The sequence below is a fragment of the Euwallacea similis genome, chromosome 8, assembly GCF_039881205.1.
Source record: "Euwallacea similis isolate ESF13 chromosome 8, ESF131.1, whole genome shotgun sequence".
NCBI classification, from domain to species: Eukaryota; Metazoa; Arthropoda; class Insecta; order Coleoptera; family Curculionidae; genus Euwallacea; species Euwallacea similis.
Window position 1 is genome coordinate 4,478,746 of NC_089616.1, and position 243,793 is coordinate 4,722,538.

Below are 243,793 nucleotides of genomic sequence, written 5' to 3' on the forward strand. Positions count from 1 at the left end.
CGAAAGCGATTATATTACTAAATAATAATAATTCTTTTAAAGAAATAGAGCCTCACTTTACCTACGAACGTTATGCAAAATCAATTCCCTCTCTTTCCTTGGAGCGTCTCTTTTGTTCACCGTTCCCCGCCCCTCGCACACCCGCAGGAATATCTTTTCAAAGGAGCAGGATTGTAAGGATTAAGACAATCACATTTTTCGAAGCCTGAAAAAGTTCCCTGCTCCAGAATTAAAAGGATGAGATCGACAGGATGATATTAAAACAAAAAAGGCGGCCCCGCTGGCATATTTTAACGGAAAGAGAGCAGATGAAATCTCTCTTTTTTAAATTATGTTCCTTTAGCAAGGTTCTCACACACTCACTCAATTTATCCAGAGGAAAAATCGGAAAACAAAGAATTAGGAATTCATAGGGTTCCGCCGCCCTGAGGGTCGTCTTATCGTCGCCTAGGGCCCAAGGTGGACCCCGAGTGGACAGGTGTGACGTCACACGTCCGCAAGGGACCCGACAGAAATTACCTTCTTAACCGCAGGGCCAAGAAGGGGCGGGAATCTCAGAGATTGAAAGGTCCCTCAGGAAATGGTCCTCTTTTAAGATAAGAAATTGGCGTGTCGCCTGTGTTTTTCCGGATGTTTTGGGCTTGGGACGGGTGTTGTTTTTGTGTGCTAGGGTCGACTTATTAAGGGCTCTGGATAGATGACTCTCCATTGGAATGGAGGAATTCTATTTCGGAACTGTGTAGTGGGATTTGAAAGCGAGGCAAGTCGTACAGAAGAAGAAGCATAACTTTGAACAGTCCGAGCAGCCTGGCTCCGAAGGACCAGAAGTCGTTGAGCCGTTGCTCCTATTTCTCAAATCAATTCAAGTTCATGGGAACTCATTTGCCAGTGGCAGACTAGTTTCTAAAAATTTAACCCGTTCTGCGGGCCGGAGCCCCTAACCCGAACTAACTTGATTTTGATTATTTTTCGATCGTCATTTTTTTAATATATTTTTTTATGTTTCCCTGAAGCTCTAAAGAAATAAATTAATGCAGAAACTTGTGAGGATATTTTCTCTTGATGAAAAAGAAAAGTACAGAGGGCGTTTCGGCGGATATGGAGTCAACGTAAAAAAGGAGTTCCATTGCGGTGCCGGAAAGTGGAACAGGCCCTGCCGACAAAAAGCCAAGAAAAATCGTCTTTATAAGACGATAAAAGCGGCCGCGTCTTTGCATGTTTTGCGACAAACACGAACGACTCAGACTGAGATATTCCCGCGAACGTTTCTTTGTTGTTTACATTGTTCGTTGACGTATCGCAATTTGAAAACCCTGGATTATAAATGGTGGTCCCTATTGTAAGCCAAATATACATTTTTAACATTTGAATCATGCATGTTTCATAACGCGCTTTGTTACCCCGAAAAGCGCGGATGTTGCAGCTTTTGCCCCGTCTGACAAGGCCCTTAACCAACGTGTCGGTTTGATAGGCAAAATAATGCAAAAATCGGTTTTAATTGAAATTCAGAAAGAAAGTTTCCCCTCCTAAAATGTGGGTGCATTTTTTTACTTCGGCTGCATATGAATGAGATTTTTCAATTAAATTGCTATTTGGACGATGGACGGACAGAGAACCGGCGGCCGACCGACATGACAGCTGCCGGCCAACCGGGTCAGCGAAGCTGTCACGAATAAATCTACATTTCATTCAGCTTCGATTAATATTCGAAGCTGGAGCTGACAAGAAACGTCGCTGCCTACATTTGAAAAATGCGGACGGGACCAGAAATGTTTTCGGAGGACGCATGTTTTCGCATAGCTACGGACTGATTACATTTTTTCCGGGGAAGGCCCAAACTGTTTTTTAAAGCTACTAAAAGTTTTCAAATATCGTGTACCCCGGAAGGAGCCGGAGTGGAGAAAAGACGAGAATCGTCTAAGAGAATAATTATTATTCTTCCGGGACTGCCGGTCAGAATATTACCGAGAAATTCGGCTGTCCATGCAGGGCCATCCAGAGGACACGAATCGGCCAAAAACGACACTGAGAGCAAAGACAACGCTACCAAAAGCGGCCTTGAGCAGGTGGCCTTTGGCGCCGCTTATATTGACTTCAGGCTCCGATATTTTCTAGATTTTTTACTAACGTAAATAGGCCTCGGACTACCTAAATTTTCTAAATTTTTGATAAACCTACATGCGGATACCTTACCAGCGCAGTTTGATGACGTGTTGACTGACCTGAAACTATCTTAATTTTCTAAACGCTTGACTAATCTAAATCGATCTTGGAATACTTAAATTTTCCATTCTGTGGATTTACCTGAACTGACCTTAAAAGCGCAATTTGAAGTATTATTCACTTTAGTTGAAATCCTTCTATTTTCTACATTTTTGACCAGCTGCAGTTGTTCCTGGAATCCGTAAGTTTCCCAGAGGTTCGGCTAATTTAAATTCTATTTCCCTTTGACTCGAACTTCTGGTTTCTCAGTTTTCAAAGTTAACTCCTTCAAGTTTTCCATTGAAATTCTTTCGTTCGGGCCAGTTCACTGTCTTTCGCGTGTCCTCTGGATGGCCCAATAATGTATCCTGAACCCCATTGAAACTCTTTTATTCCAATTTTCCCAGTTCCGGTGCACGTGTATGGAAAAAGTAGTGTCATCCGACCATGCCACGTCATAAATCCCAGAAATTACCCTTTACCCTCTTGTAAATTCCACGGCGGGGCTGAGATAATTGCGAAACTATAGCAGCGACATGTGGGGACATTTGTAAGAGCAAGATACGACCGTGCCAGGTAGACGGCCGCAGCTCGTACTATTACGTAGAGGGCTCGCTAATGTTCCCTTTTAATTAAATAAAACCTCTTTTTGTATTATCTTTTTGCGACGGGGGTGTGAGAGCGAGGCGTCGAGGTGCTGCTCAAGAGATGACGTGTAAAATTCTTGAAGCGTCTGCAGTTTTTTCATCAAAATCTTTCGGACGACGGTAGCTGCCCTGCGAGCTCTATTAGATCTTACGAGGGTCGTGCGAAGCGAGGAGATTGGGAGGTTTATTACCGAGTCGCGTCCTCCAACTGGCGGAACTCGTTGCTGAGCAATATTTGTTTTCGGGGGCGGTTTTCTGAAAAAAGCTAAAAAGCATCAGCTGCATGCGACGAAAGCATTAGAAGAAACACGAAAGCACATAAAAGTACCCGTTGGTCACGTAGCTGGACAGGACTGGCCGAATCTATGCTCGTTACGTGATTTGTCATTGAGGCAAGCCACTCATTAAGGTTTTTACTACTTTCCAATGATAGTCGAGCATTCATCTTAATGCAGTTCCAGTTGCGATCTAAATCATTAACTTATGAATAAAGCAAATCGTTAGGTAGATGCGCTCTCGAAGAGCATGTGGTTGCGTGCTATTACCGTCTAACTGTCAATGGCTTTTTTATCTGAGATTTCCAGATGGCAAAATATTTTGATACAATGCTGAGCGGAGTCATTTATCATTTCCTCGCTGTTTATTCTGGCATGTGTACCTGTGTTGCGATTTATTTCCTCTTTTAACATAATGACACTCATTCCGTGAATTGCAAGAATAGACCGACTATCGCTTTATTACCTTCTTGCTTCAACATGACCATAAACTTTTGTTTTGGTGGGGGCTTTTGAGGATGATTGAACTTATGGAATAACCCGGATTAGCCGATGACTAGCCCAAAACCGAATTCTGATACAGAGGGTTGCAGAAGTTGAGCTGATGGATCTTCTCAGAAGATCTTGGAATTTTTCCGGAAGATTCTGGAACTTTTTCAGGCGCTGTTTTTTACTTCAATTTGAACCTTTGGTCGGCCCAGAGAAAGATCGGCGTTCGGGTCTCGACAAATGCGACCAATCTGGGTAAATATTTTTGCTGCTAGCGCTCCTCTCTTTCCCGAACCGATTTTGCAACGTGCCCAAATATTTAAGGCATCGCAGTGTCTCTCATTAGTGAAGAACTTCGTAATCTAATATGCAAATCTTGTCATGTACAGAGAACTTCTTGGCCTGGTCGAGCAGAGGCAGAGGAAACATCTGCTCGCGATGAAGTATAAAGAGAAGCAACTTCCAAACTGGGAGTACACTACACTAGACTTCTTAATTAAATTGTTAAATTGTTTATCCTGTCTTCGGAAAGTTCTCAAACTTGTTTTTGCGGGTTCGAGCAGCAAAGCCGCCTCGGAATATGTTGAACACACCTTCATATTGAGTAAGTTTAAAGAGTTTTCCATTAGGGTGCGGCCTTTAAATTAGAACGGAGTTTGGATTTTTTCCGGGCCGGATATGAGGAAATAAAATCGGAGTAAAAAATAGGGATCTGCGGCAGGGACATCAGATTTGCGAGGCTAAAAAACGAATCCGAATCAAACGGCCCGCCAGGATGAAAAATATACATCACGCGGCCGAGTGGCGGCAGATGGCTCAGAGGGTGCAACGCGAGAAATGTTTTTATTAGCCCCAATCCTATGATTGATCGAATCCAGAACGCGAATTTCTGGATAAATAATTTAATAATCAAGTTTGGAGATGTTATAAATTTTAACTCTTTTTATGCAGCGTCTTTGATTATGCAGCGAAACTTTTCATTTTTTACTACTGGAAGGGAGTATCTTCCGGACTCCAACTACTAATCAGCCATGTGACGAATGTTGAGACATAAAAGGCACCAACCCCTTATCGGAGCTAATCTCAATTGAAAAATAGGCCAAAAGTTGGGAAGATAAAAAAAGATAATGAGGAGTTTTGAGTCAATAAAACCCGATTTTATGTGTTATTCGCTTGACAAGCAATGGTGTCCTGCATTTTTCATAGCTTCCATACGAATTTTGAGCGGGAAACGGCGATTCTTCCCCTGAACACAAAAGCGCTCGGGGAATTATCCTTTTAACTATTCTTGACGTTTTTCACTAGAAATTATGACCTTAATTCCTATATCTATGAATATCAGTGGCGTGCGACGTTTTTCAGAGCTTCTATGCATTTTTGAGTGATGCGACTTGGCAAAACTGGCTAATGAAAATTTGAGACTCCGCGAAGAATGAAAACAAGCAACATTTTTATATCGGTCGCTTAATCGCTCCTCTCTTTTATCTGTTAGAACATACAGGGTGTCCTACGGGGAATCGTCATTAGACATTTTGGAAACGAACAGCAAAGTTATGAAAATTTAGTGCTTTAGTAAAAGGTTTAAGGCGATCTCGTTTAAAATATTTTCAATAACGTCATACTTCCGGTTGTACCGGAAGTTCATAATTGCTGGCTTATGCGAAGTGGAATACCCTATACATTATTGCACTTTTGGATTCTACGTTCAATTTTAATACAACTTTATTAATACGTTGGCTATCTTAAAATTAATGGTTTTCAAGATGTAAGCACTTGAATGTTGAAAGTAACAGGTGCAGATGTCTGCAAAATTGCAAATTGTTAACAAACGGAAAAGTATTTTGTAAATCTTGTTTGTCACGGTGCTACAGAAGGTCTATACTTTAGTATGCTGCCAAGCTTTGCCTAATATTTTCTAGAGGATGTTCACAAAAATAAAGCCTATTTGGATATCGAAAAATGGTCAAAGTTTTAAATAGAACCCTACTATTTTGATGTAGTATGAAACTGCATTGAAAAGAAACCTATATTTACACTTAATTACCTATAGTAAAGTTGCATACATTTTTAGTAATTTCGTTTTATAAGTTAATGAAAGTATAGTACATCCCTAATTTTAAGGTCTAATGAGAATATGATAGATATATCTATGGAAAAGGGAAATATCAGCAAAATACTATTGTTATGTGACATAGGTCATACAAATTTAAATAAAAAAGTTAGCTATATAAAACTAATTTAATTGCAGCATTATAGCTTAGAATTAGGGATGTACTATCCCTGCATCAACTTATTAAACAAAATTACGGAAAAACCATGCAATTTTACTATAGGTAATTAAATGTGAACATAGGTTCTTTTTCGACGTAGTTTCCTAATACATCAAAATAATAATAGGGTTCCATTTAAAATTTTTAAGTTTTTATCATTTTTTGAAGTCCAGGTTGGCTCTATTTTTTTGGACACCCTATAGAAAATATTAGGCAAAGCTTGGCAGCATACTAAAGTATGGACCTTCTAGAGTATTGTGACAAAAAATAGTTACAAAATACTTTTCCGTTTGTTAAGAATTTGCCATTCTGCAGACATCTGCATCTGTTACTTGTAACACTCGATTGCATATATCATGACAATTATTACTTCTAAGAAAGCCAAGGTGTTAACAAACTTGTATTAAAATTGAATTTGAAATTCAAAAATGCGATAATACATAGGATGTTTCATCTCAAATAAGCAAGCAAATATCGATTTCCGGTTCAACCGGAAGTGTGACGTTATTGAAAATATTTTAGATGAGGTCGTCCCATTTCTCTTAACAAACCATTAAACTTTCGTAACCTGCATAGTTTTCCCGAAACGTCTAATGGCAATTACCGGTGGGGCACCCTGTACCTCTGCGAGGTCTATAAAGCAAGAAATTGCTAGTCAGTTGGATTAAACCCATTTCTTTCGCGCATTTATCTAAATTGTTGGAATTTATTTAACGTTAAAAAATCCATTTTTTTTCATGGCATCTACAGACCCATTTAAGTGAAAGTAAACCTCGCATCGGCACCTATTTCCACAGGATAATAGACAATTAATTCGCATAAACGGTAAATTCGCAGCATAAAGCCGACTCAATTAGTTTGACGCGTTGTAAAAGGCTCCAGCATAAAGGTAGACAGGCATTAAAGAATTGTCCGTGATGATGAATCTGTTGTTTCTTTGTTGAGCTAGAGAGAAATTAATAACACCGCGAGCCAAATAAAACCAGGCACAACTTGGTTTTTTTTATTTTGGTTGAAGATGCAGTTATAGGGGGAAACGCAGGCGCGAGGCCCATTACCTTAATGCGGGATAAAACCAAATTAAAACATTAAAAGCAAAAGGAAACGTACTTGAGTAATGCATTTTCCCTTTAAAATTCCCGAAAACGTTGGAAATTCCAGGGGCACCTTTCGGGAGCGGCGTCGCTTTTGGTTGAGCGACAGCCTGTCAGCCGAAATGGAAAGACGAAAGAGTTTTAAGTAGTTGGCAGAAGTTTGAGTGAAACCGGATCCCGCCTGATGCCGGATAAATAAACGGGAGACAGTGTATCGAAGGAAACTTTCTTATTTTCCGTCATATTTATTGATTTTTGTTTAAACTCCCTCGCTCCTCAATATGCCCGAGTATTACGTTTTCAAAGTCTAGAAAAAGTTTTTCAATAATTTTTAATACGCGAACTGCGCAATTGTTTGTTTTCCCTCATAAACAAGGTAGGATAACAGCCCCAATCATGTAAACCTTGTCACAATACGTGGTAGAAAAGATTTACTGCGTTTTAAGCGACCTTCTCAGGCAGTAAATCAGAAACTGCGAGAAAGAGCCGGTAGTCGCCCGACTCAAATTTATGGTCTCGAAATATTGACATAATTCGTGTAAGAGCTGCTATTTGGCTGATTTATAGGCATAGCTATAGATATAACTCATTTCTTTTCCAAATGTTTCTCAGGTTCGCAGGAATACATAAATGTTTACCTGCATATACATGCATAATTACGAGGGGCGGGAGGGGGGAAGTGGTCCGTATCAAAACTACCTTTTCCCAAGTTTGTGCAGCAGCAAAAGGGTCAGAAAGTCCTGTTTGTCGTTTTATTCTCGTTAAATGTTTTTGAAATTTGGCACTGCGAATGGATTTTTCGGCTCGCCTCAGGCCTCCTCCAGCCTTCTAAGTCCACACTTACAAGCTATCGAATGAGGAGTATTCGAATGCGTAGTGCCAATTTATTCTTCTTTGATTTTCGTGTAAAATTTTGACCGCCATCGGAGTCTTAAATGTGTATTTTCCACCCGAGCTAACCTGAACTAAGCTTCACATGCATTCATGCGCGTACATAATTGGTACAGGCAACCTTGATCATCAGTAGAGGAATAATCTGTCCATAATAACCATACATTCATTTGCGCAAATTTAAAATTAAATAGCCCCTAAGGCAGTTGCAAAAAACGATCAGACCTTTTGCGATTTTACAAACGTTAATAAAAATGAATTGTACTGTGATACATTGAGCGTGGGCTTTAATCAGTCATGTGAAGGGCCTTCGGATGAGATTGTTGGCCATTTAAGTTCATTTCTCATTTGAAAAACGTTCTCCAATTAGAGAAGTGCAGGTTAATCCTGAATCTGAGCCTTGTAGAAAAAGCTTTATCCACAAATTTAGAACATAAAGACCTGTAGAAAAAGTGAAAAAAGGCACATATGGGGTAAGCCAAGACTACATTGAGAAAAACTTGAGCAAAACTTCATTAATAGAATATCCAGGTAATTTGCAATTCCTCTTCGTCAAAAAAATATTGATACCGTTCGTGGTCAATTTGCATCTGTTTTTCGTCTAAATATGCACCCAAGTGTGCGTATACAGAATGTCCGAAAATAACGTCGAAATATTTTTGAGATGATTTTAGAGATTAAAATAATAAAAAAACGTTTTTATAAACTCACCCCAAAAATTGTTTTGTAAAGCAGCTAGAATCCCTTGAAGGTGGAACTCTGAAGATGGTTTTTCGCAATATTTTTGAAACGATTTGTGCTAAAATTATGAAATTCAGAATACGTTAATAAGTTGGAATAGGAAAACTCTTTTGTGTTAATAATTGAAGATTTTAAGCAGGAGCGTCACATACAGGAAGTCACCTACGTAAATGTTGCCCTAACTTTTGTTTCTGGCAATTCTTAATTTTCAAAATCAAATTATTCAATTACAAGTATTTTTAAGGAAAAAAGATCTTCTTATGTCATTTCGTTAGGATATTATGTTTCTAAGAAAAATTAGTTTTTATAAATATTTAGATGCGCGATTGCACAGACATCAAAATGCGTCTTAATAAATATAGTAGTAGGCATCTTTGTAATAGAAATACATTTTTATTAGCCAACAATAACAAGAATAATATTATTAAGGATTTATCACTTATTCATAACAAATGTTGATGACCTTCGTTCATCTCGATGCATTTTCTAATTCTTTCTTCATCATACTGTGCGAAAAACACCAGACTTATTTCTGGTATAATCACAAGCAGCAAATACATATTGCTGCAATTCCTCTATAGTGCCAATCGGAATAGGATAAATCAGTTCCTTTCCATACACACAACACAGAAAGTAATCTAGGGGATTTAAATCTGGAGAAAGTGGTGGTCAATGCACTGGTCCACCAGGTCCTATCCATTGTCCTAGATATAACTGTGTCCATATACGCTTTTGTATGGAGAAAGAAATGAGGCGGAGCCCTATTTTACATAATAAACATGCCAGATTTCAATGGATATGGTACATTGTCCATTGAGTTCAACAAATCGTTTTCTAAAAAGTTTAAACACTGTTGTCCATTTAACCTGTTGCGAATATTTTCAACATTTGTTGTGATAAATCCTTAATAATATTAGTCGTGTTATTGCTGACCAATAAACAAATATTTCTATCACAAGGATACCGACTATATTTATTTAGATGCATTTCGATGTCCATGAAATCGTATATCGGTTTATAAAAACTCATTTTTTGGAAAACGGTCTATCCTAACGAGATGAAATAAGAGGATATTTTTTACTTCGAAATATTTGCAATTTTTAACAGAAAAAACTTTCCCATTCCAACTTATTAAAAAACGTTGAATTTGCTGATTTTAGCGCAAATCGTTTCGAGAATATTGCAAAAAACTACCTTCGCAGTTCCCCTTTTAAGGGGTTCTAACCCCTTTAAAAAGCAATTTTCGGGGTATATTTATAAGAACTTTTTTTATTATTTTAATGTCTAGAATCACCTCGAAATATTTTGACGTTATTTCTGGACACTCTGTATATGTCAGTGGTTTGCCTGCTTAAAGGATTATTATCATTAGGGGTCATTTGTATCATTTATCCGGGGATAGTTGGGATATACATATGTATGTAGCGAATGTACTGAGTGAGTCTATTAATTCGTGCAGATTGCTGCGCCTTGAACGAAACTGAAGGACGTCTCAATACGTCGCAAAACTTCCCGATGAATCCAGTCCAGATATAATGCCCATAAATAAAATTTTCCCCACGCAATTTCATCTATTCTATCGAATGTGGCGCAATATTTAGTACACAGGTACTCGTCAGCGATATCTCCTTTTTCATATATTACAAATAATGTAGTTTCTGGAGTGAGTCGCAGAAAGAGATAAAGTTATTGTTGGCGAACGGGGATGGCGGTTTCGGGAGCACATCCACACTCACTTCATTTCCCTGGCACGGTCTTTATCTCACCGACGGGAGTTTATCCATTTCCTCCCTGACGAAGGGAAGCCTGCGAAATTTAAATTGCCCCTGGCTTATTTTAAATTGGACGGATAAGAGTTTTTACACTAACTCGGCGGTAATTCGCCAAAACACGAAATTCTGGAAAAGACCGCACTTGAATGAGTCGGCACATATCCCGCCTCAAACAGTGGCCGAATAATTTTTTAATGCTCTTTTATTATTGGAAGTTATAAAAGGAAATATCGTCGGACATCATCATTATTTACAGTTTATTTGAAAGGAGTAATTTATGGTGCAAGGCGAACCCAAACATGTCACATAAATATCCTTAAAAAGAGCCTGGGAGAAAAGGTCAATAATTGTTTGGTCATTGAGGGAACATCCATCAAATCGGAAAACGGTAAGCCCCAGAGCTCGCTGATTCCGAAAAACATCGCTGTTTTTCGCCATCTGAAGTTCGATATATATTTCGTGGTTTGTAGGTAAATTTCCAGGCGGCGAGCCGCCATATTTGCCCATGGTTCCATTTTTTTCGTCCTCTCCAGTTATTATTTTAACAAGGCCAATTTCCTAACATTATCGAATGCCCAACGACAGCATTCAAATAACAGGTTGCGGCTACGTCAGCCATGTTATGTAGGTATCTAGATTATACCTTTGAGATAGGCAGAGCAAAAGGAGTTTTTGCCAGGAAGTTTTCGTCATAACGCACAGGAAGAGTAACTTGCCAGCGCCCACGTAATAGCCGCCCAGATTATTTGTTGCAAGCTTGTTTTCACAAATTTGAAATATGCGAAATGACTTCGCATGCCTGGATAGCTTAGTTTGGCTTCTATGTTAATGTTCCAGCGCTCGAAAACTCCCTCATACCGAAAGTAAAATTGTCCGGTATTAGCTGCAATAAAACATAATAGCCGTTAATAACAGGCTATGTGTTTAAGTGGAAACCCTGGACTCACGATTGGCGGAGGAACAGGTAATATCTCATATTTAAATTGGTGATGAGAAAAATTATGGTTCCGCTCTAGGGGACTTTGTGAACATTCAGAATCCTATTGGACAGGAGAGCCACCTAAATCAATGGATTAAAGGTAAGTCAAGAATTAGTTCATGGTCCTTAGTTCAACACAAAAGCGTAAAATGTTTCACTTTGAAAGAGGCCGCGCGTCTCGGCTCCCCCTGTGGGGGGTGAACGCCGTGCGTCTGCCATGGTCATATATCAAATTGGCAAGTTCTTCGCCACACCCCGACATAATAAGCATTTAAACCCCGATGAACTTTCTCTAAAGGCACCCAAGAGACCTGCCGACTAAAGAAAAATTACGCAAAATCTTGTCGGAGGCGACAGAGAGTCTTGTGTTTAGTGACCACCACACCTGGAGGTCCACGACAATTTGCCATCAAGAGGTACTGAAAATGGGATAAGTCCCGATCTCAAATATCTATGGAGCAATATTAATGATATCTTTATTTCTCGTTCTCAGACTTACAACGTGCCAGTGGCGGACATGCAGCAGTTCAATTTGACCTTCGCACCCCTTCGATGCGCCGCAGAGCGTGGAATAAATCTCGGACAGGTACAAAATGAATTTTCACGTAGAAATCGCTCTGTGATCTTGCACAAGTGGAGTTGTCACATCCCCTTGGGTTCCGTAGATATGGGGTCACATTAGCACCCATTCTTGCGAATTCGCGCAGCGCTCAAAAGCTGCGAATTCCCTGACTACGCCCAATGTTATTATTACGGTCAGTTCCTTGACGCTTTCAGTGGGTACCCGGCTGTTCTGTCCCTGCAGGGCTGACCTACCGGTTAGTACAGGCACCTCCTCTTCCGGCTCTTAAAATCGAGAACATGCAAAATGTCAAAGGTTTTCCAAGACAATCAAAAGTATCTCTTCGTGCTTTCGCCTTCAATTCATCATGCAGAAACGTTATGGAAAACTTTATAAAAATGTAATACGAAAATAAAGCAGCTGAATGCTGTATTATGCCATGTAATATGTTAGTATGGCGAATTTGTCACAAATGGCACAACACACAGAATATTATTTCAATACACATGGAGCGGGCTAAAGTGGTGCCATCAATCTCATGGCAGAGGCAGCGGAAAAAGGGCCGGCCGACACATCTTATAACTTCCTTCATATGAGATATAAGGCCCAATAAATCTGAATAATATGTCGCTGCATAGAAAATGGAGATTCGGGCTGCTACACTCTGGATATTACTAGGAGAACAACGTTGTCTATTATAGTACCACCCTATAAATATTTTTCATCAATCTAGCACAATTGCAACGGACATCAGGGATGTCCCAATGGGGCCTCCTATTTGAAAACTTGCATGGGTAATTCCAGTTTTACGTGTTCTCCAACGCTCCTATCAATCTCAATCTCGAATTAATTTGACATGGCTATTGTTAGGTATACAGCAAATTTCCACCGAGAGAAAATTAGTAAAAATGTACCCGTCGTCATCGTTTTACGTAGAAAGCATCCTTTGCGAAGAGCACTAATTCGTCCCCAATTCGAGCGAAACTTATGATCAAAAGGAACCAGCTATAATGCGGCAATTACTAAAGGTCCTGCACTTTGAAACTGCAATTTATCAAACTTTCAAACTAATGTGGAAATCGTGTCTACCACAAATATATAGGTGCAAAACACACGCAACGTTTTTTTCTCCGTTGACCCAACTTTGTAGCCCTAATTTATACAATTACTTTAATTAAATTATCTTCAGGATCTATGAGCTAATTGATGAACTTACGGACTGCTTCATATGAAGCTCCGTTGAATTTTAATGCTTCGGATGTGTTAAGCTCGTTATGCCAATTATGCTTTTAAATTTAATGAGTAATATTCAGGATTCGTTTTTAATTTTTGCCTGAAAGAACTCAGAAAAAACCAAAATAATATATCGCGGATTGATGATGAAGGAAGAATGAGAAAGAGGAAGCTAGGTTGCAGGGAGGGGAGGACTGTACGTGTACTTTCTACTGAGTGAATTGTGCAGTTGTCCAGCCGGCCAACGATGTCCGACTCGAGTACCTTTGGTATGAAACACAGTTCAAAGCATGCAAGGGACCAATTAGGGTAACCCACAAACCACCATTGATCAGCTGCTGAAGTCTCGAGGTAGTGGAAGACGCTATGTTCAGCATTATGATCTGAACATAATTTGCTAACATTAAAGGAACACACGGAGTCCAAATATTTAAAATCGCTGGTTGCGACTTTCGACTTAAAGCAAATCATTGGTGACTCAACAAGAATGACGAGGGACAGTGATAGTATGATTGATGCAATTCACTTGAATAAGCAATTGAAAGTTAATAAAACAGGAACCATGGAGATGCATAATTTGTCAGGCCACAGATTGGCTTCTACAAATTTGAAATTAAATAGTCTTGAGCCAATTGCAAAAATGCACAAAAATACCAGTCCCGCAGGGGACCATTTTCATTGCTGTTTAATCTGGATACTGCTGATCTCCCCCAGGATGTCAAGTTAGCGAGATTCGTCTACACGCAGATGACACGCAATTGTTACGTGAGTTTCTCCCCCGGAATGGCAAATTGGTCCATAAGTTTAGCAAACAAAGATTTGGGGTACATACAGGCTGTTCCGTTAAAGTATGTCAAAAATTCGGGGGGTGAACACGGGGATGACTAAAAAAAGAAAATTTCATATTAACATGGGTCCGTTTTCGCTTCCAACGCTGTGAAAAATATTCAAGAGTCCTTTTTTTCACAGAAGTGTGGAGCATTCAGAAAATTATTTTTGTAAAAAAAACAGTGGCGTATCATATTTTTCATACAAAATGTTCAAGGTCGCACGAATGGGGACGCCACCAGTGAAATTAAAAACATTGTTTTATCCTTAAAAGATGTGTCTCTACGCTCATTTTACGTTCCCTAATTTTCATAGAATTATCCAATGCCGAAACGGACTTGAGAAAAAAACTTTTAAAAAAAATTAATCACCCTGCATTTGAGACAGGGAGCGAAAACGTTCATATGAAATTTTTCCTTAAAATCATCTGCAGATTCACCCCCTGAATTTTTGACATACCATTATGAAACACCCTGTACGTACATAAGTGGTCTTTGGGTAATGGACCAGTGTTAAATATAAAAAATGCTTGCGCCTCGTTATTGCTTGAAAGGTGTGAGAAATGAATTTTTTAGAGAAGATTTAGATATAACATGGAAGAGCGCTTTGATGATTGCGGACCTATTTATGTGCTCACATAATATAACCAACGAAAAGGACGTATGAAAATCGCATTGAAATCTCTTTGAAACCGTTTACACATAGAGGTATCAGGCTTCGTAGGCCCTTGGTTCTAAGGCAGACGTGTTGAACATATTTTCTGATTATGTGTCGACACGATGTGTTAAAATTTTTCTGCCGTACTTAAACTATTTTCAACGCAGTTTTTTTTTATACCATATGACCCCGGATGTGGTTGCCAAGAGGAGAAAGTTTTTTATTTTTCATTTTACGAGAAAAATGTATTTTACATGAAAGTTTTTGCTTGTTCTAAAACGGTCGAATCAGTTGTCACCGTTCCAATTTTCCTTTTCGTTACAGAGAAATATCGAAAATTGGGTCCATTTAGTTGAAAATTTTTGAGTCCCAAAAACTCGTTCTCGTTTTCATGGCAGCCCTAAATGAAACTTAAATTAAATGGTAATGTTGTCGAAAGAGCAACGAATTCACCTGATGCAGTGTTATGGCGAAAGTGATTTGTCAAGTTATTGAGAAATTTAATTAAAAGTTTCCGTATATTTAGATCTCAAAATGTGGTGTCCAAAAACTGATCAAGAATTCCTTAACTACTGACTCCGAGTTAGATGTCAAGGAAACTAAGACAGCTCGAGAGGAAGGTGACGCTGCGACTCTTATAGTAATGGATTCGGTTCAAAATTTCCTTCACGAAGAAGATCGCTTCAATTAAGAATAAGTAAAACGAATATTCAAAAAACATTGTAATAATTGAAAATTCATCCTTACAAATCAATTTTTAATTAAGATTGAGAGCCAGGAGATCATTGCTTGTGAATGGGCGCTCAAACCATGAAAAACTAATATTTTTATCAAGACATTGTATTGCGTATTGATGAAGCCACGTTCTTCACCAATGATACTGTTTCACCTCAGCATGTAAACTACTGGAGCCATCATCATCAAGTAACTGGTAATATTCGGCTAAAATGAATGTATGGTGACTAATTTCTCATCATGGTAGAGTTGAACCATATTACCTGGTGTGTGCAATTTTCATTTGTAGTTTTCTCTTTTTTTTTTATTAATTGTAAAAAAACTTAACAAACACAAATCTTGATTGTGGTTGCCATGGAAACGAGAAGTAATTCTTGGAACTTAGAAACATATTCAATTAAGTGAATTTTCAGATATTTCTCTGAAATGAAATGAAAAAGAAAATTGATACGGTGGGAACTGACGCAACCGTTTCGGAACGAGCGAGAGCTTTCATGAAGTATACGTTTTTCTCGTAAAACGAAAAATAGGAAATTTTCCCCTCTCGGCAACCCCATCTGGGGACGCACTGTATATTTGTGAATGTATGACTAACATTTCTGTGAACAGCTCTAAGGTCACGAGCCGACATTATCGAATCGAGAAATGGATTCGGAATTCACGTCCGGAGAACACGCTGCTGCTCCACGTTTCCTAACTTTCCATGCGAAGTGTGATGAAAAAGTGCAATTATTTCTGGAAGCTGACGTCAGGAATAACGTTAATAGCCTTGAATGCTATGAACCTCAGTTAGTTGTACCTAAATCCCCCATTCTTTCAGGCCTTTGTTGACAGACAAGAGTCACGTCACATCATTCATGTCCCTTGCCCTTACGAGTTGCTTCTGCATGTAAATAAAGGTCTGCTTCGCCAATCCATCAAACATGTCTTCATATTAGTAGGTCACACACTGTAATCGGACTGAAACATTCAGAAATACACGCCAAAGATTTATTGGGTTATTGTGCCACTTTTTTGCACATTTAGAGATGTCTCACTTCTCACGCGTCGCCTCACTTGATCGATGGTGGGAAGGTTGTGCAAGTTCATCTTTCCAACTGGAACTGATACTTTTTGCTGTTTCGTCGCCAAATTGGGGGAGCTTGAAGAAGGAACTTTTCATGGATGTGCAGTAGCAATTGAAGCAATTTTCCTTTTGACTCAGCCTACCGTGAAGTAGATAAAAACTGCACTTTATATGGATGAGCTGGGTTGTAAAAAATCCTAATGCCATACAATTGGAGTAATAATTGTGGACGCATCGTCGTCGACCATTGAAAACTGTTAGGTTGGCGAGGGACCACAGACGCATTCCTTACAATTTAAAATGCATTACCAACAGGAAATCGCCGCTACGTTTTATACCTGAATGAAAATAAGAACAAACACCGGTTCAATAAGCGTGTTTAGGTTTTAACATGTTATTTTGCGGCTGCGGTGTTATTATTTTACTATTAGCGAAGCCGATCTAAACTTATAGATCCGACCGAAAGATTAATCAAGTGAGACAAAGTTTGGCGGAGGAAGGCGCAATGTAAAGTAGGATAAGTGCTGCTTTGCGTTTCGGGATCCATTTGCTGGCCCAGTTTCAGCTCAGACATTTAAAGGTAAATTCTATGACAACAAGCGACTTTCGCAGGAATCCGGCAACTTAGGAAAATATATGTGCATACCCAACAAGAACCGAGGCAAGATTTATCAACAGCTGCTTAAACCGAAACTTAAGTTTATTATCCCCGGGGACTCTAAAATAAAACTCTAAATCGCCTATTATTCTCTTCTTAATTGCTGCAGTTAATTTAATTTATCCCGCTCCTGCAATAAAATCGGGAGCGAGTCGTGGCCGCGGTCGGCCACGTGATTAACGCCCCTGGCCGCGGTCTAAGACGCACCACATTTGTATTCCTGCTGCGGCCATGTCCTGCATGTGTTGCACGAGGTCCACCGAAAAGGACAATGGATGTCCTTTGCCCTCTGGCGTGGAATGGGGCGAGCACGAGAAAGAAGAACTTGACTTATATGAGTTATATCAATAGGTGGTCTTGAGGGTGGAACACTGAAGGAATGAGGGTGATGATTATTTTCTTTCTTCTCAATTGTTCAATTTCTTTTCATGAAACAGCTCAGGATAATATAGAGAGGGCACGGATCGATATGGCATGACTCAATGCCAACCCGCCAAACCCCAGATCGTTAAAAGAAAGGTCATACCTGCAGAGAACACTTAAGAGGCGCTAAAAATGATGACATCACGAGGGCACTTTCGTCACAAGAGCTTTTTTTTCAAATATGGGATCTTTTCTATAAATTAAAATATTTTCGGTATTGTGCAACGTTTCGAGGTACACATGTATATGCACTAACTGTGAGGTACGCGACAAGGACAGACTTATGCCAAATGCAGCGCGTAAGAGTGAGATAGATGTGACTGTATGATGTGTGGTCCTAAACTACTTAAACTTAGCTAAATCTTGCTTTTCCTGCATTTATACATTATTATTCAAAGAAAAAAAGGTTCTGCTATAACGTACAAGCTCGACAAATGAGCTACTAGGAGGGAGCTCAAGAAACAATAACCGAAAATGGTCTGCACACTTCAGAAGCGATCAAAAGAGAGAAGAAGCAATATGGGCACTTTTAAAGTAGAAGGAATAGGACTGTTCGGAAAAAAAGTCTGTACCAACGATTTTATCAAAAATTCCTTATCGTCATCAAATCTAAGCATCTCATCTATATCAAAATCATTTCTATCTTGCTTATCGAGGGATCTAAGGTGACGTAACTGGGCGATCTCATTAGCAAATAGGTTTTCCGATCCGGGAAGCGTATTAATTTCCTTATCGGAATTAAGTGTATTACAGAACACAGCGGAGGTCGCTTTGTTGGCCCGCTGCCTCTTAGGCAAATCAAACAACGACGCCTTGCAAGGAGTGCGATTAATAAATTAAAAGTGAACGGGTGGTGGTGGACCACACCTTCCTTCGAGCTTCAATCCCCACTTTGGGATGATTTGCATTTAAGGAATTCAGTGGAAATTGTGTTTTGGAAACGATTGCACAGAGAAGGTTTAATCCTGGTTTAAAGCTTAAAAGCTTTAAAGAAGTGTTTTTAATTGTCAAATAAATTAAAAGCTACTTCGCTCAAGGAAATTGACACTAGCCCTAAATAACTTGTAAGGTAATGGGGATAATCCTGTATAGAGACGATGACGTAAGTTCATAAGTTTGGCTACAGTGCTCATTTCAATAATCAAGCTTATGACTTTGATAAGGCTATAAAATTTTCTGAGAATATACTCAAAAGTGCGCTCTTCCAAATAAAAATTACTACACAAACTTACCAGGCTTTTCTCAGATGTTGCAGTAAGGCCAAGGTCAGCTACCTCAGGATCAGCCGCCCATATGAATGTACACTTTCAAACTAAAAATTTGTAGATAAGAAAATAAAAATTACGATGATGAAAATTTTTAAGAATACAGAGAAAAGCATGTTCTTTCAAATAAAAAATACCCTATAAGTACCCCAGCATTGTATTAACAGTTGCAGGGCTGCTGCCAACTGATTCAGAATGACGTTGTTTCTTGGCTTCATTGGGAAAAAATTTAATTAAATTTCATTTCATGGGAAGAGTGGAAAACTACCAAATAGAAATTTGCGAGGGTATAGATAAATATATGCTCTTTCATGGAAAAAATACTCCACAGATTTAAAGACAGAACCTCCGAAGTTACAAATACGCCAACATCAGCTGATTCGAAATTTTGTTGCTTCGGGCAGGCAATATGAACAATATTTAAATGAAAAAATTGAGAATTATGATAATTAAACTTTTTGACACGATAAACAAGAATTCAGTCTTTGAAGCAAAAAAATGGATCATGGACATAGCAGCAGGTCCGACTCGCAGCATTGCTGCTGGGCTACAAAGGTCAGCTAATTCAAGACATGGATTTCAAAATCGACTTTTCAGTTAGAAATTTATATGTTGGGAAATCAGGGAATGGTGAATTGGTGGAATGAAAATTGGTGCGAGCTCAAATTCAGTTCAATCCAATTGAAAAGTATGCTGTTTCAAATAAAACTTATTTTATTCTTTCTCTGGCATTGTCTCCGAAGCTACGTGTTAACGTCAGTTGATTTAGTTGGAAAATTAAAAAGTTTCAACCATAAAAATTAATGAAGACAAATGGGAATTGTAATAAAATCAGCTTAGTCAATACCTGTTGCACTGACGAGAGTTTAAGTCCTCGATGATTTTGATCTTCCTAGTTCCACGATGGCCAAACAGCTCTTATCACTATGCGATTCGTTACTTTGCTCGTCATTTTCAATTTCTTTGCTGCCACTGAATTACGAAACATGCCCAAATTAACCAAAACTGAGTAAAACATTTCTGCGTGAACGTCTCGGAATAACTGAGAAATTGAGTGAAACTGAAACACTAATGCCAGTGGCATCATCAACTGCTAATTTGGAAACCCTTTTAACGAATTATTTCCTCTGGTTCACTAATGTGCTTTTGTTGATGTAAGTCAGCCGACTAGTCAGTGGACTATTAGCCTTGCCCGAATTATTAAACCTACTTCTAATGATTCACTCTTAATTACCTCCTCAGATGTTTGTAAACAAAGCAGTGTTGCAGACGATCGCTGTAGTGCAAAAATATTCTTTTAGGGCTGGTTAAATCGATCAATCAAATGAAGTGACCATTCGAGGCTCATGTGCGACTATAAACAGAAGTTTTCTCATAACTCTGTCGGTTTGCGGGGACCATATGTCTTTAAGACGGCCGCCGCAATGTCCGAGAAGTGGCGTAGTGTATGTAAAGTGGCGCATTGGGCCCTTTTGGCCGAAGGGTTGACTCATTTCCTGACCAGCATCTTGATTAATGATGCCTAATAACCGGGTTCCGGACCGGTTGCCACTCCAACTCCTGTCAGAATGGGCTTTTGACTTCGGCCGGCCGGCGGCCACCTCTTTTTTTCCAAAAAGTTTCTTGGTTTCGCATAACTTTGCGGTTGGGTTTCTAACTTGAAAATCGTTTTGTTGTCTGCCACCGACAAGGTCTCGTTACCTCGATATACTGCTTGGAATATTCTACTCTCCGTCAGTGGCGCTAGAAATATGCCACATCCCTAGCTATAATTCGCTACACCGAAATAAATTATTTTGAAGGCAACTTGTATAGGGTTATAAATAAATTCCCAAGGGGATAATTTATCACCACAGAGTAATGACACAATATTAATTACTTGCTTAGAAAAAAACACCTCTGCGTTAAAAACACAGTTCGCAATTAAGGCTTGACCACCAAAGATTTATTACCCGTTTCCGTCTTAAGTCGGTCCGTCATTCCCGACAAGAACCCGAAACTATGAATAATAATTTCTACATATTCAAATTTTTCAAGAAGGTCATTACCATCACATGGTTTTCATTCATCAACTCGAAATCCCATGTGCCCATGCACTCCTTTGTGAGGACGAAGCGCACTACACTCGGTAGAAAGGAAAAAACCCATTAATCATATTTTACAACACCGAAGTAATATAGCCACCCAGAATGGGTTGGAGACCGTATGGTGACCACATTACCACAGTATCAATACCAAGGCGGTGGTGTATTGCGTTTAAGACATTCAGGAAGCCAGAATGAGGGTTTATTGTCAGAAATTGAGAATTGATGGAACAAATTCATTGGTGTAAGCAAACGGACGAGTTCAGCACCACATGATGGTGAAACCATTTCGTCATTATTTTCGGGAAGAATGAGAAAATTTAATAAATTTCTAAATTCGCTATAAAGTGTTTGAGTTTGAGGAGTTTTTCCTTGATTGGGAAACCAATGAATGGCATGCAACATTAAGGTGCATAAACGACACAGAGTGACACAGAGTAGATACACTCTTGTGTACTGAAACTGCAAAAAAATGTAGGTAAAAAAACTGTTTTTTTATGATAAAAAATTATATGAAAATGATGAAATATTAGACGAAAACTGAAACTTCAATATGGATTGGAGTTAAATTGCAGTTGCAGCGAGTGAAAATTTAAAAAAATTGGGATTTTTAACATTACGAACATCAGACTTTAAAAGAGCACGTCATAAAATTTCTATTGAAAAATTCATGACTTCTTTAAAGAACGATATACAGAACTGACTTAAGTAGATCTGAAAAAAGCAAAAAAAAATCACACCAACACCAAAATTTAAAAATTGATTGGATTGGCTTAGGACCGTATCCAGAAGGGATTGGGAAAAATCGGAAATCGAATGAAAGTTTCCTCGTGTTACATTTGAAAAATTCATAAAATCCCTAAAGGATGAGACTCTCCACCGATTTATTGATCTAGAAAACATAACAATTTTTAAATTTACTCAGTGGCTTTTCCTGGTGCGCGTTTCACTCTTCTTACATCGGGTTGCTCGTTCATAAAATACCATGTGCTAGAAGTGTCATACGTCCGTTATATAATAACGGACGATTCGTTATTGCAAGCTGTCTGTTTTGTCCGGTCTGTTAAATTATTGTTGTCCGTTATTCATATAAACTTTTGTCAGTTTATCGACCTCAAATTTAACGAGTGGCTCATTAAACTTGTTAACAAAACATGGCAATCCTTACATGTAAGAAGCAATTGCTCCGCGACGCTCATCCAAAGGCGTCGCGTAGCGTCGCTTGACATACTACTCAATTAGCAGCCGCTATCGCAGTACTTTCTTTCCATTTTCTAGTGGCAATAAAATTTTGTTTCTAGGTCATCTCTGCCCGGCTCTTAAAGAAACTCTGTTTTTCAGAATCTGTCCCCAACCGTTTTTTATGTGAATTCCGCAAAGAGAATGAGACCAGCTCATATAAAGGTTAAATGGCACTCATGATGGTCGCAAAGCTTGCGTGATCAACTAGCACGTCCGTGTTTAAAGTAATAAGAATATCAAAGGCATATCGGCGGCGTGTTCATGTGAAATCCGCTGTTTTTTTCATAATTTTTACCTGTATAATTGTAGTGGAACCCGACACGACAGGCGTGAGCCCGCCCCAACTTCCCTATGCTCCGCCTCTTCGGCCCAGGTTCGTTGCCGCAATTGGTGGGGCCCTGGGACACGTGACCCTCTGTCAGCCTCCACAGGGAGAATGAAACAAAAACAAGGCGCGCTTACTGTATCCACGGACGCAAAGCCCAACAATCGTTTTCTATTTCCAAGCGCGGGAACGAGCAGCGAAATCTGCCCGACAACTGCAAGGATACGCGACAAAAGAAAAAGGTTTCGCGAAACGCACTCAGAAAGGGTTTTTCCAGACTTGCGACGGGCTATCAACAATGTTAATGTGCGGCAAGTGACGCGGTGATGACGCGTTGTGGTGATATCGCGGACGAACTGTGATGGTGGTAGTAGTAAGTAAGGTGCGGTGGAGGCAGATAAGGAGTTCTCAGGACGGTGGTCGATGAGGTAAATATGAAAAATTAAACCAAAAATCTTTAAACAAGAAATAAATATACATTTAAAGTACCTAGAGATAGCTTGACAGTGCGAAATTCCTGATTAAACCGTGGAACTCGTCACATGGGACAAATATCACTTAGAAGGCGTATTCAGGGTCCATTGATGCACAGCAGCACTGCAGCGGTTGCACTTCGCTGTAACGCGGACTTATAGCTTAAATTTTCAATCTTCAGTTTCAGGAGATCAAGTTGACAGCTACCTGTCAAATCAAATTGTCAGACAGAAAGCGCTCAGTGAATTCGAGCTTCAGTTGCTGTAGCGCTTGACCGCTGATTAGTTATCACCAACTAGTGAAATTACCCTAAACTGATGTTCATAAGAGCACTGCTGAGAAGCTGTGAGTGTTCTCGATAATTGAGGCACCAAAATGAACTTATCAAAGAAATTAAGAGTTTTCCTGGTAGTCTATCAAGCCCAGAATGTCGATATGGTCTTACATGCCCATGTGCGCGGTTTTTGAGATACTGATCCACTCATTCTTACATTTATATACTTTCGACAGTTTTTGAGGTATTTACTTCAAATCTTGACATGACGATATTCCTTTAGATATAGATTGATTTTCACATTTATGGGGATAGACACCCTTTTGCCCTCCCCTCAACTCTTTTTATGAGGCGTCACTGTCTTCAGCCTCAGTAAAATCATTGGTGTAGCCAACTTCTGAGAGTTCTTATATTCTTAAAAAGATCTTCAGAAACTTTAAGGATTTGAATTGACGTGCTGGCCTTATTCTCGCGAATGCAAGGGAGTCCATCCCTGATACTTTGGCAAGCATTATTAGGAACTTAACGAACATTAAAGCAGCATTGGACCTTACAATTCTTAGTAATTTATTAGGGGTCTTCTGCCTTTCAATTCTTAGTAAAATCAGTGGTGTAGTTAAATGATTTTTAATGGTTGAACAATCACATTGAATTTGCATATTAAGAGAATAATAACTTGATTCTTTCGAGAATATGACTGCAAATTAATAAAGGTAGAATACATTCTGCTTCATGCACCATACACAAATCAGGCAGGTAACTCATCTTCAAAGGTTCTTAAGAGTTTTTATGTCTCAATTCATAGTAGTTTCTAGCATAACAGTAATTGGTAAAATTATGCAAATTTCAGGAAAGTTAAAATATTATAGTATTGAACTGTGCAATTCATGCTATTGTAGAATCAGTGGCGTAGCCTATCCTTAGTGATTCTTATACATTTCTTAAAATTAAGTGTCCATTCACTATGGTGAAATATGCTTTCGCTCTTTGAGAAATACAATTTCCCATGATCTTTTTAGACATATAGCTTCAATCTCATTAATCTTGTCTATTCTTTATAACCATAATTTATTTTTGATATTCATAATCTACTAAATTTATGAGTTTTTTGAACTGTAATTCCAATAATCATTCTGATTGATTTCCGAAGTTAGAGTCTGTTTGTCGCCGGAAGTCAACACTATCTGTCTTTACTTATACCAGAATCCACTGATCTGCTAAATGCCCACGTGCTGTGTTTTAGGCTCAAAATAACTCTAAAAACTTAACCTACACGCATCTGCGTTTCGTTTAAAGTTTCCTGCTATCCTTTTTAGATTTCTTGCAGCTTTAGAAAGATTATAACAAATTAAATTGAAAGAACATTGGTTGAATACTATCTGAGAATTGCTTACATGATTTCAGGCTAAAGTTGGCATATATAGCGAAAAAAAAAATTTTAAATAGCATTTTGATGCTCTATTCTTCAAAATATGATCAATACATATTTCCATAATAATATCGTATTTTTGGCAACGTTATGCATTAAAACAAATAATCACCGAAACAGCCGTGCATTGATAGATGTCAGGAAAAGGTAATTTATCTTTGTCGTCTCAGTTAATTAGACACATTTTACTGTTTTAAAGGGTATCTAATATTGGTCGTGAGAATAAGATATTTGAGACATTCGGGAATGTCGACGTGTAAAATGCGATTTAGCGGATGTTCCAGCTATTAGACACTTATTTTAACATTATGTGCAAATGTAGGAACTGTCAAAGTGCATTGTTTCAAATTGTTATTCGCGTCAAATTCCTTCTAAGTCTTCTGAAAAGTTTAGCCTGAAATGATGTGTCACAATCGAAGTATCTAAGTAAATCCCTAGAAGAGCGATGAAAATATTTTTCGCTAACCATGTTACGCTAAGAATTGGTCAAATTCTGTATACGCATCTCATGACAAAACGAAACGAGACTTTTTTTTATTCTAGATTCCAAATCATCACCCATAAGCCTAAAAAGTTCTCTATAAATCTTGAAAATTTCATGATTATTAATCAACTTAAAGTACTGGAGCAGGATGAAGTTTAAGAGTACAACCTTGGGTGATAGACACGAATTGTAAAACTTAAAAACTTGACTTCTTACTAAAACAACTTAGGCCTCACTGAAAAACCTAAAGATTTCCCTATATACTATGAAAATTTCATTACTATTGAGCGAGTTGGACGGCCATGGCAGCATCGGATTTAATATTGCAAATTTCAGCTCAAAACATAAGTCTAAGAGGCTACAATAACAAAAATCCAGTTTCATGTTTCCTTTCTTTAGCAAAAATTACTTAAACCTCACTCGAAAGCTTAAAATGTCAACTGTGAATCCTGAAAATTTCGTGGAAATGTAAAAATTACAACTTTCGGATCGATGAAGGATGCGAGTTTTCAAAAAAAATCACGATTTCCCTCTAGAACTTCAACAGTTAGTTTTGCAATGCGGTTTTTAATACTGTTTTTTGATTTATACGAATTTTTCCACGAGAACCTCACTTAAACCCTCTTTCCAGATTGAATCACGAACCGGGCCTAATTTCACTAATGCCTACAGTGGGGCAGCTCGAAGACGACGTCGACTTTGTGCCGGTCAAGACGCGCTCGAATACTCCCGACGGGGCCCCCGGGGGGCCCTACTGGATGCCCCCCGGTGGCTCCAACGTGGGGGGTGGCCCTCGACACCCCATGGATGGGTGCGAGACCGGGTTCATCAACAGCCAACCCTCAATGGCCGAAGTAAGTATATCGAAGCTTTGTTTGCTTCCAAATCCCTCAGATTTGAGCGACATCCAAAAAATATTGTAGTATTATTGCCAAATGTCTTGATTGATTCAAGGGTCAGGAACACGCCATTATATGGACGTGATGACATCCATGGTGATGACATGCATGCGGAATATAATTGATGATCTTCGAAAAATTTCCCAAGCGACAACTTACAAATCTCTACTGGATGTGACACAAAAAAATAAATAACATTTTTGTCCTCAGTTTATGACGGCCCTGCCCCACCTATCTGCAGAGATGCCGCCCCATGGCACACCAATGAGTCCTCAGCATACCCCTCCGGGGGGATATTCCATGGAAGTGCCTCATGGTTTAGGCTCCCCAGGGGTGAATGTTCCGGAGTACCCTTGGATGAAAGAGAAAAAGACCACAAGGAAAAACAGTCAGCAAGGTACTTTTCAGCATATCTAAATCGGAGCACATTCGTTCGCCACTCTCCGAAGACGCAAACATCATTTCATTCATTCATTGTTACTTTCAGGCCAAAATCTGCTAATTAGCATCATTGTTAAATCTCTGGCTAATTATTTCTCATTCATATGAGATAAGCACGGTTCGGTTTTGCCTTGTTGTTCGAATGTTATTCATTCAAGTATTCTGCAATAGCCTTAGCGGCCATTTATGTAACCGGTTGAATTATTCTGCAAATCATGCCAGGGAATTGCCTCATGTACGGTAAGGTAAAGCAGACTTTGGAAAAAGTTCTATAACGATTTACAAGGAAATTATCGAGATATAATGCGGATTTTTCTGGGCGAAGCAGAGTGAAATGCAGTTCGGTTCTATTTAATGTTATAGGGAGGTTTCGTTTTTGAGAATCAATTGTGTTGTTCCTTCTACGGGCCACCCGGTATATCACAGCACATTTTCTATGAGTGACAAGAAAATTCTGTTAATGCGCTTGCCTACAGCTATTTCTTAGCTGGCTCGAAGAATGCCTTCTAATTGATATAAAAACAAGTTTGAAAGTACAATTTAACATGATTATGTGAAAAAATATGGGCTGGAATATTTCTTCGAAAAGTATAGAGTGCGGCCTCGATATCTGCTGCCTCCAGTTGGCAGATCATGTCGAAAGACATTAAAGTAATATGGCCCTGGATCATGCAAGCTGCGGTGGGCGGAGACGAACCTGCACGCTACAATTTCATTCTATTCATGTTTTGTGCCCATTTTTTATTTTCCGTAGTAAACAATGCCAGAACCTTTGATGTCAACGATTACTTTAAAATCGTCTCGGTCTGATTCTTCGGATGAGCCTAAGTCAACCAACGTTTTATTCCAAACTCTCCGACAACAAAATATACAAATGGACCTGTGGATTCCTGTTATTAATTCACGACAGCGGACCATTATGGCGGTTGTTAATTGAATGATATCGCCCCCTGCAGCGCCATTTTGTATCATTAGCACGGCTTTATGACAGCTTCTATTAAGTCGCATCCGACTAATTCTGAGCGAGGCCCGTTTTACAGCTTTTACAACGCTTTTTACCGATTTGCTCTCGAATCCCTAATCGTAACTGTTTGCTCGATTTGCCGAATAATTATTACGGATTTGCGGATGGTTTTATGTAGGGAATAAACTACTTCACTCACCTACAAGGTACCACCAAAGCGTCAGCCTGTCTTAGAACCGAAGAGCCCCCGAAGTGCAATAGAATCACCCTCAGTTGCATGGAATTGCATCGCTAATTTCAATTCCACCTAATTTTCGATTGGAAGTTGTGCAGTTTTTGCCGTCTTCTCAAAGGTTTCAGTCTCATTTTGGCTGAATAACTTCCCACTCATAAGCGACAGTCACTGTAAATTTATATAGTCAGATTCTCACGTTTTCACCATTGAGCATTCCCCAACACTCGCGCCAAAAGAGTCCTGATCGTGTCTTCTTCCAAATTCTTTCTCCTAATTCTCAAATTTGAGAAAATGTGCTAAAACGGGATGCCAGTCCAGAAGAAGGTACTAATTGATCATGCCCTTCTCTAATAATCTAATGAACCGGCCTTAGAACTGTTGCGAAATAACGCCGAAAGTCATCAAATGGCATTGAAATGATGGCCGGAAATTCCAGAAATCGGTCTTTATTCTGATATTCTGAAGTCTTTGAAAACGAGATAAGGGGACTTAAGCATAATAAGTATGGCGGAATAATTCGTTAAATAATTTTTCGACTGCTTAGAATGGTGAACCAGAAAGTGTTTCTGTCTTTTCCTCTCGGAAACTTTACCGAATGGTCACTAAAGTAAAGAAATGTTGTTTACGTGTTGTTACGAAATCCAAGTTAACGTGGCAACCGCGCCATCCCCTCTCAGCAATATTTCGATTACGTTTCTTTTTATGTATGATGGCATACACCCTTTTTTAGGTACTTACCTAGTACTACTTGTGCCACAAGCAGTTAGTTGCTCGCTTTATGTCGTTACTGCTTGTATTTCTCAACATTACTTTTTATCACGTATACACCAACCGACCTTAATTATACTTACAAAAGTTTTCTTACCGGAAACGGTGACTGCGCACTCAGGGTTTAAACGTCATCATTATCCCCTCCATAGTAGTCTTGGCGGCCATTTTGTAAAATCCAAGATTCCCCGATTTCCGGAAATGCAACACCTTTGTTGTCTTTTAAGCCGGAATCGCATCAATTCGGCTCTAGGAGAAGGATCGCGCCACTTTGGCAATTCTATCCGAATTCACACAATGTTTGAATCTTTAGCCGGATAAACATTTTCGGCCCTTCAACCTGAATTATCACATTTCATGGCCAGTTCATTCCGGATCAATACAGTTTAATTAAGTTTTATTAATCTTCGTTTAGTCAACAATATACCAAACACCGATCGGGTTTACGCATATTACACTTTGAGGTATTATTTTTGCGCACGGAGCCATGGGAGTTCTAACCCTTAATACCTCTCTTTGACCCTATTTGCCCCAATTCTTCTCAAATTTAAGTTCAACTGGACCAGAGAGTTTCCTGAGGGGTTTGGAACCCCTACTTTTATATCTTTTAATTATTCAGAAATTGTCATGATGTTTTCGCAGGTTTTGGAGACTGTGACAGATTTGTCACTGATTAACACTGATTAACAAGGGTTTTCGTCGAAGTCCTAGTAAAATGGCGTCCTCAGTTTTAACTACAATTCCGCCCCTACTTTCGTGCGCGGCGTTATTTCCAAATAAAATGAAAAGAAAAAATAAACAATCCGCCCCAAACGCATAGAACATACAGGGTGACAGTTTGAAAACTTGCATTCGATGTATCTAGGAAGCAAAGGAAGATATCAAAAATTCCTCGAACCAATTTCTGTAATATCGAGGGGAAATCAAAATTATGAATAAATCAATCCGTTTTTCCTTACCCCCTCATCCCTAACCACCCCAACTGAATAACCTTAAATGGTAACCCCCTACTTGTGATACCTTTCGTTAAAGCTCTCAAAAAATTCTTTCCGATGGTACCCCACGAAGCTACATTTGATCAAGTACTTTTCGGTTGATCGAGGAAATTTAATTAGAATGTATGTGCTGCCTGAGTCAACAGGGCAACTTCAGGAAAGAATAATTTAAGGATCCCGAGCTATTTCCAGAAAAATATTTGCAAATGTACATCAAGCCTTTCAAGATAGGCCCTATTATTGTTTCCAAAATAATGGAAATTGTTTTCAGCATTCGTTGAATTAATAATAAATAAATTAAACGGTAATACAATACATTTTAATTAGATTTTCCTTAATCTACTAAAAACCACTTTATCAAATATTGCTTTGTAATATATCGTTGAAAAGCGTTTTTTGAAAGCTTTTAAAATAAGGTATCACAAGTAGTGGATTGCCATTTAATATTATTTAAATGTGGTGGTGGAGGATGAAGGGGTAAGTTAGATTTGATTGGTCAATACACTTTGATATATTATATTATATATATATAGGGTGGTCATTTAGTGCGGTCCCGGAAGATTACGGCTAAACAATTTAATATTTTGAATTTATTTTTTTTGCGTTGTATATAACTCGATTATGGGTACATTCTAAAATTATTTTCGTTTTATACAGGGTGTTCTAAATAAGTGAAAAATATCAAAGTTATGTTTTTTTAAATAGAACACCCAATATATTAATATCGTTTTAGATTTCTTGAGAAAAATAAATGTAAGTTTCATTAAGGTTTACTTGTCCTAAATTTTAAGGATTTCGAAATAATTAAGTTTTTTAAAAAAATCATGCAATTTTAAAAACTTTGTGTTGAAGCAATTTATTTTTATTTAATATAAAAGAATTTCTTTTAATAAACACTTAATTACAAACAATTTTCAATATATCCTCCATTCTGATCAATGCAAGCTTGAAGTCGAGTAACATTTCCACGACAAACGTTTTCCAGAATATCCTTATTTGCTCTAATAGAGTCAAAAACATAGCGGATTCTGATTTTCATATTGTCTCTTGTTGTTGGAGGTGTACTATAAACAATATTTTTGACATAACCCCACAAAAAAAAATCTAGTGGGGTAAGATCGGGCGACCTGGGGGGCCAGGATGCAGCTCCTCCTCGACCAATCCATTTATTTGGATACTGTTGATTTAGGAAAGTCCTCACAATACCACTATAATGAGAAGGAGCTCCATCATGTTGGAACCATATGGAACGAATAATGTTTAAAGGTATGGTTTCCAACAAATCTGGCATTTCATGTTCTAAAAAATGTCTATACATCATTCCCGTCAGATTTTCATTAAAAAAATGTGGTCCAATTAAATGTGTTCCAAGTATTCCCGCCCATACATTGAGGGACCAACGATGCTGATTGTCTAATGATCTTATTAGGTGAGGATTTACATTATCATAGTAATGAAAATTGTGACGATTGATAATACCATTTTTGTGAAATGTAGCCTCATCGGTGAACAAAACCGTCTTGAAAAAATTGTTATTTTGATTGTATTTGTTCACACCCCATTCAGCAAATTCTCTGCGTTTTGCAAAATCTCTTGCATCGAGTTCTTGATGCAATTGGTAGTGATAAGGATGAAATTAATTTTTTTTCAAAATATTGTGAACTGATGTTTTGGATATTCCAAATTTCTTGCTAATTTTTCTTTGGCTGGCGTTGGGGTCTTCAATCACATGTGCGAGAACTTGAAAGTTATTTTCTTCATTATTTACGGTTTTGTTTCGTTCATTTTTTTTTATAGGCGAGAGAGCCAGTTTCATTGAATCTTTGATATAATTTCAAAAATGATTTTTGAGTTGGGTGTCGTCGATCAGGAAATCGTTCAGCATAGAGTCTTGAGGCAAGCAAAGGATTTTCCTCTGCTCTACCCAAAGTACAAATTATATCTACCATTTCGTTCATAGGAAAATTCATTTTAATGTTATACTAAAATTTGAAAAAAATTTAGCAAAGCTATAATTAAAGTTAAAATACACACCTGTAAATAAAAATAATCATTAATCAAGTTTTGACATCGACTTAGATAAAGGAAATTGTAAATATGTTGCCATTTTGGAGGTAACCATAGCAACTGATATAAAAAGTAATAAAATTTGCTACTTTTTCTTAAATCTTATTTTTCGAAGAAAACCTGTACATTTAGGTATAGGAAGGTGTAACAATTTTTGATTAGTCATATGTTTATCTCTTATTTCAAGTAATAAAATATGGGATGTTCTATTTAAATTAAGCAAGTTATTTCCTTTCAAAGAGAATGAAATTTTCATGTTATTTTTTGAACGCACTGTATGAGATATTTCAATTTTCATAATTCTGGCATAAAATACGTCTCGTATCTAAGGTTTGGTATGAATTTTGATTTACTCCAGTTTAAACTTGCTTCAAAACAAAGTTTTTAAAATTGCATGATTTTTTTAAAAAAACTTAATTATTTCGAAATCCTTAAGATTTAGGACAAGTAAACCTTAATGAAACTTACATTTATTTTTGTCAAGAAATCTAAAACGATATTAATATATGGGGTGTTCTATTTAAAAAAAACATAACTTTGATATTTTTCACTTATTTAGAACACCCTGTATAAAACGAAAACAATTTTGGAATGTACCCATAATCGAGTTCTATACAACGCAAAAAAAAGAAATTCAAAATATTAAATTGTTTAGCCGTAATCTTCCGAGACCGCACTAAATGACCACCCTGTATATATATAGTATATTACTTTGATTTTGATTACTTTGATGACCCCGGTGGTACTATAAAAACTAGTTCTAGGAGTTTTTGATGTCTTCTTTTGTTCCCCAAATATAACCATTGTAAATTTTCAAATTGTTACCCTGTATATACAGTACCTAGCAAAAGTAAAGCAACTTTTGTTATATGCTTTAAATTAATCTTTAAAATACTGTATAAAACAAATCAACACAGATAGTTTCTGCTGGCTAAAGGTGGAGTAAAAACACACAATATTCACTTTGTTATCTTTTTCTATTTTTTTTTGCAGTGAGCAAAAATGAAGCAACAAATCCGAAATTCCCTTTAAACCTTTAGATGCAAAAGTGACCAGTTGATTTTTCAGTACCATTGCGAAAACTAAATATTGTGACAATGCCCAAAGGTGTTACTTTGTCTTTAAAAATAAAACAATTAATAGTATCCAAGTTCCAGGCCGGTATTACACAAAAGGCCATTGCCGATGAGTTAAACTTAAATCGGTCAGTCGTATCTAAAACTCTTAAGTTGAATCATCTACAAAAATCTCTATAAAATCCACCAAAAACTGGAAGACCAAAAAAAACAACACCCAAGTCTGATAAGAAAATTATAAATTATGTAAAGCAAAATCCATTTCTTACCGCAGTACGTATTAAATTCGAACTAGATGATATTGATGTTAGTATTCACACAATTCGAAGACGTCTGAAGGAGAGTGACCTTCCGGCAAGAAAGCCTTCTAAAAAACCCTTTATTTCAAAGAAAAATCGGACCGCCCGACTTCAATTTGCGCACGACCATTTAAACTGGCCCCAATCAAAGTGGAATACCGTATTATTTTCCGATAAAAGTAAATTTAACTTATGTTCTTCGGATGGTATTTTATGGGTGAGACGTCCTATTAATAAACGTTTCCATCCGAAGTATACTTTGGGCACAATTAAGTACGGCGGAGGGAATGTTCAAGTACGGGGATGTTTTTCTGGTTGGGAAATGGGACCTATTATCAAAATTGACGGAATCATGGATCGATACAAATACTTGGAGATTTTAGCTAACACTATGCTGCCATGTGTAGAAGACAACATGCCTTTACGTTGGCGTTTCCAACATGACAATGATCTGAAACACATGACCAAAATTGTCAAAAAGGTTTTTGGAGGTGAAGGAGTTACAGTCATGAAGTGGCCGGCACAGAGTCCCGATTTAAATCCCATAGAAAACCTATGGGGTTTAATTAATCAAAAAATGCGCTCTCAACATCCCAAAAAATTAAAAAACAGTGCTGAACTCTTTGAAGCCATTACAATAGCTGTGCACAAGGAAGCTATTGAGAAACTTATTGGTTTTATGAGAATAAGATGTTTAGAGGTTATCAAAAATAAATGCTGAGCTACTAAATATTGACTTGTTTTATCATTAATAATTTTTGTTCACAATGTTTCTTTACTTTTACTCGTCGTTTTTTAAATATCACTCAGTATAATGTTATTGCGAGCAAGAAAAATTCTTTTGCTTTACTTTTAAGTTACATTTATCTAGTACTCATGTAAAAAAATAAATTATGTTTTTATTTTTAATAGTCATTTAAAATATTGCAAAAACTTACATGTTTCTCCACTTTTGCTCGGTACTGTACGCGTATTTATGGGGCTCTTCGACACAGCTCTGACTGAGAATGAGATGTGGACGCATTGGATCATCCTGTCCGACATGTTGCTAAACAAATGTAACAAATTGGTCCGAAATAATGAAAATGGGATCCAGAACAAGTGGTTAACCGAATTTGCCTGTCCACTTAGTACAGACTGAGAGCAACTGCGTGAGTTATTACTCTCCCTCGTTTTGGGGTGAGCCACTGACGGGAGCTACTCCATCTTTCTTCCTGTTAAGCACGTCATTAATGTCTGACGTCTTGATAACATTCTTACGATTCTATTTCGCTCTATTCGCTACCTCTCGTTTGATTTGCGATTTGTCTCGTAAACGACTCTGGGAATTCGAGCAGTCGGCGTAGGAGTGTCATGGATGTCCTCCTTCCCATGGTTATTAAAATTTCTTCTATATATAAACATAGCTGAATTAAATATAACTTACCCTTAACGGTATTATTGATGTGGGTAGAAGTCAATAACGTCGAGTCTTGAATTATTTAATAATAGATAGTGAATATTGAGGCAGCATAGGCGACATCGCGTGTACGAAACTTGAAATAACGAATATGTTTTGAAATATTTAAGCTTAATGTTTGTATCGTCCGAAAAACATTATTATGAGTAGCTCATTCCGGTCGGTTTTCCGGGGGAGGAAGCTCGCAATGGAAGTTCCCGAGCTTCCTCATTGATTGGAGCGCGTCCTGCTGAGCTGGGAGATCTTTCGTGAATGAATTTTAACGTCAAACGGTCACGAATAAACCACCTTGAATTAAACTCAAAGAAAACAGTGGTAAATACACAACAATGGACAAACACAAAAATCAGATTCCCTCGTATTACATCAACGGCAGGACTATACAAAATAAGTCATCAATCACATTGTCAGTCGTAGGGTTCAGCAAAGCATTCTCGAGAAAAATTACGTCTTCAAAGATGCGGCAGAGGGTCCGTCACACTGAAATATTAAAACTGATTAATTTCACGTCGAAGGGTATAAAAGAATTAAAAAGTCGATTTTCAGAAAAGAGTTTCAGCTTCGTGCCTGCCGTCGAACCAAAGTTGCATTCGGCATCGGTATGTTGCGAAAGGCAAAATAAGCGTAAAACCTCCCCATCAGCTAAAACCGGAATCAGATGATAATATTTAATATCGGCGGATGAGAGATGTGCTAAAACGGGGGGTGGATAAACATTATTAATAGTTGGTGTCTGATGGAGATGTGCAAGTCATTCTACGTCAGTTCGTGTCGTTGTTTTCCCCCTGATCGATACCCCAAGCAGACATTTTCATGTCATCTTTAAACCATAAACCAAAATCTTGTTTCGGTTCACGACGGCTCGCGAATATCAATATTAAACTTTGAATTTCGGTGCCTCAGGGAAAGCTCTTCCTGAAATTTTGAAATTGTGATGAGGACTGTAATTGATGGATAACAAACAGCTTTTAAAGAAAATGTCTCTCGGTAGTGTTTTGCGTATATCGCAGCTCTACAAATTTCAAGTTTTTGATGATGTTGAAGTTATATTGCACTAACGTATGACGAAATACGGTCAGAGAAGTTACGTGGAAACTGATTAGGGGTGGGCCTATGACGTGGTAGGGACGAAATTCGACAAAAAAACTCCTTTCAGCTGTACGGTTCCACATCAACTGAAAGATTATACAGGGTCGCCTATGGGAGTTGACACAATCGGTATGTGGAAAATTACAAGTTTAATGAATGTCTGAAGTTAGTATTTTTGTTTTGCAGAAAAAACCCGACATCGTAAAAATATTTTCGACTTGATATAACCTCCGGTTAAACCAGAAATTGACCCATGCTTCATTTTTTTAAATGGAACATGGCAGTTTTTTTTAATTGAAAATGGGGTTTTTGTCGCAAATAAACATAAGTTTCATAATAAAATATAATATCGGTTCTCAACTGTTTTTTTTCAATTTATTTTGATTTTTCCGACTCTTGTAGAGCTTTACTGAAACTCAATTATGTACAAAATCGTCTAACATATATTGGTGAAATAAGTTTTAAATTTGGTTTTGTAATGTGTGTGAATTTAAATTTGAAAAATTAACAATTTTTTTTAAAACCATTAAAGAATTTTTAAAAATATTTGAAAACGTTTCTGAAAAGGATTATTGAAATTTAGAATTTTTAAATTCAAAAAAGCCATTTTTTTCAAAAGGCGCCTTGCACCTATTTTTGCACCCAGAAATTAGTAGAAAAAAAATGAACAAATACCACATACATCATAAGCATCAAAAATCAATACTTTTTGAGTAAATCGAAAAAAACTATAAACCACTTTATGCTGCGTAGGTAATTGATACATCAGTGCAACTTTACACGATCAAGTTGCTCAATGTTCATTTTACTTTCTTAAATGCCAAGTTTTTCAAACAAAAATACAAACTTCAAAAACACATTAAACTTGTAATTTTCCATATACAGATTGTGTCAGCTTCCAAAGGCGAACCCTGTACAGGGCCAGTATAGTCTTATAGAGGGGGCGAAATTGGGCGACGGCAGGCCAGGAAAAGCGGCGGACTTTCTTGGTTGGCAATTTTCCTTGGAAGTAGGGAGGCGGTGATTAAAAATTTTGCCTAGGACGCTAGACTTGCTAAGGCCGGTCCTGTACAGAGCGTCCCAAAAACATTAGTATAGACATTCAAAATTTGCCTGATAAGTCACCCTGTTCGTTTGGGTATTCCTATAGCTGCTGAGCACTAGAAAGCTGTCGCATTGATAATGTTCAAAATCGCATCACCAATGTGATTTTGCAGGGCAAGGTATCATCTAATTTCATATCCAAAAATCCTGCAAAATATCTTATGAAAAAATGTTTTTCTGCAGATCGGCGTTCATAGGCGTCATCTAAGTATTTTCTATTTGTCCTAAATATTCGTTTTCTTGTTGTTATCTATAAGGTCGCTTTTAGAAAACCATTCATTAGCCATAACCATATCGGCCTCCCGGCAAAGCTCATTGTCGTCCGTCCTCGACTAGTGTCATCAACATAGTTAGTAATACTATATGGTTTATTGAGGCGTGTTAAATTTGAAATATCACAAATGTGAATTAAGAAAAGTAATGGACCAAGTCTGCCACCTTGGATAAGTCCATTGCTGAATGCAAACGTTCTTGACATACTTCTGTTATGACTTTTACCAATGTATACATAATATATTTTATCCTCTTACGTGGCTGTTTAGGAGAATTGCCCTTTAGATCAACTTTCACTCTTGTACTTCTCGTTTTTTTTTTATTAGAATTCTGTGACTTAAGCTGTCAAAAGCCTTGGGAAGGTCTAGAAATATGCCTATGGGTATTTTTTATGTGGGCACATGGGTACGCTGTTTGCACTGTATTCACATAACCATGTTGATTATCACCAAATAGGCTGTTTACCTTTAAATGATCAATTCTTCTGACACTTATGACTTTCTCAAACCCTTTTGAAAACGAAGTGGGTAACCTTGTAGATCAACAGTTTTCTCAATGTCTTCTGATGTACTAGACTAATTAAGGCATTTTTCATTTCAATTGGGAAAATTCAGAATTATAAACAATTTCTTATATGTCAGCTGCTTATCCAAAGAATCATAAATTTTACTGAAAATATTTACCGATAACTCATCATTACCATTACTTAATCTGTTCTTAAGATTCCTAACGATGTCGTTTAGTTCATTTTCATTTACTGGATTAATTATTAAAGTCTCTGAACAGAGCCTCCTATTTAATGTTAATGGAACATTATTCAAGTTCTCGACCAATTTAGTTGCTGCATTCTGTAGGTGGCTCCTACGTTTCTCCTCAAAGTTCTGGGTACCTTCTGATGACTACTAATGAGCTTCATCTTCACCCAATATCCCATTGACGATGCAACAGCTTGCCTCTGATTTATTATCTGATTTGCCATTTTAAGTCTTATAATAATCCTCTTTTTCACTAATATAAACTTTTGAATTATCTTAGTAGGAACGTATGCTAACGCCTAGTAAGCAGAGCGATATACTCTTTGAAGCAGTTACATCTCCACGTAAAATTTCTTTTTTTCAGTAGGGACCAGGAACCGACGTCCTAAAATCAATATTTTGATTTCATTCATCGTTCACCAATTTCGCCAATCAATCAAATATTTATTGCTAAAAAACGCCTGCATGTGGAACACCCTGTATACCTCTCGATTTTTTTCAGATCAGTGAACAAGTTATTTAAAGTTTTTAACAATGCCACACTACCAAACAAGATTATTCGACGTGTTCCTATAAATGTGGAAAGATGAGGGGAGGCAGAAAAAGCCCCGAAACAAGATCACAAACTGCGATAATCCGATGCCCAAATTCGAAACGTTCCATGTCCTCATCGATAATATCAGAAATTCGGTGTCGATTTAACGCATCAGAAATGGCTTCACCAATTCTTAGTTTTTATTTTCTCTTCAATGTTTCCTTTGCTTCCGGCCTCGATTGTAAGACCAAGAGTGGAAATTTGCTCAAAGTGTATATGTCCAGTACCGGGTTTATGGGGGGAGTGAGGTTCCAAGTCGGCCATTTTTTGGGGGAGGTGGGGAGGGCGGAAATAAAAAATTTCGCCCAAGGCGCTAGACTTGTTAAGACCGGTCCTTCATATAGTGAATCACGAAAGTATGCGTACACCCTTTAAAAAGGCGGTTTTGACATAATAACACTTAGTAACTTTTTTCAGCTAGTCTTATTGCACAGGATTTACGACAAAAATTTCCTATAAAATATAAAAAATATACATATACACATTTATCTTTAATAAAATAAAATGCTTAAAATGAACCTCACAAAAGTATTCGTACTCCTTGATTTAAAATACATTTTAGCAAAAAAAAAAAGAAGTATTTTAGGCATTTTTTTATCACATCTTTAACAACAATGTTTATCCTGATGTTTACCATTGAATTTGTTTAAATTTATAGTGCGGTTGTTAAAATGGGGTGCAAAAATAAAGAATTTTCGTCTGATTTAAAACATTTGATAATGAAATTGTGCAAGAAACGAAAAAGCTCCAGTGAAATTGCACACATTTTTGGAAAACGTCAAACTGATCGATCAATTATAAAAAAATATAAACAAACGAGAAGTGTTTCAAATGAAAAAGGTTTGGGGGTCCAAAAATGTTAAATCCGCGCGAAACAAGAAGCGTTATTACTAAAGTGAAGAACAACTCAAGAACAAGTGTACTTGCAATGGCCATTCAAGTTACATTAGACGCTAAAAAAAAATTCATCCTGAAAACATTAAAAGCATTTTGCTTTCTCATCAGTATAATGGCAGAACTCCACGCCATAAACCATTCATTTCTGCACAAATTCGTCAAAAACGCTTAGAATTTGCAAAAAAAAATATCGATATGAACGTGAGGAGTTTTGGAAAAAACTGCTATTCACGGATGAAAGCAAATTTAACATATTTGGATCAAATGGAAAAGAGAGAGAAGAAAGAGAGATAAGAGAAAAGAAAGGAGAAGAAGGATACAGAGTTAAAAGAAAAAAATTCCTAGCGACAGTGGAACGCAGAGGTGGAGTTGTCGTGGTTTGGGGAGCAATGGCAGCATCTGGTGTGACCACAAAGTTCATTTAGACGTTTTACCCAATAATTTATTACAATCTGTTCAAGTTTTACAATTCAACAATGACTGGATCTTTCAACAGCATAATGATCCGAAACATCCGGCGCGAATGTAAACATGTTGCTGTTGTATAACGTACTCCATATCTTAGATCGTCCACCACAATGCCTTGATCTAAACCTAATCGAACATTTATGGAAGAAACTAGATAGAAAAATAAAAGTTCTTGCTATTAGAAGCAAAATTAAGGATAAAGAAAGTCTAAAAAGAACCGTGCAGACAACTTGGGACTTTAATCCGTTAGATATACGGAAAATCTTGTTCTTTCGATGCCAAGAGGATTCTTATTATATTAAAACTAAAGGAGGACTAAAAAAATATTAAATTATTTTTTGATTTATAATTCTGAAACCTTAATTTTAATGATTTTGGTGTACGAATACTTTGATGAGGTTCATTGTAAGCGTTTTCTTTTATGAGAGATAAATGACTATACAGGGTGTATCAAAAAATGTAGGCTGGCTATACATAACGGGCTTCTACGTCTAAAAATAAGAAAAACCTTATATCAACATGGATCCGGAAGTGCTTCCTAACAGAAATACAGCCCTTTAAAAATGGCGACCAAAAAGTGGTTTTTATTTGATATAGTTGGAATTACTTTGGGCAGTTTTCAATTTCAGTACGATATTTGCTAGTATTCTTCTAAAAACTATCTTTCCAATGATAGTTTTCACATTTTTTGTTACGGAATATGACTTTTTCACGTTTTTTACGTAAAAAACATACTCTTGTTTCAAAGTTTTCAGATGCTCCGCATTCGAGAAAAATTGAGTTGAAAATTTCTGTGTAGTGCCGTTACCCTTTACACCACCGTAGTCATGAGTGGAAAAATTTAGGAGTAACAATACAGAGCGCCCCTCCCTCAGCTCCGCCCCTGAACATGACAAAACATTGCGATTAAGTTCTAAAACTGGGCACTCATATTAGCAAATATCGTACCAAAATTGAAAACTGCCCAAAGTAATTCCAACGATATCAAATAAAAGCCATTTTTTGGTCGCCGCCTTTAAAGGGCTGTATTTCTGTTAGGAAGCACTTCCGGGCCCATGTTAATATAAGTTTTTTTCTTTTTTTGAGACGTAGAAACTCGCTATGTATAGCCAGTCTACATTTTTTGATACGTCCTGTATATATACATATTTGTTCATATTTTATATGAAATTTTGTTATACACCCTGTGGAATAAGACTAACTGGAAAGAATGACTGAACGTTATTATATCAGAATCGACTCTTATAGCAGTTTTTTCGCAAGATATAGGACTTTGCATTACCTACCTTAAATACGAACATACGACAGTATTTTGCCATTCACTTGAGGCACCTTTGATTCACTTCAAAACGCATCTAAAACCAATGCGTCGAGATGTAGTACTGCATCTTACATGTAGTAAAAGATGTAGTACTACAACTTTTTTGCATATACTGGTATAGACATGTGTGTTCTTTCCGTTTTAAGAGCTCCCAGCAGGAACCTTAAAGATCTAAAATTTGCAGGGTAATTAACTGACAGTGCAGGAATTTTAAGAGCGTAAAAATGTCACTGAGCCAATAAAAAGACGGTTCTTCGTCGACCGAAAAAAGCTCGATCGACGAGCACAATGTCTTGGAATTGCCAAAGAGCCTTCCGAGAGCAATAAAAATTAAAAACTGCTGCCTTAAAATTAATATTTTATGCAACGGGGACAATATGGCCATGCTGGCAGATTTTTATAACCCTGTGAGTAGGCGATAAAAAACCTGAGATAAATCATCTTGAGGGGGACGAACCGGAACCTCGCTGACATCCACTAAGTTCCGCATAAACCAACTTTGAACTATTGTTGAGAATGTGTCTCTGTATTAGCTGAAAACTCACAAAAATAAGTGGTATAAGTGGTGACGTAGATAGCACCCCCATGGACAGATCTAACCCCTGCGGAGAGTGTAAATGCGGATCAATTCATTATCCGTCGGAGAGTAGGTCAAAGCTGCAACGTCATCGCCCGATTACACTGCTTGAAAAATGATCCTGCTGACACTTCCGATCGCTACTGGTCAATACTGGATATCCCTAGGTGGTTCATATAGAAATTAAATCCTACTCATGCATGGAACGAATGTGAAGACTTCATATGCGGGAGCCAAATAGTAAATTGTCCATGAGAGCTTGATTTGTGTCTCGCTTATTGAGCCTGTAGTCGATCTAATAGTGTAACTCGGGGCGGACACCGGTGTCCTCTAAACCGCTCTTGTGGATGGTCCAGTGGAAAAATGGCCTGCATATTAGGATTAACTAACATCGCATCCCCTATTGTTGCCGAGATCCCCATCGCCATCCTTTCTTGGACACACTGCATAAGAGGAATAAGCTCATGCAGCTTTTTCTGAACTTTCTATACATCCAAAAACTTCTACAGACGAAATCTCACAAGAAACCTCTGCGGGGTGTCCTTTCTTATTTTCTTTTATTATCGTTTTTTCAAAGGACTCCTTCTCGAGGAATAATGAATAAACAGTGGGGACTTAATGACTTGTGCTGATTGCAGCAATGGCAATAATTTCGGAGCAGTGTTCCGTTAAGACGTCGAGAAAACCGCGCTGCGCCCTTATTTATATAGGTGAGCTGCAATTTTTAATTATTAATGGGATTTCCCGCTTTTTAAGAGGAAATAAAAAGATTTAAACTGGGGAGAATAAAATAAAGCCAGATTCAAAACTTTTTCCTACGAGCGTGCGATAAAGGTGCCTTGCCATACTTGTCCGATCAAGAATTTTGCCTCACGTAAAACCGTGCGACAAGCCTCAGTGTCAAAAACCTTTGTGAGTAATATCACGCCAGGCGCGAAAGCATCCTTACCACACTCGATTACTCACCGAACTCCCCGTCGCGTCCTCCGATCAACTGCAATCAGCGTGCGGTAAACCATCACTTTCCGCACTTGTCAGGTATTAAATAACCGTTCTGAGAACAAACATCTAGACATGAAGATGTTCTTGAGGCTATAACTGAAATGAAATGAAAAGATGGAATTATCATTACATTTAGTGATAGATATTAATGGCAGCAAACTCAATTTGGTAGCGTTATTAAAATTTATAAAATCTGTTACGCCCGTCCAATTTCGTGGTTCTTTCGGCCTCAAAAACGTCGATTAATTTCCTTAAAACAAAGAAAGAAGATCTTATGAGGGATCCGTCGTGACAAGAGGCAGACATAGACGTGTAATTAATTATTGTGTTTCTCGTAAATGGATGGATTTAATATATTCGGGTAATCGCGTTGGGATATATTAAATAGTAATTGGTTTCACGGGAATGTTCCTTAGTTTCGACGAGTTTGGGATTTAATATCGGATTTGTGAGTGTGCATTTTGATGAGTTTCGTAATTCCATTGTATCGGCCAGTAATCGAAAACAAAGTTTACCATCAGAACATAGAGGCAGATCTCGTCAAGAAAAGACCAAAAGCCAAGAAAACCGTGACTTGACGATTTGATAAGACGCTGACTTGGCCTTCCAGGAAACGGGAAATAGGGAATCTGCGCCGACGTTATACGAAAATGGATCCATTATGCGACGTTAAGCTTCTCCGTTCTAACATTATAACGTTAACGTTTTAAGGCAACGAAGAGAGCAATGGATCTCTAACGATTCGAAATTTCACCATCATCACTTGTGTAGCTTTTTTCCCTGGCAGCATCCATAGGGAGGGCCCACTTGCAAAAAATCCAGATTTCCTCTCGCCGGCGGTAACGAAGAGAGCCTAATGGAAAAAATATACAAATTGTTGTCGGCAGATCCGAGAGAAGTCGACGTTCTTTTTATTATATTTTTTGAGTTATAGAAAACGTCCAAATACAACAGCCTGTTTGAGAGTAAATCTGGATAATCCTCGAAACCTTGCTATAGGTGAGACACGAAACATGTCATAAATTCTACCCTCGACGGTGGAACTTCACTAACCGCTCCTAACAACCCTCAAATTGCCACGCAGGGAGCAGTTGAACTCCAGGGGCTCGTCGTGATGGCCTGATAAATGCCTCAGCTTATTTCTCACACTGTAGGATTGCTATGAGCGTATTACTTGATTGTACAGGGCGTTTGAAGTATTGTGATTTGGCCCCATAAATAAAACTTGAGAGGTGTCAGATCGGGTGGTCGAGACGGCTACCGATTTGGCAGCTCGAAAGGTTGTCTGTTCGTCAGTTCGGCCCAAACGTTTAGTTTAAATGACAAATATGAAGCCACGTATGTGACGAATAATTGCTGAGTACACGGAACCGAAAAATTGAAAAAAAATTAATCGATGAGTCGTTGGAGAAATCTCGTTGTTCGCGCAACTTTTATTATGGCGCTTTTGGTTTAGTCGACTTCTTTTGCGGCGGTTAATCACCCCTTGAAATTAAAATCGCACGATTTCAAGCACCCTGTATGCTTAAAACTAAATTATCTGAAAAGCGAAAAAAGTTCCTACGTGGCGGCAATCCATCAAAAGGGAAAAAGCTCGAACAATAAAAGTCTCGTAGTGAGTTTATTTATCTTTAATATTAGCCTATCCGCACTCACGTTCCGTGAGCAGTAAAGAGAATTTATTACCAACACATCCAACGATCAACAGGTCGGACAGGGTTAAATGTTGCGTTTGGATGGCCCGACATCAGGCCCATAAATAAATATGTTACGACCCTTATAAATGTTTACTGGGAAAAATTCGACGTTGTGGAAAATGCTGAGCACTCCCTCAAGAACGGTGAGACTTGGGGGAATTGTTTATTATAACTGTTTAGACAGAATTAACTGTCTCTTGGTAGCTTGTCCTATGCACCTCGCTGATGGCATGAAATTATGAAAAACCCTCGGTGTTCTCAGTTATCGTCATCTTGGAAGTTAAGGAGTCAGCGGCTCAGCTTGATTCGTGCAGTGTTCGGGTAATGGTAAAACACTAATTAATGATTATTGGATTATGGAAAATAAATGTCCAACTCTGCTAGATCATAATCATCAAAATTACCAAATATTGGTCGTATAAACTCCTGGACAAAATTATCGTCCCATTAAAATGTATTTGATACTAAATAACTTCGATTAGTAGCAGTCTTCCGCCCTGATTGATCAAACGAACGATTGCTGAACTACTACAGCCCTCATAAAATATTTATTTCAATTGCCACGTGTGTAGTCCCATCAAATGAAGCCTCGTTCTCGCAAGCTGTCCAATGGATATTTCAACTTCGTTTGGTTCTCCAAAAATTTGCAAAAAAATGTCTCTGTTAGTCTGATCTCGGTTGGTTCAGGTTAGCTTAGAACGTTTGAGACGTTTTTTAATGACAGATGGCGCTGGCAGAATATTTTGCGGCTGGTCCGACATAGTTGCTGTTGACATTGCCGATGTCTGGCTGGGTTTAATCGAATCAAGGTGAACCGAACTGACGAGATTTAATGGGAAAGAGCTAAAATATCCGAAGGTTGTTAAGAGCTCAAAGGATACTGAAGGTTAAGACACATTTTAAAAAATGTTACAATACGTGGGTATCATCACTCGACATTTACGAGGAAAATAATGTGCCTACACACGACTTGCAAGTCCATTGTGGGAATACGCAAAGTTTATCCCTCCGGAACGAATTCAAAAGAGGCCACTTAGGAACAAAGTGTCAGGGCAGTATTTTACACATTAGAGCGGGGCTTAATGCGAAGCGGCCAAGATAAGAGCTCGGCATAATAACGTGTGAAGTGGAAGTAAGGGTCAGTCTGGACAAGAACTGCTCGATCTAGATTGTAGATGGTAATAGAATGACCGCGGGACCTGGACCGAAACAGGCCGCGGTCAAGCCGGAAGCAAAAACAACTAAAATGGATATGTTTCCTTTTTGTTCTCGCCCCGGCCAGAGATGGGAACTTGAGATGAACAGTAATTGAATATGATGATAAAGGGAATTTAAAGTTGGTTAATTAATGGTGAAAGCGGAAAGATCTTGTTGTGCACGTATATTTCGTTATTCGTCATCAGTGAGCGGGGCTGCAGCAAAGCATTGCGAGGTTTTTTGCTGTGGACTTTCTGGAGGAAAAAGTTGGAAACAAAGCGTGCTCTCGAGGCGATCGGTTTAAATTCGCGGAAGAAAAAGAAGCGAAGGAACGGAGCAAGCTCAAGTTGTAAAATAAGAAAAACAAACTCGCTGATAATTTGAATATGTGCCCGAGCGGACTGAATCTCGGTGGCTACAAGATGTTTTTATCGTCGCGAAAGTATTTTCTCGAGTTTCGCGAGGGACCGTCGAAGGGGAGGGTAAAATCCACCCCGCGATCAGGGGCGCGCATCGACCGAACCCATTCCCGAACGCATTTCCATCGGGGAATTAAAACTCCGGGGCCGAAGAAAAAATTGTCCGAGTCGAACTTGCAGACGAAACGTTTGCAGATGTGAGGGTGCTGCAACCTCCCGAAATTTGTCTTTTAAGGCGACAGCCTGCAGGCTGCTACGCCCCTGCTTTTATGCATGTAGATTAAAATCCGGTGTTGGGAGCTAAATGGTCTGCTCCCCTCGCCACCCCCTCGCATAAATCTCATGCAGGCTGCCCTCCCACCACGATAATATTTAAGTAAATTTTTGCCCTAGATAATTCCGAATTTCAATCCAAGACAACAACAATAACTATTATAACGTTCGGTACTCCTGTGGTTTAATGCTCATAAAGTACTGTGTAATCCTCACATTTATCTGCCACCATCGGTCTTTCATTAATCCGCGGTGGGACAAAAAGGCGCAGGTGGTCTCAGGGTGACTTGCACCGCGGTACTTTTAAGGCAATTTTGTTCAGCTACTATGCATGACTGGTAGGTACAGCTACGACAGATGAGTCAATTTTGTCCAGGAGCTTATGGGCTGCACCGACAAGCGGATTATTATGTCGTAAATTAACGAAATGCCTTTTTCAGGCAGGTGGGACAAAGAAGAGTTGGAGTTTCGCGCAATGGTATGCTGCTTTGGAACAACAGCAAATATATTTGATTGAAAGTTAGTGAAGAAATTATAGAGATCTAGAGGAGTTAGGGGAGTTTGTACAGGGTGTTTCAGAATTGCACGGCACTATTCAAGCTCTAAATTCTCTGATATAATTTTTTTTTAATCTTATGTAGGCGTGTGTCCGATTGATAATGGAGTTACAGGATGTTAAAATTTAAGGAAAAATTGAGTTTTGATTTTATTGTGCTTCATCTACTGCAGATAGAGCTTTCAAATTTTTTATGCGTATTAGGTAATAAGTGCTGCTTAACACGAGTGTATTTTGCCTCTAACTACTATACAGGATAGTGTATTTTCTGAAGTCTTGGTACATAAAGTCCTTTAGAAAAATTTACGTGTACGCCACTGGAGTATGTTAATATTTTTCTCAAGATCTTCAATTTATTGCCTAAATTTTATCTCTTGATTTTTGGTCTAATTCCGTTTAGTTTCTTCATAAATTAATTTATAAATTCAATCGAACCTAAGGATCCCACGATGTTTCAGAATAACACGGTACTATTTGAGGTATGTACATATCCTCTAGTACAAAATAAAGAAGAAAATTCATAAAAGTACATATCTTAAGTCAATTCACTATCGAGATACTGAGGCATAAAGATATTTATTAAACAATACAGCATAAAATATAAATACCCAGTACCTCGATGATGAATTGACTTAAGACACATGCTTTCATGAATTTTCTTCTTTATTTTGTACTAGATAATATGTACATACCTCAAATAGTACCGTGTTATTCTGAAACATTGTGGGATTCGTAGATTTGATTGAATTTATAAATTAAATTATGAGGAAACTAAACGGAAGTCGACCAAAAATCAAGAAAGGTAAAATTTAGGCACTAAATTGAAGATCTTAAGAAAAATATTAACATACGCCAGTGGCGTACGAGCAAATTTTTTTAAAAGATTTTATGTACCAAGACCTCACAAAATACACTACCCTGTATAGTAGTTAGAGGCAAAATACACTCGTGTTAAGCAGCACCTATTACCTAAAACACAGAAAAAATTTGAAAGCTTTATCTGCAGTAGATGAAGCACAATAAAATAAAAACTCAATTTTTTCTTAACTTTTATCATCCTGTAACTCCACTACCAATCGAGATCGGCCACTTGCTTATATGAACTTTTTTCCTTATTTTGTACCAGAGAATGCATAGCTTAAATAGTGCCGTGCAATTCTGAAACACCCTGTATACAGTGTGTCTACTTATGTTGGAATGAAATGGGAAACATTTTTATTATTAATTTTGCGAAAAAAAGTTATTCTTCATAAAAAGTCCTACATGATCTTAAACCTACAATGAAATAAGAAATTTCAAATTTTATTTTTTCAAATTTTTGAAGTCCTGTGCCAGCTCTTTTAAAAATGTACATTTTACTGAAGATAATTTTATTATTGTTAGTTTCAATGATTCACATTTGTCTCTTGTTTATTGAAAACCTGATAATTTTTCGTTTCTTAATATATTTTCATAACAGTTACGCAATTTAAATAGGCAATTAATGCATAACAATAATTTATTTTGCTAATAGGAAAAGGCAAAGTTAATAATGTATGTAACTACAGGGTGTACATGAAATAAGGGGACATATTTTAAGGACTGATTTTACATTCGAAAATATGAAGAAAAGTTGGTATAAACATGGGTTCACAAAAATGTTCTAAGGAAGCTATGGCCTTTCGAAAACGACCCCCAAAAAAAGCAGAACTGTGTGCGGAACCAGGAGATTAGCTATATTTATACTACGTTTCGTTGCAAATTTTCTAGCAAAAAATAAGTTTTAGTTAGCTAGATAGTTTCATTACCCAATTTCAGCTTATCACGTTGAAATGTTTCCTTGAAAGCGGCATATCTCTTAAATGGTTCGGCCTACGACAATTTATCAAGAGTACTTTTTCTATGTAATTTTAGACAAGAAATCATATTCCGATGTCAAATTGTCATAAAAGTTAAAGGATGCCGAAATATATTAAGTAAATGTAGTCCCCTCCCCGGTTCCTCACACAATGACACATTTCTTGGGAGCTACCTTCGAAGGACCGTTACTCCCTTAGGAGGCTTTTGCGGACCCATGTTTATACCAATTTTTCTTCATATTTTCGAGTGTAAAATCAGTCTTTAAAATATGTCCCCTTATTTTATTCACACCCTGTATATAGGATTATTTACTTTAGTTTTAAGTAATTCCACTAGTGCCTCGAGATAGCCACCCTCTCTTTCAAAACATTGAATAGTTCTTTTTCCAAATTCTCTTAATATATTCATTGTAACATATAGAGTAACTTCCTGACTTGCTTCTGAAATGATCCTTTCCCGAATGATTACTTCTTGAAACGGCCTGTGATGGTAGACTTTCTGTTTTAAGTAACTTCGTAAGAAATAATCCATAGGGGTCAAGTCAGGAGATCTAGCAAGCCCAAAGTATTTGGATGCCTTTGAGTTACTTTTCCATTGAAAATGTTTTGAAGATATTCTCTAACGGCTAACAAATTGTGGCATGAAGCACCGTCTTGTTGGAACCAAATTTGCTGACGTTCTTGTAATGTTTAAATATTTTAACACATACTAAACTTCACTGTCAACGAACAATTAAGTGTTTTAAAAATGTAGGTGGCTATGTCGAGGCACTAGTGGAATGACTTAAAACTAGAGTAAATAATTCTACATAGTTACCCAAATTAACTCTTTATCTTTTCCCATTAGCAAAATAATTTATTGTTATGCATTAATTACGTATTTAAACTGCGTAATTGCTATGAAAACATATTAAGAGACAAAAAATTATTATGTTTGCAATAAACAAGAGACAAATGTACATTATTGAAACTAACAATGATAAAATTTTCTTAATCGAAATTCATATTTTTAACAAAGTTGATATACGACTTCAAGAATTTGATATCTGATTATTTCATTTTCGGTTTATAGACCATGCAGAACTTTTTATAACGAATAACTTTTTTCGTAAAATTAATAATAATGAAGTAACCCATATGATCCCAACTTAGACACAGTGTACATATACAGCGAGGACGAAAAATCTATCGAAAGGATCGATTGGCGTCGAGTCATAAAGGTCTCTTTGTGCTTAATTCACTTATCGAACTTGGGAACATTCAGATCAACCATTATTATCTCTCGCACTTTAATTTCTTTTAGATAGTATTTTTCGTCTCAGGATATTTGATATTTAAGGCTAATAAATCAAACTTCTGGCAACTTTACTGACAGGATAATACCCATGGAAATGTTGGAATAAAACTGAGTATTTCTTACTTTCATGATTGCGGGCAATGTATTGGTTACTTTTACCAATAAGGATTCTTCAGTTATAATGTCAGTATTACTGTCAAAGTTGTTTGTCAATTCTACGTTAACTGTAAATATCTTAGATACGTAATAAACCATTTTCAGCACCGTACTTAAAATATTTTCAATAACGTTCAATCCAGCATTAACTTGCCATTAACGCGGAACGTTAACGATTCATAAACAACTTGACGACATCAAATCTTAAATATTAAATGCTTAAACTACCTGCCTGAAAAAAATAAAGTAACCTATTGAATGAAAAATGGTTGATCTGGATCTTTTCAAAGTAAGTGAATTAGTCATACAGATAAATATTTAAAGAGACCTCTAACAAGGAACCGTTAATCGATCTCCTTTTCTATTAGGAAAAAACCCCAAAATTTTTTGCAATTGTCAATTTGACAGACGTCGTTGACATGTCACTTACTGTGAATTTTATCTGCAGTTTGACAGATGACAGACGAGCACAATCTTTCACTGGTACTTGTCAAAACATACACGCTAAGTTCTATCCAAAAATGCAACTTTAGACGCATCCTCATATTCTTCATTGAGGTATATTTAACAAGCCATTAACATATGCGGTTTTACTTGATCAAACACTAGAATTGTGGACTTAATAAGTAGGTACACTATTTTGAGCGATGGACCCTGCTTGAAAGGGTTAAAAGATTAAAACCAATATCATATTACTGCGTAATGGTTTTGTGTAGAATTTCAATTACCAATTTTTATTTTCTAGTAATTTCCATTGGGGATAATTAGTAGAACTCAAATAGCGACAAGTTCAAAGTATTAACTAATGTAACACCAGAAACTTCATTGAAGTCTGTCGTGAACTCTGAACGTGTAAGCGAAACTGTAGGTTTGGAGATTTATGTCTTAAGTGAAGTGAAATATGCCTAGAATGATATCCATCCCATCAAGCCATAGTCTATCGAAACTAACTCATATTTCTATTATCTGTAGCTTTATAATGATCCCAACAGCTTAGAATGCCACATATATACCTATGTGTGCATGTTTCAAACTCGACGCCCCTATACCTATTTTATGGAAACGGAAAAAAAATTGTTTTAATTAAACAATGGGTCTTCAATGGGATTGGATGACCTCCGTTTCGACCTAAAGTTCATTTCTAAAACGTTGGAGTAACGAGTTATAACGCCAGCAATGATATTTTTACCAAAAACATACTAAAACTGACAAAATTATATTGATCCTGTTTTTTCACAAAAGTTTTGTTAAAGAATTTTTTTTTATGTATTATCGTTTAAAAGCTATAGGCAAAAAAGTCTTTTTAATTATCGCAAAAACATACTACTTATCATAAAAATTGCAAAATTTAAAATTAATGCATCAAATTCAACCAAAATTGTTGTGCGTATTTAGTTGTAGCAGTAGTAGTACAATTGATCAGATTTTACATGTAACGCCGTGCGTTACATACAGACAATGTTAGAACCAATAGCTATGCCATACATTCAACGTAATTGGAAACGTGCTTTTCCAGCAACACAATGCACAGCCACATATTACTCGTGTAACTAGGGCTCGTCTATAACGTCGCAATGTTAATGTGCTTCCTTGGCCTCCACGCTCTCCTGATTTTTCCCCCATAGAACACATATGCGACATGACAGGAAGAAGAGTTACTACACCGGAGAACTGATGACTTACTGTAGCAGAGTTACGAAATGCATTTCAAGTCGTCTGAAATGCACTACCCCAAGAGGAAATCGACCATTTACTTAGAAGCATGCCCAGACGAGTTTCTGAGGGTGTCTTTTTACAAGTCGGTTATACACATTATTCGAATTTTAAAGACTTTCTGGCCTTCGGTTCACTTGCAAGTTATATCATTTATTTTATATAGCGTTGTCAATATATTTACAAAGTTTCATTAAAATACGCGAATTATTTTTATTGCTATTTTTATGATAAGTAAAATATTTAATTTTACAACGAGAACTAAATAAATAAAAACAAATTAGTTTTTATAAAGCTAAACAATAAAAAGAAACAAAACAAATATTATGTTTAATTTAACTTATTTTCAATACGATTTCCCTCTTCTGTAATACACATTTGAAGTCTTCGCCTAGCTTCCGTTTCAGTAGTTTTTCTTAATATTTCTTGCGTCAACTCATTGCAAGCAGTTCTTATTTTCTCCTTTAAGTGCTCCAAATTCCTTGAAGGGCTTTTATAAACTTTATTTTTAAGAAATCCCCCCAAAGAAAGAGTGCATGGGAGTTAAGTTAGGGGATTTTTCTGGCCACTGCACAGACCCGTTAATGCCAATTCAGTTCTGTCCGAATGTCTTATATAGGTATGACTGCGCAATACGAGCTTTGCGAAGTGGAGCACAATCCTGTTGGAACCAAAGGAGGAGGTTCCTTAAATGTAGAGGATCATTTTCAAGTAGGATTGGAAGTTGTTTTTGAAAAAAATTCAAATAATGTATAGACATTATCTAATACGTTTAATTTTTTTTAATATATTAATTGTAGCTATACGAAAAGATCGTATTAAAATTTTATATTGCAGAAAATTTCTATCAAAAATTAATCAACGTAACTCCACTGATTATTTAATTTTTTCTTTGTAAATTATAATTTTGTGTTTAATTGTAAGTTTTATGACTACCTGCTAAATTTCAACCCCTTTTTGACTTTCCGTTCACTAATTAGGGTCAAAAAACCACTTTACTGGCCCCATCTTTAAATCGTCAAAACTTTCTTAAGAAAATATTTAGAGAAAAAGGTATTTAAAATTTCATCTTATGTTATTGTGTACCATACGAGCTTAAAATAGCGGCCGGTACTTTTGAATCACTCTGTTTTTTTCCATAATTCCTAAGATGTTTTTGTTTATAGCTTTTAAACGATAACACATAAAAAATTCTTTGACAAAACTTATTGAAAAATAGGATCAATATAATTTTGTTAGAATTTGGATGCGTTTTTAGGGAAAATATCATTGTTGACGTCATAATTTGTTACTCCAATATTTTAGAAATTAATTTCAGGTCGAAATGGAGGTCGTTCATCCCCATTGAAGACCCATAGTTTAAATTTTTCATGTTACTTTCCATTTCTAGAAAATGGGTATAGGAATGTTGAGTTTGAGACATCCTGTACATACAGGGTTGTTCTTAGTGCGACAAAATGCGATATCTCAGTAAATATGAGCTTTAGAAGGAAATATTTCATATCTAAATTTTTGATCTTAAGAAATGTGTATTTTAAAATTATTTTAAAATATACAGGGTTCGCCATAAAAGTGTGGTAGGGCCAAATTAGGTTTTTTTTTATTGAAACCCGTCAACTTTTTTTCATTTTCGCATTTATCGTCAAATTTTAAGGTCAGTTTATGTAAAAAAAATCGCTTTTTTTATTTTTTACATCACTAAATGTTGCTTCATTACTTAAATTGATTGATGTGAACACCTTTGGCCACTATCGCGAATATTACCTAAACCATCGATTTAAATGAAATTTTACAAGAGAAGAGACTGAAAAATGAGAAAGCTCAATGCGGATTTTTGAAATTTGTCTAAAAGAATCAAAATATTAACAGAAAAAAAAATGTGATAAATGAGAGCTCAAGACCTATCAATCCGCATCACCCCGTATATGAATTTGAAGTCCGAAAATTTCCGTTGATAGGAAACACTCGACATATGATATGTACAAATTTTCAGAAAGCTTTGATAAAAAATAAACGACTACTGAAAAAAAACTTAAAAAAAAGTGTTTTTTAACACCCTGTAGATCGAAGACAAAGCATTTTTGGACATGTCTTTATTTGAACTTTTCGCGTTAAATTTAGCTCAGGATTCACCCATCAAAAGTTTTTCCGTCTATTCAGAAACACCCTGTATACGAACCCTCTCCTCTGCAAAGATTCCGGAGTTTTATCAGGTTTCCTGGGAAGTGATTCTGCATGTTTAGTACAGACTTTCCAAATTTTGCAAAGAACCGAAATATCATCGCATGGCCCCGCTGAAAGAGCTTCAATTACTTCTATCCTTAGTGGTTAGTCAGAGGCGCTTTTTCACCCCCTTCGTCTGCGATCGTCTTCATGCGTCCCTGTGCCATCGCTGTGATTTAATTGAAAACCAACATCTCTCAATGAGGTTCCCTCCGAATCGACCACACGCAAAACCCGTATAGAAGAGAGAAAAGTAGGTACGAGTTCTTCATCACATTGATGCAGTTCCGATCGGGTTAGACTGCAGACTGTTTTAGCTACATAGCAACACCCGTTCGTGCTGGATCTGCAGCTATTAATCATTTTCCCTGCGTTTTACAATGTTTATCGTTAATTTAGGGATTAAATTAAAAATCTACTGACCATGCCAGCATCCCAATAAACACTGGTATAATATGCGGAAAAGTATAGTGACGATGATAAAACGGTTTCGACTGCTCAACAAAAGCCCAAGTCGCCGGTCAGACACGACTTCAACCGTATTACCACTGGACAAAGCAGTGACAAATTGCCCTCAAGAATAACTTTATTTAATTTTTAGTCCATTCACACTGAACATTTCAATAAATCAGACAAGCCCTGAGCCGAAAACAGGTAGAACTCATTAATTTGTTTGTTGAAACGCTTTTTTCTGATGGACAATGATAATTTTAAGGTTGCATGATAAAGACGTATTAAGACTTAAAAATATGTGTAAACTTAGATTAGCATTGATTAACAGAGAGGTAATTTACAGGGTTCAGAATCATGTATGAGCGATCTTCACTTATGATCTCCTCATTTAATATTTAAATTGCAAATGTAGGTGTGTAATTATTACAGTGCAGTGTTAAGGCATCTGATTACAGCACGTAAATATGGAATTTTCCCCGTATTAATCTTTCGTAATCAAATTATTAACAGGTCGAGAAAATGGCTCATTTGTCACACTAAAGTGCCTTCTTTGTTCCTGAGAGAAGTTTCCCATACACCGTATTACGGTATAATACGTATTTTCTGAGCAGTAAGAATTCAAGCTGCGAAGAGGGCTTAAAGTAACAATTTAAAATTCCGAATTCGAGTAAATTGGAATCTGGTCTAATAGATGCCATAGAGTTTATAGACCAATCCGCTCATGTTCCAAAACTGCTGCTCACTTTGTCAGTGATGTACAGGGCGTGGCACTGAAACTTTCTTTTCTCAAAGGTCAGAAAAAAAAGTGCTCGATATATATTTCTATTTTTTATTAATTAATTATAATAACATGGAAATTTGCTTAAGCGGTTCAAAAAAGAATATTTGACAAGTGGCGACCGTTCGTTTTGATGCATTCTTGGATCAGTCTCCTAATCTGCCTCTCTAGCATACCACTTCCAGAAAAAATGATCAAAAACCTCTCCATACGAACAAGGTCACAGTTTAGCGTGCCCGATCAGGAGTAGGAATCATTGGGCCTTACTCCTCTGAGGAGGGTAATCGCGGGGTGACTGTAAATGCTGAACGTTACGTTGCAAAGACTGATCATTTTTTTGCCATCACTTCACAACACGAATGCAGACGACATACGGCTTCGGCAGGATGAAGCGACGCCTCACACATCGAGAATTTCAATGCGTTTTTTGAGGGAAACTGTTCCCGGGATGCACTCGACCAGAGATAATGTTCCGTGGCCCGCGCTCTCTTCAGATTTGACTCCCTGCGATTGTTTCCTTTGGAGCTACCTAAAATCGATTGTTTACGTAAACCGACCTGCAATCATGAAAGTTTTGAAGAACAACATTCGTGACGCGAGGCACTTTGGGGGACTGATTTAAGAATGCATGAAAGCGAACGGTCCACATTTGTTAAATATTCTTTTGAAAACCGCTTAAGTCAATGTTTTCATGTTATCACAATCAATTAACAAAAAATAAATAAAAATATATACCAAGCACTTTTTTATTGACTTTTGAAAAATGAAGTTTATGTGCCGCCGCCTGACCATCGCAAGCAAGATACCGAAGACTTCGTAGATCTTACCTGCTCACGTTCCAAAATTGCTATTCACTTTGTGAGTGATTCATTGACAAAAATACAATTTTATCGCTTTTGAGTTGCGCGAACTCACCAATGCACCAACAAAAAAGGGTTTAAAATTGATGAAATATTCCAGTTCCGGGTTCAGAGTGGTTACTTCCACAGAAGTACCTTCTAGTCGTTTTTCACTTGCAGGAATCCAATTCGATCATACAGAACGTCGCACAAGAATCTCCCTTAGACTCCTATTTTTCATTTCAGCCGAATGGAGACCAATAAATAATGCTCCCCTCAACCCACATTCAAACTCCAATTCCTAAATACGTACATGTTTGTGAAAGTTTTATCGACTCAAACATGTCCGTGATAGAGCCGTCTAGTCCCCGCACCCCCCCTCCCGTCCCAATCCGCCCTGACTATCCGTACTCGTTTGATTGACGGGTTCCTCATCAGTATTCCGACCTTGCGATTGGACAAACTCAGCTGTCAATCAAAAAGTTTACGTGCAGGCTGTCCGCCCTATACACACGCTAACCGTCCATCCCCATAGCGACGGTTTACCGTGTTTTTGTTTGAAATTCAGTTTGTGCACGAAAGGCTGCGTAATCGGGGATTCGAAGTTAATCAAATAAATAATTGAATTGGTCTGTTGAATTCGATGGGGTTGTATTAAATATACCTGCGGCGGTGATATTTATTCATGTATGGACGGGGGTGAGGCTCATTAGGCGCCGCGGGACGACCATGATGAACATCGGACGATATTGCTCAGGGAGTGAGATAGATTGATGTATGAATGAGTTGGCAACGAAGAAAGGCGATGTCAAAAATGCTCATTTGAAAATTGAGTGGGACTAGATGTCAGCGAAGTCTTCACGAGGGATGAGGCAGCTCAGTTGTTGCTTCAGCTTAGATTTAGGTGTTTTGATTCACTGGACGAGTTTTTCAATGAGTCCGTCAAATCTTCCGCCAATTGTCACCCAAACCCAGCCAAGTAATTCTTCAAGCAATTGCGTAAACTTACCTCAATTTCTTTGCAACCGGGAGCCACAATTAGATCCACCGCATTCGCTGTTGGTAAGACAGGAGAAGGCACGGCGGTGCCTACCCTCCGATTTCCACGTCGTGAATCTCAGCCTAAGAGTCAAATTATCAATGCGATGTTAACTTTAACTGCGACTTTAACTAGACACTTCGGAACGGAGCCTGGGATGGCGATGGAACTGGGACCCAGCAGCAGCACGTTGATAATATAATCCTAAATCACATTTATTCCTTATCCTGCTTTGCCAGTTCCTACTTACACCTCGGAATATTACCGCCACAGACATCAATACGATCATCTCTCACCCGTCCCAGTTCCATTATCGATTACACTTAACTAAAGTGTACGGTAAACTTTTGCTCAATACGCTCAATTCGGATTTGATTGGATCGCAGCCAGCTGTCAATCAAAAAAATAGCGAGAGCTCGTCATCCCTCGTATTGGAATATTTTTGAGCCCCCTCCCCCCTGACAGCCCCCTCGGAGGGCCGGGGTTTCAGCGGGGTTTAATCCGCGCGATATAAAAATTAAATGGAAATTCACCGGCCGTCTCTCGTGTGCACCGACTCAAGCCGAGGGTGAATTTCAATTTTAGTTTAAACGCTTTTTAAATCACTTTAAATAACTTCGCATTATTTGACTTATTCGAGTCTGGAGCCATCTTTCCTTCTTTTTTTTTTGCGTGGATGCTGCAGCTGGTCGGTTATTAGTTAAGAGAGATGGGGAGAGGCTCTATCTGTCCCAAGAGTTGAGGGACTCAAAAGGGGACTAGGAAAAGCTCGATCGTGGGTTCTACCTTTCTGCGGGGTTTGGAGAAGTTGGGGGAGTGCAGGTGAACCAGATTTGAAGAGGTGGACGTGAAATGTTCCGGCCTGAGAGCAGGGGAGTTCTTGCGAAAAAGTTTGTCAAAAGTTTTCTTCAAACGAGAAATCTGCAGAGAAGCCAAAAATCTGGTAAACGAAGGACCAAAGGACTTTTCGCGCGGTATATCCAGAATTTCTCGTGTATATTGCTCCCCAGAAAACTACCTCTTCATAGAGGTTTTTTTTTGTAAAAAAAAAGGCAGAGAGGGAGGCTGCGTTCTGAGCCTCATGGACAAAACGATTTATACAGAATGTTAAGAGCCACTAGCATGTTAGAATTCCTTTTCACTCAAAAATTTCGACAGAAATATGACGATTTTTTACATTTATTTTTCTTTGGTTAAAAAACATTACAGACACAAGTTCATTTTCATGGGTAACAGCTCGTTCAGAACCTTAGAACCAACAACTTGGTGTTCGTTAAGCCAACCAAAAAGTGAACTTTTCAGTCTAGTAAATACAATAATTACTAAGTTTACACTTAATTGGCATAACAAGCATTATATGCAGTATTTGCTCAACACGCAGGCTATTTAGTATATGATATTTACTAGCTGGTTTCCTCTACAATATTGATCTTTAAAAGGTTTGAATATTGATTGCACCTACCTATGTAGGCACAGCATTCTGCCAGTTTTTCTCATTTATATGGGAATAAAATTTGTTGTCAGCTATGGAAAAGCGCATTTGAAACGCAGAATATTCATAGCTCACGCGGAGAAAGGCCACTTTCATTTGCTAGATAATTGTATATACTTGCGATTTCAGCCCGGATTTAATTCCTTATAATTATACTAAGAATGCCGTTGGTTTCTGAGCTATGTAAACAACAAAGTAGATCTAATAAGGAGCTAAAAGGAGTTTCCTCCACCAATTTGTCGAGAAGCTTATGTTAAACGAGTAATTAAATTCGCAACCAACAATACACATGCCGCCTGGGCGCGTTTATGCAATCGCGAAGACGTGTATCACCAAAGAGTCTGTCTCTCTCTAATTCATAGGTAGAGGATTTGAGAATGCGCGTTCGGCTTATTATGATATTGACAGGAAACTAGTTGTTAAAAACTCCGAATCGGAATTGCAAAATTCAGTCCTTTTAGACTTTGAACGTGGACCTTTTTTTATTTTGATGTCGTTTACTTCTTTGATCCGTGTTTTGTGCACGTTTCATAGTCAAAAGTTTTAGCGTGGGATGTGTGTAAGTACTCTAATCTCGTGAGGTGAGGGTAAAAACCAAATGTGTGCGAATATGGCACTATACTGTGGTCCAGTGGTACCGGTAGGTAGGCAGCACATTGTCCTAACCCGCTGAATACACACCGAAACGGCACCATTTAGGAACAATGCCAGCTGCCTTACAAATGTTTACAACGCATAAATACATGGTACCGGTTGGTCGATTGTTTTTCCGCTGCCTTCCCATGGTACTGCCTCGAACAATGGCTGCATCTAGTCAACCATTGTTCCATCCTTCGGAGGGTGTCATTAAAATAATAACCGCAATTTTCATTTTTTTTTTATTCTCGTGGGTCTGTTTTATACCATCGCGTTTTTGTATTATAGTTTGTTCTGGAGATAAGTTTAAATATTTATCTGAATAACAATTATTTTGTAAAATCGCTGATGGGTGATTACGATAACCAGCGGATTTGAGGTCAAATGGAGCTTTTGTCTAAATTTAATGATTCTGCGAGATTCATACTGAAAAATCCATTTGATATTTGTTTCACTCTTGCCGAAAGTTTAATAAATTCCAATAGGTGCGGAAGACAGACAGTGCGGCCCGCCTGAAGGGATGGAACTCCGGCAGTGATATTAAATTTCACCTGGTGACAGATGGCGATGTGCTTTATCACTCACGAATAGGAAACACGTCAAACTTTATTAATAATTTCTCGTTTTCGGTGCTGATTTTCAGCTTGAATGGCTCTGATTTGGTCGATTTGTATTCGGTTCATGCAGGAAAATTAACATAAAATATCCAGTATGAGGATCAAATTCTGCGGCGAGAGCTCGAAGAAGTCTACGTAAGGACGAGCCTTCAAGGTTTCTACGCGTCTAAACTTATTATAGAGAAATTTGCTCTCTCGGCACTGGATTTAGAAATATTCGTAAAAGTTCCGAGAAAATCAAGAAGGGAAAACTCGAGAGGACGAAGAATTGAGGCAGAAAAGCTTCATTTGATATCTCCAAGGGGCCAAAAAATCCAGTTTAATTGCCTCTTTTATAGTGCTTCAAAACCTCAGTTCAGTAAAGATTGAATTGCCTAGGGGACGGTAAGATCCCTACAGGGCGTCTGGAAATAACGGTGAAATATTTTGGCTCGTAATTCTAGAAATTAAAATAATAACAAAAATTATTATAAACATACCTCAAAAATTGCTTCATAAAGGGGCTAGAACCTCGTAAAGGAGCACTCTGTAGGTGGTTCTTTCGCGATGTTTCCGAAGCGATTTTTCGAAAATTTGATGTTTTTCAATAAGTTGAAATGGGAAAACTTTTTTTTGTTGCTAATTGCAGATTTTTGTAAGAAGCGTCACATACAGGGAGCCCCCAACGTAAATATTGCCCTAATTCAAAAATATTTCAGATTTCATAATTTGATTTCAAAAATTAAGAAATGTCACAAACAAAAAAGTTAAGGCAACATTTACGTAGGAAACCTCCTGTGTGTGACGCTCCTGGCTAAAATCTCCAATTATTAACAGAAAAAGTTTTCCTATTTCAACTTATTAAAAAACATCAAATTTCCTGATTTCAGCTCAAACCGTTTCAAAACTATTCCAAAAAAAATCATCTTCAGAGTTACCCCTTTAAGGGGTTTCAGCACTTTTAAGAAGCAATTTTTAGCGTATGTTTATAAGAACTTTTTTTATTATTTTAATCTCTAAAATCACCTTTCAAAATATTTCAACGTTATTTCCGAATACCCTGTATAGCAGTAAACCAAAGAACAGAACCGGCCTTAGCAAATCTGTCGTTCTAACCGTAATTTTTAGTCACCGCCCCCCTGTCTCCAAGGAAAACCACCGACCTGAAAAAAACAGATTTCTTAGATGAAAATTAGCATAAACTAGTATTAAAAGGGTGAAGCATGAAAGCTCGGAAAACTCAAATGAGAGCGAGCCTTCAAGAAGGTGTCCATGCATCTAGATTTATTATACAGGTTAATTCAAAACTATGAGAGATAGGGATTATTCAGTGCAACAATAAGAAGTTTGAATATAAGTACCCATGCTCGGAAATGTCTCCTTAATGCGCTGTAACCTTACGATGTTTTAAGACAGTTATGCACAAAAACGTGTTTCATCGAGTTTTATTATAGTACGTTTCAGTCATACTTTTCTGCCCAAGTCACTGGATTATGAGTCCGGACAACATTGGATCAGCAGAAGTGGTCCAGTTCCATGGCCTCCTAAGCCATCCGATCTAACACCTTTAGATTTCTTTCCGTGGGGACGTGTAAAATCTCTGGTTTATGAAACGCTAGGGGAAACAGAACAAGACCTGATTGCACGAATTAGTGCGGCGTTTGAAGTCGTTCAAAACGATCATCAAATTTTTAGCCGAGTCCGTAGAAACCATGTACGTCGTTTAAACAAGTGCATTCAAGTTCAAGGACAAGCTTTTAAACAATTACTGTGATGTTAGTTTGTTCAAACAAATTAAAATGAAACATACTAAAAGTCGATAAAACACATTTTAGCATATAACTGCCTTAAAGCATCATAAGGCCGTACGGTCTTAGGGAGACACTTCTGGGGTCTTATACTCAAATGGCTGTAGCATTGCACTGTAGACGTTTGATTCCATAGTTCTGAATCCCCTGTAAAGAAACTCGCCGAGTTAAGTAATCCAAAACTAAGTCCGGCCTGTTGCGGTGCTAAAATCTAATTTTGATAGAATCGTCTGTTGAGTTTTAAGGGGCCCTTCCTGTGTGAAGCATCTAAAAATACTATCAAGAAATGTTTGTTTTTTGCTTTGCCAAATCTCTCAAGGCGAAAAACAGCCTTTTATGTTCCCGGCCAGTTGTCAATCATTTCTATTTCTCACCACAAGACAACAAGGCAGCCCCGAGCTTCCGTTGAATGATAGGGAAATCCTATTTTAAATATACGCATTTTTCGTGACATAATGTTTATTTTCAGAAAATGGACTTCCACGACGTCTCAGGACTGCTTACACCAACACTCAACTTCTGGAGCTAGAGAAGGAGTTTCACTTCAACAAGTACCTGTGCAGGCCCAGAAGGATCGAAATCGCAGCCTCTTTGGATCTCACAGAGAGACAGGTAAAAAGACCTTCTGCACATGTTTTTAAATTATCGTAAATTAAACGCGCATGTTGTAAGACAATTTCCAATTATTTCCAGTTTAAGTAAAACCCACTTAATAGATCGAATAGTGCCGTCGAGTCGCTGTTAATGGATTTCGGTCTGATTAATGATCGAGCCGAGAACAGAACAACATATTACACTAAACTTGAGACGTCTTTTTGCCTTTTTACATTAATTTCTGAGGAAATAATAAGTTACCAGACCGAGATTTTTCATTAGTGCGGAGACAGTTTACGATGTGTGCAAGGCCATTTGTCCCTACACGATCCCGAAAGAACGATTTGTTAACCAATTTGGCATTGAGGGCTTGACAAGGCCGGCAATTTTGCTATGAGAATTCATTCTTCTTCTAGGTAAAAGTGTGGTTCCAGAATCGCCGGATGAAGCACAAGAGGCAAACCTTGGGAAAACAAGGGGAGGACGGCGACGACAAGGACTCTGTGACCAGTGAAGGGGGCAAAAGTGCAAAACTGTCTGACAAGTTCCTCGACGACGAAATGTCCAAGAAGAGCTGCCAGGGATGCGAGATGCCCACTGCAGGTGCTCCTCCCCTCTTATCAGATCGAGTCAAAAGTTCTCGCCAGTTTTAAATTCATAAGTTTCATTTCAGATTTTTAAGAAAACTCAAAGCGAAAAAGAACATTATTCTTCAAAGTATTTTTCAAAGTTTTTGTGACATTTTGCCATCTTTCGACTTTTCGAAAGCTGATTGCAGTACCGCTCGGATGTCTTTGACGTGAAAAAGTTGCGACCTCCAATTACTACTTCTCCTAAATTTCGAAATTTTGTAGTTTTAAAGAAATGCTGCATTGATCGAAACAAAGCATAGTCAGAAGGAGCAAGGTCAGGGTTATACGCTGGATGAGGTAAAATCTTTATTCCATCCAGTTCCTGGGATTTGTTTTGGATCCCATGTGCACCATGACCTGGGCATTACCTTATTGGAGAAGTATGCGATTTCTGTTCACCAAAACTGAATCTGTCAAAATATCATACAGGGTGTCTTTAGCTGAGTGCTCATTAGAAGTATTTAGAGAACCGCGAAAACTGGAAAGTCACAATTTGGTACGCAGCCATTTGAGCCCAAGATCTATTAATTGAAGATATTTTCAAAATTCAAAAATTCCGGAAGTACCGGAAATTAATAACAACTTTGCTATTTTAAACGGAATAACTGTTTTTCATTTTTTTTATAATTCCATATTGAATTTCAGGTCAACTTTATGTAACATGATTCTTTCAAATCTCAACTTGTTTTAAGCATAGCTCAACAGATAGAAAATTTTGTTTTATATTACTTAAATAATACAGTGAAACTAGCGCCCTCTAGGAGCAACGTCAAAATAAGCTTAAAATTAGAAATTCTCACACCAAAAAAACCTAAAACTACTAATTTTCAGATGTATACTATCAAAACTTTTTTAATTATTGATAAATTTCCGAAAAAAACTAGTGATATTAATATAAATTATGCTAGGCCCAAATACAATATTTTGGTGTATAGTATCTCCAGTTTAGTGTTGGCTCATTTTTTCTAACTCGCTCTATAGAAAAGAGAACATCCTTGATTTCATTGGTCTTTTTTCTTTTTTTTGTATCGGGGAAAAATCTTCAAAAGACACGCCAGCCTGGTGTTCTGGTGGCCGGGGAGTATTGAATTCATCTTTTCAAAGATATCTACCCACTAAAAAACCCCGTTCTTCTGATCATCTTCCAGCGTCCAGGGACCGTCCTTGAGGAATATATCTTCGGAACGGAGAGGCTATTTTCCATTTTTCCTTTTCTCTCGCTCTTTTTCTTGGACTTCAGCCTGGATTCTTCCCTGGTCATCTTCTTCTTTGGTCCTGTCCCTAGTCTTCTCCCTGGTCCTGTCCCTGGTCTTCATCCTCCGCAATAGATCTCTCTAGCCTCTCCTTTTCTTTGATAATCTCTATAATGGCATTGCAGCAGCGATCCCATTTGCTCCTGGACTCCAGCATTGCATTAATCAGGATTAAATGATTTCATTGGTCTGGTTTTTATAGTTATCTAGTTCTATAAGTACCATCAAAACCCTATATTTATTCCAGAACTCAACGATATAGATGCTAATGCTTCCCGATGGATCATGCAGTGCATCCATATAACTTCCGAAAATTCCTTTTTTAATAGAGCTCGTAAACTGTTGTATTTACCAGACATGGCTTGGGCTCCATCGATGCAATCATGGCACGATTTTTCTAATGCAAGTTCGCCTTAGTAATAGCATCATTTGTAATCTTGAACGATTCGGTTCCTTCTATTAATTTACAAAACAATAAATCTTCACATATTTTAGAACCTTGACAGAATCAGATATAGCAATTTCAAATAGGAATCATTACTGGAGTCATATTGAATAGCAAACAATTTTTCAGTAAGTTCAGATTCAAGCTGTTGCAGAACATCAACTGATACATCGTTAATTTGGCGACAGATTGTATCATTTGGCAAAGGAATATTGTGAAGTTGTTTAGAAAAGCTTCCACCAAACATTGTTTCTAAAATGTCTTTGCAAGCGGGTAAAATAAATATCAAATGATTTCGACCGAAATAAAAAGAAATATTTTTAAGAGTATAAGCATTGCATTTTACGAAAAAGAAGGGAATACTAAAAAACATTCGTTTGCCTAAAAAATACAAACGGGAAAGTAATAAAAACTCAAATTTTGTGGCAAAAGCAAAACTCGCTCAAATAAAATATTTTTCAAACTTTCAGTCGCTATGTTATCATTTTTTTAAAAACTTGTTTATATTATTTGTCCAATACAATTTGAGAGATTTTTATGGTAAAATGAGAGGGTTGATCGAAAAATTCCAAGACTAATGCTTAAAAACTTTATTTAAAAATGTTAAATATTATTCAACGTTGTCCCCTTCAAAGTATTCCCCTTAGCAACCTGCTAAAGGGATCCTGAGAACTGTTCTTGTGGAAACTGTTCAGCCCTTCCAACGATTTTTCTTAAATGTTTTCAATCGAGTAAAACTGCTGCCCTTTCTACGGTCTCTTAAGTTTGGGAAACAGGAAAAAGTCCGCAGACGCCAGATCTGGTGAGTAAGGAGGCTGAGGGATGATAGTCACACCGTTTTTTGTGCAGAAATCGCAAATGAGCAACGCAGAATGAACTAGTGCGTTGACATAGTCCAGCACCCAATCTCCACTTCATCACAGCATCGGTTTCTCCCTTCACACGCCCTCACGTAAATTTCTCAGGGTTTGAAGGTAACTAAAACGATTCATTGTTTCACCTCGTGGAAGAGGTTTGTAGTGCACCACACTCTTTCAGTCGAAAAAAAACAGTGAGAGTGACCTTGACGTTCGATTTCACCTGCCTTGCTTTTTTGAGCATCGGAGAGGTTTTTGACTTCCATTAAGACGATTAGACCTTTGTTTCCACATCGTAACCGTAAACCCACGTCTCGTCCCCAGTAACAATGCGTTTAAAAAAAAATTTATCACCATTTGCCATTTCAAGAAATTCCTGACAAGCCTGACCTCGGTGTTGTTTTTGCTCTTCGGTCAACAGCTTCGGAACAAACTTTGCAACCACACGGTACATGCTCAGTTTCTTGATTAAAACTTCCTAGTATGAACCAAATAAAATTTTGCATTCCTCGACCATCTCACGAATGATTAGACAACGATTTGACAGCACGAGACTTCACTCTTTCAATATACCCTTGATCAGTCAAAGTCGATGGCCGTCTTGAACGTGGACTGCCTGCTGATAACCTCCGTCCTTCTTTGAACCTCCTAAATCACTCATGACGCCGCGACTGACTCAAACGTCCATTTCCAAACCCTTCTTGTAACACTTAAAAAGTTTCGGTAAAAATTTTACCCACTTTAACTCAAAACTTGAAACAAACACATTACTCTTCATTAAAATTCATCCTGCAAAATATCTAAAAATCGTCAAGTACGCAAAATTCATTCTATAAAATTAACTGCAACTTCACGAAGACGAAACAAATTGAGCATTGAAAAAAAACAATAGTGCTTGAGCTGAGTCACGCTAAACAAAGCTGCCAACCGCAACTGCGCTTCGTTGCGACGTTGCCCCGTAATTCAAAAAGTCCTGGAACTTTTTGATCGCCCCTCGTAAATCAAAATGGGTAGTCGACGTGGGCAAACATCTATTGATGAGAAGATTAATTACTAAACATTCTCAAGATGGAAAATCTTCAAGAAAAATATCAGAAATAGTGTTAAGAAGTTATTCTACTGTTAGAGGTGTAGTGCAAAGGCATGAAACGAGGAATGAAAAAAAGCAAGTGAAAAAGGTTCATAATAAAGCGTTTTCCGAAGTTGAAGAACGTTATATTGAGCGAGAAGTAAAAAGAAAACCATTTCTAAGTGCTCTCAAACTAGTGGAAGAGTTCGAGAATATTTGAAGAAAATCATGAGGGCACAAACTATCCGGAGTGTCCTACATAGAGCAAAGATTCCTGGTAGAAGGACTAGTCACTTATTAGTAAGCAGAATCAAAGAAAACGTTTGCAATTTGCAGGGGAGCATGAGGATTTCGAATTTTGGAAAGATTTTTTATTTAGGGACGAAGATAAGTATGACATCTTTGGCTCCGATGGTGCGATTTGCGTATGAAGAGAAGATAATAAAGAGTTGTAACTGAAAAATCTACAGCCAACAGTAAAACACAGAGGAGAATCTGTTATGATACGAGGAACTTTTTCGGTAATAGCACTTGACAATCTTCCTTTTATACCGTGTGTCCCCGAATAGGTGAACCGACCTTTGTAAAGGATAAAAAATGTTCGATTTAAATTTTCATTTTTTGGAATTCAGTCCTGCTCGGTTAAAGACTAATTTCTAACATAATTTAATTTTTAGAAAATTAAGTATGTCTTGGAAATTTTCAAAAAACCCATTTTCCTGTAGAATAAAGTGTCTTTTCTGTGTCAAATACGACATGATGTTATTAAGAAAAGAGGTTTGAAATCGGAAGCTAAGCCTATACACCAAATTTAAAAGCTCTGGGATAAATTTGATTTCACATATTTTCTTGTATTTTCCAAATCAAAGAATTTTATTTTTACCAGTTTTCTTTTCATGAAAATAATAAACTATTATCATTAGATAAATTAAAAAATGTATAATCTCATAATAAACTTAAAGCTCCACTAAATCTCCTCCTAAATTTGCACATTTTTTAATACGATGCCGGGATTCTTTAAAAGCTGCCTATACGTGTCCTCTAGGAATTAATCGAACTGCCTGCGTTGTCCTGTTTTTAATATTTCTTTATCATTTGGTATGTGTTCTTCATTAACTATTTGTTTCATTCTTGCCCAGACAAAAAAATCCATTATCGTAAGGTCTGGGGATTCGGGCGGCCAAGATGTCCGGCTCATTCTCCCAAACCATCTTTCACTAAATTGATCATTTAACCAATCAGTAATCATTTGAGTGGAATGGGCAGGGAACCGTTATTTTAAAAGAAATGCGACTGTCGAATATTTAAAGGAAGTTCGTCAATAAACCTTTGGAGAATATGTAAATAAATATGCTGATTTACTCTTCCTTCGATGAAGGAAGGTTCAATGATGCCTAGCTCGTATAACAAGGCACCAAACATACATATTTTAAAAATATTTTTGCAATAATGACATAACAGAGGTTGTTTTCACTCCAATACCGAAAGTTTTGGGACGACGGAATACCGTTTGTGGTAAAAGTGCTTTCGTCAGAAAAAATTATTAATTTATGAAAAGTTTCGTTTTCTAAAATTAACTCTCCCAAAGACAAGAAGAACTGCAATCGTCTTGCTTCGTCATCTTCCTTCAAAATGTAACAAAATTTGACTTTATATGGATAAATGCGGTTTGCTTTATAAATTCTTTATAAATATATTTTTCTTACATTTATATGTACAGGGTGTTCGATATTCAACTCTCCACATGGGGATCTCAAAAACCGTAGGAGATACATTTATAAAAAGAGTACTTTGTCTGTTTAATTTTTTTTTAATTCCGATTACTTTCGAAGATATCCGGAAAAAAATTTAAATTGCTATAAAAAAAATCTGCTTTAAATTACAGAAAAACGTGAAATTGGAGAACACTTTCTTAAGGCACTTTCTCCCACGCTATAACATAAAAATAATTTTTCGGAGATACATTTCGATTTTTCAATACCTTCATCAACTTTTTTCTTCAAATAGGGACCTGACCTAAAATAAAAAATATTCAGTCATCGGAAACAATACCTCAACATTTTCACATTCTGCATTAGTGCATCCTACTTACTCCACTTTCATGATAGAAATTGAAAACTTCTATGTTAAAATGAATAGCTTAATGAATATCAGATATTGATCACATGACAGTCATAGACGCGTAGCAATTGGTGTCACAGACACGGTCTACTTGTCTATTTTATTTATATTATTATTGCTAAACCGAATATTTATAAATAAGGGGATAGGTAACCGTGGTGCGGTTCATTGGCCTGGCCACAGTGCAGACCTGAATCAACAACCAGAATGTTTAAAATATATTTTCAAAATTAGACATGAATGATCTTGTATAGCTACTTTCATGGGATTTATTATTAATTAAGATAACTATTTAATTTTTTAAAATCAGATCTTCTAAATACCCTAAAAGAACATCAATGTAATTTGAAATTTTAAGTTCAAAATTTTCCATTACCTGATGAAGCAAATTTCAATTCAAAGTCACCAATTTTGTCAATATTTAAATCAGTGATCAAAATGAGTAGTTCTATAACAATGATTTTTAAAATTTTTATCCCTGCTTGTTCATCATTCGCGTAAAAGTTCTCGTGAAGTGTTTACCAGAAAACTCGAAATTTTAAAAGTCGTTGTTCAGTGTGGTGTAGCAGAAATTCTGAAGCTAAAAGAGCGGATGCGAAACGAAGCTGCAAGAATAAATTGAGATTTACTTCACTGGGTGATGCAGAATCTTGAACTTAAAAATTAAAATTGCTTTGAAGTTAAGAGAGGGCATTTAGAAGACATGATTTTTAAAAATTGAATAGTTATCTAAATTAATAATAAATCCCATAGAATTAGCTATACATATAATAGTCGGTATTTTTTTTTCAAATCGAAGGTGAGAATTTAATTTTTTTTCACAAGCTTTAGATTGCTAGTAAAAAATGATATTAATTTACATATTTTAGTTTAATAGAGATTTGCAAAAACCGGAACCATCTATGTTTAGAGATTAGAAGCCAAACAGAACTATCTTCATCAAATTTACATTAAAAACCAAAAATCAATAGCTTGTAAACAAAAGACACTAGTTTAATTAACACGTTTACTGAAAAATTGTGTTGCGAACAAGGCAACTGGTATGAAAGTTATGAAGCTTCGAATTTGGCAAACATTTTCCAAAATTCGGGTGAGCCACTTTTTTTGGAACTCAGTGTATATTTCTGGAAAGCTCTTAGTGAGTAATAACTAGCAATTAACATACAAGGTATCCCATTTAAGAAATCTCGACTTTAGTAATTTTCTGAAAAGTGGGGCCACTTGGGGAAAAACTGGCACGCCACTGGATTCTGCGTAAAAAAATGTGTAAGATTCGTTTTTACTTAGTTATTAACTTAAAAGATGACTGAATCACAATAGGCGTCTGAAAATGCACAATTTTCAATTTCGCCCTGTATTTCAAAAACCAAGAGGGCCATGATAAATCTGTTTGCGGCATCGTTTGTTTGACAAACACCCCCGCCCTCGAACTGCAATGGTAACGGAGATACCCTGCAAAAGTATCGAAAAGAGGACACCCTGTACAAGCCTCTTCAGTTTTCAATACGCCTTAAGTTTCCGATTAAAAAATTGTTTTTTGTTTATAATCGCGTCGCTTCACTCTAGAAGTTTCGGGAAGCTTCCAGACTTGGCGCGAACTTTCCACCAGCGTCTCCGACGCTTTAGACTAGATAATGTTGCCTGGTCTAACTTGAATTCCTATAAATTGGAAAACTCTAAATTGGTTGAGAAGGGGGGGGGGGGGGGTAAGGAAAAAGTTTGAGAACCGCTGGTCTTAGAGATTTTGCAGGCGATTCATCCGCCACTGAGCATGCGCCTCATTCAGTTCCTGCGGATCTCTCCGGCATTTGCAAGTTAAACCAATTCGACGCAAATGATGATCGGTGACTCGTTGAAAAGCTCCGAGTTCTCTTATTATTGATATTATTATTATTAATAATTACCTGGTAGTAAGTTGTTCTTGATGGGCGGCACGTAGGGCGTCTGAATCCACAACCATTGATCTTCCGCTTCTGGCTTTCTCCTCCACATTTGTATTCCCAAATTCGGAGCTTTGGACCAGTCTGCCGCAGGGCGTCTACCCACAGCATCCTCACCTTCAACTTCGCAGATTGCTCTTACAGCATCTGTAGGATTTAGGCCCGTCTTCCTACAATACCTCTTCCAACCCCGAAGGGTGATTTTCTCGGTGGCCATTTTTGTGCCAAAAACAATTTCCCTAACCAAATTCAGTACAAAATATGATAAATAATCTGTCAAATGACATATGACACATAGGCGGAGTCCATGGGCTTCTAATACAGCTTTTAATTAAAGAAAAATGGCGAGAAATTTTGACATAACCTAGTAAATGTCATTACAACACCTGCAGCATCCCCTTTCAGGCCTATGCGTGCCCCAAGAAGACATCCCTGACATCGCTTCTTCTAGAGGGCACAACAACAACACTCCAAGTGCTACGAATAATAATACAGGGACGTTTAGCAGTGGCAACTCCACTGGTGCTAGTAGTATAGGCAAGTATGGGAAAGGTTGTGAAGGTTCGAGCTTAAAGTGGTGATCAGGTAGTGCAGGTTCCTTCGATAAATTGCTGGAGGAGGACTCGCGGTCCAACGAAGATTGCGGGGGGCCCGGGGGTACGGGAGGAGGGCCGGTGACGAAAAAGGGCCGAGGCACGCCCAACTCAAATAGTATTAAGGTGAGTCGGAGAAGGTGTCTCAGAATTGCTCAGACAAATCGACCAAACGGAAAAAAAATTTACAATCCTCCCTCGGTTTGCAGGTCGAAAGCAAGAAAGGCTCTCCAAACTCATGTGATAGAAAAACCACCTTAGGCAAAGCGTCCCCTAACGGCCCCGGCCATAATGAAGCATTGAGCCAAGTGGACCGAGGGGGCAACGGCTCTCCCTCCCTTAACCTGAAAGTGTCGCCTAAGAATCAATCCATGGTTCCTGGTACAAATACTCCAACGGTACAACATCCTGCATCCTTAGGTGAGCCGCTTCAAACTTGAAACTGTCGCTGACTAATCGCGTTCATTCCTTAGGGATATCTCCAAACATGATATACTCCCCGCACCTGCAAAGATCATCCCCCACAACTGCCACAGCGATAGCGTCAGCTACAGTAACAATTCAAAACATCCCTCCAAACTCAGTACCGCCGTTCGTGACCAGGGGCGTGACGGGCCCCTTTACCAGTCACCAATATCAAATGAACAATCCCAATCAGATTGACTACGGTAAAAGTAAGAACGCCTATGCGTTGGGGCATCAAATGTACAATGATGGTAAGCCACTTGGATTGATTAATTTAAACTACTTAAAGCTGTGAATTAATGTGCAGGGTGGGCCACGTAAGATGGTCCTCTAGCTTATCTCAAATACCGCAAGGTTTAGAAAGAAAAGTTTAATATAAAAGTTATTAAGCTTTTCATGAATTTTTATTTTTTTACATTTTCGAAGGTATAGGGTGGTCCAGAAAGCCGTGTCGTGACAAAAGTGCATTTTTTAAATGCAATACCCTGTATTTTGTTACGGACACTAATTCGGCTTGTAACTATAAGTATTTTTTGTTGCCTCAAACTCGACTTTTTTAAGTGGGACACCCTGTTTTTTTAGCTGAATTTTTCTTTTCATTCCGTTTGAAATGATATACAGGGAATTTCCAATTCGACCCTCACCATTGGAATCTCACAAACTAAAGGAGATGCGAAGAAGTTTAGATGAGGACAAAATTACATAATTTAGCGGTTGACCAAACGCCGTTTTCAAAATTTGAATTTTCCGAGTACTCTCGAAGATAGCCGAAAAAAAACTAAAAATTTGAGATTTCATTTTTATTTTTTTAATGTTATTTGACAAGAAATCCCAAAACCGCAAGAACATTTTCACTGCCACTTTTTCTCAGTTACGCGATGACGTTTTCAGATTTGCCATCCGACTATTTTTTTGTCGAAAAATCCAGTGTGATGCCCATAAGAAAAAATTAAATTGATGATGGCAGCCGAAAGACAAAACGTCGACAACCAAACGGCTACGGCAATTTCCCTTCGAACTCATCTGCAAGAAGTGAAAAATGTAAACGTACGCAAGTGGATCGTTAGGAGATGATTTCATGCTTCTAGATTATCCTCCCGAACTAGAGCTACAGGGTCTCCAGTTTCTCATGAACGCAGGATTGCGAGGTTGAATTTTGCACGATAAAACTTGACTTGGACAATAGAGGATTGGAGTCGCATATTGTTTTTCAGTGAATCTCGATTTTATCTTAAGGGCTCAGTCAGACTTGCGAAAGTGTAGGAACGGCCAGGCGAAAGATGTACCCAAGCGTGTATTGTTAAACGGCTCCTATTTGATGGAAGTTCAGTTGGGGAGAAATTTTAGTCTTCATCCAAAATGGGACTCTGAATGCATACAGGCACCAGGGATTTCAGAAGACCATGTTATATCCTTCATGGTTAACCTTGAAGAGAACGCAACCTTTATGCATGGCCCCACACTGCTCGCATGGTTACCGCTTTTCTTGACGAGGTTCACATCACGCAATTTGCCTGGTCCGCTCGAAGTCCGGATTTGAACCCGATCGAGTATGTTTGGGATGAGATAAAAAGACGCTTACCGAGACATGTGCCGGTTCCTAAAAATTCCAAAGAGCTTCGCGAAATGCTGGTGCAGGAATGGGCAGCTCTTCCGTAGAATGTGACCCAGAACTTGATTCGAAGCTTGCTTAGTCGTCTGTAAGCTGCTAGAGGAGAAAATTCTCGGAACTGAAGTTCGCAAAAACTTTCATGTTCGGGATAAATGCATGTTCTTTAATTTCATTATTCCTAATACATTTTACAACAAGAACGAAAATTCTTTTTCATCCGAGCAATCACGACAAAATCGCCGCATAAAGTTAGTAAATTATGTTACAGGTGAAAAAAATGTGAATAAAACGCTTATGAGCTATTAAAATAAACGCAAATTACGAGGTGACCCTAATTTCATGCTCGGGAATGTATTTCAGGTATGTATAACCCGGACCATCCCTCTGTGACGGACAATCCGAGTTATAATCGCACCCAAGCTCACGGAAACTTGCCTAGATCGAATAGAAACGCGAGGAATCAAAATTACTACCCTCAACAACACGCTACGTATGGTTATGGGTACAATAAACATGGGTCCGAGAACTACCCAGCGGCTGCAGGACAGGCGAGCTATGGACAAAATTATCATTCAACTGAGCACGGTGAGTTGTCTGGAATCCCTGAAAGAACTCTCTTAATCTTTCCATTGTAGGCTCGTACCATCACTACCCATATGGGGGCAGCAACATGTATAATGTAGAGGGCTCAGAAAACGTGCAATCACACATTCCCAACAACGTCCAGGAGGCTAACTACTACGCCAATACTCACATGCAGAAGGAATTTCAGCAGCAGAATAAGATGGGATACTACGAGCCTGCTTATCCAGCCACTCAAATACCTGCCAATGGCGAATCCTCTTATCCGATGAACTCGGAAATGTTTCCTGGAAACAACACCAATTCTGCAGGAGTGATGACACCTCCTGCAAGCGTGCAAGCGGACAGCAGCGATAACTATAGCAATTTTCATCAATTCTACTCCGGAGAGAACGCGTCAGCCGTGAATAGCCAACAGGTAGCCCAACCGGACAGCAGCAACGGGTCTTCGGACTTCAACTTCTTGAGCAATTTGGCGAACGACTACATACCGGAGTATTATCAGATCTGATGCTAGAAAGGGAGCAGTTGAGGATGATTGGTAGTTGAGAAGCGCCTGCAAAGGGAAGATCGTACTTTCATAAGTCTGTAAAATATGTTCATACCATTTAGACAATCGGATTTACAGTAACATGTATTTATATGTAAATATTAAGTTTTAGCGTAAATATTTAACAATCAAAATAAATCGTTAAGTGAATGTAAATGTGTTTACTATTATTTTGGCACGAAGTGAGTGCTTGTAAATCGAGTCATATGTTGTGGTTTTATTCATGTTCTTATGAATATCTGTAAGTTCTATTCTGATTAGTTGGAAGAAGCTCGAATCAGGATGATAATATCAATTTCCAGTGAGGTGCAATAAAGTATCGTTTTCGTTATGTGAAATGTTCATCAATGCAACGTGCTTGTTTGAAACAAGAGTTCTGTGCTGTTATGCTTATTCGAAATTGAATTTTTGTTCCCTTACAGTTTGATGTACATATGTAAATACTATCCGGCGTAAATGAATATAATGTACATCACAACACATTAAATCATAAATCTAGCATTTTAATTCTTAACAATATATGATATTAGCTTTAAATGTGTGTTTTCATTCCCATTTCCTTCATCGGAAATTAAAGGAAATAAGATTGAAGCAAAAAGGCACTATTCTCTGGCCGTCCGTGACGGCAAGAGCGTGTCTGAATCTCAATTCTCACTACGTTTCTTGATGCGAACGGATGCACGAACGCCACTGTCTTCGCGAAGACAAGCGTTTTTGGTTAAATTTTTTTAGGTAAAATTTCTGGCAAAAAAATTCATGATGCGCATTTTACACCAACATTTTGCCTGTGTAACATCAGTGGCATGCAGGATGATTTTGCACTAAAAAATTTAATGAAAATTGAGCATTTCGATACTGGCGAGATCGAGTTCCGCAGTAGGCGCGCGATGACATGTCGTGGTCAAGACTCGAATCGGATAACTTCGATTTTTGGGTTCCAAACATATTATGGGCCGTACATCGTGAACATTTTTCAGCCAACAAATTGGACCTGTTTGGTTCCAGTTTTGACCTCGGCACATCAGAGCTGTGTCGTACTCCTACTGCGGAACCAAATCTTGTTGAAATCGGAGCGACTCAAATTTTATTAAATTTTTTACATAGAATTGTCACGTACGCCGCTGGTTTGGCGAATACCAAATTGTGATAAAAATGTCTAAAAAATTCTGCTACTCTGATTCCGAAATTATTTGAATTCGAACGTCTAAACGTAAACGTTGTCATTCAGCAATAGCAACGATAATTAGTTCTTTATAAAATTACCGCTCAAGACTATGATATATTTGCAACAGCATTTTTTGTGCCCACGTGATAAAAACTATGATTACGATTAAAAAATAACCACCTATAAGCGGCCACGTGAACAACACTCATTGTATTGTGGGTTGCCTGAAACTTGATGTAGTGCTATCTATACGCCAATACCCTAAGCATCTCTCTGTAGTTTCCTGTGGCGCCTTCTAAGGGTTCTAACCTGAACTAACCCGACATTGTGCGCTAAAAAGAATGGGTTCCTGGTTAGTAGCTAGTGTAGCATATGGTTTTAGGTGACGCCACCATTTAGAAGAAAAAGGAAGGGAGGTCACTAACGGCGGCATCCTGACGGACATCAGAAGCATCATTTGTATCGTTTATGTGGCAGAGTAAAAAGCGATAGTCCCGTTTGACTCTGTTATCTCATGCCAAACATCAAACAGCGGCCCAAAAGTGCGATAGAGGAGTTTGGGCATGGGCTCGAAATTCTCTGCAAATACGGGGTTTTTTAGTGGATGAAACCCCACACAAGCTGGTAGTACGGACTCCAGTACCGTCTCACCGACAAGATTTTTTTATCCCCGGGGTCGCGTCCCCAAAAACAAAAAAAAATCGTTTATGTCGACTCCAATTGACTTTAGGTATCTAGTCTACGTGGTCTGCGAGTAAAAAGGATCTAGACAATCCTTATACCCAGAATATTACACCCTTTATTTACATAGTATCTAGGCACTATCAATATAGCTGTAATACATTAGTAATAATATCTATATATAAATTAAAAAAATACTGAAAACAAAGTAAAGGGAGCGTGGCACTGAAATTTTGATTCTTGATCAAATATTCGATCCAGCCTGAAAATTCATAATACTTAAATATATAATATAATATAAAGTTGAAATTGTACCAAATTCGTACAAAAACCGTAGGTAAATAACAAATTAAAGCTGTCTTACAATAATTTGAGATCCAATAATTTACTTAAAATATAATTATTATCGTAACTTTATATAAGTATTGTATAAATAGTCTTAGTGCTGTATCTAAATCGTTATAAGATACATATCATGATTTCCCATATGATCTTGATAACAACTTTAGCTGCAATTATTCATCTCAACAACGAAAATCTTCAACAAGAATACTGAAATTTAAGGATTAACAACATTTGGCGACGAGCTCCTGTCTCGGAAATCGCTGGATTCTTCCAAGAACCTATCCATAAAGTCAGTCACCCCTGGATGCAGAACATACTTCTTCTTCTCCAACCTGATCTTATTTGCAAACATATCATGCCTCTCAGTTTTTTTCCACAGATAATAAAACTGTACCAGCTCGCCCACTGATCGAGTTCTAACCTTGTTCTGTTGGGTCATCCAGAAGTTTTTCCCAAATAACCTTATGCCAGCCTCAAAGTTCCTGCACTCCTCCTCTGACCAAATTTGCATGGTTTCCTCCTCATAGAGGTGTTTATTGATCTGGAGTCGCCTTAAGGCCTCCTCTGTGTTATGTCCGCATTGCTGAAGAAGATGTAGAGCAGGCTCACAATCTCTCAAATGCTTACCAGTTGGAAGAGATGTTTTGCACATTACTGCAGCTTGTTTAAGATAGTTCTCCACCTCAGCTGAGGATACTGGTGAAGGATCCCACAGCAATTTATCATCATTTTCATAAGGGAGGGCATCGCCATAATGTGACAAACCATCAGGAATTACAGCCTGATAATCTCCTCCTACCATGATGGTCTTCATGATCATTGGCGTTACTTCTTCAGGTGCATGTTTCAAATGAAACCGATCCTCATCCTCTTCAATTACTTTGGATCGGAGCAATCGGGACGCATCTGGATACTTTTCGTCATACCTCTTAGGATTATCATTCTCCTGGTTCTCAGAAGCGTAAAATAGTTTGGATGAATAAGTAGGACTGGACATGTTGGAGCTGGAGCTTGAGTCGCCTTCTTCGAATCCAGGACCGTCCTCAAAGTTGGTGGTCAAATGACTTACAGATGATTTCGCTTTTATGTAACCGCTTCTCGAGTTTATCGCTATGGATGTTCGATAAACTTCCATTTTACGCAGGTTTAGATGGGAGACATTTTGGGTTGTTTGGCTACCTGGAAATAAATGGAAAAAAATTACTTAGTAGCCCTGTATACTTACTTTTAATTGTTTATAACATTAGTTCTTCACCTAACTTTAACAGGTGCCCCCCCTCTCTCATCAAAACTGTGGATTCTTTACTTCAGACACATGCACTTACCAACTATAATTTCTTTCTAATGACTCTTTCCCGTCCAAAATAAACCAAAAATAAACAGAATTTCTGGAACTGCTAATAAATCTGAAAGATTCTCTTAGGGATCGACCAAGATCTCTTTGCCTGGAAGATCAAAGATCTATGTTTTATTGAGGTCAAATAGTATTATTTGAAGTGACTTCAGGTGGACTCAATAATCAACTGAATCGAGTTAATTTACTTTCTCTGTTAATTTTGGTCGCTGAGTGTGCAGAACTCCTGAAATTATTAAATAAATATTTAATGGGAATCACTAGAGGAAACAACTACAACAATCAAGAAAACAAAGAACATGGTATGCAAAACATTAACCCTTATGTCAAAATTGCCATTTGTCAGTCAGCGCGGTTGCCAGCTGCTTGAAATACTTTTTTAAAATTTATTTTTAAACTCAAAGCACTTAGGAAACCAAGGAAGCAAACCAATTTATAACAATAAAAAATATCAATTAATGACATACAAAGTATTTCATTCCTGTACAAACCTTAAGAAATATTACAATTTTCCAATGCGGAAAAGACTAATTCGACAATCTGGCACCGTCAAGAATATATATGTATTGAACTGCATCTTGTTATTCGTATACTGGTGCCCTCTATGTAGTGTATAACTCAATTTTTGTCTAATTATTGATTTGAACGTGGAGAATCTTGTACACTTATGAGTTTGAGTTTGTAGATTCGTTGACAGGTGGCGCCGCATGTATGTTAACATAAAGATATATATTAATATCTTACTCACACCTTTAGGACACTACCTTTAGAAGGAAAATTAACATCCAGGGTGCGCCATTTGGAGAACGTGAAGGTTTTAATTAGACTGAGATTTTGAGCGAATTTTTGAGTGTTTCTAGGTAAACTCAATAGATTGAGCTTTAACTAAATAAAGAAATAAATTGGGATTTAAAATATCCTAAAATGGTCTTTTTTCTGCTCTATTTTGCCCTAAAATCTGATTAAAAGGATGACTCAAGATTTTTTGGAAAATTTTCCTTACCTGCCTTTACCTCACCGAAAGAAGCGGAAAAACAGTCGATACCCTAATACCAAGAAAGATTTCTTTATGATTTAAAGCGTGCGATAAAGTCACTTTGCCGTATTCTGAATTAAGAAATGACCTGAACGAATCTAAACCGAAGTTTTTGGTGCATGTGAAAGGGTCCTAAAATGCGACATTCTGTGTTTAATAATATGTCAGCTCTTCGACTAACATACACACACACCCCAAGCAATCGATCAACCGTGCTGCGACCTATATTTCTTAGGAAAAAATCCTCTTTGATGGAATAATATACAAGGAAATAATTGGCATTATAAAAGTAAACAGGAAAATGAAACGAGAGGGAGGAGGACACACAAAGAGCACAGGAAAGTAGCCGGCTCTGACAAGCGGTGATGGATCGGCCACGTCTTCTCCAAAACCTTTCTGCTGCCTCATGAGAACGGGGCTTACGTCGCTCCAGATGTACTTAACACCTAATTCTATCGGGATTTTTAATAAAAACTAACCGGTCCCTAGGATTTGATGTAGCGCTGCTGAGACTAGACAAATTGAATGAGCATTAAAATGGGGAGTTGTGGGGAAGCGACGTGGGATAAGACAGAGGGAGTCGGAATCCCACGTATACATATAATTCGACTGTTAGTACTTGCCTAATAAGTGCGAAATGAACCACCTATCGATGGTTACAGTAGGATTCGTCAAATCAGTCGGCCAATTATACGTTCGCCGCAGAACAAGGAAGGTATAAGATTTTTTAAAAATATATTAAGTGAGAATAGCGGTCCCTATCTACCGAAAGAAGGCCACATGCAGGTTCCACAAATGTGAAAACATGACAAGGAATATTTTTCGTATGCAGAATTTCCTGTATTCCTCAGATTCAGCCAATTGTTACTCTCCTGATTCCGAATTCTCTCCTGCACGTTTCTCTCATTTCTTACTCTCCAGCAACATAATTCATGAGTCGTTTTATTGACTTATCAGTGCCATTTCGCACTCAAATCTCTCATTCTCCCCGAATCCAATCCGGTTCAGACTTAAAGGGCACAAAAGCGCAAAAAATCCCCTGATGTATGGGGCACAAAGCAACGACTCTATTGTGCTCGATTCGACTCTGGTCGACCCTCCCAAAAGGTCTTTGGGCGAAATTCCCGAATTCGTGAAAAGGGCCCGCGGTGCTCCGTCATTGGCCTGTCGAAGTCTGAATAGACACAATCAACAAAATGGAAATGTCTCGAGATGCATTTCCATATCTCACAGCTGTCCTGCAACAATACCTGATAAATATATTGCATATACAGTGTGACCCATATAAAAACGGCGCAGGCTATTAATTGTCAATAAATTTGAATTTATGATCCGATTCTGATGAGCTTTTATTTGGACTGTAGAGCGGGAGGGTCTGTGTACGCGTTTTTTTTTTCTTTGTTAATTCATTTCATCTGATGAAGCAACCCATAAAATAAAGCGTTAACAACACCAAAATTCAATCCGATTAGAGCCTTTACGTATCATTAATAATTGAAGGAATGAAACAAATTTGAACTTCTGCGTTTTGCCTTGCTCTTTCGGTAAGAAGTGCGATGAAAAAATTTTTAAAAGTCTTATAAACTGCTGTGTACCAAAAAAATCGATATAGTAGAATTTTTCCTCATTTTCAAGGCGCTATATCTCAGAAACGGCTTAACCTAGGTTTACACCCTAAAAGGAATCTTAAAGATGGCCTCTTCTAGGGTTAGATAGGCCAGTCTTCGCTTAATACATTTTATTTTTGAAGTTTCAATTAGAAAAGTGTTCTATGCATAACGCAGTAGTAGGGAGGAATGGCTGAAGGAAAATTTCGAGAATCGGTAGATAAGAGGAAACGGGCCTTTAAGTAAATGGCATCCAAGACCACCAGAATTGACTTCCTTTGACTTTTTTCTATTCCGTTTTAGAGGACATCTACTCCAGTGGTGTACACAAATTTTTTAATAAAAAATTGTTAATGGTAAATATGTAGCACTCTCTATATGTCTCGTAAGAGCACCTTGTATATATTATGTAATTGACTTACTTTTTGGTAATTATGAAGAAAAATATAGTCGCTGATATAAATATAGCTAATGGTATTAGCATAGACGTTAATGTAAATATTTTTAGAAAACAAACCCAACGGATGCAAGTTATCTTAATACAGGGTCTTATAAGGTAGCTCGTAGGGATCATCGTATTTAACGGAGGATTATGTTGTCAGCTTGTCACAGATACAGCACGCTGTACTCTTATGGTAAATAGACTTATTTATGACCTGACAAATCTACGGGTTTGCTTACACTAACAGTGGGAAATTGAACCATTGGCTTTGAAGAGATTATCGATTCAATGTGTTCGTTTCACAAGTTTTTAATTTATTGGCCTTATTCTCTTCCAGAATTTATAAACTACCGAGCAAATATCGTAAATCTTATCCGGCTTTAAGACAATGTTTGATTGCGTAATTTGTTCAAATATCTACTGATCTTATAGTCTAAGGACGAGAGTGAGCTGACAGATTATTATCGACTCATTGTGGAGCAGATTATGAATAAAAATCGATTTCCTTAAAAGTATTCTCAAGTCGGTGGGATATACACAAACCCCCATATCCACGCATTATGCTTACAAGAGTATGTTATTATAGGAGCCCCCCTGGAGCGTATAATGTACACATCACTTCTCAATTTGCCTTTTTATTAAATTACTTCAGGCCGAGGGGCGCCATTTTGTGTGCGGATACGGGGTGGATTAGTGGTAATCTGCATGAAGAGTGACAGGGTATTTTGCGGTTTTACGTTGGCTGGTTTTTAAACATTTTCAAGACCTGCAAAAAGGGGAAAGAGGTTTTGATTGAAACAGCTCGGAGAATCGACTCGTCAATCTCTGGGTTTGGAGAATTTCAGTCCCGGTAATAAAGCCATCGTCTGCACACTGCATTAAAATTTGTTTGCCCTAGCACCAATACAATGGCAATCGAATATTTTTGGGGTCCAGCACCCCTGTCTTCTTGTACCCCTCTCATCCATCACCGGCCGTCAGTGCCCATTAGTACGCCCGCGTTCTTTTTGAACCGATCCTGAAAAGAAGAAAACAGCCCCTGTTGCCAATTTAATGGAAAGCATCAGTATGTGGGAACCTAATTCTCAGACTTCTTGTTTTCATAAGGTCATACGTGTGAGCTGCCTGCATAATGTTTGAAGCCAGATCTGTCCAACAGTAGAAAATTAGATTGTGTAGTGAGAGGACTAACTATATGTATGCGCCATATTAAGAAATAATCATTATGCAGGATGTGTATTCATCCACGGGAGTATCGTCCATGGATAAGGGTGGCAATACTATCGTTTGTAATTTTCTGCCGGATTCTATACCGATGGAACATTTGGTTTCTTTCGGCGGTGGAGGTTGCCTGATTTCCTTTTCTTCAAAGACGAATAACTAAAATACAAATCAGCATTGAAAGTCTGTGTTTTGTTCTTTGCATTGACTGTCCAAGAACACTCGAAGCTGGAGATAAATCCTCTTGTCAACCTAGGAATCCTCTCCAAAGGAATCGATAGACTCAGATGTATCAACTCCGGTCGTCACACTAGAGAGCTGATTGCTCCGCTAGTCTAAACAATACTCTCTTACCTCAAAAGTATTCAATACCATTGGAGCTAGAGTATCACTGAAGGAGGATATAGATATAGTTAGCAAATTATGATAAAGTTTAATTTTGTTAACGCCCACCCCCTATTAATTCTGGATCCAGATTAGCCATAATGAATTCTCACAGCGGTTTATTCGAGTACGGCCTTCTAATATTGAATTTGAAAATGATCACTAGTAATTTCCAGTGGCGTAACTGTATCTTGTTCAGAAGAAGGTTTCCGCATATTTTGGTACCAAATATAACAACATAGACGTAAAAGTACTTTTCCTTACAATAACTATTTTTCCAGCCCAAAAAGGAGGTTTACCTCGTATAAATACACATTTAAATCGTACAAAATGGCCAATGATTTCCAGCGACGTAACCGAATCTTGTTTGGTGGGTTTTTTCAAAGTGCCTTGCCGCCCATGAAATTATGTTTGCAGACAACGTGACTTTGAATTGTTAGGAACTCAAGGATTTTGCTAATGAGGGATCTCTTAAACTTCGCTTAAATAGCCCGCATCATCACCGATCAAATTCTTTTGGTTAAAAAGCAGTTGAAATTCAACAATTCTTGACGAAAAAAATATACTCGAAAGGAATCTTAAGCGATATTATCCTTCAACAAAGCAATTCTATATATTGTTTTCAATAGATTGGGTCCATAACAAATGTTTCTAAGCAAGGTTACGTAATGAAAGTCTGTACAACTCAGTGATGTAGAAAAAGTGGCCGCCTTTACTGAATGAGTGGATGGAACAATTAGTACTCCTGTGACGTTATTTTGTCGTCAAAGATGCGCCGACGCGTACAACACATTAGATGTCATTGTGACGCCATTTCCTCCGATTTTTAGGGTCTCATTTACCAAAAAAAGGAAGGGAGATGTGATATTTACTCTTTCTAGATCACTGACACAGATTGACACAGATTACAGAATGATTGTGGGACTTAATTGTAGGACATTTGAACAAAAAAATGTTTGGTAAAATCCTACCTGACTGATCACTTAAGGCTTATAGAGGATGACAGAACAGCGAGGACGTCATGCAGACTCCCCCTGAGCTCCAGCCTGAGACCAATATTCTTTTGCAATGACATACTGGACCTGAAATTGAAAAACCCGTTTGATCACTGATTTTGATTAGCAAAACTGCTATTTGATTGATTAAAATTAAGAACATTCTTTTAAATTATATAATTTGCTTGGAGTCAAGTGACAGCCTCATGCTGGGTAAGACGTAATATTGGTCCGTGTCCATAAAACTGAAGAAGAATTAGTAGCAAGTTTTTCGTCATTTTGGCAGTAAATGGGCCCTTTGAAAAAAAAATGTATATATCTAGTATGTAACCTTCCAGAATGGTGTTCAAAGAGCCTAAATATGGAGAAGAGAGGCAGCTCATCTCTACCCATAACTCTAACCCATGAGAAAGGGGCAGCATGGGAGCGAACTAAAGCTAATAATGACACCCACAGCAAAGAAGCATCAGCTAAAGTAGTAATAAAAACAAAAACGACAAAAATGCAACAACACCATTTTCTCTACAACCACCCCCACCAGAGGTCCAATTTGCCCTAAAATGGGAAGATGTCATAAGAATCATTAAGCTGGAAACGAGGGTTTTGATCAAAGCAAATACTGCAAATCAAAGCAAAAATTAGCTGCATGCTACAAATTACACCTCAACAAGGAGACAGAAAACCAATTGAGATACCAGCCTTATGGAGGGCGAGGTTCCATAACGGTCCACGGTAGCGGACTTCCCTGGTAGGCGGATTTTCTTGGTGGTAGGGGGGCAGTGGTTAAAAATTTCGGCCAAGGCGCCAGGCTTGCTAAGGCCGGCCCTGGTTACAGAATATTCAGGGTGTAACATATCATCATAGAGATATTTCAGGAAGAGATAATACTCTGCAAAATAATAAAAAAATGATAATAGATATATGATCAAAAACACATCATTTTTGAAGTACAGGGTGGCAAATTTCCACATTTTTTCCCATATTTTGTGTTTTTCCTACATATACCTTGAGTTAAGTTTTTGAAATTTTGTATACCTATTTTCTTTAAAACCCTCTGAAACAAAATGTTAAAGTCGTCGGTAGCCATATAGTACGGGGTGTTACGTTTTTTTGAATCATCTACTATTTTATGCCTTGCATCTTTTTTGGTACACCCTGTGTGAATTTTAATACCAAATTTAAATTCCTTCTTCAATTCTTTAGGTTTTTGATATGTTGCAGTATTTTTGAATCTTTCACTGTTTTTACAACATTTGTAAAAATATCTGTCGATGCAAATTAAGAAAGTCTAGTCAATACGAGGTGTAAGGAGGGGTTTTCTTTTTAACACGACATAGACCTTAAAAAACTAAGCAATATTTTTATACAATTTTTTTTTGAGATCTTAGAAGTAACCGAAATATGCTCCAATGAAAGTTTTAATAAATTCCATATCTTTAGCTACTGTTTACTCCGGGACTAGCTACAAAAGGTGTTCGAAATTGTCTCCATTGGTTTTATTTGCACAAATTGTCGTTCGCCTTATTCACGACCCTGTGCATGCTGTTAGAAGAGATGGTTTTTCTCTAATTTATTAATTTAAATTAACCTCACTGCATTTAAATTAGCAGCGTAATAATTGCGGCTTTAGGCACTAATAGTATCAATAGTGATAGTTTTTCAAAATAATACATGGAGTTAAATTTCACCACTGATTTTTAAGCGGCATGGGTAAATTACATAAAAACAGTAAACATTAAATGCTTTTTTGCTTTCTTACAATAGCTGATAATTTTTAAGAGACATTTTATTTCCTTTACATTGAATTTACTATTTTATGCAGGAATGCATTTTGATTTTATATAAAAATTTATTAAAACTTATCTGCGCACATTTCGTGTTTTTTGAGATTTTGAAAAAATGTTATATAAAAATATTGCTTAGTTTTTTGAGGTCCATGTCGTGTTAAAAAGAAAACCTCTACTTATGTTACACCCTATATATTCCGGACTGTGATCTACGTTGCCATGAGTGATTTTCAGCCATTTTAATAAGTTTGTTTTAATTTTTGACATGTTGCATTAAGTAAGACGTTTCCAAATGTAAAACTTTACCACCCTGAATATCTAAAAATGGTACTTTTTTTATCGTGAGCCTATTAACATTTTTTTATTATTTTGCAGAGTAATATCGCTCCTTGAAATATCTCCATAATGCTATATTACGCCCTTATAAAGAAATGACGGACTTCTTTGAAAAATAACTATGAGCAACACAATCTTGGTCACTTACAAAAAACTTAATCGAACTGCAAGACCAAAACTAATTGGATTTTACGAAGTGAAGTGTGAATGCAGCAGCAATCGAGATTGTATTGGCTCGGACCTTGGTCTTGACAGGCGCATCGCTAATGCACACAAACTCGTAAGAGGAAACTAAATTTTATACAATATTTTTGAGGAAATCTTTGAGCTCTCCTGCGATAATTGAAAATTGTATTCGACTCAAATCGAAGTCGAACAACCTGATTTACAACGTGTTTCAGAAACCACCTTGCAAATCATTGAGTACACCTAAATTATCACCAAAACCTGAATTAAACTTTCTCCATTTCGCTTTTCGCAATTTATAGCACATTTCTTATAAACTCCTAATGGATTAGACGCGAGATTAATACCGTTTGTTTTTATTTTCCAAATGATAAATTACATCTTCCCAGATAAGAGTCGCTGACAGGCGCTATACACTTTCATTATGTTGTTTTCACACTTTAGTAATTCAGAGAGTAAACAATTTTGTTTCAATTTCAAGTGCCGAAGATATAGATAAAAGTAAATATCTGTGCCGCTTCAGGAGGAAATTAATAATCTACTTGACAACCTGTTGAAAACTGGCTGGATATCTAGCGAGTAGAAAGCTACACCTTAATACCAAACACTACAAACCTCTTTATATCAGATAAAGATAACCATAGAATTTAATCCCCTGATAAGGGAGTTACCACCCCTAATCTCAGGGTTTCGTAATCTGTTTAAAGTCGACCGATGTCGCGTCATGTTCGGGTTGAAAAGGGGTAAATTGAGTGAGGTAATCGTTCATAATCAGTGCTGAGAGTAACGATGAATGAATTTAAACTGTTATTTAATTAATTGATAACATGATAAAGATGAGTGATTGAGATGAGGTTCTTACTGCGCATGCGTGATTTAAAACAATTCGAATAAGAGAAAACTATGTTGCGTGAAGAATTGTGAAAGAGCTATCAACACCTATGACCTACTTGTGGTATAGTATGTTCCTTTTAACAGACAGAGATAGCTGCTGGTCGGGTAATTTTGTATCTGATTCATCTCACTTTATATTTCTATCCTCAGAACTTTTGACTCCAGCATTCTTCAAGTTCAAAGATCTCTATATAAGAACCCTTACGAAAAGTAGAACCTTAAGAAAATGAGAAACGCAATTCTACAGAAACTACATCGAAGGAAAATATTAGATGTGAAATTGGAGTTTTTTCAATGAAACGCCCAGTATATTTTTGCGTAATAATATTGTAGCAATGCAGAGGAACGTTTTTACTATTACACTCCCTCCTCTGTATATCTTCAGCGCCTTTGGAGATGTTAAGAGATTTGTAGGCAAAAACCGTAAAATTCTCTTTAATTCAGTTGCGGATTCTTTAGCGATGTGAAATTTGAGTTTTTTCAACAAAACGTCCCATATATTTTTGACTCATTATATTGTACCAATACAGAGGAACGTTTTACTATTACGTCATCCTATGTCTATCTCTATCGATTTTTGAGATATTCAGGAATTTATAAAGAAAAGCCATGACTTTCTATTTAATTCAGTTGCATATTATTTAGCGGTGTGAAATTTAAGTTTTTTTAATGAAATGCCCTATACATTTCTGCGTAACTATATCGTACCAATACAGAGGAACATTTTCTTATTACGCCCTCCACTGTCTATCTCCATCGGTTTTTGAGACATTGAGAGATTTATAAACACACGTCAGAAGTTCCTGTTTAACTCAGCTTCACTTTGTTCAGCTGGCGGAAACTAAAGTCTTTTAAACAAAACACCCTGTATATTTTCAAATAGCAATATTGACCTAATTTAAAAGAATGTAGTATGCAATAATGACTAATAACTGACGTGATACCAACGTTGGCTTGCTACCTGGCAATGAGTTCCTGTACCTCCTGATCCCAGTAGGTTTTCCACGATTCTTACGTGGCAACTGACTGTTTCTTTTGGCTTAAAGCAAAACCCAGCTTAGTCAGATAATATACTTGTCCTATCACTATTACTCAACAAAAACCGACTTTTTCCCAGGACATGTACGGAAACCCAATAACGAACAACGTGAATCTTCAGCCGACAGTAATCCCGCTACATCTCTTAATCAAGCCCGAAAACCCTTCCGTTCCCAGTCACGTCCAGTATGTCGGATGTCTTTGCAGTTGATTAATAGCAGGACCTGCTAATAACTCCGACAAATGGACAGGCAGTCGGACGGACAGATGGACATCAGACGTCTTTATCAGATCATCTAATTAAATTAAGAAACTATAAAGATCAGCGGGAGATCGCGACAGAAAATACTGAATGCCACGAATCAGATGCCTTTCGAGAATTATTCGTCGCTGGAATGTTACTTATGTCAGTGAGAACGATTCAAATTAGAAGATCATAATTGACAAACATGTGCCGTTACACGGTTTTTTCGTGTGGGATTAAAACTAGAGCGAGAATGTCCGTTTTAAGTGAGCATCAGGTGCACAAAGGAAAGATGGAAGACGCGTCCCTAGAGGAGCCAATTCGACAATAATTGAAATCGAAAGTAAAGGGCTGACAAGTGACATCCACCCAGTTGTTGTTCTCTGCAAGTTTGGCTCAGAAAGATGTTTCTGCCAACTTTCAGAGTCTCCCGAGATTTGCCCGCAAACTTCAGTTCTGTGGGGAATGTACACACGTAATATAGCATCACCCCTTTTGTTCGTTAACTCAAACTGAATGAAAGTTCCTCACAATAACCCGAAGACCTGCGATTATAAATTCAACTAAAGCCTAAACACATTACAAAAGGCACTTTCAGGTAAACGTTTTTCTATGATTCATCTGAGATGATGATGATTGACAGAAGTCAGTGAATGTTTGGAAACATTCCTTGTGTGAGCCTGACAGGCCTAATGGGATTATACCACACGTCGTGCGCTCTATGAGGCCATATAATCGTTGGCTACATGCAAAATTTCATCCTCATTACTGTGACTTTAAGCCTTTTCTGATTAGTCGACATAGTCGACTGTAAACAGACGGGTTTGATTTGGATTATATGGGGAAAGGATGGGAGTTTGTTGTGCTAGAGTTGCTCGTGTGTATGAGGAGGAATGTGTGGGACGTTATATAGGGTGATGATTAAAAAACTCATGTACGAGTGAAACATCGCAGGAGGGTCTTGGATAAATTCGTCTTTTATCAGTTTGTTAGTCAAAGGTTTGACGATTGGTGGTAAATTGCTTAATCAATGCTCTACGTCTACGATTCATCGTGTGCTGCGAAATTTTTGCAAAAAAACCGTAAAGGTAAATGGTTATGAGGCCGTGTAATGGCAAAATGTTGTTCTAGGTGGTGGTTGGCTCTGGAGCTTAAACCTACAGACAGCTCCGTTTAAAAAATCGATTTTCACACCATTGAACTAGAAGAAGGATATTCCAAGAATCAATGTTCTCTCCCCATAAATTTCTTAATATTGCAAAAAGCGATAGAGATAGATGGACAAACCTATAATAATAAAATGTTCCTCTGATGTAGCATAAATCGATGACACTTAAATATACAGAATGTCTCATTAAAAAAACATGTTTTTCAACGCTAAACTTGGAGCATCAACTTAAACTAAAAAAATGTTTTTCTTACTACATGATCTCGACTTAATTATATTCGTGGTTTTCAGTTTTTTTCTTATTCTTTTTGACAATTTTCCTCTTCTGCAATCAGGCCCTATTTCGCAATTTAATGTCTTAATTTTTAAGTCATATTTTTCAATCCTGTCTCTGCATTGATTTCTTGTTCATTTTCTCATTTTCGTTAATTAAAATATTGATTCTCTAATTTGGTTTTCTCGCCTGGATTATTCTTCTCTATGTTTTCTCAATTATCTTTTCTTCAAGTTTCCGAGAACTTAAAGGCCAAATTAGCGGCTTTAATAGCAAAATGAAAAATTACCAAACCCGCTCCTTCGACCTACCCAAAACGTTTATGGATGACTGTTAATAAATTGAAAATTAATAACCTATCAAGAAGTGTTGACAAAACCAGCTTATCTAAGCTGAAGCTCAGAAAGCGTCAATTATTAATGAACTCCACCAATAATAATTAACATATCATTAAAATACGTTTCTGTCGTTTGATCGAGAAAAGCGGCGACAACTGACTAAGGTAGGTCGTTTACTGATCAAAGACCAGATAGGACAATGACGAAGGAAAAAGCTCCTCAATGGAAACGGTGTCAATAGCCCAACGATCATCGATGATAATCTTAATATTTCCTACTTAAGTTGTTTGACTCGAATGGATGCCAGTATTTTGCATTGATGTACCGTGTTCGTCATCGAAAAATTCAAATATAATGTTCGAACGAAGGTCCCCAAACAAAACAAACAAGCAGTGACTGAGTGGCTTCTCTATACCAATACAAAATAAACCAAGAAGAACGGAACATGTTCCAGTGATTGAAAAAGAGATGTCAAGATAAGCAGCACAGGTAAATAGAGAAAAACAAGTTTCCGGTCAATCGCTTTCAGGTAGAATTACAAGAAGTGGCAACCAAGGGCCGTGACAGAGGTGTCAGTGTCATGAGTCTTCAGGGGCGGCGCCCCGTCGTGGACGGGGCCCCGAATGTTGCATTTAAATGTGTTTTTCACGTTTTCGCCCTTGATAGACGTTAGAAAGGATAATAGACAAGAAAAGCGAAGCACGCATGCATTCCCAAAGGGTTTGTCGTTTTCGGACCCTGGAGGAGTTGTCCCTTAAAAATGTCTAGAAATGATATCGGTTTGTCGATCTAGGAAGTCGTGTTTCATAATGGAAATGGATGAAAACGCAGCTTACTCAGTGTGTGGATTAGGTTGAGAAATTTTGTTGTTCAAATTATAAAACGCTGTGTGTGAGGTTCTATAGCAGTTTCCAACTGGAAGTCTTGCCATACAACTTTAGAATATGTTTTTGCGTTTTTAGATTATGCTTTAAGCTATAGCAAAAATTGCATTCTGCCGTATATGTTTTCAGAAGTTTTTCGTAAGCCCTATAAGCGACTGTCCCTCGTCTATAACATCGACCTACAATGGACTAAAGATGTATTTTTACCACATTTACCTAACCCATCAAATTCCTAAAAACTCCTTCAAATCATTTAGTTCATAATCCATAGATTTATTAGAAAATTTATTCTCATTCTGAAGCTTTTTCGACTCTAAGCCCCTCAGGACCAATATGATTTGAGGTCTTAAAGGGCCCTAGAGTCTTGTCTTCTCATATACCGACGATGTGTTCTACTTCAGAGTCATGTTCGGAAATGTACAAGGAAATCTGAAGTAAAGTGGCTCATAATCCTGTTATTTTTGAAGACTTTTTTTATAAACCTGAATTTTCTTGCCCTCGAGTTCCTCAGGTTCGTTTATTGAAATGAGTAATTTTTTGAATTAACAAGCAGTGTGTATGCAAGTATATTCCTTTTTTGAAACTTCAAATATTCCCTTAAACGTCCGATATGAACCCTAAATTCAACCAGGATGTCTCAATTAATGCCCTGAAGCCTTGAAAATGCACCTTGAGGCCCTTTAATTTTTTTTAAATTTAGATTTTAATTTTTTTAAAGGATCGTGTGGTGGGGAATAATTGGACGACCTGAACGCCTCTGCTTTTCTAGTTTTTAAAACCATGGCTAATTGCGTAGTCAGTATGCTTCTGTCTTTCTACCAACTCAAACCACAATTTCAAAATTCCTAAGTTCTGCCTTAGAACAGTTTGTATCTCTGAAATTAAAAGAAATATTATTAACCCAGTTAAGGCCTTAAAGCTCTTCAAAATCGGTTGATTTGGGATATTTTTGAGATAATAATTACTGCATCTGGATTGCCAAAATTTGAAAAGTCATAATTTGCTTTTTCACCTAAAATTCCCGTACCATTGTCTCTTCGCCATATTCCATTGTTTTAATCCAGCTTATCTTCCACCAATATCCTCATCACCTCCTATCAAAACTGATTTCGGGATTACCGTTGTGGGCTTGCCAAACTTGGTTGTCAGATCTGATGGGCGTTTCGATACAATTTCTTATCTAAAGCAAATCTTCGTAAACCGATTCGCGTTATTCCGTCATAGTTGAACATGTAATCGCTCATAAGTTGATCTATTCAACATTACTATTTTGATTACGTTGTTTGTCTAAGGATTTTCTCAACCTCCGAAACACCTTATGGAGGTGTTACGGGGTGCTTTGCAGATTAGGATGATGGTAATATAATGAAACGGTACCTAACTCTTTCGCGGATTGGAAAATTTTCTAGGTTTGATACGGTTGGATCGATCAAGCATCTTTTAAAAAATAAAATATATATTTGATTGAAAAATGATCTGATTATGTGATAGGAATTCACAGTTCTAATAAATAACAAATATTGCCATAAAGAGGCGTATTTACTATCTCTTTATGATTTAATAAGGCAAGTCTCTCTTAGAAGAAATGAATCCCTTGACCAATAAACCAAGAAGAGTTAGAGGGTGTTTACTTGACCATTTAAATTCTTTTAACACACCACAAAATACTGCCGCAGCAAAATATAACTTCTCTAACGAAGAAAAAATGTAGAGGTATTTAAAGGACCATCGAGGTATTTAGTCAAAAAATCACATAAGTAATTCGAGGCGTAATCTCAAGTTATCGCAAACATTATTTATCAGGCTAAAAGCTCTCTTCAACTTCCTACAGAACTTTGCTCTTGTCTGGTTTAGTTGCTTGAAAGGGGTTACTTAGGTTACTTATTTATTTAAGGTACTACACAAAAATTTTTTAAGTCACACCTTTCATGAAGTTACTCCGAACGTTTTAGGATTCTACAAATATATTAAACGACATCAGGGCAGTGCCTTCGGCCTGGATCGTGAGTGGCCCTTTATAACAGAACATCAAGCAGGAATTCGCCAGAGCAAACATCACCAGTACTCAGAATTTTTACCTTTCTTAAGTTTTAAAATTTGAACTCCTCGAAATACACGTTGGGTCGAGAGTGGTTGCTTTATGTTTTAAAGAAATTCCTACGACATTGTTGTACAAGTTCGAATTTCTGCAGTGTTGGACCGTAAGTAGAGGACTTAATGCAAAATTGAGAGCATGAGTTAAGATGAATTCCGGAACAAAATTTTGTAGGGAAAAATAATAAATGTAGGTAGAGGTACCTTAAGATATATCAATAATTAGATTCTGGTTTGAGTTGGAGTTGCTATAATAAGTCTAAAAACAACTGAAGTCCATAAAAATACCCATGATAATGAGGCACACTGCATAAATTCATTCGCCTTGTTTTTTCATTTTTTCCTTTCATACAGAAGTTGAATTCGAAGTTGCTTCCCACGTAAGCAAGTTGCATCAACCATATCACACTTTCAGCAATATTTTCACATTCTCCTGCAATCCAAGCCTGATGGCAACTGCTATGTCATCTTTTTTATTCCGCTCCAACAAAAGCGTCCAGCACCCAGTCAGTCCAGCTATAGCCACCGGTTCTCAATACAACATGCATGCTGAGCTGTCATGTCACACACAGTAGCTGACAGTTGTACCCTTCACTTGAATTGAAATGTTGCCCAGCAATGGTGGCTGGATGCTGACCAATAGATGTTCTCCCATCATGCTGCCACTTGAACCGCTGCTCGCTATTGGACGTAGGCCAGCTGCGCACCGAAACACGTGAACAGTCTGTCTAGCGACCACGCCCAAGAGGAGTGGTCTCAGCAACCGGCTGCCGCAGATTTTGTTGCAAAGTTAGTTGCGCGAGGTATGTGTCAGGTGGAAGTTGAATATATGACGCTATAAAGCTGATGCAAAGCGGTTGCTTCGCGATGTAGTTTGTGATAGTTTCCTATAGTGATAGTGACCCGCTTCTATGTGACTGAAGTGCGGATTTGTCCTTGTTGAAGAGGCACAACGTCAAAAATTCTTTGAACAATGATTATGATGGACGTTAGTAGTATGTACGGTCAACATTCGACGCCATCATACAATAGCACAGACACTAATTACTACAATTACAATAATAGTTCTAGTGATCATACGATGGCTCCGCATCATCAGTACGGGGGTGCCCCCACGGGGGGGTATGTCGGGGGGGCTTCCTATCATGGAGGGAGCACTTTTGAGGATTCAACATATCTCTATGGTAAGTCAGGCTATGTAACAATCGTACTTTTAAGGAAAGTTGGAGAAGAGGGAAATACTGGAAAGGTTAAGATGATATGAAATTGATGCTTGAGGTACTAATGAAATTGCTTAATCAAGGGAACAGAAGGTTTTTCGAGCAACAGCGCGAAGGCTTCACTTTTAACAGTGACATTCAAACCTGGCACCTTCACGTTTAGTTAACTTTATCTATAACGGTTTATAAGCGACCATACGCATAAATGGAGAAGTCCCGTCGCGACGCGATTGTTATGGACTTGAAATATTGGTAAAAAAGGCATGGAACTTACCGAAAAACTCTGGAAGACCGTCGTAAGATTCTCAATATCTGTTCGTCGTCCAGTTTTATCCGGTTCTGGGCCGCATTTTCCTGCGAACATACATCAAAGTTAATATTTATGAATTTACGTGGAAAAAATTGTAACGTGACACTTCATCGAAAGTGACGTAGATGCGCAAACGAGCAAAGTGGGTCATCGTTACAGCGATTGCGCGTATTGCGATTATTTTTTGGTTGGAATTTCAGAAAAAAATCATTTTTTTTCAATACGAATTACAGTCCTTAATCGAAGTTTAAGGGCAAATAAGAAAATCTATCACGAATAAAGAACTTTCTGAAATTTCATATGAACCTTTTCGAAGATTTCCAGCTTTTATGGAAAACTCAGGAAATGGGGGCAAAATCACTTTGCAAAATAAAATTCGAAAATTCGCTACAATGTCAAATTCTGTCTGATCAGTTTTATTTTTGGCAGGTTCGTGCAGGCACATGTAGAGCATCTTTGAAAATTTTTTCAAATTTCTAGCTTGTCGCGTTCAGAACATACAGAGTGAAACGTAGTAAAACATCAGCAATCGGGACTTATACTAAGCCCGATTATACTACCCTCTTATACTAGGCAAATTAAATAACTCGCCTAGTATAAGACCAACAAGAAACCTCCCAATAGAGCTTTTTTCCCTTCTATGAGCTCTATGTGACAACTATCTCGGAGGGGGCCTGTTGGAAGACTCAAACATTCTTCTTTAAATCGCCTTTAGCCGCAAACCAAGCAACAAAGTACCCAAACTACCTTAATTAGTCAACCCTTCCAAACGAGAGAAGCTTTAAGTCAATATCAATAGTAATTATTAAGTCTCGAGGATTCAATTAAGTGCTTGTTATCGATTTCAAATACTCATCAATCTATAGATCCTTCATATAGCCGGCACTACAAATGATCCTTCATCATGACTTCAAGATCTTCATCAAAACCTTCTCTATCAATCACTGCTCAAAAGCTGATTTCTTCACTGTCTTCGCACCAATTTAGGAGGATAGAAGAAGTTACAAGAAGATACTGACGTATAAGACGCAACACAAGTTTAACTGATACGTCCTGCTTCTATATAACCATCTGCTACTATATTCGAACACCCGGTATATAGACAGTAATACACATAACAAGTACCTCTACACAGTAATTATAAATGCATTAGGCATATTTTGCTCTAGCTAATGGTTAAGTCCCGCATGTATGTGTTTGTGGTCAATTCAAAATAATCAATTAAGTATGAGAAAATCAACTCAAGTTTGACCTGTTCAAGTGGCAGTAGCCTGAGAGAATAAAGGATAAGTATAAAAAAACAATTGAATATTGAAAGTATGCGGCACATCATAATGAGGTGTTTGTCTTCCTGAAGTAATTGAGTGCATCAGATGCTCTTAATGCCAGAAGGTATGCAGTAAAGAAATTCTTAGTTCAAGATATTCATATATGTAAGCAGACTTCGAGGACATTTCAAGAATCTTCTTCTGAAATGCGGCTATGCGCTATCAAGATTAAACTGGGCAAGAAAACATAGAAACATCCTGTATGTTATATTATTTTGATATTTGCCTAACAAGTTTGAAAAGAATAGTTGTCCTTTCTCTCTTTCCGTCGGAGAGGATTCACCTTCAGAGAGTAATCAGATATTGAGGTCTGAAGCAAAATTGCTGAGGGTCTGTTTTGCTCTTCCGTATAAGATGCTGTTAGCCGATGCTTTGCTCCTTTTTGCTTGACCAGCTCGTCATGGATATGATTGAAAGCCCATAAAAAATATTTTCAGGCTGAAAATCTTCATTTCAGGGAGATAATACCCAGATGAAACCTTCCGACGGAACTGCTCAGGAGCAATAAAGTAATCTTGATCTATTCGTATGGGAAGCTGCTTGGTGCCAAATTCCTGTTGATAAGAATACATCGGGAAATATGTTTTCGATTACAGATTTATAAACTTACACAATATCCCGAATTACGTACCTACAGCAAGATGATTATTTAGTTGTTCTAAATGTGGAGGAAATTGGATTGTTTGCATCTCCTGAACACCGTCGTTTCGGTCATGTAGCACCTTGGTATCGAAACCCCCAGCAAAGTGCTCATATGCTAGAGATACTTATCGATTAGAAGAACTGATGTGATAAGGAACCTTGTGGTGTATGATGAGATGATATTTTGTTCTAGAAGATTTACATCCTAGTGGACCTTCTTCTGAGAGATGGAGATTAACAAGATCGAGGAGGAAAGCAAAAAGCAAATGTTAAGAATTGCGGTTAAGAATTGCGGAAAAATTTAATGGAAACCTCTTGTGAAAATTATCGACTCACCGTAATTTACTCAAAGAGTTAGTTATCCCAGGAGTTATCAGATCAAAACGGCGGGACTGATATCGCTAAGTGAAATAAATTTGTTTTGTCTTTATTTATCGGAAATATTCGGGGCACGCATTATATACAGAGTTTCCTGTTCTTTTTCAGGCGTTAGCGGAGCCTCCACAGACTCAGAGACCCCACCATCTCCCCAGGAACACCACTTCTACCCCCACCAACAAAATCCCTCTGAAACGTCGATAATAAACACTGAAACTGGACTGAGTTACACCAACCTAGACTACGCTAATGCCCCTAATTCCATGTATCACCAACCAGGATACAGCGAAGAATACCACGGCAGGCCTCATCACGAACTGCTGCTCCGGCATCACGAAGAGACCGGTGAGGCGAACTACCCATACCTTCATGATACCAAATACCATCCTTTGGAAGAAGGGTCGTACCATCATCATCCTCATTTAGTGGCTGGGGGACAGGGGAATGTTGGGTGTATGGAGTTCCAGCAGTTACCCTCCAGGTGAGTGTTCGCTGTTCTGTATCATAGAGATGATGATGGGCAAAAGTCTAGTAATTTCAGGTATAAAGAAGAAATGCTGGGCAATGATGGGAGAATGCGCCAGCACCATGCTATACATCCAGGTATGAGTAGCGGACAGCCACAACATCCTGTCTTGCCCACATATAAGTGGATGCAAGTGAAAAGGAATATTCCCAAACCTAGCGGTAAGTGAGAAAAAACTATTGCGCTTGGGTGTGAAGATCATCGATATTTGTACAAATTCCTACAATTTTTGCACAAGGAAGTCGTTTTTGACCCACATTATCTTGAATTACTCCAGTGCTGATAACGCACATTGTCCGCAGCATATTTGCTCTAAGCTTGTCAGTAATGTTTACAAATTTGAAAAGACAAACAGCAAAAGACAAATACTAAAGACCATTTGTGTCAACAATGGAACACCCTGAGGCAGCAGAGACTTTGTTCTTGTATTCACCATGATAATACCTATACATGTGTTTAGGTGTTGATTTTAAATATTGGTCTTGTCATCGACTATTTGCTCGGAAACAGGATATCAATTTGTCAACGAGAAAGTGATAAGATCGTGGCAAAAGTCTGATACTGCGTGTCAATGGAAAATGATGGTCGTATTTCAGTTGAGGGCTTAAGTGAACTTTGAATGTTATTTATAGACTTGAGGACTCCTCCTAGGTGTTTGTTGACTCTATTTTAAGGCTTTCGCCATATAGCAAAAATTTATATAGAAAATAGACCTTACGACGTGGAAAGGATCATTATGCATGATATACCTAATAGTATGGGGTCCCTTGTCGTGCACGCTTCTTGGGCTAATAAAGACCGACAGGGTCACGCAATTAGTAGGTTGACTTTCATGTGGTTGTTTTTACATGTAAAAAACTACTTGAGAGGTAACATATCCCTGCAACGAAATTCATATCAATATTACTGACTCGGCTAGTCACGTCGCGATAGACAAGCGCGTCTGCCAGTCTCAAACGTTATTTACGTAAAGTTGATTGATTTATCATAGACATTACGTATCGATGTATTAAAAGTGACATTTAAAGCTACTTATGTTAAGTATATAATTTGTTGTAACACTCCAATATGACACAAAATTGCTTTGTCTCTTGACAGAATGAAAAATGTAATTTCCAAGTGTTCGAGTTTTGCAATATTATGTGTGCATTAATATCTTCAACCAAGGGAGAGATGCCAGAAAATATCTCTTGACAAAGCGGTGAGTGCGACCTTTTTTAGGCTTTAGTTACTCGATTTTCATCTCCCCGGCAAAAATACTCTGCAGCTTCTTAAGATTTCATCCCTTTCAGAACTAATTCCTTAAGGGTGGTTCATCCCAATATTATTTAGGTGGTGACATCCCTTGATGGAACACACTTCTTTTACCTTAAAACCTGCAAATGCTTTAGTAGGGTAGAAAAACAATGGTGTGGGCTTAATCTAGAAACGATCAGATAAATTCTGAGAGGTGATAAGACGCATCACATATAAAACAAATATGAGATACAGCAAAACCCGGTATTAAAATAAATAAATCCTTATCAGAAATCTAATAATACGGTTGCTAATATTGAAAAGAAGATTTGACGTGTATCACATTAGGCTAAGCTTCTGTCCATATAATATTGCTACCGTTTAAACCCGTTTATCTAATCGGCTAATCCTTAAACATTTTATCAGCCCACTGTTTTCCGCACTACTTGCACATTGAAAAATCAATTTGGGGTTTTAAAGAGGAATTCAGTTCAATGAAAGTCCACAAAGTGGCAAACGCTAAAGTCATTGGAAGGCATAATTAGTATCCAAAAATTGTTAAGCCTTTGTGAACAGTACCGGACTTCTGCTTGCAAAGACCTCTAGATCTCCCTTTTTGGGGGATTTTACAGGTGCAGTTTTCCGGACCGTACCCAGGCTTACAGAGCTCACGTTCGAATTTATTTGTAATAAGTCGAGTGCATTAGCATCTAAGACATAAGCATTTTTAATGAACCATTGGTCCAAAACCAAATTGCTAATTTTCATCTTCTCGTTTCAAGTGCAAGAGTAACACGAAACGATACATGATTAAGCAAGAAACGAAGGCCAAAAATAAGCCGTATAGGTATAAATGTTTTTCTCCAAAGGCTTTTAGTTGCGGAGTGTTATCAGGTCGCGTGGATCTCTAGACACGTCCAGATCGGATCGAAGTGGTCTTTCAAATTTGACATTACCACACGGTATGACACGTAGCCGGACGGACTCGAAATCGTAACAGAGACTTACTTTATTTGGCTTTCGTGTCGTGGAACAAGAAGTACACTTAATTTATTACGCCTAAAATGCTACTGATGAGATGACTTGCTTTTAATGTTAAAAGTTTCAGAATGTTAACATACCTCATCCACTCCACCATGAATATCATCGTCCCCACACCTAAATTTATCTGAATTTGTGGTTTCTGGGCATCGCAATTGGTCCGTTTCCAGGTTTCCATAGTTTCCTGTTTCTGAAAGTTGACCAAAAGAGAAGATTTTCTTCAAATGTGCATACTTCCTAAGATTATTTCAATAGACGTTTTTCCAGCAACTGATCGGAATTGGCCATCTTCGAGTAATCACTCCTGATTTGACAAATTAGGGTTTCATTATAAATTTCCCGAAGTGTGGCAACTAAGCACTTCCTTTCAAGCAGCCACTACATCTCTGCCACTACAAGCCACTACAACTCGCAGGTTAGCCAATTAAACTCTCCATGTCGCTATGAGAATTGCACGGTGTTGCCATATTCTGAGTGATACCCTCAAAATGCAACATTGGTTGTTAAATATCTCAAGTCGAGTCAATTTTCAGCACCTGCGAAAAAAGGAGCTTTCGACCAATTAAAAGGTTTCTAGATACATATACAAGGTGAGTCATGAGGAACTATACATACTTTTACCATGGAACAGATAAGAGGTTTTACCATTGAACAGGTAAGAGGAACATCGAATGAGTATTAAAAAGTTTCTCGCATTTTTTATTGTTATTATACAGGGAGTTTTACACATTTTGTCAAAAAATGGTTTTAGCTATAACTTTGTAATGAAAGTTGGCTTTTTTTCATTCACTGGTGAAAGAATGCACTATTCTGTATATGTAAGATAACATATTCAAAGTTAAAAAAATCTAGAACCATTTTCAAAAAATTTGGTAGTTTTTTCCAAACCAAAAAAATCACCCTGTATACAAATGTTCTAAAAAGCACTAGGCATAACCACGGAAGGTTAGTAGAACTAATAATTATACCCAGTCAACAAATTTATCACACCAGTCATTGCTTTGTAAAAAAACTAAATTTACAAAAATGCTACAGTTTTGGATATTTGGAAACATCTAACATCCTTATCTTGAATACACGGCATTTCAAAATCAAATATTGCAATTATTAACAAAATGCAAGACTGTAACATTTAACGAAATCATAATGAAACAAATTATTCGAGACATATACAGGGTGTCCCAGATAAGGATGAACAGCATGGGGATCTCGGAAACGGTAATAGATACAAAATGGTTTAAATTGGGAAAAAGTTAGGCAATTTAAAGCAAATTAATAATCTGTTTTTATATCGACGAAATTCCGAATGGTTACGAAGATATCCGGAAAAAAACGAATTTGGCGGTTTTCGTTTTTTGCAAATAACTCTTATACGGTTATAGTTAGAGGAATAAAAGTTTTACATTATTAAAGCACTTTTTTGAGAACTGTTTAGCAGTGTTGCCAGTTTTCTTGTTACATCCTTACTTTCGGAGAAAAATGAGTAAACTTTTGATTTTCATATGGGCGTGATATCAATTATTTATATTTTCAAAATCGTCATAAAATTCCCTTTTCAGCCATGCATTACATTTAATATTTTTCTCAGAAACTCTATGAGTTATAGCCATTAAAGCATTTTTTGATAAGTAGGCCATGATTTTGACTTATAGTAATGGTGCACATTAAATAAATGAATGCTGTGGAAACGTCAACATTTGATTCGATCCAAGTTTAGCCGCATTGTTGTTATTAAATACATAATTTGAAACAATTATTTTTTTAATTTTAGGGTGATACCAGTAATATATTTATACTTTTAAATAATGTTGACGTTTCCACAGCATTCATTTATTTAATGTGCACCATTACTATAAGTCAAAATCATGGCCTACTTATCAAAAAATGCTTTAATGGCTATAACTCATAGAGTTTCTGAGAAAAATATTAAATGTAATGCATGGCTGAAAAGGGAATTTTATGACGATTTTGAAAATATAAATAATTGATATCACGCCCATATGAAAATCAAAAGTTTACTCATTTTTCTCCGAAAGTAAGGATGTAACAAGAAAACTGGCAACACTGCTAAACAGTTCTCAAAAAAGTGCTTTAATAATGTAAAACTTTTATTCCTCTAACTATAACCGTATAAGAGTTATTTGCAAAAAACGAAAACCGCCAAATTCGTTTTTTTCCGGATATCTTCGTAACCATTCGGAATTTCGTCGATATAAAAACAGATTATTAATTTGCTTTAAATTGCCCAACTTTTTCCCAATTTAAACCATTTTGTATCTATTACCGTTTCCAAGATCCCCATGCTGTTCATCCTTATCTGGGACGAAGAAAGAAAAGGCGAAAGAAAAGGAAAAGAAAACTTATTTTTATTATTATTGGAAATTGATTCAAAAAAGTTACATAAGAAATGAAAAATTCGTTATTTATTCGTTATTACCAATTATTACTTAAAAATATTTTCAAAATGGAAACCTCTAGATTCTATGCATTTAGTTCTCTGAATCCAACAATATTAAAAATAAATTTTCTTTTTCTTTTCTCTTAGTTTTAATTTTAAAATATTATGTATGTCCCAAATAATTTTTTCTATTACAATTCTACTAAATATTCCAGAATCTTGCGTTTTATTATTAATTTTAATACTTATTTGATTTTGAAATAGTGAATTCAAGATAATGATGTTAGGTGTATCCAAATATCCAAAAGTGTAGCTATTTCGTAAACTTCGCTTTTTTTCGAAGTAATGAAGTGTCTGATAACTTTGTTGAATGGGTATAATTATTAGTATATCTAACTTTTAGCAAATGTGTATAGCGTTTTCTTGAAAATTCGTATACAGGATGATTTTTTGGTCTAGAAAAAAGTTACTAAATTTTTTCTTTTAGTACATTATGTTACCCATACACAACAGTATACTCTTTCACCAGTAAATGAAAAGAAAGCAAACTGGCATTAAAAGTTATAACCAAACCCATTTTTCAACAAAATATGAAAAACTTCCTGTAAAATAACAATAAAAAATACGAGCAACTTTTTAATACTCATTCGATGTTTCCCTTAGTAATCTTCTTCCATGGTAGAAGTATGTACTGTTCCTCATGACCACCCTGTATGAACTGATGATATGAATCGCTGATTTCTGTGTACCTTAAACTGAATTAAATTAAAACTTATCTATAGCGACTAAAATTGTTTAAAATGTCACTTGTTAGAATTTAGTTTTTTTTTAATATCTATGAACTCTGGATAGAGCTGACGTTAGCAAGTCTTAAACTCTGGATGAAATTTTTAATCACGCTCCTGCTCTCAAGGAAAACTGCCGACCAGAAAAAACCACCATACAAGCCCCCCCCCCCCCCCCTCCCGTTCCCTTCTTTTCATAACGCCGGTACTTACCATGGAGTGACTTGACCATATACTGTTTGGTAGGGATAAGGACATAGTCATACCAGATTTAAGCGCCTCTCGGTTAGAAACGTGTCTTTCCCCAATATCAGCATTTAATCTCGTAAATTAATATTCATAGTTATGGAAACTAAGTATGTTGTTATATGCGAGGCGGGCGAGCGAGCGATCTTTGTAGCATAATAGAATAATAAAGCTACTGGTTCAGTAGATAAAAGCTGAAAAAAATATGCGAATATGAATATGTCGACCTGTCACTGGGGACGATTGATCACCGGAGCCGTACAATATAAACCGTCCCAAACTAAACAACGATAAAAAGCTAGAAAAATATTCACCACGAAAGCCATCGTGCGGTCTTTTACTCCCTTTTCGAGCTTTTGTTTGGTTGATTTGCTGAAGCCATAACGGAAATGGTATTAAGATGTCCGTTTGACGCATTCACAAAAACTTTGTTAATAAAGCTATCTAGACTTGGAAGATTTTTAGGGAGAAAGTTGGCCATTAAACCAGATATCAAGGGTGATCATAACCACACGGATTTCCAAGAAGATGGGTCTGTGTATCGATGTCGCGTCTGTCGCCGGTAATTACCGATGTAGCGTGTAGTTAACACCGCCCTGTCACAACAGATTAATGAATGCATCCCCAGACTATGCTGCTCCTTCACTGAACACCAAATCTGATATTATTTAGAGTCCGCTGCTCCTATAAATTGAAGCTTGTCTCTGCTTTTTACTCCCTTTTTTTAATAAAGGCACCAGACTCTCGACAATCGCACTGACAAAGTCTCACTGACATTTTCGATTATTTTCTTTATTTGCGGCAAGGAAAACCGCCATGAATCTTCCATTGGAAGATATCTTCCAGTGGGTCGACGAGCACGAAATCACCAGGCAAAAAAAAAATTTTCACAGGGATTTTTCGGACGCAGTGTCTTTGGCTGAAATACTGAAGAAACACTATCCAAAGCTCGTGGAACTGCACAATTACGCTCCAAAACACGCACTCTCTCAGAAGATCGTCAACTGGGAAACTTTAAATAAGAAGGTCTCCCCGATAAGAAAAATAGCTACAGGATAAATTAGGAATTTCATTCGCATTTCAGGTTTTGAATAAATTGAAAATAAACCTCTCCCCTGCCGAGCAGGGACAACTGGCAAGAGCTGTTCCAGGGGTGATAGAGAGGTTACTGCACAAAATTAAACTTAAAGTAGAGAAGCATGAGACTGCACAGAAAAACGTTGAGAACAAGGAGAAAACATATTATTTAGAGGGGATTTCGCCGAAGGAATTTGAAGAGGGTAAAGCTATTTTAGGGAGGAACGATGATAATGCTGGAGTCAACGCGTTAACAGTGCTTGATATAGAAGTGAAAACTGAGGCTTCTAACGAGAAACTTATACCTAGCAATATTTGTGATCAAATGAAAGCTGATACGACTGAGAAAATTAATGAGATTGCTCAGTTGCGTCAAAAGGTGATCATTGCACACAGTCTGGTCTCATCTTGGAGATTGGTCACGGAAGCAAGAAACACATTATTTCTCGTTTTCCAGGTGGAGCAAATGGAAAAATTGCTTAAAATACAGGACAAACGAATAACTGATTTGACTAAACAGCTTCACGTTATTCTGACTGGAGAAGGCGATAATGTGACTTCCCCGAGGACTCGACTTTTTAATAAAATATTTTAGTGCCTACACATTAATAAAAGGCATAACTTCCATGTCCATGTCATCTGATAAAAAATAAAGCAAACCTCAAACCACCTCTTACGTACTAATTTTCACCTCCCCTTTACATCTCTTGGAAGGTCTGTTCCCTGAAATCGTGCACAAATTAAATAAATGTTGGGCAATTTGTCCGAAACCCTTTTTTCCATTAACTCAAACTAATAGCTTCGATAAGCTCCAAGCCAGCATAAACCGGGTTGTTGGATTTCTTTCAATTTCTTATATTTGGGGCTGTTTTCAGAAGTGTATCAAGCGACGTTTGCGAGGCTCCAGAACTTGCTCCAAGGCTGAGGTATGCAAGGCGTAAGAGGAGATAAAAATTAGAAAATAAAGAAATTCAGAATCGTTGGAAAAATTGCTAAATTTGTAATCTAAATAAAGGAATGCTGCCAAATCCCCTGAAAAATGCCGTTCTTTCTGCAGTAAGCTTTACTTAAAGCCTCAAACGGGCTCGACATATCGGATATCATAAGTTGAGCAACAGCTGATTTTTCACAAGTTAATTTGCAGACACTAACGTTATAACAGACAGCCGGACCTTTACCCTTTTAATTTATTAAACTGCCAGCTGGTCACTACTGACTGGCACATTTGCAACACTCCCATGTTTCAATATTGCGAATATGCAGTAAAGGATTACGTCGAGTATGATTCACAACATGGGTTAACAATATCTCCTTCACTTTGCAGAAAATTGAACAATGTCCGATCGACAAAATCAATCACCACAGCAGACCCTTGAAATAAGGCTTCCTTAAGGCTCATTTTAAGAGTGTTTGCCGAGACAGTAGGGTTCAAAATCAATTATGAAATTGTGTGTGCAGTGACAACCCCAGCCTAGATACTTTAAAGTATTTGATATTGAGCTTTGTGTTGACATCTCGGCCACTTTAGATAATAACCGGGAAAACGGCTATTTTTAAAATGTGCCATAATTCATCCATCGATCGACTTATAAAACGATTATTCCAGTCCCTTCCATATGAATCTGTGGGCAAACCCGCTAATTGTAAATCCCAGTAATCCTTATCAATGACCAGACGATGAGCGACGAAGCAAACTAACCACACAAACAGGGTCTGGGAATCTTACAAGAAAGAGTGGGCAGAAGGATGACTCTTTTTAGTCACTTATCTCGACCTGTCAAAATCGTTACATGCCCATTCAACCAATTTGGTTGGGAGACACCGAGATGATATTGATATCACCTTTTTGTCAGGCGACAGGAACTGGACAAATTTTATGGAGACCTTCAGCTAGTTAGGTATCTATGGCAAGGTAAACCTGTTTTTTTTTAGCTTAGTTTGCACAGATTTACGAAAACGTCCACTGAGGTTGACAAACAAGGGGAACCGCAGAACGCTGTAAATCCTTATCTTTTAATAAAGTATTTTAATTGTGTCTACATGACAAAGGTTTTTTCTAGGGGAATCCTTTATCGCGGAAATTGGGGCCCTCACGAAATCGTGGAGGCACGCATTGCGTGCACGCAAACCCACTTTCATCAAAGATTAACTGGCGATACATTGACTAGACACAAGAATTATATCTGTGAATTCGAAAAATGGCAACAAGGCACTGCTCGTTTGTTTCGACACAATCAAGGACAGGGATTGGGCGTTGCGGCCTGTCAATGAAAGCAATATTGCCACATGTCGAGAATTATGTTAGATTCAGATAAATTCTTTTTTACAGTTAAGATTTTGTTTACGAATTGTGCATCTCTTGGAGAAAGTCCAACAAAATTACATAATATTTTTGCCCCTTTCACTACACCTAAAAAAAACCTTGACTGTGCCTGGAAGTTAAAGGTATTTCTGAAACGTACTCACGCGTAGTCGTCTTACCAAAAAAATCAGATGAACCGTTTTAGAGCTTTTATGAGCAGAGAATTTGACACTAAAATTCGATGGATACTTTTTCCTCTACGCAGATTAACGTAATTTATTACTGTAAATCGCCGATCTAAAGATATTATTGACAAAACCCTGTTAAACCTCAACCAAGTGGGCCTCTTGCATCAGACTGATGTCATCCGATATTGGGCAACCCGATTGCAATCCGCACTCAAATACGGTTTAATGGATTTGGCTCGGGTTTTGTTTGTTTTGCCTTCGGCGACAGTCCTGTGCTCGGCCGATATTAAACCCAATCGCATTATCGACTTTCGAGCATCGAGAAAAGGTACCAAATAGCTGAAGCCTTCAGGTTCTTTGCTTCGAGGCACCACCCTGCGGGTTCATTTAAACGCTGCTTCGTATCTGATGGGTAATTCATTAAACGACTACAGCGGGGCTCATCATCGACACGCAAGAAACAAGTCCAAAAACTGGGTATAAGAAATTCGCTAATAAACGAAGACAGATCGGTTGCTAATAAGAGCAGTCGCCCTTTCCTGAGACTAATTGATTTGGCGTTGGTCCAATTCATCTTAAGGCTTGACTCGATGGACGGCTGGACGTGCGAGTCTGCCAAATTTAATTACTTCAAAGTTGCCTTTGTTTTTCTATACAAAGAATACTCTGAAACAATTACCTTGAACATGGCGAATTAAAAAAGCGCGGATCAGCTGAGAGAAGATAGATAAGGAATGATTGAGAATCTCTAAAAAATTTCACTTATTTTTGGGTCCCGTGCTCTGCAACCTGGATTCAGCACCCTGTTTTGTAGGCCTGTAAAGTTTCGCTTTTCTCCTGGCAGTGTAACAGCTCACCTATCCAATGAGCTCAAGAATTCATCAAGTCTTCCCTTGCGACGATAGGAAAATGATTAATTACGAAAAAACCTTTTACACAGAAAAATTAAATGTGGAATAGTTTTTAGGTGAACCCGAGGGACTGTTCGATAAGATCAGAGCAACGCAACTTTTATTAATGAGTAAAATTTCGCAAGTCACGTATTTTGAAATACTCGTGCGGCCGTTGTAGTCACGCACACCAACAACTTGTGTGTCCCTATCAGAACTGCCAATACCACTGCTAATTCTCTAGTCACAGCTTTTTATTCTTACAAGTATTACCTATGCTAATCTTACCTCGCAATGGCTTTTTTTATCCGGCTAATAGATATAAGTGCCCCTGATGAACTGATAAAAACTACGGCGGCTATTTCGAGATTACGATCTAGAAGCAAAGAACAATACGGGTAATAAGTTGCTGGATTTGTGAGATTGGAGTTAAGAAAGCTCCTATAGACCAGAAGTTATTTTTTCGTGATATGAAAATTTCCAGCAAGAGAACCAGAATCCGCATATCTCACATTTCATCTTAGCACGTAATGTAACCCACTCCACCACCAAGGAGTCTTTTTTCGAAAATGTTTACCCTCTACGTTTTTTTTTTTAATTCAAAACTCATCACCACAAATTCGATGTCGCTTAGCGGCAACATGATAAAAGACCCGTGGGAACCCGACGCAAAAATGCCTGTTAGGCAAGCGCCTGAAACCACAGCCCTAACCCATAGAGTTTAACCTACAATACAACAATTTTTGTTTTTGTTTGGCGTTACCTCAGTATTATGAAACTCTCCTACTCCACCCTGTCATACAAATTAATGACTACAGAACAAACCAACATTATCTTGATACGTTGCCTACTTAATTCATTACTTATCTATTGCATCCTACACAAATGACTAAAACTATAAATTCAAGTCAACTTTTTTAAATATAAACAATCTCACAAAGATACGGATATCACATTAAATTACGTCACCTGCAATAATACTCCTATGGATATCGTTTCGTCACCATACCCAAACAGGTAATGTTTTTCCGAAGACCTCAGAGACGTAAAATCCAATTTTGGTGTTCAATCGTTGGATTGAAAATTTGAGAAAAACTCCTTAATGGGGGAATTCGAAAGCAGAAGGTGTGCGGTTCGCTGCGGAATTCCGGAAGAAAGTCTGATGAATCGTGAGTCGCCAAACCCTGGTTCTAAAAAAGAAGCTCAGTTGCAATGTGAAAAACTTGCTTTCCTCTCTTTTAAAAGTCTCTGAATACCTGCGTTTTGCGAATTGAACGACTGAAAAATCCACAGTATTGTCATCACTAACCCACATTTAAAAAAAAATCAAACCACATAAAGTGAAAACCTAATTAGCTGGATCTCTGGCCCTTGAGGAGCAGAAACTCAAATTATTCAGGAATTGTATTGAAAACCATCGAATTACTAAAAATCTAGAAATGTGTATAGTTTGTTTGAAAAAATGATCTGAAAGCCCCAAGTGGTGCAATTTAAACCTTTGAATAGAGAAACAGGAAGGCACTAATGCCTGATGCGTACCTTTTCCATCGCCATCCGCTTATTTACTATTTGCTTAATGAGGAGTTTCCTAAAATGCTTTAGATTCTAACCCAAGGTTCATATAATACCCGCCTTATGTGGGGGAACGATGCCCAAAGCGGCGAACTTTCCTGGTCAGCAGTTTTTCTTGGGGAAAGGCGGGTGGTGGTTAAAAATTTTGGCTCAGGGCGCTAAACTTGCTAAGACCGGCCCTGAATACATCGAAAGCAGAAATCAGAATGTCTTCAGGTGAATCGCGAATTCCGATGGCATTGCTCAATTTGCTCCATCAGACTCCAACCCCTCAATCGCCTGCCTCAATCACTTCACCAATATCCAGGTCAAGACTGGACTATCCACCAATTGAGCTTTATTTGTCACAAGCTTGGGAATATGGAAACGCGATCGATCCTAATTAAAATTTAATATTAGACGTTCGCCTATCGACTGGACGACCGTTTAATTATGACAATTAATTAATTTATCAAACCAATTTTGATCCAAGATAAGAACACCTGTCCGCATCCTTGCCGTATCGTTCTTGTCCTGCCCAAAGACACGATATTTTAAAATATTTTAAGTGGGCTTTGTTGATGATTTTGTCGCAGTCATGAGGCTATGATCCCTAAACTCTGAGGGGAGGATCCCATCCTCCACCTTCACCCAGCTGTATTTAATGTTTGATTAACTTCTTCGGTTACATAATGTTACGGTTCAAGGGGAACGTATATCTTATTTCATCCCCATGAGCAGGGTTTCGCATCATTCAGTCAAAACTCTTTTCCGCCAATTACCAAACGAGCTTTAACATATTTATTATTATAATTACACACTTCTGTCCGTAGCACAGCATAAAGTGTTTATCTTATCTTCGCCAGTTGAGACTTGACAGGTAGTTTCTTCGAATAAGTGATGCACTTCTCATAAATATTAACGACCCAGTCGCTCGCGGATCTTTAATAAAGATATTTTCATGAATTGGTGGTCTGAAAGAAGGACGCAATAACCGGAGGAACAGGAAAATGAGATAATGCTACTTAAGACATGCACTTTGAATTTTTTCCTCAAGAGGAAGTGCAGCGAAGTCGTTGTGCACCTGCTTCATTAGAACAAAAGATTTCAGCTTCTAGTTCGCACTAGTTGAACCTAGAATGAACGCGAGGGCGAAACCTTTATTATCATGGGATTAGGATCAAAGGTTTAGATCTACATTTACACACCCATTAGAGAGATTATGCTGTTATCTCTTATCTCGATGATTGTGGTTGGTAAAGCGGGGTTTTATAATATGCCTGCGTTGTTCCTGTCTCACTCCCTGAACCAATAAATATTAGCTGAAGCTCGTAAACCGTAAACTATCGCTTTTGCTGAAATGTTTGTCGAGCCAGAGAATTGGAAATGTTGTCTTTTTAGGGCGTTTTTCGGGTTAAGAACATCAGTCACGCTCACAGCAGTGCGTTATCTTGAAGTAAATGTCTTTTACATTTAAAATCTACGAAATATAAAAATAGGTATCCAAGGTTGTGCCCATTTAGAAGTCAAAAAACTGTTGTGAAATCTTAATTTTTGTCTGATATACTCAATTAATACGTTCCCATATCTGACCTGGATTGAAGATTAGAATGAGGGCTTGACCTCCCTTTCCTCTTCAATAAAATTTTCATTTTCAATCGAAGACTATAAAACTATGAGTTTTTCACACTTCCACATCTAAAAATGCTCTTATATCGAAACAGGATGTCGGTGTTACTGTGAAGCTCAGTCCGCTGTTGCAGTAGGTCATTAAATTCTAGCGAGACAGTTGATGTTTGGAAAGTATTTAAAAAAATCAAAACCGCAATGAAAAAATCAAAATAGATTGATACATACCATCACAGTTCATAAACCGTCCAAAATATCTCAGTTCTTTTCGAATTCGCAGCCTACTGCGACGACGCACATCTCCTCAGTATGCGGAATCTTTTGTGGATTTTCGCGCATGGATTGACAAGTTTGCTGCGTTTCAGTCATCAATTCCTCTCTGGAGTTGATAGATTGAGGTGACACACTTTAGCTTTAACGTCACGTCAAAACGTAAAAATCCAGAGATGTTAAATCTGTTAAGCCATCAGGTCTAATCCATCTTCCCGGATAATTTTCAGTCAGCTACATAGTCTCAGTTTCGTGGTCTCCTGCCTACCACTATGGACTGGCCGTCCAACCAGTTGAAACCAAACTCGGTGTTTTACTGCCAAAGAATTATTTTCTGGGGGATGTTCAGCTTCAGTCCAAAATAATTTAGAAAACTATTTGCCTTTAATTAATTTTGAATAAAGTAGGGCTCAAATAAACAATCTCTTGTGAGTCCTAATCATACTTTAAGCGAGTTTAACGCCACAGGAAAAAGCTATAAATAAAGTCTGAATTAGTATATCCGTCGTTAGTCAACATCGTAAAACATTTTTTGCAAAACAAAACGCTTTTTATTAAACACAATTTAAAAAATAATTGACCACTACATGCATAGATTTATGACTTACAAGCAAACAAGACAATTCACTTTCTTGCATCGCAGGCATCTATAAAATTAAGCGGTAGTTTTTTTAACCTCAGAAAAAATTGTATTATTTTTTTACTCTAATAGGTTTGATGATGTTTTTCTACATTTATATGAGCACCAAACTATAAAAAATAGCTATTTAGGATCCTAATTTAGTTGTCAGGCAATAACGAAGCACCGCGTCTTTTACGGGATGTGGAATTTAAGAGTCACTTATGATACTCATACATTAAAAGAACATTATCAATATACAGTATCGAACAACATTAGAACAACTTTTTTATTTTTAAAAATAAAGAAAAATTGGGAGGAAACAATTAATGATTTCAAGCAATATATGTGATACATAAATAGTATTACTACAAAGAACTTTAAAACTTAATTAATACAATAATTTATAATTAATGAAATAATAACTGTAAAAGAAATATAGATTTTATTGACGTGACAAAATTAAAGCAACTTAGGTAGTACCCGAGTACTCAAAATATTATACAATCGTTTTATGTTTTAAAATTAATATTTAGTCCAATATCCCTTATTCCAAAGAATTTGTTCAAACCTATTTGGCATAGAGGAAATAAGGTTTTCAATTGTTTAAGCATCAATGAAGTTCCAGGCGTTTTCAATTTCTTGAAATAGAAAATCGAGGTTGGTGATATTTTTGATACGAATTTCTTTCTCAACAATCTCCTTTAGGTTTTCAATTGGATTTAGGTCCGGAGACTGGACTGGCCTTTTCAAAACTTGAATTTTCTTTATCGTGAACTAAGCTTTAATCATCTTTGCAATGTACTTTGGGTCGTTATGCTGCTGAAAGACTGACTTGAGGGACGTTTCCCATTCAGCGCAAGGTAACATAACGTTTTCCAATATCTTATGATACAGAAACCTATCCATTTTTCCTTTAATTCTATAAGTTGGACTAGTTCCGATCGCGGAGAAACAAATCCTACGCTATAATGTTGCCTACTCCGTCTTTTACTGTAGAATTAACATATTTTGAGTTGAGTCTTTACCCTTCTAGACAACGTATCCATTGAGTTCCATTACTTCCGTAGACATAAAACTTGGATTCGCCTGAGAACAACACTCTTCTCCGTTTTCGTGGAGTCGAATCTCGATGATAGCCGGCAAATAACATTCGAACATTTTTCTTAGAAAGAAATGGTTTTTTGGTGGGTTTTCTTTCTTTTAAAGCACCCTCAACTAATCGACGTTATATCGATAGAGGGGAAACATTTATTTCCCCCATATCTGCCAGTGTTTGTCTGGCTGACATTTTTGCATTAGTTTCACTCGATCTTTTAAGGAATCTATATAACTTTTTTGTTGTTTTTCTTGGTCGACCACCACGTTTTGAAAAATCGTCGAAAAATTGAAAAATGAATATCTGTGATTTGCGCCTATTATAGGCATCAATGATTTTTTGTTTAAATTTAACCCAATGATGAATACCTCGCGGCATAATTACGGATGTTTTCTGGATGTGGAATCAGATTAATATGAAAAATATAGGACGTTGGAAAATAAGTTACCCACATTTTGTCGTAAAAAAATATTAGCGCAAATATGTTTTACTATTTTATGTTTTTTAAGTTAAAAACAATTTTAAGTTTTTCCAGCCGGTAAACAACTTGTAAAGACCCCCAAATGCGATATATTTGAAGCGGGTTTCAGATTCGATTAAACAATTATAATTCAAGATACAATTCTAAAAGTTGTTCTAATTTTGTCCAATACTATACCTTCACCAAGCAAAAGGCTTAAAATTACTAAGCATGGGAGGCACTGAGGCCTCTCTTCCAGACTTTCACTGATAACCATTACTTTCATATCGTTCTCCCGCCACTCGAATTAAATCTCTTGACTTTGCGCAATTACTTTAACAAAAAACTGTTTTATTTTACTTAACACCCGACAGGTAACGATCAAACTTGCAGCATACTCACGGAAGATTATGAAGAAGCATGACACATTTCCCTAGTTAAAGGCCGTTGTATGTTGTCCGTTATCACTAGCTCCTAATGGAATCCACTGGTCCATGATGCCAGACGTCCTTGCACAAGATAATACACGAAAGAAAATAATAAAATAAGATGAAATGCAGACGACCACAAGATGATGCAGCTGGCCCCATGACGATGCAGATGACTGCATAACTCCTGTTAATAACTCCTTGATAGCGTTTGTTCTTTTTACCTGTCAAAGTGATGACATAACTCGCGGTAAAAAGCGTAATTTCTCCGCGATTAAAATAAGGAATTTTCAGAGCGTTTCACGCATTTTACATATTCACAATCCATGAACTTTAGTTATGTTCGTTGATCCGGATCGAAGAATCAAAAATGTGTGGACTTCGAGAAGAAGTATCAAAGTAATGCGATCTGCTTCCGGAATCGGCGAATCCGGGAATTTACAAAATGGCCGCCAAGATTGCTATGGAGTGGAGAATCACGTTTGAACCGCCCCGAGTGCGCAGCCGCAGACATTACTTTCTGCTAAGAAACTTTCTAAGTATAGCTAAGGTTGATTGGTGTGTGTATAGGGTAAGGTTGCTCAGGTTGCGCCCCTTAAGAAAAAAATCGTATAAAAATGAGGATTTATCAAATAAATAGACACTATGTGTGATATTCAGAACTTTTACAACTAATGTTTTTTATAACAAAACAAGAAAATCTCTGTTTTCTTATAAACTACACGAAATTCTCAAAAATTTACCAAGGGGCGACTAAAGAAAACAGTCTCTTTAAGTCGTACCACCTAAAGCTTAAATCGTACTTAAGAATGCAATTAAGTTACAATAATAATTATAATGTATTTTTTAGTAATATGTATACATGACTCATATTCAATGAGTACACGCATCAGACATACACTTGTTTATTCTTTTTTCAACTCCAACAAGGTGTCCCCGTTTGCTTCAGATAAATTGATATGAGAGATAAACCTCATCATTTTAAGTAATAAAGTTCGTATGAACATCAGTCTGATCTCGATGAATAACGGAGTTACAGGGTGTTAAAATTTAGGAAAAAAATAGATTTTTATTTTGTTGTGCTTGACCTACTACAGATAGACCCTTCAAAGTTTATATGCATATTAGGTAAACGGTGCTGCTTAAAACGACTGTAAATTTCCTTCAATTACTATACAGGGTATGGCATTTTCCGAGATTTTGGTTCATAAAATCTTTTCAAAAAATTTGATCGTACGCCACTAGTGAATTTTTATTTTTTTAACTTCTCCCATCTATTACCTAAATTTTGTCTCTCTTAGTTTTTGGTCGAATTCTGTTCTATTTCCTCATAAATCAATTAATTCACAAATTTAGTCAAATCTACAGACGTCAAAAGATCATACTATTTTGACATTTCATATTAGTTTAACTATCAAAATAACGTTTTTTTATTATACATATGTGTTAACTTTGAAAACATTTTATTCCTTTTAAATTTATTCTTTAAAATTTAAATTATGTGCATTATAATATTATATTATTTAACAACAATAAATTAACAATAATAACCATAACAATAAATATCCATCAAATTGAAAATTAATATGCAAAATCAGAATGATTACAACCAAAATTTGATATCTTAATTTGACATACTGATTTTCTATGGCAGCAATAATGCAAGATTAGCGAATTGTCGACACCCTAATTGCAAAGCACTTCATCAACAAATACGGGAAATGGTAATGAATGAAACTAACTGGAGGAAATTTGCTCTCGTTTTAAGTAGCATCGATTACCTAATATGCATATAAAATTTGAAGAGTTTATCTGTAGTGGGTCAAGCACAATAAAATAAAAACCTATTTTTTTCCTAAATTTTAACACCCTGTAACTCCGCTACCGATCGAGATCGGACCCATGTTCATATGAAATTTGTTTTACTTACAATGATGAAGTCTATCTCCCATATCAATTTGTCCAGAACAAACCGGGACACCCTGTATGCAGATCATACGTTCACAATTTATACTTCCAGCCCTGAATCATGTTTTCCTTCTGATTTTTCCCACAAGTATATCAAAATCAATCGCTTTTATAATTAGTTATATTGCTTTTCTTCTTTTTAATTTCTAATGCTTGTTCCTTATTATTGGTCGCATTTCCTATATTTTCTTTATTTAAAGTCGACGCTAATTCGATTGATAAGGTTGAGCTTCTGCGGAACTCTTTACTTTCATTTGTACATCCAGTTTGGAATAGGAGATAAAATATTTAATTTTAGTTTTATTTGGTACGAATTCAATGTTGAAGGCCCAGCAATGCAATCCATAGGTGCATCTTTTTCTTCTTACGAGGTTTCTTTACTTTTGTGTGTAATCATTGCAGAAAGATTTTCTTCACTATTAGTATTTGTTGAAGAAATTTTTTTGCTCACGGCCTGATTTGGATTTGTGCGCTTCATCTAGAAATTCGCGCCTCTTTCATGGCCACATACCGGCAGATTTAAAACCATTCAAGGCAATATGCATACGAACTGATTTTGAGTAAGCAACTCCAACCAATAGTTCTGACACAGTACTTGTTTAATTGCGTTTCAAGGATTTGTTCTTAACCAAGCAGACGAAGCTTCGTTGTAATTGACTTTCTGAGATTTGAAAAAAGATCTATTCAAAAATTATACGATTCAAAGGTACAGTACAACTTGGTACGCCTGAGTACGAGAAAAAACACTGCTCAAGTGTCATGTAAAATGAATATATCTTCACATTGATTAAACTTAGTACGATTTCGTTGCGTATAAATGATTTGATAATTGTTACCGAACTTATGATTTTAAAAAAAATGTATTTTACCAATAAGTTATTGCAATGTTAAATGCCAAACATACACACATGCTCAAAATTTAGGGATATTCTAGATTTTGTCACTAAATATTAGGTGTACAACTTTGCTTCCGCCGTTTTTTTTCCGAATTTCGCGATTTTATTGTAAAAAACTAATTATACCTTTAGGATCCAAAGTATTGTCCATCGCTGGCCACTACTTTCTCCCATCTTTCGGGCAGCATACGAATCCCGTGTTGAAAAAATTGGACATCTTTTGAAGCGATCCACGATTCTATCCAATTTCTTACTTCTTCATAAGACCGGAAGTGTTGGTCAGCTAGCCCATGTGCCATGGATCGAAACAAGTGATAATCAGAAGGAGCTAGGTCAGGAGAATATGGCGGGTGGGGTAGGACTTCCCATTTCAATGTTTCCAAGTATTTCTTGACCACTTGCGCAACATGGGGTCGAGCATTATCGTGCTGCAAAATCACTTTATCATGTCTCTCGTTGTATTGCAGCCGTTTCTTTTTCAATGCTCGGCTCAAACGCATTAATTGGGTTCGATAAAGAGCACCTGTGATTGTTTCAGTTGGTTGTAACAGCTCATAATATATTACGCCGAGTTGATCCCACCAAATACAGAGCATGATTTTGGAACCATGAATAGACGGTTTGGCCGTCGACGTGGAAGCATGGCCGGGATATTCCCAAGTCTTTTTGCGTTTGGGATTATCGTAATGAACCCATTTCTCGTCCCCAGTCACAATACGATGCAGAAATCAATTCCGTCTTTGCCTTGCAAGCAACTGTTCACAAGCGAACAGACGCCTGTCAATATCTCTTGGTTTCAACTCGTACGGCACCCAATATCCTTGCTTCTGAATCATTCCCATGTCTTTGAGGCGTTTTGAGATTGTTTGTTGAGTCACTCCCAATGATTGTGCCAATTCTTGTTGACTTTGACACGAGTCTTCGTCAAGTAATGCTTCCAAGTTCGCATCTTGGAAAACCTTCTTTCTTCCACCGCTATGTTGGTCTTCGACGTGAAAATCACCGTTCTTGAAGCGCTGAAACCACTCACGACATGTCCTTTCACTAATAGTGGCTTCCCCATAAGTATCTGAGAGCATTCGATGAGCCTCAGCAGCAGATTTCTTCATATTGAAGCAGAAAAGTAAAACCTCCCGCAAATGACGAGAATTTGGCTCGTACACTGACATTTTCAATTGCGAATAACTTTATGATGAAGACACAAATAGACTAATATTTTTATGAGGTTATGTTAACAGGTGCCCAAGGCTCCTGCATGCCCACATGGGGTTATTTATTTCGATCATTACTTACCGCTACATACATCTATTCAAAAACGGCGGAAGCAAAGTTGTACACCTAATAATTTTTTTAAAGTTGAACCGAGCCTTGAACTTATTATGACACTTATTTTTATCTCAATTCGTTAAGTGCCGAACCAAGGGATCTGCATAAAAGACGATTTACACGTATACATAAAAAACGATTTGAAGGTATGCAAAAAAATAAATTTTAATAGAAGGAATTATTAAAAACTATTCAGAAAAACATACAAATTTAAAGTTTAATATAGAATGTGTCCTCCCAATGCATTATGGTGGCTCTACAACGCCTTTCCATACTCAGCATCAGGTTATCCAAATTTGACTGGTTAATATCATTCCAGGCCTGTTGGAGAGCTTGAAATAACTGGTTTCGGTCCTGAAATTCATTCTGGTTTCGAAGAACCCTTCTCTAAAACATACCCTCAGCATGCTCAATAGGGTTGAGATCGGGAGATTGCGCGGGCCAGTCTAAAATTGTAATATTTTGCCCTTCCAGAAAATTTTTAGTCACTCTGGCAGTATGTAGAGGGACATTATCGTGCAAGAGATAAAATCTGGACTGATGACGTTCCTGTATGGAACAACAACTGGTTCTAGAACGTTCATATCATAATCGTATGCTGATAAAAAAAACGACTTAGGAAAACGAGATTGAATCCACGACCAATTGAAATTCCTGTCCACACCATGATTATGCCTCCTCTGTAGCTGTGAACTTCCTACGTGTGTTGAATTCGACTTCGTGTACCAAGTGCTCTCCAAACACTTACTCTTCGAGAATCTGGATGTAAACCGAATCGAGACTCATCACTGAACAACATGCTTCTCCATTGAGCCGATATATCACATATTCTTGAGCCCATGCTAGTCGAATAGCGCGATTCTCACGGTTTACAGGTTGGTATCTCCCAGGCCTTCCGGAGACTAAATTACCTTCTCTCAATCTCCTGCAGATGATATATCTTTAAGCAGCTACTTTATGAATTCCGTCTAGATGATTAATTAACTGGGCCGCAGTCACAGCGTCATTTCTTCGAGCTTCTAATTGAACATAACGGTCCATCGAGGAGTTGTCACCTTTGGCTGACCCAAATGTCTCTCTCGTCTTTCGATAACGGGTCCGGTCCAGAAACGAGAGATAACGCTCTGAGTGGTTCCCATGACATCGATAACAGTAACTTGCAGTAGCCCAGCTTCGAGCATTCTTACACCTCGTAACATTTCATTTTCACTTAAATGTGGTCTTGGCACCTTTAAAATAATGAAACCTAAAAATATTGAAGAACAATGATCGATCGGTACCTAATGAAATGCAATAATTTCATATATTAAACTTAATGTTGTTTTTCCTTATGTATATTGCATTTTTTTTAATACAAGACTGTTTAAAAATTCCTTCTATTTGCATCTTCACAAACATAAATAAGTATTGCAGATATCATGGTACCATGCATACATAACTGTAAAGCAGATAGAGAAAATTTTATTGATAAAAATCTTTGATATTCTTAGATTTTGAGCATGTGTGTATGTAGAAAATTATAAAAAATAACGAAAAGGTTACTGAAATACAACCAAATGTTCAAAAGCATGGTAGACTCAAATACATATGGGGTTGTCATTTCTTAAACCCCGTAATATATTCAATATTCAAAAAGTACGACATGCGCAGCCTTACCTTACAGTACTCCACAAAAATTTAGAAACATTAATAAGAAGCGGTTAAAATATTGGAAAAGTAGTTTAAGTTGTTCCTTCGATGACAATTGAGAAGGTATTAGGTATCATCAGGTCTTGTAGTATATTTCCCTGTATACAAGTTTGCCATTAGTTTGTTTATAGTGTTAAAAAGAATTTGAAATAAATAATTTTTCTAAAGAGCAAAAATACACAAGTTTGGAAACTTGTAAAAAACAGAGTTGCTACGTTGTTGCACGATAAAGAATTTATTAGCGAAGTGTCGGTTGATGAGGTGTCTTCAATCATGCTTAAAACAAAATTATTATCTTTTGATTTGAAAAGTAAAATAGTTGACGCCTATAAGCGAAGTGAAAAAAATGATAAATATTGCTAATTGTCTCAGCATATATCGGGGGACACTGTCAAAAATAATAAATCAATGTAATGAAAAAAATACAGTAAAACCTGCGTTAAAAATCTGGTACTGTGCTTAAAACTTTGGTGCATACTGATCTTTTAATGAAACGCATTTCAACAAAAATAAAAAAAAACGGCGAAACAAATTCATGATGATATTGCAAACACGGAGTTAATAAATGGCATTTCTATTGAAACTTTTAGGCGAAGATTGGTAGAGATCGATTCCAAGTCCAATTGTTCGAATTATAACTATAAAGGATTAATATGTGTATATGGACATACTATCCAACCCCATGTTACCCTTTGTGGAGGAAAATATGCCGTTGTTGTGGACTTTTCAATAGGATAATAATCCTAAACATACGACTCGAACTATTCACGGTAGTTTGAAGATCGCCACGTTAACGTGATGGAGTGGCCAGCACATTCACCTGATCTTAACCTTATTGAGAACATATGAGATGATATTTATTGAAAGATCAGGTCTTATAACATCACAAATAGAGACATTTTTTTTTAAGTCATTAAATAGGAGTGGGGAAAATTGTTGGCGGAAAAATGTGCAAAATACATTGATTCCATGACAAATCTATGTAGACTTATACTAGAAAACAAAAAAATTATATAAAATATTAAAGCAAATGACTTGTTTCCAAACTTATGTGGTTGTAATTTATAACTTATTTAGCTAATGAATTAGTTTTATAACTCATGTTTTTGTAAATTTCTCTTATATGTTTGTAAACTTTTGTGGAGTACTTTATGTACATGCGTGGTACAAAACCGTATTGAGAAAAATAAAGCACAAATCCAGCAAAAAACTACTTTAGAGATGAGTAGTGCTAGGTAAGGGCTTAAAAAAGGCCATATATCATCATACGTAAACAAAATACCATAAAAATATTGCTCTGTGGCGGATTGTATGGTTGCCACATTGCCTTGGATTTCACCAGACGCTGTCATTTATGCTTATCTAAACTTAAATCTAGACAAAGTAAACGTAAAAAAAAACAAAGCATCGAAACTATAATAATCATAAGACACAACCAGAAAAAATTGAATTGAAAAATATGAAAATTCAAGATGGCGCCAATAAGGAAAATAAGGTTGATGATGGTGGAAAATCGAAACATGGAAGGTCAAATATGATAGCGCCACGTTGTGGAAAACGAGAAACTGTAATACGTTCAATCGTCGTGAATTACCTCGCACAATGTGCCGAGGAAATATTAAAATTTTGTATGAAAATCATGGGAATTTTCCCAATTTTGAAACGGCATATTATCGAACTCCAAATGGGACGTCGACCCATTTTACCCGATCTCGCATGAGTACCACTATTCTTTGGCCGAGTTCTAAAACTGGACACCCTGTATATATATACAGGGTATTCAAAACACGTGCCCGCAAATGAAAGATGTAATTTCTTGACTCATTGTAAGAAAAGAAACTCCTATTAACATGAATCCGTAAACGCACCATTTTCTAAATACAGGGTGTTAAAAATAAATTCTTTTTTCTTTAGATTTTTGAGGATATCTCAGGAAATGCTTGAGGTATAGAGCTCAGGTTTTTTACACATGCTATCATTAATGTTAGCTACTTTTGATCGTTAATTCAAGTTTTTTTCATTGATCAGTGGCGGAGATTTTAAGGTTTATGTGAGGTTGTTTGCTCTTAATTTCTACGCCACTGGGACAATTAGCTTTTTGAAATTACTTTTTGAACCCTCAATGTTTTCCATACAAAAAAGGTGGAAGCCTGCATTAGCGTAAGAGGAGGTCATTTTCAACAATTGTTATGATTTTTATTGATTATTTGCGCATTTTTTTATAATAAAATGTTTTTGATCATGTTATTTTTTTATGTTCTTCATCATAAAATGTAATTTTTCTGGAATGCGAGTCGCTTTAAAGCTTTTGATTAAAAGCACTTTGTTGTATAGAAAACATTGGCGATTTAAGATGTGGTTTCAAAATACTAATTGTCCCAGTGGCGTAGAAATTAGGGGCAAAAAACCTCTCATAAACCTTCAAATCTCCGCCACTGGCCGATGAAAAAATTGAATTAGCACTCGAAAGAAGCCAACATTAATGACGATATGTGTTCAAAAGCTGAGTTCTACACCTTAAACGGTTCCTGGGATATCGTCAAAAAACTAAAAAAAACACTTAATTTTTAACAATCAGTATCTCGCAAACGGTGTGTTCGCGAACCCACGTTAATAGGACTTTTTTTTCTTACAATGAGCCAAGGAATTGCACCCTTCATTTGCGGCAACGTGTTTTGAAACACTCTGCTTAATTAAAACAATTTAGAAGTTGTAGAAACGCAAAACAAGCATTCAGATATATCGAATACCACGAGACTAATTGCACTGAAATTGCCATTGCGATATTTAGAATCAGGGCTATCGTATTTGCATATTCATCGTTAATGCCGGATTTTAATCATTTAATTAGATATTTAAGCATTCAGTTTATGCGTTATAGTAGTTATCCAAGCCTTCTTAAAAGGCACAATGTCATATCGAAACGCAAGTGCATGTTGCAATAACAAGCCAGCGCAGCACAACACAACAGACCAGCAAAAGTGGATAACGTGGTAACGGAAACGGGTATAAAATGACGGCCTGCCAACCACAATGCTGATATCATCATCTTTGCCACAAAAAATGCAAATCATTCCATTTTTACATCCACTTTGCAAATAACTGAATTTGATTTATATTGTTGCACGGAAACGGCCTTGACGTTATAATACCAGACTAAAGCCAGTTTGCTTGCTGCGATGACTTTCGCTGTTTTGGTCTGGTTCCAGTGAAAGTCGCTTAGATCATATTCCATTCAAGTTCGGAACTTTTATGAAACTTCCAGTCAATTTACTTTTCCCAGACAAGCTCTAGATCCCTCCAGAGATATGGATACAGGATTTCATGTCGCAAACTTTCCTAAAAATCAACTCGACATGCCCGATAAAGCCGGTTGACACGTTACACGGTCGCTTTTTTTCGAAGGGAACACTTTTCCACTTTTCCAAGCTTTTCCTACCTCCATCGCGTGCCCCCCTGAAATAATTCTTCATAATGGCTTCATTGAAGTTACGTTTTGTTCCAGCTCCGAAAGTTCCTTCAGTGCCCATGGCAGATTACACAGCCCACAGCCCGAACGGGCCTACTTTGGATGTCCAGAACCCGGCATCCAGGAACACTTGCCTGGGCTCTAATGCCTCTAGTCTACTCAGTATTAACTGCTTGAACACTGGAAGAACCAACTTCACCAACAAGCAGCTCACCGAACTGGAAAAAGAGTTCCACTTTAATAAATACCTGACTAGGTGCGTAGGAGAGCTAGCTCGGTTCTTCCGGATTTTTACGTTTTTTTTAGGGCTAGACGGATTGAAATCGCCTCGGCGCTGCAGCTTAATGAGACGCAGGTCAAAATATGGTTCCAGAATCGACGAATGAAGCAAAAGAAGCGCATGAAAGAGGGGCTGATCCCTCCCGAGTCTATCGTGAGTGTGAAGAGCACCAGCAGCTCTCCAACTTCCACCACAGCCTCCATTCAATCGGAATTTGTGCCTGGCAGCAACGAGAACAGTAGGGAGTCTAACAATTGAACCTAATTTCCGCCAAAGTATTATTTGAGTGCAAGAACTCTTTGAATTGTTCGTAAAAAATGTTTAGTTGGAGTCCTTGGTGGCTTCTTCTAAGTCCAAATTTAACGGGCTTGATGACCGTCTTAAGCCTGAGCTTTAAAGCTTCATTCAGAAATGTTTAATGAACGACCCGCCAAAGACAGCGTTTTAATAAAGCTTCGAAGTGATAAAATGAAATTATATTTAAAGCGTTAGTGTAAGAGATATAGAGATGATTGTAAATTTAATATATATTTCACGCTGTATTTATTGATAAGTGTCCCTCCATTACATGAGATTGTCTTCGTAACATTCCTAGCTAAAAGTTAGTTCAGGTTAGTTCAGGTTAGGTACACCCGACAACCCAAATTGTTGAGAACGATGTAAGTAAACACTTTTTACATCTTGTACATATGGCTGTATATAACAGTGTAAGTTTAGGTTACTCAGGGATGTACTGTGTATGATGAATCATGACGTAATAAAAAGTTGTGAAACTTACATATCAACGCATTACATATTACGTGTCACGAATTACGTATTACGCATTACGTAATACGCGTCAACGCACTGCGCATTACGTAATACGCGTTAGCGCACTGCGCATTACGTATTACGCGTTACGTTAATGAGCAAATTTTCGTCTGTATCCTAAACAGTATCCTAAAAACACCTAAACCTAAACCTACTAAATTAAGCGCCGACCTACTAAGGCAATAAAAACAGCTAAAACGTGCACTTGGCTCAGCTTCGAGGCTGAGCTCCAGCCACACTCAATATCCGCCTTCAAGACCTCTATGATCGAGTGATTGTTCTTGTTCGCACATAAAGAGATCCTAAACTCGTCCTGGGTGCTTCTGCAGGAGTAGTCAAAATGAGTCGAAAGTGGGGCCACCCCGGAGCTCTGCTCGCAGACATACTGTCGATGCTTCCGCTGCCACACTTCGATCCACCTTTGAAGGCATTTTTTCATGTTCCGATCAAGCCTTGAAATGAGAAACATACCCCAAATCACAGTCGCAATCCCATCTATTGCCTGACATTTTCAGGTCTTTTAGGAAAGTTTTCCTAAATAAATCCGGCCTGGAACCAGTGGAAGGGTTCATCAAGCCCTTTAAATCTCTGTTGTTGCGTACATCCACAGTGACGTTGCGAGCCACACCGATGTTCCTGAAGAAGTCTGCAGGGACCTTCATTATGCTCGTGTTCCTTATGCAGATGTGCAATTCTGGAAATCGCACTCCCTGCAAAGGTGCTGTGATATACGAGAAGGCATTTTTTAGGTTGAAAAATTACTTCTAAGACTTTGGATCCTAGCTTCTTGAGCCCCCTCCCAGATAAAGTGATATTTCTCAACTTGGGGGGGAAGTATCCCGCCATCTCCTTATTCAAATCGCTCTCGCTCTGCCGGTCCACCTTAAAAACACGCCCTCAATTTAACTGTGCAAATCTCAAAATTGAGGAAAATTACGTGGACTTCCAGGTTGCGAAGCCCAGTGCTCCACTGGATCAAAGCCGGGATATTGAAAGTCTTAAATCCAGTATACAAGTTCATCCTCATCGTCCTGAGCGAGTACATTTTGCAAAATGCTCCAGACTAAAATTCACCGCATTTATTGGGCCTTAAAGACTCATTAGTCTTACTTCCAAGACTGTTAAATCCAGATTTCTAATATCTAGCTCCTCTAGATGGTCAGCAACTCCCAGCAAACTGGTATTACTCAAGTAGGTTATTTGGTTGGAAACCATCGAAAGCTGCCTCAACTCAAACAAGGAGTGAGTGAGGATGGGGACTATGGTCAAACTATTATAGTCCAAGTTAAGCTTCTGCAAATTAGTCATATTTGTGGCCATCTCTGGGGGCATATTAGGGAGGGAGTTGGAGGCCAGAGAGAGGGTCACAAGATTCGGAGTGGGGAGGATGGGAACCTAAAAACGCGACTTAATACCTTCACACTTCAATCTACGAGAACCTTACAGAGCTGAGGGACACATTGTCCATCTTTAAATGCAGTAAAGAATATTCGACTCCCTGAAAACTACCCCCGTTAGGCTCCAAACTCAGTTGGGCATTATTGCTGAGATCCAGGTGCAGCAATCTGGGCAATCCCTTGAAGGTCCCAGTATCGATTTGAGCCAGACGGTTGTAGGATAAATCCAGGAAGTTCAGTTTCTGAAATTGGAGTTTTTGCATTTGTGAGAATGGAAGCCTCTGAACTCGCCTTAAATCTCCCCAAAAGGCCCCCATGGGATAAGGATGAAATTAAATTCCCCGATAAGTCCAGTTCGCACAGAGTTTGCGCTGGGGCTGTAGCTAAGGCACTTAAAGGCATCTTGCTCAGGAGGTTGTGGGACAAATCCAGCCTCTCTAACCCTGAAATAAGCGTTCGCTGCAAGTTCCCGTTTATATAGGAGAATGAGCAAAGACCTTCTTCTCTGAACAAGTTGTCTGCAACAGTCCTGAGGCGGTTGTGCGATATATCAACCATCCTCAAAGAGGAAAGATATCTGAACACGTCATTAGGGACATCAGTAAGTCTGTTGTAGGACACATCTAGGACCTGCAATTTCTTGGTATTCCTAAATATATCAAAATCCAGCTCATAAATGGTATTCCTGGACAAATCTAAGGTCTGCAAATGGGGCATATTCCCAAAAACATCCCTTGAAGCATTCATGATTTTATTGTGCCCCAGATGGAGATTAGTCAAGGAGATTTCCACAGGCCTGAAGAACTGCTTAGCGATTACGGATATGTTGTTAAAGGATATGTCCAGGACTTTGATGTTTGAATGGTAGTACCCTCCAGGACCTACGTAATAGGAACACGCTATGTTTACCCTAATCGCTTATCCTAAGTCATACCTAGGCCAGTCTCGAAGCTCGAAGGCACGCCAACACTCAGCTCTCTTAGGCTGTTGTGGCTGACATTCAAATGAAACATCGCTAGGGTCCCCACTTGATCGAACATCAAAAAATCGAATTTAACAATTTTGTTGTAGGACATGTCCAGATGTTCCAATTCCGGCAAGTTCTGAAAGGCTTCGTAGGAAATTGCGGCCAATTTATTCCCTGAAAGTACGAATAGTGGAGCTTTGTTGAAAAATTGCTAAAATTCACCTTTTAAATTCAATCTTTTCAGTTGCTCCAAATTCATGAAAGACCTCCGCTCTAGGGAATCGATCTTATTGTCGTCGAGATGAAGCTGTTGCAACTTCGGCAGCTGTACGAAGGTGTGTTGAGACACAGTCCGTAAATTATTGAAGGAAAGGGATATTTGCTCCAGATTTGAGTGGATGTCGCTCTAAAATTGCAGCCCTTAAAAAAATTCCGGTTTTTGCTGAATTTATCCTACCTGAAACGTGCCTTTATGCACAATTTCTATCACGTTATCCTGCAACTCTAGTTTTCTCAATTTGGAGAGGAAATGAAAGCTGGTTTCTGGCATTGTTCTGAATTTGTTATTGCTCAGATCTAGCGTCTCCAAGTTGCTCAAGACCTTCAAGGCATCGCTGGGTACGTTCCCAGTCGATGAGGAAAATGCATGTGCAAGGCATAAATGCTCCAAAGAATGCCCTATCTAAAATAGATCGTTTTTACTCAAATCCCCAATTTTCCTCAAACTTACATCCTTAAAGGCGTTGCTCTCCAAAGTCCCAATATTATTATCACTAAGATCCAGATGCTTCAGTCCATGCACAAATCTAAAAGCATTGTTTTTGACGTTCTTCAATCCAGCGTAATTCACTGAAAGTTCCTCTAAATCCACCCCGAACTCCAAGAAATCCTCTGGAGCAATCTGAGGTTGGGTTAGTCTTGAGAGGATGAGAACCCTCAAATTTCTAAACCTGCAATTGATCCTCGATATGAACGCGAAGCTTTGAAAGAAACCAGCAACTGACCTTCTAAGCTCTTGAAGGGTCACTTGAGTATTCATAGATCCACTGAGGTCCAACTTGTAAAGGCTGAACAGGAAACTGTTGAACATCTCCATGTTGTTCCAGTTAGATATGATGTTGTCTCTCAGCGTTAACTTCCCGATATTTTGGAACCTAAAGGGGGTTTTAAAGGCGTAATTCGTGAAGGTTCAGGATAATTACCTCTTCAAGAGATTTTTTGGCAACAGTGAAATGTTGTTTCCGGACAGATCCAAGATTTCCAGGTAGTTTTCCAGTCCTGCGAAAGCCGCGGGGGTGACGCTGTTCAGGCCACAGTGTCTGATGAACAATTCGCGGATTTTTGCTTGTTGAAACGCGTTATCCTGAGGGTATTTGTTAAAGTCGTTTTCTAATTTGAGACCAATGTCATACCTCAATAGCAGCAAGCGGATTTCCGTCCAAATAGGTCTTATTTAAGACGTTGAAATTATTGAAAGAGGCTGCTTCGAGTATAGTTAGTTGGTTGTAGTCGAGCTTCAGAAGATCCAAGTTAAGCTAAAAACTTGAAGATTTATAACGTAACTTGTGAGTTATGGAGGTAAATTACCTGGAAATTTAAATTGATGTTCACTCCAGGTTCAGAAGACGGAGCCAACTTGTTGATCCTGTTGTAGCTCAGATCCAGGGTCTTCAGGGATTTCAAGGGCTGAAGCGCCTGGTAGGGGACTGCCGACAACTGGTTGTCACTTAATATTAGATGGGCCAGGCGACCCATACCGTCTCGAAATACCTTTTTAAATATCATCATATTTATGAAACAAAAATTCATTGAAAACTTACAGCTGGATCGATCTCCCGAAGATTATTCCCTCGCAAATCCACAGTATCCAGCATAGGCAAACCCTGAAAAGCGTCTAAAGGCAGCTGGTTTATCGAATTTTCGGCCAAAATGAGCAACTCCAAAGATCCTTCCAAACCCCTCCAATTGTCTGGGACGATTTTCATTATATGGTTACCTATCAGACCTTGAATGGATGAAACTTTAATCTCTAAGAAGATTTCTTATACCTGTTAAATCCAACATCCTTAATTTCTGCAGATACCTTAAGGCCCTATTGGGAACCCTCGTAAGCTGGCAATAACTCAATTCCAGTTCCCATAAGGACCTTTCAAGCCCTAGGAATGCCTCGTCGGGGATAAATACTAATGGATTGCTGCTGATTACAATTTTGTATAACCCTGAAGATGTAAAATCCTTGTTATCTTAGAAATTTCTTGCATCAAAAACTCCTTACCAGTGCTTTGCAAATAGAAAGGTTCTAACATCCGTAAATCATTATTCTCCAAGTGCAGCTTGAAGGACTTAGATATGTTAACAGCCTCAGGTATCCTTGGTAAGTGCACATTCCTACAAGTCACTATTCCTAAATCTGGACTCGCTTTGGAGCAACTGCAGAGAGAGTTGAAGCTGCAAGGGGGATCTCTCACTGATTCCTGCTGCTTCGATTCTACCATTGAGACCCACATCATAAGCAGGAACACTCCCAGCATTATGGCGTAGCCAAACCGGATTATATGGATCAGATTCTGTAGGTATATGTAAGCGCAATTGTTCCAAAAAGCACTGGTGTTACTTACCATAATGGGAAACGCACGTCAACCCAACACTGTAATACTTCAAGCCAACTGGCAAGACATACTCATATACACATCAGGGCGGCAGTCACCGATGACCGATGGCTAATTATCCCACTTAAGAATGACCAGGATTAATTATTACTTGGTCTCCTATGGCATGTTAGCGTCTAACTAAGACAGCTAGCGACCTGTACCAGATAGACTGAGGCCGAATGAAGTCTTAGAGCTTCGCTGCAACCGGGCTTCTGATAATGGGATTAATTTTTTAATTCCATTGGTTGTTTCAAGCTTGTAATGCTAAATTTGATTTAAAGGAATTGGGTTATTTATTAGGTCGAAATACGAGCTCTTGTCCATGAGAAATTGCTCTTCTCAGTTAGTCATGTTTATCAGCAAAATCAAGATACATAAATTAATAATACCCAGACTTGTTGCGTGGGCGACCCATTGTGGGTAATTATTAACATTGACCTTTCAAGATGAGTAATAAAGTACCCTTATAGAATTGGTGGTCTTAATTCTTGTTGACTCGATTGTCATTAAACAGTTAATTGCGTTAATGTATTCGCAATGCAGGAATTCTTAAGCTTTGGGGGGTATGAAGGAAACCAGTACTGGTTTTATGGGGGGATGAGGTTGAGCAACGGACCAGGGTGGCAGATCAGAAAGAGCAGTGGAGGTTTTCCTTGGGAGTAGTAGAGGGACGATGATTCAAAATTTCGCCCAGGGCGCCAGACTTGCTAAAGCCGGCCCTGAAGAAGACTCGGAAGCCTCAAAGCCAATTAAGTATATTAAGTAGCACACAGAGAGCTCTGTAAATACATCCAGATCGTCTATTTTCTAAATACAATGTACAGCAACTTAAAATATACAGGGCAGTGTGTACGTAAGAATGTAAAAATTTACAAAAAATATATAATTAAGTAGATATCGTACATAAGAACTTCAAAAGTGAGCTACAGGTCCAATCCTGTTTGCCGCAATTTAACATTAGTAGCACCATGTTATTCCGCACTCAAATATTATTAAAAACTACCTTAAACGTAAGTTTTAGATTTCTATGGCACATTACTCGCTAGATTCCTGGCTGGCAAGAAGGTCGCATTTATCTTCGATATCATCCTAAATTTTAAAGACGTAAATATTATCTGAAACCAAATAGTTAAAGGAAAAATTCACACATACCTCCTCCAATTCTAAACACTTAGCCCACTCTTTGATGGTGATTCTATGGTCATCATCAGAGTCGCAGGAGTTGAGGAAGGGAGCGATACAGTGCTCTAGAGCCATTAGAGGGGCGCGAATAGGAAAGAGTTCATGACGAGAGATGTACCTAAACATCCACATAGAGATGCATAAATATGGGGTGGTTTCTATATTCAAACATCTTCTCACCTATCTGGGGGATGTCCATCGAGGTCGCAAAACTTCCAAAGGGCAGCATTGGTCCATCTTCTAGTCATATTGGACTCGGCTTCCTTCTCCATTTTCAGGTAGTGAGGAGTGAGTTCACGACGATCGGCCAAATCACGCATCACGTTAAACAACCAATCACGCATGCGTCTTGGGAAATCTGCCATTTCGTTATCAGAACATTCCTAAGATACAAGTAATAGGTAATAATTATGCTGTCCAAAAGTTACATTTTAATTTATTGAAGTATTCATATAATGTAAAGTTGTCATTCGCCATAATATCAGGAAAAAACTTCTAATTTTCTCATACTAACATTTTTCACTATATTTGATAAATCAGTAATTTAATTATCAAACCATTCCTGAGATACAAGTAATAGCTCTTTAGTTCAAAGGTTACATTTGAATAATTTGAAATATCTATATAGTATCTGGATTTCATTCGCCGCAATATCAATAAATAACGTATCATGTTCTTATACTCACTGGCATTTCCCGACATGTTCCGTAATACTCAATGTGAAGATGTTTGTATTTTTCCCCTTGGCACCTTGCATCATTCCCCCGACACCAACATCTTTGTTGGTATACCGAACAATCAGACGGCCAGGTTTCATTCATATTGGAACACACCTAAAATACTCATTTATTACTTGAAAGCAACACTTGATTAATCTCTCACTTTGCGCCTGGATTCAACTTCTTCTGGGCAAGTTTCAATGCAAACACATTGTGGTTCTCCTTCTTTGTCCAGCTCACAAACCATTCCTGCACCGCACTGCACCTCCAAGCATGGATCTTTAAAAAACTTTTGTATGCAAGATCATTGTTGAAAAACCTGTTCTTACCGGTAAGGGGCACACGATTGTCAATGATATCAATTCCCGCAGCCATAGGAGGTAAGCTATCTTTGGGTTTTTGTTCATCCTTGATTTCGGCAGAGCTTTCAATCGGGTGCGGTCTTCTATACTTCTTATGTTTCCTCTATCGCATCAGAAAAGCTTTTTGCTATTAAGTTTTGCTTACCTAGAGGAAATATATACTTACGGGTTTACCATCTGTTGCAAGAACGTCAGTAAATAAAGCGGCCAAGACCACGAGGGTGACCACTACCAGGAACTTCATAGTGCTTGGATAAGCAAAGAGCCTTATCTACGATTCAAACAAAATTGCTTTTAAGCTGAGATTGGCAAATTCTAGTATAATTTAATTTATTCCAATAGTTTTACTGCAAATATATTTTACTCAGAGAGAGGTTTCAATACATTGAATTTTCAATTATGCGGGATTAACGAGGATCTATTTTAAGCCGTTTTATGGTAACGCGAATTAAACAACCATATGTCTCGTGTTACCAGGCATTTTTATTATTCATGACATCATCCTGAAAACGCCTGTAAGACTACGTGAGCCTACGCATTTTTGAGAATATCAATCGAATTTGCAGCTTTGGCTTCTTTGCATTAAAGTGAAATCAGGATCGGCCTTAGCAAGTATGGCCCCTGGGCGAAATTTTTAATCACCGTCCCTCGACCATTCAAGAAAAACCGCCAACCAGAAAAGAGCGCCGCAGTAAACTCCCCCGCATGAGGCCGGTACTGAGTGCAATAACTACGATTTTCAAAATATTTTCGACTGCAAGAACACCGTCAGCATTATCGACTAAAAAGGGGTCATTTTTGATTAGTTTATTGCTTTATTCAAAATTTGAATGAAATGCATGTGAGATCAGTGATTTTACCGAGCATCTGACCCTTAGTTTTGCCAACACGCCTTATCTAATCTCATGAAGCTTCCTGCGGATGACACGATTCTGTATGTAGGATAAACTATGCGATGCCATTTCCCTGAGTCCTGATAAATAAGCGCATAATAGTGTGTAATGTACCATTATGTTGCGTCCATGAACATTACAACTTCTTTAGATGATGTACCCGACAAAGCTAGATTTTAGTACCATCAACTTTAAGCCAAGACATAGCAAACTTTTCGCACTTACACATTCAAGAAAGTGAACTATGAGTGAAAAAAGGGGTGGATTTTTCCGAAAAAAAAATCGCTGCAGATTTACAACAATAGCAGAGCAAAAAGCGGTAGTGCCGCTTAAGCTCTTTATCTAAGGCCGAAACCTAGCGATTCAGTAAAACCCGGTCAAGGAATTATGAGTACCCGGCCCATAAATCTTCAAAGAATGCGTGGTTTTCTAGTAGGCAAAAACTTTGTCCTTGTGTGGTTAAAAGATGTTGATGATCGCGAATGTTGTAAGGAACTCTTTTATTTTAATCTTGACAACTACTTAAATAAACTAATTTGACAAAAAGTAACTATTCACAAAATACTCTAAAAAATAATAATAATTGGTGGTTTGCCAGACCTACCTATGACAACAACCAGATTATAATACACCTATAATGAACTAATTATTAATAACGTAAAACAGGTACTAACAATTAGCACCTGAACTAAATTACGTGCACCACAACTTCATACAGGATGGTACCATTGGCTCCAATACCGTTTTGCCGAAAAGATCCCCCCCCCCCCCCTCCAAAAAAAGCTTCCTGAGGTAGATCCGTTACAGAAGTTGTGGGGTACACACACACAGCAATTGCGTACTAAATTTAAATCCGAAATGAATCCGAAAAATATCCCAGTTAATTGACCCCCTGATAACCCTTAAGCAAACCTCCGTATACCAATAACAGTTATATAAATTGCAAGGACGTAACACCTCGTGCGTGATGATCGTGAAAAATGTGCCCCTTAAGAAGCGATTCAATCTCAACTTTCATTTATTTACTTATTTTGGTGTCGAACTAGAGTTACTAAATCCATTGGGTCAATAAGGTTAAAGGAAGTTTATGCTTCTCTTGTTTACATCATCGCCGTTAATAGAATATCCAGAGTAAAATAGATTTACCATTCAACTAGATTACTTGAGCTTCATTAAGGCAACATATGTGCGTTGTGAAAACGATCTAATCAGCATACGATCTAAATCGAAACAAAGACGACAAATTGATTCCATATCATCTGTGTGCAGTGTAGAGATTGACCTAATTGGCGACATGTGATTCATGGTTTCGTTAAATTATTTTAAGGAAATAGTTTCGGATGAAATATAAAAAATAAAGTAAACGTGAATAATAAAATTAACATAAAAATAAACGTAAAAATAAATGTAAAAAATAAGAATAAAAAATAAATTAGAATTTAAATAGCAAGGAACCTGAACGATATTGCAGGGTTTACATCGTGATTTTCCAATTTCAGAGCGCCAAATGCCGTGACTAGGAATTATACTGCGTTTGTACGTGTTAGAGAAGACTCAATTCGACCTTGAATAACTTCCTGCTATTCCCAGAAATTGGCTTTTGGCTATGAAAATATCTCAATTTTCACCAGATAAACAACGTTAACTAGACTAGTTTAACCGAACAATGATCCTCAATTTATCAAACATAGTGCCAAAAACAATAATATAAAATGGACTGGAAAAATATGGAAACATGCCAAAATGGGACATCTTCCTGCTAACACTAGTGAGTTAAGCAGAGCCTGGAAGCTCTCCCAAGGTCTGCCGAAAAGGGTTTGCTGTTTTAATAGAACAATCTGTGGCTCAAATTTGGACATACATTTCATCGCAATATATCCAGGTGAAGCCAATATCGCATTATATACATTCTTATCTGCGTCTTCTCCTCGCTCACTGCACGTTTATGCATGATTAAAGGCAAAAATTGCAAGATGTTTAATTTTTTAATTTTCCACAAAGCAAAAATCATAAATTTTTAAAACTGTATTGATAGCCGGAATGGCAATAAGCCGAATAATATTCTGATGGTACTTACATTTAACTTGTGCTGGTGGTACTACACTACTCTGCTTGCGCAACCATTCAATTGCGCTTCTGTTGCTGATGAAGCGGTGGTACCGAAGTTAATAGTACCGACTGCATGCGCGCTGAAATGTAACCATCACATAACTTAAACCGTTGTTTTAAGGCGAGGCTGCTACATCTTCGAATGCTGCATTTTTCAGCAACAGCCATGAAGAAAAACAACAAGATTCTGTTCCTTTTAAATATGTTTGATGATTATTAGTAGTGGATTATGATACTTTTGCACGAGACCTGGGAATTTTCTATAACTTCAATGTTTTTCTGTTAAGTGCGGCAACGCAGCATACGAATCCTGACCTCGTAACCATTGGCATCATATTCTTATATAAACACATTAAGCTGAACCTAGTCTGACAGCTTCCCTGCCTCCGCTCCTGGTTTCTTCCAGCCGAAACCGCACATGGCTCAAAATATGGAACATCGACCCGTAAATTACGTTTGAAAATTAATTCAAATAATAATAGGTGCTGGGTATCCTGTGAAATATCAATAACAATGGATGTTTAGCTGATTACTTGCCCCGAGGCTTATTCATGCCATAACAGTTTGGAGTCCAGGAGGGCACTCAGTGTTTTCACCCTTTGGTGATACCGTGTCAGGAGTAATTCCTGGTCATGAGTTTTGTGCCGGACTTAAGTGATTCTTGGCAAATCAATCGTCTCAACGTTCGTTAATCACCCATGTAGCCTTTATTCGTTCCCACCAATGTCGTTGGCGATTCGAAAGGACCAACCTACCAATCACCCTCACGGTCTTGGTGATTGACGAGCAGTAGAAATGGCCACCTCCAACTAATTGCCTTATCACTCTTCCTCTCCACCTCCCCCATGTGATAGCGCCCCTTTCGTCACCCTACCAGTCCAATGTTTTGCCAAGGGCTTTCTAGATCTCTTATTGCCTAAAACACAGGTTCAGGGATGTTAAGCACAATGGTAAAGTGGGAAATAAAACTGACTTTGTCCTAAAAAAACTATCAATTTTATTTAGAATAAACTGCTAAGTACACGCTAACACAAAACAACTGTATTCAAATCACAGATTAAAGAAGTAAAATACGTTGTTGAAAGTTCCGAAATTAAATACGTATTAAAATTACTCAGGTTGTCGATCTCAACCTTGGAACTCGCCATAGCCCCAATAGCGGAGGTAAGTGGCAGAACTCAAAATTTGCTCAAAGAAATTAGTTGAATCGAATATAAAATATAATAACATCTAAGCCAAGGCCAAAGTTAAGTTAAGATCAACTTAAACCGAACAGAGTCTAGATTAATTAGTATGAATAAGTAATATTAACAATAAAAAAGAAGGGTTTATTTATAAATTATTATTATTTACTCTAAGGTTTCGCTAAAGGCCTACTGGATCCAGTCATATATACGTAAAATTACGGGCGTTTTTTGAATGGTCTCAATTTAGCAGCATAGGACGCAACAAGGGACCAATAAAACCATTCAATAAGATATGAAAAAATATTTATTAAATAATAATAAATCACCGTATAATTTCCGAGTTTCGAAATGAAAACAAACGAATTTAAAAAACGATTACACGTCTAATAAGGTACCAGTCCATTTACGTAGCTTATCTCTAAAACTGAGACCAGACAAAGATGTGTTCAAAAAGTGACACCACTGGATTTGACAGACTTACGGGGTATGACCACTAGACTACGTTACGTGCCAGAACAGTTGAAAAATGCATCCAGTGCTGCCACCTTCGAAAGACAAAAAGAAAACAAACCGAAATGTGCTTTCACATTTTCCATTAATATTCAATCATCACATTTCAACGATAGGATTCGTTTTTCCTTAACTGCCAAGCGCCAATATTGGCACAAATTAGCTATCAGATGCTTTCGGTCACGTGAAAAATCCTGCAGGATCGGTGCATATTGGTATCGCAGCAACATTACGTTTACGTGTGAAATTATTGTCTTTGGTTCAAATTTTGAAACGAGATTGTCACGTGACGAGAAAGAGTTGTGAGTTAAACAGAGTTTGAACAACCACTTGTATGGAATGGAGTGTTAAACTGCAGTTGTATTGTGGAAGGCAGGAAAAGATTTGCCTTATGCTGACTGTCCCAAATTTGTTTCTCTATACTGGGATCTCAGAGACTACAACACTTCAAATTCATGATCAGATATTTGTTCTAGACTCTGAGCTGCGACAGCTCGTTAGAACCCAATGTGGAGCGGCGAATCTGGAACACACTGTATTTATAGTGTGTAATAGATAAAAGAACGTGATTAAAAAGAACGAGGACGTTCGTAAAAGGCTTTTTCGGCTAGGATGATGGAAGGTATGGACAAAGATTCTCTTTAAAACTTTAAAATTAGTTTTTAAGATACAGCTTCATATCAGACATTCAGATACAGACACCACTATTGAGCGCATTTTTAGCACGTCACTGGAAAAATTACAATATAATGATTTATTGCTATATGAATATAAATCTAAGTTGATTTCAACCGGATTTTCCAGACATTCAGGGCAAAAAGCGGATAAAGTTCAAACCGTAAATGACCAAAAGAGGCCCAACAGTGGCGTTGCTAAGAACTGTACCATATTCTTAAAGGCGCACATTTACCATTAAAAAAATATTATGCGTGTAATAAACAATAAGAGTTCCCGAGCGATTTCCTTTTGCATACGACTTACAAAAACACGGCACAAGTACCCCCCACTTACATTCAAACCACAAATTAAGTGCGTTGAAGAAGTGTTAGGACGCGTCGGACTACTTCTTCATGATTCTATCTAAAGTCTGTTTAAATGGCGCGGTCACAGCACCCACCTGACACTTTATAGAAAACGAACGAGTGCAGTCACTAAAACACGGGGAAAATGGGGAGATGAGACACGGCCCCTAGCGACGATTGTAGTTGTTGGGACCGCCGCGGTTCAAAGGGCCTCCTCCTCCTCCACCGCCACTCCTTAAAAAAGTCATTTTTATTTTAGAATGTGTTTAGAAGAAAAATGGCCTTGAATTATTGAAAACTACCTGTTGAATCTATTGTCTCTATCCCCAGTTCGGTTCCTGTCTTGAGGACCGCCTGGCCCAACTCGTGGCCCTCCGGAACCCATGCGTCTAGAAGCATCTCCTCGTCCTCCAGATCTAAATAAAATTGTCAACATAATATTCAAGTGGCAATTTTGGGAAAAATGTTATTGAGACAATCAATATTGAAAACAATAATGGAAGTGTTATAGCATTATATAATCTAGAAATTAATTTAAAATATAATTTTTTTTAAATACAAAATGTGATATTAAAAGTGAATATCAAACATAGTCGCCCAAAATACTTCACCTCGGTCCTATGCCGACAATGTAAATTTTTAATCAACCACGTTCAAAAATTAAGTTTCGGACTGCTTGTTCCACAACGTTTAACAAAAATTGCAACCAAGAGAACCGCCTTGTTGTTTTTCTGTTTTTATTCGAGTTCATTTTCATATACTGAATTAACTTTCCATATCCCCAATAAACAAAAACATTAAAATTTAAATATGTACCTTCACATCGTTTGTCGATTTTTAGGACCAATGAGCTGTATCTTTACAAAAAATAGTAAAGTTTTTTGTATAGTGGGAAGCGATAACATTTCTTAGATAATTTAGTTGGGTGATAGCGCGGCGAAGGGAAAGATCTCTGTTACATGGGCTCAAATTAATAATCGAGATAGTTGGATATTCTTTTGATTCAAAAGCTCGTGAGACGTATCCCTAATGTCTCACTGTGTTTATCATTTAGTGCGTGATAGTGCATGTTGCGGAATACTTTTTTCTTTTTGTTTCAAAGAAACATGATAAATCCACAGATAAGTTGTCGTCTACTAAATGAAAGTTGATGTTGCTGATGAAATTCTGGTCTTTTTTTTCATTTTATGAGCAGTGTTGAATTTTTTAAATTAATTTAGATTATAGTATACATGGTAATATGGTAATATTACTTTGTTTCAGAAGAAAAGCATGGCAAATCGGTTTCTCGTTAAACGAGTAAAAATAGGCGTTGTCAAGTTTTATATTTTTCCCTAACATAATTTTAAATATTAGTCATTTAAGGAGTTAAAATGGGAAGTCAGATCTTGATTTTTTTCTGTTATTTACACTCTAGTAGTTGAATTCCTAAAATTATGTAGTCTTTTGTGCACTTCCAAATGTATTATTTATTGAATGGACAATATAGTTGTTGCGACCATAAGCTGATTCTTTTTTTAATTTAATCGAATCCATTTTACCATATGCAGTTGTTGAGAGGAATTGTTTATATTACCTGTTATTGTCAATTCCTGGCCTTCCCCCGTTGCCCCCATAAGATTGCCGTCCCCCATCTCGTTCTTTATTTTTTTTCTCTTCAACGTTCATTTGTGTACCAGACGGATCGTTTTTCGGGTAATAAATAGGCTGAAAATTAATAGTAATTCTCATATTACGGTATTTATCAAATAACAGCAGTGTTGATTTTAATTGGTAATTTTTTCATATTTATCTAGTCGTTGTTTTACAAAGAGAATTATATACTCACCCTAGCCGCCAAACAAGCCGCAACTGATTGCTGACTTTCATAAGTAATGAATCCGTAGTTGGGAGGAGCCCTGCCTCCCTGGTTGGGCTTCGAACCTGCCAAAGGCGGTTTGCTATGCACTCTCAAGTCTACGATCATGCCGTAATCGGAGAAAATGTCTCGCAGTTCATCTTCGGTTGCCGTGTGTGGAAGATTGCCCAAAAACAATTGGTTGGCGTCCAGTTGTCCCCCGAAGTTCGACGATTGTGATCGTCTTCTGTCATCTGTTTAATTACAAATAATATTGATACCAAGCCTGACGAATAACTATATTAACACTTACAGTCACCTTCATCTCCACTCCTGTTCCCTCTAATATACCCAGGCCCATTAACCCTGGAAGGAGGACCGGACGGTAGTCGCGGTCCTCCAGACCCTCTATTGGTAACTCCGTTCGTCTGTGGGGTGCTCCTTGGCGGCGACTGTGGCCGGTAAGGCAAAGTTTGTGGGGGAGTCTGGTAGGTCAATTGGTTATGGTTCGAGTTGGTGTTTTTCAAGAGGTTAGCATAGGTCTTGGGCTCGTTAGAAGCTGATTTATTCATCAAATGAAAAAAAATCACATCTCTATTGAATTTAAATTATACCTGGCTCTTGGGGAATTTCCTGTTCTAGTTCAGTTTCAGCAACATCTCCATAACCACCTCCATCAATGATAGTTTCCTCAACAAGTTCTTCCGATTCTTGTAATTCATCAACTGGAGTCGCTACAGGAGGCTGATTTCCTAATCCTAAATGAAATTACTCTTTACTCAACATATCATGTTCTTAGTTTTTATAAGACATTTTGAAACTCAATGTAATGATAAAGGTATCAATAAGACTTTTTTATTAACATCTTTAGTGGATAGAGCACTTTCAAAATTCGGATATTCTCTGTTGATGCATGACTAAACTACAGAAATTTTTTGGGCTTTTCATGAGGCCTCAAAGCTCAGCCACTGTCAGCATGAGGTAAAAAAATTCTTATGAAAAATCGACTTATTTTGATGTCTTCTATGCGCACTTGTTCTGTGTCGATGTGCGTTGCGAATCACCCTGTACATACCTTGGTTTGGTAAGTTGGGCAGAGGAGCAACAAGAGGTTGCTGAACCGACTGAGAAATGTGTCCTGAAAGATTATATTATAAAACCATCGCTACTTAATTCGAAATTAACAAATCCACGAATGAGACCATAATTTCAATTCTTATTTAACATTACACAAAATAACAAACCTTGCAATAAGCCTAAGTCATCGGGATGTCCATTTAGAGCGACAGCAGCGGGGGGGGCTTGACTTATTGGGACCTGAGCAGGAGGTAAAATATGTGAACCCTGGTGAGGAGCAGCAGTAGGCGGTTGAGTTCCTGATTGAAAATTTTAGTGTAAATATACCACAAAATGATAGACCTTTTCTCTTTAGCCACCTACCAAGAGAAGGCAAAGCATTTCCAGTAGGAGGTACAGCGTTACCATAGTAGGGCAATCCAGGAGCGGGGGCGATCGGTTGGCCAAGGGGTTGTTGTGGTTCAACTAAAACTGCACGTTCCAACGAGTCATCCTCCACTTCAGAGCGGATGTCTCCATCGCAGTCTTCGTCGGTGATTATTTCATCCTAACAAAAGCCATAAGGTTTAATTTTCAACAAAAAACATCAGAAAATAATATTCTACCTGATAGCGGAAAATGTCGTTATGCACGTAGAACTTCTTGGGGCTTTGGGAGGCAAGAACAAAAGTTTGAGTAAAGCGTCGCATCGGCTGACCTGCATTGGACAATTCTCCGGTTACCTGGACAACTACGCCGCCGCCTAATGTTGACTGCGAGTCCACCTAAGATGACACAAAGTGACATTCATTTTGAACTTACAGAATTGTAAAATTATGATTTATGAATAATGAGGATTTGAACAAAATTATATATTGAGATGTTTCCATAGGGCCACATCGAATTTTTATGTACCCTGTCTGCATATAGTTGATATTTTTTAAAGGGACTTTTTTATTGGAAGATGTATTAACATCAAGAATGACCTCCAAACCTACTAAGAACTCACCTGGGTAATTTTTGCATGACAGTCCCTAAAATTGAGTTGCTGGATTTTTTGATGAATTTGTTTCTGACCAACCACAGGACTTGTCTCGCGATTGGGGTCCAGACCACCATGAATAAAGGAAGATTGGTGGTTGTAAAATCTAGGAAAATAAACAGAAAAAGCTGATGATAGAGATAGAAAATATTAATTCTGAAACACCACCTATTGAATTTTTTATAAATCCAGTTATTTACTTTCTGATAAAAGCATGAATCACTGAAAATCAAGCAAACATTCACAGTAAATCACTTTAAAAAAGGTTTAGTGGCTTTAGGTGGCAAAATTCATATCCCTGCACAACCTAAATACTTAAGTGAGCTCATATAATCTTCTATTAACAAAATATTAAACAATGAAAAAGAATTTTATCAGGTACTTATTGACAATGACCTATTACTCAAAGATTCGACCTCAATAAAGTACTAATTGATATCCAATCATTGCTTTAAATGGAAAAATATACTCCCACATATATTTACCTATGCAAATGAGTAGGGGCCTTGTTGAGTAGGGTGTAATATTGCCTGACGAACTCCCGTCCTACGCTCTGGGGAGATGGTGGTGCCTCCATTACCATTCCTGATGATTTTGTGGTGTTTAAATGCAACAACGGCAGTCTAAGGGTGGTTGTTAAAGAAGGTCGAAGAAGCTGAATTACAGTTTGATGTAGAGTCACAGTCTGAAAGTAAACATAACAGTGTGAAGTAGTGTTTGATCTATAAAGTTGAGCATAATTTGTATGAATATACCGCTGATGGAACATTAGTGAACAGGGCCAAGTTCTAGAGCCTTCTCCCTTTTCATTTTTATGTAATTTCTATACCAAGAGATATATCTTAGATAGCCTTTTCAAGGACAAATTTATACATGAAATCATGTTCACATTTTAATAAGTACCTTATGTATTTCAACATATTCAATATTACCTTCAGTTTATTTAAAGGTGTGCTGAAAAATACTTTTAAGAAAATGTCCCCTTAAATTTGCATTTCATTTTTAGAAAACACCTCCTGTAGATTAAAAGTTTGCTTTGGTAAGCAATTGATGATGATTTAAGGATTCTTGCAAATTGTAAGCAACACAAATGGGTGACTATTTCAAATCCTTGGAATTGAAATCCTTACAACAAAATCTGTAGTGGTTGAAAGTCTGAAAGTAATCATTAAACCACTCTAATAGTTATTATCTTATCAGTAAATTGGGAAATCCCCAGCTCAAACAGTAACCAAGGAAAAAACAAGTTAAAGTTTTAGAGCACAGCCCTAGAGATAAGGCAAACTGTAACTCCAGGAGTATTAGAACAACCTGACGAACATATATCGCAGACTCCAAAAAGCTTTTGGCAAGACTATCGAAGGAGAGACTTCAATCCCTTAGATAATTTAGCAGGGAGAAACAAACTAAGGCAGTTTATACAGAGTATGGTTTGCTTTTAGCCTATATGTTCAACAACTGCTAGATAAAAGTTTAAACTGTTCAGCAAAACAGTAATCAGGTACAAAGAAAATAAACACAATGTGGCTCAGAAAGGTGGTGGAATTAAGAGAAAAAAGGGGTAAGAAGACTTTACTAAAAGAGTGTAAAGTGGGATGAGTCCATTATATTGAGTGGGCCACAACAGATCTTAGAACATAAGGGACGGCCATTAACAGTCACATCTAATTTAATTCAATACAAAATACAATGATAGTGCTGTAGATCATCACCCAACACTTTACTGTGAGCTGCAAATTATGGTAATGGCTAACCTGATAATAAATTTGATAATATCTTATTATGCATCTTAATAACTTGGTTAGTGCCTACGTTTTGAAATTCCAATTTATGTGAATCCTGTGGAACTCTACATAGAGCTGATCGCCAATTTCACTTAAGAAAATGACCAGAAGTCCCCCAATGAAGTTGATCAAATGCAATGATTTCATCACCCAAACAAAGGAGATTCCATTCACGTACACGTGCAAATCCTACGCCAAAAAGGACATAAACAAGGGATTAATAAACTCAGAGTTCACTGCCCTAGCTACAGCATGTAATAATTCGCGCTTTTCTTGAGCTGGGTCCGGAATGTTTTTGCGTGGAATATAAGGTTCCAGAAAACGTTCTTCCATGTCCCCCTACGTCAAAATTCGTGTGAACACCGGGCATGCAAAAATAGATGTTTTGGGAAAAATAATAACCTGCCTTACCTATGAGGGTTTTGGTGCTTGTTTTGAGTCTGAATGCTTTCACTAAATGAATAAAACTGGGAGTTTTGGAAAATATGTAAGCAATAATAGTTTTTGACGAAAACGCACACAATTCTGACTGTGGGGTGTATACTTTGAATGAAATTGGCATGTATGGACGGGCAGCGGTGCTGCAGCTGCCTCAATCAATTATCTCTGAAGTAGTTTTCAATTTTCGATATCTCATTTATGGGCAAAAATTAAACCATAGTATAATTAAAATACGTCTAATTACGAAAATTTTATATTAGTTAGGAGAAATTGTGTTAAAAAGTCAGTAATTAATAATGATATTCGAAAATTTCAACAACCAATCGCAATTTTGGGGAAAAACTGTAAAATTTGGCAACAGTGTGAGGTAGTTAAGGGATACTCCGCGAGCGCTAGTGCAGCTCCCAAGGTCGTCAAAAATATGGCCTGCTGATTGAACTGCGCATGCTCAACGGAAGTGATGTCACGACAGCTTGAAAATCACTTCTGTAAATATGGCATTTTACATTTCAAAATACCTGAGCGGAATGTTTTCTTACATACTGTAAAAGTGGAAGTATTAGAGTAACAACACAGTTCAACAACTTTTGCTATTGCTAATCTCAATAACAATTCTGTTTTACCTTCGTTTAAAGTTATTAATAACTAATACAACATATTTAAATTTCCCTCCATAACCAAACCAAGCCGAACTAGCGTCGTCTCCCAGCCAATCAATACGCTAGGATATCTAACATTTAAATCTCATTCCTTATTGGCAGTTGAGCCCACATGATCGACCTCCGCATGCGCGTGCCGCCATTTTCCCTGTTTCCCGCGCTAAAAGGTTGCAACCGACTCCATATTTCGGTTTCCTTTCGTCGATAAGCAAGTTTGTGGCGTTCTATAATTTCTGACGAAAAACATGGTAAGTTTATGCGAAAATACCAAGAAAATCGCGGAATTTCCAGGCATTTAACGTAGTACAAGTCCCGAGGACCGTTTTCCGGGTGTTTGGGCCCCCGATTGCATAATATCAATTTTTTTCCTGTGTTTTTAGGCTGGCGGTAAAGCTGGTAAGGACAGTGGCAAAGCCAAAGCCAAGGCGGTTTCTCGATCGGCCCGAGCTGGATTGCAAGTAAGCTGCCATATTAAAACTTCCTTATTCCATACAAATTTAAATTTATATTTTTATTTGTGTTTAAAAAAAAACTTCACGAAATTAAGGTTATGTTTTCTATTTTCAGTTCCCTGTCGGAAGGATCCACAGGCACTTAAAAAATCGTACCACAAGCCACGGAAGGGTAGGAGCTACTGCGGCCGTATATTCTGCTGCTATTTTGGAATATCTAACAGCTGAAGTAAGTCCATTTTATGTTGCACAAGATTGCCAAACAATAACTTCAATGATCCTATGGTATGTTGACTGTTAATTGCCAAAAATTGCACTCGTTTTTCGGGAATTCTTACATGTATAAGCTATAATTTAACCATAATCTAGTTTCTAGAGGGTGAATAACTTCAATTTTTAGGTACTAGAGTTGGCAGGTAATGCCAGTAAAGATTTAAAAGTGAAGAGAATAACCCCTCGTCATTTGCAACTGGCCATCCGGGGAGATGAAGAATTGGACAGTTTAATTAAAGCGACCATTGCTGGAGGAGGTGTAATTCCCCACATCCACAAATCATTAATTGGCAAGAAGGGAGCTGGACACTCGCAGCCTGCATAGGCATCTTAAAGAATAGATTTAACCTAGTTGATAATGTGAGTTTAAGGTACATTTATATACAGTATGAGTGTTTAAAGTTTGTTGTTCATGTGGCTGCTGATCTCTAGCAGAAGCTAGATGGTATAATATACCTAATAAGTAAATGGGAAAAAATGTTCATTAATAGCTTCACTTGAAATATATTTCAGTTAGCATGATAGTTTAAATTACATGGTATAATATACCTAATAAATAAATGGGAGGAAAATGTTTAATAGCTTCATATGAGATATGTTTCAGTTAGCATGATAGGTTTCGACAAAAATTCTGCTGATTTGTTTTGTTCAATGTGCCTTGTTTTCAGTTTCATTCTCAACAGGATTATTTGTATAACATAGTATTTCATTTTTGTCATTGTAAAAAAATCTGTGTTCATTATTCTTAAAGGACTAAATAAAGAATTTTTCTAAAAAAAAAGATTCTCTTGATTTGTAAATGTGACTTACAAATGGTAAATTAATTGGTAATTTATTTACAGGTGAATTGTATTGAAGATAAAGTTGAGTTTATGTCAAACTTATCTACTGTATAAGGGTTCCAAGGACAAAAGTTTATGCAATTATCCAGCATCTCCAAGCCTGCCTTCAGGAGTGCATAACAATAATCTGTCATCTGTTTAAGTTCGCCCATATCAACTGGAGGAAAGAAGAAAGTTTCATGCAAGTTCATGTATTTCAAGAAATCTGTGATTGAAGCAGTCGGCAAAGACTGACCGGACTGTGTGTATAAAAGCATTAGTAATCCAAAATAGTGTCTCGTGCTGTAACACCTTCTTTCACAACCAAAACCTGTTGCTCTCTTAATGCATTAATTACTCTCCACGTCTCTTTCTGAGTCTTTTTGACTTCGAAAGTTCTCGAAGTCTATAATATATTTTCTCAGCCAGCCTTAGAGTGTTATTATGCACGCTACAGTAATTGTTAAAGAAGGTAACATACTTATTATTATTTGGGAAAAGGAACCAATCATCATACAACAAAAATATTTTTCTTTTTGAAAATAATACTCAAGAGAACTTAAAATCTAGGCTAATAATAATCAGTATACTACTATTATTGCATTAGCTCAATAGGTACCTAAAATTGCCTTAAAACATAGTTCATTTTCGCAGCGTAGTAAATCGGCTCATCTGTCTTAACTTCTGGTTGACCTGAAAAAAATACAATAACATTCTGGTACACATAACATTACATAATGCAAGGTGATTTACAACAGCACGGATACAACAAAGCGCGTTATGAATGGGCATATGTTCATTGTGAAAACTTGTTTCTATTAAAAACGCATAATTGTGATCTATACTAGTTCTAATACGTTACAGTGCATTTTGAAGAAAAAAACCCTCTTAAATTATGTCGAAATCAACTATGACTTATACTTCAGAAGAAATTATTTTCTCAAAAAAACCTTACCATAGTCATAAATTGTAGGGGGGAAAATAGGTGAATCGGAGAGATCATAAACTGTTTTTTGAAAATCGGAAGTTATTGTCATTGTCCAACGAGAAGGCATGCTACAAATAGACAAAACGGCTTTAGTAACAAAACGTTTCAATTTAACAACACTTACACATCCCAAGCCCAACCTTGATTGGCCTTTAAATTAAATGCCATACTTTGTAAAGGCCTTGCAGTGATATTAGCAAAGTTGTCAATAGTCTTACGCGTTGAGATATATTCATTTTGCAAAGCTAGCATTAACTCCCTCAAACCTTCATCTTTCAAATTGACCTGCCAAAAAACCAATGAAGCTGTAAAATCCATCATTATTGGTCAATTTTCAATAATTATTAAATACCTGATCTCTGGCCAAAAACAGCATTTCAGAAGCTACGTATAGCTGCCCCAAATAAGCCAGTTGTTCAGGTTTCACGGCAGTCTCCACATTGCTAATCAATTTTGTCATTCTTGTAGTTCTAGGAATATCCCCTCGACACTTGTCACTTTCCATGTAGAACGACCTAAATTAATTTAGTTTTAATCTAAAACTGCTGGATTGATGATACTCTTACTCCCAAACTTCGTTAATGCGCTCCTTATTTTGTGGTAAAAATTTGCCTAAAATCGCTTCAAAATCATATTTGAGTTTCCGGGTCCCCAGTTCGAAAAGCAGCTCGATGCTCTTTTGAGGCGTAATGTTGGTGATTGCAATTCTGCCTTGCAAAACATCTTTTACTATTGTGCAAACTTTGGTACAATCATCATTTATCTAAGAATATTGGTCTATTTATTTAAATTAATGATACAAAGTGTGGAATAATAAACTTACAAGTTTCATTGGCATGGGCAAATTGAACAATCCCTCAAACAGAGAGTTGAAACTGTTCACTAATACTGAGGTGTTCCGACAGTCTATAAAACAGAAAATAATTAGATACTTGAGCATAATTTTTAAAGGGAAGTAATACTTACAAATTAAGATTTGCCACAACTTGTCCAACAAATCTAGAGGCCTTAAATTTTCAACAACAACCGCCTCTCTTGTGTCAACTAATTTAAATGATATGGTGTCGGTTATCTTAGAAAAAATATCTTCACTCTCCATCCACTCCCCATCACCGCATATTTCAATATATTCTTCATTCTGAACTAAAGCCCTGAAATTATATAATCTTAACCACTCTACCTGCAAAAGACGACTCTTACCAATGAGATAATTCTACTAATTTTTGTAACTTCAGCAGTTCACTCCACAAGAAATTAAGCTTTAAAAGTGGGTTTCCAGTTACCACAGCAATATGCTAAAAAAATGTATATTTCTCTTAATTCACCTTCATGTTATGATGGAAGTACCACATACAAAAATAATTTCATAATTGGAGAGTTAATCACAATATAGAAGTACCTAGATTAATACCGGCCTACCATATTTAAAGCGGAAATATCGCAATCGGTCAATCTGAACTTTGGGTTTGAGCTGGAAACATTCATGTAAATATTTCCATCTATTTCTTGATGTCTTAAGAGTTCTCGATTAATAGTATTACTTAGATTCTGACCATAAAGAGTCTGAGTAGTACACACTAAATACTCTACTTTCACCTAAAATATATCATAAATAATTGGAGAGACATGTTAACTATAAAAACCACCTAAATTAAATAAGTATTTACCTCCTTCTGCTTATTTTTATAATGGTGCTTGAGGCATTTATAGTATTCATCTATCACACTTTGAATTGCTTCCTCAATTTTCCTCTCCTTCACAGTTCCCAGAACCTCAACTAAGCTTGCCATATAATTAGACTTAGTTTGTGAACCTCCCATTAAAACAGTTTTTGATGTATTATCCCCATTGCATACAACATATATTGGTAAGGGATTTAATAGAGCATTTGCAGAATTTTTAAATATATTATTAATCAGTCTCCTTAAAAATTATTATATTATAGACACAACTCACTTTATTGTTCATGAGTTTACTTTGCTTGTTTTGTGGGTAGAGAAAAATGTTTCAATTCCTCAGGACGCCACATCACATTAACCCCATTAACAGTGACAATCTCTATTGAATCATTAGCGTCGCCTAAATCAACTTTAAGGGGTTCCCCAGTAAGATCACATTTCTCACTTGAAGAATCATCAAGAGATAATCTCATCACAGCAGCAGCGGTTTCTTCAGAACAGGTTACACTTGGTCTCTAAATAAATACAGACAATTTTCAGACAACTGGAAGGAATCTTTAAGTTTGGAACTTTTAGTTAACCCAAAAGTATGAGCCATAAACATGAAGTAATGAAAACAGGTGCTACTTTGATTTACTTTAATGCTGCTTTGAGCTCTACTTCAAGTGAGGGAGAATCGGAACATGTACTTACTTTTCCATAAATCAAGTAAACTTCATTTTCTTCGAAAACCTTTAGATAAGAAGGGCGAACTCCTGCTTGACAAACTAGTTGAATGGAGCTTTCTGGTAATTTAAATTCCATTTTTTCGTTTGATACACGAAGTGTTATCCTAAAACTTATCTAAATTTCCCTTAGTTAATATAATTCATAATTTACTGTTAATTAAATAAATAATCAGTTAATAACTCCCATTCAAATTTCAAATTCGTTAATGTCAGTGTAAACCATAATACGCAGGTGCGTGCATTGACGTTTGTCTTAGTTTTGACAGATCAATTATTAGTTTTGTTGGTTATTTGAATGTTTACTTAAGTTTACTTTTTATTTATAAACTAACTGATTTTAAAAACCTTAAATTGATATTAAATATACACTCTTTAAATGCATTTACACTGCAAGATAATCTGAACAATGTTATGACCCCCCTGCTATGGTGTACATGGAGGTAGACCTGTTAAATTGGCGAGAAAATGGTACTCAATAGTAACAACATTGCATGACCCACCTTTAAAATAATCTTACATTGCAGGTTTAATTTAAACCAATTAATTTTTCGGAATGGTTATGCACCGTGCGCTGTTTACCTGGTTCATCTTTCTAGTCTTCTTTATATTGTTGTGCCTAAGACTTGAAGCCCGAACTCATTGGAACTGGTTCTTAATCTTCTTACCAATGTGGATTTACAACTTTGTGTTACTTATTGATGCCCTATTTCACCTGGCTGCCACATGCGTTCAGAGCGAGCTTTGGGAACTTATAGAAAACAAAGATTTATTAAATTTTTTTCTTGTAGTTGGTCTAATTGTAACTGAAATCATGTTATGTCTGAAGTTGGAGTACAAGTCATTAGAGCTAATTCATGTTTTGATACCTTTTTGGATATTATTGTCTTTAATGATAGTGGGACTGTCCTATCCATTGTTTAGAGTTCAATATTAATTTAAAGCTAAACATGATAATTATTATACAAAGAATTCTATCCTGTTTTATTTAAATAATACGTACATATACATAGAAAGAAAAAGGTAAACATGTAGAATGGATTGTATCCATTTAAAAAGGATTGTAGTTTCCAGTAGCATGCAGTATATCTAAAGCCTTCATAAGGGCTTTGTATTTCATAGTGTAAAGTCATGGTGCATTCCCCTCTAAACCAAGGCATTTGCAAATAATACACATTGGCTTTGCTATTTTGCAAAAAGAAACAGATGTCCCCTCCTGTATTTGATTTGCCTTGTGGAATGCTTATGCCCTTGCAGTATTAATGATATTCGAAAAATATTTGGAAAAAGCTAAAAAATAGTTCAGTGCATAGGAATCTGTGACGGAAAAATAAAGTAAAAAAAATGTACTGTTAAAAAACAATCATGCTTTCCTTGGAAGTTTTTAATGTTGCCATAGCAATGACGGGCAAACGCGAACCCAAACGGTTGACCACGAGCATGTCAGACCTCGTGGAATCTTCTAATTCACTTTTCGCCGTTATTTAAACAAGCCAAAGTGAGACGGATGAATAATAGCCCGTTTAGGAAAACAGTTACCTAACACACCTTGTAATAGTGGTATTGACATTGTCTAATCCCGTTTTTAGGTTAAGTTTTATAAATTTTAAATCTTTTAAAAATAATTATTATTCTCTCTAATTAGGTTTTGTCATTATTAATAACTATAGATTAGCAAATATGCAAAGACTTGTTAAATGCTTTCCAGGTTCTTATGATATTACAAGGTTTACTCTCTATGAGATCCCCAATAAAGGGGCTCATATGAAAAGGTTTATTAAGATGAGCCCCATAGTGAAAATTAGGTAAATAACTGAATTTCTAATATACTGGACCACTTGAAAGGCATAAATCGTTTCAGGAATTATAGTCAATATGGCGAAAATATCCAATTTATGTCAGAAAACAATTTAAAAATATATAGTACCAAGTTTAACATTGATGATTTACTGATGCGAATTTACAAAGGAAAAGTGTTTTATTTAAAGCAGCTAAGGAATGTGTTTCATACAATTCAATTTGGTATGTATAGTATTATCAATTTCCTTGTTGAGTATTTAATACCTCATCTAGACAAACTGAAAAATCAAGACGCGGAAATACTTCTTAAACTCTGTGGATCGTTAGTGGCAGATTCATCTCGTAAGCAAAGGAATGAAGTTTGTCAGGATATTTTTCAGCAGTTACAAAAAGCAAATAACATAAATGCAGACATACTAAATAGATACATCAAAACCTGCACTGAAAATAATGTTTTTGCCTTTAATGAGCAGTTGTTTGAAGGAGAATTAAATGAGAACACTTATTCACTGTTGCTTGAAAATGTTTGTCACCTGGGGAAAATTGAGCAGGCACTTGGTATTCTCGAATCCATGAAAAATAAGGATTTTGCATTGGATAGTTCTAATATTAGCAGTTTAGTTTTAGTCCATACTATTAATGGGTGAGAGTTTTTTTGCTTTAAAAAAAAATCATTTATACAAAGGATTCTCCTTCAGAGGTTTAAAGTCTGGAGAAGCAGTGCTAGATACCATAAGAACAGCAAAAATATTTGAGAGTAACAGTGCTAAAATGGCCCTCTATAAGGGGCTAATCCGGAGAGGGAATATTGAGGAGTTTAGAAAAGCAATAAAACTGTATCCTCTGGGTTTAGAAAAGAATGATTTATTGCTTATAATTGAGGAACTTGGTTTAAAAGGTTTAGAATCATGGCTAGATGACCTGTATCCTCAGTATAAACATATAAGTTTAACTCGTGAAATGGAGAATGACATTGAGAAGATTTGTATTCATTTAATTCACATGGAACAGCCAAATAGTGCCATGAATATCTATGAATGGTTCATAAAACCTAAAACAGACATCAACTATGGGTATAATATCCTTAAGGAAATGCTTCATTGCAATATTGTAAGCTAATTTATTAATTCTAACAGAACTGTTATAATTGCCAATTTTTTAGGATATGTCAGTAATAATAGGCATTGCAAAGAACCTAACTGACAAAGGTTCCAACGAGTATATATTGGAAGGTTTGACCTGGTTGGCTTTGAGGTTTAAATATGAAGAACAGGCATGGATTTTGCTCAGCACCTTACATATCTTGAGGCCTCATTACTTTTGGCCCTTACTTCTACAGAGTGCTCAGAATAAAGGACATCAAGGTAGTAAGTTTTCCCTTATTTTTTTTTTTGTAATTTTCAGTATTTTCAGGAATCTTCTCCACCTTGAAGCGAATCAAAGATTACAACGTAAAGCTTGACTCAGAATCCCTGGAATTTTACATAATACCTCACTGTGACTTAACAAACTTAAAATTGCTCTTATTAAAGTTGCAAGAAGCAGGCTTCACCGTGCGCGAAATAATTAGCCCTTTAATAGCTGTCCTGCTGAAATCAAATAAAACCAAATGGGCTGCAGACCTCAGTAAGTTTAATTAATATGTTCTTCATAATAGTTCATCCAAAGTTTCCTGTAGGTGCTCAATATAATGTCAACATTTGTGGGACTGGTTTCCTTGCGCAGTTAGCCAGATCTTGGGTGTCGACCAGAGATTCTACATCCACTGTAACCTTGCTGGCCAGATATTGCGAGTCTAATCCTTCAGTTGAAGACTTTGTGGGCATGTTTTTAATTCATGCTGCTAAATTTTGTGGGCGACCTAATACTCTTCAGGAATATTTAAATCTGGTTTTGGTAAGTTCATCTGATGGATGATTGGTGAGGCTAATTATTAAAGTTTTTAGTTAATTGGCAGACAACGTTTGAAACTCACGTCACACTCAGCAGAAATAATTCAAGATTTATGTAGACCCTTTCTATGCTCGAACAGTAAATTGCACAAAGACTTTGATATGAAGGTGAATGCGTTGATAGATATTGGGTTAAATTTGCCTGAAGATTCGGCATTGCCGCATCCCGTGAGTTCTGCTCTTGTACAGTATTTGAGAGATTTAATTTATGGTTTTTAGAAAAATATGGATCTGGACAGTTTGGAGGGCCACTTAGTTGAGTTGCAGGAAAAGAATATGGAAACTCGTGGGGTATTGCGCAAATTGATTTTACTACATGCTTCAAAGGGAAACATTCAAAGAGTTGAAAAGCTACGTCAGCTTTTCTCAAATTCAGGGTAAACTGATATTTATAGTCTTCCTGGAAATTACAGTATCTGCCCTTTTAGCTATGAAGAGTCCCCAGGAATGAAAAGTTCCATAATGCATTCTTGGGCTACTGCAGACTGTTTAGATGACGCAATGAATCTCTATGATGAGCTTAAAATTGTTCATTCGAGATTTGATTTGGATAGTTTTAAAATCATTGATTTAGTCAAACTTTTAGTAAAACATGATAGGTTTGAAGAAGGATTTTATATTCTTGAGAAGGAACTTAAGAAATGGTACGTTTCTGGTAATTAAAAAACCTATTTGAGACACATAATTTAAAATCATAAAGTTTAGCAAGAAAATGGGGAATACTCGAGCAATTGAAAGAAACTGCAGAGAACTATTAGATGCTTGCAAAACTGCGGAGCAAGTGGAGAAAACATTCAATTTACTCTATGAAAACAATTTATGTAAAGCCTCGAATGTGATCCTTGGACCTTTTGTGAAAATCCATTTAAGAAGGTCATTAAAAGATCTCCGCACTTCATTAAAATTTCCTTAAAATAATGTTTTAGTGGGAATTTTGATGAGGCTGTAAGGCAATATTTGGAGCTTTCAAAAAAGCACCAATGCACGCCCTTTCAACTCGAAGTCTTGCGTGTAGCCACAAAACAGGAAAATGTTTCTCAGCTTGAGAAACTGCTTAAAGCAACTGAGGAAGTGCATGGAGTGGGGGTTGCTCAAGTCGGTTTAATTGCAGCACTGGCGGAAAACGGACAGGACAAGGCTTTAAGAAATACTATTTTGGTCAGTAACCTATTTTCTTCTTAGAATTTATCACAATAAAAATTTTTCAGAGCTGCACACATCCTGTTTCTAAGTTACTGCAGAAGAGGTGTTCCAGATGGGTGCTGGAGAGGAAAATTGAACCTTTGATGTGTCTGGCAAAGACATGCAATAGACTATCACAAAAATTAGTAGACATAGATTTTGTTAACAATTGTATAGTAGAATTATATGGTAAGGTCATAATGTAAAGTTTACTTAATTTTTAAGCAAATAGTTTCAGATTTAAACGCTGATAGTGAGGGAGCAACTGAGTTCCTTAATAATCTTCCTGAGGAGGCAAGAACTTGTACTCTTGAGGAAAAAGTTTTTCAAATATGTGGAAATAATAATTAATAATCAAACACTAGTCTCGTTTTATTTCTGTATTTTTAAAAAGTGTAACTTAACTTATGCCACCAGGGCAGATGCAGTGCTAGACTCATACTTCCAATTGGGAGCCAATACACTCTTGGTCTTGTAATATCTGGCCAAACGGTGGATACGTGATTCAACCAAAATAAGCCTGAATTTACTATCCTTGTCTTTCCTATTTCTCTCCAAATGCTTGCGGATAGCTACGGCCTTCTTAATCAGATAATACAAATCTTCAGGTAGATCCGGAACAAGACCCATTGCTTTCATGAGCCGAAGAATTTTGTTTCCAGAAACAAAACGCACTTGGGCTACTCCATATGAATCCCTGAGGATTACTCCTGTGAATGTGATTATGTCGTGTTGGCCCTTATATTAATTTTGATAGTCGTTTAGGGACTCACCAATTTGAGAAGGGGTAAGTCCCTTTTTCCCTAACTTCATGATGTGGTCTTTGACCTCTTCAGGAGTTACTTTAAGCCATGTGGGGACACTGCGTCTGTAGGGAAGGGCTGATTGGGCAATACCCTTGCTGAAAAGATAAATAATAAGAAAAACACCTTAAAAACGTTGATGACCACGCGGGCATCTAACCTCAATACTGGTCAATGTTGTTTTGTAATGGGGTTTATAATGGGGTAAAAGGTAAGAAACCACAATGAGGAACGTTTTAGGGGACATTAGGGATGTACTATGAGTTTTTGTACGTACCCAGGTGCATGCATACGACCCATTTTTTCGGGTTTTTTTAGTAAATCCTGTCTCAAACAGCAAGGACAAGCGAAAGAATTTAAAGAAAGAAATGGCCGAGCAAGTGTGACAGATGTACGTCAGAATTCTATGTAGCGATGCCGCCCTCTATTAATAGAAAGGCTAAGTTATATGTCTTTACCTTTGTTTATATACGATAAGTAAAAGAAGACAAAAATATGCTCAACTACTCTGAAAGGAGAAAGGAGTTATGGGCTACTACGCAGGTCTGTCGCTGACAAAAGGAACAAGAAACGTCAGTGATGAAAATGTGAAATAAAAATATAATAATGATGGCTTCCTTTTAATTTTCTTCGAAATTATCCCGAAAAATTACCCATTAATACCTAATACCTAACTGAAACCCCAGGATAATTTAAAAAAGCGTTATTTCAATGCACTGTGCAGTGTAAAATACAGCCATCAAAGAACCAGTTAAAGCCAAAAATGAGTGGTGATGAAAATGACATGGTGGGTCGGAAACGCAAGAGGAGACCTGGAAAAATGGACAGTTCCGCTAGTAGCTCAAGTACGAGCAGCGGGAGCCCTTTTGGGTCTTCATCCTCCAATGTAAGGCGAAGAAAAGTTAATCTTTTCAGGGATTCCACAGAGTCAGAGAGCAGCGAAGAGTCAGATGTGGTTGTCAAAAGGAAAAAAGTTGGAGTATGTATATTTTTGTGTGTGTTTATTGATATTTTGTAAGGCAGATATTTTATTTGGATGTTGCTTCTAATGGTTTCTTTAAGCTGGATTTATAAATTCACATAATTTAGGGCTAATCCAATTAGCATCATGTAAAAGAGATAAAACAACAAACATAGAAAGCTGCATTCTGCCATTTATAAAGCCCTTGAACTAGGTATTAACATTTTAGAATGTGCAGCTTTTTACATTATGTCATGTTACTTTGCCTTTATCTTATGTTAACTACATCTATAAATTTTGCTTTGCTGGTCCTGCATGCAAACATGTAAATCTAGCTTATTGAATCTGTAAGATCTAATAAATCACCAATTACATCATATAGATTCAATAAGCCATTAAGAATCAATGATTATATTCAATGATACAAGACGATATTCGTAATAATAATAATCATCCTTAGAGATATTCTATTTTCTTATTGGTCTTTAGTGAGCAAACAGCTTATATAAATTACAATTCTGTGTTTTTTCTCTCACACTTCATGTTACAATGACCTTCAAATATGATACATCACAGTAAAGAAGTTCAATCTATACCTAATCACAAAGTAGGTCCACAGTGTTTTTAAAGTACAATTTTTAAATAAACCATCCTGTAATTTATAGAATTTTAGATAAAATCAATAATTTATATTACAATATTTAACATTAACATTCTCTTCCAATAGAAAGTAGATTCGGATTCGGACTTCTCAAGTGATAACGATTCCAGTCCAATAATTCCAAGAAGAAGAATATTTCATGCTCACCTCAATCTCAGCAAGTCTGATGATTCCGATGAGTCTGACTCCAGTGTGTCTGACGTGATTGTCCCACGCAGACTAGGAAACAGTGTTCCATTGCTGCTTTCTGAACAAGAGGATGAAAGTGATCAATGGGTGATAGGTGATGATGGGTCGGATTCTGAACCACGTTGCTGTTATGATCATCGTTTAAAAGAAGCTGGAAAAGGGGTATGATGTAATTGAATTGTGAATTTTCTTTTTAATTGTTTTGTTTTTATTATAAACAGCAGCAATGTGGTCCAATAGAGCCCAACACCTCAATATTAACAGAGGAAAAGAACATTGATTCAGACTCTAGTGAAGGGAATTCAGAGAAGTGTCCTATTTGCCTTATTTCCTTTCGGTTACAAGAGGTAAGGTTGGTGAAAGAATAAAGTCGTTAAAGTGTAGCCCAATATTTTGCCAATTTAGGTGGGCATACCTGAGAATTGTGAACATAAATTTTGTCTGGAATGCATTGAAGAGTGGTCCAAAAACATGAATACTTGTCCCGTCGATAGAAAAGAATATAAGTAAGTATTGATGGTTTTGTTTTGTGAAATTGGCTAGAACGATGTATTCCTCAGTTCAATAACAGTGAGAAAGTGCCTCAATGGCAAAGTTCTAAGGGAAATACCTATACAAAAGCCAGAAAGACAAGAGGACCCAATTATTATTGAAGACCCCACTTTTTGTGAAATTTGCGGCTCCAGCGAAGACGAAGACAGACTTTTACTGTGTGATGGTAACCCCATAGTTCCTTAGGATATTTTTTCGCGATACTTTACATTTTTTATTAGGGTGCGATCTGGGTTTTCACCTCTACTGCCTCAATCCGCCTCTAGACGAAGTCCCCGAAGGCGCTTGGTATTGCAACCTTTGTGGCCCTGAGGTCAATCACACCATAGATTTCGATGAAGTGGCCGCTTTAATGGACGACGCTGATGAATTACTCGAAGGCATCCCTTTTGAACTTCTTCACGCTAGACGCACGTCAAGGAGGTGATGTAGTCGTTCTTTATATTCATTTCAATATAGCTTATTATACGAGCTTACCAAATTTGAGTGTAGTAAATGTGTGTTATAATTTTGCCTATAAAAAAAACTCGATTATTTTTGAGAATTTGGCGTTTTTTTGTTAATTTGAATCACGGAATAGACCTTGCGGAAAATTATAAGGTAATTTGGCGCTTTTACCAAAATAACAAGAAATTTTAAATTCAAATCTCAATAAATTTTATTGTGCGATAATTTATATATTCGCCTAAATTTTAAGTAAAATGTTAATTTGCGTTGTTTTGTTCACTCTGCCAATGCAACCTAATTTCATTTAGGGACTTCTGAAAGACATTGCATATAAGCTGTGAATGAATTACCGATATTGCCGGACTATGCGAGTTTTCTTTTTTTTTTTCGGTTAGAACACTGCTTCTTGCAGCAAAAAAAAATAATTCAATCTAGACATAAATATAATATTATTTCCTTAATTGGGTGGTGACAGGTGAGGCACTCTTACTTAATAGGTGGCGTGGATAACTGCTTTTTCCTATTGACAGATTGGTACCCAGGACCAGACAATCGGAACTGGTTAGGCGTCGCGTGGAGAACAACAGAAACCAACGCCGCCAACTTCAACCTCAGGACGAAAACACTCCATCCACATCTAACGGTCGTGTCAGCTCTACGAAGGTGTCAAGCACGACTAAAAAACGGAGAAAGTCCAAAAAACGAGTTTCTAAACCTCGGTACAAGACAGTTTGGGTGTTGAACGAGTTGGGAGAGGCTGTACCTGTGAAGAAGGCCAGGGTACGCAAGACTAGGAAGAGACGAAAACGCACTAAAACTGAGAAAAGTGTGAAGAGACGTTTGGCTTCGCAGCTAGGAATTTGCGCTTCACAGCAGTCAGTACAGTCTTTTCCTGATGTTACAATTTCCAGCGCTGCAAATTTAGGCCATAGGCGGTTTCAAGCGGGAATTCCAAGTTTGGATATACACGGGACTATGAATCGACTGGATTATTTCTCTCAATCCGAAGATGAGGGAATATCCAATGAAAATGATGTGGGAGGTGTGCATACTCTCTTAGCACGAAGACCTGTGAATTCTACAGATGTTTTACGAAGAATATCAAGAAGAAAGGCTGCAGTAATCAACATCCCCACTGTCTCTAGTTCCACTGATATATTGGACAGCATAATGAATTCTCAAGAGAAGCTTCTTTCCAGGAATTCGGTGATTTCAGTAGTCGACTCTTCAGGGAAAATTATCATTGAGGATAAGAAATTATTGAATAACAACAATCCTTCAAAGCCTGATTTTAATTCCTATTCGGTGAAAGAAACCCCATGGCATGGGCGCAATTACAACTCGGGCTATCGCCAGAATAACAGAAGCAATTGGTCAAATAACCGCAATAACTGGCAGCAAAACAACAGCAACCAAAACAACTACCCACAAAGGCAAGGCAGCAACTTCTTCGGCCAAAGTAGTAGCAACTATAGAGAGCAGCAATTTCAAAATGATATACCACAAGATTACACTCAGAGGACTTTATGTGAGGCTGAGTTGCTGCATGAGGACGAAAATGATGTGAAGTCCGAAAACAATACTCCTGAAGCTGAAGTGGATGTTTATGGGGACATCGAAAATGTCTCCACCAGTAGAGTAGAAGAAGACTACAGACCTCCCACTCCTCCTCCTGCAGTACAGACTTCCAACACCGATGAGGATAATGATTCGGAATCAGGCATGGTTATTGACACAGATAGAGGGGTGGATGATCCGGTTTCTTCAACCGTACGTTTGGACCAACCCACTTACAGCCCGGGGCAACCTACAGATAGTCCGGATATGTCTCAATACAGCCCGGGAGATCCTACAAATAGTCCTGGTGATGGCCACCTGGTAGAAGAAGCTCAATCTGAGGTAATTCCTGAGTATGATCAAATGGAGGAGCTTAAGTCGGGTTTTGATGAGTTGCAGAAGGATTTTACCTCCGGAGTAAAGGAGTTTCAGATGAATATTAATACAGCCAATGAAGGTTTGAGTAGTGAAAATAATACTGATACCGAATCTCTGGAAGATAGTGTTGAAAATGAAGTAGTAGAACCTCGAGAAGAATTATTAGAATCTCAAGCCGAATTAATAATAACTCCTGCGGAAAAAGCTCAAGATGATGATGAAGATTCTAATGATGGATGTCCAAATTTTAGCATTTACTCCAGACAAAGTAAATCTGTGGCTTTAACAACCGATATTTCCCTACCACCAGAACCCGAGGATCCGATAACTGATGAATCCTCGTCTCTACCTCCAATCAATCACAGTGTTACAGTAGAGAAAACTGGTTCAGATCCGAGACTCAATAAAAAACATACCTCTTGGAATCTTGGAGGTTTATACAGTGACTCGGAAGATGAAAGTGTGGTCAAAAAGAGTCAAACTTACGGCATTTCTGATATCAAGGATATGACTGAAGATATTGAGAGTGAAGAAGAGCGCAGCTATACGCCAGTCTTAGACGAAAAGCCCAAGGAGGTCTTCGAAGGCTTGGACACTGAGTTGATCTCTGATGATGACCGGAATGACTTTGACGAATCCCATAACGAACTAAAAACAGCCTCTGATGGGGATGCCTTGGAAATCAACGCAAAAGAGTCGGAAATTGAGTTTACCAGACCTGAGGACTTTGAAGAAGGTGAGATTGTTGATAAAAACAAAGAGAAAGTCGAGCAGGCTCCGTCGCCGGAGAGCACCACTCCTGAGAAGAAGACCACTAAGAAAGACAAGGACGAGGAAAAAGAGAAAAAGGGAGAGAAAGATGGGAAGAAAAAAAAGAAGCAAGAGAAAGAAGCTATTGTCGAAACAGGGGCTAATAAGGAGAACGTCATCAAAGAGGCAAGTTTTAAGAAACTAACCAAAAGCAACAAGGAGCGCAATTATAGAGACAAAGACAAGACGAAAGAGTCATTACGTTCACGTTCTAAAACTCCTGAGACATCTGGTAAGAAGGAAGAGAGTAAGAAAAAAAGGGAAAAGCGCAAGGAATTGGAGCGCTACAATGTACGTGCGATTATAGCAGAAAAACCCCGTCATCCGGTCAAGGATCAATTCGGGCGAGATTTGCGCAAATCAGCTACAAAATCCAGAAGTCGCTCATATACTCCTCCATTAGTAGAAAAACCTCCTACAAAATGTACTCCCTCTCCAATAAGAGCCCCTTCCCCAACACCCCGCAAGAGGTCGCTTTCGAGAGGAAGGACGCCCCCAAGGGGACAAAGTGTTGTGTTAGAACAGCGTTCAAAGTCTAGAGATAAAGCTAGCAAACGAAAGCGCAGGTCTAGATCGAGATCTAGGCCCAGAACCAAGAAAAGAAGGCGCTCTGCGAGCCGCAGTAACCGCAGGAAGAAATCCAAAGAAAAAGGGAAAAAAAGAAGAAGAAGCATCAGTCGCACTAAGAGGCATCAATCCCGATCGGTGTCCCCCAGGCGCAGCCGCAGAGAATGGACTCCCTCTTTGTCGAGGTCAATCACTCCCCCCGTACATCACGCTTCTCCCTCTTGGACTCCTCCGAGGAGTGAGGACGTGTTGAGAAACCAAAATCTTACTGTAATCGTGAATAATGAGGCAGCTAAGAAAAAGAAGGAAAAGCGCAATAAGGATAAAAGAAGAAAGGACGATTCTCCCTCGAGGAGGAGGCGCAGAGAGAGGGAACGTACTCCCCCTCCTTCCAAAGAGGTTTTTGCTTCTGGCGATAACATACTCGTGAGCGTGAGCTTTAACAACGAAAACGAAAGCCGCGATGTTAGCACCAGAGAAAGCAGAAAAAGAAAAGAGGCATCTGCGAGTGAGCAACAAAAGAAGAGTAAAGAGCGCAGGAATAAAAACAAAAAAGATCTAAGTGGAGTTAAACCTGTGGCCATTATAGACTTGGAGAGGTCCCCCTTTCAAGAAATCGTCTCTTCGCCTAAAGACGTCATAGTTCTAAGCGACAGCGACAATAATGAGACAGATACTAGACATGCAGAGGGTAATGTGTGTGACTCTTCTCAACAAGTGGCTAGTCCTGAGGAAACTCCCAACTACTCCATGGGGCCTAAGACACCCCCTGAGCCTAGCGTAAAATTCTCGTTGCTTCCAAAACCGCAGCAGATACGTGCAATAAACAACCCTCTACATGATCCTTTGGAAGTAGTGGAGGAGGAAACTCAGGACGATCTGAATCAGCACAAAGGCCCCAATACTCCTTCGGAAGAACCCCCAACATCACCTCCTAGTTCCCCGGACGCGTATGATCCGTTTGAGCCTACAAAATCCCCAACTCCAGAGCCTCGAGGAGGGGATAGTGGAGAACAACAAAATAATCAATCAACCTTGGATCCAGAAAAAGGAGGGCAAACTCCTGATATTATTAAATCCCTCACTCCGCCCATGCCAGACATTCAACCAGCAGACTCACAAAGCAGCATCCAAGAGATATCCGAGTCGAAATCACCGGATTTGGCAACGCAACCATCAGGCCAACAAACTCTTATTAGCAAACCCGTAGCTCAAACCGTTCCCTTTAGTCCTGTACAAAGCACTTTGGCTTCAGTGGTTCCAGTGTCGACTACAGTCACCATATCCAGGGTAAATATTCTAAGCTCCGCCATGATTTCTCCGGTCAAGCCCAATCCAGTAAAAATACCCCCTACGAAAGCTGCCATAAAGTCTTTACCCGTCAAGCCAATGCAGTCGAAATCGAGCAAAAAGAAGCAGCAAAATGGAAACAGTTTGGACGAGGTAAACTTGGACTTTGATTCACCATATTCACCTGGATCAAGCGATTATGATGATTTATTTGAACCGCCCAGCGAGCCGGCGAGTGTGGCTAAGTCCAAAAGCTCCAAGAAAGGTGCTGGTAGTGGAAAGAAGGCGTCATCGGCTTTTGATACCCTGTTCGGGTCGCCGAGTTTTAGTAAGAAGACGTCCAAAAAAGGAGGCAAGAAGGACGGATCTAGCACCAAAACCAAACATGTAGGGGTGAAAGTGGACGAGGATAATTTGAAAATTCTAGAAGATATGCCCAATTCTGCGGTGGAAATGCAGGTAAAAGACAAGGTTAGTACGAAAGTACCTTTTACGTTGTAGTAAGTTGGTTTTGGCTGTGTTATTTGGCTTATTTTAGTCATCGAAACACAAAAATTAGGTAAAGTTTTTGCTAAACATTCAAGACATGTTCTGTTTCTAGTTCCTTAAGAAGCTGAATAGGCAAGAACGTGTGGTAGAAGAAGTCAAATTGGTGCTGAAGCCGTTTTACAATAAAAAGAAAATCACCAAGGAAGAGTACAAAGATATTATGCGACGAGCCGTTCCCAAGGTAATAGATCATCATAGTGATATTAAGAGAGAATTATTTTGTGTTGTTTTCACAGATATGCCACAATAAAACCGGCGAAATTAACCCGATAAAAATCCGGACTCTTATTGAAGCCTACGTAAAGAAGATAAAGCATAGCAAAAAAGTAACCTCATCTAGCTCATTGCCCCAGAAAGTGGCTTAGATTAAAATGTCCATAGGTCAGGCTCATAATCTCCAAATTTCCAATAAGGCTTAAGCCGTAAGAGAACTTTAAAAAATTATAATTATTTTGTACATATTTTGTGTTATAAAAAATATCGAATGCACGACCGCCAAAAAGTGAATGGGGATTTTACGTTGGCATGTAAAAGCGGTGTCCTTAGAAGTATTCTACTCTAATTCAAATTGATGATGAGCATCTTTAATTTAAATAACGTAAATCAATTATGTTACATTCACAATGTGAATTAATTTCTTTGTAAATCTTATAAAAGGTTTCTAGAACATATATGGAAATACAGTTTAAGTGATTGTGTATATGGCACAAAGCTGTTTTTTTTTTCTGAACTTCAAGCAAAAACAAGTGTAAAATTGGTTCTCCAAAAACCATTAAATCTTTGTTAGTGCGACAACTTCGCAAATTTGATTATCCAAAAATCTTTGATTTCGATGCGCCAAAATTGAAATCGGAAAACTTTGATTATTTTGGATCAAAAACTTTCATGTTCATGGTATTTTTCTGACAACAGTAAACACGTGTGTCAGATAATCGGCAATGCTAGCCTATAAGTTGCTGTAATTTATTCCAATTACAGATATATCTAAGTTTTGAGTATTCTACTTTTAGTGAAGGATGTACATGTGTTCAGTAAATGGAGCTAGTGCGTTTATTTAGTTTATTTAATATATCAGTATCACAAATAGAGAGGATTCCCGTAACTAAACATGTTTAAATGACAAGTAATTAAAATCAACTACCTACTTCTTAAACTTCCATAAATTTGAAATCAGAACTTCAAGTTTTAGTAATCGCGAATCCAACCCTGTTATTTCCGGCGTCGAATTCAGCGTAGAACTTCCCGATAAAAACATCTCCCAAGATCCATAGCGGCCCATTTGGCGGAGGGATGTCGATTCCCATGAATCCACTCAGGCAGAGGGTTTTGCCCATTTGGCTCACCTACTTACAATTAAATGACAAAAACCTTTAAGGAACCGATGCACATCCTTACCCGCAAAACGTAGTCTTTGCCCTCCAAGGTGAAATTCTTGCCTCCAAGAATAAAATCGATGGTCGGTAAATTGGGAATCAGATTGCAATCCACTACGCTTTCTCCGCCAACAATAGGAGTGGCCCCTATGGCTTCATTGATGGCTTTCATCTCTTCTACAGGCCCTGCGATCAAGCTAGTACCTACAATAATCCATTAAAATAATAGGCAAAGAAACGGCTTTTACAATAATCTGCTCACCAGAATCAGCAATAGCCTCACATCCCCCTTTACAGAAGGCTTTTCCATTCAGCCGGACCATATCCATTTTAAATTGCCAATAGGCCTGGCGATCCACTGGCAAATAGGTGAAATTCCCAGTGTAGTAGTTTGGGTCGGATCCCCCAAGAATCAGTTCTCCTCCTACTTTACCATCAGGGTTTCTAAAGGAATTACATTAATCAGAATTATCACAATCACAATACAAATTGTTCAGCTCACAATTTAAATAAAACCTAAAGACAACTATCTTTTATTTCAGCAATAGGCCTTACCTGTTCAGGTAAAAACTAAATACTGGCTGAGTAATTAAGCCTTGATTGGCTATATTATTGAATACAGGCACAACTCCATCAACTGAGATTCTGGGATAGGCCAAACCAAGGATTCCATCGAATTTTGCAGCTACAAAGGCCAAACCTGGTTCACTCAAGGCTTCGGCAAAGGTTTGATTTTTCACATTTACTGAACCAAGCTAAAATTTTTCTTCTATAATAAAATTTCTTTTTGAAGAGAATGAACTTACACCAACTGTGTCTGTAGAAAGGAAGCCCGAGAGGCTTCCAGAGCCATAGGTAATGGAAAAGTCTGTTCCATTTTTCTTGTATGTGGAGGATTTAGTGGAGTCATATTTGTTGTGAAGCACTGTACAAGAGAATATTTTATTAACACTATGACCTTTTATCGGCAAAAGTTCAAGCTTGTTTACAGAGCCTGATTTAAAAGTTAACCAATACTAAGAACAATAAATTAATAATTACTTACTACAGGCAATGTTTGTCAAGTGACATTGTTTGGAAGGCACCCAAAGATTAGAGGAGCCAGTATCAAAAACAACATTGAATTTTTGTGGAGGAGAGCCAATGGAAATTGGACCATAATATTGCGCCTAAAAATAATGCTCTTTGAAATATATTGCTCTGTCATTAGTTTAATTGTTTCAACTACACTTTGCACCATCACACTGAGAAATGCACATAAGAAAATCTATGTGTTTTTCACACTACTTACATCCAAGTAGTTTGAAAGAGGTTCGGGGATAGGACCAGATCCAATGTATCTCAGTCTCACTTGTTGCAGATGAGTGCCTACTTCTCGGAGGGTATTTTTTGGAGAAGTTCCTTTTATCAAGGGAACCCTGTAAAGTTAGTTTTTGAAGAGCCAGATATAATAAATTGGCTATCCCATAGTTATGAGAATTGGGCATGTACAATTAACGAACTTCATAGTTTTTACCTTATTAAATCACAATTAATTACCGCACTCAGACAAATCACTAGCATAAACCGCAAAGGAACCATGGTGATGAAGCACCTTTTCCTCGCTCTAGGCCCGTTTAATTTAGCTGGGAGACTGGAAATTCAATAAAATAATCACAAATAAAACATCCAACTATACGATAACGAATTAATCGCAATTTTATAATATAAATAGCTAAAAAAATTAACCTTCAACATCAACTCTTCGACAATGATTAACAGAATTTAATAACAAATGCAACTGTCATAACGAAAAACATACTTTCTGTTACGTCACGAAGACACGTCAGAAAAGCCCTTTTCACTATTTTTGCATTCAATTTTTCAAATTTGAACATTACTACAATTTTACCTCCTAGTCTAATCTTTTCTTTCTTATGTAATAAAAATGCCTTTTTTTACATTCTATCTATATTAATATATTATATATGTATATTAATAAACAGTAACTACAATTTTGCCCTCGGCAGCCATATTGATTTAACTGGAAACAAATGACTGTAAATAAAAAGACAGTTTTGACACTTTATCTGTCTCTTTTTCTCTGGCATCTTCAAATTTCTTTTAACTATCTCTCTCACTGGCCAAGTATTAGTCTTCTCCCAGTCCAAAAGAAGATGTCGTAAGTATTTTCATATTCATCTTGCATTATTTAAACAATCCAATATTAAAATAATTAAAAACAACAAGTTTAATCAATTGTGTCTTATACCCATAAAATCTTGACCAATATTTTTTACCATTTTATCCCGAATTCAGGTCCAAAGTATCCAGAGACACGCTCTACGAGTGTGTAAATGCGGTCATCAATAAGTCCAAAGAGAAGAAACGCAATTTTTTGGAAACAGTGGAGATCCAGATTGGCTTGAAGAACTATGATCCCCAGAAGGACAAGCGTTTTAGCGGCACCGTCAAGTATGTTACCTGATTCTGGTCAATTTAAAGTTATTAAAATGACAAAATTATATTTCTGAGCTTTAAATTGTTCTTTGGATCAGGAAGCCAATATTGGCGGACCTATACCCAGGGTCTTAAAATAACTGGGCAGATATTACTCAGATTTATCTGAGTGTATCGACTTTTCAAGTAATTTTACTGAGCTTTATTGTTGGTGAGTTTTTAGGAATGTATATGGGATCAACATGTGTTGATAGCGATATCTCGAAATTTTTCCATTTCCTAAAAAAAATCACTAATATGATGATTTGGTGTTACAGTAACTTTGAATTTTAGACTGAAGCACATTCCGCGCCCTAAAATGCAAGTGTGCATCCTTGGAGACCAACAGCACTGCGATGAAGCCAAGGCAAACAATGTTCCTTTCATGGATGTTGAAGCCTTAAAAAAACTAAACAAAAACAAAAAACTTGTAAAGAAACTGGCCAAGAAATATGATGCATTTTTAGCCTCTGATGCATTAATCAAACAAATTCCCCGTCTCTTGGGACCTGGATTGAACAAGGCTGGAAAATTCCCTGGTCTTCTTTCTCATCAGGAATCTATGATCCAGAAGATTGATGAGGTTAAAGCCACTATCAAGTTCCAGATGAAGAAGGTGAGCATGAAAATATGAGAATTTTAGGGTGCATCATCAAGCCAACAAGATTGGGTACCATAGCCCATTTTGTATGGAAGCATGATGCAAAAGTAATTGCAATTATAACTACCATTTTTACAATTTTTGGTGTAACTGTGGCTTTAATATTGCAAACATTAATTGTATATAAAGATTTTTGACTTATAAGTAATGGAAAATAATAGTGAATCTTATTCTTTAGGTGCTATGTTTGTCAGTCGCAGTAGGACATGTAGACATGACTCCAGACGAGCTAGTCCAGAATGTTCACCTGTCAATCAACTTTTTGGTATCCCTGTTAAAAAAACATTGGCAGAATGTCAGGTCACTTCATGTCAAATCAACCATGGGACCACCCCAACGACTATATTAAATATACATAATTTTATGTATAATTAAACAATATAGATAAAAAACTGCTCTGTTCATTTTATTTATTCCTCACCTATTGGGATAGATTACTTAACAAAAAGTAAATCCATGTTCAAACAACGTTTTATTCCATAGGAAAACAAATACTTCAAAGTATCAAATATTAAAGCTCGAAAAATTATGTATTGTATAAAACTTATGTTACATGAAGAAACATTACATAATGAACAATTTAGAAACTAGTTAAGAATTCAAATTTCTAATGTACATCTTTTGTGGCTAGTTTCAGTCTTGAATTAGAAATAAACTAAGTTATAACAATTATGAATCCAAATCCATACTTCCACCAAATTCATTATCCATGTCTAAGTCCAAAGCTAAAGAAGATACTTCTCTCTTATCCCTTATTGACTCCTCTTCATTATTCTCATTATTATTATTGTTGAAAATACTACATCCTCCTAAAGAATTGCTATCCTATATTATTTCTCTCAGACTTCATTAACACAAAATCTCACCTGCAACAGGTAACCTTGGAGGAGGCTGCCACAACACTAAAGCAGTACATGGTTTCCTAATTTCCTTCAATAATGATGCTGGCAATAAAGAATCAGCCTGCAATTTTCTCATCTCCTCACACATATATAACCTTTTATTTTTTAACAACTCTGGTTCCAAAGATGTACTAGTTTCTGAGTTTATATGCAATTTGGACATATACTCGGCCATTTTTTCCTCTGTAATGTGTTGTTTGCAGGGCTGCAATGGTGGTGAATCACACTTCCGTTTTCCCAAGTGGAACCTCATTCTCTGATCTGGATACCCAAGGCTGGTGGTTTGAACGGGCATTTGCCCTAAACCACACATTCCAAACTGGAATATTGAGGGTGTTGGTGCAGTGGGAGAAGGAGGCTGAGTTGAAGGTATTGATTGGAAAAAATTTGGTACCATTATGGGTGCTTGAAAGTTAGCGTTGTGTGTTAATTTTGGTTCCTGCATATTGGTACACCAAGAGTAGGTACTATCACTGGGGTAGGACTCGAAACGGAAAATTGAGGGCTGTTGAGAAGGTTGATTTATATTGTTGAATTCCATTTATGGCTGTGAAAAGTGGACGATTAATGAACGTTTACAGGGAAGTGGCTTTGTCAGTCACACCGTTTCTTTACAAAAAATTCACTGTCTTGTTCCTAAGACTTCGCTCTACAACAAATTTTGTTGATTTTTTCGAACTGTTTTCTAAATTCTAGAACTCATAATCAAAACATGGCAAAATTGGCAATAATATTCGTCAATGTCAAATTGGGTGAAGGAAATTCTTTCCACTCCACACACATTCATATCACGTGATTCCTTACAAGATCTTTAAGGTGTTGTCACAAGGTTGAAGCAAATAAAGTAAAAAAAACAAGTTGTACTGAACCTCGATATTTCTGCGTAACTGTGCATTGTTGCCAAATGATATATTAAAGTTTTTATGCTTGTTTTTCTCACGGTTTTAGAGAAAGAGAGAACTTAGACAGACTACAAAAAATGGCAACAGCACACTAGCAACTTCACAAAACGCTTGCGCGGGTTAATTTGAATTTGCACTTTTAGCAGATCAGCCCTTTGACCTGCACAAAGGGGTGTGCCCCGCCCTTACATCATAGGGGTGGAAATCGAACGTAAACAAAAATATTAATGAATTTCAAATTATGGGTGACAATAACACTCCCACAATTGGGCTTTGTGATAAAATAGGAAATAATTTATCCGAACTAGGAAAATGGTAACTACATTACACCTCAATTTAACCTACAGCTAACCCCTTATTCCTAGGAGGGTATGGCAAAACATAATACTAGGTCAGTTCCTCTCTGTTATTCTATGTGCAATAAACACTCTGGCGCATTACTTGAATTCAAGATCAAGTGAAGTACTGCCTACAGGACAGTCATTTCCGCACTACATGTTTCTTTGTGCCATTTACACTAGTTGGTTAGCATTTAGGCGAGGAGACAGAGGATTGATTTCAATTATTAAAGCTCGAGGATGGAGGTATTTGCTTCTGTGTATTATAGATGTAGAGGCAAATACTCTAATGAGCACTGCACATCAGTTTACTACCCTTACTAGCATACAGGTAAGAATAGGAAGAATTATATATACCCCATTAAGGACCAAACTATTATATGCCATCACCTTTAAATGCAGTCTAATTTTTATAGAAACTTAAATAATTAATGATGTTGTTCTCAGATAGTTATTTTTTAATAGTTATTAGGATGTGTAGCCATCCCAGTAGCCTTAGCTCTAAGTTGTTTGGTACTTGGAGTAAGATATCGAATGGTGCACATTCTGGCAGTGTCTGTTTGTCTTATTGGTGTAGGGTGCTTGGTTTGGGCAAACATTGAAGACACTAAAATTGATGGTATAGTAAATAATGGTAAATAAGTGCAAACAGTTCCTAGGATTGATTGATTTATAGGTAAGAACCAACTGGTTGGGGATATGTTGTGTCTTGGGGGAGCTGTTTTGTTTGCAATAGTCACAGTTCTTCAAGAATTGTCAGTAAAAAATACTGATATAGTTGAGTATTTGGGACTCCTAGGGCTTTTTGGGAGTATAGTTAGTGGGCTACAAATGTAAGTAATAACTTTCCATGAGCTGTGGTTGTGAGGTAGTAGGATGAAATTTCACAATTTAAACTTAACAATTATCAACCCTATAGGGCATTTAATTATACATTATTTAGCAATAACATTTTCAGGCTTCTGTTAGAGAGACAAACTCTAATTTCTACCACTTGGAAAAACTCTAGCGCACTTCTGTCCTCGTTTTCGGCTTGCCAATTCATGTTCTGCACTTTTTCCAGCGTATTTTTGCTTAATATGGGCACAACTGCTTTACATTTGTCTCTGTTGTCTGGGAATTTTTATACCCTTATTGTAGGAATCCTGTTATTTAATTATAAGGTAAAAGAACATCGTTCAAGAAGTAGGTATCTTATATAAATGCACTTTTAGTTTCATGCCTTATACTTCTTATCTTATACCCTCTCAATGACTGGAGTTTACATTTACGCAATAAAGAAAACGTCAACAAGACCTATGAGAAATGGTCTGACTTTCACAACGGACAGAAGTCAGACTTCAGCACCACAGCTTAATATTAGGTGAGAGTGTTTGAGGATTTTTATTGGAGGTAGTCAACTTGGGCGTTTTCAGGCATACGGAATGTCAATTGCGAGAACACATTATAGTGGACAGTCCCGAACCAATGAACGAAATATTATCGACATTCGGGACAATGAACAGCAACGATACTTTTCCACTCAGTCACAGCACCAATACCACTTTTACTTCATTTTACGGTAGTCACGATATACTGAATCACCAAACTACAAGGGCGTAGTTATTGCAATCTATTTAAGAAATATTCGAATTTTTTCAAAACAAATTTATTGTTTATTCCAAAGAAATCTTAACATTATGGAGGTCAGTGTTGAATGTTGATTTACCAAGCCATGCAGTATCTATGAGACATTCACGTTATTAGGCATATTAAGTCGGAAATATTTGCTCAAGTTTTGAAATAATTGGTAGGAATAAAATCGTTAGAAAATGTCGTCTATATAATTTAAATTCCTCCAGACACTTCGCTTTACATTTATGTAAATGTATACTACTATAATATACTCTCGAATATATACTTTATATTAGTGTTATTCGCTGACAACGTTGTTCATGTATTTACCTACTTAAATCCATAATTCTTATAAGAGTTCTTAAAATTCAATAAGTAGTATCCTTCTGTGTAATCTTACAACAACGAACACCTTTTCTACGTTTTGTATTTTCGATAGATGCGATGATAACACGACTTTTATTACCAACCATATTTTATAATGCTGTAATAAAGACAGGTTATTGTATACAATGTTTCATATCATTTTTGTGCATGAAAAGTCTGGAAGAATAATTCTTTGGAAATTTCCCACCTAAATATAGTAGTTTTGCCTGCAAACCAAAAATAATTGAGAAAGAGAATAGAATGATGGCAGTTTTACTTACGCATTATATTTTGAGCAAGGACTACGTTGGACTTCAGTTATCAAAGACCAGAATTGCTCCGTTTGAGAGTCTCAACTTAAAGGCGAATGATAACAATTTTGCAGTGGCGACGTTTTGTGACATTTCCAAGGCATTTGAGCGTGTCAGCCATTTTGTTTTGTTGGAGAAATTGATGAGGTTAATGGGGGTTCATGGGTGTGGTGGGGTCACCATGGTCTCTTTATAAACAGGAACATGAGTTCTTGATGCGTTCTAATTGTTTTTTTATTGTGAAAAAAATCACATACAATTAATTAAACAGCAAACGTAAACATAGTCAATAAAATGAACTAAACACAACCAAAGAGAAAAAGACAGAGAGATGACCGGCAAACCAATACCAAAGCAACAAACTTGTGCTGTGTCAAGTGCTTTCAATAAGGGTGAATTTCCTTTAAACTACATAAAAGAGAATTGGCCAATTTGGTTCATTTTAAGCTTCTGTGGTTGATTCGAATTTCAAAACTTTGCCATAGTGGGTAGATTGGTAGTTTAGGCCCGTTTTCCTGATTTTGAAATGGGAAAACTAAATTTGTGAGCCCGTAAAATTATAAAAATTTCGTTATTTTAAGGAAATTCTGCAAAGAAGTTCGGTAAAGTATGCATTGAGGGGGGCGGGGGACGGTGAGGCGTTAACATCTTCAGATGATTTCTCATTGGCTGAATACTTTTCCCGCTTCGAGTTTGTTTGTTTTCTTTTTTTAGTTTAGTACGTTTAGTTTCGTAAAGGGTACAGAAACTCGATTTGTACTTTATGAGTTTTGTTTTTTTAACCGATTTTAGCAGTATTTCCAATTTTCTTATCCTTCTGGTAAGTAACCAAAATCATTCCCAGGATCATTCGTTTCCATATAAAATCTACTCGCCTGATTCGATTCACAATATTTTTTACGACGGTTAGGATCAAGGTCAAGGTCAAAAATCATATCAAAACATTTTTGAATATTTGAATTTTTTTAAAATTGTCCGCGCAATAATAAAGAAATAAGCTTCATTTCTCACAGCTTTATACCGGTATCTGCAATAACTAGGCAAAACTAATATCAATATTCCAGCGGCCGTTTTGGTGATTACTATATCGAATTTTGAAATTCTAAGCAGTAAATCCCTTTTATTTCTCAAAAATCGTTGTAGTCGTAGAACTAGTATCGTATTGAACTTGCACGTATTATAATCGAAGTATTAGATCGAGGTACTTACCGTTTGAAATTTGAATTGACATCACCGGATCTTAACATAATCCGAAAAACAACGGCATGACTTAATAGTTCTTCATGAATTAGTTTCTAATCTCGGTGAGGCGTTAAACCGCCATCTTTTTGTTTGTCACCGAAACCAATGAAATTCTAAATACTTTTAAGTATCAAACGTCTGATTCAAACTGATGCAGCCAATCCTGACCAGTTTGTGATTTGTATTTTGTACGAGTTTATACTAAAAGCCACTTAATGCTTTGAAAAAACTAACGAAATATAGAGGTTATGTATTACATGGATATAAATTGCATTTGTTCTAAACTTTAGACTAACCATATGTACGTGTTTATTTATAATGCAATTGTTTTGTTTACTCCCCTCTGTGGAAGCCACCATTTTTGTCGATTGTCACAGGCATCTGAAACAAAATAATACGCATAAACCAATGAAAAACCGGGATTCTTGCTTGTAATTTAAGCTGACCAATTGCAGCTTTTTATTTCAGGCGGCCATTTTATTGCACAGATAATATTTTTATAGAATAATTGTACTATTCCCCAAGATATTCTATAAAATTCTAATTATTTTAACCATTATTTTTTGTTCTCCGAATATAGTACGGTGACCATTTGGACGTGAACCTTCCTACGAATCCCATATCATTCCTATAAAGAACCGGGCAGAAATGCATATTAAACAAGTAAGAATAGCTGAATCAACAACAAATAAACTTGACCTTCTCATCTTAGCAGAGTTTTATTAGAAATCAATTGCATGAAGTCAAAACAGTATGGTTTTCTTTTCCTTTTAAGCTTATTATTCAGAACTTCAAAAGCTACGCAGATAAAACTGTGGTAGGCCCTTTCTCTCCAGGACACAACGTAATCATAGGCAGAAACGGATCAGGGAAAAGTAATATTTTCAATGGTAAGTTCTGCTGTAAAAAAATACAGCCATTTTCTTATCAAAGATATCGAATTTGGAATTAATTTTCGTTAGCCATTCAGTTTGTAATAAGCGAAGAATACGCCCATTTATATGCTGAGGTAATTAGTTTGTACCGCCATGGGTCAGATCTCAACTCCCCGGAGATCTCGGTGGAGATCATTCTTGATAACTCTGATGGCAGAATTCCAGTAAGAAGAGCTAATGATGAAAGTTCTTACGAAAACACCCTTTGACATATAAACTATTTTAGGTCGATGAGAAGGAAATTTCTTTAAAACGTATAATCCGAGATGGAAAAAGTAAATACTTTTTAAACAAAAAATCTGCTCTAAGAAGGGAAATTATACATCTCCTGGAATCGGGAGGATTATCTTCATACAATCCGTACAACATTATAAAACAGGGAACGGTACATATACTTAAATTACTCAATTGATTTCTTCATTCAGAATATCTTGTTTTTAGGTTTCGCAACTGGCAACTGCCTCAAATGAGCAACGACTGCGGTTATTAAAACATGTTGCCGGTGTTCAATTGTACGAAGATCGTAAGGCTGAAATTTTATCGAAATTGAAAGACATTGCAAACGAGTTGGAAGAATGTCGCAAGCATTTGGCTGTGATTGAAGAAAAGTTGTCGAGTTTAGAAAATGAAAAAGCGGAGCTCAAACAGTACGAACAGTTTAATAAAATCAGAAGAGCTATCGATTACATCATTCATCAAGTGGAACTAAATGAATCCACGCGGAAGCTCATCAAAGTTAGTATTTTCTATTCATTTATTGAGTGGAGTTCAAAAGCGTTTAATGAGTTTTTAGCTTGAAAAGAAAAGGGAGGAGTGTTGTGAGCAAATGAAGAAAGCTGTTTCCGACTTGAACATAACACAAGAGAACAGAAAAGCCCATTCTAAAACCATTAATAGGATGAAGGTGGACTTGATTTTATTAAAAGAAGAGCGAGACATTCTTTGCAATAATAACCTTATGGATTTATTGTTTAAACAACAATCGATAGTGCACTATTCTATCAAGAGCTTAAATAAGGAGCTTATTGGTTGAGTACATTTGGACGGTAAAAGATTTTGTTGATATAATATTGAAATTGTAGCTGATAAACAACGGAAAAGTCAAAATGAATTAAAACTAGCTGATATAAACGAAATTATGAAAGAAAGAGAATCTGAATTAAATGAAATCAAATCTAAGTACGAAGAGCAAAGGATTCAAGAAAAGGATCTAGCTAAAGAATTAAGTCTAACCAATCAACAAATCAACGATTTTTACGCCAAGAAAAGCAGATGTGGTCGTTTTAAAACCAAGGAATTGCGTAATAGGTTGTAAAATCTTCATTCTATTGACAAAAATAGATAATTTTTTCTCGATTCAGTTGGATCAATGACGAATTAAATTCCCTGATTCGACAAATAAAGGAAATAAATGCGCGAAAAGATGAGATTGAAGCGGAGATGCAGGAGTATACTCGGCAGATTGGGGAGCTCAGGGAGGTAATTGCAAGAAATTCGGGGAAACCGGAGCAATTGAAAACTAACATCGATGATTACAACAAAAAGTTTTATCAGGCAAAGAGAGACGTCGACCAATATCAAACCAAGAAACGGTAAGTTCTATTGATCAATATACAGAGTGTTTTCTAAACATACGGCATAAATTGAAAAGGATATTTTTTTAGTTAAAAACGTTTATATAAATATATGTCTAAAGTTGACACGTTTCGGAGGAAAAAATATCCCCCTTAACTTTGCGCTATACGCCTATATAAGTTAAATTAAATAGTTATTTTTCAGTGATCTCTGGCATAAGCAAGCTGTCATAGAAATGAGAATGTCCTCTCTACAACAAGATCTGAACAAGGCCGATCAAAAATTGCAATCCATCGTGGGAAACAATATTTTAAGAGGAACCGCTAGTGTCAGAAAAGTGTTGGACACTTTCGCCTGTTAGCAGATATAATTATTAACTGCTTTTGCTTATTTTTATAGTTGCTTCTAATGCTTAATTGGGCCTTAAAATCTGCTACACTTATCCCTTTTGTTCCTTAGCTCGCTCAGGTCCTGAAAGAGAAATCGTTAACGGATATTATGGCCTAGTGCTCGACAGTTTTGAATGCGACAAAGCCGTCAATACTGCCGTGGAACTGACGGCAACTAGTAAGTTGTTTTATCACGTTGTGAAAGACCATAAAGTTGCAACATCAATACTCAGAGAGATGAATAAGCAAAAATTGCCTGGTGAAGTAAACTTTATGCCTTTAAATAAGTTGGTGGTCTACGCACAAGAATATCCCAATCATCCCGTAAGAATGTCTTGTTTGCATAACTACCAAATTTTTAAATTGCGTTTTTAGAAGGCAAAATCTCTGATTTCGGTTCTACATTACAACTTCATGTACGACAAAGCCATGCGGTTTTTATTTGGAAAGTCTCTATTGTGCGAGAACTTTGACACGGCCATTCAGCTCGCTGCAAAAACTGGTTTGAATTGCGTTACATTGGAAGGTATTAAACATCAATTTGTTTAATTTTATCACTCAAAAATTTATTTTCTCTAAGGTGATCGAGTGGATTCTAGTGGTTCATTAACTGGAGGTTATTATGACCCCTCAAAATCTTGCATTGAAATGCAAAAATATCGTAAACAGATTTTGAGGCAAATGGAGGACGCTGAAAATGAGTTAAAATCGTTAGCGATTAAACTAAAAAATGTAGAGTCGTCTAATAATCAAGCCGAAATTTTGATGGATACTACAGTCGCCGATAAACAGAAAGCTACTGACGCATATGACAAGCTTAAAGGCAAAAATATATTTTTGGCTATCTTATCTTTTTATTAGATTTTCGTCTTTTTGTAGATCTATTAAAATCAACTCAAGAATCGTTGTTCAATCTCGAAAAAATATCGGCGCGTAAAGAATATTCATTGGCCGAATGTAAATCGAACTTAATGGAGCTGGAAACGATGCGACAAAGTCTGGAATCTGAACTCCAAGAAGAAATGCTCACGTCCTTGTCAGTTGAGGACCATGAGCGACTAACTTTGTTGGAAGAAAAGAAGCGGAAACTAAAAATAGCGATTAACAAATCTTTTAACCGGAGGATAAATGTGGAGGCAGAGAAGGATAGATTGGAGAATTTGTTGAAAAATAATTTGGTTAAGAATCGGGAAGAGCTGACGAACGCTTCGCAGGTACATTTCTATCGAAATATGTTGATTAAATTATTAATATTTATAATATAATAATTTACTTTTTTGGTTCATTTTCACAGGTAACTGCAATGGAAGATAAACTGACGAGGTTGAAAAATTATAAAAGCGAACTTGATGAAATTAATCACAGGATCGAAGAAATTAATATGGAACTGATTTCCGTCGAAAAAAGAATTACGGAATTTAATGAAAAAGTAATTGAAATAATTATTGATGTACAAAGATATCGAAGTAAATGGCATTTTTTCTAGTTAGTACCTAAGCAGAGGGAATTGGAATCCTGGACAGCAATGAGAGAAGAATATCAACATAATGTAGATGAAAAGTCCAAACATTTAAATGTTTTGATTGCAGAACAGCTTCGTCTGGAAGCCAACATTCGGGATATCAATGATAAAATACAGCACTTCGGTGTCATACCATCTGAGGAAATATGTAAACAATATGAGAAAATGTGTTTGAAGGAGGTGAGTGTTTTTTTTCTTCAAAATATTTCATTTTTTTATTTTATACTTATTTTCTAGCTTCGCAAGGAACTGGAAAACACCCATAAGCATCTAAAGAATTACAGCCACGTTAACAAAAAAGCTGTCGATGAGTTTATGAGTATTTCCAATGAGAAGAAAAGGATTGATGAGGCATTAATACTGCTAGAGAAAGAGTAGGTATTTTACTTGTTAATTTATTATCTCAAACAAACATTTTTATATTTCCAGACGAGATGCAGCTCAAGAGCTCTTCGACGTTCTCGAGCAGCACAAAACGAACGCCATTAGCTTCACATTCAAGCAAATAACTCGCTATTTTGCGGAAACCTTTAGAAAATTTAACCCCTCGTTAAATGCACGATTGGTGTTCATCTCTGCAGATAATGAAGAAAGTACTGAGGAGATCCCTTTTGCTATAAATGAATGTGTAATTGTAGGTGCGTATTTATTATACATTGATTTATTTGTATACATATCTGAGAATTTATCAGGAGCCAGTATTCGCCTCACAGATGCCATCACAAACGAGCAGTTGAGTGAGCTGAATCCACTTTCGGGTGGCCAAAAAACGTTGATAGCTTTAGCCCTAATTTTCGCTATTCAAAAATGCGATCCTGCCCCGTTTTATTTATTCGATGAGATTGATCAAGCTCTGGATAGCCAGTACAGAAAGATCGTGGCCGAATTGATCCATGAGCAAGCGAACAAATGTCAGTTTATAACCACGACGTTCCAACAAGAGTTGGTGGGACATGCGGATATGTGCTATGGGATTCAGAATGTAAATAACGTGAGCCGCATAAAGGTAGTCAGCAAAGAGGCCGCAATGAATTTGTTGAGAGAAAGTGACAGTTCTTTTTGAAGAGTTATCGTTTTCAAATATAGCTTTTGGTGAGAGTTTAAAGAGTAATGTTAATGTTCAGTTTTGTTAGTGGTGTTAAGCACAATTGAGTTTGATTTTATGTCGAAGACAGTTATGTTTTTGTGCTTTGAATAAAGTACGTTAAAAGCAGATTAAATCACCAGGGAATGAAGGAAAACTTATAATTTTCTCTCATCTTTTAAAAGGAAATCTGGTTCTGTAACCAATTTAATAAAGATATATGCCAATCTCTAATCTCTAATTTTCAGTTATCGATACACCCCGAATATCGCTATTCTGGATAAACATATCAAAGACCCACTTCATCCTTTCATCTTTGTTTTACTGAAGCATTGTTGCGTCCTGTTTCTCTCTCTCATTGGAAAAGCGATTTCGTATCGTAACGTTGCCACGATGAAAATAAATGTCACCCTGTTTCCCTCAATTTCTATCATTAGACAGAGATAAATAATATAAAACCTTCTTAGAGGAATAAGGTAAGAGGATTCTATACTGTAACAGGATCGCCGAAGTTTTGTCCTTGTTTAATACCCAGAGAGTACTGGAATTTAGTATCTATTGAACAAAGATGGATATATAATATAATTCCCGTCATGACAGACTGTCGGAAGGGAAATGTCATTATGAATTTTATTGAATGGTAATGGCAGTGGAATTTACAGATTTCCCTTTATAAAAATCCTTTAAAATAGAAATAAATTTAATGTTTGTAGATATTATTTAATACATTTTCGCTTACTAAACGTTACTGCTTCATTTGTGAGGAGTTTTTACCGGTTTTGTTGTGAATATTATGCATTGAACTTTTGTGTTTTGTAGTCATCAGTGCAATGGAAGAAATCAGCTAGGTAAATTGAATAGTTCATTCTAAGTAAACGGTAAGTATTACGTAAAATATCATTCAGACATGTACCAAATTACAAGGGTTAAAGCCCCATATAATTCACTAGCATCTAGTATTGAAAACAATTGTCTCAATGTAAATGCCTTTGTTGACTTGGCATATACCTATAATGCTTCCATACCTCTTCCAAATTAAACATATGGTCTGCTTATATTTGCTCTATAACTCCCCTAATCTTTTTTTTTAATATAATTACATTTAAAACTGCATAAGCCCTTTATAACTAAGTTTCGACACTGGGGAAAGCATTAAGATTATTCATTAATTATCTCAATCTTTTATCTACTACTGAGGATTATTTATTTATCTCCCACCATTTCCAGTCTAGTATAAACAATGCCTTGGGCTAAAAGAAGAGGCCCTTCTCAGCCAACTTCAACTGGGAATCCTCCCATTCAGATGTTCAATCCAATTCAACATTCCAATACTGAGGTAAGCCAAAAGCTAAATTATAACCTATGAGAAAGAAAATAGGCCAGTAATGCCATTAAAACTTTTAATTTTTTTTGGATCCCGTTTTTGAAAATCGGAATTATTGCACATAAGGACAGGTTTAAAAAATAGTTCAGAGAAATAAAATATCAAATTTTTTTGGTAGTGGTTTTTTGTCCATATGGATTTGGAGCTAAACTAAGTATAAGTTTACCTATATAATAGTGATTGTTCTCTAACTGCAGTCTATTTCTAAATAATGATTTGCTTTATTATGTATTCAATTATTCAGGATTTGCTCCTGTGGAATGCTATAGATGTGTTACAAATGGTATTAGGGCAGTAATAGAGGTTTTGAAAGCAGAAGGAGTAAGCTGTGTTTACATCATTTATTAAAAACATATTCTTGAAATTAATAGAAGATGGCTGGCTAATTAGTTCATAGATGTTATCTGGGTCAAAACGACTTTTGGATCCACGTTTAAATATTAATTTGTTCCTACCCAAATTTGACCATTGTATCACCTTTATTTAACATCATGAAACTCCCATAGTGCCTCTCATTCAGGTGCCAAGTTTTCACAGTGGAAATGCCCTCTTGACCCAATTCATTGAGAATGTTGTCCAAAGTTTGATTAACTTGTTGCAATACCGACGTCTAAGCCAGATAGAACTTATGTCCATCGTTTTTCAAAATCTTTCACGCATTTATGGCCTCTTGCCGACCTGCATTGCTCAAGTTAGCATTAAACCAGCCGCAGAACAAATTTTTCTGCTCCTATGCGGATTGTCTATATTTCACTATTACGATTTGATAATTCTTTGGACCGCAACAGCATTGCTTATTGCCCTAAATTTGTTGAATTATGCAAAAAGCGATCGATTTTCCCGAGAAAATTAGTAGTGTGTGTATATGTGTGTGTGTCGTAAGAAAATCGATACTCCTCGGATTTGCTAAGTTAGAAATTAAATGTGATTCTTACGCCAGACGACATGGTTGTTGATGGGGTGAGTCGCAGGAGATTGCTGAAATTTGGGTGAATGAAATTGTTATAGAAATTGATGTTTTTGTGACGAGCAGTAATGCCCAAATATCTGAGAGTTTTAGGTTAAGAGGGCTGTCCTGGAAGGGCCTGTTAGGGCGATTTTAGGCCGTATTAATATTAATATTGTAGACCTTGGTCTGGAAGTGTGAGTTTGGAGCCAAATTGTTTATTTTATGTTTTAAATCTAAAAGTATATTTTAATTTAAAACAAAATGATACAACAGTGGCAGGCTCAGGCATGGCAACCCCCTCAACAACAACTACCAAGACCTGAACCTAATCAAACTCAGTCATACTGGCAACAACCTCAGCAAAATTACCCCTCAAGCCAGACGCCTAATTCCTCAGGACAATACCAGCAATATGGACAGCAGGAGCAGGCAGCATCAACCTCTCAGAATTCTCAGACTTCTTACAACCAGCAGGTAAGCAAAGACTTTAAAATTATAGTATACCCTATGTCCCCAGATAAAGTTACCAAGAGGAGAAAGTTTTTTATTTTTTATTCTATGAGAAAAATGTATTTTTCATAAAACTGTTTGCTTGTTCCAAAACGGTTGAATAAGTTCTTACTGTTTCAATTTTCCTTTTTATTATAGAGAAATATTAAAAAATAGGTTTATTTAGTTGAAGATTTTTCTAAGTCCACAAAAATTAATTCTCGTTTTCATGAGTCATGTAACTATGTGCTTCATCCTGGAACTATCTGCTTTTCATCCTATTTTTTGGCTTATCACATACATTACTATATGCAAAAACTACTGGTGGTATGGACAGGTAGAGCCTATTAGAGTCTAGGAAGAAAGGACCACATAAAACTGCCCTTAATCATTGAAACTATCATTCTTCCTTATCATTTTTAGTGAGCAGTTATGCTGCAGGTGTGATCATTGTAAATTAGTTTTTTAGTGCAGTAAAAATAGTCCATCAACGTAAGTCATTGAGGAGCCTTGATTTGATTATTGCAAATTTTTACCTTTGGAACTGGTTAAAACAAATAGTTTATGCAAAGATCTTCCTCTGAATACAGAACGTTTAAAAGAGAGTATCAGGGATGATGTGGAATTTTTACCTCTCGAAGAGACCCGAAGAAGTTATAGTGAATTGCGTCGAAGACTTAAGCTGTATGTTCAAGGTGGTGAATGGATTTAGTGAGATTTTTATTTGTGGTTTCCTCTTTTATGTTGAATTATTTTGATAAAAACTTAGGAAACGAAAATCTTGATTACGATTGCCATGAAAATGAGAATTCATTTTTGGAACTTAAAAAAATTTTCAACTATATGGACCTATTTTTCAATATTTCTCTATAATAAAAAGTAAAACTGAAACGATGAGAACTGATTCAACCATTTTGGAACAACTGAAACCTTTTTATGAAAAATACATTTTTTTATAAAGTAAAAAATAAAAAACTTTCTCCTCTTAGTAACCCGGTTTGGGAACATACTGTATACGTACAGTGGCAAGCTAAAGTATTCATACAGCTATAAAGTTGTTAAATAAAATGAAATAACGGTATGAGTAGTATATTGTAACATTCTCTAATTACTTTAGTTCTAAACGGTAACATGTGAACAACTAATCTATAATAATTTATACTAACTTATAATGTTTATAAATACTACTGCAAACTGTTTAGAAACATGTAATAAAATTAGACCGCAAAAGTATTTATACATAATGTAATTCATTATAAACAATATTATAATATATAATATTAATATTTTGTGGCACGGCTTTTAGCTTCAATGATAGTTGTCAAGCGTCGAGATATCGATTCAACCAAGTTTCGGGTTACGGAGGGATCAATTTTTAACCATTCTTCTTGCAACCTTCGTTCAAATTAACTTTTCTTGCTTATTTCACGTTTTCTGATTCGTTTCTCTAATTCATATCATAAATTTTCTATGGAATTGCCTAACGATTGAGTTAGAGGCTTAACAATTTTTGGTATGTTGTATAGTAATCATTCCTGAATAACTTTCGTCGAATATTTGGGATCGTTGTTTTGGTAAATTGAATAAAATCCAGGCATGTTTAGTTTTTTAGTACTTTTTCAGATTGTTTTTAAAACGTTGAAGTAAATCATTTTATCCATGGTTGCTGGAATGATTACTAAGTTTCCCACGCCATTGGCTGACATGCATCCCCACTTCATGCAGGAACCACCTCCATCCTTAACTGTAATTCGCAAATTTTTTAAGATTTAAAGTATCCTCTTTTTCGCTACACCAACTGTCACCCTATATATATGTGTATATATTAGGTCGTGTAGTATGAAATGAGTAGAATTGAATTGAAACTTTAGTCATTTTTTTTTCATATGAAATGTTTTTATTGTCAATCGAAATATGCACCACCATTATCAATACACTTCTGCCATTTAACGGGAAGTTCATTGATTCCCCTGCTGTAAAAGCCTGCAGGCCGGGAGTCGATAAACTCTTGGAAGGCAGCTTTGACAGCCTCGTCGGAGTTTAATGTTTTCCCTACCAAGAAGTTATCCAAATTTTGAAAGAAGTGGTAATCAGTGGGTGCTAAGTCGGGTGAATACGGTGGGTGACGAAGAGTTTCCAATTCCAACTCCTGTAGCTTGGCCAAGGTGACTTGTGCGGTGTGTGGCCGAGCGTTGTCGTGCAACAATAGCGGTGCGCTTTGATTGACTAATCTTGGCTGCTTAACCGTCAGTTGCCTCATCATTTCGGTCAGTTGTCGGCAGTAGACATCAGCCGTAATCGATTCACCAGGTTTCATGAAGCTGTGATGGATGACACCTGCGTTGGACCACCAAACGGACACCATAAGCTTGTTTTGATGAAGATTTTTTTTCGCACAATGTTTTGGTGGTTCATCTTGATCCAACCACTGCGATGAACGTCTGGTATTGTCATATAGGATCCATTTCTCATCACAAGTAACAATCCGATTCAAAAATGGATCGTTATTATACCGGCACAACAAAGAACAACAAAGAACAAGCTTCGAGGTGCCGTTCTTTCTGTATGTCGCTCAACTCATGCGGTACCCACTTGTCCAGCTTTTTCACCTTACCAATTTCAGCCAAATGAGTCAATATTGTTTTTTTGGTTACACTGAATATTAACGATAATTCGCTTGCACTTTGACGTGGATTCGCTTCCACCACGGCTTTCAGATAATCGTTATCCACTTGAGTTTCAGGTCGTCCACGTGGTTCATTTGTTAGGTCAAAATTGTCAGAACGAAATTTCATGAACCAACGAGATACTGTTTGCTGTGAAGTGACTTCAGTACCAAACACATCATTAATATTGCGAGCCGTCTGAGCTGTTGTGGTTTCACGGTGGAACTCATATTTCATTAACACACGAATTTCACTATTTTGCATGGCTGCACAAAAAAATTTATAAAAATAAAAGTTTTCAATAATTTTTAACACTTTAAACTCTGATCGAAAGAGGAAGAATGTGCCTTTTCCACATAAAAAAGTCAAGTCCAAATATAGATTTAGAGTGAAGTTATTCGCAGTTGAATGTGGCATTTCGAGAATCTACTCATTTCATACTACACGACCTAATACTTCCAAAAATTTAGTGGGAAATTTAGTATATACTGTTATACGAACTGTAAATATTTTTGTTAATTACTTTTAACAGGTGCAAAATTCCTGTTAACTCTTTGACCTATTTCACGATATGATTTATTTTGTTTATGTAACCTAATTGTTATCTCTCTTTTAGCAACTATCGTTTCTCCTAATTTTCGACCCTATAGGTTTTGGAACAATTACTTTTTATTTTATCTCTGATTTAATGCTTACATTAACTTGCCACTATTAATTTGTACAATTTGGAAGTAAATATCTATAGATATAATGGCCTTACTTTTAGGTTCAGATTTGTTTTTTCGGGTCGACGCAAATGTATGAATATTTTTGCGTTTTAATTTTATGACATATTTGTGAATAGTTTGCAATAGTATTTATAAACAATACGATGTAGTAAAAAAGTATTATAGATTAGTTGTTCACATGTTGCCGTTAGAACTAAAGTAATTAAAGAATGTTACGGTATTCTTGCCATACTGTTATTTCACTATATTTAACTGTGTTATTGGTGTATGAATACTTTTGCTGGCTACTGTATATAGCGAGGTCTTCGTCACTATTATTTCTATTGAAATGTACCTATAGGGATACGGCAACGTTCACTACTCTCAACAGTACGATCAAAACAATCTTTATCCTAATCAGCAACAAGTTTCGAATGAATGGGGGAATTGGGGTTGGGGGGATGACGATAATTCCAACGCCCAGCCAGTGGTTTCTCAGCAGCCCCAATCCGCTACCAATCAGAGTATTGGCAAGTACCGAAATAACTCTCAATGTGAAGTTTTATTAATAAAATTTATACAGGTGATAGTTTTGCAAATGACCAGTCTTGGGATTGGTCAGTGATGGAACAGCAGCAGGTAGAGGAGAGTGGCCCTAATGTGAATATTTTCCCTACTATTGGGGATCTGGGTATGGGGGGAAAGTTTGAAGGGGCAAAAAACTATAGGAAAAAATTGGATACTCCACAATGGTCCACTGAATCACAGCCTTCAATTGAGTCTTCTGATGATATATTGCACACATCAGAGAGTGATAAAAGTTATATAGTATCAAGGTCTTCCACGATTAGCCATTCCCCGATTTCTGGACAAGAAATTTCTCCTCCAGGGTATGCTTTGCATGTGGAAAATAAAGAAATTGCCAAGCATGAGGAGAATAGACCTCCGCGAGTGAATCCCACTCCACCTTTACCTAAAACCGTGCAAACACCACCACTATTGCTGCCCCCTCAAGGTGATAATAGTCGAACTTATAGAAATCATGATATTAATAAATCTATACTTAAAAGGTGGTGCTTCAGATGATTCCAGGAACCCCTATAAACGTGCCTCTGGTTTGTCACATAAGACCTCGAATAAATTTAAGCCTCCAGATGTAAGACCACCTCCTTCGACTACCAATTTCAATCAGGTAGTCAATTTGGAGACTCTTCCCGATAATTCTGAGCGTCCAGATCATCCTGTAGTAGTCAAAACTGGTCACCAACAGTGGCCTCAAATCGAGAACAATGAAGCACCCATTAATGACCGGAACCAGTACTTGGAAACTGGACAGTTATCTGAGGGGAATTTACCAGATTTAAATGAGAGTAAGTGCTAAAATGGTGGGGATAAAAGCTTTGTCTAGTTGGATATTTTTAATTTAAAACTATATATGTAATTCTGTCTATGTCCCCCAAGGTGCAATAAAGCGACTTTCAAATTTAATGGTAAATTTTTACAATGTTTTGCAGTTATGGATATAGGAAACAACACACTTCCTCCTCCAGGTCTACAGAGAATGGTACCGGGACAAACAGAAGTAGGAGGAGGACAGCCTCTTCCTGGTTTTAGCAGAATGGTCTTGGGCCAAAATGAAAGTACGTCTGATGCCACTAATCAAAACCCTTTACAATTTGACATGAGTGGTCCTCCGGAGGGCCTTCACCGCATGGTGCCGGGCGAATCCAGCTCCCCAGAGACGTCATTGCGTCAACAAAATGTGGAGGAAAATGATTCGGAGGTGGAGTTAACTCAAAATCATAGTCCACAGCCTCAACGCTCTGCAACGATCGGTGCCGACACTCCTCCAATTCTCAGTCAAACTGTGCCCAATTTGAGCGTCCCAGCAAATAGGTCTGAGACAATCGGAAGTGATTTAGGTGCCTCAGTGGGAGGAGATGCGTCTGATACGCCTCAAACTGCTGTGCAACATAAAAGCGGAAAACAGCGTGAAGCTGTTGAGGGTCAAACAACTGAAACTGTATCGAGTTTAACTAATGCAGTGCGCAATTTGACTGTGGGAGAAAACTTGACAGATGGACATACTTCAAACAATAGTTTGCCGGAATTGTCTCCGCGAAGACACAGCAGGCAGGAAAGCAGTGAAAGCGAGAGCGAACGAAAAAACCAGAGAAATAATAGAGATAAATGGTCCGCTGAAAAGGGAAAGTCTAGAGAGAGGGAGAGAGGCGAAAGAGATAGGTAAGAACAATGATTTTTAATTAGGGTTAGTTCAATTATTGTTTCTTTTCAAGATATCGGAACAGAAATAGTGAGAGATACTCTCCAGATCCGTATAGAGACAAACGAGACTCACGAAACAGACGTCCTAGAGATAGGCGCTATGAGGAAGATACTGATTATTACAGTGACAAAGAGCGGCGAGGACGTGAAGACAGAGAGAGAGGTGCGACGTTTGTTTCACTTAGTAGAAACAATCATTCACACATTAGTTTTTTTATAGATTATGAGAGAAAGTACAGCAGTCTTCGAAAGGAAAAAGATCGGCGGCGAAAAGATCGCGATCCCAGAGATTATCGAGAATCTAGAAGAGGCGATTACTATTACCAGACCAGATATAGAGATGAATATGGAGCGGACAACAGGTCGAGTAGACCCTCAAGTAGGTCAGATTCCATACATGAGAGCTATAGAGAGAGAAGGGAGGGAGACAGGGAAAGGAGACCTAGGGATAGAGATCGCTACAAAACCAGGGAGCGTCGTGATGTTTACAATCCTTATCAGGTGCGAAAAATTTTCTTTGATGTATTTTGTTAATTTATAGCAAATTTTCAGAGCTTTGCTTATGATCCCTACAATCCATACTACCAGCAATATCAATACTATGAAAATTTGCGCAGAACTAACCCACAAGCATACGCTGAATGGTATCGCAAGTATTATCAGCAAGCAGCCAGTAGTACTGCGGCTTCTTATGCGGGAGAAGATCGAGCTTCTGTTCATTCAGGCAGAAGCTCCGCCAACGATGAGTTGGCCAAAGATAGGTAAGTGTTATGGTGTGATGTTTCTTCGATTTTGTTGTTTTCTTTCATTCATTTTGGTTGCTATTTGTCTGCCGTGGCAAGATTGTGAGCGGAGGTGATGATGCTTTGCGGGTTATTATTAGTTGCAAAAAGTATTTGTACATATTTATTTTAGCTCGGTGTAAGCAATTATATTTGAGAAAAGAAGAAAGTGTGCGAACCTGATTTTAGGCAAGTCAACATACTAGTCGACTTTAAATTAATTCGTAGTTGAGTTTATCGGAACTTTTTTTATTGTACAGGGGATATGATTCTATAATAAGAGAAATTAAATTCATATTCAATGGCAGACATTGGTAGACAAATAGCAACGGTACGTCACCGTTAATCTCGCAAACCAAAACACCGCGCTTGTTACGTTTACACCTCATTTCACTGTCTGTAATCATTTACGCCTTCTTGTGCATTGTTTAGGTATACGAGACAAAGTTTTTATAGCCAGTCAAACTACTACGGACAGGCTCATTCGATATCGGGCCTTTACGGTCTCGATAACTCTAGGTGAGCCCTCTAATCCAAACTCTTGTTTCACTAAAACTTTTCAGGAACCAATAATTAATCCATTCAATTAATACAGTAGTGATGGTTCCTTAGGTGTAGGATGTTTTTTTTTTTTTTAAATGATACGAAAAAATAATTTTTCAACAAAGTAGATCCTCATTTCAAGTGTTAACATAACAATTTGCAAGGATTTTTTGGCTCTTTAAAATCCTAATTTTAAAGAGTTTTCTTTCTTACTGATATGACTGATGTTTTTTCCAAAATTCGGAAAATATCTCTTATAGAGGCATCATTTTAACGAGCCAAAAATTAAGTTACAATGTTTGTTTGTGTAGAGAGGGGAGGGCAATTTTAAAGGTGATGAGAGGTAGTGCACGCTTTGCTGTTCTCAATAACCTTAATCATAACAATCCTCTGAGTATCATAATTTCGCCACCAAACAGATTTATTTTGCAGCATCAGCTATAACAGAACATTGGACCAAACCGACAACTCGTTGCTCTATGAGGAGCAAAAAGTCCAAAGGCTGACCCCTGCAAAATTCGCCACTGCCCACCTCAAAGCCTTGATTAGCACAGGAAATCTTATACGGATCCTGCCCAACTATCCCATGGATGGACAGAACGCCATAGTGGACGTGTGCAATTTGCAATCCTTTCTTGAAAACGATCCCGATTATATTGAACTCAGCTCTTTTCCCGGACCTCTAATCAAAGGGGTCACGCATAAAAAACAAATAATCGAATATTGTGACAGCAAAATTAGGGACGCCAACTGTAATCGGGACATTGCAGATGTAGATTCGTATATTCTCATGTGGGAATTATTGATTCTGCTTCTGAGACAGAATGGGGTGAGGACTCTCGTCGAGTTTCGATAGTAATAGATTTTTAATTTCAATTGATGTAGATGGTGGTAGGTACGGATATAGCTGAATTACTTCTGAAAAATCGCCCTTCGGAGCCCACTCCCAGGCCTCCATCAGCACTTTCTACTACAAGCAGTAACATTGGGGATAAAAATGAAAATTCTGAAACCTCTAATCTGCAGCAGTCCGAGCACGGTAGTACGCAGTCTATTTTGAAGGAAGAAGAGGTTACTAAGAAGTTTAGGGAATTTTTATTGTATGGATCGTGCCAAGAGGCTCTTGGTAACAAATTAAAACGGTGCTGAAAACAGTCATGACTATGATGCTTTTGTGATAGATTGGGCCATGAAGCATGGTCTATGGGGACATGCCCTGTTTCTAGCAAGCAAATTGGACAAGCGCACTTACGCTAACGTAATGATGCGGTTCGCCAACGGTTTAACCATGAACGATCCTCTACAAACGCTCTATCAGCTCCTATCAGGAAAAATGCCTGCAGTAGTCACTGTAAGCCTAATTTCTTTTCGTTAATAAGTGCACTTAGTGGTTTTCTTCTAGTGTGCTTCTGATGAAAAATGGGGCGATTGGAGACCGCATTTGGCAATGATTCTCTCCAATTCCAGTCAAAGGCCCGAACTTAACTGCAAAGCGATAACTCAACTAGGGGACACTCTCTTGAACAGGGGAAGTTTATATGCGGCTCAATTTTGCTACTTGATGGCCGAAGCTGGATTCGGCAAGCACGGGGATGTCAATACTAGACTAGTGCTTTTGGGCTCAGATCACAGAAAGCCCTTCCCGCAATTTATTACCAACGAGGCCATTCACATGACGGAAATTTACGAATTTGCTTGCAGTTTAAACGATCAGGACTTCAGCATTTCAGAGTTCCAAGTAAGGCTGAGTTCTCCAGATTCAGAAGAAGATTAATTTTACAATTTCAGTTCTATAAATTTCTGTTATCGACGAGACTTGCGGATTTCGGGCTGCTACAAACTTCGTTACGGTACCTAGAACAGCTTGCCGGTCGAATTGTGAGCAATCCCCTGGTAGTATCGCCGGTTTTATTGGATAGAGTGTGCAATTTGGCGGATAAATTAAAGTTTTGCGACCCGGTAGATGATCAGGATGATGAACTGGAATTTGGAACCGCTTTGGAGTCTAGTAGACCTGATAATTCCTGGTTGAAAGCTCTTAGAGCTGTTCAAGCTGACTGTCAGGTATATAATTTCTTAGCATTCATATTCTAATATTTGGATATGTGCTAATATGGGCAAATTTAAGTATTTTCTTTGCATATATAAAATGATAAATTTTGATATAGTTGATAGGGACACCTTGTATATTGTTTTTTTAGGTCGGAAGACTAGCCCAACAGGTAAACACTCACAACTGCGAAGGTCTGCAATCGATAGTTTCGACTGAAAATACACTGCAGGAATACGATGAGAGCCATGACGTTTGGCAACAGGAGCAGCAACAATATGATCAACAGCAGCAGCTACAGTATCAGGAACAGCCTTCCGTTTGGGCGAACGAACAGCAGGGATTTCAAGGGCAGGAGACCCAACCATTGTTGAACGGTAAGATTTGTTTTTATATCAAGTTTGTAGCGCATTCTTTGGTATTTGAATAACATATTATTTGTGAATTTCACACCATTAAAACATCCTTATTTGCAACCTGAGACGCTTTCAATACTCTAATATAACATAATCACTTCAGCCTTGACAGTGTATAATAACTATTCGCTTAATTACTCTTTAATAACTGTACGTTTAGACTGCAAAGTGAGTCCATCTGTTTTAAACTTATCGGGTTAATTTTTTTATACGCATTTAGCCCAAAACGTTTATCCAGAACCCCAGAATTACTGGTCAGGACAACAGCCCTGGAATCCGGAACCGGCCGGTCAGTATGGTCCAGAAGTGCCCGTCAGTCAAGATCAATCCAGCAGTTTCTATGAGAATTCAAACAATCAAACAAAGGTGAGTTTTGTCTGTTTATTTAGTGCGTTTTGCCCAGAGATTAGTGAATTTTGTGCGGTTTAAGTTGTGTATATAGCATATAAATTTACTGCTATATGAAGGGGTTTAGTGTTGTAATAAATCGACTTCGAAAATGGGTTATTATTAAAAATGGGCCAAATTTTGGAATTTAGAATCATAGGAAAACCATATGGTGTCGCTTGATTACAGTGGCTTAAATCGATAGTAACGACAAGCTATATTAGAGTGAAGCAGCTATTTTATTATCAAATATGACATGAAATGATGAAATGTGACCCTGAAGTAGATTTATTACAATCCTTGCCAAATATGCAATTTCTAACTTGCTCATTTTCTGTGGGGCCATTTGTGGACGCAGCAGAAGGTAGACAAAGACCCGGGCGAAGTAAGTAGTACCGCTAAACAGTGCTCCGCTACTTTTGCCTTGCCCCCTACTACGATTTCCTTGCGTAAGCGTTCGGCGCTGAAGCGGGACTCGCCCAGTCCCAACAATACTTCTCGCTCGCTCGCAATTTCTTCTAACCTCCTGCATGGCGAAGCGTTAGAGATGCAACCACTTAAACTAGACAAAAACCGCTTCTCGACACCGCTTTCTAACGATAGCACTGGGTTTTTCGAACAAATGTCATCCAGGGATAGTTCAGACAGCGAGGCAGAGGTGCTGTTTCGCAGGAAGAAGGGCAGCAAGTCTGTGTCTGAGGAGAAGTTATTGCTGCTGAAGAATGATAGCGTGAAAATAGTCTCCAATGAAAGTTATCAGACTTTTGACCTAAAGTGTGCTGACCGTAAAGGGAAGTTAATGAAATTCAAGTCGCTGGATATAGCTGAGTTTAAAAATACCACTGTGAAATATGTTGACCGCAAAAGCAAAGTGTCTATATCCGCTGAAGACTTCAATGCCAGAGATTCCTTGCCTAACGCGGTGGATGTTTGGTCTAGAAAATATTCGAAGGGCGTCTTCAACAATATTAGACACAGCTTTTTCCATAAATCCGACAAGACGCCCGATAAGGTGGTTTACAAGACTCTAGTCTTCGGAGGCACTTATCCCATTGACGTGCCCATAGGGCCCAGAACGAGGAATAACTCGGAGAATAGCAAATTGCACAAAAAACCTTTGGGGTGCTCCCCACCCAAACTCAGAGAATACGGACCTGCCAGGACTTTTGACATTGATCAGCCCATATAAGAGTTTCGGATCAATATGAAATCAATGTGTTCAACATTTCGAAAAACTGGAGAAGCTCACAAAATTCACTTCTTTGCATTTGCAATTGTTGTTCTTGATCTGAGACTTAGTATTAAATAAGTGAATATTCAAATAAGTGTTGTTCAGCTTACAACGACACATATTTTGACATGCAACGTAGACGTATTTTTATGCACTGGTAATGTCTGGATCTTCAAGATCATTTTTCCGGCGCCTTGAGTACCAGATGAGTCTGAGAAATTTGCAATTACCACGCAGTCGGTAATAAAACTGTTAAATTGTTATTGTTACATGTTTAAAAAATAGCTAAAATATAATATATCTATCTAAAATAGGTGTAAGGCTAAAGAAAGCACATTATTAGGAGAAATAGCAGCAATGTGTGGAAGAGAAACTGTAGGCAAGCCTCGAATATTTCGACGTGAAAATTGCGGCCTAAACTACTTCTATTTTTAAGTACTGCGTCTTTTATTCAAGACTCCACACACAAATTGCGAACCCTGTATATAGGAATATGGAACGGAATACGTGAAATAATCCTAAAATTTTAATTGTTACTGCGTTATTTGTGTTAGGTAGATCGCTCTTTTTTATTACTTTTTTGGGGACTGTGACTCAACAATAAATTCGAAGAACCATTGAAAAGAACAAAAACATGTTCTACATGTTATTACTAAAAAAGAATTTCTTTACTGGTAAATGTGTTAGGAAGAAATGAAATAACGTAAAACACCCTGTATCTCATTAGACAAATAAAACTATGAGGTTTTTGCCTATAAAAATTTGTTAACACACATAATTCAGGAAATAGAACTTTTTGCACAAAACAGTCCAAATCTGATTACTTCGCACATGGTATACTTCGTCTATTATCACAACACCCCCCATACTGTGGATTGCCAGAGGTTTGATAAGCCTATGGCGAGAACAAGGACAACTATACTATACATATACATATATATGGTATTGCTACTCACACTTGACACAGAAGGTAAAAGTGGAACCTAAATACTATACAACATGTGCTACGTAGAGAGTTTGTAAATTTTTAAACGGTACATACGTTAGGGTAATGAATCAATACACAAAAATCCTTTTATTCTTGCTGTAAAGAGTGGAAAAAACGAAGGAATTACAAATAAAATAAGTCCACTCATGAGGTCCTGAAATTTTGCAAATTTGTTATTATTTTTTTCTGACCTAAGTGTTCGGGATTTTTTCAATTTTAAAAAGGCTAAAGGACATTTTCTTTGACACAGAATTGCCGCAATTTAACCGACCTTGAATCTCCTACGGTTTCTGATAGAGATTGTGAAGAGTCCCAAAGACTCTACAACCAGAAGTTTCGACTTCTGAATCAACTTCTTTGTAACACTTTTTCATAAAAGAACGAGGGTTTTGTCTTCAAGCCAAAACTCTCATATTTAAGACATTGTTATTTTCATTCAAAAATGAAATGCATAATACCTGACTGAAACATAGACGAGTATTAATTTGTTTCCGGTCATAGCACGCTGTTTTGCCGAGGCCCAGAACTCTAGAACAGACTGTTCATGAAATGTAGTTCTGAGTGTTTTGATGGAAAATGTGCAGTTTTCTTAACATCCTATGAATTTGTAATTTAATTTTTTTTGCATGACGAATGTTTAACCAATAATTTACATGTATTATGCGATCTTGTTGCCACTTAAATGAGAGGTGAATCAAGCTTACTTATCCAGGGTTCGTTTAAGTAACTAAAAAAAAGAAATTGATGATAATCAGTAAATTATATTAATTGTATTTTAAAGATATAAAAGTATATTGTAAAATGTTAGAGCGTGGCTTTATATTTTGTAACACCATAATTTCGAGCATGCGTTTTTGAAGCTTGTATGTTTATCGTTAATAATAAAACCTTAAAAAGAAAATAAAAACTCTGTTTGTAGTTTTATTGTAATTATCTTTCTTCAGTTTGCTTGTTTTACGGTAGACAAAAGCTTTGCCCAAACTTTTATTTTTCTCCGTATGAAACTTACGAGGAATTTTAACATTATAAATTGAAATTCCTCAAAGTCTTTAATTAACAGCGCACTCTTCATTTTCGCTTAGTTTGTTTTGCCGCACAACTCGAGTAATTTGTTCTCGTTCTCCGCGTTTTTTTTAGGAGAGTGAGCAGCCACAGATCTCGCTGCCCAATCAAGCGAAAGGCAAAAGCATTTTCGACGATGAGCCGCTGCCACACGAAAAGCAGCTGAAGGTGAAACCGAAGCCTCAATCGCCCAAACAGGAGAGCAATCAGAGTACCGGATGGTTCGGGGGCATCTTCAGTAAGCTCTCCATGAAACCCAAGAACCAAATCAAATTGCCCGACGATAAGAACCCCAAAGTAGGTTCGGAAAGGTGGGAGTTGAGACCAAATAAAATTGTATAATTTGCTCTTAGATTGTTTGGGATGAAAATAAGAAACAATGGACAAACTTGGATGCGGATCCGAACGATACTGCTAATGAATTTAAGCCGCCACCGAAGATGACTCAAATGCCAGGTACGAGTGTGGTTTCCTCGCATGGTAGTTTTGGGTTTAGTGGTAGCAACCATATGAGTGGCGCGAGTTCAGGACCAATGTCTTTGCCTGCTGCAGGTATTGTACCAGTGTGTCAAGAGGAGTTGATGCCGGCGGCGAAACCTACTCAATCTAATATGTTCAAAATGCAGAAGAATCGAAGTAAGTTACTTTTTTTTCGTCATATTGTGTTTATGGGATTAAATTTCCAGATGTGAAGAACGCCTATGTGGACGTTTTCAAGCAAAATGGGGTCAAGTCGGAGCCAGTTCCGGCACCAGAACAAGTGCCTATAATGGCTCCCGCTGAGATGAATTTCTTTATACCACAGCCAATGACAAATTCCAATGCTCCAGTGGACTTTTTGACTCCTGGAGGGGCGCTGGCTCCTATAGGAGAGTCACAGGTGAGACAGTTTTGCGTCTTGACATATTTTATTTCATTGACTTAAATCTGTACTTAGAAAAAGAAAGCTAACAACCCGTCTTGAGGACATTCCTAATATAATTACAGTAAGGGCGTCTGTTAAGTGTTAAGTTTTGCATGTCTGTGGTATTGGTGCATGATTAAATTAAAATAATTACATAATTCAAAACTCACTATAGCTAAGCTTCTCACGCAAAGTTTATTGTGGTTGTGGTAGATATCTAGATGGAGTTCGACCAGCTCGCTTTCCAGAGAGGTCGCATCTTACATGAGCGAATCGAGGAGGTAACGATTGAAGTTTTGGCTTTATGGGCAGGTAAACGTCTTTTCATCCTGTGCATGCGTTCATCTTCATTGCTGCTTTAAGCTTTCCAGGGTTAAGGCTCTTTTAGGCCCTATAGTTTAGCAGTTTAATTGGTCCGAACTTCAGAACCTCAAAATTAGTTTTTAGTCCTGACACCTGTATCGTTTTTAAAACACTATAGACGTCCCTAATAGTTTGATAGCAATTCGGACCAGTTACCACTACTTTTATTTTTATTTTTTTTTAGAGGAATATAAACTAATGAAACCCTTTTTTCCAGACAAAATAAGATGCTAGTCCGGCTATTTAATCCGAGGTTGAGGTGACATTTTTTAGGTCTATTTCCAGTTTAAGGATCGAGGCAATGCAACTGTGCTAGGATTTTTTTATTCATTATTTGTGATTATTATAGTCAAGTTTTATTAATCTATACATACTGTAAAAATATACGTAGAGTAATGATAATAAAAATTATATTGTGCGTGGGATGTTAAGTTAATCAAAACGTAAGTTCGCTTTAAAATAGACCTTTATTTGTAAGTGCGCTTCAATTACATCGTAAACGTCTAAATATCTCAGGTATGGCATCTTAAATATACATACTTATATATATTCACAATAAAAGATGACATTATGTACACAATCCGAAGAAACTGGTGTCCTGCACTCCAATGTGGTCTCTTTAGGCTCGAAAAATTACATATTGCCGTTGATTAAATTTTAAAACGTTAAAATAAATATCAGTCAATTTAGTTGTAACTTTCACTTAAAAATCTATTTAAGTCCTGTGTTTTTGTCGTTAAACAAATCACATTAGAATAAATTAATTACGCGCCGGAATGCAAAAGCTTTAAAAAGTCTCCAATTCCGACCAAAGATGATCAGACCTTTGAAGAAGCCGCAGAAACTTATTTGAGCAATAATTTAAATTGTGTTCCGGGGATTCTTCATTGGGTCAAGTAAATCCCTTAAGGGCTCGAATTTAAAAAAACTACTTAATAATACGTTCTAATAATATCCTGACGACGGATAAAAGACTAGTACATGACTATTTCCCTCGTAAGAGAAATGTAACACAGACATAATAAAAAGAAGAAAATGCTCTCCGCCAATGCAACAATCGGTACATCAAACCGGCGTGTAAACACTCGAAAATTGGAACTTGCCGGTTTAATCCACGAGAATAAAATAATTATAAAGTTCTTCATGGTAAAGCACCAAGCACTTGTTTTTGGTAATAACACGATGCGCGTATTTTGTACAATAATTAGCTACAGGATTGCGAAATAGGCACAGTTAATTGTTGTGGTTTAAAGTGGAGAATAATTTGCCATAATGAGCTAAATCTGTTGCTTTTTTATTAAACAGTTTTTTCACCTCGAAAGGCGACTGTTTGCTCAAAAAAAAAACTCGTCTGTTCTCCATTTTTTGCACTTGCTTCGGAATTTCGAATAAAAATTCCGTTGCTAAGTCCTCAAATAAGAAAATTCACTTATCAAACAACCCGAAACAAATTCTGACTAAAGGGGCGCACGCCGCGCTCGAAACGCTTCGTTATGACACATCGTTGGTTTGAAATATCCGCCGTTGAGGTTCCGGAGTGTAATGGAAACGGGCTCTTAAATGTTGAGGGGAACCAGGCACCGAAGTGCTTTCAGTAAGGCGTCGCGGAGGCGGCACTGGAGGCGTCGGTTGTATGTACCTGTAAATCTTCGTTTTAGGTTTGATTGTCGGGAAGATTTTCATTATGACCTTCTGGATAAACCGGGCGAATTAGGCGTATGCGTTTCCAAAAAGGCTCTGCGCAATGCAAGGGGGCTTTGGCCTTCCGCGCTGAGGCCGCGATGGAGGCGGGGAGGTGGCTCCGGACTTTGGTGGCGGCTGGAGTGTCCGCTTCCGGCCAATTGAAGTTTGATGTAGGACGCGATGCGTTTCTTACCTGGCAAAAATGGTAACAGATTTGAGTAACGAAAAATGTTTCACAGAATCTAGATGATGAGATGAATGTCAATGCACCAAGCTGACAAATCCAAATCCGTCTTAAATGGGGTCTTACACCACAAATAACTTTGGCATTTCAAGCATAAAATTTCTAGGGCTCCTTTAACGATATATGTTGTTGGATTGGAGTGGAAGAGGCAAGTATCAACAACTTTAAATAAATTAATTCACAAACGTATTTAATGCGAAATGAACAGAACAATTGATGACTTATCTGCTATTGGGTGGACATCACCTTTACTTAGACTTACCACGAATTTTGTGCTACCATCGCAACTTTGTAAATTTAAATAATTAAAACTACCAAAACTAGTATAAGACCCCACAATTGAAAGCTGAACACTCCCGTTAGGCTCGTTTGAGGCATAAAACAAGAGCAATTAAGGCTGAAGTGCAATATGTTGATACTTGAAATATTTTATACGTTTTAAGCAAGAAAACCCAAATTCGTAATAAGAGTTTTTTGCAACGATCAAATGATCCTCCCGTTGAAAGTTTTATAGATTAGTAAACCACACTTTTCTCCTTACGTTTGTACTCTACATAACGACTAATTTTTCTAGAGAGTCTAATGTTTTCTTCTCCAAGGATAAAAGGCTAGAAGAGAAATACTGTCAAAGTCGATATAGTTACGGTGTTGTTTTTGTTTTTCTGTTAAGGTTTTCTACTCAATAACCTTTTCAACAAAAAAACACTTACAAGGATCATTTTTGGCACTCTCCTCGACCTCCTTCAACAGCTCCTTCTGCTTTTGTTGGTGGTAAAACCGCTGTAGGATAATCGGGCTAGTATTCCCGCTAATGCATTGGGGTTCTTCTACCGGAAAGTTGTTTCTCAAAGGTAGAGGCGATCCTACCGGCGATTTCCACCTTGTTTCACTCATACTCCGAGTGTCCTACTCGGACAAATTACACAAAATTTATCATCAAACTTATTCATTAGCTTACAGGTAAAGAAGAAGGTCCGGAATTGGTAAACTTCCTATGTGGCATCGGCGAACACAGCCCTACAGGACTCCCCTTGGTCCCTCCTCCGTAAATATTACGTTGCTGCATCGCAGCTATATGATTCTGGTACACTTGTAGGGGAGAAAAACTCCTGTTGCTAGGGTTATGGATTGGTGGAGGTTTGGATTGGTACGCGTCCAACCTTGAAAAATGCGTCACCGGGGTTGCTCTGGGTTGAAAATGATGGTCAAAACTGGGTTTGGGTTGTTCGAAGAGGGCGGAGTTGGCACCGTTTACCGTGGGATGCGCCGGTGGTGGATTTTGTTGCATTGTAATAAGGCTTTGTTTGTGTCTAATGGAAGGAGAAAATTTTCGGGGTTTCATGATAAAGTCATTTTTCCAATAAGTACATTCATAATATAGTGAAACAGTGTATTAATTTATTAATATGGTTAGAAGAGGGAGTTAAAGTTCGTGTATGTATGAAGAATGTTGAAAACTGAAGAATACTAACAATGATTTTTACAAAAAAAGCCTTCGCAGCGTCATCCCGTAGGACCTTTGCAAAACTATTTTGCTAGTTGGGAGTGGGAATAACAAACAAGAAAAATGAACAAGTTTAAAACACAGAAACCCCATGCTGAACCCTTCGGTTTAATCACTCAGAGAAAGCCAACGATCCCACACTTTTCTATCAAAGATCATGGACTTTCCCAAAACAAAACCACAAAAAATGCATACAAACCTACAATGGTGCAGGGGAGGACGAGCACAACAAAACGCAATCTAATGCACCGCGGGGGCGGCATTCTCTCTGACGTCACCCACATCAATCCTAAATAATCAAAATGCTACTTGTACAGAAAACGAACGGAAATCCTTGCATCGACGCGCTTCAAAATCAAACTCGTCACCAAACCGATTAGAAACGGGGTGAGTAGAGTGAATCAAATTAAGAAAAAAAGCGAAACTAACCATGCAACATACCTCGCCGCTGCCCTATCGCTGCTGACCCGCTGCAGCGCCGTTACGTACCACTCTCCCACGTTCACCTCCGTCACTTGGTACCTCTTGATGAACATGTGGTTCTTCAGTTTCGTGTACTTGGGTCGCTGCTTCTTGTCCTTGGTTAAACTATTGTTTCATTGAATTATTGATAACAAATCAATTTGAGACAAGTCTCACCAACACGCCACGAAGTCCCGGAACTCAGGAGAAAAGTGCTTGTCTAGAGGCAGTGAGGGCGGATCAGTCCCAATTACTTTGGTGAGCACTTCAAAGTCAGTCTTACAGTCTTGGTAAGGGAATACTCCAGTAGCCAGCTCCACCAGAGTGATTCCCAGCGACCAAACATCAGCTCGGACATCATAGTTTTGGTTTTGAGGGTCCGGTTCGATACGCTCCGGCTAATGCCCAACAAAAGGAATTTTAAAAGAGCTTGAAATCTCTTTATCGACATACCGCCATATAGGCCGCACAGCCCGCGCTTCTGGAATTCGCCATTGAATCCACTAATCTACCACTAATCCCAAAATCACAGAGTTTAACATTGCCCCTCATATCCAGCAGAATATTCGAAGGCTTTACATCTCTATGTATTACATTGTGTTGATCTTTTAGGTAAGCCAGTGCTTCTACAGTCTAGAAGAGTATTCATTTTTGCAAAAAAAAGCAAATTATAGAACTAAACTTACAGCTACACTAACTTTTCCTAAAACGTCTTCAGGAACTGGTTGATTAAGTCTTTTCAACAATTTATCAAAGCAAGTATCCATAAGCTCCATGCAAATCCACACCTCAGCTTCAGTGATGAAACATCCAAGACACTTTACAATGTATCTGCAATCTGATTTTAAAACCACTTCGATGTCCATTATAATGCGTTTGGTCTCATCGCTGTTGCCAGATCTTCTCATTTGCTACAATTTTCCACAAATAATAATTCTTTCTAATTCTAAGAACAATCTACCTTGACAGCTATAATTTTTCCACTAGGTTTATGTTGCATTTTAACCACATGCCCACAAGTCCCATAACCCAACTCCTCGATATGTTCCATGTCTTGGATGTCGGTTTTGTATAGAATTCCATCGATTGTTAAGTTGCCACTTATTTTCATTATTTCCCTTAACCTTCTTTCAGTTTCAGTATTGTCATTATTTCGAGGGCCAAAAATAAGGTGATTGGGTCTAGGCATTGTAGGGCTGCTATTGTTGCTTTTTAAACCAACTGAAAAACGTTGTGTAGGATGTATTCCACTGACTTTAAAGTGATCCTATGAATCTCATGGATCAGTAAAATTGGTTCATATTATTTTTATGTGATTCTAACATTTGATAAGTTTTCTAGTTGTTATAAACCAAAACAGAGGTTAATTTCCCTTAAAAAAAACTTTAGGGCTGCTGTGTGATCTAGTTAATTAAACATAAAACTTAACTAAAATGAGACATAAAAGTTATATATTTAAAGATTTAATTGAGATAAGGCAAAAAGTACATAGTGCAATTACATTTATAAGACTTTCTTGCAGATTCAACATACTTAATATTACTGATTTCTGCCTTAATTTAATTGACTTGCAATGAACCAAACTAATGAGACCTAATAGGGTCCAATGAAATTGGTCTTTGGGATGCTTGAGTTAATTAAATGCAGAGACCTTAATCCTCTCAAACAGTAAAACTGATTGAAGTTTTATTAAAATAATAACTATGTTGTCTGTTACAATAACACAGAATTGCATTTACTTTGTTAACTAGCTTGTTATATGAACATATCATACCTAAAACCTCAAAAATTAACAATTCCCCGCAGACTTAACAAGCTCACAATCTAACAGTCAATACAACTGATTTAAACCCCAAAAAACAAATTAGCTTGAATTAAATGAAGAAGACTTTAGTTGCTTGACTTAAGGAGCCCCTCTACCCCCGCCCCGAACTAATAATTGTGGATATTTCATCGAAATGGGACTGAACAGGCCAATTTAAAACAGTTTAATTATAATTTAATGTTCTTACGTGGAGGTAATGAAGGCCTTGAGGGAGGCAACCCTCCCGTCGAAGAAATCGGGGCATTCATGGGAGGACTCTTTGGCGACCGTTCCCTGCTTAATCTGTCTAGCAGTCCGTCGATTCTCTGCTGAGTACTGGACATCGCTTTTTTGGGGACACAAATTCCTAACTTTTTTATTATTTAATCACAATTTTTGGGCCAAAAATTAAAATTTTATTTTTTTTGACATAACTATGGCTAAATTGGAAGTTAGAATAGAATGACATTTGTAAATTGCAAATTCTCGTGTCAAATTTGATTGACAGTTAACAAAGAATTTTGCTCAATTTACGTTATCCTAGTTGTTCTTTGTTTGCAGATGTGAAATAGAGAGAGACAAAAATCTTTTTCATAGAAATTATTATTGTAAAAGTTTAGATTGACTCATCAAGATCATCACAATTATGTTGTGCCGACCAACACTAGATGGCGCACGATGTTCTCGAGGAAAATTTCACACGTGTTTACTCAATGTTTGAGCAAAAATTTGTCAGTTAAAGTTAACCGGGGTAGGTGTTTGTTATCATTTCAACGGTCTTCTGCATTCTTACGCAGTAATTCAAACATGCCTTACTCCATAGTTGAGAGGGGCTCTCAATACACTGCAGATTACAGACTTTACATAGGTAAGTCGGTACTTGACCCATTAACCCATTGGTTATCAGCGGTACCTTGAACTTCGCCCAGCCATATTTGAAGAATGTCTCTCTTGATTTGATTGAAGATTTATCATTTTTGCCCCAACAGAAGATGAAAATGGTCCTATCTCCCCTCTACATGACATCCCGTTGGTTGTCGACTGGGACAAGAAAGTCTTTAACATGGTAGTGGAGATTCCTCGATGGACCAATGCTAAAATGGAGGTCTGTTTTTCTCTATTTGAAATGAAACTATGGTCTAAAGTATTCAGTATTCAGATCACCTTAAAAGAAGTTTTAAACCCCATCAAACAAGACATGAAAAAGGGCAAGCCTCGGTTTGTGTCCAATTGCTTTCCCCATCATGGGTATATCTGGAACTATGGAGCCCTGCCACAAACTTGGGAAAACCCTGAGCATTTAGATGATGGCACTGGATGCAAAGGAGATAATGATCCTATTGATGTCATTGAGATTGGTTATCGAGTGGCCAAAAGGGGGGAAGTGTTGCAGGTCAAGATATTGGGAACTATTGCTTTGATTGATGAGGGTAAGCAGAGGAGATTTGGGAATTAAGGTGTGATCTATTTTGTTGTAATATTGCATCATGTATTATTATCTTAAGTGATGAGTTTTATTTATTGGGGATTGACATGTAATTTTCTCAACTATGTAGTCAATTTGAGTGTGTTGCATTAATATACAAAGTTTTAAACTTATCAATATGGAAATGACAATGCATGAATAATAATACAGTTTCTGGTCTGTGGTTATTGTTGTCAAGAGAGAATAAAGACTAATTTTACAGGGTCGATTCTAATGAAATTATCAAGGTTATGGTGGTCTAATAGGTAATTGCACATTTTTACTTTCCCAGAGCAGTTAAGACAGTCACAGCATAGTTCTGTTGAGAAGTGTGGTAATGTACCATGACCATTCAAGTTAAAAACAATTAACAGCAGATTCCCAGAAAAAAATTAGCAAATTTCCCAGATTCCCTTATACATCGCCCCCATTTGATTCTCCGATTTTAACCTATTGTTCCTCTACTTTCAAAATCTTTCAGGTGAAACTGACTGGAAACTAATCGCCATCGACGTAAACGACCCTTCTGCTGATCAAATTAATGATGTGGCAGATGTGGAAAAGCACTTCCCAGGTTTACTCAAGGCCTCGGTCGAATGGTTCAAAATCTACAAAATTCCCGATGGAAAACCTGTGAACCAGTTTGCTTTCAATGGAGATGCCAAACCGGCTGCTTTCGCTCATAAAATCATTGATGAAGTACTGAACTCATTGATTTCAATTGTACAAAACTTATGGGGTTTTTTGTCGATATAGGTTCACGGATTTTGGAAAGCTTTGGTAAGCAAAGAAGTAGATGGAAAAGGGATCGTGTGGTAAGATAATGATCAGTGTCTGATTTTCTCGTTGTATGAATATTTCAGTACTAATACAACCTTGGAAGGAAATTCGTATAAAATTCCCTCCACTGAGGCTCAAGATTATGTAAACAAAACCCCAGAGCTCATGGCTGCCCAACCTCTAGACTCTATAGGTAAGCTCTTCCACTAAATCAAATAGTTTTTCAGACTATCATTTCAGTTGATAAGATTTATTATGTGACTAGCTCGATTAACCAAGTTAGCTACCGTTGCAGACTCTAAAACTTAATTTTTCTGGTTAGTAAGACTCACTAATCCCCAACCCATATAAAACCATTCCTTTAACATTCATTCTCTTTGTTTCAGTCGATAAATGGCATTATGTCCATTTGAAGTGAGTCGAGATATTAGTGCAGTTCAGCAGCATTTAGGGGATCAGCAACAAGATATCTTTAAGCTTTTGATGTGTCACAGGTTTCATTTTTTACGTGGATGTTAATAAATTAATATATATATATATATATATATATATGTATATATATATATATTTATATATATATTGAAATACTCTTAGAAAAGGCTTTGATTTTGATCATGGAAATTCAAGTTGAGACTTCCTCCTTGTTCCAGGTGGAGCCATCTAGTGAAGTATCAAGAACCCCCGTAATACAACCAACAATACAATTGATTTGGAAAGTTCCTAAGTTATTTGCTTTTTGTCGCGTTATTGTACCAAGTCCGCCACTGTTCAATAATAATTCTTCGCAAAATACACAATTTTTTTAGGATGTTTACATAGCGCAGCCCTTTTTGCACGCATGCGATATCTCTGGCGAATATTTGAAATTTTTGTTCCGAATTGCGGGTGAGCCGCAAAGATTTGTCCAAATAGTTGTTTTCGTTATTTTTATTTAGGAGTAGGACGTCTGTTTTGATTCGGTTTTATTTGCCTCTAATAGTGCAGATCTACGTAGTTTTCGGTCAATAGGATGGACTCAAATCAGCAACAGGTAAGACATGAGGTAACTTGCTCCTGGATTTGATTAATGGGCAAAATATAGAGTTGCGAGGTGATTAACTTCCCCACGTCTATTTCAGGTTTTGAAGAAAAATAGTGAGCAAAACCAACTAACACTGGACATGCTTCAGAATTTCTCTATAAATTCCCTATTGAATCAGGAAGATGCCTTATGGGATGAACATGGTAAGTTCAATTGTTCCGGCCTTAAAATATCTGAGTGCGGTTTTTTTGAGGGAATTTTTTGGGGCGCACTGCATGTTCATATTCTCACTTATTTGTTAGTTTTCACTACGCAATCACTTCCAACACCCTGTAGATACGCACAAGTAAAACCAAAAAGGAATTCCTGTTTAACAAAGTGTAAAATAGACCAAAAATTCCTTGAATGTTTACAATACACGTATCAAAAAGTCGCAAAAACTTATCATCTTATTTGTAGTAGGCTGTGACCGGCCATTTCGGTCCGACACGTCAACTTGCGCTTGTTTTTTCGCAAATGGCCACTTCTAGTTGAGCATTTTTGACTTTTGCTCTTTGTTCGTGCTTTTTTTTTATTAATTCAGCGATTTTATCTGTTTCGGGGTGATTTTTGTGTGCAAATAGGCGGAATAATGTCCATTTCGGATTTGCTAGGTCTGAACACGCCACGCGGTCTGCTTAACTTGCACACGTCCAACCAGTTGAGCATTAGCACACCGCCGTTCGGTCCCGCAACCATGCAGGTGAGCGTTAAGTTTTTTTCTTTATATATACAGGGCGGAAGATATGTGAAATTGGATCGTTAATGACTAAGCCGTATATCGAGGATTATGGAAAGTTTTTTGTAACTGCGAATTTCCGTTTAAACGGGTTTTCTTTTGTATTTTCCCTGGAAATTAATCTCGGGATTATTCGCGATTTCAGAGACTCATGGTGGGAAATAACGAGTGATGATTAAAATAACTTCTTGAGATACCCCCATATACCTTATTACATTTGCAGCTCTCGCATTTAATTTTTGCTCCATTTTCAATATTTGATAATGGACAATTTCACACTTGTGAAGCGCCCTGTATACCAAGTAGATGTTGCCTACATTTTTCAGCGTTTTGGCTGAATTTTACTGAAGACTATTTTATCCGGACATTAATTTTAATGTTTAATTTCCGGGCCATTTGCCAGAAACGCATCCCAATGTCTTGCATTATAACTGTGACAGAATGCTCTCGAAGTTACGATAATAGCCCTTATTTATATAGGGTAATTTCGATGAGGCCAGACTGCCTTCCGGCTATCCCACTAGCTACACTAGCCCCAAGAATTTGCAACGAAACATTTCGTTGGGGAGCGCAGGATCTAGCCCCGCAAGTCCCCCTTATTTGGCTGGCAATTTCAGGAGTGTCTCCTTAAGGTAAAAAGTTAAAATTTGGCATACGTTTTGTTTCATAAAAATTCATATAGCGAGTCATGCGGAAGCAACCAATTCGAGCACCAGCCCAAACATCCGATTTTAGGGCGCAACTTTTCACGATCGGACTCGACTGACGGCTTTTCCCAAACCAACATGGAAATTGTTGATTTGCTGGTATGATAATGACTTTTATTGAGAATTAAACCAAAATGTCCAATATTTAGAACTCCATTTCATTGAGTGAGAACTTGACTAGAAATTTACTGGAGTCCACCCACTCAGTCTGCGACGTGGATTTATCGAATCTGCAAAATCTTCAGGCGATTCAAACATTGAAATATTTACAGCAACCCCTGTTGCATTCTTTGTTCCCTAATCATCAGGTCAGTTATTTTACGTTTTCATATTAGATTTTTATGATTGTTTTATAGTGGTCTGAAAGGTGGCGTGGAAGCCAATCGGTTCTTAGCCCTCTCCCTGAGCATAATTCTTTAGACCGAGCTGCCAGATTCCACAGATCTGCTGCTTGTAAGAAGCATTTAATTGAAACATTTTAGAGGCTTTATAGTTCATTTTCAGCGGTCTATGACGCAGTATGTACTACTTGGAGTGGGGTGCTCTCATCGCGTTCAGAAAAGCCTTCAGGGTATTCCAGCAAAGTTTTCCTAGGAGGCATTCCGTGGGACATCTCAGAAGAGTGCCTAATGCGGATTTTTCGTCAATTCAACCCGATTAAAGTTGAGTGGCCTGGGAAAGACAGGCAGGCTTCTCAACCCAAAGTAAAATTTTCAAACATTCCCAATAATTTTTATACGAAAAAACCTTTCAGGGATATGCCTATCTCGTATTAGAATCTGAGAAATCTGTCAAGGCACTGCTGCAGGCCTGCGCCAATAATTACGCCAACAACGGGAATTATTACTACAAAATCGAGTCCAAGAAAATGAGGTCCAAAGATGTAAGTCAGATGTTCTGATAAGAAAATATTTTTACAATTTTGATCTAGATCCAAGTAATTCCCTGGTACCTGAGCGACTCGAACTACACGAAAATGGCGCCTCAGAAATTGGACCCCAGTATGACTGTATTTGTGGGTGCTTTGCACGGAATGTTAAATGCAGAAGGTCTCGCAAAAATCATGGATGATTTGTTTGGGGGGGTGGTTTATGCAGGTGAGGTTTCAATGGGCATTTTACCTCAATGTTGATACTTTTTTCTAAAGGTATTGATACGGATAAAAATAAATATCCCATTGGATCAGGGAGGGTTACCTTCAACAATCCTCGATCCTATATGAAGGCAGTGTCCGCTTCTTTTATTGAAATTAAAGCTGCAAAATTCACAAAAAAGGTGAGAGCTGGTATGCTAAATGATATAGGATTTTTTTAATGATATTTAAGGTGGTTTTTGTATCCAATAGTAATTATTTATTTCCTTCTATTCCTCCACGATATACAGTGGGAAAATTTTGGATAGAACAGTCCATCTAACTAAGATGTCAAACATATGCGGCCAAAATCTTCGGACACGTCAATTTTTATTTTTCCTTGCGGTTTTTTGATGGTAAATTCATGTATACAGGATAGTTTAAAAATCAAGTACAACCACCAACTTTGTTTTTTCAAATGGAAACACCTATTTTTTCTTGCAGTTTTTGAGTTCTACGCAAAATTCTGAATGTGTTTCATGTACCATGTCCTACACCTAAACGTAACAGATCTCGAGAAATTTACGATCCATCCAAAACTTCCACACTGTATATTGTCAGTTTGATTGGATTATTAAAGGGATCGGAAGTGCGTAATTTTGAAGGCAGTTATGCGAAACAAGTAGAAACTTCCTAGACTGGCAATTAAAAATACTTAGCCCACTACATTCCAAATTTTTAATTGTAAATTATCGCGGACGTTTTTACAGTCCCATCATTTCAATCAAATTAACCAATTAATTATAAAAAAATGGATTATTCGGTATGGTTTCTGAATGAAAACTAGCGCAGTGCGTCGTTCCTCTTCAAGCATTATTTTTACTTTCAAACTTCCCTCCAAAAAGGTCCAAGTGGATCCATACCTGGAAGACTCTCTTTGCTCTTTATGCGGCCTCCAACAAGGGCCCTACTTTTGCCGAGACCTGATTTGTTTCCGATACTACTGTCAGTCCTGCTGGTCATTGCAACACTGTGCGGAATTCTGCCACCACAATCCGATGAGTCGCAACTCAAAACAAATGCGACGACAAAACGCTACTGGGGATGTAAGTAATTCCCTAAAACCGGGTAATTTCGGTCTCAATTAAGTTATCTGAAAACACTTGAGAGAGCGATTCGTTGTTTGTGTTTTTGTTGTTTTTTGATAGATTTTAAGTTTTTTTGCAGAGTTTAATTCTTGTGAGGTATTTACTCAATGGGTAAGTATTGAAATAGTTTCTTGTATCTATTAAGTTGAGTATGGGGCAAAGATGAGCTTCTGACCAATTTCCGGACCTTCTTCCCAAACTCGCGGTTTGTGCGCGTATTGGGGGGTAAAACTATTAAACATTTTGGAAAAACTTTACAATATTCGGCAAAACTACCCCTTATTATTTATACCTATTTTTACCGCAATGTTTGTGTGTATTTATTTTTTTAATTATTGTAACCGGTTTTAATCTTTTACCTCATATATGGAGTTTGGGAAAGCAGGTTCTCGATGTACTCAGTGCACTATCAGTGCAATCAGAGCGGTTTGAAGACGTATGATGATTTTTTTATAAGATAATCCGAAGCAATATTCGAATTGTTAAGAGACGGTGGTATTTCGAAAACCCTCATTCACATACATCTGTTGGACGTTAAAAATGTAATATTGTGGGCTCGACTGATCTTGATTTGGAGCCATCCATTGCAAGCGTTTTTCGATTTTAAAAATTTAGCTCTTTTTAGTTTTAAGTTGTTTGATATATTTGCCAGTGGTAAACTGGTTTGTTTATCTCGTTCTTTGGGGAATTAATGGGTTTTTTGCATTACACCAATGCATAATGTTTATTCTTATGATCGTTAAATCCGGTATTATATGTTGCTTCATCGGCTGCGTTTTCAGGTAACTTATAATGATTAATTTGTATATTTGTTAAGAGTTATTATAATAATATCGTGGCCATTTTTGACCTCATCGTGTATCTCAAATAATTGGGATACGAGCGTTTTAACTCGGTCAAAATGACTGATTTTTTGATAATTGCAAAGCTATTGTTATATGGAATAGGCGTCATTAAATTTTTGCTAAAATTCTGACCCTTCTCATTTCCGCATGCAGGTGCTTCGTTTTATGTTTTACCCTTTTGCTTTCCTTCGCTGTATTAACATATTTTAGATCTATTTTAACCCAAATTTTAAATGATTTTAAAACCCCATAAATCCTGAAAAGTAATTACGAAGGTTTTAAACAAGTATTTTTAAATATAACTTTCACTTTAGTTTTTGAGTAACTCTCTAACATCATACACTAATTCATATCCACAACATCCTTAATAATGTTTTAAAGTCCATGTAAGTGGTAGTATATTAACAAATTAATAAATAATATTGTTGCTAATCTCATAAGTAGTCGGTAAATAAATAAAAAAATGCCCTCATCCTGTATGTTGTGTAACTGCAGATATAGTTTTTTTTAATAGTCACTTGGTATTAAAATGTTGTCATTATGAGATACAACATCCAACACCTACGTTTTATGACGACACATCTCCAAGCTTTTTATTACATGATGGCTCTATCTAAACTGTCACTAATGTGTCAACTGAACAATGAGTTTTAGAGTTTATCTCTTGTTTTCAAATGTAACAATATGGCGGGATCTTCTGTAAAATTCAGTATTCCAATATAAAAATTAAAAAATCCCATTTAAAACCATTTTTACGTATTCAAGTGTTTTTCCTCGAATAATAGTTTGTTCGGAAATCACTGTTGTAGTTGCCAAATTGATGCCTCTAATTCAGAACAACAGTTTCAAACTTGGCGTCCTCAGCTGCGCGGGAATATATGTAAGTTATAACCAGCAATCTTATAAAATATAAAAAAAACGACAATTCCGTAATTAACAACTTTATAAAAACTATCAAACATCATTTCAACCATTTCTTATAAATTATTAAATAAAGTCCAATAATTGAGGAACTGGTTCCAATTAAACTGACAAACCAAGGTTTCAGTTTGGATGACCATAAAAATCCTGGAGGTAATGTGTTTACTGCATGAAGAAAATCTAGACAGGCGCGCCCTAACGTCCAAAATTGGTATTGTCTTAAAACTTTAAGCTTCTCAGAAGGTATACTGCTGAAAAATCCAAAAATTGCACTAAACTTGTCAAAGTTCCCTTTTTTCTCACCACCTTTCTGCTTTGTCTAAACATCTTTTGTGTCTTTCTAAAAGAACCAAGAAACGTAAAGTCTTTAAAATTGTAAGATAGGCTGTTAAAACCCAACAAGCTGAGCTGGCAGTTTCCCATTTTGTATTATCAAGTCCAGTAAGCAACCTATGTTTGGCCAGCCAAGACACCTTTTCCAATGGCAGAAAAATATGGTCTAATACGTTAGACATCACCCCCATAACTGCCATGTATTTATCAGGTTCCTAGTTTGCAATTTTACTGAATTACATTATGGAATTTTGGTCACTATCTTACATTTTTGCCAAAGCGGTATTGTAAGGTGCTTCGCAGCACTAGGGCGTCATCGAGGAGCCTCAATGTGGTTCGCGTGGCAGACATTTGTGATCCAAATATGGAAAATTTTTTGCGCAATTCCGGGTCATTTTGAAGTTCTCCTAATAGGCGGGAGAGGTAGCATAGCATGCGGATTATCTAAGGGCAAATGCAATTGTAAAAAAAGAAAAAACAAGGAGAATGTGGTGTACTTTGTTTTATTCGAATTGGAATTGATGAGAAAGAAACAAGGTAAGAAAAAACAGGCATACATTTTAAATCAACACAATGAAAAAAACTGGAGTCTTGTGGTTATCTGTGATTTTTGTAGATCAACTAGTGGTGAATGTAATGTTTTTATAGGAAAAAAGAAGGTAATTGTTGGGCATAAACAAGACAGCTGTTGATCACTGTAGTTGAATTAAATTAAAGTTTAAAGTACATGAGGAACCTCGGAGAACCTTTCCATAAACCAACATAGTTTACACTGAAATGATTTTATTACATAGTAATTGATTTTTATGCGTACCTTATCTCTCCCTTTGTATGTTTCAAGCAGTAAACAAGTTTCTTCTAAAATCGTTTTAAAAGTATTACACATTTTGACTAGAATGGACACTACTATGAAGCCTCTGTAGTGAAGATTAATTTAGGAGATTCTCCGTATCAGATAAATGGCATGATTAACCTGAAATTGTACTTTAGACTAGTCACTCTAAGTTCCTTATTTTCTCCTACATTTCGATGATTTAAATAATGTAATAAAATTATGATTAAATGTTTATCTTTGTTATAATCAACTGACATTCCCTAATCAGCCTACCCCTTCCTAAATCATTATTCCATCTTTGGTTAAATTGTAAAATAGTTAGAGTTAACACTATCCCTCAGATCTGTGAGCCCCTGTCTTCATTTTGACGTATAGCTTGCCATTTTTTGTGAGGTTAGATTCCATAAAATATTTTCAAATGTCTAAGAAAATACAAAATTAATTGTTAATTGAATAAAATACTCATATACGACTTATTAAATAAACCAAGGACTTTTTCTTATTAATTAGGCTTTCTTCAAGACTCCATAATTCTCATAAAACATGTTCTTACATTCCTTATGGAAAGACAACAAATCACTTGTGAAATATCTCTCAGTAGCAGTTGTGGGCGCCAGGTAAACCGACAGTCTAACGCAGAAATCCGTTTATAACTCCTCCTTTAGCACCGCTTGTTTTTACTATCAAATAAACCGAACAAGGGAAATTCTCGAGAATACCCTAGATATTTCAGTGTTGCAAAACATGGATCACTACATTTCCAGAGAAGAGACCTTAGAAGAGGAAATAATAGAAATCCACCCTCATTTTAAATACAAAAAGAGCGGTCTTTTACAATGGTTTTTAAATCATCTGAAATTTGCTCATGCCAGAAGGCTGTTAGCAGTGGCAAAAGACAATGATCAGTATTTTAGGTAAATCACGCTTTTTGTATAATAAGGCTTAATTGACATTAATAAGCGAAATTCCAGAACAAAGGCGGTTAATAGCTTAGCACATATGCACTATTTAGATAACTGGCATTTTGCTCTTATTGCCAATATGATTGATCCTCGCACTGCAGTTGCTTTAGCAAGAACTCCTAATGCTGACAGAAGGTTGTTTCTTGATCCCCCTTTCAGATACCACAATTACAACAAAGATGAATTGATCAATGCAATGAGGGACTTTCTAATTAGTATCTTTGAGAAGTCCCAGCATAAATGCATGGGCTATTTTTTATCAAAAGTTTTTGTATATGAACATGTAAGTTTTGAAATACAGGCTCAAGATTTATGGCAGCTAAAGTGATTTTGTAGGATAGTGGTCATATAGTAGATAATGATTCTTCAGCCTTAGAATTAAGCAATTTTATTCAGACAGAAAAAGAGGTGTTGCCAATGTGTTTGGAATCATTGTTACATCATTGTAGCATTGAGCAATATTCAACAGATATCGCTGATTTAAATGGATTGCCATTACTCATGGAAATTTACAAAAGGTATCCTGATAATGTTAATGTAATAGTAAAACTGTGCCAAATTTTATCTTATATGAGCTATAATAAGAATTTACTGGAGCCTTTTTGTAAATCTGGTAAGCCTTGATGCTTCACCACAAGTAAAAAAAGTAATAAGAGCTTTAAGGTTGGATTGGTGTTTTATCCTCATGGATCAACCATGAGGATATTCATATATCAGTCCCAGCTGCCAGAGCTTTGGCCAATTTAGACAATGATAATGTGGCTCAATATCCAAGCAATTTATACATTTTACACCCGATAAACCGAACCAAAAAACCTCAGGACATGGACGTTATTTTCGTGCACGGTTTATTAGGGGGGGTATTTTTCACTTGGAGACAAAGAAACAAAAATCAAGCAGAGGTGGAAGTTATAAGCAAAAAAAAAAAGTTGGGTAAGAATGATTTACAGCTGGAAATTCAAGCCTTGACAGTTAAGAATTTAGATTTAGAAAGAAAAACTACGAGGGAATATTTTCAAGATATTAAAGATAAAATCGTAACTGACGAATATGAGATTGTCTGTAATGATCTTCCTTTGAACTGTAACAAGGATTGCACAGGGCCTTTTACGTGTCCACGGAACGAGTTGAATTTCGATAATAATTTGGCAGATGATGGTTCTTATACTTATTGCTGGCCCAAAGACTGGTTAGGTATAAGACATTGACAAAATTAATTACGGAGAAAATATGTTATCAGAGGTGCTTGTTCCAGCCCAAGACTGCAAAAACATTAGGGTAATAGGTATCAACTACAATACGAGTTTATCAATGTGGGCCCCATTGTGCCCTTCAGCGAAAAAGAAATTAACTTTAAATGAACGGAGCGATATGATAGCGCGTAAACTCCTAGACTGTGATATAGGCAAAAGACCTATTGTCTGGATCACCCATTCAATGGGTGGGTTGATAGCCAAAAACATACTTTGCAAAGGTGCTTTTGCAGCTGCATTTTCCTGATTGTCATTAATCATATGTGAGCATTCTAGCTTTTCATAGTAATGACTCAGCACTGAAAAACATCTGCCTACAAACTAAAGCCATAGTGTTTTATAGTACCCCTCACTACGGCTCTAAAATGGCTAATTTAAATCATGCAGTGTCTCTAGTGCTGTGGCCTTCAGTTGAGGTACAGGAATTGAGGGAAAGTATGTTTCAATCAAAAAATTTAGTGGTGTTTTCTTATAAATTCAATTGCAGATTCTCCTCAGTTAAAGTCAATTCATGAAGACTTTTTGAGAGTGGTGCAAGAAATTCCCATGAAGGTTGTGACTTTTGTCGAAACAAAGTCAACGATAGTGACGGCAATGAAGTTCAATGTCTTGCTAGTTGAGCCGAAGTCTGGAAATCCCGGAATCGGAGAGTACTTTGAGATTCCGCAGGATCATTTGGGGATTTGTAAACCTCAGAATAAGTGCGTGTAATTTTCATGAAATTAAATGAGTTTCTGTATAGGTGTAAATTTCTAGGTTTTCTTTCATGTATCAAAAAGTATTGCATTTGCTCAGAGAAGTCAAAGAGAAAGAGGACGTTAGTCCCAGCGAATGATAGCAATTGGAACGTGAAACGTTTCTAGACTGTTTTTTTATAAGTGGTTACCGAGTTTTATACGCTTTTAATATAAACAATTTAAAATATCTACATAATTTTTTAAACAACCTTTTAATACAAGAATTGTTATTATATTATTAATTTCAACAAAACAATATAAATATCTCAGTAGATTCGCGATACTATTGCAGCGTGGCTGCCTGTTTCAACTGGTTTTCCAAATACTGTACTTTGTTCACGATTTTGTCAGTCACTCGAAACTCGGTGTAGGGAATTGATACCACCTTGTAGCCCATAGCACTCAACAGTCGCTGGCTAAAGACGTTAACCCCAGTCAGCTCTGTCTTGCCTTTGCAGATGTCATGGTAGTCATAAGCTAATATGGCTACCCTAGACGAAATAATTGTAGTAAATTGTCTAAAATGAGGCAGAAACTTACTTAATTATTTCGACATTTCCTGGGGAATTTAAAGGTAATGGATTGCATGGCTTATCCAAAGCACATTCGGCATCTAAAAATCACTTTGGTCAAAGAATCTTATCAGAAATACGTAATTAGTTTTCAATACCAATATAAAACCCCAAACCAGTATTAACCCGGGTTCTAAAGTAACTATCAGGAATTAAGCTTTTTAGAGCATCAATAACTGAATTGACCATCAATTCCTTTTCTTTCCCCATAGGAAAGCTCGTCTTTCTTATATAATGGTCTGCGGCGATTTTGGGACCTTTATAGTTTTTGACCAAATAATGTGCAGCTCCATCAATGTTCAAAAGTTTCAATATAGCTGAAGTATTAAGTCCTTTTTGCTCTGTAAAGATACTAATGAAGTTCTGATTGGTAGATATTGCTTTATTGACAAACCTTCAAGTTTGCTGATAAATGCTTCATGAAGCACCGATTTTAATTGCTCAGAAGTGGCTTGATTTAACAGCACTAAAGACCATACAATTTCCAACCAAACTCCAGGTTTACCAGCTTCAGCAGGGGTTAATTGAGGTACTAAAACCTGGCAAAGGGTCTTGATGGTAATGACCAAAAGAGGAAATAAAAACTTACTTTAAACATGTGCTTCGAATTAGAAGGTATATAATTCAACACTGCTAAGGTCATGAAGAGGCTAAAAATGTCTTGGGGCCGGCATAATGTATGATTCTTCACTATCCAATCACTTATGGCATCCAGAAGGTCTGAAAATTGCCCAATTTTATCATTAGTTGAGATATTTAAACACAAAATACCTGGATTTTTATATTTTAGCAACCCAACACTTGTTAGGATTGAACCGATTACTGCACTCTTTGTAATTTTGGTAGTCTGAAGTGCAGTTATTATATTATTTGCAGATTTTGCAAACAAATTTTCATCAAAAAAATTTAGAGATGCAATGCTGTAAAGTAAATCTGCACACTCCTTAATGTTCATGTCGTCAGAATTGCCGGCAATGTTAAATGCAAGGGTTTGCAGCAGAAGAGTAGATCTTCTTCTTTTTATTGAAAGGGTTGTTAAAACCTGAAATTTCATATTAAACTTGTACTTAATGCTTTTGCTGTGTGCTGCATTTTTATCTGTAATGTAAGTGCTATTTATACAAAAATCCTTACTTTAACCATCTGGGACAAAGTGATACTGCTCACTAACTTTGCAGCTTCATCATCAGCAGTTACACTGAGCACAGTGGTTAAATCATCATTCTTAGAGGATGGTGGTGTAGTAGTCCTAATTGTCTTAGACCCTATACCCCCTTTAGTTAATATTTTACAAAGTCTTAAAAATCTAGGGTCCCGTTCAAAGTCTCTCAAAGCAACTTTATCACTTGAAGTCCATGCAGACAAAATTGAAACTACCTAAAGTACAATGTTTTGAAATTTAAATATATTAATTATTAAGCAGTACATTGTTACTTTAAGAGCGTGTCTTCGGGACACGCCATTTCCCTCAGATATAGATAACAACTCGTCAACAGTTGTTGCTGCTTCCAGCTTGTTGTCAGTAAATGGGGTGGCGATTTTGTCGGCTTTGTCCTGCAGCTCAATTGAAGCAAATACGGTTTTTATCATACAATTAGGCTTGGGCGGTGTAGCTGAGGACGTTTTTTCCTTGTCCTCTTCTGGGTTTGTTGTACTGTTAACGCTTTTCGTTTCGGCTATTGTAGCTGATGCGAAGCTCCGTAAAGGGCGCAGCCTTTTTATACTTTTGGAGTGTTGAAATATATTTCTGTAAAAGTTTAACATGTTTTTTGTAGTTTTAAAAATGTATTTTTCTAAATATTTCAATATTAGGTAATCTTAACCTAGAAACCGGAGGTAGAAGATAAAAGCCAGTGTCAAAACAACTGTCAGAGTAAAAATTTGGTGTAGGGAGAGTAGCTCCCATCGGGTGTAAGCGTGGAATTGCGAGTAGTCACTCGATTGTCATCAATTTGCATAGTGGTTAGTAAGTCACTGTCAAATAAGTGAATTTATTTTTGGGGCCTCCGGAGTTGCGTAACAAATCTCTAGGACCTTTTTCTTGGTGTAATTTAAGTGTTTAAACAAAATGCAAGTTTCAAAGCGATTTATCCAGCTATTTACCAGACAAGGTACGTATAATTTAAAAAATTAAAATTCCACATTTTCTTTACAAAACTCCCGTTTGTCTTCTTGCATTTATGAACAGGAATCATTTTTCTTTGCAAAACTGAATCATAATGCAAGCAAATACTGTTCTATACATTTGAAAAACAACCATTTCTTCCACAACTAAATAGGAGGCGTAAGATATGCTTCAAGCCACGGCCATGCCCATCATACACCTGTAACCACATATAATGATCTCCCTAATCCTTCGGGAAGCTGGCAGATCAACTATGAATCCCAACAACGCAAATATAACGGTCAGCTAGCATTGGGGATAGCCACATTTGTAGGAACAATTATATTTGGTAAGGCTACAGGAGTGTTTGAATTTTACAATGATTACCCTGAGAGGCCTGCTGAGATAGAGAACTACAAGAACCAGTAAAGGCACTTCAGTTATAGTGAAAGAGGTAGTTGATAATTCTATACAATAGGCTTTTTTTGTTATGACTTGACATATTCATTAAAAGTGTTTCCTATTTGGTTCATTTATGTTTGTTTTATTCAGGAAGTCCAGGAGTTGCAATGGTAATAAACGCGTTTATTTGACAATAATAAAAATATATAGAAATACTATATAAAATTTGATTTGGTATCTTCAATAAATTCTTATTTACAAACACTACATTTATATAAACAAAATGCTACAAATACATGGTTTCACTTAATACTTAGAGCTTGCGCAACTTAACACATCCTATCAAATAATTATTATACCACTATTAGAACTAACTACTGTTGCATTTGGGAACTCCTCTTCCTTTTACCAAACAGGGCTTCCCGAATGCGATGGGTCATTTTATCCTGTTCCCTCGCAGAATTTGGTCTGGGTGGGGAGCTTTGCTGTGACTCTGGCCTAGAACTTGCAGCATAAGTGTCTATAAAATAAACAAAAACATCACACATTTTTTAAAAATTTGCTGAGAAACCATAGAAATAGAGAATTATCTGCAGAAGAAAATTGAATGCTAGTGGATTAGTGTGCAGTAATAAAGACAGAAATACAGTGCAAGAGTTAGTCGCTGATGCTACTTTCATGCTGAAAACTAACCATAAGGGCCTCCGCTGTTCTCATACATATTATACCTCTTGGAGTTATAATTTGGTGGGTCTGTTCGGGGCAGGGGTGGCGGAGGACTTTCTGCAGGACCGATTGTTATGTTATTATTATCATCAAGAGTTAGAAACACATAATGAGTAGTTAATTGTGTATTAGGGCATGAGAATGCTAGATAAAACTTCTAGTTGAAAATTTGTAAGTAGAGTATATATTACATCGTATCGTCAACAAAATTTGGCAAAATGTCAAATTGGCTACCGGATACGCATTGGGCTGATTTCGATTTTCCGTCTCAATTTAACTGATTATATTCAGCTCATTTACTCACCCAATGTATGCCTGCTCGACTGAGATGAGCCGACGCTTCCGTTATTGGAATTCGTTTCATGCCTCAAAACCACATTATCCGAGACATCCGGACTAGACGTTCTGCTCGACTGCGAACTCATTTCATCATTCACCTCCTGTGCACAAAAATTAGCTTATATTAATCACAATCTCCTGCTGCATTACCTTATTAGGGACGTCGAAATGCAGCAGTTGTTGACTGGGTGGCAACCGCGCCCTAAATTTGATTTTATTGACCCAATCCATCATCTCCACTTCTGAATTGCAGGAGAAAAGTAATTCCGATCCATCGACTATAATTAACCTGAAAGTGAACTTCCTTTTGTGGTAGTCTTCGGCTACAGAACATGAAGCATTATGGATAGTGAGAGGGGCGCTGTTCGCCTTACTGGCCGCGAAATCGTCCTTGTTTTTGAAAAAGCACAGAAGCTGTCCGCACAAAACCGTATAAGAATGCTTCCAGGCTCGATTAGAGGCTCTTTTGGAGCCAGGAAGGAGGGTTTGTTTACGCTCAAGGAAGCCTTCGGCTTCGACAGGTGGCAGCTCCACATCTAACGATCATTTTTAGTTCCATATAATGACTGATTTCATGGGACTAACTAACCTGGATGTTTTGCTTTGAAAGACCCTTTTCTTCGCGTAGTAAAAGAGGGTGTCCTTTTTACGGGTTTGGATCCAGGGCCCACTTTCATGCTTTCCGCCCTTTTTACCGCATTATCCGAGCCTCGCCTTAGGCGGTCTCTATCGAACATTTGAGCCACAGAATTGGTTTTTCTCAAGTTCACCACAATGGGAGTTCCAGTAGAGGGTGGGGAGGCTGCTCGCACCGCGGAAATCAAAGGGGATGAATTGGAGGGCGGACCCAAGTGCTGTGATCCGAATCCTCCAGAGGGAGGAGGCCCCAAATGCGCCGCTTGGCCATTTAGTTGTTCTTCTAAAAGGTTATTTAAAAGTAAGTTTATAAAGAAATTTAACAAGAAATAAGAAATTTACCCGGAATTTCCGAATATCGATCCCCACTTTCTTGTCTTCGCATCTGAGTAATGCGGTCCATTTCCTGCCTCTTTCGTTTCTCTAATTTCTCCAGCTCCAACCTCTCCTTTTCGGCCTTGCGGGCAAGCTCTTCTTGCTTAAGTTGGTCTGCAAACGCGGCTTCGAGCAATGTCAATCGCTTCAGGGCTTCGAATTTGTCTTCCTGGGATTTGACGGTTTCCTCGAAATCGCGGTGTTTTCTTATAAGTTCCTCGACCTAAAAGAGAAGTAAATACCACTCGAAAATCTTTTACATTTAAGTAGGAAATGATGATTCACCAATTGTCAAGAAAATACGTTAAAATTCTTGATAATTGGTGAAAGAACTTTACCCTGATGAACTGTTTAAATAGAGCTAAAAGTTATGTTAAAAAATCACCTGCGGGATACTATCTCCGACTTTCCCCTCCCTCAAAATGTCCTCCCTGAGTACTAGCCAATTCTCCAACGTCTGTGCTTCCCTCTTGAATTGCTGCACATCCAAATTGGTGTTATAAATGATCTTTCTTTGGTTCCAAATGTTGATCAGCAACTCCATGCGCTGCTGTAGAATGGTGATCTTGTCCTCAATATCATTCGCCAAAGGGTGATTTTTTTCAATAAAGATTTCGCCATTTTGGTAGAACTTAGAGAAAACCGGTAAACGACTGTCTATCTCCGTTTTGTAATCTTTGTGCCTGATTATCAGCAGCTCGGCTTCATTACAATCCTGAGGCAGATCTGGCGCAGTGATTTTCGCCAGCATTTCGTTGATCCAGGCCCTAAAAACAAACTCAATTGAGGACTATTTTAAGAGGTTCCAAAAACGCTTACAAAAGCTCTTGATATTCGTCGAAGTACGACTGCAATTGCTCACTCTGTCGCAAATATTCGCGCTCTCTTTCCACTTTAATCAGCAAATCTTCCCAGGCAGACAAAGTGTCCTCTTTTTTATCGTCAATATGGTCCTTGGTGTCCGGGTATTCGTTAACCAATCTGTCGCCTTCTTGAATAATATATTCTACCCTCTCTCGGATGGCCTTCATTTCAGTTTCCAAAGCTTGATGCTTTCGAATTAGCTGCTTAATTGCCTCAGAGTCCTGCAGGTATGCGCCTGAAATTCAAAATGAAATCACTCAACGAAAAATTTAGTTTATCAAGTCCTTACCGTAAATCAGATCGGACTCTTTTTCGTGAATCCAGGAAATAATTTCCTCGGCAGTCCTATCGAACAAATGCACCTGCTTGGCACCATTCAAAGCCTCTTTTCTCGCATTGACAAGCTCCAGCAAATCTTCCCAGGAGCTCCTTAATTCACTCACTTTCTGCTGCACCTCGGAGCTGTAGCTGCTTTTAGCGTTGATGATTCCGTTTCCATTTTCGATGCACTGAACCACGCGAGGTTCGCTGTTAAGCAGACTCGCGTGGAACGTGTCAAAAGCCTGGATGAGTAGCTCCACGTGCTCCAGATCAGTTCCATATTCCTCTGAATCGGCTTTGTTGGTTTGTTCACGCATCCAGTCTTGCACGTCGACACACTCGTGTATGAAGCCGAAGTACTGCAAGGCTTCGGCCAGGCGTACTTCGCGCTCCGAGACCAGTTTTCTGAGATCGTTGAATTCGGTCTCCAGTTGTACCTTCTTTTGGGAAATGTTGTCTGAATCGAAATGTTCTCTTTCGATCAATTTGTCGGCGGTGGCTTTAAGTTTGTCAACGACCGATTGGAAAGATTTAATTTCCAGGGACAACGCTTCCAATTTTCGTTGCAAAGACTGGGCTGAATCCTCGTCCTTTCCCACTTCTTTGGTGGCCAGGAACGGTCTCTTTTCTTTGATCCAGGTCAGAGCTTCGCTCACTTCTTGATAGAACTGGAAAATTGCAAGAGTATGAGTTTAGTTAATGTCTCAGAATGAACAGCAAATGTGAAGCAGTTATTGATAAGAGCTACGGATTTTTCTCTAAAACTACAAAAAAATCACAATTTGGCAACATGGATCACGAGGCGTAGTGGCTTCGTGGTCCATGTCAAATTCTGAGCACTCAAACAAATGAAAAGTGCCTTGTTGCCACATCGTGGTTTAAGAATTACCGCACAATTACTTACCAAATGTGCTTCCAAGGCGTCCTGCAACCTCAACTTCCTAATACTGGCCAAATCTCTCACTTGTGTTAGCTGCTCCTTCACTTGATTAGCTCTCTCCCTTATGATATGAGAAAGGGGGTGGTTGGACCGAGTTAAGTTAGTAGCACGCGAAGCCAAGCTCGCAACTATCGGCTCCCTCGCACCCAACTCCGACTCAATCACTTGGTGTTTCTTATGCAAACTCTGGACTGCAGCTAAGTTGTGTCCCAAATCTGAGGAAGTGCACAGACCCTCCCTTTCGTGAAGCCACTGCAGTTCATCCTCTACATCCCTGGTGAATTGATGGAGCATACTAGCAGATTCCAGGAGGTCTCTACGCACTTGCAGCGGCTCTTTTAATTGATGGAAGCGTGTAATTACTGACTCTGCGTTTTCTTTAATTTCATCCGCCATGAAATGGCCGCTGTTGACGAATTGCTCCGAGGCCTCGTGGATCTGCTCGCAATTTTCTGAGTGCTGTTGCACGTCGTTTTCCAAAGCAGTATGACGCTTTAAAAGGTTGTTTACGGTCGCCAAATCTTTGCCGGTTTCCGTGGAATTGACTTGTGCTTCAACTTCATTCAGCCAGTTTTCGAATTCCTCTAACGACCTGTTGAAGAGCAATGCTTGATAGGCTTCATTAAGTCTATCTCTCTTAAGAGTTGATAATTCCAGAAGGTGTTTCCAGTCGTTCTCCAACTCATCTAATCTAATTCCGATTTCATTTGCGGCATAATGGTCTGCGGCTATTAATTCTTTACCCTCCTCCACCACGTTTTGAATGCGCTCCCCGCTGGCTATAACTTCGGCCTCGAATGTGGCGTGTTTCTGGATTTTATTCTGAAGATTGCTGGGCTCTCTGTAACTCTCATCTCCGGCTACAGACAATTTTTGACTCAGCCACATCTCCACGTCATTAACATTATGCAAAAACTGCTGCAAGGCTTTAGATTTATTCAAAGTATCCCTTCTTTCCGCCGCTTTATTCAACAACCGGTTCTTCCGATTTAAAATAGCATTCAGCTTTGATGTGACCTCGGAACTGGGTTTTACAGTAAGTATCTTCTCGGCAACTACAGAAACTTCATTCACTCGCACCAATTGCTTCTCGAGCATCGCCTCAAAGTCCGCATGTTTTCTTAGCAAGGTCTCGACACTCCTCGGTGTGTCTCCCACGTCGTCATTGTTCAAAAACGCCTCTTTGGTTGCCAGCCAATTGTTCAATTGATTGGCTTGTTCTTTGAAATCTTGAATGTTGTACTCATGGTCCAATTCCATCTTTGTTTGCTCCCAGGCCCCTTCGATTGTATCTTGCAACTGTTGTAATTTCGCGACGTTGTCTACGATCACCGGAGCGTCCTTAAGAGGACAAGTTTGGCCTTCATGAATTAAAGTTTTAAAGGCCTTGTGCCGGCCCTTTATTTCAGCCCGAACTTCCTTGTGAAGCTGCAAATGTGCTTCAGCATCAGAAATGCTGTTGGGCTTATCATAAGCCTCCATTCTCTTGACTGTTTCGTTAACCCAAATCTCCAAAGCTTTAACATCAGACTTAAACTTCTCTTGAAAGTATGCTTTCTCTATTTGCTGTCTTCTGCGCAGTTTAGCTTCGTTTAATTTAACTAGCAGGTCTTCAATAGTCTCCAACCTCTCTTGGAGGTGATCGGAGCTTTGCGGATACTTCTGGCTCAGATTGATAGCCTCGACGTGATGGTCATCGTTTACCTTTGATTTGACTGCTTTGATTTCCGCTTCAAGTGCATCTTGCTTGCGCAAAATGACCTCCACTGATGCTAAGCTCTTACCGACGTCATCTACTTCCATTGCCTATAAAGAAATGAATAGTCTCTTTGAATTTGAACGCTGAGATATGATTTAAATATCTAATTTTTAATAGGGAGGTATTATAGTAAATACTTGCCTTGCATTTCTCCTTAATTCGTTCGATTGTATCGGCTACATCTCGATCAAATAAGTGGATTTCTAAGGCGGCTGCTAGCTTAGCCCTATACCCATTCAAAGCACCTTGCAATGACCGCCATTTAGCAATAAAAGCATCCCTCCTTTCCACCACTCCAGTCTGCCCCTGCCTCGCTAGTTTATCGGCCAATAAGCTGATGTTTTTGATTTTCGCATCGTCAATTCTCATATCGCTATCCACATCATCCAGCTTCCTCTGCAATTGTTGGCAATGCTCGTAGTCTTTTCCTGTATCTCCCGCTTGGATCATCACCTCTTTGTCTCTGATCCAGGCCTCTAGCTTCTCCAGGAGGTTGGTGAATGTCAAGATATCTTGAGCCTCTTCTAATCCTTTATTCCTAAGGTTTACGTCTTGAATAAACATAGCCCATACTCTCTGTAGTTCGTTTAATTGTTTTTGAATCTCTGGGCTAGCTTTATGCTTCTTGGCAATGAGTTTTTGCCCGTTTGTTTGGACTTCCTCAATCCTGCCAATGTTTGCAGTAACCTCCGCGTGGAACGCTTGGTGTTTCTGTAGGATTTTGATTTTTTCTTCTAAATTGATGTTGTCGCTCATCTTCCCTTCAATATCCATCTTTTTCTGTTTCTCGGCGATCCAGGTCATGGCCTCAGCCACGTCTCTGACAAACTCAGCGTACAAAAGGGCGTCTTGCAGCTGCTGAGAGCGCTGCGCGCACATTTGATGAATCCTTCGTCTTTTAGATTGAATTTCCGCCAATTTCTTGGCAATTTGATCGCTCTCATAATGATTTTGTTTGAGCAGTTTACTTCCCGTTTGAATCAAAGCCTCCAAGTTTTTATCCTGATGGGCCACTAGTTTTTCAAACGCGTCGTGTTTCTTCAACTGATTGGCCACAACATCTACAGTATCTCCGAAATCTTTGTGGCTCAACGCGGCTTCCTGCACATTGGAGGTGTCTTCCAAACTTTTGGCTTCTTTCAAAAACATATGGAAGTCGCACAATTGGTCCAAGTGAATTTTTTTTAGCTGCCATGCCGTATGCAATTTTTCCCGCTCTTGAATGAGAACTTTGTATCTCTCAATTGCTTCTGCAGCTGCGTAATGACCGGTCTGTTCCATTGCAGCTAAGTTATCGGCTGCAGACTGGAAATCTGTTTCTCTAGCCTCAATTTCTCCCTTTAAAGCCTCATGTTCGCTTTTTAAAACCTGAGCTCTGGCGGCACTCCTAACATGCTCTTCAGCACTAATTGTCAGTCTGAGATTTGTAGCCCAATTTGTCAAATCCCTGACTTGAGCCAGGAATTTCTGCAGGTCGATACTGGCTTGCAGCTGGTCTTTGCGCAAATCTGCGCGTTCCTTTAAACTATTCCAAGCGTCCACTACCAGAGCTTGTTGCTGCTGAATTTTATTTCTGTTTGTGGGATAAATTTTCTGAAGTTTCGAGGCATCTTCAACCAAGACCTGCAGCTGTGCCTCCAACACTACCAGTTCGTTTTCGAAGGCTTCGTGTTTCCTAAAGAGGGCGATGGCAGAGTTCAAGTCTCGCCCCAAATCGGTGCCCAAAGCGGCGTTTTTGGCTTGAATCCTTTGCAAAGCTTCCGCCACGTCCCGGTGAAACCGATGGATTTCACCGGCAGCATTCAGACGTTCTTCGCGCTTCTTTACTTGCTCGTGCAGATTGTCCCAGGATCGCCTATAAGGAATTGATCGTTAGGATCGTTATATGGAGGAAAAGAAACGGTGGTAATGTTGGACAGTTACCTGACACGGTCGTGCTTTTCCTCCACCTCCACGCACGCCTCTGACGGAACAGTGTCAATTCTAGAACAAGTTAGTTCCCACACCATGTGATTTTTTAAGGGTGCAATTACAGTGCCCACTTTGCAGATTATTAATGATATAATAATTAATAAATACAAAGCATGCAAATCTGCCAAGGTGCACGGGAAACGTGTACGTGCACATTAAAAGTGTTCTAACTAGCAAAATCCTGCAAAACAAAAATCAGAGATCATTCACAACTGGTCACTCTCTGATAGCCAGAACGATGCAATCTGTCGATCTGGGACCTTGATTGTTATTTTAATGTCTTTTTTTGCTAGTTGGAGAATTATGGCTTGTCGCCGATTAGAACAAGTAGGAAGTTTCACACTACACACCAACAAACTGAAGTTTACACAATCAACTAAACACTTACTCTAATTGATTTTGCTTGTTCTGAATATCTAAACTATAGGGATTTTCATTAGCCAACAGCTTTTGCGCCAGCGCTTCGCACTGTTTGTATCTCTCAGCTCCAGCCTCAATCTTATGCTTCAGATCATCAAATTTATTCTTCAGCAGCTGTAAAAACATACGATTGCACTAATAAAGCTTCCAGCTATGAAATTCTTATACCAATAAATGCTCGTAATCCTGCCCATAATCCTCTGATGAAGCCTGCAACAAATTTTCAGCTATCCAGCTCTCCAATTCGTCGGATTCCACAAAGTACTCGTGCCGGAATAGCGACTCCATTAGTCGGTGCTGTCTAACTGCCGCTTTTCTCTGTAGAGATCTCACCAAGTGCTCAAGCCCTGCCTGTCTTTCCGCGATCAATTTGGCATCTGGGTGGCCGGATTTAACCATAGCTTGTGCCCCATGGCCCATTTCCGCGATTATGTTGTTGTAAGTATCCAATTCTAACTCTAGAGCCTACAGAAAAAAAACGATGAGTTTTCCCCTTAAATGCCTAATAAAAGGAAGGAAACTCACTTTATGTTTAGTAAGGAGTTTGGTGGCCGAATCTCTATCTCTTCCATAATCATTACTGTCGAGAATATTGGCTTTTTCATTAAGCCAAGACTCCACTTCACTGGCTTCAAAGAAGTATTGTTGGGCCTTAAGAGATAGGTCTAATTTGCTTGCTCTTTTGGCAGTACTGTTGTCGAGCTCTGCCCAGGCTGTTCGTAGTTTATCACACAATCTCTTGATCTAAATGCAAAATAAGGATTTTCGTTCATAAATTAATCTTGCAAGAAAGCTTACATTAGCCCCCTCCGGATGTCCCTGATTAATTAGTCCTTGACCCAACTCCAAAACCTTATCAATTCCAGGCTTATGTCCCACAATCTCTTCATGAAGTTTCTTGTTCTTTTTGTGGAAGTTTTGAGCTTGGTGGAGACTGTTCGGGACCTCCTCTGAAGTGGCCAAAGGCATGTGTTCCTTTATCCACTGCAACTCCGAGTCGATTTCGAATCCGAACATGTAGAACCTCAAAGCTTCCTCTAGCGCTGCTCGTCGGGCCAAAGTGGGCGATTCAAGTTCTTTTAGACGTTTTTCGCTAGCCAAGGCATTTTGCCTGATTGAAGCCGAGTCGAAATGGCCATCGTCAGTCATATCGTGACTTTGAACAGCTATACAAACACACAAATATCTTCAGTCCGAACATTTGAAGAAATAGATTAATTACCTAAATCGTGGACTCTATTCTGAACTTGACCGAGCTCAACTTCCAAGGCTTCGTGCTTCTTGAGCAAGTCTCTGCAAGACCTCAAATCTACTCCAACATTTGTGCTCTTCAAACTGGCATCTATTTCACCTAGTCGAAGCTGCACGTCATCTACTGCAGTGTTGTAAATCTCCTGCGCTTCCGCCTGTCTCAACCTTTTGCCCTTTTCCAAAGACACCCCCACTAGATTCTTCCAGGCTTCTCCCAATTCTCCCAAAACCTTAGCAACATCGTCTTTCTGATAACTATCCTGCGCAATTAAAGCTGATCCTAGTTTAGTAACGCTGCGCAGTTGTCCTTCGTTGGCTCTCAATTCGCGCTCAAACGCCTCATGTTTCTGCAATTTCCTTTCTAAATTGTTCAAGTCACGGTAGCTTTCATCAGAGGCGGTTTTCTGCTTCTCGGCAAGCCAGACTTTGAGGTCGTGCACCTCAGCACAGAATTCCTGGTAGTTTTTCGAGGCGTCCAATGCGTTGGCACGCTGCTGGCAGGCGGCTTTTACGGCTTTGCGCTTCTCCAGTACTTGATCCCTCCGATTTGCTATGCTATATTACATTTATATTATTTACTCTCATTGCTCTAACAAGTAAACTTACGCTTTGCTATCATAATGCTGCTCGGCAATCAAAGCTTCGGCTCTCTTAACGAAAGCGGCAAGTCGCTCGTCTTGAGCAGTGAGAGTGTTGGTAAAAGCCCGGTGTTGCTTCTGTAGAGCCTCCACTTCGTCCAAAGAATTCTAAAGTCATTGTTATGTAAGTGAAAGGTACTTTTGAAAAATCTTTCTTTGAAAAAATATCTCACCCCGAGCTCGGAAAATTCCAAGAAGACCAAATGGGCGGATGTAACTGCGTCGATATTATCTGCCTCCTTGTTGAACTCTTGTAATTTGAGGCATTGCTGTAGCCAATGCTCTTTTTCCTTCCAGCCTCTGGAAATGGCAGCTTGCTCCGCATCTAAACGGTCAATCAAATCTTTCACTTCCAGCAGTTCAGGATTTGTTTTGATGAGTTTGCGGCCTAAGTCAATCAGCTGCTGGAATCTAAAAAAGAACATTGAAAGCATGGAAAAAGTATTAATGTTATATAGGTTACCACTCGTACTTACTCGTCATCTTTGGTTCGAATTTCCGCCCTCAAATCCTGATGATCCTTAATCAAAGCTTCAGCAGTTTGTACGTCCTTCACCAAATTATCCGCATTCAACCGATCTTTAACGTCAGCTACCCACTTAAGTAGCTCCTTGGCGCCGTTGGTGAAAATTTGCTGTCCCACTGCATCCTCAAGTCTCGCCCTCCTTTGCACTGCCTTCTCCTTGACTTTGGCCCACAGTTTGTCGATTTCGCTCTGTTTCTCAGCGATGTTGCGCCTCTCCGAGGGATACTGAGCCTGCACATCATTTGCCAACAATGTAACTTTGTTTACTTTCTCTTCAACCGGAGCCAGCTCCCTTTCGAGGTTGTCATGCCTGCGTTGCAACGCTTGGACGGTCTTCAAATCGTGTCCAGAAACTGGATCTTCCAGCTGCATCAATTTTTCCAACATCCAGTCGCGTGCTTCATCGCAAAGTTTATTATACAGCTCAACGCTGCTGGCGCCCTCGAGACTCTTTTCTTTCAAGGCCTTGAGGCGGTTGAGTTTCTGCCAGGCCATCTGGATTTGCCGGAAGCGCGCTCGAACTTTGTCGATTTGAGAATGATTTTGTTTCTCGAATTCTTTGACCTCCCTCTCGAGATCATCCATTCTTCTAGTGCTCGCAGAAAGATCCGTGACAAATTTCTACATAACAGTAAAATCCTAATTTTTGCACGAAAAGAAAAGCAATAAAACTCACCTCATACTTCCTCTTAGCCTGCAAAACACTATCATTAGAGTCTTCGACGGCCAACATCTTCCCCTTATCCTTAATCCACCTTTCAAAATCATCACATTCCCTATAGAACGTGAATAACCTTATGGAGTCCTCAAGCAAAGCTCGCCTGGAAGCTGCAATATCCTGCAACCTCTCGTAGGTATCATTTAACTGCTTTTGTCTCTTTGGAACGCTATTGCTGTCGTCCAACTTCCTCTTCGCAGGTCTGGACGGTCGTCGAACTTTAATCGGCACTTTGGTCTTTACCATTTTCGTCTTCTTAACTTTTTGCACAGTGCGAACGGTCTCCGGTTTGCGCTCATTCACCTGGATTATCCGGGGCTCGATTTCCACCACGTAGTTGGCAGGGGCGAAGCCGTCACTGCCATCTGCCTTACGCACACACCACCAATCAGGATTGCTCTTGTTGAGGAGGAACATGACCTCGCCCTTGATCATGGTCAGGCCGTGGTCGCTGAACGGGTAGAGGGAGCGTACTTGAGGCACCGTCTTCTCTTCGGTAACGGTGCGGTATTCGACTTTTTCCACGGGTTCATCCACTATCACTTCAGTTGCTACCATTCTAGAAAATAAGAAAACAACATTAACATGTTAACTGCCGCATGTATCGCCGGCTTCCAAGTGGCCACATTACTGTAATGTCGTAATAATGTATAAGGATACTTTTGTTTCACCCGAAATAAAAGAAGCAAGCTTACATGTGTAAGCAATTTTGGCATCATAAATTGTTACCCTTAAGTCGGATCACCCATGTCTTTAGCTCCCAACCATTGACACGTGGTGGACCTAACTATAAATTATACGTAAGGTTGATGAACCTAAAAGGGATTCTGCACAAAAACGTAAATATTACAGTCGTCCGGTTATACAGTGGTTAAACTTTAACAATTTTTTCCGAAGAAATTATAAGGATTTTTCACAAAATTTTCTTACAAAATCGACTTAGTTTTTCATGACACACCTACCCCTAAAATTTTATAGGTAAGTTGTGAACCACCCTGTATACAAACAATAGATATTAGTGATGCAAGAACTCCCCGGTACAGTATAGACGTCTAGACATTATATATAGGCGAATATGGACCACCTGCGTCGTACACGTATTTGGAAAACTAACATAACTTTTTAAGTAAACCTCGTAGATTATTTTTTTTGTATAAATTTGGAAAGGTTAGTATCTTTTCCAAAGAAAAGGTATACTTAAGTAAAGTATGTATCTGCAACGGTTCTCGAGATACATATTTGTAAGTTTACATTCTAGCACATATGCCATGAGTTCGCTGATAGCTGAGCTGATATAAAAAGAACAATACAATCACACTAAAGTAAATTTTCAAAATGTTGGCCACTCGCATCAATACATTTTCTAAGTCTTAAGCAAAAATTTTGTCTCACCCTGAAAAGAGTTCCGTTTTTATTTCTAATCTCGTTTACCCCATCTTGAATGTCATTCCACAGTTCTTCCCTGCTATTAGGTACGTTCTTGTATGTTAAAGATTTTAGGTGTCCCCAAAAAAGGAAGTCTAGTGGGTTTAAGTCAGGGGTTCGTACTGGCCAATCAATTCTGGGTTGATAATCTCTCGGCAATAAATTTTGCAGGAGTGAAATGATAGGGATATAACTTTTCATTGCATATTATCCTGGATAATGAAGATTTTCTGATACCTATTGGCTACAGGCGCCTACTGCCGATCTCTGGATCTTCCATTATACGGACTAGTACTTCTTCCTCCTGGTCCACAGTTAATTTTTTTTGTTTTCCGTTATCTGGTTTAGAATTTAAAGGGCCAGTTTCTCCCAATCCATCGTAGATGCGTTTAAAAGTTCGATGATCAGGTTGTCTATTGTTGGGGTAGAATTCTAAATACCTTTCAGCAGCGGGACGACTTCTAAAATTCGTTTGATCATACACGCAGACCATATTTCTCATTTCAAGATTCGTAAATTCATTATGTCCGGGCATTTTCAAGTGCCAAGATAACTTACATCGGAAATTATCGACTAGTAATTATTAATGATATAATTACTATTTTAAAGATAAATTTGAATCAGAAGTAACTTAAACGTCAAATTTGAAGTAAAATGTCTTACATCGCCAACTGTCAAAATTACACCGGAATATTATTATAGCCTACCTGTCAAAAAGTATTACTACTAGGAAACTATAGCATATGCAGCGAGAAATGTAGTTAAAAATATCTCGAGAACTGTTACAGATACGCACTTTACTTAAGTATACCTTTTCTTTGGAAAAGATACTAACCTTTCCAAATTTATACAAAAAATTAATCTACGAGGTTTACTTAAAAAGTTATGTTAGTTTTCCAAATACGTGTAACGCAGGTGGCGCTACCTATACGTTAGTTAAAAATAAACATCTTAGATAGATTTATCATATCCAAAAACCCCCCTGTGCAAGATTTAACCGCAAAAACTTGCAAAATGTAAGATTTATCGACAAATTACAAAAGAAAATATTCGTTTTAACATCCTGTAGATCGAAAAGGAGCAAGTTTTGCATAAAGCATGTTCAGCTTAACTGCATTATTCTTCAACGCTGTTTCATCCTCTACCAATTTGTACCGATGTTTCTAGGACACCCTGTATGCTATACATATAAAGACGCGGGTACGCAGAGACAGTTCTCGTGAACAGCCAGCTAGAGCAACTTGTAATGACTCCTTCTAATCAATAAACTGTATAGATTTAACGTCGGGTAATACTGGTGTTCTAAAGGTACTGTATATTTGAAAATGGACAATTTGTGGAGAAAAAAGCCACTCAATGATCAAGAATTACGGGAAGAGGCAGAAAATGCTTATCTAGATGAGGAAAGTAATGAAATGGAAGAGAGGATTTTGACAGTGATAATAGCATCAGGGATCCAGACTTTGAGGAACCATCTTCCGGTTCCTCAGACGAGGATTATTCAAAAGCAGACTCAAATAACGGCATTGTTATCCCAAATGAAGACAACATTCATAACATCCCAACAACTAGTTCTGAACGGAGGCAGATTTCCCGAAATAACCAACAGACATTTACTTTTGAAGAAAACGAAGGGGTAAATCCATATCTGACAACTGCAAGCAGTTTTACAGGACTATGTGCTTACTCTTTTTTCATAACCGAAGACCTGCTGAAAACAATGATCAAAGAAACTAACAGAAATGCACAACAAATAATTTTGCAAACAGACACCCCAAAATCAAAAAGTGAGCTGGCTTCTTGGAAAGCTGTAACAATGGTTGAAGTGAAAAAATGTCCAGGTCTTATGCTGCATATGGGCCTAGTTCGACATCCAACTATAGAAGCATATTAGAGTAAACATCCCCTATACAGAATTACCCTAGTGCCGAGTGTTATGCCAAGAAACAGATTTCAGAGTATTCTACGTTTTTGGTATTTTTCCGACAATCAAGATTCCGCAGCAGAAAATAATCGACTCCATAAAATTGAATCACTAATTTCTCATTTCAATTTCAAATATAAAGGAGTTATGCAACCGGGAAAAATAATTGCAGTGGATGAAAGCATGGGGCCCCTTCGTGGGCGATTAAAATTTGGGCAATACATTCCCGGAAAACGCCATAAATATGGCATTAAGTTTTCAAAATGTGCGATCAAAAGGGGTGCATGTACTCCTTTTCCCTTTACCAAGGTAAGAATGGGACAAACGAAAGATCTGTCGCTACGAATGCTGTTATGGATCTTTGTGGGGAATACCTAAATGAAGGCAGGGTTATTGTACACGACAACTTTAATACCAACGTTAGTTTGGCCAGGCAACTACTGGATAAAAGAACGCACTTCGTTGGTACATTGCAGAAGAACAGGAAAAGCCTTCCCAAAGAAATTGTTTCTGCAAAACTGAAAAAGGGAGATATCGTAGGAAGGGAAGAAAAAAACGGTATCGTTATTTCAAAATGGAGAGGCAAAAGGGGGGTGTTAATGCTTTTCACCTACCACCAGTTGGACATCATCGCTACTGGCAAGTTAAAGAGAAAAAAGGAACCAATTGAAAAACCCCGCTGTGTCATTGACTATAATAATGGAAAAGCAGGAATTGATTTGTCGGACCAATTAGCTGCTTATTCTTCACCTGTGCGGAGGTGAGTAAGGTAGTACCACAAAGTTGCCATCGAATTGTTAATGGGGACTTCGATGGTTAATGCACTGATAATATATAATGCTATACATCCAAATTCAAAAATGTCCATTACTAAGCTCCGACAAGCGTTAATAATATCTCTTTTGAACATCCAACATGTGATGTCAATGCCACGAGATGTTAAGAAACAAAAGGAAATTCAACACAAATTGAAAGAAACCTAGGGAAGGTGTAAAAGAAATAGGAAAATTAAAAAAAGGTGCACCTATTGTTACCAGACCTCAGCAGAGGAACAGAGATGAAAAGAACCAGCAAAGTCAGCAAGAAGAGTAACAACTTTTTGTGACACTTGCCCAGAAAAGCCTTTCATATGCATTAAGTGTTTTCTTGATCATTTTTGAAGTTATTCCACAAGAATTCATTTACTATGTGATATGTACTTAGTTTACTTTTACTATATCTAATGTAAATGAATAAACATTTGTCTCTCGTGCAAAAATGTTTGTTTTCTTTATCCCATTGCCGAACCATTGGCGTACATGATTTCTTGTACGCCGAAAAACACCTACGCATGGAGAACTGCTCTATAATGAGTCGCCGGTTCTTTCGATTTGAATCGAAGCTTCTCGCTTGACCACCGGCCTGCTCATGCGGCGACGGAGCGACATATCCACCTGGCCGCCAGCGATACATGGTGTGCAATGATAAAATCTTGCAAAATCCTACTAGGCAGTTAATGTGTTAAATTTCGGCAAAGGAACATAATACAATATCTCTTTGTTTAGAAGAAATGAAAACATACTTATTGATATTGTATAATTTCAAATTCACTGTATAGTTTTAATACATTAAATAGGAAATTACGTCTTTCCCAGCAAGCAAACTCACCTTATTTCGTATTGAACGTCCTCAAAATTGTCCGCAACATCGACCTCGGCGTTCAAATCCAAATTGGAAATTCCCGCTTCGATAAGCCTGTTGGCCTGGACGTTTAAGCTCTGGATGTCGCCCTGGTAGGCGTTGAGCTCCCCCTCTAAATCTTTGTGTCTCTGTAGCAGAGCAGTGGCGCTGGGTTCGTCAGTGCCCAAATCCTTCGAAGTCAAAATAGATTCTTTTTCCAAAAACCACGATTCTGCTTCATTGGCGTCCGCATAGAACTGGTAAGCTTCAGCGGCGTCTGTAAGTTGCTTTTCTCGTTCTTGGGCGAGTTTTTCCAACAATTCCCAGGCCTTTTTGTTCCTGTCCATGTGTTGCTCGATTTCGGCAGCTCTAAAATAACACATATTATTCCTGACGTACTTCTGTTACCTTTAAATATGTATTATATATTTATTATACAGGGTGAGTTAGAAAGAACGGGCCAAGACTAAACTGGAGATACTACACACCAAAATATTGTGAATGATGGCCTATACCAATGTCACTGATTTAAAAAATACAGCGTTTCAAAGTTTAAATTTAAGTTAAAATATGTACGAAGTAAATTAAAACTTACCTTGGATGCTTCTCAAGGATGAGCTGCTTCCCTGTAGCCCCCAATTGGTCGAATTTATTCCTCCTCCTTTTGATTTCATCCACCAAAGCCTTGTGTTTTTGTTGTAATGATAAAACGCTTCTCAAATCTTTTGCGGTAATTCCGGCCTGGCAAATCCTTTGCTTCTCAATTAGCCACCCTTCCTCATCTTCTTGATCTTGGATGAACTGATAGAAGTTTCTTGCTTCTTCTAAAAGGATTTTTCTTTTAGCACTGATTGTTTTAAGCTCCTTATAGGCCTCTAAAAGATCTCCTAATTTCTTCTTAACTAAATCTGCTTCTTTGGGATTTTGCGCCGCGATTTGTTCTCCTGTTCGCAACAATTTTCTCTCGCTCTCCCCTAAACTGGACACTTGTAGTTCCTGCAACGCGTGTCTCTGTAGCAAATCTTCTACTGCCATTAAGTGAATTCCTATATCCGTGGAAGATAAATCGATTTTTAGGTGCTCAATGCTAGCTAATGTGGTGTCAATTTCCCTGAGGATGGCCATTACCGTTAACATTCTATTAAGATTCGCTTTGTGCTTCTCTAGGAGGGTTATAAGCTCTTTCCATTGACGCATAATTTCCGCTTCTCTCGCTTTGACTTTATCGGAATTCCTGTAGTTTTCCTTCAGTAGTTCGTTGCACATTTGAGTCAAATCGTGCACACGCTCCTCTCTTGCCAGTATGTCTGCACTAATCGCCTCGTGCTTCTTCACTGTGGCCTCTACTTGCGCCAAGTTCGACCCGTAACGAGGATCTGATAAGACTTGAATCATTTCCTTCAAGTAGCCCTCTCTTAAAATGCTTTTTTTGCCGAATTTGTAGTTGAGTTGCTCCAATCTCTGCTGTCGCATTAGCTCGTCCCTCAAAGCAACTTCTCGCTGATGTTCCGCTTTCTCCAAAATCTCCCAAGCCCTTTCAATGTCTTGCACCAACTTCCCATCAGCAGGATTAAACATTGGTTGCCTCAGCTCTTTAAGCTGAGTGTTAATGTTGAAGTAAAGAGCTTCAATTTCGCTTCTCTCTTTATATTTCGGAGGTTTTTCTTGGGTTCTATATTGACCGAAAGACACCAAAAGACTCTGAATACCCTCTAGGGAGTTCGAAAAGTCCCTGTCGTCCAATTCCAGGATCTTCTGATTGATCCAGTCCAAGAGATCGGTAGTGAGGCCATCATAGTGGCCTTTCTTCTTGTCTGCATCCACCATTTGGCTCACGATTTTGGCAATTCTCCTGCCGCTCTTCTCCTCGTTTTTCATGCGAGCGAATGTGTGATAATACGAAGCTACGTAAGTCATGATACTCTTCTCGTCCGGTCTTGAGGTGTCAATATCTTCTGCGTCCAATAAGCTGGGAATTCCCAACTCGTTATTGGCCACATCGAATGCGTGATTGAGGTTGTCGAAGTTCTTATTCCCGATTAGGCGGTTGTAGTCGAATAGATCGGGCCTATGAGCGTGGATAAGGGCGTTGAAGCCCAAACCGTTCCTCCACGAACCCGAAAAGTCCTTAATTTCGACACCATTGTAGCCGTGCGTTTTTCGTTGGGCCCACAAAAGAAGAGCGTCTTTGGCCGATTTTCTCTCGCTGCTCTCGTTTTCCTCGTCCTAAAAATGAACGAGAACGATGAAAATTTAAAGATTTGATTTGCGGATACCTACCAATTGAATTTCAATCTCCTGTATCTGAAACCGCAAAATAATGGTCCAAATCAATCCCAAGATTAGCCTGGGATTGCCATCGACTATATCTTCAGCTCCGATACTTTCCAGCCGCACTTTCGTGTGCAAGAACGCCAAACTCTTGTTGACGTTCTCGATTTTGTGAACGCGCATCTTTCCATTATTGGGCTTAGCCAATTTCTCCCCTGATATCACTTCGAGGAGTTTTAGTAGTTTTCTTCCATCTGCCAGGTCGACGAACAAGTCGTCTACTTCCATACGAGCCTAAATTATGAAAAGTCATTGACCGATGTTATTACGCAAACCAAGCAGGTCACTGGGGCCACTTATGGAACGCAACTATCATTTTTACAACTAACCTTCTGTAAAAACGAGTTCATCCATTTCGTAAACGTTTTCTTTTGAATGTGCAATCTCTCCTCCTGTAGAACCTTGATCCGACCCTGTTCGAACTTTTGAACTTCATCCCTTTGACTCATGTTGGTTCTGTGCTGGAGTGAATAGCTTGAGCTGGTTTCATACTGCAGCGAACCAGCTGAAAAAAAGGAGATTTTAAAATTTTTTCCATGTATGGGTAAATAAATCAGATTGCAAACAGGAAAAACATGTTCTAATAACGAATCCGTACGAAGAATTAATCCAATATCATAATACCTGCATCGGATGACGGTTTTCCCAAGGTATCGATTGGAATGTAAAGGCTTCCCGTGTGATGATTATATGGTTCCAATAATGATGAGATAAAACGATAAATTTATCGATTGTCTGGACTGGGAAAACGGCTTTGCAGGAAGAATAATTAATCTTGAAATATTTCTATTTTTGTTTCGAAACTTGTTTAACAATGAGGTATTTATTTATTTATTGTGTTTATTTTTGTTTATCGTATAAAATTATATTTCTAGACGGTAGATGTCACAGTTTTTTTTTTAATAATAAATTTCCTGAGGATCGCGAATTGAATTAGAGAAAACATATACAGGGCGTACCAAATTCGAGTCTATGTATGGAGATCTCGGAAACGGTAAGAGATATTAAGTCGGTTAAATGGAGGCAAAGTTGCGCATTTTGACGCTCAACAATAATTCATTTGCGAATTTTTAAAAATCCGAATATTTTCGGAAACATCCGATAAAAACCGAAAAGTGGGATTTTTGTTTCTGTCGAAAAACTCGAAAAACATTATTCAGAGAAAGCTAATAATGAAGTATTATTAGAGCACTTGTTCTCTGGCTTCCTCCTAGTGTGGTCGGCATTTTTACTCGACGATTGGTTTTTGAGATATTTTGAACCGCTTTGGATTTTCTTATGGGCGCCATATTGGATTTTTGCAAAATTGTAATCCATATGAAATTTCCTTTCCAGCTATACCCACATACAGTATATTGTGTTCCAGTATTTTAGTGAATTTTATTTGAGTAAAAGTAAGCAAAAAGCGTTTGTTGACTTGACATAGCGCCGCAATTCAAGGCTCCTTACATGGAAATGGTTTTTTTTATCCAAGATGGCGCGCATAAGAAAATTTAAAGTAGTTCAAAATGTCTCAAAAACCAGTGGTCGAGTAAAAATACCAATAACACCAGTAGAAAACTAGAGAAACGATGCTCCAATAATGTTTCATTATCCACTTTCTCCGAACAAACGTTTTCGAGTTTTTTGACAAAAACGAAAATCCAACTTTTCGGTTTTTATCGGATGTTTCCGAAAGCGTTCGGACTTTTTAAAGCTCGCAAATGAATTATTTTTGAGCGTCAAAATACGCAACTTCGCCTCCGCTTAATCGACTTAGTATGTCTTACCGTTTCCGAGATCCTCACACATAGGCTCGAATTTGTTACACCCTGTGTAAGACCACCACATTCGGTCTTCTTTTCTTATGTCAACGAAATGAAACATCCCTACAGAAAATCAGTGAGCCAGAATAACGTTAAATCTTTAAACCACATAAAAATTTCTTCATTCATTGAATCACTCTTACTTAGCGCGATTTAATCAACACACCGCAGATGATGGGTCAGCTAAGTCTCGTAGTAAGTAAAATCTCGAAAGTAGGAAAGGTCAAAAACGCAAATTTCCATTAAAACAAAATCTGTTTTTAACTTAAAGACCACAATTAGGCCGGATCCTAGCAACATCGCATCTACCGCCATCTATGCGGCCATTTTGCATGAGCTGTCAAAGTGGCAAAAAAAGTATGTTTTTCTGCTCCTTTTGACAGCCTACGCAAATTGCAAACAAATCTGTCGCGGATAAATGTCATGTGATCGCCTGTTTGTCACGTGATTGCCGTCGGCTAACCAGCAAAAAAACTCCACTTATCTTAACGAGCTCTTAGCAAGGATTTCCTAATTCACGGCAAAAACGCCTTTTGAACGTAAATATTTCAGTCATCGAATTGTCAAATAACATGCCATGGCTGTGAATTTCGAATTCGTTCCTTCGCATAAAACGTCAGCATGATAAAAGGACCAAAACCGCTCTGCCCGTATTAAATTACCGGCCATATGGGCATAAATTTGAATATTGAGCACCGAAACAAACTGTGAACATAGTTTTGCATGGGACTAGACGCGACCATTTAGCCATGAACCCTGAATCAGCCGAGAGAACCAGGCAATTGTGTGCGAAGGTCAATGGTGAAACAGCGTCAAAATTTTGATGGTTTATTAGCCCGATAACGGACATTTTACCATTTACTGATTTTAAATTCTCCGTCATTTTTATCGTTGGGCAGCTGAGGCAAAATAACAACTTATCACGCTTCTCGTCAAAAAATTCTCGATAAAAATCTGTTGTATTTTAAGACTATTTTAACTAGAAAAAAAGCAAACAAGAGGATAGACTCAAAACATGTCGCTGTTACCGTCAAAACCCGATCTAACTAGGGAAAACTAGTATTAACCATCAGCCTCGGACAATTCTAGAATATGCTAGTCAAAACTAGATTTTACTGAAAATCTTAGTTAAAAGTGAATATTCACTTTATAACTAAAAAAAGGTTTTATCTAGTTAAAACTAGTTTTAACTGGTAGATTATTTGGAATTTTCGGAATATGCACAAAAGTGTCTCATGAATTTTTGGGTAACTACTAAACACGTTATATAATGTGCCCTTATGGTACGTCTCTGTAGATCGCCATTCTTGGCAATGTGCTTGACAATAGCTCAATTCTTGCGTCCATTATCTTCCGATTAGGAATGTTTTTAGTTAGGGAAATTCCGGCACTAACCTGAATTAACCGTCTTAGGAAACTGTAGTTTTGGCTAGGAGAATCTAAAATTCTCTAAGATTAATAGGTAATACTAATTTTTCCTAGTTAGATCTTTGACAGTAGCATTTTTAGAGGAAACTAGTTTTAACAAACATGTTCCGTAAAAACTAGTAATAATTAACATTTCTTAAGTTAACACTGGTTTCAACTAACCTTCGTAGGAAATTCTAGTTTTGACTAGAAAATTCTAGAATTCTCCGACGCTAATGGTTAATACTAGTTTTTCCTAGTTAGATCTGGTTTTGACTGAAATCGGTAATATCACTATTGTGAAGAGCAATTTAAATGGGTTAAAAAAGGTTCAAGAGAAAGGTGTAATAATATGATTTATGGAATCTTTCCCTAAGGCTGCATTAATGGTTTCACATATTGCATGTTTAAACATTTTGCTTGAAGCAAAACCAATGCTAACATTAAATTATTATGATCGTGTCCATTCGAGCTTTGCGTGCCTTACAGATTTCTTGAAAAATTATCTTGTTTTGAGCAAAATTATTGGCACTCTTAATTTCAAAACACGTTCTATACAGGGTGGCCCATTTAACTGGAAGAAACTCGACATCTCGTTTCGCGTTTGTTTAAAAAAAAAACAAAAAAAAAACACGGGTAGAAGTTTTTTAGATTTTACTTTCCTGTAGCGTCGAATTGAATTTTACACCCCATTTAAGAGTAGAAACTACCTCCAACTTTTTTCTTCCAAAAGTAAAAATATACAGGGTGGTGAAAATTTCGATGCTCACCATTGACATCTTGGAAACCGCAAAGATGCGAGGTTGGTTAAATTAGAGGAAATGCGTCAAACTTGGGGCTCAGTCAATATTAGGAAACAGTGTTGCTAATTTGTTCTTATTTTCCGAGATTTTGGGAAAAATCTGAAAAATGCCAAAGTTTAATACGCGGTGAGCATTCTATGAAAAGTTTACAGGGTTCTAATACAGCTAGAGTTCTGAAATTTTGGATTCCGATGTAATGGGGTTTGATCTGTTCAATTAAAATATTGGTATCGCTGCGACGCTGCCAGATCTACGTATAACTGACAACAACTTTGTTATTTTAAATGGCACACCCTGTATATTGTTACATTTTCGAATTGCCCGAAACGTTTAAACCCCCGTTTATGTATCACTTGCCATAGCCCGTTTTTGAAATAAATTTTTTTTAGCTGATTTGGTAACAAACAACTCTAAATGGAAAAGCGCATATCTTTTCAGTTATCACAGCTAGAGAGCTGAAATTTGAGCTACAGACTCTTATCAGTCATCTGTATCTTGTAGTAGTATACATTTTTTGGACTTAAATACAGGGCGTGGGAAAATTAGTTCAATATACGAAAAACATAAATATGGGTGTTAAATTACAATCTTAAATAGAACATCCTATATTTTTGGATGACAGCTGAAAGATCGATAAATTATCTATCGAAAATTATTATACATCGTTTTTGAAATATTTGCAAAAATTAGGATCTTTGAGAATGAAAGGTGCCGCTCATTAGTTGATTTGATTAGGAAGACGCAATGAGTTAACAACGTAAAATAAACGAAATTGTAACATCCTTTATAATAAACTAGATCTACGTAATACAAATAAAGTTAGAGATTTTGTTGAAAATGGCCACCGTTTGCTTTGAGACATTCTTGAATTGGACTCGGCACATGGATGTTCGTAGCCCTTTGGATCTACTTTGGGTCAAGCAGATCAGACGCGATCAATTTGATCAAATCAATCACATTTGGTCTTCCCAAAATCCAAATATTCTGCGAGAAAAGGGGCTTCAGTTGAAATTCAGTTTTAACGTGTTTTATTTAATTGTGAATAATAAACTAAAATATTTTGTTTTCTGAGCAGAATTAAACAATGGAAAATATTTTATTTCTCTTGCAAATTGCCAAACCGAAGTGATAAGATTTTCTCGAAAAACCAGTAAAACGTTTAATTGTTTGCCTTCGTCCATTACTCCAAGTTGCCTTTGTCTTTGTATCTCCCTCGCGTGGCTCGATTCTTGATAACGTTTTTCGAAATTGCTTATGATAAATTGCGAAATTGGTGGTAATCAGGATGTGTTTCTTAAAACAAAGCTACAACTTCTGCTTGACTACGCGATCTATCGCCATACCCCACCATCATTAAAATTTCGATTCTGAGTCATTCATATGAGTTAAATAACCCATAGAAATGATATTAAATACTTAAAAACACAACAGCAGGTTGCAATTTCGGTGAAATGTAAAATGAACTGACCATTGGAGTGGACAGGCAGATAAGTAAATAGCCTTATCAATCAAATCTTTCCTTGTTACTATTTTGATAGAGTTACTGAGCAAACACAGAACTAAATATAATAACAATTATTGTTAATACCTCCAAAATCGCGAAGTACGAAAATGATCATTTTTCAAAAATGCAAATAAAATTGTCGAAAGTAGATTTAATTCCTCTTTTATGCCTTTTCTAATGAGCTATACATGTGTAAAATTAGATTCGATGCTTCAAGAAATTGTCAAACCTGAGACTCGTTTTTTTTTGCTTCTTTAGAAAATCAATGCGAAACGCGATGTCGAATTCATTCCAGTTAAGTGTGCCACCCTGTATGCTCCGCATCGAGCTTGGTATTATTATCTGACATCAAAAACGTTCTAGAGATTTTAGAAGATGTACTTTGTGATGTGCGACAATTTTATAGTTTCAGTGTCTGGCGCTCATATATTATGAATCCATCAAGATTATCTGCAATAAATAGTACTCATGTCAATATGGGCTCAGTCCCAGATGCCCGGTAAATAAAAGCAAATTATCTAGCCCTGGGGTTCCCCATAAAGCTGCAAATATCTACTGAACCCAACTTTCAAGTGACATTCCATCCACTTCTTAGTTTTATTGCTTAATATTCGTTGTACTTACTCGTGCATAAACGCTAAAAAATTCCAAACTAAATCTAAAATTATAAAAGGAACTAACCACCTCACACGCTCATTTGTTTTTAAAAGGATACGTCAAAATCTGACATGACTGAAATGGTTATTGTCATTCGAGTTTGACACACTTCTGTAGCCTCTACCCAGTGCCACATGGTAGCTACTTTGCCACTCTGTGTAATGTCGATTGTCATTGAAGCCGGCTAACAACGTTGTCAGGTACAGTGCAAAGTTTGAAGTTTAAAGAATGTAGAGTTTATTTAGGGTTTCAGTCCTGAGAATTGCTGAAACTCTCGATTTGTTTTATGTGGCTAAAACGATAAATCTTCTTAATCGTATTAAGATTTCAACATAATTAAACGTATTTTTATTACTCAAAACAAATGTATATTCAATACCAAATTAGGTAATATATCACGTTTTGTAATCCGAAACGATGACACCGTTTTTTTTCTGTAGAAACAACACTGTTAATAATAATACCTGAAGTGGCAGCTTAACTGTTTATTTATTCAGACTTACTCAAGGGTCCTCGGATTAAATATCCAATTCCAAAACTTCCGAATTTAACATTGATTTCAATGCCAACTCACTATCCGGATCGCGATACCATGACTAGAGATAAGATTTTTTTAGGGTCAAGTCACCTCTCGTTTTAACTTTATATCATATATCAATTAATTCTCTGATTGATTGATTAATATGCATTTAAATCAACATGTTTATGAATCTATATAAATAGCTCATGCGACAATCAATCGTAAAATTTTCTTATCTCAAGCAGAGAATATTAAATATTGGAGGAATTCAGCGATGTCCTAAAATCGTCAAAGATCGGACATGCCCATGAGTTCTCAAACCAATCCCCGCCCCAAATAAACCCCCTGATCGACGCGGACGCACGCCAACTGGCACAAACCTCTTATAATACAGTCATTCAATTTGAAGAGTGTTCTTAACGGTACTAGGCCTAATTAACATCTCATAATTATTGACATTACACAGTGGCGTTAATTGATATTGTCGCCGCGCGCTTTTTTAATTGTGAGTCATTGAGTGTTTCTTTTTGTTTACACTACATGCGGCCCACAGCTCGCCCACATTAGTGTGGGTGCACTATTTGCATAGAAATTTTTATGACTTCATAATTGAAAAAAAACACAATAGGAGGGTTGTTTGTTTGTAAATCTGCTGTTGATATCAAGTAAAATAGCTCAGGCACAGTATGGAGTTTTGACGATTCGTTTAAATGTGCTTCTGTTGTAGTTTCATGGCAAAAATATGTGTTTAATTGGATAAAAGTCGTCCCGAAAATAGATTTGACGCAGGTTATTTTAATTAAGCGGTATTAGGTAATAAAACCACTTGACTTTTAGCCGCTGTATTTCAATAAACAACGCGATGACAAATTTTAAAGACCGTTTTCCAAAATAGTTCGTGCAAGTTCAGTAAATTTGGAATTTCCCTCTTATCGCATTGCAACTTTTGCTGCTCTGATTTTTCACAGAGCAAACACTCGTTGATGCGATTGCAATAATTGCTAAATTCAAAGAAAAACACTGCGCCCTGCATCCTTCTAAATACATACCATGTGAAAATTGCCTACTCACAAACGGTTGCGAATATATCTGTTTCTCCATGTTTTCCAGTAATCTAAGAAAGGACCAAGTCACAAGACGTTGCTATTCAATAAAGCATTTTCCGTAACAAAACCGTTACACCTCAAGTGTTATCAACAGATTTGACGCAGGGACTAATACTGAATTGTAGAACTGCACATATTGGATTTTTATCATGCGTACCTACAACTTATCTCTAACATGATGAGATAAGTAATATTAAACATAAAGTATTGCTGATGTATGTATTTGTTGCATTAGGTGTGGCAATAGTTATTGAATATGTAGTTCATGCTGAAATTGTAGGAAAAGGTTCATGATTGTGTTTATTCTGTCTGAAACATTAGTGCTCATTTCGCGGAGCCCGGCCAATAAACTATGCGGTTTAAATGCGATTAGAAGACCGCGGCAAATGCATTTTTTTTTTAATCCATTTAACGAAATAACGTGAAATGTTAATCGGCTAGAATGCGAGCGATATTGGAACGCTCGTTCTTAAACTCGCCAAGGTAATCGACTTTTATTCCTCGGTGAAACACATTCTCGACGGTCGCAAAAACACATGAAAA

General features: G+C 37.6%; 26 protein-coding genes and 1 long non-coding RNA gene across 39 annotated transcripts; 15 read left to right on the forward strand and 12 right to left on the reverse strand.

Moving 5' to 3' along the window:
- Positions 1-22,590: 22,590 nt before the first annotated feature.
- pb (proboscipedia) lies at positions 22,591-74,643 on the forward strand. The gene is made up of 11 exons (XM_066392622.1): positions 22,591-22,866; positions 25,731-25,953; positions 26,209-26,395; positions 61,863-62,005; positions 62,404-62,590; positions 70,710-70,845; positions 70,894-71,023; positions 71,107-71,317; positions 71,371-71,613; positions 73,335-73,559; positions 73,610-74,643. The coding sequence occupies exons 1-11, from the start codon at positions 22,862-22,864 to the stop codon at positions 74,065-74,067; spliced, it is 2,148 nt and encodes a 715-aa protein (XP_066248719.1). The 5' UTR covers positions 22,591-22,861; the 3' UTR covers positions 74,068-74,643.
- Positions 74,644-76,143: 1,500 nt separating this feature from the next.
- Positions 76,144-77,887, reverse strand: LOC136410432 (mesoderm induction early response protein 1-like). Its single transcript, XM_066392590.1, has 2 exons — positions 77,623-77,887; positions 76,144-77,476 (listed from the first exon to the last, which is right to left on the reverse strand). The coding sequence occupies exon 2, from the start codon at positions 77,430-77,432 to the stop codon at positions 76,512-76,514; it is 921 nt and encodes a 306-aa protein (XP_066248687.1). The 5' UTR covers positions 77,433-77,476; positions 77,623-77,887; the 3' UTR covers positions 76,144-76,511.
- A 15,473-nt stretch (positions 77,888-93,360) lies between these two features.
- Positions 93,361-123,607, forward strand: lab (labial). Of its 2 annotated transcripts, none has more exons than XM_066392178.1 (5): positions 93,361-93,763; positions 96,566-96,938; positions 96,990-97,144; positions 122,587-122,806; positions 122,857-123,607. In XM_066392178.1, the coding sequence occupies exons 1-5, from the start codon at positions 93,553-93,555 to the stop codon at positions 123,086-123,088; spliced, it is 1,191 nt and encodes a 396-aa protein (XP_066248275.1). In that variant the 5' UTR covers positions 93,361-93,552; the 3' UTR covers positions 123,089-123,607. The 2 variants fall into 2 exon arrangements, with proteins under 2 accessions (XP_066248275.1, XP_066248276.1); XM_066392179.1 differs by having other exon boundaries at positions 93,362-93,763; positions 96,999-97,144.
- LOC136410403 (sperm flagellar protein 1-like) lies at positions 102,933-104,420 on the forward strand. 2 transcript variants are annotated; one of them, XM_066392547.1, is made up of 3 exons: positions 102,933-103,715; positions 103,774-104,166; positions 104,224-104,420. In XM_066392547.1, the coding sequence occupies exons 1-3, from the start codon at positions 103,506-103,508 to the stop codon at positions 104,359-104,361; spliced, it is 741 nt and encodes a 246-aa protein (XP_066248644.1). In that variant the 5' UTR covers positions 102,933-103,505; the 3' UTR covers positions 104,362-104,420. The 2 variants fall into 2 exon arrangements, with proteins under 2 accessions (XP_066248644.1, XP_066248645.1); XM_066392548.1 differs by having other exon boundaries at positions 102,937-103,715; positions 103,774-104,145.
- Positions 123,340-128,894, reverse strand: chp (chaoptin). Its single transcript, XM_066392177.1, has 20 exons — positions 128,623-128,894; positions 128,280-128,571; positions 128,053-128,223; positions 127,825-128,000; positions 127,592-127,774; positions 127,417-127,539; positions 127,207-127,367; positions 127,009-127,158; positions 126,735-126,954; positions 126,462-126,686; positions 126,227-126,410; positions 125,972-126,178; positions 125,535-125,918; positions 125,329-125,480; positions 125,085-125,279; positions 124,751-125,035; positions 124,578-124,703; positions 124,403-124,522; positions 124,112-124,350; positions 123,340-124,059 (listed from the first exon to the last, which is right to left on the reverse strand). The coding sequence occupies exons 1-20, from the start codon at positions 128,623-128,625 to the stop codon at positions 123,795-123,797; spliced, it is 3,861 nt and encodes a 1,286-aa protein (XP_066248274.1). The 5' UTR covers positions 128,626-128,894; the 3' UTR covers positions 123,340-123,794.
- A 500-nt stretch (positions 128,895-129,394) lies between these two features.
- On the reverse strand, positions 129,395-134,048 carry SPARC (secreted protein, acidic, cysteine-rich). The gene is made up of 8 exons (XM_066392512.1): positions 133,889-134,048; positions 131,085-131,189; positions 130,886-131,021; positions 130,720-130,835; positions 130,524-130,670; positions 130,018-130,220; positions 129,808-129,955; positions 129,395-129,744 (listed from the first exon to the last, which is right to left on the reverse strand). The coding sequence occupies exons 2-8, from the start codon at positions 131,160-131,162 to the stop codon at positions 129,691-129,693; spliced, it is 882 nt and encodes a 293-aa protein (XP_066248609.1). The 5' UTR covers positions 131,163-131,189; positions 133,889-134,048; the 3' UTR covers positions 129,395-129,690.
- An 845-nt stretch (positions 134,049-134,893) lies between these two features.
- On the reverse strand, positions 134,894-142,923 carry rin (ras GTPase-activating protein-binding protein 2). Of its 2 annotated transcripts, none has more exons than XM_066392624.1 (13): positions 142,770-142,923; positions 141,060-141,259; positions 140,542-140,680; positions 140,159-140,317; positions 139,917-140,100; positions 139,721-139,852; positions 139,552-139,614; positions 139,091-139,234; positions 138,796-139,035; positions 138,468-138,730; positions 138,216-138,346; positions 136,942-137,055; positions 134,894-136,873 (listed from the first exon to the last, which is right to left on the reverse strand). In XM_066392624.1, exons 2-13 carry the CDS (start codon positions 141,155-141,157, stop codon positions 136,807-136,809), a joined length of 1,734 nt encoding a protein of 577 aa, XP_066248721.1. In that variant the 5' UTR covers positions 141,158-141,259; positions 142,770-142,923; the 3' UTR covers positions 134,894-136,806. The 2 variants fall into 2 exon arrangements, with proteins under 2 accessions (XP_066248721.1, XP_066248720.1); XM_066392623.1 differs by having other exon boundaries at positions 138,790-139,035.
- Positions 142,924-143,552: 629 nt separating this feature from the next.
- Positions 143,553-145,298, forward strand: His2Av (Histone H2A variant). 2 transcript variants are annotated; one of them, XM_066392629.1, is made up of 5 exons: positions 143,553-143,706; positions 143,839-143,916; positions 144,026-144,139; positions 144,311-144,543; positions 145,026-145,298. In XM_066392629.1, the coding sequence occupies exons 1-4, from the start codon at positions 143,704-143,706 to the stop codon at positions 144,506-144,508; spliced, it is 393 nt and encodes a 130-aa protein (XP_066248726.1). In that variant the 5' UTR covers positions 143,553-143,703; the 3' UTR covers positions 144,509-144,543; positions 145,026-145,298. The 2 variants fall into 2 exon arrangements, with proteins under 2 accessions (XP_066248726.1, XP_066248725.1); XM_066392628.1 differs by lacking the exon at positions 145,026-145,298 and having other exon boundaries at positions 144,311-144,964.
- Positions 145,299-145,981: 683 nt separating this feature from the next.
- On the reverse strand, positions 145,982-148,886 carry Zwilch (zwilch kinetochore protein). The gene is made up of 10 exons (XM_066392625.1): positions 148,365-148,886; positions 147,969-148,186; positions 147,660-147,915; positions 147,412-147,588; positions 147,193-147,287; positions 146,959-147,143; positions 146,816-146,898; positions 146,559-146,755; positions 146,345-146,507; positions 145,982-146,277 (listed from the first exon to the last, which is right to left on the reverse strand). The coding sequence occupies exons 1-10, from the start codon at positions 148,473-148,475 to the stop codon at positions 146,113-146,115; spliced, it is 1,650 nt and encodes a 549-aa protein (XP_066248722.1). The 5' UTR covers positions 148,476-148,886; the 3' UTR covers positions 145,982-146,112.
- A 1,175-nt stretch (positions 148,887-150,061) lies between these two features.
- Positions 150,062-153,694, forward strand: Lrpprc2 (Leucine-rich pentatricopeptide repeat containing 2). Of its 2 annotated transcripts, XM_066392621.1 has the most exons (14): positions 150,062-150,201; positions 150,258-150,418; positions 150,470-150,839; positions 150,895-151,306; positions 151,359-151,560; positions 151,610-151,822; positions 151,875-152,092; positions 152,143-152,316; positions 152,368-152,525; positions 152,577-152,792; positions 152,854-153,021; positions 153,075-153,306; positions 153,357-153,519; positions 153,569-153,694. In XM_066392621.1, exons 1-14 carry the CDS (start codon positions 150,077-150,079, stop codon positions 153,679-153,681), a joined length of 2,925 nt encoding a protein of 974 aa, XP_066248718.1. In that variant the 5' UTR covers positions 150,062-150,076; the 3' UTR covers positions 153,682-153,694. The 2 variants fall into 2 exon arrangements, with proteins under 2 accessions (XP_066248718.1, XP_066248717.1); XM_066392620.1 differs by having other exon boundaries at positions 150,258-150,839.
- A 5-nt stretch (positions 153,695-153,699) lies between these two features.
- On the reverse strand, positions 153,700-154,536 carry RpS13 (ribosomal protein S13). Its single transcript, XM_066392626.1, has 3 exons — positions 154,411-154,536; positions 154,104-154,231; positions 153,700-154,040 (listed from the first exon to the last, which is right to left on the reverse strand). Exons 1-3 carry the CDS (start codon positions 154,431-154,433, stop codon positions 153,736-153,738), a joined length of 456 nt encoding a protein of 151 aa, XP_066248723.1. The 5' UTR covers positions 154,434-154,536; the 3' UTR covers positions 153,700-153,735.
- A 153-nt stretch (positions 154,537-154,689) lies between these two features.
- Positions 154,690-162,805, forward strand: LOC136410295 (PHD and RING finger domain-containing protein 1). 2 transcript variants are annotated; one of them, XM_066392379.1, is made up of 9 exons: positions 154,690-155,112; positions 155,822-156,106; positions 156,166-156,291; positions 156,350-156,450; positions 156,505-156,662; positions 156,718-156,919; positions 157,474-162,016; positions 162,147-162,275; positions 162,331-162,805. In XM_066392379.1, the coding sequence occupies exons 1-9, from the start codon at positions 154,897-154,899 to the stop codon at positions 162,457-162,459; spliced, it is 5,889 nt and encodes a 1,962-aa protein (XP_066248476.1). In that variant the 5' UTR covers positions 154,690-154,896; the 3' UTR covers positions 162,460-162,805. The 2 variants fall into 2 exon arrangements, with proteins under 2 accessions (XP_066248476.1, XP_066248477.1); XM_066392380.1 differs by having other exon boundaries at positions 156,169-156,291.
- A 346-nt stretch (positions 162,806-163,151) lies between these two features.
- On the reverse strand, positions 163,152-165,124 carry cathD (cathepsin D). Its single transcript, XM_066392386.1, has 8 exons — positions 164,984-165,124; positions 164,759-164,885; positions 164,513-164,636; positions 164,274-164,392; positions 164,023-164,222; positions 163,730-163,911; positions 163,490-163,671; positions 163,152-163,437 (listed from the first exon to the last, which is right to left on the reverse strand). Exons 1-8 carry the CDS (start codon positions 165,046-165,048, stop codon positions 163,273-163,275), a joined length of 1,164 nt encoding a protein of 387 aa, XP_066248483.1. The 5' UTR covers positions 165,049-165,124; the 3' UTR covers positions 163,152-163,272.
- A 411-nt stretch (positions 165,125-165,535) lies between these two features.
- Positions 165,536-167,001, forward strand: RpL10Ab (ribosomal protein L10Ab). The gene is made up of 4 exons (XM_066392307.1): positions 165,536-165,628; positions 165,766-165,921; positions 166,240-166,561; positions 166,785-167,001. Exons 1-4 carry the CDS (start codon positions 165,624-165,626, stop codon positions 166,953-166,955), a joined length of 654 nt encoding a protein of 217 aa, XP_066248404.1. The 5' UTR covers positions 165,536-165,623; the 3' UTR covers positions 166,956-167,001.
- A 67-nt stretch (positions 167,002-167,068) lies between these two features.
- LOC136410249 (uncharacterized) lies at positions 167,069-168,295 on the reverse strand. Its single transcript, XM_066392306.1, has 2 exons — positions 167,473-168,295; positions 167,069-167,415 (listed from the first exon to the last, which is right to left on the reverse strand). The coding sequence occupies exons 1-2, from the start codon at positions 168,047-168,049 to the stop codon at positions 167,276-167,278; spliced, it is 717 nt and encodes a 238-aa protein (XP_066248403.1). The 5' UTR covers positions 168,050-168,295; the 3' UTR covers positions 167,069-167,275.
- A 264-nt stretch (positions 168,296-168,559) lies between these two features.
- Positions 168,560-170,879, forward strand: LOC136410389 (solute carrier family 35 member F2-like). Its single transcript, XM_066392522.1, has 7 exons — positions 168,560-168,725; positions 168,776-169,079; positions 169,214-169,367; positions 169,425-169,581; positions 169,707-169,911; positions 169,963-170,111; positions 170,164-170,879. Exons 1-7 carry the CDS (start codon positions 168,652-168,654, stop codon positions 170,348-170,350), a joined length of 1,230 nt encoding a protein of 409 aa, XP_066248619.1. The 5' UTR covers positions 168,560-168,651; the 3' UTR covers positions 170,351-170,879.
- Positions 170,880-172,860: 1,981 nt separating this feature from the next.
- Positions 172,861-173,298, forward strand: LOC136410553 (uncharacterized). Its single transcript, XR_010752256.1, has 3 exons — positions 172,861-172,944; positions 173,057-173,171; positions 173,244-173,298. It is a non-coding gene; the product is annotated as an uncharacterized lncRNA (long non-coding RNA).
- An 11-nt stretch (positions 173,299-173,309) lies between these two features.
- LOC136410532 (structural maintenance of chromosomes protein 3-like) lies at positions 173,310-176,041 on the forward strand. Its single transcript, XM_066392724.1, has 10 exons — positions 173,310-173,369; positions 173,443-173,601; positions 173,658-173,951; positions 174,010-174,244; positions 174,299-174,524; positions 174,578-174,808; positions 174,996-175,147; positions 175,251-175,504; positions 175,556-175,706; positions 175,761-176,041. The coding sequence occupies exons 1-10, from the start codon at positions 173,310-173,312 to the stop codon at positions 176,039-176,041; spliced, it is 2,043 nt and encodes a 680-aa protein (XP_066248821.1).
- Positions 176,042-176,089: 48 nt separating this feature from the next.
- Positions 176,090-177,883, forward strand: LOC136410270 (structural maintenance of chromosomes protein 3-like). Its single transcript, XM_066392338.1, has 6 exons — positions 176,090-176,394; positions 176,475-176,609; positions 176,667-176,882; positions 176,940-177,076; positions 177,132-177,340; positions 177,395-177,883. The coding sequence occupies exons 1-6, from the start codon at positions 176,152-176,154 to the stop codon at positions 177,763-177,765; spliced, it is 1,311 nt and encodes a 436-aa protein (XP_066248435.1). The 5' UTR covers positions 176,090-176,151; the 3' UTR covers positions 177,766-177,883.
- A 517-nt stretch (positions 177,884-178,400) lies between these two features.
- Sec16 (Secretory 16) lies at positions 178,401-195,413 on the forward strand. The gene is made up of 25 exons (XM_066392381.1): positions 178,401-178,664; positions 179,019-179,122; positions 180,393-180,593; positions 184,343-184,511; positions 184,565-184,996; positions 185,052-185,351; positions 185,496-186,225; positions 186,279-186,430; positions 186,488-186,768; positions 186,820-187,028; positions 187,482-187,568; positions 188,025-188,421; positions 188,478-188,718; positions 188,774-188,943; positions 188,995-189,330; positions 189,381-189,656; positions 189,794-190,019; positions 190,279-190,424; positions 190,804-190,830; positions 193,802-194,023; positions 194,080-194,182; positions 194,279-194,362; positions 194,413-194,606; positions 194,844-194,942; positions 195,211-195,413. The coding sequence occupies exons 2-24, from the start codon at positions 179,027-179,029 to the stop codon at positions 194,913-194,915; spliced, it is 5,151 nt and encodes a 1,716-aa protein (XP_066248478.1). The 5' UTR covers positions 178,401-178,664; positions 179,019-179,026; the 3' UTR covers positions 194,916-194,942; positions 195,211-195,413.
- On the reverse strand, positions 195,356-201,155 carry LOC136410297 (dual specificity mitogen-activated protein kinase kinase 7-like). 2 transcript variants are annotated; one of them, XM_066392383.1, is made up of 10 exons: positions 200,899-201,154; positions 199,848-200,107; positions 199,573-199,797; positions 199,340-199,519; positions 199,064-199,284; positions 198,866-199,012; positions 197,879-198,230; positions 197,631-197,826; positions 196,683-196,869; positions 195,356-196,632 (listed from the first exon to the last, which is right to left on the reverse strand). In XM_066392383.1, exons 1-10 carry the CDS (start codon positions 201,032-201,034, stop codon positions 196,485-196,487), a joined length of 2,052 nt encoding a protein of 683 aa, XP_066248480.1. In that variant the 5' UTR covers positions 201,035-201,154; the 3' UTR covers positions 195,356-196,484. The 2 variants fall into 2 exon arrangements, with proteins under 2 accessions (XP_066248480.1, XP_066248481.1); XM_066392384.1 differs by lacking the exon at positions 195,356-196,632 and adding an exon at positions 197,462-197,528 and having other exon boundaries at positions 196,743-196,869; positions 200,899-201,155.
- A 180-nt stretch (positions 201,156-201,335) lies between these two features.
- Nurf-38 (Inorganic pyrophosphatase Nurf-38) lies at positions 201,336-203,501 on the forward strand. 2 transcript variants are annotated; one of them, XM_066392387.1, is made up of 8 exons: positions 201,336-201,558; positions 201,680-201,795; positions 201,850-202,120; positions 202,637-202,854; positions 202,912-202,970; positions 203,019-203,128; positions 203,176-203,252; positions 203,322-203,501. In XM_066392387.1, exons 1-7 carry the CDS (start codon positions 201,369-201,371, stop codon positions 203,235-203,237), a joined length of 1,026 nt encoding a protein of 341 aa, XP_066248484.1. In that variant the 5' UTR covers positions 201,336-201,368; the 3' UTR covers positions 203,238-203,252; positions 203,322-203,501. The 2 variants fall into 2 exon arrangements, with proteins under 2 accessions (XP_066248484.1, XP_066248485.1); XM_066392388.1 differs by lacking the exon at positions 203,176-203,252 and having other exon boundaries at positions 201,337-201,558.
- Positions 203,502-203,625: 124 nt separating this feature from the next.
- On the forward strand, positions 203,626-208,631 carry orb (polyadenylation element binding protein orb). Its single transcript, XM_066392385.1, has 12 exons — positions 203,626-203,965; positions 204,054-204,159; positions 204,610-204,698; positions 205,215-205,366; positions 205,417-205,540; positions 205,591-205,749; positions 205,798-205,894; positions 205,946-206,145; positions 206,196-206,324; positions 206,373-206,538; positions 206,589-206,716; positions 207,419-208,631. The coding sequence occupies exons 1-12, from the start codon at positions 203,945-203,947 to the stop codon at positions 207,659-207,661; spliced, it is 1,614 nt and encodes a 537-aa protein (XP_066248482.1). The 5' UTR covers positions 203,626-203,944; the 3' UTR covers positions 207,662-208,631.
- An 800-nt stretch (positions 208,632-209,431) lies between these two features.
- Pex11c (Peroxin 11c) lies at positions 209,432-210,781 on the reverse strand. Of its 2 annotated transcripts, none has more exons than XM_066392390.1 (4): positions 210,575-210,781; positions 210,028-210,204; positions 209,734-209,975; positions 209,432-209,675 (listed from the first exon to the last, which is right to left on the reverse strand). In XM_066392390.1, the coding sequence occupies exons 1-4, from the start codon at positions 210,644-210,646 to the stop codon at positions 209,468-209,470; spliced, it is 699 nt and encodes a 232-aa protein (XP_066248487.1). In that variant the 5' UTR covers positions 210,647-210,781; the 3' UTR covers positions 209,432-209,467. The 2 variants fall into 2 exon arrangements, with proteins under 2 accessions (XP_066248487.1, XP_066248486.1); XM_066392389.1 differs by having other exon boundaries at positions 209,432-209,678.
- Positions 210,782-211,006: 225 nt separating this feature from the next.
- Positions 211,007-213,687, forward strand: LOC136410210 (protein SERAC1). Of its 3 annotated transcripts, XM_066392256.1 has the most exons (10): positions 211,008-211,212; positions 211,261-211,509; positions 211,567-211,840; positions 211,894-212,170; positions 212,221-212,490; positions 212,542-212,751; positions 212,813-213,031; positions 213,087-213,245; positions 213,298-213,511; positions 213,567-213,687. In XM_066392256.1, exons 1-10 carry the CDS (start codon positions 211,139-211,141, stop codon positions 213,643-213,645), a joined length of 2,025 nt encoding a protein of 674 aa, XP_066248353.1. In that variant the 5' UTR covers positions 211,008-211,138; the 3' UTR covers positions 213,646-213,687. The 3 variants fall into 3 exon arrangements, with proteins under 3 accessions (XP_066248352.1, XP_066248354.1, XP_066248353.1); XM_066392255.1 differs by having other exon boundaries at positions 211,007-211,212; positions 212,221-212,751; XM_066392257.1 differs by having other exon boundaries at positions 211,007-211,212; positions 211,717-211,840; positions 212,221-212,751.
- A 53-nt stretch (positions 213,688-213,740) lies between these two features.
- Positions 213,741-215,967, reverse strand: LOC136410211 (FAST kinase domain-containing protein 4). Its single transcript, XM_066392258.1, has 8 exons — positions 215,554-215,967; positions 215,254-215,496; positions 214,891-215,161; positions 214,709-214,839; positions 214,514-214,658; positions 214,218-214,460; positions 214,088-214,160; positions 213,741-214,038 (listed from the first exon to the last, which is right to left on the reverse strand). Exons 1-8 carry the CDS (start codon positions 215,881-215,883, stop codon positions 213,831-213,833), a joined length of 1,644 nt encoding a protein of 547 aa, XP_066248355.1. The 5' UTR covers positions 215,884-215,967; the 3' UTR covers positions 213,741-213,830.
- Positions 215,968-216,787: 820 nt separating this feature from the next.
- On the reverse strand, positions 216,788-243,304 carry kst (spectrin beta chain, non-erythrocytic 5 kst). Of its 2 annotated transcripts, XM_066392640.1 has the most exons (26): positions 243,194-243,304; positions 235,778-235,953; positions 235,398-235,682; positions 233,713-235,343; positions 233,106-233,486; positions 228,068-228,668; positions 227,342-228,012; positions 227,039-227,276; positions 226,834-226,973; positions 226,199-226,782; positions 225,775-226,142; positions 225,502-225,720; positions 225,145-225,441; positions 224,945-225,090; positions 224,509-224,568; positions 222,727-224,440; positions 220,791-222,632; positions 219,855-220,554; positions 219,521-219,800; positions 219,087-219,468; positions 218,669-218,924; positions 218,280-218,609; positions 217,841-218,226; positions 217,656-217,791; positions 217,319-217,408; positions 216,788-217,145 (listed from the first exon to the last, which is right to left on the reverse strand). In XM_066392640.1, the coding sequence occupies exons 1-26, from the start codon at positions 243,243-243,245 to the stop codon at positions 217,000-217,002; spliced, it is 12,111 nt and encodes a 4,036-aa protein (XP_066248737.1). In that variant the 5' UTR covers positions 243,246-243,304; the 3' UTR covers positions 216,788-216,999. The 2 variants fall into 2 exon arrangements, with proteins under 2 accessions (XP_066248737.1, XP_066248738.1); XM_066392641.1 differs by lacking the exons at positions 224,509-224,568; positions 243,194-243,304.
- Between the last annotated feature and the right edge of the window lie 489 nt (positions 243,305-243,793).

Coding starts and splice junctions, on each gene's coding strand:
- pb (XM_066392622.1), top strand. Junction 62,591..70,709: donor ATGCGAGATGCCCACTGCAG/GTGCTCCTCCCC, acceptor ATCCCCTTTCAG/GCCTATGCGTGCCCCAAGAA. Junction 71,024..71,106: donor CCAACTCAAATAGTATTAAG/GTGAGTCGGAGA, acceptor CTCGGTTTGCAG/GTCGAAAGCAAGAAAGGCTC.
- LOC136410432 (XM_066392590.1), bottom strand. CDS start 77,432: ATGGAAGTTTATCGAACATCCATAGCGATAAACTCGAGAAGCGGTTAC.
- lab (XM_066392178.1), top strand. CDS start 93,553: ATGATTATGATGGACGTTAGTAGTATGTACGGTCAACATTCGACGCCA. Junction 93,764..96,565: donor GGATTCAACATATCTCTATG/GTAAGTCAGGCT, acceptor GTTCTTTTTCAG/GCGTTAGCGGAGCCTCCACA. Junction 97,145..122,586: donor GAATATTCCCAAACCTAGCG/GTAAGTGAGAAA, acceptor GTTTTGTTCCAG/CTCCGAAAGTTCCTTCAGTG.
- LOC136410403 (XM_066392547.1), top strand. CDS start 103,506: ATGAATCTTCCATTGGAAGATATCTTCCAGTGGGTCGACGAGCACGAA. Junction 103,716..103,773: donor GGGAAACTTTAAATAAGAAG/GTCTCCCCGATA, acceptor TTCGCATTTCAG/GTTTTGAATAAATTGAAAAT. Junction 104,167..104,223: donor TGATCATTGCACACAGTCTG/GTCTCATCTTGG, acceptor CTCGTTTTCCAG/GTGGAGCAAATGGAAAAATT.
- chp (XM_066392177.1), bottom strand. Junction 124,704..124,750: donor TGGATTTAACAGTCTTGGAA/GTAAGACTAATG, acceptor GGTGAATTTTAG/TCTGGAGCATTTTGCAAAAT. Junction 124,060..124,111: donor GATTGCGACTGTGATTTGGG/GTATGTTTCTCA, acceptor ATGCCTTCAAAG/GTGGATCGAAGTGTGGCAGC.
- SPARC (XM_066392512.1), bottom strand. CDS start 131,162: ATGAAGTTCCTGGTAGTGGTCACCCTCGTGGTCTTGGCCGCTTTATTT. Junction 131,022..131,084: donor TTGCAACAGATGGTAAACCC/GTAAGTATATAT, acceptor CTGATGCGATAG/AGGAAACATAAGAAGTATAG. Junction 130,221..130,523: donor GAACATGTCGGGAAATGCCA/GTGAGTATAAGA, acceptor CTTGTATCTTAG/GAATGTTCTGATAACGAAAT.
- rin (XM_066392623.1), bottom strand. CDS start 141,157: ATGGTAATGGAGGCACCACCATCTCCCCAGAGCGTAGGACGGGAGTTC. Junction 139,853..139,916: donor AAATGCTTTGCCTTCTCTTG/GTAGGTGGCTAA, acceptor ATTTTCAATCAG/GAACTCAACCGCCTACTGCT. Junction 139,615..139,720: donor TGACTTAGGCTTATTGCAAG/GTTTGTTATTTT, acceptor ATAATCTTTCAG/GACACATTTCTCAGTCGGTT.
- His2Av (XM_066392629.1), top strand. Junction 143,917..144,025: donor CGGCCCGAGCTGGATTGCAA/GTAAGCTGCCAT, acceptor TTCTATTTTCAG/TTCCCTGTCGGAAGGATCCA. Junction 144,140..144,310: donor TGGAATATCTAACAGCTGAA/GTAAGTCCATTT, acceptor TTCAATTTTTAG/GTACTAGAGTTGGCAGGTAA.
- Zwilch (XM_066392625.1), bottom strand. CDS start 148,475: ATGGAATTTAAATTACCAGAAAGCTCCATTCAACTAGTTTGTCAAGCA. Junction 148,187..148,364: donor TTTACTTGATTTATGGAAAA/GTAAGTACATGT, acceptor GTATTTATTTAG/AGACCAAGTGTAACCTGTTC. Junction 147,288..147,411: donor ATATTTCCGCTTTAAATATG/GTAGGCCGGTAT, acceptor ACATTTTTTTAG/CATATTGCTGTGGTAACTGG.
- Lrpprc2 (XM_066392620.1), top strand. CDS start 150,077: ATGCAAAGACTTGTTAAATGCTTTCCAGGTTCTTATGATATTACAAGG. Junction 151,561..151,609: donor TCAGAATAAAGGACATCAAG/GTAGTAAGTTTT, acceptor CAGTATTTTCAG/GAATCTTCTCCACCTTGAAG. Junction 152,093..152,142: donor AATATTTAAATCTGGTTTTG/GTAAGTTCATCT, acceptor TAAAGTTTTTAG/TTAATTGGCAGACAACGTTT.
- RpS13 (XM_066392626.1), bottom strand. CDS start 154,433: ATGGGTCGTATGCATGCACCTGG. Junction 154,232..154,410: donor GGTCGTATGCATGCACCTGG/GTACGTACAAAA, acceptor TTATCTTTTCAG/CAAGGGTATTGCCCAATCAG. Junction 154,041..154,103: donor ACTTACCCCTTCTCAAATTG/GTGAGTCCCTAA, acceptor TCACATTCACAG/GAGTAATCCTCAGGGATTCA.
- LOC136410295 (XM_066392379.1), top strand. CDS start 154,897: ATGAGTGGTGATGAAAATGACATGGTGGGTCGGAAACGCAAGAGGAGA. Junction 155,113..155,821: donor TCAAAAGGAAAAAAGTTGGA/GTATGTATATTT, acceptor CTCTTCCAATAG/AAAGTAGATTCGGATTCGGA. Junction 162,017..162,146: donor AAATGCAGGTAAAAGACAAG/GTTAGTACGAAA, acceptor TTCTGTTTCTAG/TTCCTTAAGAAGCTGAATAG.
- cathD (XM_066392386.1), bottom strand. CDS start 165,048: ATGGTTCCTTTGCGGTTTATGCTAGTGATTTGTCTGAGTGCGGTAATT. Junction 164,886..164,983: donor ATTAATTGTGATTTAATAAG/GTAAAAACTATG, acceptor CTAACTTTACAG/GGTTCCCTTGATAAAAGGAA. Junction 163,912..164,022: donor TTTAGTTTTTACCTGAACAG/GTAAGGCCTATT, acceptor TAATTCCTTTAG/AAACCCTGATGGTAAAGTAG.
- RpL10Ab (XM_066392307.1), top strand. Junction 165,922..166,239: donor CGTTTTAGCGGCACCGTCAA/GTATGTTACCTG, acceptor TTTGAATTTTAG/ACTGAAGCACATTCCGCGCC. Junction 166,562..166,784: donor TCAAGTTCCAGATGAAGAAG/GTGAGCATGAAA, acceptor CTTATTCTTTAG/GTGCTATGTTTGTCAGTCGC.
- LOC136410249 (XM_066392306.1), bottom strand. CDS start 168,049: ATGGAATTCAACAATATAAATCAACCTTCTCAACAGCCCTCAATTTTC. Junction 167,416..167,472: donor TCCAAGGTTACCTGTTGCAG/GTGAGATTTTGT, acceptor GCAATTCTTTAG/GAGGATGTAGTATTTTCAAC.
- LOC136410389 (XM_066392522.1), top strand. CDS start 168,652: ATGGGTGACAATAACACTCCCACAATTGGGCTTTGTGATAAAATAGGA. Junction 169,368..169,424: donor TGAAGACACTAAAATTGATG/GTATAGTAAATA, acceptor ATTGATTTATAG/GTAAGAACCAACTGGTTGGG. Junction 169,912..169,962: donor TCCTGTTATTTAATTATAAG/GTAAAAGAACAT, acceptor ATGCACTTTTAG/TTTCATGCCTTATACTTCTT.
- LOC136410532 (XM_066392724.1), top strand. CDS start 173,310: ATGGGTCAGATCTCAACTCCCCGGAGATCTCGGTGGAGATCATTCTTG. Junction 174,245..174,298: donor CTTAAATAAGGAGCTTATTG/GTTGAGTACATT, acceptor TTGAAATTGTAG/CTGATAAACAACGGAAAAGT. Junction 174,525..174,577: donor ACCAAGGAATTGCGTAATAG/GTTGTAAAATCT, acceptor TTCTCGATTCAG/TTGGATCAATGACGAATTAA.
- LOC136410270 (XM_066392338.1), top strand. CDS start 176,152: ATGGAGCTGGAAACGATGCGACAAAGTCTGGAATCTGAACTCCAAGAA. Junction 176,610..176,666: donor TTACGGAATTTAATGAAAAA/GTAATTGAAATA, acceptor CATTTTTTCTAG/TTAGTACCTAAGCAGAGGGA. Junction 177,341..177,394: donor AAATGAATGTGTAATTGTAG/GTGCGTATTTAT, acceptor AGAATTTATCAG/GAGCCAGTATTCGCCTCACA.
- Sec16 (XM_066392381.1), top strand. CDS start 179,027: ATGCCTTGGGCTAAAAGAAGAGGCCCTTCTCAGCCAACTTCAACTGGG. Junction 188,422..188,477: donor TGCTTCTGAGACAGAATGGG/GTGAGGACTCTC, acceptor CAATTGATGTAG/ATGGTGGTAGGTACGGATAT. Junction 189,657..189,793: donor CTGTTCAAGCTGACTGTCAG/GTATATAATTTC, acceptor TTGTTTTTTTAG/GTCGGAAGACTAGCCCAACA.
- LOC136410297 (XM_066392383.1), bottom strand. CDS start 201,034: ATGTCCAGTACTCAGCAGAGAATCGACGGACTGCTAGACAGATTAAGC. Junction 200,108..200,898: donor AAGGCCTTCATTACCTCCAC/GTAAGAACATTA, acceptor AACGTTTTTCAG/TTGGTTTAAAAAGCAACAAT. Junction 196,633..196,682: donor TCGCCCGGTTTATCCAGAAG/GTCATAATGAAA, acceptor GAAGATTTACAG/GTACATACAACCGACGCCTC.
- Nurf-38 (XM_066392387.1), top strand. CDS start 201,369: ATGTTCTCGAGGAAAATTTCACACGTGTTTACTCAATGTTTGAGCAAA. Junction 202,121..202,636: donor TATTGCTTTGATTGATGAGG/GTAAGCAGAGGA, acceptor AAAATCTTTCAG/GTGAAACTGACTGGAAACTA. Junction 202,855..202,911: donor CTCATAAAATCATTGATGAA/GTACTGAACTCA, acceptor TTGTCGATATAG/GTTCACGGATTTTGGAAAGC.
- orb (XM_066392385.1), top strand. CDS start 203,945: ATGGACTCAAATCAGCAACAG. Junction 203,966..204,053: donor TGGACTCAAATCAGCAACAG/GTAAGACATGAG, acceptor CGTCTATTTCAG/GTTTTGAAGAAAAATAGTGA. Junction 204,699..205,214: donor TCGGTCCCGCAACCATGCAG/GTGAGCGTTAAG, acceptor TTATTTATATAG/GGTAATTTCGATGAGGCCAG.
- Pex11c (XM_066392389.1), bottom strand. CDS start 210,646: ATGTGTAATACTTTTAAAACGATTTTAGAAGAAACTTGTTTACTGCTT. Junction 210,205..210,574: donor CATACAAAGGGAGAGATAAG/GTACGCATAAAA, acceptor ATTTGCCCTTAG/ATAATCCGCATGCTATGCTA. Junction 209,679..209,733: donor TGTTTAGACAAAGCAGAAAG/GTGGTGAGAAAA, acceptor TGGATTTTTCAG/CAGTATACCTTCTGAGAAGC.
- LOC136410210 (XM_066392255.1), top strand. CDS start 211,139: ATGTTCTTACATTCCTTATGGAAAGACAACAAATCACTTGTGAAATAT. Junction 212,752..212,812: donor CTGGCCCAAAGACTGGTTAG/GTATAAGACATT, acceptor TGCTTGTTCCAG/CCCAAGACTGCAAAAACATT. Junction 213,512..213,566: donor ATTTGTAAACCTCAGAATAA/GTGCGTGTAATT, acceptor GTAAATTTCTAG/GTTTTCTTTCATGTATCAAA.
- LOC136410211 (XM_066392258.1), bottom strand. CDS start 215,883: ATGTTAAACTTTTACAGAAATATATTTCAACACTCCAAAAGTATAAAA. Junction 215,497..215,553: donor CCCGAAGACACGCTCTTAAA/GTAACAATGTAC, acceptor ATTGTACTTTAG/GTAGTTTCAATTTTGTCTGC. Junction 214,161..214,217: donor TGGTTTGGGGTTTTATATTG/GTATTGAAAACT, acceptor AGTGATTTTTAG/ATGCCGAATGTGCTTTGGAT.
- kst (XM_066392640.1), bottom strand. CDS start 243,245: ATGGAGAAACAGATATATTCGCAACCGTTTGTGAGTAGGCAATTTTCA. Junction 225,721..225,774: donor GACATCCGGAGGGGGCTAAT/GTAAGCTTTCTT, acceptor TTTTGCATTTAG/ATCAAGAGATTGTGTGATAA. Junction 218,227..218,279: donor TTTCAAAGCAAAACATCCAG/GTTAGTTAGTCC, acceptor AATGATCGTTAG/ATGTGGAGCTGCCACCTGTC.